This window comes from Lasioglossum baleicum, chromosome 1, assembly GCF_051020765.1.
Source record: "Lasioglossum baleicum chromosome 1, iyLasBale1, whole genome shotgun sequence".
NCBI lineage: Eukaryota > Metazoa > Arthropoda > Insecta > Hymenoptera > Halictidae > Lasioglossum > Lasioglossum baleicum.
Genome location: NC_134929.1, coordinates 22,917,986 through 23,206,343, shown reverse-complemented (window position 1 = coordinate 23,206,343; position 288,358 = coordinate 22,917,986). Strand labels below are relative to the sequence as shown.

The 288,358-nt window shown below is 40.6% G+C and overlaps 2 protein-coding genes and 3 long non-coding RNA genes across 11 annotated transcripts in view; 2 read left to right on the top strand and 3 right to left on the bottom strand.

Moving 5' to 3' along the window:
- Window positions 1-120,284, bottom strand: part of LOC143213918 (uncharacterized) — a 139,181-nt gene extending 18,897 nt beyond the window's left edge. Inside the window, exons 1-2 of the long non-coding RNA XR_013010062.1 lie at window positions 110,677-120,284; window positions 57,790-58,105 (exon numbers count right to left, since the gene is read on the bottom strand). This is a non-coding gene — a long non-coding RNA (uncharacterized LOC143213918). The remainder of the gene's footprint in view (window positions 1-57,789; window positions 58,106-110,676) is intronic.
- LOC143211259 (histone-lysine N-methyltransferase SETMAR) lies at window positions 21,617-22,060 on the top strand. The gene has a single exon (XM_076428753.1). It carries the CDS (start codon window positions 21,617-21,619, stop codon window positions 22,058-22,060), a length of 444 nt encoding a protein of 147 aa, XP_076284868.1.
- LOC143212774 (uncharacterized) lies at window positions 78,266-81,217 on the bottom strand. Its single transcript, XR_013009776.1, has 3 exons — window positions 80,697-81,217; window positions 79,865-80,175; window positions 78,266-79,580 (listed from the first exon to the last, which is right to left on the bottom strand). It is a non-coding gene; the product is annotated as an uncharacterized LOC143212774 (long non-coding RNA).
- A 1,404-nt stretch (window positions 120,285-121,688) lies between the features above and the next one.
- Window positions 121,689-273,284, bottom strand: Mdr49 (Multi drug resistance 49). 7 transcript variants are annotated; one of them, XM_076434216.1, is made up of 19 exons: window positions 273,062-273,283; window positions 242,664-242,759; window positions 240,357-240,759; window positions 238,405-238,595; window positions 234,032-234,335; window positions 166,785-166,918; window positions 155,669-155,738; window positions 154,878-154,962; window positions 153,709-153,902; window positions 152,907-153,155; window positions 148,201-148,614; window positions 146,107-146,530; window positions 139,726-139,929; window positions 135,595-135,946; window positions 135,140-135,367; window positions 133,509-134,458; window positions 131,918-132,319; window positions 130,703-130,849; window positions 121,689-124,290 (listed from the first exon to the last, which is right to left on the bottom strand). In XM_076434216.1, the coding sequence occupies exons 6-19, from the start codon at window positions 166,894-166,896 to the stop codon at window positions 124,087-124,089; spliced, it is 4,035 nt and encodes a 1,344-aa protein (XP_076290331.1). In that variant the 5' UTR covers window positions 166,897-166,918; window positions 234,032-234,335; window positions 238,405-238,595; window positions 240,357-240,759; window positions 242,664-242,759; window positions 273,062-273,283; the 3' UTR covers window positions 121,689-124,086. The 7 variants fall into 7 exon arrangements, with proteins under 7 accessions (XP_076290331.1, XP_076290338.1, XP_076290367.1 ...); XM_076434223.1 differs by lacking the exon at window positions 273,062-273,283 and adding an exon at window positions 251,441-251,601; XM_076434252.1 differs by lacking the exon at window positions 155,669-155,738 and having other exon boundaries at window positions 273,062-273,284.
- Window positions 214,758-217,959, top strand: LOC143213925 (uncharacterized). The gene is made up of 4 exons (XR_013010065.1): window positions 214,758-214,812; window positions 215,163-215,391; window positions 215,550-216,598; window positions 217,097-217,959. It is a non-coding gene; the product is annotated as an uncharacterized LOC143213925 (long non-coding RNA).
- Window positions 273,285-288,358: the final 15,074 nt, after the last annotated feature.

Genomic DNA, 288,358 nt, shown 5'->3' with positions numbered 1-288,358 from the left:
TCAAACGACCCGAAGAAGCGGCCGGGAACCTGGCAAACTTCCCTGTTGAACGGTTACCGGCCAGCGGTCGTTTCTTCGATTTACAACGGGACCGTTTCGTTTTACGCCCTTTTCGGCCGCGTTTAATCCACCCGCCTCGATATCCCGACCCTAATCGCCGCAACGTTTATCGGCGCCCTTTCGCGACTCCGACGATTCGCGAAATCACCCGGCCCGGTCCGCCGCCAGGATACGGGACCCCGAAACTGTAATTGATTTAGCAGACTCGGGATTTCAACGGCAGCTACACAGTGGATAATGTAATCTACTTTCACCCCGCTCCTGGGAGCGCCTCGCTTGCGACTCCACCACTGAGATCCCTCCGGGTTATCCACTTTGTAGATAAAGTTGAAATTAGAGTGGCTAAATCCCTTTGTCCGGTGCGATTGTCAGACCGAACGTTCCGCGGACTTTGCCCCCCTTGTTCCTCGATCCTAGTCTCGATCGATTCTGTCTATTTTGACCGATTGCATTGGTTATGGTAATCCTCCGATTAGCTATTCACGATTCCGCGATTTATTCCAATTGACTTGCGGATTTCCAATCGATGTTCATTTCACACTCGCTAAGGAGGAATCTCGTGTCAAGCAGGATAATCGAATAATATTTATACAGTTTTTTTTATAAGAAAACTGTTAGCTATAGAAGTTTATTATTTGGTTAAACCAGTGGTTTTTAACCTTTTTGAAGTCGGTGAACACTTTTGATTATATGTAAAATTTGCCGAATACCAAAATTAATGATCCAAAAAACAAACAAAACCATCCCTAGTAGAAATAAATATGTTCTAGAAAATATATTATTGAATATATTTAATATACACTCCTCAAAAGAATTAAGGGATCACTTGTGCGAACCCGAAAAATTGGTCCCACTTTACGTGATCAATGGTTTGAAAGCCTGCAACTTCCAGTTTCAGATGCTCTGTTTCGAATTGTTGCTACGTTGGTTTTTTACAAAGTTATAGCGAGATTAAGACAACATTAACGGTTAACAAAAATTTTGTGCAACTTTGGAACATCACACGGGGAGCAACCAATTTTTTTGATAAATCGTGTTAATATCGTTTAGAAGGGCGATCTTTCCTGTGTAAAATGTGTGGTTGTTGATTATTGTGCGATTTTTTTTATTCGAGTTATTCAACATTGAAGTAAATATGGGCTTTTTAACTTTAACTGGCTCCAGAAAGCGAAAAAATTATCGTAGAATCTTCTGCAAAAAAGCAATAGAAAGAGCGTTTCTTTCTCTTCAAGGCACTCCTTTTGTTTTTTCAATTTCAGTAACATTTCAATACACCAGGTGTTTCTGAAAATATGCTTAAAAAATGCACAATTTCCATTTTTTCTTTAAGTCGCTATATCTCGGCGAGAAATGATCGCAATACCATGATCCGAACGTCAGATTGAAGCAGAGATCCTGCTGATTCGATTGAGTACCCCATGAACTCGCTGCGACAACTTTTTACCTATGGCAGCTGTGTTTGAAGTCAACGGCGGCCTGACATCTCTGAACACGCTACGGCCGCGCTGGCCCACAGTGGAAAATTTGTACCAAACTGGATTCGAAATCAAAGAACTTTCGATAGAAATGAGGCAGAGCAATGAAATTTTGTTTAAATTAAAGCTGAAACTTTGCACAATATGGGAAAATTAGGGATATTATGGTACGAACGTTTTTTAACGTTGAGAAAATTCGTTAAACATGTAGAATTTCAAGAAAATGTGGTTTCTCCAGTACTACGCGCGGAAAAATATTTTTTTCAACATGCTATATATCATTTCCCGTAGATTTTTTCACGCTGATTTCAAATCTGGTCTCCAAATTTGTCTACGACATCAGGATTTTGCAAAATCGATTTCTTTTGAGGAGTGTATTTCGCGAAATTTCGCGGAACACTTGCAAAAAGTTCGCGGAACACCGGTTAAGAACCATTGGGCTAAACTTTCACTCGGGAGACCAAAAATGATCAACTTTTCTGAATATAATATTCTACAGTTCGACGAAAAAAATGATAAAAGATTAAATTCTAGTGCGAGGAATGCAAGTTTCAGTACGCTGAGTTCACTCGTTTAAAAGTTATACTTGGTTATGATAGGTCTTGGATACCTCACACTAGAATTTAAAGTTTTATCATTTTTTCCTCGAATTTTTTGTATAATATTATATTCAAGAAAGTTGAAAATTTTTGGTCTCCTGAGTGGAAGTTCAGCCTTATTATTTTATAGGTGCAAAGATACATGCAAAAACTAGAAAAATTGCATTCTCAGACTTTCTTATCTTATCAACCCTTTGATAAAAATTCGGAATAGGAGAGCGACATCAAAAGACATCAACATTTTCTAGAAAGAAGTTGGACAAGATTGAGAAACATAATTAATAAGGTTCGCGAAGAATGCGAGAGACGAGTAGATAAAGGAACAATAGAGAATGGAGAACAATAATCAGTTACATAAAGGGCAAAATTCGTGTAGTTTGATGCTGGTATACGTAGGCTGACAGCTTATAAAGCACGTTTGGGCTTTACAACTCCAAAATGAACATGCATATTGTCGAAAATCAAATTGTTCCGTACCAGTCATGTATCTCAGATGTACCTCTGCAGCCTGATCCTCGGCTGGCAGCGATGAATGTGTAGAGCGCGAACAGGAATGTGATACAATGGGCTCGTGCGCATTGTCAGTCAAAAGTGCCACGGTCCATGATTAATGGAGAGGAACAACGGAGTTTTCTGAAGACGACACTTTTTCCGAGAATAACACTGTCCAACACCAAATTTGTTTTCAATATACTGTTGGGTGGTTGTTACAGAGTTTTTCGCGCTGATTCCGAATATGTTCTTAATTTTTCTCCTACACGCACAGTTTTTGAGAAACATAACTTTGAAAGAAAAACATATTTTTCTAGTTTAAACAAATATTGTGGTGTTATTATAAAAGATATTGAATTGTTCTTTGCAGCAAAAGATTCTGTAAACTTTCCCGAATACAGTAATATCCAATAATAATACATTATGATTGTTTAAACATGTTCACCGGTGTCGCGGCTAACATTCGTACATATAATACAAAAGTTCTCGAATCACGAAGCGAGGTTATTCAAAAATGGACTAGAGGTTTTTGAACAAATGTATAGAACGCATTTTGATAGATCCACGTAAAGTTAAGCGAAAAAAGAATAAATGTAAGTCTTTGTTCTGGCTATGTGTACGATAGACTCGTGTCGCTATCGTAATCTATCCACTCCCTTGCATCGCGCTCGCTGATTCATCAGAGTATCAGCCATTGTAAAGTGTTTATAGCGTCATCTGAAGGAGTAGGCCAACATTCTCGTACTCCATTGAGCAGCTATAGGTCCAAATTGCTCAGCGAAACGACACTAACCGTGCGATTGCTTCGGTGATCGCTTTGATGAACGTAGATCCGTAGATGAACACGAAATGCTTCCTATTATTACTATTGAATGTATTATACAGGCTGAGGCATCTAAAAGACACCCCCGAAAATATTTCCGTTGTTTTTAGTAATACGGAAAAATGTTTCAGGATGAAAATGTTTGGTTCAGTGGGGTAATTACTGTGGCGGAGTAGGTTTCTTTTCAACCATGTTAGGTGACCTTTTCGCAGATCAAGGTCATTTCAAGGTCATGTTTTTATAAATATCAGAATGTATTTTTCGATCAGTTACCTGATGCAATAAAATGAAAATTGTAGTTATGTATCAAAAAACATCGATGACCTTGATAACTCCGAAAAAAATGAACTTCTGGAAAAAATATTCTTGCCAGATATGTGGTCCACTGATAATATGCACATTACGTAACAAATATTTTTTGAATCACAATAGCCTAAAGACATGAACCGCGCAAATTAAACAGCGCAACGTGGATGCAACCGTTCGTTCAGAACACACGCTAATACTGATTAATCGGTAACGCTCGCTCGGCCTCCCTGACAAAGTAAAGTTCGCGGCCGTTCGCCGAGTTACAGCATTCTTCATGTTACAGCTTTCATTAATCCTTCTTGCAGGGCTGTCTCCGTCGTGAAACGCGATAAGGCTATGTTTGAGCTCGGGCGCATAGTTCACAGGGAATTCTGTGTCCGCACTCTTAGAAAGCTAAATTGCGTCTGCAAGGCCCTTTGCATGACACATTTCTCGGTCGCTGTGACAACAAAAGAGCGTCGCAGCCGCTTGCGAAAAAGACTTCTCGAGGCGCTGCGTTGAGATGGGAATCGCTCGCTTATTACCTTAAAATGTGACCGCTATATTGTCACCGTGAGACTATATTCACCGATCGTTTCGCAGCCCGGCGACTATGCTCGCGATTATAATAGTAACGGGGCGGGTTAATGCTTGGCACCGACGGCATCCTTCATTCTCAATGGTCTTTTTACGCTGATTACTTCCGTAAATCTCGCGTGGATAGTCTTTTTCTGGACGGTCACGGTTCAGGAGACATTCTCGTGTGGCAGCCTCAAAAAAGCGATCTTCCTTCGTGTAAATCTGCAGTGCAATATCTAAAAAATAAAAATCGCAGAACTAGAGAAGTTCAAAATTGTCTAATCTATACATTCTTCATTCTTCTCAGTAATTATAACTTTCATAAATGATCTAATCGAAAGTAGGTTAAACACGCTCTTCTCGAAGCCTGGTTCCCTAAAACTTTCTCCAGGTAGTATACCAATAATCTTAATGTTATAATTCTGTCAAAAAAGTACCGGGAATTGGTCAATGAAACACAAAATATGTATTATTCATCGAAATTTATTGTATCGCCTTCAAAGTAGGCCCCTTTCGAAATAATACACTTATGCCAACGAATAACCCAATCATCAAAACATTTTTTAAACGCATTTTTTGGAATCAACTTCAGTACTCGCCGCGAATTCTCTTTTATGTCATTTATCGACTGAAAACGGGTGCCTCGAAGTGGTAATTTGAGTTTTGGAAAAAGAAAAAAGTCGGCCGGAGCCATATCAAGGGAATACGGTGGCTGCTCGATAAGATTTGTTCAGTTTTTGGCCAGAAATTCGTTCACAATGAAAACCTTGTGAGATGGTGCGTTATCGTGGTGCAAAATCCACGAGTTTTCTTTCCACGAATCTTGTCTTTTTCTACGAATTTGCTCTCTCAATCGCTGTATAACGCTCAGATAATATTCTTTATTTACTGTCTCACACCTTGTGGCAAGAATTCCGAGTGCACAACACCGCGGTAATCGAAAAATACTGTCAACATCACCTTCACTTCTGATCGACTTTGACGTGCTTTTTTCGGTTTCGGCTCAATTGGAAGGCACCATTCCGAAGCTTGTTGACTGGTTTGCATGTGAAACTCGTAAACCCATGTCTAATCACCAGTTACAATGCGTTTCATGAATGTAGGGTCGGAATTGACTCGTTCTAACATGTCTTCAGCGACCTTAACGCGATTGACTTTTTGCAGAAAATTCACAAAAATCGCAAAACACACTTAAGATGAACTGACAAAATGGCGCACTGTAAACAAACTAAATGACAAGTGACGCTCAAACACCGCGTGAGTATAGAGGACAGTTGTGCCAACTTAGCGACAAAAAGAATTTCAACAATCCCTTTAAGCGGGCTTTTTAAATGATCGATTCCCGGTACTTTCTTGAGAGAATGTATTAACAATATAATACGAATACTGATAGATGGAAAGGAGGAGATCCGCCCACAAATATTTAACGATTCGGCAAACAGGTGGCCATACTGCCCGCGTTATGTTCACTACGGAGGATCGACGATCTAAGGGATTCGGTCCGTAGACAATGCTAAGGACGAGGACAAAAGGATGAATGCAGGATCGTAGTCGGAGCAGTTCCCGAATGGACGCGTCTCGAGGATGCGTCTAGTGAATGCGTTTCATGAATGCGAGGACACGGTGACGCACAGCTGCATTCTCCGTGCACGCGCGATTTCACGGCGCATAGTTTCGTTAGGCGAGCCGGACGTTCGAGCGGCCGCATTAATTGGTTATAACATAATTATCCCGCTCGCCCGGTCTCGCATTGTCCGCGAGGCGTGCGGCCGCACGCATCCCGCTCGCGCAATCGGGATTACACGCAAGCCGCGCAGTACAGGTTTAACGATAATTGATAGAAACGCGGGTTAGCCGGCGCTGTACGTTAATCAATCTGGCGAGTTCTGCTAATGCCTTGAAACGAGCACAACTAATTGATTCACGCTCGAAAACGAACGCTACGCCTTCGCCAGATTAAGACCTGTCCCCCACTCCACCTTCCCCTTCTACGACGCTATTCCCCCACGCTTCCGACACAGCCTGGTCACGTGACGCGTGTCGTCTCTGCCGTGCGTGTGTCGCAATGTCGCGTGACTTCTTTTCTCGGTTGTTAATTAAGATATTAAGATGAAAAATTATTTAAGGATGTTCTGGAGGTACAATGGGAGACAAAGGTACAAGAAATTCGGAATCCATCAATATATTGGCAATGAAAGCCATTCATGAGTATATTTCGCATTAAACTTTTGCGAATACTGTACCCTCTTTAGCTATATTTAGTGGTCTACACTTGTCGCGTTTCCATGCTTGTGAGAGACAACACGATAAATTTGACGCTTTAGTAACAGTTGTAGAAAATCGTGGATTTCGTTGTGGTAATTGCTTATATTTTGTAGTATATGTATAAATGTCTTTATTATAAGTATTTAACGGTTTTACACATGAAGTTCTTTAATATACACTCTTACTATATTCACTCTATCTCTTATTCTGTTCTCACTAGATGACTCTCTATATCTCTATTACTGTTCTCTATATGTATATCTCTCTACGGCTCACTGTTCTCTACGTCTGTTCTCTACTGAATACATTTCACTACTACCGAATCGCACATCGGTCACAGCCCATACTATTTACCTAGAGTGTCGACTCATACAACACAACACAATACCATAGACAAACAGTCATATAGATATGACATCCAACTCATAATTCCAACAACAGTTTATAATTTTTTTGCTCTGTAACTGTTTAGTGAATCCTAATAAATTTTCACCATTACTTGAATAATACTACATTATTTGAATAATTACATCATTTTTACTACATATAAAAAAACTGGAGTTTCTAGTTGCGTTTTTTCAAGGTTTAAATAGAGTTTGAAGTGGAATTTTATGAATTCTCCATAAGAAGACGTGTTAAAATGTGCAAACTTGAAGTTGCTATAATTCTTAAACGGTGCAGTGAATCGAACCCAAACTTTGGTAATTGAATTAATTTAGTAAGAATTATATCTTAACAAAGTTTCAAAAATTTTGTTGCGTTTTTATATACCTCCAGAACATCCTTAAACAAAAAAAATTGCTAATATACCACGTTTTTAAAACGGAGTAGAAAGCATAAAATAATTTTTCTAACCCCATACAGGTAGTCCTGAAAAGTGATTGTGAATTTTTAATAGCTGTGAAAATACTTGTAATAAATAATTGATGCATGAATAGTTCGCCAAAGTCACTAACAATTTGATTGCACTGCAAATGATATGAAATGTTGTGCGAGTTTTCTCAACGGCAGCTACTCTCTACACTCCTTACTATGTATTTACATATTATCTTGCGCCCCACGTTTTTCGTTTTAAATCTTACAAGTATTTTCATTGTTGTTATCTTCAAAATTTACAATCACAAATTTTCAGGACTATCTGTACAGGGTTAGGAATCTGTATGGGGTTAGAAAAAATTATTTTATACTTTTTAGTCCGTATTAAAAACGTGGTATATTAAAAATTTTTTTATTTAAATAATTACTTTCTGCTTTTTAGTCTTGTGTGTGTGAAATTTTCCAATCAATTTTAAACATTTTGATGAGATTATAACAGAGAGATGTAGTGGTTTATTTCAGTTTGGCATATCGAAAACAAACGTGACCGGTTGCGAGAACGAACAGCGATCGTTCTGACCGTTTAACCCAACGTACGAAAATTCAAACGATCTAAATATGTAGATCTAGAACGTTCGATCGAGGAACCGATGAAATATAGCATTGTCATCCATTTCTGAGCTACGAGGGTAGTCCCAGAAGTACCCGACCTTGACATATAGCTGGCGGTTATTATTTGAAAACTTACTATAGCCAAAAGTACAATCTTTATAAAGCTTACGTTTGAAGTCTGAAGACGCTACGTTGTTTAGTATTTGTTTGACAGCCACCAATAGCATTTAGCGAGAAAGAAAGTGTTGTTCCATCAGCATCAGGACAATGCACCAGTTCACAAATCCGGTATCGCGGTGGCCAGAATCAATGAGTTAAAGTTCGAATTGCTTCCTCGCGCACCCTAATCGCCAGATTTAGCCCCCTCAGACTATTTTCTCTTTCAAAACTTGAAAAAATGGCTCGGTGATAAAGGATTTGCCAACAATGAAGAGGTGGAGTCTACGGTTGATGGCTATTTTGAGCTCGACGGATCTCACTATAAACAGGGTATCGAAGCTATTGAACATCGCTGGGAAAAGTGTATCGAGCTAAAAGGAGACTACGTTGAGAAATAAAGTTATTTTTTCCCAAATTTTTTGTGTTTTCTTTGTTAGGTCGAGTACGTCTGGGACTACCCTCGTATGTTTAAAGTTTCAAGTATCTAGCTCATCGGGAAGTTAGTCTAAAATCAATTGCAGAACGTGGTAAAAAACGAAAATACTCGAAGTTTGAGTATTTTCTTTTTTTCATGCTAATGTCTGAATTAACAACCGAGAAAAAAAGATGAAGCTTAGGGTGTTTACCCTCATGTTACCCTTAAGTGAGGAGTTAGCGGCTTAAAATTTTGGGGGATTATCGTTCAACCTAAAAGCAGTGTTTTGCACACGATATCAATAAACATTGTCGTGGAGACCGCTGGACGATGCTTATCCTGCAAAACGCGTACCTGTTAACCAAACCATTTTTATGTTCTCTAAAATTGTCGACACCAAATTGGACTACCCCTTACAGTCGGTAATGGGAAAGTAAAAATTTTTTGGCAAGCGTTACGGGGAACACGGAGCGCATCCGATAGCACGATAGACGCAGGAGGTCCAGTCGGTGCACCGAGTGGAAGGCGAGCGAAAAACTGTCAAACTGCATTCGGGAAAAAGTAGTGACCGGAGGCAGTCGAGTCGATTTTAGGCGGTAGGAGCTCTCGAGCCTGACGAATCGTCGGATGCTCGGCTTATGGACCTCTCGATTCCAGTTCGGGGCGAAATGAAATATGCAGGCGAATCGCTCGCCGTGGGAGCCCAGGACGATCGTCGGCCCATTTATGTCCGTCGACCGGAAACCACGGGTGCATTATTAATGCGCGGGCCCGATAGTTCGCCCGCGGAAGCTGCACGTGACACGTACAAATGTCCGTAGTCACGTCATTAGTCCGGGAGTACACCGGATCTGCAAGCGCACGACTTTTCTCCGAGAAACATTCACGTCCGTGGCGCCCCTCAAGTCCTGCTCGAGACACCTATGGGCCTGCTCGCGATCATGATTGAGGGGAAAAGTTGCAGCACCGCTGTTTCGCCGCAATTATGCACCATCGTCCCGGACTTTTAACGATTAACCTGTTGGCCGTGTGAGTTTTTACCGTATTAGATCTTTTATCGGTGCAACCAGCAGTAGTCGATTGCTAGATCGTAGATTATGCATTTATTGCAGCCTGGGTCACTGAAAGACGCGTGCTTCAAAATACTACAATTTATTAGGTGTACAAATTAATTAGTGGCTATTCTAATCGATTGAATGTCTATTTTGAGTTCAGGTTCCATTCACCATATCGAATGTTCTTTAATTCTCCAAGGTATTTAATTATAAATAACAAACAATTTACTTTTAAATGAAGTTTATTTCGATATGGGAAAATAATGTATCGACAGCATTAATATATGCGCGCACTATTCGTCAATGATGAAAAGAACTTCAACATGCTGAGGACATTTTCATAAATAATGAACCACTATAAAATTCCATTTCTACCGCGTGATACAATCGAGAAACATTGATTATAATTAGACTGCGGATCTTTATGCATTTATGAAGAAATTCGTTGGACGAAATATAAAACAGTGACAGATTTAGAAAATTCAAGAATGTTGTAATGTTGCTTTTAATGTAACAAACCCGTTAAGAGATGAAATCAATTTTTATGTTATTCCTGCTTCCAACAATCAATGCAAAACAGTTTTATTTTGCATAAAGATCCGCAGTCTAATTATAATAATGCTTACTTTGATCGATACGTTTCATTTAGGAAAAAACATTGCTGTCAGAAATCAGCAACAATCTGATAAATAAAAAGTGGAATGGCAAATGCACACCCTCGGAAAGGATAATACAGACTTTCCAACGTATATTCTAAAGTGCACGAAATATGCAGTTCGATGGCGGTTCCTTTTTCTGAACGTCGATCAGAGAATGCACGCAAAGTGCAAAAAATTGAGCTATTACAATGAATACGGGAGCAGAGGTGGAAATATCTTTTCGCCTTGGTGTTTTCTCTCTCTGTGTCGAGGAGCAATAAGGAGATTACAAAGAAGGGGAGGGAAGGGTGAGAAGGTTCTTCGGTGGAAGAGCGGAGACGCAGACGAATCGACGATTTGGTCGATCTCGTCGATCCTGCATCCTCTCCCTTTTTTCCCCCATCGAGTGCGGCGGACTTTTGCATCAGACGGGATGCAGGGTGGTGTGAGGAAAGTTCTTACGGCGGTTCCTTTGACGCGGTTTAAGTAGCTTGAAAGAAGTAGGCGCGAGCTGAGACGCCCTCTCGAACCGTCGATGGGATTACGGACTGTTCGCCGTTAGATGATCCTCTATTGGATATGTTTTCTGAGGAGAGGAAGAGATAGCGAGCCGCTTTTGCCTCCCTCGTAAATTACTGCGAGTTCATACCTCGTAAAATAAAAAATACACTCCTCAAAAGAATTAAGGGATCACTTGTGCGAACCCGAAAAATTGGTCCCACTTTACGTGATCAATGGTTTGAAAGCCTGCAACTTCCAGTTTCAGATGCTCTGTTTCAAATTGTTGCTATGTTGGTTTTCTATAAAGTTATAGCGAGATGAAGACAACATTGACGGTTAACAAAAATTTTGTGCAACTTTGGAACATCACACGGGGAGCAACAGATGTTTTTGATAAATCGCGTTACTATCATTTGGAAGGCTTATCTTTCCTGTGTAAATTGTGTGGTTGTTGAATATTGTGCGATTTTTTTTATTCAAGTTATTCAACATTGAAGTAAATATGGGCACTTTAACTTTAACTGGCTCCAAAAACTTGAGGCTCTGCATAATCGATTTCTTGCAAAATCCTGAGGTCGTAGACAAATTTTGAGATCAGATTTGAAATCAGCGTGAAAAAGTCTACGGGAAATGATATGTAGCACGTTAAAAAGAATTTTTTTCCGCGCATGGTACTGGAGAAACCACATTTTCTTGAAATTCTACATGTTTGACGAATTTTCTCAACGTTAAAAAACGTTCGTACCATAATATCCCTATTTTTCCCATATTTTGCAAAGTTTCAGCTTTAATTTTTAAAAAATTTCATCGGTCTACCTCATTTCTATCGAAAGTTCTTTGATTTTTAATCGAGTGTGGTCCAAATTTTCCATTGTGGGCCGGCGCGGCGCGCGGCGGTAGCGTATTCAGTATTCAGAGATGTCAGGCAGCCGCTGTACGTGGCGCGCTAATTTCTGCGTAGCACTAACTTCAAACACAGCTGTCATAGGTACAAAATTGTCGCAGCGAGTTCATGGGCTACTAAATCGAATCGGCAGTATCTCTGCTTCAATCTGACTTTCGGATCATGGTATTATGATCATTTCTCGCCGAGATATAGCGAGTTAAAGCAAAAATGGAAATTGTGAATTTTTTAAGCATATTTTCAGAAACACCTGGTATATCGAAATGTTAATGGAATTGAAAAACAAAAGGAGTGCCTTGAAAAGAAAGGAACGCTCTTTCTACTGCTTTTTTGCACAAGACTCTACGATAATTTTTTCGCTTTCTGGAGCCAGTTAAAGTTAAAAAGCCCATATTTACTTCAATGTTGAATAACTCGAATAAAAAAAATCGGAAAATATTCAACAACTACACAATTTACACACGAAAGATAGCCCTTCTAAATGATATAACGCGATTTATCAAAAAAATTTGTTGCTCCCCGTGTGATGTTCTAAAGTTGCACAAAATTTTTGTTAACCGTCAATGTTGTCTTCATCTCGCTATAACTTTGTAAAAAACCAACAGAGCAACAATTTGAAACAGAACATCTGAAACTAGAGGTTTCATGCTTTCAAACCATTGTTTAACGATATCGATACTGCTATTTTTGACGGAGTTATGATCACGTAAAGTGGGACCAATTTTTCGGGCTCGCACAAGTGATCCCTTAATTCTTTTGAGGAATGTAGTTAAGCGAAGAGTTCCAAAATTTTGATAACACAGTAATTTTTGTATGATTCAGGCAGGATGTCACTTATCACAGCCAGACTTCTTCAAATTCTGTCTTGCTCTACTACAAACAGCCGAAAATTATAATCTGTTTATGACGTATAAGAGACCGTGTCACCCCGCCCGAAGTTACTGTATATCGAAATTGGATGTATTTTTTGTCGCATCGATACCCTATCAAAATGATCGACGCGCTATTATACAAATCGGTTTGGTGGTTTTGGAACAAACACGGTTGGCTGGACAGGCATAATTAATTATTAATCGCGATTCGTTTGTTATTATTGGGAAGGAAATTACAATTATCGTTAATTACGGGCGCTGCAATATTAAACAGAATGTGTATCAAACCAAACAATACATTTTACACGTAAATGTCATACAAAATGTAGAGTGTCGTGGTAGTTGAGTTACAATTGCTATAACGAAAGTTACTTAAAAATGTAAATACCGGTTCACGGTTACAGGAGCGATAGAATGAACTGACACAGTATATTTAACAGTAATTTCGATACATTTTAATTCCTCGCTGGACTGAATATGGTGGTTCAATCAATATGTATGTTTTCTTTGACAAATATTATCGTTATGCTAAACAGTTTAACCTCCGCTCAATAGATATTGGTTGCGATTTGGCTACCTGCATGTTTGCTGTAATAATAATAAAATATTTAATCGTGGAAACAAACAACAATAGTAAACACAGTATCTAGATGCACGATAGGATGCCCAAAACAATCAATTTATTACAACTTCTATAATAAACAAACAAGAAGTCTAATCGCGATTATAATTTGAATGAAAATTTTCTTTCCTTAATAGTCTCAGTGAGCTGACAATAATCTAGAAAGAAATAAAAAGCGTACTAGATTCTATATCGAATTTTATATTCTAGTATTTTACGAAAATTTTCATCAGTCATAAATGCATAACGATCTAAATGATAATCACGGAGATAATCACGTTCCGATGAATCACGTTGCTTCTTTCGTCCGCTGTGAGTCATTGGCCATAAAAAATATTTCCACAATATTTCGATCACGCCATGAAATATTCGACGGCATTTCCACGACAGCGTGTTCGCGGTGTGAGAGATCGCGTTCTTGGCGAGAGTAACGGCGAAGCTTTTTTGGGTTCGTTGGGAAGGGAAAAAGGCCGAGAAAGAGTTTTTCGTCCCCTCGTGACGGTTTCCCGTTCTTCCCGACGGTTACGGGGGTGGAGCCGAAAGAAAAACCATCGGAAAAATCACAGTGGCCCCCTTGGAACGTTCGCCCCGTGTCACCGCAGCTGTCATAAATACGGAAGAACAAGTTTTCCCAACTGGTCGCGACCGCCCGGCAACGATTTCTTCCGAACAGAGTTTCGAACTAACCGCCCGTAATGTCGAACCGGCTCCGGCTCTATTCAATGGGAAGGATTATAGTACATGAGGCCATCTATGTGCCTCTGGTCCCAGCTCCGTGAAATCGAACGTCTTCGAACATTTACCCGCGGCGTACCTCTTTTCTTTTAGTTCGTTCAATGAAACGTTCCTGTCTGAATCATTATAATATAATTTCTTTATTCGAATATATATTTCCATGAAAAATTTACCAAAGCTAGCGTTGTACGATCCCAAGATTCATTACAGTCTTCTGTGAATACTCGAAGCAAGGAAGAGTCAACATCGATAATTAATAATTTATTATTTAACGATAAGAGAGAGAGGGAAATACTGGTTTATCAATTCCACAATTGATTCGCACTTAAAATCCATTTCGAATCGCACAGGACCCAACGAGGACAGTACAGTTAATTGTATCGTAGTATTGATAGCATTATTATATAATTATACTCTGCGGATATTTATTGCAAGCTAAATCCCTGTGGAGCGCGGATTTTATGCGCCTGTCGCACATCCATGATCGCTTAAAATTCAGTGTATACGTATAATGCGATGTTCGAATCGCATTTCGAACACAGTGGACCCTTCAATCGAGCAAATAAATTTCTGTTTGATTCCGGGTCTTGTCAGGCGACCACTAACATAATTATTCTTTAATTCTACGATTTAAAGGGACTATTCCATGATACTCTTCTCTGAAAAATTTAAGTCTTCATATCAGAGCTAGGGAAAATAGTATTTTAAATAGTAAATAGTAAATAATCCCATTTATTTTATAGTGTCTGTACAATTTTGACAATGAAATATTTTATTTGATGCAGAAATTTTTAAAAATAAAATATTTTATTTGATGCAGTATAATAATTTTTGAAAATAAAATATTTTATTTGATGCAGTAATTTTTGAAAATAAAATATTTTATTTGTTGCAGTAATTTTTGAAAATAGTATTTTATTTTAAGAATATTGAAAATATTTGCACTTTGTCTTTATTTTCAATTTCAATTTTAAATATTGCTCAAAATAATGGTTCGCATTCGATGGATTTCTGAGTATAAATGGTTTCCTGGTGATAAGATACACTGTAAGTTTATCAACAAACCTCAGTAGGCAGATGCTGTGAACTGCAGTGGATATACGCAGTAATAGCAGCAATCAAACAAAAAAATAAAACGAAAATGTGGCAAATGATATAGTTTCTTATATTAAGTTCCATTTCTTCTTTAAATTATTACTAAAATAAGAAATATTAAATAAGTAATGCGATTTCTGAAAGTATTAGGTATAACGATGCAAGAAATAAAATATACTATTTTGTGTGTTTCAGATGATTAAAATAGAAATATTTTACTTTGTGTTTCAGATGATTAAAATAGAAATATTTTATTTTGTGTTTCAGATGATTAAAATAGAAATATTTTATTTTGAGGTTCAGATTGTTCAAATAGAAATATTATATTTCGAGGTTTTCAGATTGTTCAAATAAAATACTATTTTCTTTAAGCAAAATAAAATCTAAAATATTAAATAGTATTTAAAATATTTTTTTCGCCAAATACTGCCCACCTCTGCTTCATATACGTACAAAAATATCGATTTTCTTTGTAAGATTAATTCCATTTCAAAGATATAAATAAACCTCGATTGTAATGTTTCTCGGTTCGAAGAATGATAAAAATAATAAAAGTTTGCAATAATGAATGGAACTGTTCCTAGCACTAAAATTAATGTTACTTCGTCCGAAAAGCAAGCGAACCCCGATTAATACTACTGGAACTTGCGGATTGAACGGTGCGTTCGTGGAAGGTGTCGACACGAGGATCAAGACGTGGCTGGATGGCGGGGATCGCGGCGAGATTAATATTTCGCGTGGAAGCCTGTTCGATAAGTAGCGGAAGCGCGACAGGACGAAGGAGTGCAACGAATGGAGAGGATCCACGGCGAATGGAGACGAATCCGCGCATTCATTTTCATCCTAGCGGAAGTTCCCGCGCGTTTTTTACAATCACGCCCTTTTCTATCCGGCCCCTCTCCATCCTTTACAATTTTCGCGAACGGGCGGCGTTCGCGGAGAGCACCGAGTGTCTCTCGAAAGAACGATTTTTCCCCCCGTTTCCCGTAACGCCTGTCCTCCAGGTCCACGAGATGAAACGCCTGGCGCCGGTAACACTTTTCACTACCTCCCGGCGCTCGTCTCTTTCTTCTCCTCCTATTCTCTCTCGCTCTCTCTCTCTCTCTTCCTTTTTTTAGTGTTCGCGGTGGAACGACCGATAAAATCGACGAACTATGCGCCGCGATTTCGCAAATTCTTCGCATCAATTCTCTCCTCCCCGCTCCTACCTTTTGCATCATTGGCCTGCGAAATCATTTTACGACCTGTGCTTCCGGTGCTGATGCAACTGCCACTGTCTTGTTCGCTATGAAAAGGAGCCGAAATTAATCATCTTTCTCGATGAGATATTCGGCTGGAAAGTTGTCAAATGAACACCCTGTATGTACATATACTCATGTTCTTGGCTCATGCTATTGGCTAATGCCCTAATTTTCAATATTTGGTGGAGGGAATTTTCATCCCGCAAGGTTTCCTTATTCATGGACTTTGGAAGGCAGCTCAGTCGCGACTTAGAGTCAATTTTAATCCGAAAATTCGACTATTCCCATATTTCTTTTTTCTATTTCCTTATACTTTTGGCACCATATATAGCGCGGTTGAATTTAGTTGTCCATACGATAAGAAGGTAATAAGGCACAACGTGGGGCAGGATAAATTGCAATGGAATTGCGGCACACAGGACGAAGAAGCCGCGGCTCCGACAGGATTCAGGCAGGCTCAAAGAGAGCTCGGCTTGCATCGCCGCGATGTTCTTCGGATAAAGTTCCCATTGTCGGATATATTCGGCTGGTAAACAGCGCACGCATTGTTCGGGTATTAAGCGAAGGGATTTCCTCGGTTAGCAGAGGGTCCTTTCTTAGGTGCATATCCTGGTGCACGCGTTCAGAGCGATACTCTCGAGGCGGTGGCCTCTCTCCGCGCGCGACTCCGTCAGTGCCTTCTTCCTCGTGACGTTGCAATTTCCTTGGGAAAGAATGCTCGAGCGACGCGGAACAGCTCGTCCTGCCAGAGCTGTAATGAATTTTTGTTTGCGGGGATTTCATCGTGCCGGCACATTGAGTGTAACCGCTTTCGCGGTGCTTCGGGGAATTTCGCCGACGAACGATGATTGAGGAATTTCGAAAGCGTCAGTCACTCGGCGACGTTAATATTCCACAGGAAGTCGCCTCCGAAGAGAAAGAAAATTTTTTTAAGCCGGATTCGACGCTTCCGGGTCTTTAAAATGAGATTGTATTTTCGGAGACGATAGTGATGGCATATATGCAGAATTTTATTTTAGTTGAAGTATTGAAGTTGAGCACAGGTACGCACAGTCAGAGAATTAATAAAAACAAGTTAAACTTTGCGATCGCTAGAGAATTCATTTGATATCGAAGGAAGTATTTCTCTTCGACGGGGTTCATCTAGCAAAAGATATGATTTAGGATTAATAGAATTGCGGGCGATCAAGTTTTTAAAGTTATTCGACTGACAATATATATATAAAAGTAGGGGAGCAGACTTCATAATAGAAGGAAGCTCACTGCTTTAAATTTCTTGAAGATAAAAGTTCGTAACTCATTATTCTTCCATTATAAAATATTCTTGGAACTCTCGGATGTCCATCAAACCAGTGAACCTAATTCCCTCGATCCCCGGTCCTCTACCTAGCCGTGAACTCCAGGTAAAGTCAGAGAATAACACTTCACGCGGTCTGCTCTACAGTCTTAAAACCACTTCCTTGCCACAAACGACCGGAACTCCTGGCTACTATTGCCACAATCACCATTAGGTCTTCATGATAGTCTTCCACAAACTTTGCACATGCTAACCGGTTGCGCGCAGTGTTCCCTATTGAGAGGTGAGTGCCATTCTTCGGGAAGTTCGTAACGGTACAAATTATCTGCAATTTTTCGCTGTCAGTCTACGTTCTTGGCAACTCACTTCACGATTGAAGGACTCGAGTATAAAGACTCAATAATTGAAGCATCCTACAATTGAATAACTGAAGGGTTGAATCTTCCAACTACTCGAGGATTCAATAATTCAGTACCTCAAGAATGTAACTATTCGAGAATTCAACGGTTTGATAACTTAAGAATTCAAATATTTTACAATTCGACAAAATCAGAGGAGTCCACGCTGCGAGTTCCCTCCGTTCTGTAGTATTCTCAGGATCCCTTCTACTCCCGTATTAATCAAGCAAAACGAGAAAAAAGCTGGTTATGAAATCAGAGGAGCCATTTGTTCCATTCCAAAACCTCGTCCCACTTTCACCGATCGAACCCGGGGATCCGACAACGATAGCCATTGTGCAACGAGCATAAAACGAGCAAGGGAAAAACGAAATTCTCGAGGTCCGATCACGATTTCCTCGATCCGCCTAAATAATACCGGAGAAGCGGCGTTCCCGGTGTATAGGCGGATCGTGGACGAAACGAAATCGTTGGATGCATCCTGCGTGTCGATAGCTGTGCAAGATCGACCGATCCACAACCCCGGGAGATTAATCCGCGAAGGTTTATCGGTCGGGGGAACCATTTAAAGCGGAGAGAAATTACCAGCGGGACTCATTTTGCGGTTTCGCGCGGCGCAGTAGTCCATTGAAATCGTTCCGTGTCGGTGGGAAGAAAATGGAGCTGGCTCTCTAAATCTAAACAGATACTAACTATCGCCTCCAAAAAACTTGAAATGTACTGGGTTCGTTTTATCGATCAATCTCATTGTATCGTAGGAAACGCGAATTTTTAACCATGAAATTATTACCAAACTGTCACTTATGATTTAATATAATAAAAAATATAGGTTTCCATTTGAAAAAACAAAGTTGACCTTCACATGACTTTGAAAACGCCACCCAAATAAAAAACTGATACTGCCCCCCTCTTTCTCCCTCGAAATCCTTGGACACGTGTTTTACACTTTTTTAATATCTTTCATACTTTTCGAGATATTCGGCACGTGTATTCGCTGCATTTTCAAACTGAATTTTCTCGAAAACGAAGCGTCAAACAAAAAAATGTTATTTCCTTTTTCCGACTTATTTTTACCACGCTTATATTAGCTTGCCGAGTTGTTGTTGTTGTATGCGTCAAATCTTGTAATCAAATTTTAAATCACTTCCCGATGAGCTAGAGACTTGAAACTGTAAACATAGCTCAGAACTGGATGACAATGCAATATTAAAAAAACAAGTTTAAAAAGAAACTGTGCGTCTTGAAGAGAAAATAAGAATTTTAATATTAACTGTCACACCTCGCCGCGCGACGCTCGGTAGTACGTCATCACGTTCAGCGATCCCCACTACGCGCGCCAGCGCTCCCTACTCCATTACGTGTTCCCACTCCGACTCATCCCCACTCCACTGACCCACTTCGCACCGAAGGAGCTCGGTGTGGTGTTCTGTTCATTCAATTCCATTTCGGACAATTTCCGACTCCACCAAGAGACGTCGTCTCTCGGACTCATCCCCTCATTCTTTCCCCCGTATTTCGAGATATCTTACTCTTTCATACCAGTATTACTATATCTTGCGTTCCATTTAAAAAAAAATTATATATTAAAATGCACTGTAAAGGAGAAAATAATTTTTTTCAGACGTATAGTTTTTGCAAAATTTGAGTTTTAAAAAATGACATATTTTTCAACTTTCAAAATATTGTGATGTTATTATAAAAGATATTGAATTGATCTTTACAGCAAAAGATTCCTTAGACTTTCCCGAATACAGTGATATTCAATATAAATACATTATGATTGTTTAAACATGTTTAAACGATCATTAAAGACGGAGAGACACCACTTTTGCACCAATTCTTTGACGATATTTTTGAATTTATCTCAAAAAATAAGGGTCCAGCAGAAAATCGAACTATACCACGCGATAGAGCAGACTTTTATCTTGAGGAACTACCATTTCAAGTTTGCGTGGTCGACGTTTTTTTCGAACCAGAGAGCAAAATATCTTCGCCCGACATAAGTTCTACGGGATACCGATACGGCGCGGCGCGGCGCAGCGAACATGTTTAAACAATCATAATGTATTAATATTGGATATCACTGTATTCGGGAAAGTCTACAGAATCTTTTGCTGTAAAGAACAATTTAATATCTTTTATAATAACATCACAATATTTGTTCAAAGTTGAAAAATATGTCATTTTTTAAAACTCAATTTTTGCAAAAACTGTATGTCTAGGAAAAAAATGAAGGATAGATTCGGAATCAGCTCGAAAAATAGTATGAGAATTGCATAGTGGAAATCGAAATACAAAAAAAAAGTTGAAATTTATTGGACCGTGTTATTAGCGATGGCTGAACCATCGGACGTGACAGTATCAATACTAGTAGTCGCTAATGACCTAGATGTTGATGCGACCTGTATAAATAAATCAACTTAAAAAAAAGAGTATGTGTCGTTTTTGTCAAAATAGGTTTAAAAAATGATTTTAGGCCGAGAAGAACGGACTGATCGTCAATATTTTTCTAAGCTGGATGGCACAGTGTGATCTTGCAATCGTCACTGGGACCCTGGATCGAGCTTCACGTCACAAGGTCAACACGGTCGCACAGGAAGCACGCGTTCGTAGGGATGCGTCGCGAAACGACTCGTGGCCGCTTTTCTCACCGCGGGAAAGGGACCCGGGGCCTTTATTCTGCAACGTTCGTTACTGAAATACTTGCAGCGACTGTTCGCGGAACTGAGGGCTGAAAAATGGAATCGCGCGAATTCCACCTGTCTCGCGAGAAACCCCTTTCTTTCCGGGCGCTTAATAACGAGCCGAAACTCCGAGCGCGTGAGACGAAGCGCAGGGAAACGCGTCTGCTAAAAACGATGCTGGATTGAAAATCTGGAGCTTGCTGTTCCCTCTTCGTTTTTTCTTTCTTTTCGAAGGAGAAACTATCTTCCGGGAGAACAGGGATAGTTCGTAAATTGTGGAGCAGCGAGCTGTTCTTCGTGCCGAGTGGACGGAGATGGGGAAATGTTAGGTGTTCCATTTTATGGAAATGTTCAGTTGATGGTGCTATCCAGATGGAGTATCGAACGATTCGAGGTACGGTGGGATAAAGTATAGATAAAGTGAGCGTTCGAGTGACGAAAGTGCTGTTATATACCGTGTGAACTATGATTTGTTGCTCGAACGTGCCGATTTTTCCTAAAAAGATGCAGAACTAATCGATATATAGATAATTTACATGGCTGAATTTGAAATATGTTGTACCTTTTGGGTCCCTGAACAAATGTATGTCAGGCAAAATATCAAAAAATGGACAGTATCGTTGTTTCAACCCTTCAAAAGCCAGAGGTCAGACCAGCAAAGATATCACTTTCGGATCAATGCATTATGAGGAAACAATATGAATATTTAGTGAACAAAATAGTTAAAGAATAATTGTTTTGTCACGTCTGCCTACGTGTTGCCATAGGTTATAAGCATAGTTAATAAGAGTAGGATATTGTAACCGTAATTATTAATAATATTCGTTAGATAAAAGTAGTCATACTTCGCTCCAATCATCACATCCGATTCTCACGTCATACCATACCCCCACTCTTATCTTAACCCTTGCATAATAATCATATCTTAATGTATTCCGCGTAGCGGTCAAATGAGGTGACCACGCCAGAAATCGTGAAGAAAATCCACAAAATGGTTTTAGATGATCGTCGACTGAAAGTGCGCGAGCTAGCAGACATGGTAGGCATTTCAAAAAGTGCTGTATATTGCATATTAACTGAAAATTTGCACATGACAAAGCTGTACGCAAGATGGGTGCCGCGTTTGCATACAGAGGAACAAAAACAGCGTCGCGACACATCCGGTATCGCGGTGGCCAAAATCAATGAGTTAAAGTTCGAATTGCTCCCTCACGCACCCTATTCGCCAGATTTAGCCTCCTCAGACTATTTTCTCTTTCCAAACTTGAAAAAATGGCTCGGTGGTAAAAGATTTGCCAACAATGAAGAGGTAGAGTCTGCGGTTGATGACTATTTTGAGGAGCTCGACGGATCTCACTATAAACAGGGTATCGTAGCTATTGAACATCGCTGGGGAAAGTATATCGAGCTAAAAGGAGACTACGTTGAGAAATAAAGTTATTTTTTCCGAAATTTTTTGTGTTTTCTTTGTTAGGTAGGGTACTTCTGGGCCTACCCTCGTAATACATAGTCTTATTTCTCATTTCTCGAGAAATGAAAAATGTTGAGAAATCAGGAACAGTAACTGTGGAGACCGGCAGCAGAGGGGACTAGCGGACAGACGGGAGACGGCCCGGGTGGGGCGTAAGGATGAATAAGAAGTTAGCTGTTGTTGAATCAGTGAAGGAAAGGAGACAGTGTAAGAGAGAGTGTCAATAAAGTGTATCAAAGTGAAACTGTGTAATTCATTACCACCAGTCATCACACTAACTGCGGATCTTTATGCAAAATAAAAGTAATCCATGTCAATTGTAAGAATTCGAAGTTAAACGAAAATGTGTTTCCTTGTTGAATCACTAATACTCGCACACTTGGAAATATTGTAGTAGTCCGGCGTTTATATTTTGTTCGCTTGAAAGGGGGCCATCTGCCAACAGAACGTTCTGCAAACGGGACGTTCTATGGGAAAAAATCTACCAAGTAGAAACGGTCGGTCACGATCAGTCGTATTAGCCGAACGCATTGAAAGGCACGCGCGCACGAGCGAGGTATCCGATTGTATTTCCTCGCAACTGGAGCCGCGTTCAAAAAACCGTTACCCCGCTGCGTTTGTGCAGCGTTTTCGCGCGTAGATTCACCCGTCTCGCTATGGCGCGATAAATTACGCACTCTATGTTGCGAAAAAATAGAGAAATATTCGAAACAACTCGTTTCTCGTTTGACCATTACTCGGGGATAGTTTTTTTCCGCGAGCCGTGCACGGTACACGCTTTTTTTTTTTGAAAACGCTGCACGTTCCGCGCGTATCGCGAGCGCATTCCGCAGGAGTTTGCGGATTGGCCGCGGGGATTGAAATCAAACAAACGATCAGTTTATTCCTTCGCAGAGAGAGACGGGAGACCGACGGCAATCCGGTATCCGCTGGCCGGCATTAACTAACCTGAAAAAGCAGTCAAAGCCGATCGCCGGGCTCGTTGAAAACGAGGAGAGCGCGTGATAAACAACGGCCGTCTGGCTTTTCACAAAGGAGCATGGGGGGGGGGGGGCGCGGACTACGCGTTCGAAAATCGAAAATACACGGGAGGCAGCGCAGGAGGAGAGACAGAAAAAATCGAGCCGCGGCAATTCCGCGGCTAAACGTCGATGCCGTTCACCGTTTGGAATGGTCCCGGGGAAATCGAGAAACGTCGCTAGGCCGGACTGCGATCATGAGGACAGAACGAGGATATTTCCGACGTTCCGCTGGGACACGAGGCGTCACTCGTCGCCAGATTTCCCGTGGCGGCCGTACTTCATCCGAAATTACCGGTGAAGCACGTCCGGCTGATTCATCGCAGCCTCTGCACGCAGCGCCGTTCCGTCCGGGCTGCTAACATGCTAACATTTGGAATTAGACGGGGACACGGCGAATTCCGCGACGACCAGCGAACGCGCCGCCCAGGATAGCTTAGCCGCCCCTTCAACCACCCGATTGGTCAACGGGTCAAACGACCAATTTCGCTTCACTATGCTTCCCTCGATTTCGCAGCTACAGAACTTTCTCTTTCTTTGACATGTTGAGGGCCTGTCTCCATGAAAGGCCAGAGAATATCGTAGCAACTTATTTAAGAGGCATGGCCACTCCTTGCCCAACAATTAAATAATTTTTTTCAGCGTAAAAAAGTAATTTAATATAAAATCGAATTGCAGCACTGTTTACAACGTATCTTAAGGTACTAATATAATTTAAATGACTACAGAATTTTGGCTAAAAAAATTCGAAACGCAAAATTTTTGCAATTCTGACACAGAGATAAAAGATGAAAGTGATGTATGTAACATTTTTTCATCTCGTAGATTTTAATAGAAACAAATAGTGTAAAAATCAATTGCGTTGATCGTATTGGGGCTGAAAGTGTGAATCGGTAACGATCCTAGCTTCCGAGGAGAATCAAAGCTTCTAATTAAGGATAAAAAAGGGGAATGTGTGTTGGAAGCGTTGAAGGGTTAGAGTACGGAAGAAAAAACAATTGGCTTCGGTGAATGAAGGGTTTCCGTAAATCCAGACAATCAGAATCGACCTCTGCTCGATTAAATACAGCTCTGGCTACCAGAATTTGTAGAATTGCAGGAGAAACAGCTGGCCAGGTGGTTCCGATAGCAAATAAAAGGAGGGAAACCGTTGGTGTGGTGAAAGAGTCGGGCGCTACGGCTAAAAAGAATCCTCCGTCGAGCTTTCTGCGCTCGGAAACGGCAACGTTTTCGTTCGCGGCGCATGCATATGCTAAAACACTCACTCGGCCGATACGAATCCCGTGATATCGTGTACCAGGCTCAAAGAACGCCCGGGAATTCGATTCGAACAACGAAACGATTCGAAAGGATCCGACTTCCGCGCCGGCACCGCGTCCCTCGCCGGAACTTTGTTAATTTCGTTGCGCGATGGCCTTTTAACCGTTTCCCACGAGCCTTCTCCCAGAGCACCGAACGTGAACTCGAAAAAATTCTCCTCTCCATCCGATTTCTTCTCCTCCGGATCGCTTAAACAACTCCGTTCAATTACATATTACATATTTTTTACACATTATTTACTAAACTAATTCTTCTAGCCTTACAGAGAAATTGAAGTCGTTTGGTCTATTCATAAAAAGGTTGTTCTGATTTAAAGTGTGTGGAATCAGTTATGTTCCTTACTGTTTAATTTTGAAACACCCTGTACACATTAGTTACGTGTGGAGTAATTATTTCATTTACTCAGTTATGTTCACTGTTTTGTAATCTGGTTAGTTCATTATTATCGGCCAATAAAGACTAATCTTGTTTTAGCACGTTTGAAAATTGATATTGCTTTACCACGATATTAGTTCATAAGGGTAAGTACTCTTGCTATTGGTTGCTCTTCTTCGGCGTGTTAGAACGGGGTTAATACACAGGTTGATAGCAGCTTCAAAGCTGTATCTCACTCTTTATACATTTTACGTCGTCATTAGGAGCCAATAAGGTCTACCAGACGGTTCATAATGAGCCATTTCAAATTTTATATTTGTCTGTACTAAAACTGTTTATTCCAGGAAGATATTAAATTATTCAATAGCGCGATTATTATTACAGTATATAGTATAAAAGTTCGAAACACGTATAAAACAGTCTGTGAAGTTTCGTGGCGACAGATGCAGATAAATTTTAGCATAATGCTGCTTTAAATTGTCTGTCTATGAGTACAGCATTGTTCTGAATTAAACACAGTATGAATAAGATAATTGATTATTATCAGTGTAATATTCAAGGAAACTTTAACATTATTTACAGTTCCATGCAAAATCTAGAAGTCCAGATACAATAGATACAAGAATGTCTCCAATAAGCGTCATAACTGTCCCAGCACAATAAGAAAAATGTACGCGTCTACGTTTGACAAATCGATGCAAAATATGCATTACTCTTTAGTGCATTCTGCTTCCGTAAAAATGAATTATTAACATTCATCAACTACATCGAGCTTGCCGAGTGCAATGGCGCTCGCAACAAATGAAAATTGCGCCGAGCAGATATATCAAAGTTAATATTTTTTTTTCGAGAGTGTGCACACACTAGTCAATTTTAATATGGTGTGATTAACAATTTGATTTTACATTTTCGACTTGTTTTTCATATATATTAGTCGGCGTACTTCGATTTCCATCGCCGGCAAGCTTCTCGAGTTACAGCGATCCATACAGTGACATGGTAAAGAACGTGCAGTTACATGTCGCGCAGTAATTGTTAAAATAATTGAATCACACATATTGTTTCCGTATTCGTTATTTTATTTTCCACATGCGCAGAATATTGTTTTTAACGACACGTCACCGAGCTGACATGCAAATACTACGCACGATCTCTACGCTAGAGTGGGCTGCTGGTAAATGGTTGTTGAATGAGAATTCGTCGCATTTGATAATGCGAAAGCTCTTCATATCGGTCGATCGTGAATATAAATATGCAGAGATACTCGAGTTTAACGTAATGCATGGGAAACTCGAAATTTAATTTTTGAGCATACTGGAATTTACCGGGGACTCTTCGGGCTCTGACCAGTTACGCGCTGTACTCCTTACTACATACAGTCGGTGTAAGCAAAAAAGCAATAGAAAGAGCGTTTCTTCTTCTTGAAGGCACCTCTTTTGTTTTTTCAATTTCATTAACATTTCGATACACCAGGTGTTTCTGAAAATATACTTAAAAAATGCACAATTTCCATTTTTCCTTAACTCGCTATATCTCGGCGAGAAATGATCGTAATACCATGATCCGAACGTCAGATTCAAGCAGAGATTCTGCCGATTCGATTGAGTACCCCATGAACTCGCTGCGACAATTTTTTACCTATGGCAGCTGTGTTTGAAGTTAGCGGCTGCCTGACATCTCTGAACACGCTACGGCCGCGCTGGCCCACAGTGGAAAAGGACCAAACTCCATTCAAAATCAAAGAACTTTCGGTAGAAACGAGGTAGAGAGATGAAATTGTTTTTAAATTAAAGCTGAATCTTTGCAGAATATTGGAAAAATAGGGAGATTATGGCACGAACGTTTTTTAACGTTGAGAAAATTCGTTAAACATGTAGAATTTCAAGAAAATGTGGTTTCTCCAATACGACGCGCGGAAAAAATTTTTTTTTAACATGCTATATATCATTTCTCGTGAATTTTTTCACGCTGATTTCAAATTTTGAGACCAGATCAGTAATAAGAGTATTGAATAGAGTAAAAATAACTGGTTTGTGGCATTTTATAAAAATTACAACTGTACGTAAAAAAAAGCTTCAATAGTTTGTTCGTAAAGTAAAATTCCATTATTTAGTGGTAAGACGAGCATTGTGTACTTAATTTTTTCGTGAGACCAAGTCTTCGAAATAAAAAAGAATAAGTCCAATATTTTTGTAATAAAAATCTGAAATTGGTTATTGGAATTATTAAATTTAAATTATATTAAAGCAAACGTACATCAGTTAAATATTATGATTTATGTAATTTACTAATTTTATCAATTATAAAGTGTGACATAATTATAAATTTAAATAACGACGAGCACGAATTTAAATACTGAATATATTTGCATATACGTTCATGTACGTGCATGTACGTTCGTATAATCAGTTTTCTCAGGAACCTATAATAATCTTTCATAAAATAATTACCAGCTACGACAGCTACGACTAACACGTGTCTACATTTTGTAAGGTCTAAAAGCTAATATGATCTCCGCTGCGTTCTCAAAGAGCGCTATTTAAAGCATGAACATGGAATTTTCGCTGTCAAACAGAAGATTCCGTTTTAACGAGGCGACAGCGTTCCATCGTTCGACGGCCGTCTAATTAATTAATCGTCGCTGGGTCCAATTAAGGCGAGCGTCGCGATTCGCGTTCCGCGAAATCGTGTTTCTTCTCGGGCCGAAAATGATAAAGAACCGTGCCGAGATGCGATTTCCGAGGTGTACATTTATTCCGTGGCACGGCCTGGGTTGAATGAGCAACGTCGGTTTTTCAGTAGCTTTCCGGGAAAACAATTCGTTCGAGGTACAACGACGAATTAACGCGACGGCGTTAATTGCGTTTGGGACGGGCTGGCACCGCTCGAGAACGCGTCTCTAAAAGCGTTTCTATTTTTTTTTCCATTCGTCCGACCTTTCTCTCTTTCTCTTTCCTTCCCTCAGATTTTCCCCTTTCTCTATCTCTGTTTTAACACTCGAGTAGCAGCCACCGGGGGAATACGAACAACAAGATTTTATATACTCAGGGCCCGAACCTTTAGAATTACACGGGAGTTAAACTGAGAGCTAAGGCTACGCTCGATACAAGCTAACGACCGTTCTTCTTCGGCGAACGGGATGAAATCAATGAACCGGGTCAAGGAAAACGCGGAGGTTTCACCTTTTCTTCCAGATCAGTCGATGCAGTCGCTCGCTGGAGACTTCTGCGAACAAATATGTGCTTTGCCAGCAATAAAAGCGCATCCGAAGGTGTCCTAATTGACCAATTTCTACTGTAAAAGGAACCCGAGATTTTTGTTTGCGTTTTCAAACTGTGTAAATTACTTCCATATAACACGTACTCTGATAATAATTATATTACCCAAATAATTAATTTTATTTCATAATACCTTAATATACTGCTGGTCATTATGCTAAATATTACTTGAAATAACACGTTATTTTAGCTCATAATTCGTCCATTAAAATAATACGTTTTCATTACTTTCGTCGAGAAAATAATTTTGTAAAATCATTCTGTATCCATAATGATAATATGATCATTCGATAATTTGATTTTATCAATTATATTCAGTTCACGTTTATTATGGGAAAATGTTGTAACTACAAAACCACACAGTTATGAAATTAATGTAATAATCCACATTAACGAGAGCCTTGTTAAATAATATCCTCATTCCTCAACGTGAAATCTGTTACATTTTATCCTTGACGAACGAGGTGCATTTTAACAAACCCTAATTCTTTCTCTGTTTTTCAGATGGCACTATTTCGACGTGTCATTCAGAACCAAACGTTCTAACCAATGATCAGTGGGGTGTTCGGCTGAAAAACGGGAATAAATTATTGTAGCTTTATTTATGGGCTCAGGGTCATAAATAAGTAGGTCGTTGTATTCGTTTTGATTCCAGCTATAAGATTATGAAATAAAAATTGTACTTTAACATTTAAAAAATCAAAATAATTCTTAGTTTTTGTCGAAAAAGAATTTTTTTCAAAATTTTAAATATACGATTTTGTACATGTCTAAATGCTGTTCAACTTTTATTTAAAACATTTTGTCGTCAGATTATCCGAACTCTTGAAAAGTAGTGATAATTGAATGCTTTGATTACGATGTGCTGAGTTGAGATAGGTGTGTACAAACTCTTCACAGATTTCATTCTGTTATCACCTAAATTAGTATTGTATTGTATTTCTTTTTGCATTGTATCTATTCTATATCCTTCTCAGAATACGTACATATTGATTGTTTACAGAAAAAATAGTTAATAAACAACAATTTCACAGTTTTGAATACTTTCGACACTCACTGTAAGTAGAAATGAGCGTCGAAAGTCGCGACTTTCGTATTGAAATCGACAAAAAACTTATAGAATGATCGGTAATGTTCAAATATTAATAACAATATTAATTTAGGTGATAACAGAATGAAATCTGTGAGTGCCCTGTACACCTACCTGAACTCTGTACATCGTGTTCAAAGCATTTCATTATCACTACTTTTCAAGAGTTTCGGATAATCTGACGACAAAATGTTTCGAATAAAAGTTGAACAGTACTTAAACATGTACAAAATTCGATATTTAAAATTTCGAAAACAATTTTGTTTTCTACAAAAAATAAAAAATATTTTGATTTTTTAATCGTTAACACATTACCGACCGGTGAATATTGCATAATTTTGAAAAATCTATGCTATATGTGGCTAAACACTTTTTAATGGAAGCTTCAATAGCAACATCAATTTTCATTGTGAACTAACAAGGCACTCTTAATAACGTCATCTAATAGTTTCATTTAAAATTGTAACGTAAAAGAAAATTTCCATGCTTTCTTTTGGTACAGCATAATTGCTGAAAATCCTATTAATTGGCTTTCGGTAGGTAAAGTGTTAAAATACATTTCTTATTTCATAATGTAATAGCTAGCGTCAAGACGAATCCAACGACCTACTCTTTATGACGCTGATCCCATAAATAATGCTACAATAATTTATTCCCGTTTTCAGCCAAATACCCCACTGTGCAATGATCAGTGCCCGGAGCAATACCTCACTCAACTTGATCCATTCTTTCAAGTGTTCTTTTCATTTCCATTTACATACCGGTGTTTCTGCCTTCCGACTCTTTCATTGAATATTTATCTTTCACCCCGACGCAGCGGACAGCTTTATTGTCGCCGTTGTTATAATATTATCGTGAAACAAAGAGACGCTCGAATTTCCTCGTAAAACGGAATAATGTTGGCGCTTCAAAAATGTCGCCAGTGGGAGGGGGTAACGAGGACGGAGACGTGTCAGAACTATCCCGACGGCAAATTCCATCAATTCCGAATATTTCCGGGCGAGCTGCGAGATATAATTAAATTGATTCGTTCCGTCGGAACGTGTTGCCGCGATCCTTCCATTAGCGTTCGTGTGGCTGAAATTCTGAGAACGAGCCGCGAGCCGAGCCACTTGCACGCCGTTTCAACGTGAACCGACTTCTATTAAAATACAACTCGAAGGTAATACCATTTCGGAATCTAAAAGGGGGAATGCCGGCAGAGAAAGAGAGAGAGAGAGGGTGAGAAAGATAGAGGGAGCCTCTTCGGGGGCTAATGAAGCCAGACAGCTGAAACAAAACCCGGCCGGCGAAACCTAATCTTCGGCGTTAGAAGAGCAGCCTGCTGTAACTGAAGCAGGAAGGTCAGCGCTCGTTTTGCTAAAAGCTGCTCTTGTTGTGTTTGACCCGCTGTTTGGCCCGGATGAATCAACAGGGGGAACACTGTTGTTACAGTGAGTAACTACGCAACTGCGACGGGGAACTATAGTACTGTATACAGTTTCCTAGCACCGTGATGGAACGGTTAACTGCTTCGTTTCGCACCTTGTTGTCTTGAAATTCCTGAAAGTTAAAAATATCAGATAAAATGGAAATATTGTAGGTCGGAAGAAATTTTTGATTTTCTGTAATTTATACAGGGATGAATGACCTTGAATAATTATAATCACTGAACTCGTAATGAAAGGGACTATCATTGTAGGTGTTTCAAAAAGAGTGGTTCAATTTAAAAGAATCAAGGTAACCTTGATATCCCTAAAACAAATGACACAAAACAAACATTTTTTGGTACCATGTGAGCCCCATTTTACCATTAACCTTCCGTCGGGCGCAACCGATCTGAGAGGCACAGCGCGAACATTTAGGTACCTCTCACCCCCCCCCCCCCACAACCAGGCGATGTTGGCACTTGGCTCTCCCGTAGCTGCCTGTTTTAACGTGCTCTAAGGATCCTTCCCACTTACAGTCCTCGACAAAATAATAAGACACCTAGCATATTTTTAAATTTCTTGTATTTAAAGGTGGAAAGAATGAACACTTCGTTATATCCAGAATACTGCATACTATCACCAAAGTAAACACGCAAAATCTTAGAATTGTATCGCATACCATAGCAAAATTAGAGAAAGATATGTGAACACGGACTAACATTGCTTCGACAAAAGTATAATACATTTGGCTTATTTCCACTCATGTGACTTCTACCATTAAGTGTTCTACTGCGAACGTATTCAGACGTTAAATCTCGTGATTTTCTTACAGTATACTTACATTTATTACAATGAAAAATAAATAATGGGTCGAGGAAAGCAATTAGATAAAAGTGAGGTCGATCGAATCGTTCTGTTGCGCTCGGGAAAGTACAGTATTAATAAAATTGCGAAATTATTAAACAGAAGTAGGTGCGCGATGTGTAATGTGTTAAAAAATCCAAGTGCTTATGGAAAAACAAAAGGAAGTGGAAGACCTAGCGTTACTTCCGAACGCGATAAACGTGCAATTTTGCGTGTTACGTCGAATTTTAATGACACAACAAGACAAATAGCCGAAGAAGCAGGTGTGAAAACAAATTTAAGAATGTACATCGCATTTTACAAGGAAGCAAACACATTGAACGGAAGAAATTAAAACAACGGTCACCCTTAATGGAGAAACACGAAGCAGCATGACTAAAGTTCGCTTGTGAACACGTCCACTGGATGAAAAACTGGAAAGATTCGTCAAGACGATTCTACGCGAATGGGAGACAATATAATAACGTAAATGAACTAAAAGAAAGTATAAATCACAATTGGACACATTTAGAACAACAACGAATCAAAAAGTGATGTAAAACTATCCGACAGCGATTACCAGACGTAATTCAATTCAAGGGAGGTATCACAAAGTATTAATTTTGTATTTTTATTTGCTTAATCAAACATTTTTCTGTTAGTGTCTTATACTTTTGTCGAATTAATGTCAGACCGTGTTCACATATCTTTCTTTAATTTTGCTATGTTACGCGATACAATCCTAAGATTTTACATATTTACTTTGGAAATAGTATGTAATATACAGGATACAACGGAGTGTACATTTTCTACCTTTAAATATAAGAAATTTAAAAATATGCTAGGTGTCTTATTATTTTGTCGAGGATTATTTTGAAGAGACTCAGTCACCCCCACCCTTGGGGAGGGCCCTACGAGTATAGATGGCCCCAAGTGCAGCATTTCCCTAACAGCAGTTGTATAAATGAACTTAATTAGGTGTTTATCATGTTTTTTGAATGTGTTCTTGTCAAGCACATTGCGCCCGAACTCGGCGGCCCAGATATAATGAACCTTTGAAAACAACAAAACTATTTGAGGTAAAAACGTTACAAATGCCCCAAAAGTAGTAAAATGACAATTTTAATAAAGAAAAAATATATATAAGGATTTTTAATGTTTAAGGTATGTTTAATGTCGTTTAATCTGTGTAGCTTTTAATTTGACAAATCGGCGTATGTATAAACGTTTGAATTTCTCAATTATAAAGGGTTATTAATGTGAAATAGCGGCGGCTCGAAACTTTTCCCTCGTGTTCTATTTTGCTATATCAAGCAACCTCCGAGCATTCAAGTTTATCCACGACGTGTTTAACGCTAGAACATTTATTAACGAGCTGTTGACTGCGAAGTACGTTAATTATTAACTAATATCAAAAGCTCGACAAAATTTCAGCCGGCATGTAGCCGCCCCGTGCTGCTACAGTCCCGGTATTAATTACGGGCCGTAAATATATTCTATCCTAAACAGTCAGCAAAAAATACTAGCTGGTTTCATTACGTTAATTACCTTGAGCTACGTGCTACGAGAGAAAGAAAGCTGCAGAGATGCATTCCGTTTACGGACTGGAACTTCCTAATCAGAAACCGACTGAAAAAAGTCCATTGTTGAACAGCTCTCTGAATCATATAGTTTCTTTGGTAACCCAATAGGAACAATTGCGACTTAAAACTAACAAAAATGATCATTTTGCGAACATTTGACATCTCAAACATGTCGCATTTTTCGAGCACAAGTTTATAACAAATTTCCATGGAACTTTACCATACGTTTTAATATTTACAACGAAATTTCACTGTACTAAAAATCAAGCTACACTCAGTAAAATAAGTCTCCGTACACCCTTTAAAACAGAATAACTTTCTTATAATTGTACCAAATGACCTGATGTTTCGTAAGCAATTAGGAGCATTGGTTTACTGAATGATGTGCAGAAAATATTTTTTTAAAATTACAATTTACAAGGTTGCATGCAAAAATAACAAAGGCACTTTTAAAACTTTTTTATTTGGACTTTTAATAAAAATTTAAAATATATGTTTTGTAGATCTATAGTAGTTACACACCTGCTGAAAATTTCATCGAAATCGATTGACATACACACGAGTTACAAGCGGTTAAAAATTTTGAAAATACGACTTTTGACCAGTTTCTGCTTAAAATCCACAGAATCGTACATCTTTCGATGCGTGTTCTGTTTTCCTGCGTCAACCGATTTCGATGAAATTTTCGGCATGTGTATAACTAACATAGATCTGTATAACTAACATAGACATATATTTTAAATTTTCATTAGGGACCCAAATAAAAAAGTTTATAAAAATGCTTGTTTTATTTTTGCACGTAACCTGATCAATTGTAATTATTGGAAAATCTTTTTTGCACATTATCTAGTAAACCAATGCTTCTAGTAATCGCTTACAAATAATCAGATCGTTTGGTACAATTATAAAATAGTTATTCTTTTTTAAAGGATGTACGGAGACTTATTTTACTGAGTGTATATAAAACGTGTTGCTTATTTTATTTAATAAACTTCTGCCATCATTTAATGTGTACATTTATATTTTTTAGATTTTCTTTTTCCACTTAAATAATTTTCATTGCCTCGCTGCTTCTTATTGTTAGATCAGAAGATTGCAGTACAAAGTGAGGAGAAGTAAAGCGATTAAAAGATTGTAATATTCTCTTGAGCTGGCCGATGTCATGAACTGCGAGTCATTTATCACCGCCCAGGAAGAAATTACAATTTTTATTTCTCGGAAGTCCCCTTTCAAACACGCGATGAATCATTGTGTTTCCCTTTGCGCGTACCTTCTTCCCTTCGTTCGTTCTCTAAAACGGAATTTATGCCACTCTTTTCAGTTACGTTTGCCCCTATTCTGTGCTTCCCTTTTTCCCTGCGCGCGGCTTTCTTCGCCGTGGTCTGACTACTACAATCTGTTTTCACTTAACGAGTACCTCGCTCCGGAGACTTTCGAGCTTTGGGATAAATCACGCGACGCGCGAGCACTGTTATTAATATCATATAATACTTTAACTTATTTCCTCCTCTGGTTTCTGTGCAACGATATTATTCACCATTCTTCTTACAAAGAGATACTTACGTGTTCCCATAGGTTCGGTCGTCTGCCAATGTTGTCTTGTTGAATTCTGCAAAATTTTGTGAATACACGTATTCCTCGTTCCATATTAATTTAAAATATGGTTAGAGATATTATTGCTAAACTGTGGATTTTATATTTTATAATACAAATTAACTCATTTCTGTTTGAGCTTATTGGTTATTACTAGACAGCGGATCTTTATTAAAAATAAAAATTTTTACTTGAATTAATTCCTGCAGTATAAACATCAGACATGCTTTAACGTGCCATTGCATTACGATTGATGCAAGGAAATTTTCACGTTCGTGAAAAGACTCGTATTCTAATTAGTAAACACCGTACTCGATTACTTTTGATTTTCTAATTGCGTTCTCATATCAAAATGATGGGAGGAAATGATCTTCGCAGGGAATGATGAATAACGTCATTAATCACTGTTAACCTGCCTCGTGAATCATAAGCCCGACATGAACTATAATGTTGGTACACTTCGTGCTTCCACTGGGGGGGATTCTCTCTAATAAAACTCTCCGACTAACAAATATTGAGTGAATTCAAGACTTTTAGAAAGGAAATAATATTTTTATCGTAAAGAGATTTGAGATAAGCTCAATGTTAATTCGTGCGAGCAGAAAACAACGAAGCTTATATTTGTTAATGAATGATTTTTTTGAACTACGAGTGTTTTCAATTTGCTGCCTGTCGTATAATCCCACCAAGAGTATAATTAACGTTAACATTAATCTTATCTCTTATGAGAGAAAGAGTTTTAATTGCACAGAGGGATTATTACTTGTAAACGTATTCTGCAACCTTACAAGGTTTCATTAACACTCGTATCTTGTTCGCGAAATAGCTACATTTATATTCTCTCTGCGAAACTGTACCAGAATTAAAAACAAAGTAGAGAAACGCGTTAACGTCAAGCTACGTTGTAATTCGTGCGAAGCCGTCACACGACGGAGCTTTAAATAAAATTTAATTAAAAGCTCGTGCAGAATAGTACATCTTTCTGGAAGGAGACGCGTGGATTGTACAAATCTCCCGCAGAGATCGCGTCAAATCAGCTGATCCAGAGAACGAGAGGGTTGATTACGTTCAGTGTCGATTACACGTAGCGTTGCTCAATTACTCGCAAGGATAATGACTCGCTCGATCGCTAACGAGTTCAGTCGCGCGCGCATGCGAGCTCTGGCCAAACCAGTCGAGCATAATCGCCGCTTGACTCATCCGCTCGTCATTGCTGAAGAACGCGGTCAGTATCGGAAATTCCGGGGACGTCCAGTGCCAGTTATCCCGTACAAGTTGGCCACCCAATCGCGGAACTTTCGGTGCTGGTATCTCAGGGGACAGTAGGTTCGAAATCCCACTTTCAATCCAAACCGTAGATCAACTTTTCTTATATCAACATAGAGGTTGTCTTTTATTTTGTATATGTTTATTATTTTGTACATAATCTTGTTGTGCATAAAGTATTATCGAGTTACAGTAATATCCGGACACTTCTGGCAGGTAAACTTTTTAGAGACTTAAAAGATTCTTTGTTAGTTTACTAGCTAACGCAGGGGTGGCCAACCTTCTCCATAACATGCGTAAATTTTTTTCACATACGAGTTCAGATGCGCCATTCAACTCGAGCACTTTTTCTACCTTCTTACGTTCATTGTTGCGGTTGGAAAATTATTCTTTAACTATTTTGTTCACTAAAAATTCATATTGTTCCCTTATAATGGCAACCGCATTGATCCGAAAGTGATATCTTTGCTGGTCTGACCTCAGGCTTTTGAAGGGTTGAAACAACGAAACTGTCCATTTTTTGACATTTTGCCTGAAATAAATATTTGTTCAGTGACCCAAATGGTACAACATATTTCAAATTCAGCCATTTTCGTCGAGGACCCACTTCACGTGGTTTAGTGCGGGATCCTTTTCAAAGAATTACAATTGGTCAGAATCGTGGAGGGAATTTTAAACGTTGTTTTTTGCAACTCTTTTATGTGGGCCTATACCAAAAATTTTAAAAATAAACTTTATAGATCCAAATTCTGATTCGCAACCACAGCACGGGCTCCGCCATGTTTCGATGCACCCAGATAAGACAGATTCGAGCTGAAGGTAGGTAATTCATCGCAGAATCTGAGCGTTACTTAGAACTCAGAACCGAATGCTTTCACTCATTTGCATTAATGATTACGCGCGTGTCGAAGTCGAAAGCGCGATCTGTCCTCCTCGACGTTGTCTCGGGCAAATTCGATACGTGCCGGAGGAAAGACATCGATTATTTACGCGTTGTTTGACTCCATCGAAAAGGGACGCTGAATTAAAGATTGAACACTCGAGACTTCTGCGACTCGCAAGATTTCCGAATTCATTCCGGATCATCTTAGGAAATGACACGAGCGGAGACACGAGTCTTCCATCGACCGGATGTTCGAATGCGTCGCAGGGATTGCGGATGCGTGATGGATGTTGTGTTCCGGGATGGTGCTTTTAACCCTCGGATGCTTTCCATCATTCTGTGGACTGCTGATTTGGATCCTTGATTCCGATCCTTCGCGAGCGAGGATTTTTAAAAGCACTGAAGATATTTTCTTCAGAGAAGTAACTACTTTACAACTTGTTTGAACTTTAACATCACTTTTCAACAGAACGGTCCATTTTTGACCCATGGTTCTTTCGAAAAGTTTATTCCTATCGATGAGTAAACACGATGCAATTATTTAAAAAATTTGACCTTCAGAAAGTCAGTCGAGATCAATTTTGCACCAAACATTTTTGACAGATACTATGGTGTAGAATATTACACATAATTTCTTGACACTCTGTACATAATTAAATTGTATGTTAGTAAACTTGAGGAATTTGATTATGCTGCTCATAACAATATTAACCATTTTCGATGAAATTCTCGCCGTGTATAATACAGTGGAACGTATAACTTTTTTAATATTGTACTATACGAGTTGAACTTTTTTGGGAAGCTAGAGCAATTACTTCACTGCAGGATATGAAAAGAAATTTTTTCAGAAATTGCAATTGGCCGGAATTGTATAAAAAATGCTAAACGTTGCAGTTTACAACTTTATTATGTTGGCCTATATGAAAATTTAAAAAATACGTTTGAAAATTTCGTCAAAATCGGTCGACGTTGGCCTGATAATTGCATCGCCGTGCTGACGCGAGCATAGTCCGTAAACTTGCCAACATTCCGCCGCTTAATGATGTCAGGTAGACGAGGCATGCGTTCGCGGATCTCTTCGACCTGGCAATTAGAACGAACTTGCAAAAGTCCACTGTCCGGGCAACGCGATTTCACGGCTGCTCGAGCCGGTCCGCGGAACTTCCCCGAGAACGATCAAGGAATTTGCATCCTCCATCGAGCTTGAAGTGGTGTCGGTCACCATAACAGCTGCCCGAAACCGGTGCTTCGGTCGATAGTTTGGTTAATCACCGGTGTAACGGGCAAATTACTTCTAATAAAGGCATCACTCTACAGTCTGACGGAGATCTTGGCGTTCCTGCAGGCGACACGTTAACAAATGATCGATCTCCCGTGAACGTCTGCTTCTCAAATTGTCTCCCGCCAATTGAATCAACCAATACTAAACCGTAAACAGTGTTCACTAATTTACCACGTTTTTATTAGCTCGCTTTCTTGTCTTGTCTGTTTGTTTGTTTGTTTGTTTGTTCGGTACAAATTTTGCAATTGATTTTAAACTAACTTCCCGATGAGCTAGAGACTTGAAATTTTAAACATAGCTCAGAACTGGATGACAATGCAATATTAAAAAAAAAATTTTTAAAGCCTATGCGTTTAGGAGATATAAACTATTAAATTTAACCGTTACACCTCCCCGCGCGACGCTCGGCAGTCCTTACGTGTCACATTCGAGCTCCGTGCGGAGTTTACAAAGTTACTACGTTTACAAAGTTACTACTATTATACTATAATGTTTGTTTACCAAGCGAAAGAACCGTTACACCGAGATTCTCCGTCGAACTTTTATCTTTGACATTTTACCACGGCGTTTGTTTTCAATATGACGCGTCGCAATACCGTCTGAAATTTGTACTTCTCCGAAGGGGGTGACTCCTGAGGTCATTTGAAATAACTTCTTCCTTTGCGAAATTGTTATCCATGGCTTGGTTAGGGAATTATTAACGAAAAACCACAGACCAATCAGAGCGCGGCAACAGCGACCCGCGCTGAGCCTGGCATTAACATTGGCCGAGCCGGAATCCGTCCGCAAAGCCGCGGAGAACATTTTCGCAAAGAAATAATTACTTTAAATGAATGAACTTCTTCAAGGAGAAGTACAACTAAAGATTTTGTATGATTATTATAGCACATAGCATGTAGGTATTAATTGAATAAAGAAGTATACTAACATATGTCTCAGGAAAATATTTCTATCATTTCACGAAAGTTAAAAGAAAAAATCTGGAATCCGCCATTTTGACGGTAGTTCTGGTGTCGAAACATAGCGCGTTGCGATCGTCCCTAAAATGGTTCTGTTTTCCTGTTTTACAAAATCTTCTCTTTTACTAAAATTGGTCCGTCGTTGTTTCACGTGGACAAAGCTTAATGAAGAACTAATTGAAAAATAAATGGATGAAATCGACAGACCGCTTTTTTTGGAATATTCTCGTGCATTGAAATTGAGACCAGAGAAATATTCCGACCCGAACGACGGCAGCGATGACGGATAGTTCGAGGGGAACGGAATTAATTAAAGTGGCCGGCCCGAACATTTTTCGGCGAATAATTAATGTCTTTCCGGGTTTCCGCGGTTACATCGGCGCTTTTTAATGTACCTCTTCATCGAACTAGCAATTATTACGGAAGATAGCAGATATTCATTGCACGGCTGGATTCATTCTCGTTGATCATCGGTTTGCTTTGGAACCAATTATTACGAGAATCGAAGCACCGCTCGCGAATACGTTGTTTGCTGTCGCGTATCGATCTCTTGTCTGTCTACTTCACTCTCTAATTTCGAGTTCGTACCGATAATTACGGCTACAGTGATTAATATTCCTTGTTTTTATTAAGAGAACGCAAATTCGAGGAAGTCTTCAATTTGTCTCCACGGAATCCGACCAGTTTTCATTAAGAATTGGTCCCGGAACCAGTCCGTTGAGATTTGTCAGAGATTCATTTTTATTTATAACACACCAAATTTAATTATATCGTTGAATTCATAATGTTGAATATAAACAGGAGTTTATGAAGACTCTTATTAAGAAACTCATTAGATTTCAAACACAATAAGAAGATTATTGTGGCATACAATAAGGATTAACTTCTGCGAAATGAAGATTGAACTAAGACACAGTATGCAATAGTAATTAGACTGTGTAGTTCTATGGATTTACAGTATGTGCAAAGTTCTAAAGTAAACGACTTGAAGATATCTTCCGGTAGGAAGATAAAAATCATTCTTCAAAGATAGTTCTACAAAAATTGAGCGAATATCGTCTTGCAAAGATCGTAGCAAAAATGTTGATCCGAAGAAATCGTTTCGTAAAGACCGTTCTATTAATTACGTTGGAGCATATGAAATGTCAGACTTTGAAATGAATATTATTGCCAATTTCTGTAAAGTGCCGCAATATTGTTGTATGACTAGTCTCCATTCTGACAACAAGTTATCTTACTGTCACACTTGAATTTGTTTCGACTAATCTTTTCAAAACACCGTTGTGCACAGACGTTTTGGGTCTTTCTCGCGGCTCATTTTTTAGGAAAAAATCTCGCTGCACTTTCCTCTCGTTTACAATGTTTTCCCCAAAAGCTTGATTGATAGCGCGAGCAGTTTTTGCAGCATTACTGCCAAGTTTATACTCGCTTAAAAAATTACAGGAATATCAGAAGAATCCATATTTAGAGAAAATTCGAAATAAATTTCGAAAATTCACAATTTGGAAGAAAACTTTCTCACAAAAATATAACTCTGGTAACAGACAATAAGACTATAGAATAGGTTGTGTCAAAAACAATAGCATAACGATAGCAGCGAGACAAATATTCGCATGAAATAAAAATCCGTCCTTTCATGTGGACCAACCTAAAACAAAAATTGTAAGACCAAAAGCTGGTAGAACAACACTGCATAAATTCACGGTATGAGAACAAAATCGATCGATTCCCCAGCAAAATAACATCGATAAAAGCGGCGTTGCACTACAGCCGAAGAGAGGATCGGCAATTGGATTTGCCGCTTGCATCGTCTTTCAAACTTCCGGCTCGTTAGTCGGGAACGACATTATTCGAGCAGCCGGGTACTTAAAACCGATAACACGCTTCGATTTCCCGACTAGCTAAGTCGTTGTTATTAAATTATTGTTCTTCGCCGGTAGTTCGCCGAGGAAGTTGGTGTAACGAGATTCGCCGAACGAGGTCACCGGTTCCCGGCGATGCGGCACGCCGGTCTCGTCGCGGGAAACCGCGTCGCGAATTCCCGGAAGGAAATCCTTGCAAATTCTTCGAGTCAGACCGCGCGATTCCGCGCGCGGCGCGTGTCCCGGGACGAGAGCACAGCCACCGAGACGAATCGCGGTGATTTTAACGCGAAGAAACGGCCAGACGTGAGCTGAATCGGTCGGCCCTTCGCCCAGGAACGGCACCGGGATTTGCGAATCCCTGGCAAACAGCCTGGGGAGTTTCAGCTTTGCCGACGCACGATTCCATATTATCTCCGGATTTCAGACGTTAAACGGTTTTCCTCGCGATCGCTTGGGGACGGGGAATATTCTTCGGGGGTACTTTCTGTGTATCGTTTGCGGTGCGATCCTCTAAGAATGGGAATGATAGATATGTTATATTGCGTGGAAATGTACACGTTTTCATAGCATGATCATTTTACAAAGGTCGGCACGAGGAAATCGTTCTGCACAGATCGTTATACGAACAACGTTCTACAAAAATCGTTCTGCAACGATGAAAAACATCGTTTTGCAATGATTGTTCTACAAAAATTGTTCTGCAACGATGGAAAACATCGTTTTTTAATGATTGATTTTCAAAAATCGTTCTATAAAGATCGTTCTGCAAACATCGGTCTGCAATGATTGTTTTTCAAAAATCGTTCTATAAAGATCGTTTTGCAATGATTGTTTTTCAAAAATCGTTCTATAAAGAGCGTTCTGCAAACATCGGTTTGCAATGAACGTTTCAAAAAATCGTTCTTCAAAGATCGTTCCGTAGAAATCTTCCCGTAGACATCGGTCTGTAAAATTCGTTCTGCGAAGATCGTCTTGAAATGTTTCCGTTCCCGAACATTAACATTTCACCGGAAAATGTTGGCAGCCCACCGAGCACGTTCCGAACGGCCACGTAGCCGACTTTGAGATGCCGTCAGCAGCCGTTCTAAGCAAGATCGCAGCGGCGCATCTAATCAAAAACAGGCAGGCCAGCGACGCATGAATATTCAATCAAAGACAACCGTTAACGACGAACAAACTCCGGGACCCGTTGAACAACCGGTACGTGACAAGAATCGCGTAACCATCGAAATCCTGGACAACTGTCCTACCGGTGCGGTGGTGGTAGTAAAGCGCGTTGGCTAACGCAGCGTGCTGTTGCGACGAAGTAGCGAGAGGAACAACTTCAGCACAATAGGTTCGGTAATAATTCGCAGGGTTCGTCGTTGCGCCGTGTACAATGTCGAAACATTGGTACACCGATTCTCGTTGCAGAGAGCAAACTCTGTGTGTCGCGAAAGTCGTGTCGCGGATGGCGCAATTGCATTGCGGAGCGATGTGGAAAATGAACCATGTTTACTTGGCAAAGATCATTGTAATGAAGTTGCTCTGAAGTCACCTTTTAGAAGAAGTCGTGCTGAAAAATCGTTTTGTAGAGATTGACCTGCGAAGGTCGTTCTGTAAAGTCGAACAATGTTTGTACAGTCGGTTCCGCCTGCTGAATGCAGCGAAGTAGCGAGAGGAACTGGAGTACCATAGGTTCGGTAATAATTCGCAGGGATTGTCGTCGGTCGGCGGGCATTGTCGAAACGTTGGTACAAGGATTCTCTCGACACGGGGCGGGCAGCGTAGCCAGGACTCTGCAAATTCTGCGGGTCGCGAAAGTCGTGTCGCGGATGGCGCAATTGCGGTGCCGAGTACCGTATTGTCCGTTCCGGTGTCCCGGCAGGCTGTAGCGTTGCCCGTGGCGCAAACGTTAACACCGACGCGGATTTCGAGTGGCCTATTACGCGTCAGTGCCCCTTACAAATTCCCCTCGTGCACCGTGCCGTGTTGCATCCAACGTTGCATCGCGTCGCGTCTAGTCGAGTCGAGTCGCGATGGAACGCGACGCGGCCTCGTTCACGTTGCAACTTGTAATCAAAATTACCGGGGGCCGTTTCCCTGTCGCGCGTCGCTGGTCGGTTTACACGTGTGCAAACCCGATCGGCATTTGCATCGAGTCAACCGGGAAACGGGACGCAAGCGTCGAGACGCGACGCGTCATGCAACGGGACGAGATATGCAGCTCGTATCACCGCTCGAGAGCCTCGCGCTCCAGTTTCCACCGCACCGGTGCGGCGGGTTTCTTCTTCGGACTTTTTTCCACCCACTGTTTCCGCGTCTCTGACGATACTTTCCTAGGCTGCTCCTCTGTGTCGCGACTCTGGATGGCTCGAAACCATCTATGCGCTGGTTTCGTTCGCTCGAGTCGGAGTTTTATGATTCAGACGCGTCTAGGTTGCAGTTGTGATACTGAGCGACGGTGCAAGATAAACTTGTTCGTTCGGTCTAACAGCGAGGGAAAATTTGCTCCGATTTGATCTTGATTAACGCTAAATCTAACGAGCGATCAAGGGGATTTTACTTGATTCTGTGAATTGTAAAAATGAACTCGTACGATGGTAAACTTGTGCATAAGGGAGGTAAATCCCCATGGTTCGAGCAGGTAGAGAACGAAGACAGAACTCGCCCCTTTAAGTTATAGAGCAGAGGCCCCAGTGTGACCACATGCTCTCCTAATTCGCCCCTAACCGCTAACTTGATTGTTCAAGAAGTTGTCAGTCCGTAGAGCTATCCAAGCCCTGGTAACCTAATTTTCACGGTGCAAACCACCCCGGCAACTGCTACAAAAATTTATATCATTTAAAGTACTTTAGAGCGTATCGATAAAGTGGATAGTTCTCTCCCGTTGTGAAAAGAAAAAGTTAAATGAAATTCTCCGCGTTTTCAGAAATATTTAATCGCAATTATTATTCGGCGACGAACATAAAGATCCAATCTGAGGAATTTTAAATTTAATATTACGCTGAATAGACGTTGTTTGTACGAATGCAATCGCGGATGGAACTGCCACAGCGACATAATGTGGCAACCCAAGATTGAAACACGAAATTACATTTTCCGGCGTGGCTATTATGCGTAGAACAAATAAAGTCCTAAAGAGCTTTCGGTGGAACCCGTCAGCCGGTCACTAAATCGAACAATTAACTCACGTTCATTATCAGGCACACTAAAACCCAGGCGGGAGTAACGCGTTCGCAGTGTTTCGATTCACAATTATAACGGCTGTTTAAATTGCTGTTTATTCAGTGGAAAGTAATCGACGCAAATCGTCTCGATTAGTGTCTAGCAGCTCCGACTGAGTAATCAAGACGATTTCGATCGGAAATCAGTTCCAATTTCTACTGAAAAACACTAGAACCCGGCTAGCCCATTAAAAACCACGAAATCTCATTCTTTGCGTCTGTATGAAAAATAATTTTCATTCGATAGCAGAGTTCGTTAACCGCGTAAGAAAATTCTGAAATAAATCAGACTTCCAGATGATGAAGAAAGCCGCGCAAAATTGCGACGGCGAACGTCTATCCTTCCGAGTGTTGAAAATGAAAAAATGATCCGTCCCCGGGACGTTTTTCTCCTCGACTAATTAAGCTAGCCGTTCGCGCCTCCGCGTTTCTCATCTTGCCGACCGAAGATTAATCTCCGAAGGAGCTCGGGCAAACTTTAAAACTCCCGCGATTAACCGACCGACGAGACCATCGGTCTTTCGCGTTTCGGGGCTCGATTAAAATGCGAATTCCACCCAGTCTCGCGAGGAATCTCGCCCCCAGCCGCCTCCGCCCTACCGAAACTCTCCTCGCCGAGCAGAAAAGTGTGCTTTTCTCCTACTTACTGCATAATGGACGCGACGAAGACGCTCCATCAAGCTCCTCCAGCCTGTTCCGGATGCGTACACCGTCGCCCAAAAGTATCCAGACGAGTGTACCAATGCATCATTCAAATATCTTCGAAATAAATCCACTTTTCATACTTCCTCATTTATAATGTCATCTAGCATTCACTCTTTCTTTATATAGCCAGAATTCAATATTTTTATCCATTTGAGTGAATACTTGAACTGCCACATTAAAGAAATATGATTAGAAGATAGTGAAATTTATATCATGTTAGATGAACTCGATGTCAATAAAGGGCCTGGAATAGATGGCATCCCTCCCTTATTTTTCAAAATGTGCAGCTTTATTTTATCTTGGCCACTTTGGATAATTTTTAATAAATCTCTAAAATCAGGTCTATTCCCCGCACTTTGGAAACACAGTCTGGTTACACCCATTTTCAAGAGCGGTGACAAATCTAATGTTGAAAACTTTAGACCTATAAGCATCATTAGTGTTATGCCCAAAGTCTTTGAAGAAATTCTCACTAATAAGTTATACGGCTCTGTCTCTCTCTCAATATGTGAACAGCAACATGGTTTCGTAAATAAGCGATCGACAACTACAAACCTAGCAATGTACTGCAACTATGTCTCATCTTCTTTTGGATGCCAATCTACAAGTTGTCACAATATTTACTGATTTCTATAAAGCTTTTGACACTGTAAATCATTTCCTTCTAATCGAGAAGCTTTCTGCTTTGAGCTGCAAGAGTAATCTATTGGCATGGCTAGAAAGTTACCTTAATAACCGGCTACAAATTATACGTATAGGCAGTTGCCTATCATCCCCGGTAAATGTTCTATCCGGAGTACCTCAAGGTTCCCACCTGGGTCCTCTATTATTTATAATGTTCATTAATGACTTAACCACCATTTTTCAACATTGTAAGTATCTCCTATTCGCAGATGATCTAAAAATCTTCAGCATCATCTCGTCCCGGGATATGGTATGGATCTCAATATTAAAAAATGCCGTCTTATGCGGCCTCCCGTCGTTCTGTACCTCTTATATAAGAGGTACCCTTACCGTCTTAATGGCTATATTCTCTCCTCAATAACAGAAGTTTAGGATTTAGGAATTCACTTCTCCTCTACCTTAGACTTTTACAACCATTTTTATCACATTGTCAACTCCGCTTCAAGAATGCTCGGTTTCGTATACATCGTTCTTCCACTGATTTTTATTCAATCCATACACTTAGATTGCTATATATTACCCTTGTCCGTCCCCTGTTAAAATATGCTTCAACTATATGGTCTCGAAAAGCGTTACGTATGAAATCATGCTCGAGAGAGCGCAGCATAAATTTCTCAGGTTTTGTGTAATCCAATGTCAATCTTTGATCATGATTACACTAAAATATTAAACATAGTCAACCTGGAGACATTATCTGATCGAAGAGTGGTATCCGCGACCAGAGCTTTATTTTTAATTTGATAAATATAGAGAGAGATTGTCCCGCACTCCTGAGGCAAATAAATTTCTACGTACCTGAACGTGTTTTGAGAACGAGAGCAGGATTTCAAACAATGAAATCCAAATCCACATATGGAGTAATAAATAATTTATATCGCATTATTGCAAACTCAAACATACTGTATAATAATATTGATTTTTTTATGGCACGTTACAGGCATTCAAAAAGAAAATTACGCAAGATTATTTATTAATATCGTACCTGCATTTGTTTAGTTTCGCGCTTGTCCCTTCTTATGTAAATTTTAAGTTAAGACTTTCTTTTTTGTTATGTTTCTTTTTGTCTTTATCCGTTCTACTGTAAACAACTGTAAACATTTGTATAAAAGGACCTCGGTCCGTATATAATAATAATAATTATTATTATTTATCGGACAGTTTCAGCAGAGAAACCCTTCCCAAAAAGATTGTCCCAAAAAATCGTTCTGAAGAAATCATTAATATCAGTAAAAAAGATTGTTATCTGCACAATGTAATCGTACATCGTACATCGCAACATTTCATCAGCGCACGTTTTGGAAACGGAAAGACATTTTTGAGAGAATATCTTCACTGTTCGACGACGTTTCCATCCCCCGAACTTCTTCATCGTAAAATCGAAGACCCGGTTGGAGAGGACTCCGCAATTTCTGATAAGAATCCATGGAAGGATGTCGGAGATCGGTTCGAAAGATGGCCGGGCCATCTGTATCCGCCATGGAGTGTCTTGAGACGCGTTTTTTCCCCGAGTCCCAAGCCCTTTTGTGGCGGTGTGTCAAAGGGAAAGGGAAACCGGTGGGTGGCCTTCGAGAGCTGTTCCCGTTCTCGAAGCGTATTCTCGAAGAGATGGAATTTATGATCGGCGAGTTATCGAGCACCGATAACAGATTGGATCGTCCACGGGAGCTGGTGCCGTGTGAAAACCGCGAGAGACGAGCACGTGGCTGGGAACGACTCGACCGAAGAGGATTGCGACCCTGCGTATATGGGCAACGGTGTACTTTGTCGCCAAAGGGGTAACGAGAACGTTGTCGTCACGGGACCAGTTACTACCACTGGAAACAGAATTCTGTCCCGATACTCCCGGCGAGATATTTTCCCTTGTCGCGAAATTGAACACGCTTTTGTTACAATTCGATCTAACCTGTCCACAGTCAGTCACGAAAGTGTCCATACACCCTTTGAAATCATGTAACTTTTTTAAAAGTGGGTCAAACGACTTGAGTTTATGTAAGAATTTAAAAGAATTAAGGTTAAACTTCATTTCGGGGGACCAAAACAATCAACTTTTTTTCATACAATCCTATTTTGATGAGCAATTGCCAAAACTGTGTTATAATGGCCGAAGTTCACTGGTTAAAATTCACTGGTAATTCGTTAACTATTTCTATGGCTCCAACGATTGCATCAAACACCACAGGACACCAAAAGAAAGAATCGGCCACCGTGGAGGACCAAAAACCGGACGTGGACGTAAGAAATTGGTGTCTGGGGGATTCCGGTGTCCCCTTTCGCGAACAAGAGGGTAGTAACTAGAGCTCTGGTGTCTAACGAACGTAGGAAGCAAGGAAACGAGGATTTACGGTCCTAGTTTCGGGTCGATCGAACGGACATTTGAAATCGGAATGAGGATTTATGCTGTCGAGCCTTGGGAAATTTCGACATTTGTCGCGTCCCATCTTGGAGGCCATAAAATATGAAAACTTTCGAGAGGAGGGGGACGAGTGGGAAGAGAGAGGGGGGGGAGTAGAAGAAAGCCTAGTATGGGGATGAAGGTGCTCTCACTTTGATAATGATAATTTCCCGAATATGATTTTTTTTATTTGTGAATAGCTTTTTATTCTTCTTGTTTAAAAATTTGTATTTCAAATTTAACTTGACAGCATTTATAGCCACTTGCATTTGGTCAATATTCCATTTTGTTCTTTTCGAATGCATGTAATATTGAGTGATGAAATATTTTATAAAAATCTCTATTCGAAAAATGTTGTCAAGTCCGGTGGTTCAGCCAATATTAATAATTGATGAAATCAATCATGTATAACATACATTTTCTCAATTAAATACTCTAATAATGTTGTACGAGAAATAAAAAAATCAAATATTATAATTCATAATTAATATCGAACTATTGTATATTATACCACATTGCGTGCGATAGGATTAAGAAAACTCATAAGATATTAATATTTCGCAGTTGACTACATGGAATCGCTATCCCATGCGATTTATTTCAAACTTAAAACTCAACTTGAATTTAAACCTTCATTGAACGAATTAAGAATACAGCGAAATCTATTTTATTAAACAAATGAAACAATTCAAAGTATTATGCGAGCGAATAATTAAAAGATGCATCCGTTGAAACCTGATCATCATTGAAGAATGCGAAGATAGTCTAGAGGAGACTAGGAGAAACACTCGTAAAAGAAATGGACAAAGGAATCGATGAGCAATGGATTGTTGTTCCCCGATCTAGGAGGATGTGCAGAGTAATATGATCTAGCCAAGAGGATGATAACTACAAATTGAAAATCAACATCCGGTTAGAGTGCGGACGATTATGAAGAAAAACGATTACGCGGAATTGGTGAAGATACACTCACCTGTGAAGATTAAGCTTAGAACAAAGAATTGATCGATCTATAAAGGGATGGCTCCTCATCAGAAGCTCGGTAAACAGTTGACAGTCAACAGTCAATATTTCAAAGCTTCACTAGCATTCAAGTCCGTCAATATTTCATATTTAGAGTTCAGTAATCAGTTTAGTGAGAGTTTTAATAGGCGTGATAACCCGCCGGAGGAATCATCATTATCTACGACATCTAAGTGAACATTTAAGCGAACATCTAAGCGAACATCTAAGCGAATCAACTTTACGGTAAATACTCAATGTATCTGAAATTTGTTATACAGAATATATTTTGTTTATTTAAAATTGAATCAAAATATTTAATCATTTTTAAAAGAGTTTACCCAACTTCGATTTCATGTATCAAAATCCTCAATTACCCGAACCGAAGCCGGTGAATGCAGATGGGTTCGAAACTGCGTTTCATCTTCAATTAAAATCTTTCAATTAAACTATACTTCTTTAATACGCCCACCTCAGGACGTAACAAGGTATTCTAATAAATGATGAATTATGGGGATTATTCATACAAAAATTGTATTATTCTTCGAACACTGGTCACCAAAAATCTCCCTATAATAGGCTACTTTCTTCAACCCCCATAAATTTCAAGTATTAATTAAAAACTGTGCGGGCCAGTTTCAGCGGAGTAACGCGACGAGTAATTGAATCCTCGAGAGACAAAAGCGCGGTGTCTGGGACCGAGGAAAAAAGGAGGAGCCCGCGAAGAAATAGCTTCGAGGAGGTAGAGGGTGGAAACATTGTTTACCGATAAAGACAAGGGGAAGTTACAGGGTAACGCCCACGCCGAGCATTCTGTCCCCGAACGATATCGGGAAAGTTCGCGTCCATCCTCCCACACCCTTTGTCTCTTTTATTATTTCCGAGTAGCTGAGGGCATCGATGCCATCGGCGACAGGCGTTGCGAGGCTGCATCGAGCAGGGAAAAAGGGTCTGCAAGTTTCCTCCGGCCACTAAGGTGGAGGGGGGCTGAAGTATAGAACAGTTTCGGACGTCTTCGAAAGTACACCTTGCCGGTGGCGTGTCGCCGGGAATAATGGAACCATGGGAAGTTTGATGCATTGATTGTTCAACTGTGAACGCTCCACGGCATCGAAGACATCCCTTGCATTAAGGCTAAGTGACATTTGTCGTTGCTTCCTGTTTTTTCTCCCCAGCAATTCTAGAAACGTTTCTCTTTAATCACTTTCTTCTTTCGCGAAATTATTCATGAGTACAACGTGATGCAAAAAGCTGTTTAGAATTCAGACCAGCAGCACCTACGCGCGTTGGACCTAATTTATACATATATCCTGCGGATTTTTATACAAAAAAATCAATTGCACAATTTGTACCGAGCAGACAGACAGACAGACAAGAAAGCGAGCTAATAAAAACGTGGTAATAAAAGTTGTCTGCATAAAATGTAGAAAGTCGGAGCCTAATAAAAATTGAATTCCTTCTTTAATGATTTTAATCTCTATTTATATATTTTTTAATATATTTATTAAATATATTATATATATACATATACTCGATGCTTACTGAACCGAAAAAATTTATTTAAAGTAGCTTTGATAAACGAATTTGAACGGTCGGTGAGCTTACAGTCGTAACGTGTTAAACAATAGGAAGCAGCGGTAGCGAGATTCCACGAAAGATCAAGGATCAAGAGAACACAATGCAAATTGCAATGTTTAGTCACGAAAGGGGAGGAAAAGTGGTTGGGTGTGCTGCAGGAAATTACAGTGTCCGTGGTCACGTGTTTGCGCAAAGAGAACGAAAGCGAATTGGATGACTGCGGGACGCGGGAAAGGAGAGACTGCAAGGTGAGCTCTCCTTGTCCCATACTATCAGATAAACAGAAGGCTGTACTGGATTTGAAATCCTGTGTACCTCCCTGGAAAATTAATGCTCCTTCTAATTACTTTATTTCCTTCTTTTGGGTACATATTCTGTTGTATCACGTTTGCTGCGGTTTGCATGGAAATATTTCGCAGACTGAACCTCTCATTATACCGAGCGGACTGAAACGTTTGTGGAAAAGTTGAATACTTGAATACCACGAATCTTCGTTACTTCATTCTTCAGATTCCCATTTCCGTTGTCGACTCTACAATCTTTTAATAGGTTCTACAATTTATTCAAAACGTCATAAATTCATTTGGAGACCTGAAATCTTTGGGGAACTTTTAAATTTGTTCGAAGGCTCTACAATTCTTTTGTATAATCTTTTACAAGTTTCAAAAATGTTTTGTGAGCACTGTAATTTTTTGAAAAGCCCTACAGTTATTTCACAAATACAATTAAGTAAAATATATGAACTATTTCTATAACATTACTTAGTTTACCCTACTTTTGACAATGGTATCATAGTGAAAATATGAATATTTTTTAAATAAATATTATTTAAAAATTTTTTCTAAATTACTGAAAACGCCAGATGTGGAAATCTCTATTTTTTTCAAACAATCCTTAGAGTGAAACGTCAATTAAATAAAGCCGAAGCAATTATTCTCGATCGCGAAGTATAAGACTGACATTAAACGACCGTTAAGCTGTTACTTGTTATTGCATAGTTATTCTATTTACTCGAATATGCGAAGTTACTGCGGTAAATGAGACTAGAGTCGAAGTTTCATGAAATACAGAAACGGTGCAGTTCCAGTACGCGAAACTTGGCTGGGGGGATGAAACCGAACGGGGGTTGGTCGTGGAATGGTCTAGCTTCTTACGAGAAGCCTCTACATACGTAAGCCGAGGATATTCAGAAGACAGTTTCATTCGATACAAAACACGTGACCCCATTAGAGAACCTTGTGTTACCCTCTGTTCACCGACAACCATCCTTAAAAGACTGCAACACACTTGGGACTCGGGAAGGAACCCTTAAAACGTTGAAAGATTTATTCGTCGAAAAACTTCCCTTAGTATGTCTCAAACGGAATACTCTCAAACCTGAATTTCTAGATTGCTACCTTCCACATGAGATACATTAAAGAATAAATCGCTAATCTATGAAACAACATTTCTGACAGAGTAAAAGATAAAATCCTGTGATTTTATATCAAACATAAAGTTATCAGTTTGTGCATTATTAAATTTTCCCTCAATGAACAGATTACTCTATTTTTTCAACTATCACGTCTCGAATATAACTGTTTTTATTGAACAACAAGAATTGTTTACCTCGTAGAGCCAACAGGATACATGAAATAAAAAAGTTGTGCCGTTGATATAAGATTCAGTGCTAAGGAGATGCAAATTAAGTGAACTTTCGACTTCGACAGAGTGAAAATTCAGCGGAGTTCCACTATAAATTTTGGACTTTACAATACTTTCAAAATTGTGGTACGCTGCAACTGCATGAAGTTTCTCGGTTTGCCAGCGACCAAGTAGCTCGTTTGGTTTCTTTGAAAAAACAAACAGAAAAAGGCGCGCTAGGGAAAGTAGTAGAACCCGAGCAGTTTCGCGAGAAGTTCAGTGAAACGCTAGGGAAGAAGTTGAAAAAAATCACCCCCCACGGAATTTTTCGACAGCTTCTCGATAGCTGGAGCAAGGTACAAGGGCCGCGGATAAATATTTACTCTCGACACGTTCCGACAACAAAGGGTACCGGGCAACAATGAATAATGCATATTCGATGGAGCATCGCGCGTCATAACCGTTCCCTGTGCGCCGACGATCGTTCTGTCTCTCGCCTCGCGCGTTACCCTCCAGTTCGCAACAACCCCCTTTTATTGCGACCGTGTATGCCGGTGCAAACAGGGGGTGATGCGAGGGTACGATTGTATGTATATGAGCCTCGTAAATACCCGGCCACCCTTCAAGAAATCGATCGACGACGATGCCGAACGATTCGATTCAATGCAACATTATCTCCATTTCGATTTTATTATCCGCCCGTTCCCTCGACGGAGATAGTTTCGCCAAACGATGTCGCGGCAATACAGACCCTGTCTTTAAACGGTTGTCCTTATTCTTATATGTCGAGAAATTAATCGAGGACACTTAAATATTTTAAAAAACTAAACATTTCTTCCGACCTAGAATAATTCCATTGTACATATATGATTTTTTTCATATGTCGAAATCAATCAAAGATGTCGATCCATTAAATTTTTCAATGTTAACTCACGAGGCACTCATACATCGAGCTTCTTTTTGTAGCCAGCTTTGTGTAAATGGTTCAGAACAGTTTTTTGGTCAATGCCTAGCTCCATACCAATGTCGACACTGCTGATATGCTTATCTTGCTGGACTTTTTCAAGAATTTCTTCAGCTTTTTCAGGATTGGACGACCAGAGCGTGACTCATCTTTCACATCAAAATTACTAGAACGAAAGCGAGCGAACCATTTCCGCGCAGTAGATTTTGATAAAGTACCTTCACCGTACACAGCATTTTTTCACAAGCCTGCGCAGCGTTCTTCCCAATATTTTGAATAATGGTAAAGCAATTTTTACACCCGACTGCTAAGGTTCTATTCGAAATCTATGTGACAGAGAGGCTTCTAAAACAGAATAAGTCCAAGAATAAATTTTTCACACTAAACTCTTGTTGAGCAGTAAAGGTGACAAGATCAAGTTTATATAGACTTCTTGTGATTTTGTTGGCTTTCCTAAGAACGTAAACGTTCGAAAAGACCGATAAAAATCGACTAGAATCAATGTACGATATTTCAAAATGACCATAAAACTGGAAGCAAATATAAATTAATAATCGACTTGGCGTGTACGTTCACGTGCCGTAAATTCCATTGGATACCAGTTTTTAAGTAGCGCTCAATCCGCCGCGCGTCGAAGGCGGCCTCGCGCTCGCGATAACCATAAACCCTCGGCGCGTCGCGTCGATGCAACCCCATTTTCGCCCGCGATTAAGAAACACCGGCGCGATCGAGACGAGCGATCCACCGAACGTGCATCACACGGAATATTTCGATTCGCCGTCGACTATAAAGCGCCGGCAATTTACTCACGGAAACTTGATCGCGTTCTATCGGACGATCCATTCCGTAACTCGATTTCGATTTACCTTGTAGCATCGAGTAAGGAAATTACTGTCGGGGCGCGAGAGGGTTTAAGTGCGGCCAGGCGTGATTGAATTGTATCCGAGAGATGGATCAAGATGAGTTTCTGGATCAAGAGACCTGGAGAAATGTCCGGTGAAATAGAACCGTGCGTTTCTTGGTCTTGGAGATGCATGCTTGTATCGAACACGGAGTGTTCCTCTTGGAAAGTTTCTGTTCAAGCATAACCTATAAAGTCTGTGAAAAAATGTTGTTCCCGTTTCCTTAGATCGAATACTTGCTGTAGATCGAATTCGAAACTGATGTACATCAAATTCAGTATTCTTTTGTGTTACTTACCACTTATTAAAATGATTCAGAAAATACATAAATGTATGAGTAGCTATTTTGTAATGCACGCAAGCGATTTTTATGTTACAAACAAATCTACAGTCTACTTGATGGACTTACGACAGAAACGAGCTGGCGCAATTTAAATCCGTAACAAGTAGACTGCGAATCTTTACGCATTTATGGCGTATGAAAATTTTCAAAAAATATTATTAGATGTACAAATAAGTTTGGTGCCTTTATGTATATTCAATTGTGATTGCATTTCGAACGAAAAATTTCTCCCGCCGCTTTGGTGTTTTAAAGCATCAATCTTACTTATTACTAATTAGTAGATAACCTGAAAAAGCAATACTTTGCATCATGGCGTTTAAGAAACAGCACATTCGACACTGTATTCTTTTCGAATTTTAGTCAAAGAAAGACTGCTGAGTCTACGAAAATGATTTGTTCCGCGTTAGGTGAAAATGTTGTAACCCAGCGGTGACCAATCTTTTGCATACCATGCGCAAAATTTTTCACATACGAGTTCAGGTGCGCCATACGACTCGAGCACTTTTTCTACCTTCTTATGTACGTTGTATAGGGGTAGGATCTGCTTCGGTTAGAGGATAACTCAATCGCGCAACTAAATTAATTAGCTTACGCCAGTTGAAAAGACATACACTCCCAAAGAAAAAGATAGCACACGCGTGCTATCTTTAATTTCTCGTGTTAAGATTATGCTAGCGTGAAAACTCTGTGTAGTGTGTAAAACATACCTTCTGCGAATATGAAAACGGAACATAGATTGACTTTAGTTCAATGAGTTCTCTTAATCGGAAGGGAAACACATGGAGCAATAATCTACAATAGTGAGAAATGATCTTTTGGACGATAGGGCGATCACCCTTGAACACCGCAATTCCCATCGTATAATTGTAAACTGTCAAAAAATTGCGACGAATTGATGAGTAAGAAGACTGAATAATATGAATATGGATTCAGTTATGGTGCCTACTTCAAAAGAATAAGTATAGTCGCAAGAATCTAATGCGCCGCAGGTTGGCCACCCCTGTTGTAACCTATACAACATTCAAAAAGGGGTTCCAAAGGTTTCGTGGTGGAAATTTTGATCTCAAATGATAGAGAACGCAGTGGAATGCCGAAAAAAGTGCAGGACGAGGAATTAGAGCAATTATTGAATGAAATTCCTTGTTAAACACAACAGAAACTGACTGGGGAACTTGGTGTAACTCAACAAGCAATTTCCGTTCGTTTGAAGAAGCTTGGGAGCTTCGAAACGTAACGTGTATTCCTTTATTTTGCAAATAAAGATCAAAAGTATGCTGAGAAGGCACCGAACTTATTTGTACACCTAATACAACACGATTTACAATTTTGTATCTACAAAGGCCATTTGATTCCACTTTCGTAAAATGTACCTACAAAAATTATAAATTGCATAGTCTAATACTAAGATTAAGAAAATTTTGCAATGCGTTATTTTCAACCTATTAAGATGATGAAAGATAGAACAAATGACGAGCGCTCGCGATCATCGTTGGTGAAATCACGGCACGGTTCGTCGGTTAATGCTCGCGGGCGGATAATACGTTATCCTTACGGCGCCATTATCCCGGAAAGGATTGCGTTCCGCGTGCACACCGGTTGTCTGAGGTAGAAAACACCGCGAACCGTGTGCGTTTGTGCCAGCCGCGATTGATACCACGAATGAATCACCTCTTGCAGTCGGGTCCTCTGTAAATCGCGTGAAAGAACGCCACCGGACCGTTGAAAATTTTTTATCTGTGCCCTCCCCCCATCTCCCCCATCTTTCCCCCCACCCCCGACCCGACGGAAAAAGGAAGAAGAAAAATGATACTCGTGCCGCGTCCAGTGATTAGCCTTGCTCCGCTGGGGAACGAAAGAGTAGTCCGGTAGCTAGAAACGCCCCGGCGGCGTTTAGCCGGCTTATTTTTCTTCCTATCGCGAGCCGCGCCGCGGTATCGAATTTTTCAATCGGCCTGGCTCCGCACGAAATTCGTTAACCGATCGTTCCCGATCGATCTCTCGTTCTCCTCGTTTTTCGTTCCATCGCCGTGCCGCGCGCGTACGTGCAAGCGGGAGTGCGTCCGCGTCCGGTTGCAAACACGCTTTTTCACGATACGCTGCTCGCGCGCTGATTGCGGCGAACCTCGTCGAAACACGACCGTGCCCACTCACGGATGCCCAGGAATTTCACGGTACCGCCACCATATGCCAGTCGGAAGTTAGTCAGGTTTTATTTAAAAATTAATATTGTCATCTTTTTGCAGCAGCCCGGCCGGCCCGCGCTCGTGCTACTCGCGACGCGACGCTCGCTGTCAACTGCGATTTTCTTACAAATTGTTATCTATTACTGTAGACAAGTAGATTGTGAATTTATTTTCCATATTTCTTTTCAACATTTTAATCGCATGCAGTCTAAACATAATACATAGAACAGTTCACTCTCGCAATAATACCGTCAGTGATATTCAAAAACGAGATTAACCCGTTGCAGTCGGAGCTCTTTTAACTCGAAAATTATACATTTCTTCCGACCTGAAATAATTCCATTGGGTCCCATCGAAATCACCGACACAAATTTCCCCGACACGGTTATCACCGACAACATTTCACCGACTCCAGATTTGACCGACAATAACTTTGGCCGACAACGCCTTTAACCGAAAACGATTTTGATCGACAACAAATTTGATCCATAACGACTTGAGACGACCACAGTATGATAATACTGTATGATAATACATACTGTGGTCGTCTCAAGTCGTTGTGGATCAAATTCGTTGTCTGTAAAATTCGTTGTGGATCCAATTCGTTGTCTGTCAAATTCGTTGTCGGCCAAAGTTATTGTCGGTCAAATCTGGAATGGGTGAAATGTTGTCGGTGAAAACCGCGTCGGGGAAAATTGTGTCGGTGATTTCCATGGGACCCAATTCCATTCTATATGTTTTTTTTTCATTTTGTGGATATGACATTGATATAATACTTCTTACCTTGATATAATATTTAAAAATATAAACAATGTGTGGATATGTGTGGAGACAATAAGAAAGAAACATAATGAATGAGAGACAAAATATGTATGAAGTGAATTTGGTTGAACGAAAGAAAAAAATGAGTGTACACGAGGGAGCGTTTTGTTTGGAAAATTTGTCAGTCGTTAATTGAACCTCGTGTGTCTTACATCTAATATGTTTTGTTAAATATACGGTTCGTTTATAAACATTGATAATTTCATCCACTGCTTGAACAAACAATTTTGTGAATAATGGTAGAGCAATTTTTAGTTTAGTTTAATTTCGAGTGCTAAGGGTTAATATTTAAAAGACATTTCTTTGAGCAGACGATGCTGAATGGATTCGTGCGTATCGATCGCAGCGACGATTTTTATGGTAAGGATTATATGCGAAGGGTTGTAGAATGGCATGCGGAGGGTGAAAACTGAATTATCTGCGAACCTGTGTAATCTCAGCGGATATTCGATTACAAGGGTTACGGGACACGTTGCGATGCCAGGTCTGCTACGAAAACGAACCGTATCGTGGAATTTACTTACGGGATGAACGAATCCTTCCGGGATGCAGGATACACGTTGCCCGACTGTCTGGGATAGGTATGGATGTTTACATGCGTCCTCCTTCGGGCAAAGGGAGTTCGAGAATTGCTGCGCACGGATTCGGCGACGGATTTCGCGGGCAGAGTGTCACGTCGAGTTTCCCGAGATGCGTTTGCTTACACCACTTACGGAATTGCGGGGCTGCCCGTGTAACCTGCGAAATCGACTCTTCGCGAATCCGTTTAATGAAACGGAACAGGTGCCCGAGATATCGTCTTCAGAGATGTATCCGTCGGGAGAGTTCTTCTTTGAAGATCTGAAACAATATGTACAACAAAATTTGTAAACTCAATTTTAATTAACTTCCCGATTTATAGGGAAGCTATTGTAATGACCCCGAAAATCGAAAATCGATTTTTTAGCAGGTCTTCACATTTCAAGGTCATTGGAGTCATTTTAGACTATTTTCAGTAAAATGTTCGTATGTGTGTGTATGTGTCCGTGCGTATGTTATCAAAATTTTCGTTAACGTTTTCTGAAAAAGTAACAACGCGATCAGAATGATGAATTATGCAATCGATGTGCCCCGCTGTAATTTGGAGCTGATTAGATTTTGGTCCAATTTGGTCCAGTAGTTTTTTAGTTTTTTCGAAATAAGTTGATTCAACAATGCAATTTATACGAGAGGACGTAAATGTTACACCGAAGATTGCTTGGGAGAGAACGACGATTTTTCTGTGAACTGCGGCAATACAGAAACCACCAGCGCATTAATATTATTTTCGAATATGTAGTTCGTTATCCGTAAAGTTTCCGGTAACTTCCGCTAAATAGCCCTCGGGGCAATAGTGAAGTGTTTCGCATAGTTCCCGCAGGTCGTGGCAGAGTCTTACGTAGAACATCTGCAGGATGTTTCCCATAATTTCGCTCGCGGATTATCCACAGCTCGACGAATTCCTTTCAACGGAAAACGGAGCGAACGTAATGGTGAGTCTCTTCCGCTGAATGCAGAAACGATATACCTACACGATATGCTCTTGGCTCGGAAAATTTCGATTCTCTCGAAAATTCCGGAAAGCCTGGATCGCTCCGATGGCGTGCAGGACAACCGACGAATAATTGCAGAACAGAAACGCGACCCGGCGGTTCATGGACAATTTCCCGAGCCCCGCAGAGTTTCCGTTTTCGGCACGTGGAGCAGGCGCGAAAATTTCGCTCCCGGAAAATCGGGTGTGGGATCGCGATTCGCTCGGATTTTCCACGTTCCATCGCAATTTTTCTCAACGATAATCGACCGACGACTTCGTATCATTCGCGGACGTGTTCCCGCATTTTTTCGGGACTTTGTCTCGGCTTTTTAATTAAATCGCCCGCGCGATCTTCGCTGCGAGAGAGAATTTTGCATTAATGCACAGGCTCATTTATTTTGCAATTATGTTTCTCCGTGTGTATGTTCTGGAAAGTGAGAAAGCAGCATCGTTTGGAAACTAGAAAATTTGACACACGATTTTTTGTTTAAATCCTTTTATTTATCTAAAATAAATGAAGCTGAATCTACTCGGAAATAAAAATTCCTCTTCGTTGATTTATAACGCTGATTTCACTCGAATGAATGTTCTGCGTGTATTTTGATATCACAAAATGAATTGTCGTAATCCATTTTTGTCCGTGCTCCAACCAAGTAACAGTTGACAAATCGTTCTACGAACAATTATAGAAATATTTTTAATCATGTGCGGCAATTAGCTCGACAATTTATTCGACAGTTGGCAGTGGTCAAATGTTCCAAATAAATTACCTTCGTTGTTTATTGCAATCAGCAATTGCTATTAGCAATGTTATTAGGTGTACAAATTAATTTGGAGTTTACACAATTAATCAATTGTAACAAGTTATATTTATCATAGCGATCCATTGATATTATTCTATACGAGGGAATAAATGCACAGAAAAAACAATTGGCGAAAAGTGAACGTTTGCCCACACAATAATTTCGGCGGAATTTAAACAGCACAAGTTGATGATCCTTTTTCCGATGACGATCGTGCCAGCATGAGCCGCGATCGGAATTTATCAGGATAAATCTGTCTGTTCGAAACTGACCCCAGTGATTTATCTCGGGCTGGCGTGCTCCATCTTGCTGCCTCGATGAAATTGGGGAATTTGCATATCGACGCGGCTCCCCGATTATTGAAAAGTCAAAACCGCGACCCGTCAAGAATCCAACCGGGTCACTTTACTCGCGAAATTGAAAGCTCTGCGGTTCTCGAAAATATTCGTCCCTAAGGGACAGCATCCGTAGATATGAAGTTAAGATAAGTGTGCGAAAAATATCGGCGGTCCGGCTGTTACGGCCGAGCGGCGTTGGATTGAAATATTCGGACGATTCACGTTGCAAACATTTCACCTTTCAACGCCGCTCCCGTGTTATTTATTACATCATCTTTCTTGTAATTAACTGCAAATGAACCTTCGATGAAAATATGCATGTGCCACGAAATTTGCATATTGCTCTGTACCGCGATCAAATTATCAATATTGCGTCAGATGAAAATGTTTATATGATGAAAACAGATTGTAGATGTTTGTATACAAATTCTCTTAAATTATTTACTGGAAGTAGCTTGTGAAAAAAGAATGACAATGAGGAAACAAATCAGACATTTTAGTTCGTAACATGAACATTTTTTCAATTAATACCATTTAGAAATGTTAAATGCTTTCGGCGCAACGGTTCGATCGTTTACTACTAATTATGAAGCAATTTTGCTGATTATCAAACAAAATCAACGTTTCGATCCTAGTCTGGATCCTTCTCAAGATTTATTTGAATCCCGTCTGTAAAGTAAATATGTTATAGTAATTTCAAAAACTATTAAATTATTGAATATAAGGAATATTGTTCATAAAAACTCACTTACTTGCTTTGGGGAAAATAAATTTATAATAATTGTGTGGCACGCGTGTGTTACGTGCGTCGGACATGCTTGTTGTCAAGACACTGATGTAAGATCGTATTGAAAACGATCTAGGTTATATCTATCGATATAAGGCGGTAAAGAAAGGTCATAGTATGTTCTTAAATCCGCTCTTACGAATATACCTTGATGGTAAATCGTTATTAACGTTCAACTTTTATGGGAATCAGTTTCATATGCAGTTAATTGTATGTGAGAAACAGCTGGTTCAAAATTTTTAGATAATGACAAAAGTAAGTTCATTGGAAAAATTCATCATAGAACATTACTGGTTTAGTAATGTTGCGTAATATTCATGTATCTTAGGTGTCTCGTACCTAAGATTTACGATGCGATGTTTAATCATATGAATAGTTCCCAATAGTAACCTTTGATGTAAATTTTGTTCTTTGTCAATAATTTTGACGTTCTCAAAATCAAATCTATGATCCATTTCAAGTGAATGTTTCGTCAAATCCGTATGTTGTAGTGGAGGTAAGAAAATATTATGCTTATGTTCTATGATACGGGTTTTCAAGTTTCTGAACGTTTGTCCAATATACATATACTTGACTACATCCCAAGCAAGGTATTGAGTATACAGTATTGCAACTTTCTAAGCGTGGTAGCTTGTCTTTAACAGGTGGAAACAAGTTTTTAAGATAATGTGGTATCCTGAAAATTGTATGAATTCCTACTCTTCGAAAGATCCTTTTTATGTCATTTGAGATGTTCTCAGCACAAGGTATAACAACGGTATTTTTCCAATTGATTGGACCAGTTCTTTTAAATCTATCTTCCTTTCGTTTTTCACAACCAAAAGAGAATGATATAATTCAAAAATACGTTCCTTGACGATGTTTGACGTACAATTTTCTGAATAACCGTTGTGTTTTAATACATTTTTTATTAACAGCAAATTGTTTGGTCGAAATTCAGGATCAGAGAGTAAGATAGCTCTATCTATCAAACCTTTGATTAAGCCCACTTTAAGTTGCAAAGGGTGAAACGAGTAGAAATTTACATATCTACCCGTTTTATGAAACCAATTCGTTTTTAACCTATTTTCTGTTCTAATGACACTCACGTCGAGAAAGCTTAGACTTGAATTGCTTTTCATTTCATATGTGAATTGTAATCTTTCATGAAAGCTGTTAAATGTATCCAACAAAATTTTCAATTGTTCAGGTTTTATACATGTGATTATATCATCAACATACCTTTTATACAGAACCAATTCGAAGGGCAGTTTTAAAATAGAATTCTCTTATAATCTTTTCATTACAAGATTTGCAACAACTGAAGAAATTGGAGATCCCATGGCTGTTCCAAATACTTGTTTGTAGTAAATACCATTAAAAATGAACACATTGGCTTCCAATACAAACTTAACAGCATGACGAAATTCGTCATGTTGTATGTTAGTATGTTGTTTTATTTCGTCCCAACGACAGTCTAATACCTGTAAAGCTAAATCAATAGGTATTCAAATAAATCTTGAAAAGGATCCAAACTAGGATCGAAACGTTGATTTTGTTTGATAATTAGCAAAATTGCTTCATAATTAGTACCAAACGATCGAACCGTTGCGCCGAAAGCATTTAACATTTATTAACAGCAAATACGATCGATAGAAGAAACATAAATACCATTTATTTTATAGAAACAGCCCACTGGGACGTCTCCGGTCAGCAATGCGTTACTGTCCCAGAAACCCCATTGCCAGTGATGGCGGCGCAATTATTGTGAAGACGAGCCGCAATAAGCATCGAAAAACGCAGGGGCCGCGATATCCGGTTTCCTGGTTCTATCCCGAAATCAGAGCGTTCCAGCACTCGACTCCCGAGAGTGCTCTCTTTTATCACGCTCATTATCACCCCATTCAACTTCTTCCTCCTTCCAGCGTTTCACGAGCCGATGAACACCGGGCTTGGGCTCTCTCCTTCTCTCTGTCTCTCCTCTCCTCTCCGCTCCGCTCAGCTTGGCTCCGCTCGGCTCGGCTCCGGTCCCCGAGAACCACCGGGCCGGATGCACTTCGGCGCCGGAATTTAGGGTCAATTAATAAATAAGCTCCAGATGGAACCGCGGAGAACGGTCCCTCGGGGCCAGGGGGCAAATATCAGGACAATTACGAGCAGGTGCGGCCGCGACTGAGAGCGACCAGCCACTTAAACTCCGCTTAAATAAGCGCCGGAGCTCCGTTCGCCCAGATGAACAAGCCCCCGCGTACGGCAACCATAGTCTTGCCGCTGCGAATTATGCTCCGGGAACTTCGAGCCTTTTCCCTACCTGGAATTTACGCCGGGAAACACCTGCGACTGCCTCCGGTCCCGTCTTCGCACACTTTAAATCGCGAACGCCGTGGGTTTCGAATCGGAGATCTTCTGGATCAATGTTTGCTTGTGGATTTCCGTTGAGGTTTCCTGTTAACGTGCGGGATATGTACTAATTGGGCAGATCTATTACAATGTGAATCTTTGTGTAACATGGAATTCTGTTTGATCAGCAAGTGCATGAAACAGAAACGAATGTTCTCTTCGTTTGACATTTTCAGTATTTATATTTTACTTCATTTTTCACTTAGTCCATGTCTCGAGTGTCTTATGAGGAAATTGGTCGGGCGAAATTTAAAACAGTGAAAGATTTTTAAAATTCAAGAATGTTGTATTGTTCCTTTTAATATAACAAAGTCGTTAAGGGATGAAATCAATTTTTATGTTACCACGTTTTTATTAGCTTGCTTTCTTGTCTGTCTGTTTGTCTGTTTGTTCGGTACAAATTTTGCAATTGATTTTAAACTAACTTCCCGATGAGCTAGAGACTTGAAATTTTTATTCCTGCTCCCACAAACAATGCAAAACATTTTTATTTTGCATAATGATTCGCAGTCTATTTATTACGAAGAAAACTCAGCGATGTAATCTGTGCCACAACCATACCACACATTGAGTATCCTGGTCCGTAGAAAACTTCAAACTGTTTACACGTAGACCACCTTACCAATTACTGATTATTCTTGGCAAAGAAAATTATTTAATCTTTCTTTGCAGGAACGTTTTACGACCATACTTTATTAAGTTATAAGTGCAGGAATTAACTTTACCGCCTCGCCATATACTGGATCTGTATTTTATTTAATGAAGTTTGACTAACTTGTTCATATCCTCTACCGAAAATATAATAATATTGAGTCGGCCGAATTACTTTGACATACCTTGATTTTTAGAGGAGAAAACAGGAAATGTAGTTAATTCAAGAACCACTGGGGCACTGGGGAAATCAAAATAAGTCGTCCCTTTTATAAGGTCAGATAATTAATGGGACACGCTTTAAATCAGAATAACTTTTTTATAAATGGACCGAAAATTACTTTTTACGATTTTTTATTTGGGGCAGTAACGAAAATTTAAAAAATTTATTTCGTGGATTCATGTACGTTACATGTGTATACACAGTACTCTGAAAATTTTATCGAAATTTGAGGAGTAGTTTATTAGTTATAAATAGGCTGCGGATCTTTATGAATTTATGGTTTATAAAAATATTCACAAAATGCTGGGGTATCAAAAATTCGACAGAATTTAGTACGATTTTTATTTATTTCAGACCTACAAATGTTATTACCAATGAAAATTGGATTTTATTTGGTACGATTTTCTTAAAATTTGTTTGCAAAAATTAAAAATGCATAAACTGCCGCAGTATAGCTATAAAGGATTAAAAATCGTGACGAAGCTTAAATCGCAAATAGTTCAACCCCGCCTTTTTCTTCCCCTAAAATTCCCTGCCCTGTGAATACTGTGTTTCGTTCGAAAGTAGAGTAACAGAGAATGGAGAACTATGAATAATGATCGGCAAGCTGTGTCCCGCGGCTCAGTCTTTGTCCGATCGCTACAAAAGCGGAGCTTGCACCTAGCTGGCTCGTACGCGTTTACGCTGTACGTGCGAGCTACGGTCATGAATACAGAAATCGAATACCGTTCCATTTCTGTAAAACGCACGTTCATCCGATGTAGTGTCTCTGTCAACCACTTACTGTCGACGGTAAACGGTTTACACGGTGTCACTTGTAACTACATCCCTTACGATGGCTGGCGAAATGTTTTGCATCGAGAGTAAACGCCCGGAGAACCTGGACGCTTCGTATTTAATTTTCTGTCGTGGCTTTAGAGATTTTAGAAAATTATCTTAAACAATGGATTATAAAATTATTACAAAATATATATATTTATTACGATAATTATCAGTAGGCAGGAATAATTTTTTAATTAATTTTAGTGGAAATTTCATCCCGATATCTCTTATGGTTGAAGAGTTATAGTAAAATGTTACGACCCAGCCCATCGCGTTCTTCGGCCGTCCGAGAATGTATATCGCGGTGCAGCGTTCACTTCAAAAATTTTAATTTCGTCAATTCTCAAATGTCCACCTTTTTAAAAAGAGGTCCGCAAATGGGACAATTGGGGATATTGAAGCTTGAACCTTTTATTTCATCTTTCGTTTTTCTCAACAAAGCTTTTTACGCTATGCAACGGGTGAGATAGCGAAGATAATGTTTTGTTTCGAAGACTTTTCAAATTAATATGCTCGTATACATGTCAAACAATTTTTTGATGATCGAAACCAACGCAGATTCGAAGATTGGAGTCTCGCCCCTAAAATGACCCCGCGATGGTCACTGTACGATTTTTTGTGGCTTGCATAATAGAGGAAAGATATTATTCTGCCGAAAAAGTGAAAATCTGCAATTTTTACCATCTTTAAACGTTTGTAGCTCGTTGCAACGTCGACCGATTTCGATGAAACTTTCACAGTGCATATAATTGACACAAACCTACAAAAATTATTTTTTAAATTTTCAATATAGGCCCACGTAAAAAGTTACAAATTCAACTTTTAGTATTTTTTCAACAATTTCGACCAATTTCAATTTTTGAGAAAATTTCTTTTCACATCCTTTAGTAAACTAATTGCTCCAGCTTCCTAGAAAAGTTCAAATCGTATAGTACAATATTAAAAAAGTTGTCGTTTTCTTTAGAGCGGTCTTAAACTTTTGTCCGCTACTGTATATCTTTCGCCGTTTTTTAAATAGTATTTCTATTAATGAACGTTTTATTTCTGTAATTTTCTATACTAGGTTTATTCTGTTAATAAAGAGATAATTTGATTTCATCATTCAGTGTTTGTATTATCATAAGTTTCTTACATGCGGCCCGCACAACATTTTTAAAGTGCTGGTTCGTTGCAAAAAAAGGTTGCTCATCCCTGTTCTAGTGTATCTTCAGCCCTAAAAATTGTCTATTGATTTTATCGTGTGCGAAAAATCCACGGCGCAGTGAGCATCAGGGTCAATAATCGATGTGTATCGAACAAAATTTCTAGGCGTAGCTATCTGCATCGTTGGAAATATTGAAGTAACGTAAAATATTGACGTCAATCAACTTCGTACACCCGGAGCGATATCGAATGCTACTCTGTCCGAAACGAGCGAGGAAAATGTGATTTCGAAGCGTTGCAATTAATTTCACCGACCATTCGATATATCATTACGTTTAATAGTTTTATGATATTCAGTGAACAATTTTTGTCGGAGGAAATTTTCGCTGCGCATCGGGTTACGAGGAACATCAAAGGTAATTCGCAAACGAGTGACTCGGTTACAAGGGTGGTCGTGAAAAAAAGAAGAAAAATAAACGCGGCAACATAGGCGTGGAAAACGGCCAACTCGATTGAATGTGTTCGAAACAGGTCGATTTCGAGTGAGCCATTGCAGGCTCGAGTGGAAACTCGATTCGTCTGTCGGAAGAGAATCAACGAGTGTGCCCGGTAAAGAGTTCATCGTAATTACGGTGCAACCGAGGGGTAGGGGGTCAAATCGTCGAATCCGCCCGATAACGAGGGAAAATATTTCCCGAAGTAAGATTGCTATTCTAACCGTGGATTCGTTTTACACCGTTCTAATTTTTGTTCGCGTCCGCACGTGCCCCGTTTTACATCATCCGTTTGACAAAAAATACTCTCTTGATTTCTCGTCCGAATATAAAAATGTCACTCTAAACTTTCCACGAAAGCTTAACTGCTTTACGCGAATTTTAATCATCGAGGCAGACTTGCCATTCGCCTTTCCACAGATTTATTCCAGCTCTGAAATGTCAAAAATGAAAAATCACTGACGTCTCTACTGATGACCTTTCTTAGAAACTCTACGGATTGTTATTATCGATGGAATTAGATGATAAGGATGTTAATTGGTAGGCTACTGGCTCTGGCAAAAATTATTCGATTAAACGACTCATACCACTGCAAATACAACAAAAAGGAATCTGCGCAACGTGACCCATCAGAAATGATCTCACCGCAATTACGGACCGCGTGTAATTTGCTGCCGTTGTATCGTAACAAACTATCAGTTCGCAATTAATCCGGCCGATCGGGTGAAACGATAGCTGAGGCTGGAGGGAGTAAAGGGTTGGAAACAGGCATGAAAAAACGAGGAGACTAATAGGGATAGTATGAGGGGGACTTTAATGGATGGCAGTTCCCGCGACGTAATTGGTCGTCCGTGAATCGCTCGTGGCATGTTTTTCGCGTCCAACTATCAACTCCATCGCTATTTTCCGTTTTCGTGTATCTCCACCCTGTGAGATGGAAAGACACGAGGACGGAGGAAGTATACTATAAGCGACCTCGTGGTAATGCCGCGTGCATCGATCTCTGTCCAATGCGAGAGCTATACCATAGTACGTACGTGTTGCGCGGGGGTAGAGGTTGCAGAGTTCAAGGTCGAACGAGAATTTACTTGGCCCGTAATTTAATACACCGAGGGCGGCGATATTGCACTTGAAAATTTTATTTCCTGTTATTTCTATGTTATCCAATTGCAAATGTTCACAAATTAACTCTAGTTAATTAGTTATTAACAATTGTTGCGCGGGCTGATTGTTTCGGCAGTTCCCATAATGCGTAAGACAAGGAGGGTCGAACTGTGCGTCAAGGACAGACATACATAACATATCACTTCTCCAAAATTTGTTAATGACTAGCAATTTAAGCATCAAACCTGCATAAAACTGAAATGGGAATGTAACCAAGGCTTTATTTTACATTCTACAATCTTAAAAGTTCACCAATGAAGTCTTTAAAGTTAGTAAATTAATTATGAAAATGTTACTTGTCAAACTATTCGAGGTTATTCACAAAATTTCGTCACTTCCGTAAGGGTGGATTTATAGTGGAGCTGCGAACATCGATGATAGCGGGGCGGTGAAAAGAAACCAACATTCGTGGCAACATTTCGACACATACTAATGAAAAAAAAACATATGTATTTTCTTTGTTTTTCTTTTTTTTCACCGCACAGCTCACCTCGCTGCTCCACTATAAATCCACCCTAACGCTCGACCGCGTCACTCCGTAACGCTAGAAAATTGTAGCCCCCTCAGCAAAGAAGTTTCACTTCAAAAATGTTTTCAGTGCGGACGGTAATTCAATCATTCGAATTTCTTTAATTAGCGTCAAATAAATACAGGGTGGGCCGGAAATCGTAGTACAACCGGGCAGAAAAAAGGAATAACATTTCTTCGTTTGACAGCTCGTTTTCGAGAAAATCAAGTTTGAAGATGTAGCGAATACACGTGCTATTGCATAGGAATCGTCTGACGCGTCTGACCATGATCAGCCAATTCTACTATCTGCATATACTAAAGCACGCGTACCTGGCGGAAGGCACTTTAAACTCGATTTTCTCGAAAACAAACTGTCAAACGAAAAAATGATATTTCTTTTTCTCGACCTATCTTTGCATGCAGAATCACCCGCTGCCCGGTTGTACCACGATTTCCGGCCTGCCCTGTATGTACAAACATTTCTTGATAAACAATACGCCGACATAACAGAAATCTTAAAGGAAACAACTTTCATCGACAATCTTTCTCATAAAATGTTTTCCGAAGTATGGTGCGGATTTTATTGGTCTTTGGCCGATAACAAAAAGCGGAAATATTTGTGGAAGTCAAGATAAACGGCACGGCAAAAAATATAAATGAAAAGAGCGCACGAGGAAAAAGCCCCGATATTTATCGTTACATGGAAATCTGGTTCCACAGAAATTCTATTGCTCGAAAAACGATATTTTCATCGCGGGAATTTCACCGTATATTTTCCGAGCGAATCGTTAGAATCGAGTTTCACATTTTCGTGTTTGCAATTTGGTGATGCCTAAGCTGCTCTTTTGATCCTAATGGGACTGCAACAAGAAAACGGGATCGGTTACCGACAGTTGGTCGCGTTTGCCAGCATACTGCAAAACCAGGAAACGAATTCCCGCGGAATCGTTCCAATTTTCTGTTCGAAGGGGAATCGGAAACGAAGCGAAGAGCCGGTGCCGAGCAATTATTAACTATTTAGGTCGGGCGCTCGAGCATCCCGATTCCGATTTCCTGATCGCCGACTTAATTGCGTTAGGTTCGGTGTTTTGAAGCGAACGTTCATACGTAGAGGTGATCGGCGCCGGTGGCCACGCGTGTCCGGTTTAATGGGAGCCTAATAACCCAATTAAAAGCGGATTGGATGGCTGGTAAGCGCCGCGGAAATTCGATGAAAATCGTGGCGGCTCGCCTTCGATCCAATGAGAACGGCGTCAAGGACGATCGCACAGCCTCGTCACGATCTTTGCCTAACCTTTCGACGTTCATCCGTGTACCATTCGTTCCAGGCCAGTATGCTTCGAAAAGAGTTGCACTCCACCAACATTATTTGATATCACACTTTTTATTCTGATTTTATTTCTGAAGTATTAAGAAGTTAGACTTGATAATACCTTTAAAGGTAAAATATTATAATAATTGAAAAAATTTTTGTTTGAGATCGATGGGGTATGTGCAACGTGTAAACAAGTTCAAATAATGACAATAGAAAGCGCAATAATTTTCCACGAACCCGGACTTACTTTGGAAGTACAAGGACTGCCAGATTAACCTTTGATCTCTGCTAATCTAGTTCCCATATCTTGCTAGCCACATGCGCCATGTTTTCCCGCGGAAATTTATTTAGTTAGACGAGGCCGAGCCAGTCCGTGAGAGCAGCAATGGGGACACGTAGGAAAGGGCTGGTTAATATGGTGGACAATAATTCGAAAGGAGCTCGACCCAGACAGCTGACCAAACAAGCTCGTTGCCGTTGACACGAGACTTATGGTAATTTTATAGGAAATCAATGGCCCGGTTCTCTCCGGCTAGTCCGACGCCGCAGCGTGTAGGACATCACACGAATCGAATATTCGAAAACATACGCGGCTACGTACGCTGCCCCCGTTGTTCCACACCGGAAAATACTGTTTCCCGGCGTCTCTCTGGCCGCCGCCGGAAAATATTCCCGGCCTCTTGTTTTCGTTTCGTTGTACAAACCGCGGTCGCAGGGCGACTGGATACGGAAAAATCTGTTTCCCAAATTGATCGCGGCCGAGTGTCGGCTCGTTCCCGCTCCGAATCGAAAAACGAACCGTATTAAATTCGATCGCGAGCAGCCCGCACCCGCCGCCCTTTTTTCACGTTCTTGTCCCGTTACCGCGACGGGAAAACTGATGTACATGGAACTTTAATGTCGACGTAGAGCTGCGCCGCTGCAGTATGTTCCAGTTACGTCCACTGTCGTTATACCTTAAGTCATAAGAGAGGTTTCTCGTATAACGCCAGCGGAAACAAGTGATTTTTAAAAATTTTGTTTACAATGACTTTCGGATATATGGGTCTGGGCCCTTCTGCGATGTAAACAGATAGTGCTTTTTACCACACTTATATTAGCTTGCCGAGTGTCGTTGTCGTTGTCGTTGTATGCGTCAAATCTTGTAATCGAATTTTAAACCACTTCCAGATGAGCTAGAGACTTGAAACTTTAAACATAGCTCAGAACTGGGTGACAATGCAATATTAAAAAACAAATTTAAAAAAAAACTATGCGTCTAGGAGAAAAAAGAAATTTTAATATTAACCGTCACACCTCGCCGCGCGACGCTCGGTAGTACGTCATCGCGGCCAGCGATCCCCACTCCGCGCGCCAGCGATCCCTACTCCACTACGTGTTCCCACTCCGAATCATCCCCACTCCACTGGCCCACTTCGCACAGAGGAGCTCAGTGTGTGGTTGCGGTGTTCCCAGGTGTTCCTTTCATTCAGTTCCATGTCGGAAAATTTCGGACTCCATCAAGAGACGTCGCACTATGGGCCAAACCGACGAAATCTGTGTCAAAATCAAAGAACTTTCGATAGAAATGAGATAGAGCTATGAAATTTTTTTTTAAATGAAAGCTGAAACTTTGCAGAATATGGGATAATTATGGAGATTGTGACACGAACGTTTTTTAACCTTGAAAGAATTCGTTAAACTTGCACAATTTCAAGAAAATTGTGGTTTTTCCAAAACCACGCGCAGAAAAAATTTTTTTGAACATGCGACACATCATTTCCAGTGGATTTTTGCACGCTGATTTTAAGTAAACGTTCCTAATACTTCATTATGATTATTTTTAATGTGTTTTATATATGAGAACACAACATTCCTTCAAACTAGTGGGTTACCAAATCATTTCAACGAAAAAATGATTTCCTAAGTTGTGTTCACAAAAATCGATTCCTTGCAAAATCCTGAGGTCGTAGACAAATTTTGAAACCAGATTTGAAATCAGCGTGAAAAGATCTACGAGAAATGATGTATCCTACGTTAAAGAAAGTTTTTCCGAGCGTGGTATTGGAAAAACCACAATTCTCTTGAAATTGTGCAAGTTTAACGAATTCTTTCAAGGTTAAAAAACGTTCGTACCAGAATCTCCATAATTATCCCATATTCTGCAGTTTCAGCTTTCATTTAAAAAAAATTTCATAGCTCTATCTCATTTCTATCGAAAGTTCTTTGATTTTGACACAGATTTCGTCGGTTTGGCCCATAGTGCGTCGTCCCTCGGAGTCATCCCCTCATTTTATCTCGCGTATTTCCATATCTTGCGTTTCTACATATATCTTCCTATTTCATACCAGTATTACTATATCTTGCGATCCATGTAAAAAGACTAAAAAGGAGAATATAATTTTTTTAGACATTAGTCACTATAAATAAAAGCGAGGAGCGCCCACAAAGATTACGTCAATATAGTTTAGCGCTCGACGCTCTTATTTATAGTCACTAATGTCTCAAAAATTATTTTCTCCTTTTTTAGTGCATTTTAATATAAGCGTGGTTTTTAAAAAGTCTTTTTTATATATTTTTTTTTGTTAAATTCTTATTATGTACGTTTACTCTATCTGTGACCTTGACTGACCTTGAGTAATTATAGTCGCTGAATTTCTAATGGAAGGAAAATCGATTTTTTCAAGGTTCCAGACCAGAAGACCGGCCGAAGCAAATTTTCTTATCATCAATTTTTTGATTGTCCGCGCACAGAAAGCCTGCTAGTGAGAGCATCTTATCCGTCGATTGAAAGATGGCTAGGAAAGAAAGTTGTAACCGGGGCGAATTTCGCGAGATCGCCAGGACTCGAAGTTTTCGCAGAGGTTTTGCAGGGCGCGCTCACCGCTGCGAGCGTATCGAGAGCTTATAAAGCTTTCAGCTTGCCGGAAGTTTCCCCGCTAAGCCACGACCCATTCCCGACGGAGCAACACGTTTTTCCGACGAAATCCCAGCGGCGCCGACCCTGTTCGCCGAGCAAATTTGATTGATAAGGATTACCGTCGCGCAGCGTACCGGAGCACGTTTGAAATTCCGAGCAGGCTGCCGCCTCGTAACGAATTGGGGTGGGCTTAACTTGATTACAAGCTCCTGTACAGGCCCACACCCCGTCTTACGTTATACCCACGACGTGCCCCCGCCACCGCGTATCTTTTCAACCGAGGCCTTCCCTTTCTTCCGACAGGATATTGGCCCACGCTTTATCGACGAGACAGTAAGGCTGATCGAAGCGATCCAAGTCACGGTGACGATCAAAAATATTTTATCGTTGGCGACGATCGCCGCACAGTGGTCTGGAGACCCCGTATTCGTGGCCAGAATTCAATTTTTCAACTTTAATATACTGAAAAAATTTTTTTGCTATAAAGTAACAACCCTTCGAAGCTCCCAAATCCAAAATATTATTCATTTTAGATGATTCTATGACGAGATACAGCTAAGCTAAAGACAAAGTCAGAAAATTCAAAGTAAAATAAAACGTTTTAGATTTCAATCATCGAATATCAGAAAATAGATTTTAATGATGGTTTTGTATATGTTAGTAAGCGCGTTTCAAATATTTAATCCATTTTTAAGCATTGTTTAGTGCATACACGAATAGCGTAAATTAATAGCATCTCAAACTTCGAAAAGAATTATACAAAAACGCTTAAGAGTGCTTATACTCTTAGTTAAGCTTAACTGGATTCGGTATGTTATGGAGGAAAAGGAAAAAATTATTTTCTCCTTTTTAATCCATTTTATTTTTGTCTCTAATTAAAAAAATTAAATCTAGATGCCATTAAATTGATTTAAAATAGTGAACATTAACCTATTCATTTTTTAACAATTCGGAAGCTTGGTAAAAGAAAATGTTCTCTGTACAGAGAAATTACGTTTCAAAACGTACAGGTTACAGATGGATTGAAAACGATAAATATCGTGCAATTCAACATAAAATGAATTTCATCCGAGTAAAACAATTGCGGCTTCAGACTCGGTCTACTCTATAATCCAATATTTTTTAAGCAATGTGAAAGCATTGTTACCAACTACGCGTGGTAAAAGAAGGAAATTGAATTGTCGCGTCATCTGATTATTGCAGCTCCATTTCGGGGTAGGTACTTGCAGCAATGAAATAATCGTTTGACGATGCCAGGCCGACGAGGACAGATTTGAAACGAAGGGAGAACGACGAGAAGGACGGAAAATATGGAGGCCGATGGGATTAGGGAAACGGTTCATGGAGTCCCCGACCATTTCGTATTTCATCGGTCGCTCGTTCGGCGCCGGCATTGTTTGGCCTGCGGGTCGCGCATCACAATTACCGTTTTAAAATTTTAATTAATATTGGATCGCGTCGCCGACGTAAATTTCACCGTATATATACGGGGGATAAACAGTGGCCGTCGCGCGTCGCCCATTTGAAGGCAGTCGCGCGCGATTGTAATTAATAAAAAACGGCAAGTTCCCGCGTGAACATGACATGTGTTTCGACACCGCGAATTAACGAGTGTTTCATGTGATTGTACAATTCGCCGCAGAGATTCTTGTTGACATGGACCGCGCAAATTTCGTGCAATTAAACCGGCAGCCTTGTTGCAATGAACGACGCTCGTGGAAATCGCGAACAATCGTTAATCAAGGCTATTCTAAATTATTAGTACTGGAAGGAGTACCAAAAATATTGTATTATTGTACCTTGCAAGGGGTATTCCTGAGGTCATATAAAGAAACTTTTTCCTTTGCGGCTTCGTTAAGGAGTTATTAATGAAAAACACGGACCAATCAGAGCGCGGCTTTAATTGGCCCTGATCGGCTCTGATTGGACCGTGTTTTTCGATAATATTAGGTTGGAAAGAAAGTTCTGGCGGTTTTTAACTATTAAATTCAAATGCACATATCTCAGCTCAAACAAAACTTCATTAATCAAAATAAAGACCATTGCAATCAATACACTTTTGCCAACGAGAAACAAGTTTTATTGTTCCGGTTAAATAAAATTCTGGAGTCCTGGAGGCGACAAATTCGTTGAATGCCGTTTCAGCATCTCTCGGTCGGGCGACGTGTGGCCGGGCGTTGTCGTGGAGAAGGATATGACCGTTTCTGTTGACCAGTGCTGGACCCAAACGTCGAAGTTTTTGTGCATTTCGTCGATTTGATGGCAGTACTTTTCAACTGTAATGGTTTCATCAGGATTCAGGAAACTGTGATGAATCAAACCGGCCACAGACCACAAAACTGTCACCATGACCTTCTTTTGGTGCAATTGTAGCTTTGGGAAGTGTTTTGGATCTTCGTCGTGTTCTAGCCTCTGAGCCGATCGTTTCCTATTGTCATAAAGAATCCATTTTTCATCGCACGTTACAATTCGTCTGAGAAATGGATCATTTTTATTGCGCAAGAAAAGGGCAGACGACTTAATCGAAAATAGACCATTTAAAATCAAAATAACAAAAACCGCCAGAACTTTCTTTCGAACCTAATAACTCTTCAACAAAGCCATGGAGAACATTTTTGCAACGGAACATTTCCTCCAGATGACCCCAGGAATCACCATTTCTGAATGTCCCTTTTGACACCCCGTACGTAAATGTTTCATCTCGCAACGCGAGCTTGGACAAATAGATTGAGTGAGAGGAAAAAAATATTGAAAGAATTTAAGAATAATGTTATACTATTTCCAACCAGTGTGTAATTTTCTACGGAAGGTCCATCGATTATCGATCGACCGTTCTCAAGAATCGAAAATGTTGAATGACAGGCTCCGATACGCGTATATATTAACAGCTATTGGCACGCGGTTGAAAGAAGTTGAAAGTATACTGAGAAGAATCGACAACGCAGCGAGGGTATGCGCGACGCGCACTAATTACCATTAATCTTGCCCAAGACAGGGTGATAATCGATAGTATCGGCGGAATATCGACTTCCAATCATGGAACCGTGGGGCATGATCAGGGCTACACACCATGTCGACAGGAACAAAGATGCTCGTAATTTATGCGTGACAGGACGGAATGCTTGAATAGAAAATCTCCACTCTGTTCATGCTAGTATTTTCAAAAGGGTTGCTGTGAAAATGAAATACACCTTGAAAGTACATGAAAGAATAATAGTGGCTGACACTGTCTCACTACAAACAATTCAAAAATCCAGAGGGAGGTGTCAAAACAAAGAGAAGAACATCTTTTTCGCCTCCTGTTTTCACATTGTATTTTATTCTCTATTCTTTTCTACAAACAAACAAGAGAGGTTGCCCAATCGTAATACTTCGATTTTAATGGAATTTTTGTGTGATGTAGAACTCAAATAAATATTTCACACGTATTTTTTAAAAGATTCGTCAGTCGAAGAAGCACAAATTAGATTTTGAAATTTTCGTCTAGGCCTAATAGTTTCGTAGATGTTGAATAAAATGGATTTTTCCACATCGACTTTGAGGGCTATTTTCACCCCCTTAACATCAATGTCGGCAGCTACCAAGACAATATGTGTTCTTCATACAAAGATTCCATTAAAATCGGCGTGTTGCGTTTGTGTAACCTCCCTTGTAAAATAATTCCGTTAAGCTGAAGCACGGCCATCTCTAGTACAGGCCGGAACATGGTAAATTTGGTAACGCCGTCTCAGTCCGATTTGAAGTAGTTTGAAGACTCCACTCCGAGAGTGAAGAAGACGCAGCCGTGCAAATTCAGCCGAACAGCTGAACTATTTATTCGACGATGGTTTGTGCGTAGGTGTGTATTGCGTGGAGGGATGTGCAATCGGATTTCTGTCGAAATCGTGCACGCAACTGTATTGTGCCAGTGGGCCGGCTCCATTTCACCATTATATTCCTGGTTGGATCGTCGCGTAACACCGAAATACCGGCAACGTGTGTCTCGGAGGGATTACGCGGATGCGTTCGCGTAATGGCGGTTTAATTTTAATGGACGGCCATCCTCCATCTTCCATCGTTACGTGCCATTATACCCGCGTTCCGGAGGAATCTTTTCGCCGACACCGACCGCGATTTCTTTCATTCGCCGCGTATCAATTTCACGGGACGAGGAGCCCACATCTCGCGCGCACACCCGCGGAATTCGTAATTTCCGTTCCGCGCGACTGCTAATGACATTCTTGCCACTGTTATTCTCCATGCTTCCGACGACGACGTCGAGTTCCACCTTCCCAGTAATTTAGATATTCAACGACCGCAATGGCTGCGGTGAGCGGAACCGCGTCTGACCAGTCTACTACTGGCGTGAGTTACAGGAGCCAGTCGAAATAAGATTCAATTCTTTTGTGACGAACGTTGAAATCAATGTAAATTATCCTTCCCTTTGAAGACTATTATTATAGACATTATTAGACTGCGGATCTTTAAGATGCATTTATAGCAAAATTAAGAAGATGAAATTCAAAATTGTTGAAAAATTTTTAAAATTGAACATGTCAATATATCATTTCTCCTCTATTAAAATCATTAAGGGAAGAAATAACATTCAATTTAGTTTCTATTTCTTGCAATCGATGCAGACAATTTTTATTTTGCATAAAGATCCGCAGTCTAGACATTATTAATGACGCTTTGATTATTGTAGCCTTGAAGAAAATCGTAACATCGTACTTTTATATATTCTGTAGATGTATGTAATTAAACAAAGTATGTGAATTTAATAGTCAGCTATTTCATGCACGACGCTGAATCCTCTCGCTCCGGAAGAACCGAAATACATACACTGTAAATCAGAAGAGAATCGCGCGAATTAAAAACGTTGTCAACCAGAAAAACCCGGTGCATTATATCGAGGATCGTGTCACGCCGGAGGACGGGAGTTCTGAACATTCAATTGTCGCGGGTAACAATTTCGATCCTGTTTTTCGCCGGCGGAATATTCTCCGCAGGCCCGGAGCGTTTCGAAATATTAAATTCCAACGGAATTAGGAGGAAGGAGCACGTTGCTCTGGCGTGTACTTGTAATTGCCGTGACTCGTTCCGCGCTGGAAACAGTGCGGCGAAACAGCGGCCGAGCGATAATAACGATAACGATGACGATAATGACGCGGCCCGACCCAACGAACGGTGAAACGGGACTCGTGACTGTCCACGGCGAAAAAAACCGGCGGCCGCTGCGTTGTCGACGACGCGTATTCAATTATCACCGTTTCGATTCGCTTCGAGAGCCACGGCGAAGAGCGCGACGATCAGCGACGCAGAAAATTAATCAAAACCGATACCTCTTTCTTTTCAGTCGACGCGACGCGACGCGCGCACTGTTTATTTTCACCGTGATCGATCCCAGCGTTCTGCAACCAGCAAGCGAATCGTCCTGATTTATTTCCGGCCATTATTATTATTTAGTTATTTACTGCAATTAGTCGGCGCTAATTGCTAGGCATTGCGAATATACGCGTATTCGCCTGTGGTGGCAGTATTGATAGTCGCGCGGAGATTGATGGTAATAGAAAACTATGCCAGTGTGCGTGTGAGTTTTTGTGGGTCGTATACAATATTGCAATTATGGTACAGTCTGATGAATGTGTCGAAATAATTATTGTACAATTCTATAGTGTGTAATGATACAAATATTTGCAGACAGAGTGAAATACGGATCGCGTGACCGAAGCGTATCGCCGTCGCTGGCACAATTTAAAGGCCCGCGAGTTCTTACAATGTATGTAATGGCAGTGATGGAATTGTTCATTTCCCATTAGGCTTTTATGGGACTTTCACTAACTCATTTCTGGCATCTTTCTGATTAAAATGATACCAAACACGATATAATTTGACCAATATTTAGAGGTTTAATCGACGATGAAAGTTTCGAACGCAACGGAGAAGAGCGTATGGGAAAGAAAGAGACGCGGACAGTCGTCGCCGTCCTGCGGAGCGACTCGGGGCCGACTCGGCGTTGACAGGCAGTGGAGTGGGTAGGCACGTCGCAACGAGCGCATAGTAGATTCTTCACAACGAACGAGCATTTACTGTATACAATGTATAGGGAATGCAAGTACGGATCTGTAAAATAGTGATTATTTTATTGTTTTATTTATAATAATTTAAATTACAATATACAACAATAGTTTCTCCTATAGTGTCGAGTGTAAATTGATGCCTCTTGTCTGTTAAAATTAACTTATACGCTGAAAAAGAGCGTTGTACATCGCATGATGTTATAGGGGCATATTTAAATTTACCACAATGATGTGCCAGAACCTCTCGTGGTCCTTCAACGTGTTCACCCTTCAAAATCTTGCTTATTTGTAATAATACATTAAAGTGTACATTTCGTTTTAATACAGATTCCATTTTATATGTAACCTTTTCTCCATAATCACCGGGTATAATTTTTAAATTTTCTATAACTGTGTAGTTACCAAATACATTTGATAGAGGTAATCCTATTGTTTCTAATTTCTTCATGGTCTGAGGTAACATTTGGTAATGGCTCTGAATAAATGTTAAATTTTGTTGTAAATGCTTACATCGTAATGCTTCTTCAGCCGATTTAATTGACCAAGCCTCCTTTTCATTAAACGATTCTATGACGTCTTTTACTCCTTCTAAATGCGATGCATAAAAAAAACGCTGCTTCCATCCAGGTTTCCCATCTTGTTATTACAGGTTCTGGTGGCAATGGCATATTTTGTAATTTATTTTTATAAATTTCGACGCGTAGTGGAGCTTTTAAAAATACTTTTTTAACAGTAGATATTAATTTGTTAACGGAGGGCTCAATCTTTTAGGCACATCTATCTTATTTATTCTGGCGTAGCATTAAATAGTCGAATATTTATACAAAATTTATGCATTTATGCAAAATTTATAAAAGAAATATGCAATATGCAAAATAAAAATTATATTTTTCAAATGACAAAACAAATTTCTGTTCAGGTCCCAGTTTTTTATCTATTTTCGATAAAAATATGCATTCGCATAAACATCCGCAGTCTAATAATAACGATGCAATGTAAACTGCATTTCCAATTTCGTCTCACCAGATCTCGATCATCCGGTAAGCCTCGATGAAGCCGGTTAATTGGGGTCCCACTGCATAGAGAGTTGTGGAATAAAATTAAATTGAGAAATTGTAAGCACTTGCGAGTCTCAGATATTATTTCATCTGAAGGAACCTGTTCATTCCTATAAGCCTGAAATATTAAATATTAGACAATGAATGAATGTAAAAGCCGAGTACAATTGAATACAAAATTTCAACCGTTACGTAGGAAAAAGTGGAAGCGATTTAAAGTTTGTGATTGCACATTTATTTTCGCGGTACGGCTATTAATCGCGCAGAAGATTGACAAGAACAACGGTGGGCATCGTTCACCGCAGATATGACACAGCGATATTTCCAAAGTTCGGTATCTGTTACGCGGAATTCATTCGCGGCTTCACGCGTCATTTAATTATACCCATAAATTCTCGTTACCGTTCTAATTTGCTAGTTTTGTCGATAGCGTTCCCGCCACGTCCCGTCCCGTCCCCAACATGTCTCCGCAAACATCCCAGTCGGCAATTGTACCGCTTTCGAATAAACATTCTCTAACAGCTATTGAAAATCATTTAACAAACAGCCCGAGGGGCGGGCGGGGAGGGGGAAAACGGGCTTCGGTAAATGAACGTAAATTCAAACTCGGGACTGATTCGCATGAAGAGTCCCATGATTGCCACACGATAATCCGCGTGGCGATGTCATTTATCTCTGACCTGAATTGATGTGCTCGTTACTTTTGTCGCTTCCTTAAACAAAAAGTGATGTTCATCAACATCGATGAAGGTAACAAAACCATAAATGGAGACGTTGGAAAAACAAACGCTAATGAACGTTGTTTACGAAACCATTTTCTGTCATTGTCTGCTGCTCCTTTTACACGACAAGGATCGACCAAGTAATAAATGCGTCTGATGGAAATCACCGACACAAATTTCCCCGACGCGGTTTTCACCGACTCCAGATTTGACCGACAATAGCTTTGGTCGCCAGCGAATTTGATCGACAACGATTTGTCCGACAACCAATTTGATCCACAACAACTTAAGACGACTACAGTATGTATTATCATACAATATTATCATACTGTGACTCAAGTCGTTGTAGGTCAAATTCGTTGTCGGTCAAACGAAATCAAATTTCGTTTAAAGTACTAAATAAGATTATTTAATGCATTGTATGAGAAAACTTCACGAAATAAAAGGAGACTCGAGATCACCGCTAGCAAAGCCACGAGACTCGAAGACACGAAATAAGTCGAGAAAATCACCTAATCATCCTTGGAGAACACTTCGTTCCCCTTTCAATAGCGGCACCCTATCTGGTAGTCGCAGAACAGTAGATCGCGTTCATTATCTCGCTCGCGAGCGAACCGGAGTGTGTTAATGAGCAACCGGGTTTCCATTAACCAGACAAATTCGAGTCTCGTCGGTGTACTCCGCGAAAAATCCCCGAGGTAAGACGGGTTTCGTTCGTGATAATCGTTGCGGCAGTTGCGCGAGCGCACGACTGTTCTATTCTCCTCGTCATCTTCAGCCGCAATTAAACTTACGAAAATAGTTCGCTTCACGCGCTCATGCTCGCGCCGACGCCCTCCCTCCGAGACCTTGTTCTACCGAGATCTTGTCTCACTACCTCTGTGCCGAAACGCGAAGAAAAGTGGCCGGAAGCAAAGTTACGAATTAGGCCGTCCACACACGGGTCGATTGTAATCCCGTCGTGAAGTTCGTACGTCTTGATCGTCATGTACGATTCATGAAACGGACGCGATTGCCATCTGCACACGGGTCGATTGTTTCTCAGTCGATTTGTGTTTTTCGAACATCAAGAAATGCGTTTTCACTTTCAAAAAAAAATTAAATCGACTTCGAAAAAGCGCACTATAAAGTATAAAATAATTTCCATTTAATTTATGTGAATACACGCGAACTTAAATACAATACAATATTTTCGGAGGCGGCGCAAAATTGAAAATTTTCCAAATGACAGATGTTGCTGATTATGATTTCATTAGAATATGGTGAACTTGGAAATCAGTAGTTGGGAAGAGAATATACATTAATATGTGAAAGCATGTAGAAGAATTTAAAAGCGAAAAAAAGGCACATGGAGATCGAATTGAGTAACCTCCTCCTTTTTCGAAGTCGGTTAAAAATGAACAGTTCTAGTGATGAGGAGGACTTCGTTATGTTTCTGTGGTACTGAAATAGTTTTATACCAATTGTAATTGAAAGAACTAATTATAAAAATTTCATCCATTGAATTAATCAAATAAATTAAAGAATTAGTTAAAATCTAAATGATGTTCATAATTTCCTATCTTTAAATTGATTAGCAATATTCATCCCTTTACTTTTATTTAACACATTACCGACCGGTGATTATTGCATAATTTTGATTAATCTATGGTAAGTGGCTAAACACATTTTAATGGAACCTTCCATAGCAACAGCAATTTTCATTGTGAACTAACAAGTCACCCTCAAGAACGTTATCTAATTGTTCCATTTGAGATTGCAATGTAAAAGAAAATTTCTATGCTTTCTTTGGTACAGCACAACTATTGAAAATCCTATTAATAGGCATCCGGGAGGTAAAGTGTTCTTATCATATTGAGTATACCCCTCACGTTTAAGAATATTTTGATTTTGGCTAATTTTTATGGCTCCATATTTTTCAAGGGCTCATTTTAAAGGGGAAACTTCAAGGAATATAACCATATTTTTTCAAAATTTAAATCACTCCGACCGCTCATCGAAAAAACGTAAAAAAAGAATTTGTTTAAATTTTTCAACATTATGAAGTTGATTTTCGAGGTTGAAAAAATTATTTCGTAATAGTCCAATACTTTCCGAATGAAACAAAAAAATGTAGTTTAATCGGACAAACAGTTCCCGAGATAAAAATTCGTAAGTGAGGCCCGTTTTCGTCAAAATGGGCAAAAATTGAAAACTTTGAAGGCCTGCCATTTCTAAAAAAATTCAAAACCGGCAAAATGATGACTTAAACCCCCCCTAATTTCCCATGGATTACAACATATTTCATTTAGAACAAAATCGACGATGGTGCCAGCAAAAAACGATCGATTTGCAATGGAATGACCCATAGACCACATGGAAGTGTGGAATGCACTCAACTGCAAAAATAATTACAACAAATAATAATAATAATAAACAAGTAATAATTATCGGGAGAGTGACAGGTGGTGCCAACCTGGTGGCAAGACGGGGAGGGGCAGCTAACACCCGGGCCTAACCGTGCGCAGTATTAACTGTCCAAGTTGTCAAAGGCGGCGTGCGGCAACTTTCGTGGGTTCGCGGCCATTGTTTCCAGCGGCGGTGGTCTCTGCATGCCTCCTCGGACCTGGAACTTCCGTCGCGATGGCGGCTTCCGGTTATCGACTCGTCGAGATTGAAATTCTCTCGGCCCCAGCCCGCCTCCGCGGCTATCTCGCTATCGTCCTGCGGCCGAGATCCAAATATCTTCTTCCAACGGAGACGTAAACGACGAAGATCAGTGAGAAACTTTCCGACCGAAGATCCAATCCCAGCTCGCGGATCCGCAGTCACGCGAAACTCCAAAATTGAATTCTTTTCGGATGTTATCTTATCGCTGGGTCCGCAGGTTCCCGGTAAAAAGTTCACCTCCCAACGCGAAATACAGATTAAAAATCTGCCTGCGAATTAAATTTTAATGCTGAACGTTGAACTTCGGCAATGTTTCCTTGGAGGACTCCGAAGAGGTTGAAGGGGATGCTAGACGACTGATATCTATGGTTTTAATGAAAAACTGCTGAAGTGTAAGACCATCAGTGACGAACAATCTGGTAATGTTCTATTTTATCATGTTTTTATGTTCAAGGACATTTGAAGGTCACTTAGACTAATCCCACGGAAAATCTTTGTAAAATATTCCTAATACCTAATTTATTGCAATCGTATTTTGACTGTCTTTTTATTTCTTTGTGTTATTTTAAGATTGAAAATCTTCTAGGTTTCGTTCGGCTAAAAGCGTGACGTAGGATGTCACACAAATGTGTAACGGAAATTGTACCTTGGGGTAGAGGGGTGGGGGCAGTTGTTAGGTGCTAAAATAATAAACAGCGTTTATTATTTTTGTGTTCCGTAATTCGACGATGCCCGAACGTAAATAATAAATAATTAAATAATAAATAAACGTATGATTTTAATTGCAAATAATAACTAAACTTTTTATTTAAATACAATTTTATCTCATATTTGCAAATAAAAGATTATTTATTATTTGGATTGAAGTGGAAATCAAATAAATAGTTGCTCATTTAATATATAGATATATACATTTAATAATAGTTGCTTAATATAATAGACTTGCTCAAATAATAAATAATTATTTGCGTTCCGTAATTTGACGATGCCCGAACGTATCTACATTCTACAATGATTTTCAATCTTCTCATCTCTTGCGTCCTCGCGGAGACTATTCATTTGTTTTATACAATTTCGTAACAGAACCACAGGCATTATTGTCTAGCCAGTCAAATAATTAGGGAGACACGCGATGTAAAAATACTCGGATGCCAGCGGCAGGAGAAATAATAAAAGAAGTCTCGGTTGGCCGGGGAGTTTCGCTGGGTGGCAATCGGTGTTCTTACTAGATAATATACTCGGCCGTAATTATCCGTAAAACGGGCGGAGAAGGTTCTAGGATAGCGTCGGAGTAGGTTGGTTGAAGCTGTCCCCGATGCGGAGGATCCCTAAAAATTCTGGAGATGCGCCAGCAGAACGAGATGGGGGGAGGGTGGAGACGCAGTTTTGTGGGTTGCCTCTGTCCGACTGCTAATGGAAACGTTCCCCGTGCTACCCCCACACCCTTCCGCGGCGGAATCTTGCGGATTATCCGGAGCTTTTTAATATTCCGGAATGTAGGTACGCTAATTTTAATAGAAACGCCGCGCCGGCAGCCGAAGACTCGATTAAACCGAGGAACTTCTAGCCCGCGTGCCTGCGAAAATTTCTGCAATCCTGATTTCCGGCGATGTCTGCCCTTATTTCTGCGAGTGATCCGTCGTCACTTTAAAACCGATCAATTTTCTGGCAACAACAAGAATGATAATAATTAGTCTTCACAAATGTTATGTTTGCATTTTAGATGTATTAACCTCCCCCCCCCCCCTAGGAAGAAATACAGTAAAAGCTCCTTCGTTGTTCTGAATTGTGGGCACGATCTTTGTCCAGTGCATACCCACTCCACTGACTATCAACGCCGAGTCGCTCTGCAGTGCGGCGACGATTGATGTCGGCTCGGGTATATCGGTGTGAACACTACAACATTGACTCGAGTGAATCGAATGCTCAAACTTTTCTTAATTTTCATTATTTTTTTATGGGACTTTCACTAGCTTATTTCTGGCATTTCTCTGATAAAAATGATACCAAACACGATATTTCGACTGTATTTAGGTATTTAGTGGTTTAATCGACGATGAAAGTTTCGAACGCAACGAAGAACAGCGTATGAGACATTCTTTGAACTGTGCCGGCGACGACGACACGCTTCGGTCACGCGATCCGTATTTCATTCTGTCCTCCTCTATGTTCGGCTCTCTACTGAAGTCTCGCTCGGCGCGGTCGGCGCGATATCTAGACTCAGTCATAAATAAAAAAAAAAATAGTGTCCAGGAACGATCGTTGTCCGCTCAAACCCCCGGCCTTTGGACAACGAAGGAGCTTTTACTGTATTCAAATTGTAAGTGTGATAGTACAATGTTATTGGAGCATTTATTAAACAAAGGACAGTGATATTGTACGTACAGTATTTTCTCGTTCGTCGCGAAACTGCCGGGGGGTTTGAGTTCGCAACGAGCGAATACTGAACTGTTTTGTGATTTATGACTGCGTCCAGATACACGCCGAGCGCACCGAGCGAGACTTCAATAGGGAGCCGAACATAGAGAAGGACAGAATGAAATACGGATCGGGTGACCGAAGCGTGTCGCCGTCGCCGGCACAATTTAAAGGCCCGTGAGTTCTTACAATGTAGTAATGGCAGTGATGGAATCGTTCATTTTCTATTAGGCTTTTATGGGACTTTCACTAACACATTTCTGGCATTTTTCTGATTAAAATGATACCAAACACGATATAATTTGGCCAATATTTAGTGGTTTAAGCGACGATGAAAGTTTCGAACGCAACGAAGAAGAGCGTATGGGAAAGAAAGAGACAGCGGACAGTCGTTGCCGCCGTGCGGAGCGACTCGGCCGACTCGGCGTTGACAGGCAGTGGAGTGGGTAGGCACGTCGCAACGAGCGAATACTACATTATTCGCAACGAACGAGAAAATACTGTATGATGATAATTTGACGGTATCTTGTACTTATCATTAAAGACGAAGATGTAAAAATAAATGAAAAATATTTGTGCTGATATATATGAGCGAATGTATACATTATCTCATGAGAGCAATTATGCTGCGGAAGAGCGAGACTCCGCGCGTTTTAACGACGTTGCATTCAGACCTAACCCTGAATATAATGAATTTAAGAATCTTGTGTACGGAATGTGCACGGAGTTCTCGTATTTAAATAGAGTTGAATTAAGATCTGTACTTTAGAATGAAAAACTCTGTCTCTAGAATGAGACAATGGGGGAGGGAAGAAAGTAGGAAAATGGAATGGCTCGTGTCTGAGGAGTTTCGCACCTTTAGAGTGTCTCTTTTCAAAATTGTGATGACTACGAAGTCGAAGAGGACGACTCTGTGAGACAGAAAGCTGGAATTAATGTCGCTGATATTCTGAAAACAATAGTATTTTAACTATGATATTATTTTATTTAATGACGCTCCTCGTACCAAGATTATCAGGATTTTAATGTTTCATTTTTATTGTGTAATAGGAACAGTCTCTACTCAGACGAGCAGGATATAAAATTGCTTACAAAGAAGTAACTCTCTCTGTCAGATTAAATGTACGTGTATAAACAGAGTTGAGCAAAAATTTAATCAACGATTGACGAATATATTTCTACTTCAATCGTTAATCGCAATTAACAATTAATCTCCTAGTTTAGTGGTTAAAAAATTGCGGTTAACGATTCAATACTTATTAATCGTTAAAATTGCGGTTAACAATTAAATACTTATTAATCGTTAATTGCAGTTAACGATTAAATTTCTGCTTTAGTCGTTAATTGCAATTAACGATTACATTCCTTTCAATTGTAATCGTCAATCGGATAATTGATTAATGATTAACTGCTGAAATTTCGAAATGAAATACGGAATTAAAACTACATATATCAATACTGAAAAAAATGTAAACTGAGTTTAGGTGTATCGTCATTTGGTCTATAATACAAACTCTGTTTACGTGCTTTCATGTTTTTTTTCAATGATTTTTTTTTTTATTTAATCGACGATTGACGATTAACTTCATCAATCGATTGAATCAGTCTCCGATTTTTCGATGATTTCTTTTTTTAACACAGTTATCTCGTAGGTCGAAGTTTGTGTTTAGGTTTGTCATAAAACATTTTATCGCAAAAATCGACTACGATATAACTGGTATAATTGATAAAGCAATTAAAAATGATCTAAATTCAATATCTTTCCCATAAATACATGTTTTGTATTTTTATTTTACAATTAATTAAAATTAGTTGGCGTGGTGGAACCGTTTTTGAAAATGTCGCTCGGCAGCGAATGTGTTAATCAACGATCCACGATTGACTTCATCAATCGATTGAATCAGTCTCTGATTTTTCGATGATTTCTTTTTTTAATCAACAATTGACGATTAACTTCACCAATCGATTGAATCAATCGTCGATTGTTCAATGATTACCTATTTTAATTATACACATTAATCAACCAATCTTGATTAAAATTTTTATCGATTAATGCTCAACTCTGTGTATAAATGGAAGAAAGGAACCCTTTCTGGACATAAAAGGATATTAAGCATACTGCACATTCTCTGCACATATGACAAAATTAAATAGATCAAAGGCAGAACAATAAACACATTTAAAGAACTGAAACACACTGTTGGATTAGTTCCAACTCGTTATCGCGGAAAGAAATAAATGTCTATCTCCTGCACGTTGAAATGAACGTGGACAATTTTTATTTTACATAAAAAAACCCGCAGTCTATTATTCATGTTTCCTGGAGGGGAAAAAATTTCTCTTCGGCGATAAATCTACCAAATGTCGGAGATAATGTTGCGAGGTTCTCCAAGCAGACAAGAGGGTTCGTGAATTCCGGACGTCTGAGAATTTCACCGGCAAGGTGAATCCAGCTGCAACTGTACCTGTTGGAGGCGTTTCCCGACATGCTGCTCGGTTTTTCGTGGTCAATGGCGGATCTCGGTGAGCGGTAACCAAATCCAAGCTTTGAGGCTAGCGTTACGGTGATTATATTCCCGGACAGCGTGAGCCGAAGACATTTCTAACCTGGTCCAGAGATCAGTAGCGTGAAACTGTGGCCGTAATTAACGGAAAGCGAGATTGTTGTTCTGTAATTATTCGGAAATTTTGTTCGGCCAATTACACTGTCCAACAGCCAAAAAGTATTTCGATTCCCACTATGCGATCCTTATAGAGTTTTCCGCGCTGATTCCGAATCTGTTTTTCATTTTTTTCCTATACGTCCAGTTTTTGAGAAAATGAAGTTTAAAAAAAAGACTTATTTTTCAACTTTAAACAAATATTGCGATGTTATTATAAAAGATATTGAATTGTTCTTTACAGCAAAAGATTCTGTAGACTTTCCCGAATACAGTGATATCCAATATTAATTCATTATGATTGTTTAAACATGTTTAAACAATGATTAAAGACGGAGAGACACCACTTTTGCACCAATTTTTGCGGATATTTTCGAATTTATCTCAAAAAATAAGGGTCCAGCGAAAAATTGAACTATACCACGCGAAAGAGCAGACTTTTATCTTGAGAAACCCTCCTGTGAAGTTTGCATGGCCGACGTTTTTTTCGAACCAGAAAGCAAAATATCTTCGCGCGACATCAGTTTCCGCCAGTGGCGCTCGGGACGGGATACGGCGCAGCGACGGGATACGGAGCGGCGAACGACCGTTCTGGTGGTGAGCGCCACTGGTGACAACTCATGTCGGGCGAAGATATTTTGCTTTCTGGTTCGAAAAAAACGCCGACCATGCAAACTTCACAGGGGGTTTTCTCAAGATAAAAGTCTGCTCTTTCGCGTGGTATAGTTCAATTTTTCGCTGGACCCTTATTTTTTGAGATAAATTCGAAAATACCCGCAAAAATTGGTGCAAAAGTGGTGTCTCCCCGTCTTTAATCATTGTTTAAACATGTTTAAACAATCATAATGTATTAATATTGGATATCACTGTATTCGGGAAAGTCTACAGAATCTATTGCTGTAAAGAACAATTCAATATCTTTTATAATAACATCGCAATATTTGTTTAAAGTTGAAAAATATGTCTTTTTTTAAAACTCCATTTTCTCAAAAACTGGACGTATAGGAAAAAAATGAAAAACAGATTCGGAATCAGCGCGGAAAACTCTATAAGAATCGCATAGTGGGAATCGAAATATTTTTAAAAAGTTGAAATTTGTTGGACAGTGTTATCTCCCATCCCTCTTCAAGAAACTGTGATTTTTATTCACAAAAAGAAAATAGGATATTTTAAGTTGCCTGAAATTCGTGCTAAATAGAATTTCATGAAGTCTTTAGCAACCCCAGGGTGTCATTCCAGGATTAATCTTTGACCAATCGAATCGAAACAAGTGTAACAAATGTTGGAATTAAAAGAGGAAGCAATTGCTCCGTAGTAAATCGATAATTCGATCGAGTACGAATTCTGTGAAGCGATTCGCACTCGATACCGTTAACATTCGTTATTAAATAAGTAATCAGGGATTGTCTCCAACTGGTAATTCCATTCTTTAAGTGTTCTAGAGCGGCGTTATCGACTCGGCTCGTCAATCGAGAACCGTGCCGGAAACGCTTCCTAGACGCAGTTACCGGCTCGTTAAGTTGTCATCGATTAATTAAATTGTCCGCGGCCCGTTGAGTGCAGTTTGCCGCGATATACCCTGGTTTCCTGGTAGCACGGAACTGTTCCACCGGCTCCTTTCGCTCGGGGATTACTCATCTCATTTTGCATTCCGTCCGGAACACGGACACGTATAAGTCAATGCAGTCCCGAGCGAGAGGAGGGCTTAAGCTCGCATTCTCACACTTGTCGCCTTTCGATTTTCCTTATGCGAATACAATGCCTTCGAGATTGCCGTCCATAATCGGATCTTCTCGCTCGGAAGAGTATAAACACTCGTACACAATTTTTTATGATTTCAGATTTCTCTTTTACTAGGTTGAAAAAAAGTTCTGGCGGTTTTTAACTATTAAATTCAAATGCACATATCTCAGGTCAAACAAAACTTTACTAACAGTATTTTTAGAATCTTTTGGTGTTTCGGCGATGAAGAAGCTGGAGATACCAGTCAGAAGAAACTGTACAGTTAGAACAGAGTTTGGAGATTTTCGTACACGTTTATAAAAGAATAGGTTTTTGTCGACGTTGGAAGAACTCCGTCGGTAAAATTTTGTCTCGGACTATCCGGCGGTCGCTGCCGTCTAATCGCAGCAGCAGAATATCAGCGGCTTACTACCCCGCGGAGGAACTTGCCTTATCAGGGAAAGAATAAGGGAATCAGAAGTTGTACCAGTTAGGAAACGTAGAGAGCGAAGTTTCGAACGTACCTCTCCGCGCTCCGGACCCGTAGTTTTGTTTCGACGAGCGCGAGCGGTGGGGAATGCTAGAGTACTTAATGGAAGTTCCGGATACGATCCATTACAGATATTCAGCGAGGCTGTGCGAAACGTGGCGCAAGAGAATCCGCTCAGGGAAAGACAAGCGTCTCTAACTGGGTTACGACCGTGAACCCAGCGGCCGATAAATTTTGCTTTTCAAGGGACCAAACGATCACGCCGTGATCTGTCAAGCAAAATGTCTCGGTGCTCGTTGGCCCCAGACAGTTTTCTATTTGACGCCCGTCTTCCCCATTTTCATCATGATGTATGATATGGCGCCAGGCTGCTTTCTCTCGAGGCTCCATCTTACTCTCGCGAGTCAGACAATTTTTTATGATATGTAGTTCTAAATTTTTTCTCGGGTCAAACAATTCTTTTGCGCGTTTCACAATTTTATTATGGACACCACAATGTCTTCGAAGATGTACAATTTTTTCTATAGGTCCTGTAATCTTTTTATAGGTCTCACAACTTTTTAGAGGTCTTACAGTGCCTGTACAGAGTTTGTAATCGCTTTACGTGTTTTATAATACTTTTGCAGGTCTCACAATTTTTTCTTAGGGTCTTACAATGTGCTTGTAGACTTTATAATTTTTTCGCAAGTCCTGCAATCTTTTTGTTGCTTTTAAATTTTTTTCGGGGTCTTACAGTATTTTCAGAGATTTTATAATTTTTTAACGATTTGAACAATGTTGTTATAGGTGCCCCTATTTCCATGTGCTCTACATTTTTTCCGTAGGCTGTACATGTTGGGACAGACTCAAGCATTTTGTCGCACGTCCTAGTAATTTGTCGTGGGTCCCATAATTTTTCCGTAAGCCATCGAATTTGTCTACAGGTTTCAGAAGGATCAGGTAGAGGTTCTCCGCGAGTTCGCGGACCCTTAAAAAGTTGCCCTCGATCCCCGGAGAAATTTCGGTCGCAAGACGATCGTAGCTCATCCACGAAATTCTTCTCGAGAGAGGTAAGGAACGAGCTGCGGCTCGGTAAACAGATAAATCAACGAGTCGGCTCCCCGTGGCGCCCGGTCTCACGCTGATTTTGCAGTTTCCGTCTTACTTCGGGACGTCCTCGGACTGTTTTATACCGAGAAAATAGGACAGCAATAGTACGAGGCGTAATTTCTGTCTGAAGCATTGCTAATTCAAAGGTACTGCTCCGTAGAACTTCAGTAAATCTCGATAATCGTGCGGTCCTTACGAATTTTAAGTTATTAAAACATTGTGTATCTTACAATGTTTTGATTGTCTGGATATTTGCAACTGCACTGATATTGTTCTGTACTTTTGTGGACCTATTGCTTCTTGATTATACAGTGTCACCTTTTGACCTTTTTCGAACAGACTGAATGGCTCGCGAAAGCCGGTCAATTTCGGGCCTTGCAGGCGCTGAGACCAGGCCGCGTGCAGGTGGATTATCCACCATTAGATTTAAGACATATGAGGTCAATACATTTTTACTCAGAATTCGATAGTTTATCGATTCATGATACAAAAAGTAGGTATTTCCGTTAAAAAAATCAAGGTGACCTTGAAATCTTCTCAATGCCTCCACCCACGCAGAAAATGTTTATGCCGTTGTACCACGAGTTACGGGCCAGACAGTATATCGGTGAACGACACGGGCGCCGTTAAAGTGGCCGCAAATGGTCCATCTACGCTCCTCTGTTCCCCTGTCACGCGACTGTCCACCGTGCAAGACTATCCGAGGAAACAGAACTGAAAGGAAGGCGAGCATAAAGAAACGGACAGCATTTTTTCCGATCCAATTACGGCCGATAAGAGCATTTAATGCCGTCGCGAGCATTGCGAATGGAAGAAACGACGCTACGGTTCTTACCGGGGACAGTTGCGAGCGGGGGCGTCATGTTAATCCCTCGAAACAATGCAAGGAACGGGCGCGGAGGCAACGAAAAACGCGAGGAGCGTCGGATACAAAAATAAAGTAAGAAAGTCGGACAGGTGTAAAGGGATTTGAAATGATTGCGGTTGCCAGGAGCGCGCAGTGCTTGCCACTGGCACAGGATCGGGCCGGCCGCGGAGTGTTCCTTTACAGTCTGACCAGCGCGGGCCATTTCTACTGGCCGTGGTCCCTTTACTGCCGCGCAGAGAACGAGTCCGGAAGCGAAGGAAGAAACGGGAAACAGGGCCAGAACCAGGACACTCCTCGTCCGGGATAATCCCACGGATTTATTCGAGCACTACTTTTTCGCCTAAGCCAGCCGGCCGTCGCGCGGGACGAGAAGCGAGAAGGGCGGCCTTAAAGGGAGAACGCACAGTGGACCCTCGGGAGCCACATTTTTGCCACTTCACGCCGGAAACTGGCTGCGCCCAGAGCTCCCGTTGCACACCTGGAATTGGTTTCCAGATTTGCGAAGGCACGCTCGTGCATTATTCTCGGCAGTTTCAGAACCGCGCCGGGAAATAAGACATAAAACGCTCGCGCTGTTAAGGATACAAGAGTTTAGGTCAGCTTTACGGCAACGACGTGACCGCCTCTCCGTTTCCCGGATTAAAATTTTCAGCGGCTTAGGCGAATGCGCCGTCTTTTCGGCTGTATCGGCGTTTCGATTTATTAGCCAGCCAGAGAAGAGCGATAATTCCGAGAGTTGTGGGCACGGAGGGCGATTGACGTTTCGTAAACTTTCGCCGAGATGCCACTGGGAGAACGCAACGGATTTCTCTAATTGTTTCTTGAGGCTTTCGAACGTGTAATCAGGATTATAAAGTCAGGATTAGTAAATTTATGATCAAACAAGTAGAACAGACTGTTTAAGATCAGACAGGCTGGATGGACAGCCTTAATAGGTCCATGGCCAGGCAAATAGAACAGAAGATAGCCAAGTGAGTGAGCCTACGGTCAAATTGGCACAGGGGCGTCAAACGAGAACGATAGACAACAGGTTAAGTTCTTACATTAAATAATATTCAATGTATGTTAAATGTTTTTTACTGTTCGTTAAATAAATGGAATATAGGACAGTCTATGTTCGAACAAGTAGAACCGTACTATGCATTTGCGCAAACTTTTAAAGTTTTCCGAATTGTCGAGTTTCTGAACTTCCCAGTGAGACTTGTTGTAGTATAAGGAATTGTTGGTACAGTATACGCGCATTTCCAGACCCAGCATTGTCGACGTGCAAGCAAGAAAAGCAAAGGGTTGATTCGCAAGAAGCGATCAATCAGACGGCGAACTTTTCGCCGTGGCATGACGGAAGTTATCTCCGAAAGAGGAAGGAAAGGTGCGCATGTGGGTCAGTGGAACGTTCCGATAAAGTTCGGACAGTCGGCGCACTAAATCCGGCCGTTCGACTTGGTATTTTCCCTGGCGGCCGGGACCGAGAGACTGTTCGAAATCCTGGCGGTCGGCCAGCGAAGGGGAATAAAATTGTGGTCTACTAATCGGGGGGGGGGGGGGGTAATCTCTCCTTCCCGCGTGGTGGGAGAACGGAGGCGTTCTTTTTTTTCACGAGCCAACGCTGCCCGGCTGTGATAATAAATTCTGCAACGCGACCGGTGGCTGCAGTTTCTCAATTAATTACAACGATCCCGCTTTAGCGTTCAACGCGAAGACCGTATCGCATAGGGAAACTGGCGCGAAATCCTCGGCCTCCTAATTAATTGGCCTGATCCGGCGCCGCGCGGTCTTTGCGGCCGAGAAAACCCGTGCGACTCGAGAATGAACGGTGGACTTTTCTGTTCCGAGGGTTTGCAACCTGCCCGCTCCGAATTAACTCAGAATTAATAACATTTCTTGCTCGGGAAAGTTTTAATTAGAAAATTCCTGTTCGGTATGTACATCAAAAATATTATAAAGTCAGACTTCATAACTTTCGAGGTCTTTAAAAGTATTGGTAAGGATCTTGCAATGTCTCAAGTAATAATGTGAATAGCGATCTTCGCAATCCCTTGGAGAATTTCGGATTGCATTCAAAACCACTTTGGAATTTCTGACAATTTTCATGCCGCTCAGAATCTTCCGTTCTTAGATTCAAAACATATTTTGAAATGAAACTTCTTTGCTGAGGGGGCTACAATTTTCTAGTGTAACGCGGAAGTGACGCGGTCGAGCGTTACGGAAGTGACGAAATTTCGCGAATAACCTCGAATAGTTTGACAAGTAACATTTTCATAATTAATTTACTAACTTTAAAGACTTCATTGGTGTACTTCTAAGATTGTAGAATGTAAAATGAAGCCTTTTCAGTTTTATGCAGGTTTGATGCTTAAAATGTTAGTTATTAACAAATTTTGGAGAAGTGGTATGTTATGTATGTCTATTTAATTAATTTGTTGTTTCATGATCGTAAATATTTGATAAGAGTAAATATGCTCACCGCGCACAGTTTCGATCAAAAGAAAAAACAAAGCAAATTTGCAAAAGTTAACCTCTACGTTTCGATCCGGATTTGGATCATTTTCAAGAGAAATGTGTCTGAAAATATATATTGAATTAATATCATTGGTATTTAACACGGAAAAGAACACTGTTTATAAAATGAACCCTTAAGACACCTACTTGCTATGTATAAAGAATTTTAGAAGCTTGAACTAATAGAACAGAATTCCATGCTGGTCTAAATTGAATTGATTTATAACGACCGTTATGAAAAGCAACCACACAAATATTGGAACGACGCATTTGACATTCAGCCAATCAGACACAGTGATCGACAAGTTATAAGAAAGAGAAATAGTTCATAGCATTTTTTAAAAATTGTCGATATAGACTCACATTAAAAAGTAGTAAAATACAACTTTTAGTATTCGCTCTGGAATTGTGACCAATTGTAATTTTTCAAAATTTTTCTTCACTTCAGCTGGTAAACTAATTGTTCTGACATCTCAAAACAGTGCTTTTAAATATTAAATAAGCGCAGCAGAGGATCTCCATTGATCAGACAAGTGGAATAAGATCACTATATTTCCACCCCAGTGTGAAATATGTCCTATCAGACGTAAGAATTTACACCATCTGCTTACGCTAACAAAATCGATACGGGGTGAACGAAATGTGTGAATAAATTTTGTAGCGATCAGCTCGCTCGCAGTGAAGTTCGTCTTCCTCCGCACTGCGTGCACCCCAGACGTGTGCAGAACCTCGCGCGGGAATTTACGAGGGAATCGAGGAATATTTCCCGGACAGTTTTTCGCGCGCAATTTGACGTGCTGCCAACGCGGAGACGTCACGGCACAGCAGCGAGAAGTCCCGCGGGCTATTCCTCGTAAAAATTTCCTAGCGATGCATCTCGTTGCGCCCTTCCCGGCGAATATGCATATCCCGAACCTCTCCGTGTTTCCTCCTGTGTTTACCTTCGGGAAGATATCTTGGAGTCCCATCCCCGGTCCCTCTACGAACCCATTTACTTTAGCGAATGCTCCGGCGAGTTTTTCGCGAATTTTATGGCTCTCATTGAGTGCTCATCCCTCGGTGCCGACGGGATACCGAGTTATTCCATGAGCTTACCCGGCACAGTACATTTACCCGCCACCATTGTCCCGGAATACTTCGAGCGTGCTTGTCGTAATGAAAGAAATAACCGCTGTTCGCCTCTATCGCCGTGCCGGATAGCGATATCGATTCTACATTGAGACGTTTCTCGTATCTCCGGCCGTACCATTCTCCGCACGGACATCAATGATAATCGGAACGAGTATTGGATAAGTTTCCGGCCATTATAACGCTACAAATTTTTTCCAGTCGCTCGATTCGGAGCGCTCGCTGCTCCAGACTGCGGAGCTTTCGCGTGGCTATAACTGGCGAATGTCTAGAGAACGTCGCGAAAAATTCGGAGGAAATCGTTCTCAGTTTGCTCTATCTATTAATTTTTTTTTTATTTCCGAATTCTTCAAGCGCAGCCTTGGAACTGGATGCTGAATGCGGCTCACAAAAACATTCTCCTGTTCGTACTAACTAAATTCTATTGCATAAGTACTCGCATACAATCCGATTTCATTACAATAATACTAAGTTTTTTGTTCAAAAAAATTTTCAGACGCAGTTTTCTTCTTTCTTGAGAATGATCCACATAGGGATCGAAACGTTGAAAGTCTAATTTAACCTGCTTTTTTTGTAATTATATGATCGAAACGTTCGCCGAGAACACTATTACATCATTTGTTTAACAATCATGTGATCGATAATAGGAAGAATATTTATAAATACTCGCAGTCTGGTAAAATACAAATTTCCAAATCCACCGAAAAAGAGAGAGGACGCTCGAATTCGGCGCCAGTTGTATCGTCTTGGGCAAACAGATTTTTCTGCGAAGAATACTTATTACATAAAACTCCGCAGTCAATCCAAATACAACGAAAGACATAAAAAATAGAGAGGTCGCTAAAATTTCGCCAGCTGTATCGTCTTGGACGAACAGGTTTTACGGCGGACAATATCGGGTGTAAAACTGGGAAAAAGCACATTCGCTCCAGGCTTCGACATGACTAAAAAACAACTCTAACAACACAGAGGTTACGAGGGTTAAGCCTGACTTCTCTCTCGGGGCGACATCCCTCCCATTTCTGATTTCTGGGTCAAGCGGTAATCTTAGATGAAAAAGCAGCGCTCTTTGACGTGCCACGCCGCGGTTAGCACACAATGGATCCAGTCAGCGCGCAAGAAGTACAAACAGCTTTCGTTCACGATACCGCTGGTTAGCGCAGGCTGTCCCGAATAGCGGATAGGAGAGAAAAAGGTCCCGCGACCTTTGTCTCCCAGCGAAGAAGCGGCCATCCAGGAAGAGGACCATCCCGCGGGATCGTCCGTGGCATTGTTTCCGTCGCGGCGAATATTCCCGTATTGTCTGGCTTTCAGACCGCGATGGATTCCTATACAGAGACTCGGTGGGCTGCTGTTTCTTCGAGCTCTCGCCGAACACCCACTGGAATGGCTTAAAGGGTTATACACACTTGTAAATATTGGGTCATCGCAAAACTCTTGATACGCTGATTCATATCTTCGACTGTTATTCGAGCACTCATCTATACGCTGTCTTTTTAAATCTTATACGTTTCCTCCGTCTGTGACCTTGAATGACCTTGAGTAATTATAGTTGCCGAATTCCTTGTTACGTTCCCATGCACGTAAAGCAGGGAACGTGCCCGATTTCGCACCCGTGATTCTCTTGTCTCATGCAGAACGCGGTCGCCGGCCGCCGGCTACCGACGCTTCCCCTTCTCTTTCATCAGTACAGTCACTTTTACCTGAAGACTTAGCGTGCGTTCCGTTTCACGCATAATGTGCACAGACTGCATAGAGAACCGTTCCGTTTCATTCAATGCGCGCATCAGCCTCGCATCAGCTACGAGTGCTCAGGAGTGATGCGTTTGATGCGTAGCCGATGAATTAGCGGTAGATTTGAAAAAAAGTAGATGCGTGTCAGTGCACGAGCCACGAGGATACAAAAAGCTGAGCAGTCGACACCGCCTGAAGAAAGCACTGAATTCAAGATGAACAGAATTGAATATCCAGTTCTTCGGGAAAACAATGAAGTATTAACCTCATTGCTTGAATAAGGGAACTGCTGCAAAGGATATTGAAGGTATAAAATATATAGAATAAATATATTTTTTACATAACATGTAATTATAACCTCAAAAGTAATGAACGATAATTTTACAGATGAACATTTCTTAGACAATTTAGTATCCGAATACCAAAAAAATGCTGCTGCACAAGGTTAATTGTGATTTATTACTTATTTTTTTCTGTAACGGTCATTATCACTTTTTTTGTATGTAACGGTAATGACAACGAGTGACTTTTTTCAGATCAAGTTCCCAATTCTGCTCCTGGAATAAGCGGAGAGAACAATTCGAAAGGATTTACACATTTTTTACACATTAGCGACAATAAATAAAAGCGTGGAGCGCTAAACTATTAAGCCTACGAAGATTGCGTCAATATAGTTTAGCGCTCCACGCTTTTATTTATTGTCGCTAATGTGTAAAAAAATTATTTTCTCCTTTTTAGTGCAATTTAATATAAGCGTGGTTTTTAAAAAGTTTTTTTTATATATTTTTTTCGGTTAAAACCATCTCTCCTCGCGTTTCGCTAACCATTAATACTGCATAAATTAACTCCAAATCAAAATTTTGAAAAATATCTTCCAATTCATCTTCGCTGTCACTGATATCGGTAGTATCACTCGAATCACTACAATTATTCAGTTCTTCTTCGTATTTAATGTTTTTATTTAACAAAAATAACGTTAATGCAGATAACACTTCGTCACCCATGTAGGCAGCCATTTTTAATTCGCATCTAATGCATGGAAAAGCGTTCCGTTTCCAAGCTCTCCCAAAAGGAAGCCATAGCACGTAACATCCTAATGAAAGGGACCACTATCGTAGGTGTTTAAAAAGGGATGGCCCTGTTTAAAAAAATGAAGGTGGCCCTGAGATCTCCAAAAAAAATACGCATAAACCTGGTGTTGATTACAAAATGGCACGACGAAGAAATTCGGAGAAAAATCTGTCCGCGGAATAAGTCCACTATTTGCATTCTAAAAGGAAAAAAGTTTAAGAAAGAAATGAGTCCTTTTCCAGTGCGCATCCAAGGGTGGCGCACGTCACAGCAATTAAATCGTGCAGGAAGTCAGGTCGATCTTGATACCGCGCGAATATCCTCCGGTGGATTTTACGGCCGAATGAATCTCCGATTCCGTTGGCCCTTTACTACCAGTAATACCAGCAAATGATGACGCTTACTTTCCCATGTAAATTCTTTTAATATCCTTCCCGACTGTTTTACGAGTCGGCGGGTGGTTGGCTTCGACCTCTCTAAATCTGGCCGGAATCTTGGCCACGTAGATAAGACTCGGGTCAAGTGGACTTCGAGTTTAGCCGAGAAGCAGCCATTTTTGGCCTCTCGTAAGCACGTACCGCTGTGTGCACAACCTGGACCGCTCGTACGGTTTACGACAGAGCTGTTTGTACGGCTGGTACGTGGACCAATCGCTGGGACACGCTAATCGAGGCTTCGGAATCATTTCAATCCATAATTCCGCCTTGTGCCATCGTCGTCTCATCCCATTTCTCGAGGAACATCTACGTCAACAGCTTTCCATATTCAGAAACTGTGCCTAGTCGTCGTCAACTTTAATTAGTAGACTGCGGATCTACACTCCTCAAAAGAATTGAGGGATCACTTGTGCGAACCCGAAAAATTGGTCCCACTTTACGTGATCATAACTCCGTGAAAAATTGCCGTATCGATATCGTTAAACAATGGTTTGAAAGCCTGGAACCTCTAGTTTCAGATGCTCTGTTTCAAATTATTGCTATATTTGTTTTTTACAAAGTTATAGCGAGATGAAGACAACATTGACGGTTAACAAAAATTTTGTACAATTTTGGAACATCACACGGGAGCAACAAATTTTTTTTGATAAATCGCGTTGATATCATTTGGAAGGGCTATCTTTCCTGTGTAAATTGTGTGTTTGTTGAATATTGTGCGATTTTTTTTATTCGAGTTATTCAACATTGAAATAAATATGGGCTTTTTAACTTTAACTGGCTCGAAAAGCCAGTAGTAGCAAGGTAAAATCAATGACATCATTTTATGTCCTCCTTGAAAGCATACAATTTTTGTCTGTGAAACATTTTTCTCCAAAATGCTTCATTTCCGAGATATACGTCTATTAATGTCTGTATTATGAAAAATAAAAATTGTCCAAGTTAATTTTAAGAAACCGAAGTCAAGTGAATATCCTCTTTTAATAATTTTAATCAGTTCAGTATAATATAACATATTCACAGTATGGTATTCGGGTAATCCCCTTATCACACGAAAGTAGTTTCTCTTCTATCGGAGTTTTTATTAAATAGTTTGTGAAAGCGAGAATCTCTGCATAGCAACAGTTCCTGATCAATTATATTAAACGTTCGTATCGATTCTAATAAATATTTGATTGCTGCGCATGTAATTTATTTTATATGGAAATTTATTAGTGAAGATTAATTTGGGGCACCAGTGAAAATTATAGATTGGCCGGCTTCATGCATGGCCTCGTTTTCGTGGAATCAGATACGGAAGCTTTGTGGAGCATGTATGATTACACGTCGGATCATTGCTGGTTGATTCTACTATGGATTCTACAGAATCTGTCATAATTCTACTGATACAACTTTAAACGCCGTAAATATTGATACGGGACTTGTTGGATCTGTACCAATAACGATTTCACAGAAATTGTTAGGTAGCTAGTTAAGAGGAGAGCATGAAAGGTAGAAACAGTGTGCATTGACCAGGCACCGAGGCAGATGATTATTTATTTGCAGGATTCCATTTGGTAAAATGTGACACCATTCATATTTAATATACCTGTATGGATTCATTAATAGAAAGCTCAAAAATATTTAATGCTTTTGCCTGTAATGCTACTCTTATTAAAAATTGACACCATCTGTATTTAATGTATTTATATGTAATATTGTATTCCATTTTGTAAAAGCCCCGGGGCCATTTATATTTATTAGTAAGTGACTTTAGTGGTTACATTTGGTGAAAAATTCGTTTCATGCGTGAAATTCCATTTTCTAATGGAACCCTACAAACTATTGTCACGAAAGTTTCGTTGGGCAAAATATGTAATTGGATACAAATTTCGGATTACAAAAAATAGATACAAAATTTGCAAATATATATATAATTTGTATTATATATAAGATACAAAAGTATCTTGTATCCGACGTTTAATTAGATACTTTTATATCCGAAGCTACGGATACACACACGAATGTATGTTACATTACGAATAACTGCACACACTTGAATAAACAAATCTGCAGTAACCGTAACGTAGAAGGATGCTCCATTCCAAAGCGGAAGTCGTTTCATAATTGAAGAAATGAATAACGAATAAGTGGCAACAATTAAAAGCGAGAAAAGTTGGCGTGGTATCCGCGGATCGTGGAGCGTTGGCGTGGGCGTTTTAAAGTTTCATAAACCGCGACGACCCGCGGAGACAAGGGCGTCCAAAGGGAACGGAAAGGAACGTAACAACACGGAACGGAGCGGAACGGAACGGAGGCTCTGCAAGGTGCCGCGGTATCGTCACGCGAGTCCCTCCACTTTTGGTTTCCCCGGGATGCGAATTCCCTGTGCGAGTGTCGGCGAACATATTTATGCGTTTCCACGTGACTGCATAAACCATGGAAGCGACGTATGCTGGCGTGCGAGACGCATAAAGCATTTCACGCCCGCCGCGTTTTTACGTCCATCGACGACGAATATCGTGCGGCTCTTTTGAGCCCGCTCGAGCATGCACCCATCTATGCAAATATCATCAACTATCATCCCTTGCGAACGAACGAACCGAATCACCGATGTGTCTTTTCTCCTTATGGCACGCCATTCTGTCGGGAAAACAAGAAACTCCAATTCGATTCGGTCGAAAATGAGTTTAATACGTGGTTGTGCTATTAATCAATAATTAATCATATATGCATACTATACATTATATATGTAATTGTTCGTTCAATTAACCTTCTCTCTGTGTATGTACTCTAATGTTAACCGTTTACAGGGAGGTAATTGGACATTGGGCAAAATGAAAGAAACAATTTATCTGCATAAGTACTTAATTAATTATTTATTTATTGATGCCATAAACCTAGTTTGGTTTATATAGCATACATTACTATAACACTTTACAAAAGAATAGAGAAGTATATAAACATAATATATGTATAAAGTGGAATTATAACACTTTACAAAAAATAGAGAAGTATATAACATAATTGGTGTTAAATAGAAAACTGTTTTACTGCCATGTGTGTAAATCTCAATCGTTTGCGGAGGGGCCGACTCAATAAAGTGCTTTAAGATAACATTAGGGTTGGCTGAGTTCTTTATAGATTTACTCAATTCAAGGTCACAGAGTGGGAGATGTTAACTAAAGATCTGTAGTTGCTGGAGTATATGGGATGCCTTTCATTTGTCGAGATACCTTCAAGAAGTTCAGAGATATTAATGAAACTTTCGAATAAAAGCGAGTGCTTTACTCTACTGTTAGAAAGTAACGTTGTGAGATTAGTATTGCTACCAAAAAGAATTTTATTTGATACTAGGTCTTTAAGTGAAAAGCACTTAAGAAGGTATATTTTTGCAAGAAAACTGCTTCTGTCCAGAAAATTGGTGGTCTTACAATTAGCTTCACCTAGTAAAATATTGGTGGGCGTCCTTATTCTATAACCTAATGCGATTCTGATCGCGGCAAATTGAATACGATCTCATTTGAGTTGCAAGTTTTTGTTTCTCGGAAAATATACGAAACAATTATACTCCATGACCGGTTTGATAAGACTACCAAAGATCGTCATTAGGGTTTCCGGTGATGCCCCCCAAGAAACGCCGGAGAGAAATTTCATAATGTTTAATAGTTCAAAACATTTTTTTCTTATAGCATCCACATGAGTCTTAAAACTCATGTCGAAATCGAAGTTAATCCCTAAAAATTTGTCAGATCTGCTGGACTTGATAGTTAGGCTATCAATCACAATTTCAGTTTTTCCTGGTAGAATGTGTCTGTTGTTACAATGAACAAATACTGTTTTATGGGGGGCTAATTCGAGGCCAATACTTTTAAGATTATTCTGAATAATTATAATCGACTCTTCCAGCAATCTTTTACTCTCAGCGTGAAATTTTATTGATTTTAAAAGATATGTATACAATATTTTTTTATTTACAGTTGAAACATATTGCAGATAGCATTCCCAGAAAATTTTTGGAAATCTTCCATTTGTCAACTTTTTATTTGCGTTACTTTTATGCATTTGCACCCTATATACAGAGATATGGTTAAGAAGACTGAGCTATGACTTAGAACCGAGAACAAATTAACGACAAATTAACTCGTCTCCTCGGTTAATAAACTGAGGCTGCATTTTTGCGAATGACACATAATTTCTTCAATGAAATAAATGCAGTCCGTCCGCTATCTTGTTGGTGTTGCAACAGATTTCCGTGACGAACTTTGCGAGAAGAAGCAAACGTAAGCCGGACAATCGCGGCGCATCAATAAACTTGGAATTTGTTTCGTCACGCGAACCCGGATGGTTCAATTTAAAGCCAATTACCAATTCCAACGCGATTTATGGTCGGAACGAGCGAAAAAAATACACGCAGCCGGCCGTTCCTCCTATAATCGAGGCAACAGAACGTCTCTGTCCACCGCAACATTTTATTTTTCACGGAGATTGCAATTCGACTCGTAACCGGCGGAAATGGATTTATGATACGGGCCATAACGAATCCGGCACGGTCGTCGGAATAACGACGTGGAGGAACAACGAAATAGAGCGTCGATCTCGCTCGTTTCGTCCCCCGTTTCTCGCGTATTAATTATCGAAATGGAAATCTATTTTAATGGGGCTCGACAGTGCCGCGCACCCGAACCCGGAAAATTCGGTATTTTCGAAAACAACCAGTTCTACAGGACTGCTCAAAGTTGCACAATTTTTTGTGCAGAATAGAAGGTCACGAAAAGGTCATTGATTCATTTCACTTCACGATGTTGTCGCCGTATGACCAATTTATTTCCAAATTTTTTTGTGAGCATGTGCACGTTTAACATTGTCATTCATGACAAACGAAAGTTTTCTGAAACAATCTAGCGAAACAGAAGCGAAAAATCTTCACTTAACAATTTTAATTGAGTTCAAGATAAAATGAAATTAGTGAAATTGTTTGTAGCATCTCGTATTCTATATTTCTCACGAATAAAATTGCAAAACTTCTGTAAATTCAATGTACAATCGTTACTCTGTTTTAGGATTTTATTTGTGGTTGGTACTGGTAAAATGAGAATGAACAGTTTTGAAACCGGCTGTACAGAAAAACTGCAAGGAACACCGAAATGTATGCAGGACAGTTATGCGAAACCGCGAAATTAAATTATCAGCCGCGAGCCGAGATAACGCGCGTTTAATTTTGATGCAAAATCTCCCAATCGTTCCCGGTAATGTTTGATGGAAATGAGCCCACACATACACACAAGCACACACACGTGCGAAACGAAACTGCTTGTTGGTTTGTGTACGGGCAACTGCAAATTACATTAACGAGCCGGTTTTTACGATTCCCCATTTTTTTGCCGGCTCTTATCGTGTATCCAATAGAAATCAGTTTAATTCAACTGTTTTTAATCCATCCGACGAAATTTTTGCTCGCACAGGATTCACACGGAATCTGACCGGGATACCGGCGATTTCCAATGTTTCAAACATGTTCGCCGCGTCTGTAAATAGACTGCGGGTGTTTGCGCAAACACGGATCTTTATGCATTAATTCACAGAAACTGGCGTTAACACGAAATTGTTTACCGTACTCGTGAGTCGTTTGATTTTATTGTACACTTTACAATACCGGAATTTACACGACCCTGTATGCCCTGCATCCGTTCGATCCGCATTGCAATTGTAAATTACTACCCTTGCGAGTGATTGTGAATCACAGTTTACCTTGTACCAATTTACTCTTTTATCATCTTTGTTGGCTACTGGTCACCGAACCCGCATTATCCTGTTCTCGACTTCATTATGAAACTGGTCTTTCAGGTTGCAGGAATTTTTAATGGATAATTTAAGGGGTGGATGGATAAAGTTGTCTAGTAACAAATTGGTTGTTTTCCGTAAAGGAGTTTGTAGCGAGGTATGTTGTCCTTTTTATATGAATGAAGATAATAACACAAATCAATTACAAATATATCGTATATATTGTTATGGTTAATCTCTAATACAAAAAAAGGTAATAATTATTATTAAAAACTCTTTTACAGAAAACATACTTGACACCTTTATCCATCCACCCCTTCAATTGCTTATGTGTTAAACAAAATTCTAGTCCGTAGATTTTTTAACGCATTTTTTTCCAGATCCAGATGTGCACAATATTATTCAGTTTTAGATAAATACGAAAAAGACTGTCACTTCCCAGATCGATTTGTTAATTTTTCGTACTCAAGGTCAAAGGAAGGTCATGGCAAGGTCATGACGGAAATGTGACATTTTTGTCATAAGTGCCTAAAATCCGCAGTCTAAATACTCCTCAAAAGAATTAAGGGATCACTTGTGCGAACACGAAAAATTGGTCCCAATTTACGTGATCATAACTCTGTCAAAAATTGCTGTACCGATATCGTTAACAATGGTTTAAAAGCCTGAAACATCTAGTTTCAGATGCTCTGTTTCAAATTGTTGCTATGTTGGTGTTTTACAATGTTATAGCGAGATGAAGACAACATTAACGGTTAACAAACATTTTGTGCAACTTTGGAACATCACACGGAGAGCAACAAATTTTTCAAACCATTGTTTAACGATATCGATACGGCAATTTTTGACAAAGTTATGGTCACGTAAAGTGGGACCACTTTTTCGTGATCGCACAAGTGATCCCTTAATTCTTTTGAGGAGTGTATAACAATGAAGTTAGATTTCGCACAATTTATTTAGTTTCTACATACTTCACATCCCTCGAAGAGCACCGCATCGACCATTTCTCGCGAAAAACAAATGGCCAGCGTTCTGGGTAAAGTGTCCACTGTCCACAAACGACCTGTGCAATTCGAGCCTGAAACTGGCATCCGTCTTGAAAGGTGACCATTTTCCCGGAGCAGAGCCGCATTGGTCCCTATCCCATTCAAAAGAAAGACACTAACGGCAGTCTTATAGCCTCGATTTACTAGGAAGCAGTGGCGGCGAGTGCTAGCAAAAGCAATATCGAAGTGTAACAAATATCGCGTTCGGATAGAAGCGGGGGCGTCGATTAATCACGAAGTGGTTCTAAAAGGAAGCCAGCGACGAAGCGAACGGAACGCGGGAGAGGCGTCGTCGTCGCGGGTTCGGGTACATAATTTGGTGCCGGGTTCCATTCATTTTTCTCGGGCGAGGAGCATCGACCGTTTCCATCCATCGCGCCTCGTTATTAAGTAATATCGAGAGATTTGGTCTGCCGGGCCGATGCGCCGATAAAATTTTCATTTCGCGGTTCGCTGGCCACGTCGACCGGTCGAAACCTTTCCCCGGGTATCTGCTAGCACCTGGCCCTCCTGCTCGCGTCCTGCTCGTCCTCCCATCCTCTCGCGCAAGCCGATGAAGCAGCTCTCTACGTCGCTTCCGCGACGAGCTTCTCTGTCAGCCCATTCTCGCGATCCCTGAACGCGGCGAGCCAGCTTTCACTCGTGAATGCTCCAATTAATTGCCAGATCCTTCGGCATTCTGCCGACGATAGATCCGAACCGGCGACGAACAGATCATCCGCCGGAAGTGCCTTCGTTTCCACTCTTTCCAACGGAGAAGGGGATCAACAGACGGATCTCCAGAATTTCTCTCGCAACTTCTTGGCGCTCCATTTGCTCGCGATTCGATGGGGCTCACCGGAGAGGCCGAGTTATTCGCCCCAGCTAAGCCTGAGTTAGGTACGGATTTCGCATCCGAGGGGAACCTGCAAACTTCCATGTAGTTTGCGAGCAGTATCTGTTGACGGGGTGCTCGCTACGCGAGACGCTGTCGTGACCCCAGCATCGTATAATTACGCGCCCCCTGAAATACGTGCCCGGTTAGTTCTTCCTGCGTGAGGCAACAGGAAGCGATGTATCTTGTAATTACCGTTGAGAATATCGAGACGGCACACAGTGGGCTAAATCGACGAAATCTGTATCAAAATCAAAGAACTTTCGATGGAAATGAGACAGAGCGATGAAATTTTTTTAAAATAAAAGCTGAAACTTTGCAGAATATGGGATAATTATGGAGATTGTGGTGCGAACGTTTTTTAACGTTGAGAAAATTCTACTCGATAATTCCATAGGGCGGATATTAGAAATGCCCTTGTGGATTTTAACGAGTAGGTAGGTTCAGTGTCATCCAACGATTTTTTAAAAATTTTCACCTCGCTGGGGCCCCAACTGAGAACAGTATGCATGCGTTTGTCACTTGATACGAGACTGTCGCGCGCCTGTGTGACGTATGCAACGCATACTTTTGTTAGAAGTGTTGCAGCATTTTAGGCGGATTTTTAATTGTTAATAACTAAATAACGAAGCCGAAATCGCAATTTTTTTATTCTTCATTTTCGTCTTATATTATCGTCGAGGACCACCCCTTAAATTTTCTCCCACCTTTAGGTAAACACCCTGATAGATATCTGAATTTTAGCTTTTAATTTTAATTTACAAACGCTACGAACTTTCATCCAACCCAATAATATTTTCATTGTGTTTTCCCGAACAATCGCAAATTTTTCAAAATTTCTTCTTCACGTGATGTGGCAAACTAATTGTTCTAATTTCTCGAAAAAAATCCAAGTCGCATGTTCCAATATTAAAAAAAAGTTATCGTCATTTTAAGAGTATGCGAATATTAACGAGGGCCACTGTGAGAGCGTCACCCGTGTTGTGTCAAATTTAAGTCGAAAAGTTGTCACCATAGGATCCCCGATTTTTCACTAGCAACGTAAATGGCTGTATAAAAACTATATTTTGTCGAGCCATTACGTGTGCCGTCGAGCGAAGTACACGAAGAGGAGTCGAACTTTCGCAGTATCAGGACAAGTTCCGTGGGCGGAACGTTGTTCCCGATAAGAGCGTCTTATACGTTAGGGCAACAGATGCGAGGTAATCCTGTCAAAGGGCCAGAGAACGCGGCTGGCACGCGGAAGTCATCGACAGGAGCACGATGTCGAGGGGCTCCGACTTAGACCGGCGCGACGTGTTCAGCAGGCCGTGCACGATGCTCGCATTAATTCCGTCGATACTGCGCCGACTGTGCATTACGCGCGGATCATTAGCGGGACCAGGTTCAATTAGGAGCATTAACAACCACGTTCAACGCGAAACGGGACGAATGAACTGGCGACAATGGGATCCACCCTGTGTTTTTTTCGCCAGCGTACCAACGACAGCCGAACAATGATTTTTCATACGTCGAACGCCCATGCAATTTACCGAGTAATAAAATACTGCAGCCGATTAAAGCTTCGCGGAAGCTGTCGGTATACGTTCGACATCGAAATGTTACTGCACGTCAAATTCCCCTTTTATTCCTTTAACTGAATTGCGATGAATCGCTGAAAATAAAAAGACCGCGCCCGATCAATACAGTGCGCACGAATCGCTGTACTTTTTGTTTGTCAATGATCTTTATCAAGGCTATTTTTTCAATTGACGCGGTTCATGTTACTTTTGCGGCCAAAGCGGTGCTTTTATTTTGCTTTGTTGCAATTTTTCGTTTGGCTGACCAAATTCACTCTATACTACTTAAATACTACTACGAAAAACGGATTATTTACAGTCGATCGACGACTATCGAATGACCGACTTGTTTCTCGAGTTGCAGCATAATTGCATGAACACCCAGTGCATTGTAGCTCACAGAGCGCGAGGCTGGACGTGCCAGGGTCCTCGAAACAGATCCCAAGAATTACGAGGCCGCTCCTGGATCGAGCCCGTAAATTCCCGGGCGGGCCGGTCTCCGTGCAATTTACATCAAATTCGTCTCCTTCGCGTGCGCCAGACGCGAATTCAATGAATCTCGTGTACGGGACGTGACGCGTGTAATCGACACTCACAGATTTTTCTATTTCCACGCGTGATAAACAGCCCAGGAGGCGTCGGATTTATTGTCGGACGCTCCTTCGCCGCTCGGCGCGAAACAAACGAACGTGCTCTCTTACGGAAATACATTTTTTAGCGGCTGTGCAACGGATCTTGATCGTTGACACGTTTCACAGAAGTATCACAGGATCCTATTCTTGTCGAATGTTTGCCGCTGTTCGCGTGGATGTTCATGAATAGACTGCGAATTTTTCAGCAAAATAAAAAATGTTGGTATATCATAGACATTCATTTATTTTCTTCAAAATTTTATTGAGAACAGTACAATTGTATTTGGTCTATTCATTTTTCTCAGAAATGCATAGAATCTGCAGTCTATTCGTGAAGATTGGAACTGATCCATAATTTCATACGACAGGAAATTTCTGCCCTATAAATATACGGACAGTCGGATTTTGTCGATTTTCCGACATCCTTCGTGCTTTCAATTAATATTAAATACTCCTATTTAAAGTGCAATCTTCCATTTATCAATCAAGCCATCACACGATAGAAAATTCCTACGGGAATACATTAAGGGTGCCGATCCGCTTTCGAGCGAGAGTGTGGTGGCACACTCGCACACCACTAGACACATATACGTACACAGAATTGCAAGGGTCCGGCATTTAACAAACCACGTCTCGCTAATGCACATTTGGGGCCTTTACGTAGTCACAATCGCTAGATAAAAGATCAATCTAGCGGGGACGTACCTCAATTTGGCTTACTTTTGCGTTTTCGAGGCGTAATTTTCATTATTCGGCTGAATGTAGTGGAGCCGCGAGAAGCATTGGGTGGCGTACCGTGCTGCTACTGTCAAAAGACATACATTTTCTTAAATATCGAGAGATGTAGGGTTCTAATAGAAAAAGTTGGAGGTAACCCCGCCAGCAGGGACACATACAATGTCAATGCAACGTTTATTATGTTAAACCATACGTTTTTAAACGCGCAAGTAAGCCAAATTGGGAATCGTCCCCGCTAGATTGATCTTTTATCTAGCGATTGTCACTACGTAGGAGCCCCAAATGTGCATTAGCGAGACGTGGTTTAGTAAATGCCGGACCCTTGCAATTCTGTGTACGTATATGTGTCCAGCGGTGTGTGTGAGTGTGCCACCACACTCTCGCTCGAAAGCGGACCGGCACCCTTAAGTCCTCAAATGTTCGAAAATTGCTACCAGAATATAATCTAAAATTGACTCGAAGTGAAGATTTTTTTACTTGGCTTCGTGATTCAATTTAAGCCTTGCAACGTTCGCAAAATTGCCACGAAAATACAATCACATGCAGATAAAAAACGATAAAATTGACTCCAGTTATCCTTTCAAAATCGAATCATTCAAGTCCTGGTTGACGGTCACACACACACACACACACACACACACACACACACACACACACACACACACACACACACACACACACACACACACACAGGTTGGATCGTATAATACGCACTATTCGAAGGAAAAAACTGCAAAAATCGTACTACTGAATATAAAATGGACAACGTTAACGAAACAAAGTCCAACAAAGCCCGGTCTTGCCTCCAACAGCAGTTCCAGCAAATCGAAAATAAAATGAAGCTGCACGTAGCTTTATCAGAGTTTACATAAAAAATTGTCGAAGGTTTGTACACGCTGGGATCGCAGAAAAATCCCCAGTCTGTTGATAAGCGTCAATCGCACGGGAACGGACAGAAACTCGGGACCAGATGAAAATAAATAAATTTCGCCGGGCCGTGTTCTCTCTGGAAGAAAACACAGAGCGACAAAGGGAATTATTTTTACGCGCAGGGAACTTCGTTTCCGTTCCCTCGGAAATCTTTGCCGTGTTTCAAAAAGCTAAAAAAACACACTTACACACAAAGTGAATTCGTGGCCCAGCGCGAACTCTGTAGCCGGTCTCTCGTTTGACAGAAACGCAGCCCGGGTGTACACACGCGCGCACGCTGGCGCTCGCGCGCGGACATGTTGACTAAACGCGAACCGCCGACGCATACCGACTACGGAATTCTGCATTACAATTTATGCTGATTTATATGCACCCGGCGGGCCGCGCGCCGCCTCGCACATACACAACCCTGTCCGTCTCTTTCTTTTCCCCCTTCGCCTGTCCTTTTTTCCCCTCCCTCTATCTCTATTTTTTTCCTTTCTGCAGGAACATGCGTCCGCGCGGGCTTGTACCAGCGCGTTGTCGAACGTTGTCGAGGTCACACTGCTCCGGGGAAAATGAAAGAGCTGCACTTGAGCCTGAAAATCATTTTTCTTCTAGCATTTACCGGCGAAACTGCCGAGACCCAACGTAACTGTTTGCATTACCTTGGGAAAATCACAGGACTACATTTATTTGGATTTTCCACGACTTTTATTAGAACGTGTGCCTGAATAAATACATCTATTCGACATGACTCCACACAATCCTTTTGTATACTTTTAATAACACTGTCCAACACCAAATTTGTTCCACAACTACTGTTGGGTGGTTCTTATAGTTTTTCGTGCTGATTCCAAATCTGTTTTTCATTTTTTTCCTATACGTCCAGTTTTTGAGAAAATGGAGTTTAAAAAAAGACATATTTTTCAACTTTAAACAAATATTGCGATGTTATTATAAAAGATATTGAATTGTTCTTTGTAGCAAAAGATTCTGTAGACGTTCCCGAATACAGCGATATCAAATATTAATACATTATGATTGTTTAAACATGTTTTACATCACTTACCACCACTTTTGCACCAATTTTTGAAGATATTTTTCAATTTATCTGAAAAAATAAGGGTCCAGCGGAAAATCGAACAATACCACGCGATAGAGCAGACTTTCATCTTGAGAAACTGTGGCGCTCACTACTAGAACGGTTGTCGCCGCTCCGTATCCCGTCCCAAGCGCCAATGGCGGCAACTCATGTCGGACGAAGATATGTATTTTGCTTTCTGGTTCGAAAAAACATCGACGTTTCAAACTTCAAAGAGGGGTTTCTCAAGATAAAAGTCAGCTCTACCGCGAAGTATAATTCGATTTTCCGCTGGACCCTTATTTTTTGGACAAATTCCAAAATATCCTCAAAAATTGGTGCAGAAGTGGCGTCTCTCCGCCTTTAGTGATTGTTTAAACATGTTTAAACAATCATAATGTATTAATATTGGATATAACTGGATTCGGGAAAGTCTACAGAAATCTTTTGCTATAAAGAACAATTCAATATCTTTTATAATAACACCACAATATTTGTTTAAAGTTGAAAAATATGTTTTTTTTCAAAGCCATGTTCCTCAAAAACTGTGCGTATAGGAAAAAAATTAAAAACAGATTCGGAATCAGCGCAAAGAACTCTATAAGAAGGACCCAACAGTAATTAGGGAACATAAAAAAAGTTGAAATTTGGTGGACAGTGTAATTATTCAAAGGGTAAAACGAACAGTTTCATAGTCTAAGCATTTTCGTAGACGAACGTGCTTTTAAATTGTTACTATAATTATTGAACATTTTTATTGAATACACGTGTTATTTAATTATTATTGTACGTATTTTTTTAATTATACGATATTTTTCTAGATGAATGAATCTGCTGTTTTGATTATTTTTGCAAGTGAATAGCTGCATTTTTTAATTCTTGAACATTTTTATATGACACACACATTTTTGAGTTTTCGACGAATACGCGTAATTTTAATTTAGTAGATGAATACTTGCGGTTTTTAATTATGCAGGTGTAGAACCGTTTCAGGCACTGGAACGCTTTTATGGTGAGCTCAGGTTTCCGAGGAAATGAAATGTGAATATCTGTTTGATATACGGAAGTCAGTTGGATTCGCATAGTTTGTCTGACCATTGCTCACCAATTCCACTTACAGCAGCGAGAGCACGAATTCGTGTGTGGCAGATCAATAATGTTCGAAGTTCATATCCCGGGAAACGAAACTTTCGTTGAACAAACTGAATTGTTAATTTCCAATTAATTTCCTCATTTCCAGCAGCACTTCCCGGATTGTACCAACAGTTACATTGTCTAAAAAATGTTTAACAACTCGCAATATCCATGTTCCATTACCTTCTGTTTCGTTTACTGGAAAAGTCACGTCTGTATTAAAATATTCATGGTACATATAATAAAGTAGTTACACTTGTCCCATAAAAAAGGATTATTTTATTATAGGACCGTACAATTATTCATGTATTCGTTCTTTAAATAGCATGCTGTTTTAAATGCTCATTTCAGAATCTCCAGAATCGTGCATACGATATTTAATATTAAACACACGATTTGTATTCATTTTCTGTTTTGCTCATTAGCAGCCAAGTACAAAAAATATTCGTGTGCTTGATTTTATGCATTCACGACGAAACTGAATTGGTGAAATGTAAAACTGTCGAAGCATTAGAAGGAATTATGATATAAATATTCTATTATTTTCGACTTATTAATATGATTAAAAGGGAAGATATACAATTTTCCAGAAGATGGAATTCAATGAAGGGAAAACTAAAATGTGTTCCTTTTATCTGACAATGCATGCAAACACGGTGCACGAATCTGGTGTGCATACTTACTTCATCAGGATACTGCACAAGGAGTTCTTAGTTTAAGGAAAACAAACCTATGTATAATAGAAAGATAAATATAAAGAATGCAACCTGGGACCTCCCTACACAGTACTTTCAAGATAAACTGCAGCATGGGCACAAACTTGCTCAAACTTTGAAGAGTTGCAGGTAAGAAATTTAAGATGCAGACGATTCTTATTTTGCATAAGCATCTGCAGTCTGTTAGCAAAGTTTAGTCCACCAGTCTTGAATGGCTAGAAGGATCTTGTAAATATCTTCAATCTGTCGCAACTTGTCTAAAATTTGTAGATTTGTAGGTAAACAATATAAGATGCAGATAATATTTATTTTGTATAAACATCAATTATAGCTCACTGGAGCCAATCGTGAGTGGCCTGAAGGATCTTATTCTTCGATCTGTCGCAAGAAATCTAACAAGATGATTGTTATTTTGCATGCAGGTCAATTATAGACTCACTGGAGTCAATCTTGTGTGACTCGAAGGATCTTGTAAATTTGTTGAATCTGTCGCAAGCTTGCCCAACTTTTGGAGATTCGCTGACGAGAAATCTAACAAGTTGACAGTGGCATAGTGTTCAGCGAGTAGTTTTAAACGTCTTAATCGGTGGAGGCACGCGTCGGCGCTCCCGGCTGCGTTGAAAGGCGATAACTAGAGGAGACGCAGGTCGTCATTAGCGCCTTGTAAATCCGATTAGCCTCCATGGCCGATAAAACGGTGCTTTTGCCCTTTTATCGCGCTGTCAGCCGTGTGCTATGTACGCGGAACGGCCCGCTGGGAATAATTCATGCCCTTTGACGGCGCGAGTGCACGCTTGTACGGCGGGCTTAATTTAATCCCGCGTCGCTCGATGTAAACGCCGCTGAACCAAGTGGCGGACGACTCCTGTTCGACGAGGACGATTAACGGGGAAAATATTCTCAGCTCTCTTTGTGCCCGATCGTCAGCATGGAAATTGTAAAAATTTTATCGAGCACCGGCACTGACCGTTTTCGATCGCAAACCCGACGTTAACGGGCCGCGTGCTTTCCGTTATCCTTTCAAGTTGACGTCTGCTGCCGGATCAAATCAATTACAACGCGAAATCTTTTTTTGTGCGGCACGATGGAGCTGCAAACTGCGATGCAACCAGCTTAATTCAATCGCTCGCGTTCCGACTACACTATGGAATACCTACAATGTTTCTTTTAACAGTTCTAACCTCCAATAGGAGGTTATTCTGCAGTCTATATTACATTCATAATATTACAATGAAGGCCTTATGCTAATGTATGATTAATGTAACAAGTATATATCAACTGAAGGCACATAATTTGTAGTGGGCGTAATAGTGGCGTCATATACGTAATTCACAATCTTTCAGGAAGGAACATAAGAACATACAGTGTTTCTAGGTCTGTGGAGTAGAACGTTGCATGACATGGGAAGAAAAAAGCCCCGTAATCTCAGGTTATGTATAAATTTCAATCTGTGAGTGTCATGTATAGGACACATTGCCAAAAGACATGATCTATATCCTGTGTCTCATGTCCACATGAACAGCCAGGGTTATTTACCACTTTGATTTTAGCTAGAGAGAAGTTAAGACTATAATAGCCGGATCTAATTCTGTTAATGGTTACAATGGTTTCTCGAGATAGATTTTTCCCTAAGTTTTCTTCTTTGGTCGTGAAAATGTCCAAAATAATTTTTTCCTTTGTATCGACCTTCATTGACTATATATACATTAGTGTTATTGAAAGCACGTGATTTGAAGATCACACTTAAATCAGTATACGGCGTTTTGAAAGAGTTGTCTGAATCAGCACTGTTCCTGGCAATATTGGCTAATTCATCAGCTTTTTCATTGCCACGAATACCCAGATGGGACGGTATCCAGTAAAATAGAATTTCATTGGAATCAGGATACTTTGTGCGGTGTTCATAAATTTTGTTCCCAATATTCTTGGATTCCAGAATAGAATTTTAAGGTCTTTGTGACGTAGACAAGCCATTGAAGTGTCGGTATTTCCGTTGTTAGTAGAAACAGCTGTCGGACAATTGGGATTGGTCGGAATCCATTGAAGGATCACCAGCAGATTGCCGAAGAAGTTTTTTTTTTATTCTGAAACACCTCGCCTTAAGAGATCGATCCTCTAGTTGGAGTCTCACTACGTCAATCATTTTAATCAAGCCTATTACATCGTTTGTGAATTCTTGTGCAATATTCAACAAGTTGTGTTGTCCCATAGATTTGACTAAGAATCGTTTGAATTGATTGTAGTCTAAGACTAGCGATGAAGAAGACCGTCCAATTAATTCTTTTGCTGGTAGTAATGCTTCTTCTAGGTTCGGTAACTTTTCTTCCGGAGAAGTTACGTTGAGACTTGTAGCGTTTGTAGTCTTTGGCTTTTTAGCCTTGGGTTTTAAAAAGTCTGCTTTAATTAATTTTTCCAGATTAGGTGACTATTTTCATTATGATCTGAAGATGGACTATTCGATGATGGTTCGTCAATAGTGTTGCCAGAGATGGTTGACGATGGAGCGTTTCTTTTTAATCCTGTGTTCTGATGATTAATGTTGATTTCCAGGAACTGAGACACTGAGTTCTTGGAAGCCGCGGAATTGTTGTCCATACTTGTAGTGATGTCAACAGTCGATTTCTCAATAGCATTGGGACATATCTTAGCAATATGCCCTTTCTGTTGACATATAAAGCAATTTGTAGAGTCTGTACTAAAATATATTCAGTAATTCGTGTCTTCATAGCATATTTGTAAGGATTCTGGTAGAAAACGTTCGTCTTCTTCCTTGATGTAAACTTGCCGTCGAAACGATAAGATGTGAGACCGACCCGGTTTGTTTAAGCCGGCCTTGATGTAGCTAATTTGAGAGGCTAATGTTAACCCTTTACTTTTTAACAAATTAGCTATAAAATCATGTGGTATGACAGAACTGACATTGGAGATTACAGCTCTTTTGTTTTTTTCCATTAACGGTCTAATTTTCAGTGAGAGATTACCTATTTGAATAGCTTTATCCGATAACTTCTCCACTAAGCAGTCACTGGATAGAAATACACATATCCTCCCACCGGAGATTTTGGAGATAAACACTATGTTGCTGATGTTGGTTAGCTTCTCCAGACCGTCTAAATAATCATCGTTAGGGAGACCATCAATGGAGTCAAGTACGATGGCCTGGTCTTTCCTAGGTAGTGAACTGTTTGCCGCTGCATTCGCATACGTCTTATTAACTGAGGCTTGAGGAGAACTTTGGCGCTTTCGATGGATAGGTGACCCCTGTTGTCAGAGGCCATTATTTGAGTTTTTTAGACACTTGCGGACTATAGATCACACATTAGATAACGTATAAGGTAATTCACTTTATACACTGTACGTAGAATTGAAAAGTTATTCGAGTACTACCTATACGGAGCGTAAATAAACACGTCTGGTCGCGACGGCTGCCAGCCTCGAGCTCTTGGAATACAATGTTATCTCGTGTCAGCTATCGGTAAGATCAGGAAGGATGCAAGACTGTCGGGGTGTTTGAAAAAAATTGAACTACGAATTCAAAAGCATTTTCGTGATATAACTAACTGGAATTCAAAAAGCTCTAAAATCCTAACAAAAAAATCATTTGATACAAAGATGCAACGAAATAAAAGATTAAGCTACATCCTAAAAATGAAATGGAATGAAACATGGAAAATACAAGCAAGTAACACCAAATCGGCAACTAGACAATGCGTTAAGCGTCTGGTCGGATACTCCACCAAAGTTTCGTAGCATGTTCGTGTCTACCTCGGTGCATCTTGGTAGATGAAACGCTGAAACACATATAGAGTATCCACGTCAGCTATCTCGTTACGTGTCAAAACTGTTCAAGCCGATGTATGTTGTTATTGAGCATCGAGCACGTTAGGAACACTCGATCAGTACCGGGCCCACGTACGTCGAGAGCCCTGCTGCGTTTTTCCTCGCACGGTCCATCTATTTACAAGCTGCCTTTGCTCTAACCCAGTTTGCGTCACCGGTGTCTCCGTTTCAGCCCGGAACTACGGTCCGCAGTAGTTACCCAGTTGGCACGATCCCGCGATTCCAGGTCCAGGTTGACTGTCGGCACAACAAAGACTGAACTCCCTCTGTGAATGCTAATCGACTGCGACTACGCGGATTAAAGTGACTGCCGTGGATCCGAGGACGTCTTCTTGCTCGACGCCGCGCCTCGGTCAAACGTGACGGTCCTTAGAACGGCTGACTATGGCGCGCTGAATCCAGTTTTGCCGAGACTAACGCAACGCAACCAACACGTGCGGTGTAAAGATTGCACGAATTTAATCTAGCCAAGGTTCGCGATCATCCATTCCTAGCTCCTATTTTCTGCTATCAGCAACAGATTCGCGAGCTGGTTTAGCGAAGGCTGACCAACGTTACCAACTTTCGGAGACACCGCTAAACCTCGAAACTGGATGTTCCGGCCGATCAACATTCGGCTGATCCGAATTACCAACGTCGCGTAGCCGCGCGGATGACGTCACGTCATCCTCGCGGCCCCCCACTTTGCGATCCGCCGAACAGGTGATTTCGGTTGCGCACCGGCTGATCGAATCACTCGTTCTATAGTTAACGACCACCGCTGATCTACCTTTATTCTACCGCTCTTTATCTAACCGCTATTCGCGTCGTTTTCTACGTTCGTTCCGCCGCATTATCGTATCATTTGTTGTTCAAGTTACTGTGTCTACTGTTGTGGACTTATTTAACTGTTATTAAACGTATGTGTGAAACAATTGTACAGTGATTTTATACACAACCCTGACTCCCACTGATTCGCGTATCCGATCTCCAACACTGGAAATAAGTAATTTCCTATTTCGCCGCACATTTGATGAATTCTTAAAATCTTCGAAACTTTGACCGAACGTTCCGTCGAACGGGAAGTTCGCGCAAATATTGTCCTTGTGTTTTTCTCGGGAACCACTGAAAACCGTGCCGGCACTCCGGCGCAAAGCAACGTTTTATCCGTTCGACTGGTAGGTAGCTATAGACGGGTCGCGTTTGACACTGACAGGAAGTCCCGCCTTCACTCGCGCTCGAACTCGATGGAATAATTTCGCAAGTTCCAACGCGTTATACACCCGACAGCGTGCACTCTTCCGCTCCACCCCCTGCAACCATCCGCCCCCGATTTTCCCCGCGACGCGCGACGGTTCGCCGGCAGTAATAAATCAGCTTTCCTCCGCGCTGGAAAGTTCTTTCTCCTACACGCGAGGCTCCAGTTATTCACCCCCCGCCGATGGAAACATCCGCGGCTGGCCTTTGTCAACCCCTGAACGACAACCCCCGCGCCCCTATCCGCCCCCCATATTTACCTTGCTCTCGCGTGTACCAAAGTTTCTTCAAAAACTGCCGCGGCGAAACTTTTCCGAAACTCGAGCGCGCTCCCCGTTCATCGAACTTAGCATTCACTTTGTCCCTCGGCTGCGTGTCAATCCCACCCCCCCCCCCCCATCCACCCTCTTCCGACGATGCACAAGAGGCTGGCAGGGTGTTTACCGTGCATATGTGACGGAAAGTTTCCCCGTGGAAACGACGTTCCGCATTTGTCGGAGTGTCTGTCGCCGATGATGATTCAAAGCGATTGCCTTTTAAGCATTTCGCTCGACGAAATGCATTGTAGACGCTCGCAACCAGCATTCAAACGGCAGCTGCACTTCTAACGCCACGTCGAATCAGCATCGCTGTGATATTCGTTTCGGAGCGTTCGACGGCGAGTCTGATGAATTGTTAATATACTTTTTCGTGTTGGCATCTACGTATTTATTTATTGGACGACATGTATATGTGTCTGTGCAATTTGAAATAGGCCTTTTATCCCTATGGATAAAAAAATATATAAAGAAAAACTTTTTAAAAACCACGCTTATATTAAAATGAAATAAAAAGGAGAAAACAATTTTTTAGATATTGGTGACTATAAATAAAAGCGTGGAGCGCTAAACTATATTGACGTAATTTTCGTGGGCGCTCCACGCTTTTATTTGTAGTCACTAATGTCTAAAAAAATGTCTAAAAGTATATGGAAATACGCGAGATAGAATGAGGGAATGACTCCGAGAGACGACAACTCTTGATAGAGTCCGAAATTGTCCTAAATGGAAATGAATGAACGGAACACCATACTGACTGAGCTTCTTCGGTGCGAAATGGCTCAGTGGAGTGGGGATGAGTCGGAGTGGGAACACGTAGTGGAGTAGGGAGCGCTGGCGCGCGGAGTGGGGATTGCTGAACGCGATCACGTACTACCAAGCGTCGCGCGACGAATTGTGACGCTTAATATTAAAATTTCTTTTTTCTCCTGAACGCACAGTTTTTTTTAAAAATTTGTTTTTTAATATTGCATTGTCACCCAGTTCTCAGCTATGTTTACAGTTGTAAGTCTCTAGCTCATCGGGAAGTGGTTTAAAATTCGATTACAAGATTTGACGCATACAACAACAACGACAACTCGGCAAGCTAATATAAGCGTGGTAATAATAAAAATGCCTTTCAGTGGAAAAATGTTTCATGTCGAATTTCAACTCTTAAGTAATTTTAGGGTCGTACTATCAGACTTTTGAAAAATGATTCAACACTCAGGTAGTCGTAAGGACAGAGTAGTGCCGTAGTCACAGGAAAAATCTCGCGATTCCCTTATTAAATTAGATGCAAAAATTTCGAGACAAATGTTGCCGTATTGCAGCTACTCTGCCACACATGCATGAATTTTTTTAGATTTTTAATTGAAAAGCTGGCTTTTAAAAAAATAACAGAAACGAAAAGAAAAACGGAGACAGATTGCAGAACAGTTGTTTGGAGAATGATTCTAGTTTTGTTGCGAACGGTCCGACCATTCAAGACCACATGGGGTTGATAGTAAAAATGTTTACTTACCACTTTGCGTAACAAATAGCGCCCGGCTAAGCCTCGCGTCACGCAGGAAATATGGGATAAACGGGAACAGATGGACGGGACGTGCGTTTCGCAATTTTTCGGATCGAGAACAGGATGGTTCGCATACTCGTCCTTGTTTTTTTCTCCACTATGTTTCCATTTATTTTGTATATGACAGCAGTACGGCCTGCTCGGTCTCTTTCTCTTGTGACAAGAACAAAACGAAAAAAAAATAGTAATACTTCCTCTTTGTCGTCATACTGTCTAGATTCGCTTGTATAATTACAACTGGACACGCTTTCGATATATGAAGAAGAAAAGAAAAAAAGAAACAGAACCAGAGAAATCAAGTGAAACACTGTCGATGGTGCTGTTGTTCTGTCAGTTTTTAAGTAACGCACGGCCTGAAGATCGGCGTACCTACATTAATTAAGATCTCTGCCCTTAAGTTACGCTGGCCGCAACCTTATAGCCTTAAGTAACGATTCTGAAAAGTCCGTCTTACGGCTAGACTAAGACAAAAAAAAAAAGAAAGAAAGAAAGTAAAGAAACCTGCCCCGTGTTTCATCCGTAATTCCTTGTTCGTCTCGCACGATCGTTCGAGTTGCAATTACAATTCCGGTTTCGCGAATGATTAATAATATCTACGCAGTATAATGGATCCGCGGGCGATTCGCTCGGGCGAATGCCGAGCGCCGCCGGGAAAATCGCAAGCGAAGAAAAGGAGGACGCTGAAAACCTGCGAGTTACCTTTACGGGAAATCAAAAGGGTTGTCGAAACGTTTGATCGCGCGGCTTCTGCCGCGTCTGATTGTACTGGTTCGTTCTCTTTTTGTTTTTTTTTTTTTAAGATAAGTACGCAAAATGACGGGGGCCGACTCGGTCGTCCGTCGCGGTTCTTAAACTCTACGCGATTAGTAAACGGTAGAACGCTACCGAACGCTCGTTGCAGGATCAAGGGGAGACGGCTACGTTGCTATATTGTATTGTCGTCGGCGATAAAAAGCGCTAAACGTCTCGGTTAAGTGCCTCGAGGCGGTTAAGTACAGCGAGAAGGACCAATGGATGCTGACGAAATTTCTCGCGATCACGCGGAAGCAGCCGAGAACGGCGTCTCGATTGATTCGCGAGAAAAAAAAGAAAAAACACAGGATCTCCGCGAAGTAATGTGAAATTGTGCGAACATGTCCGTGCGCGTCGTCGTTCAAACTAACAGACCTCGAGGACACAGGCGGCAATCTTATCGCTAGGTGTACGAAGTGAAGGCACATGTTCGGCCCCGGAAACAGCTCGCGCACGCTCCTCGACCGAGGCTCTATTTTTTATTCGAAACTAGGCACTGTGTCCAAGGACGTTCCTCGGTTTATCTTGCGGCTTCCAGCTCCTCTCCTTTTACAATCTCTCCTTATCCCAAAATTCGTGAGGCACGCAATTGGTAAAGCATGGGCAACGGAAAGCGATCCGACAGATCAAACGATCGACAAGACATTGTCTTAGTGATCTCGTTATAATCATCCCTCCATTTTTAACCTCCCGCTTGTTCTTTTTTGTGTTCCCCAGTTTATCTAGCCGCTTGTAGACCGCCTCTCGTTAAAATCATTCGTTCCCCTCGATCTCTTTTCTAAGTTCTCGAAGCATGCAATCATTAAGACACCATCTGTCTTGCCTCATCTTGCCCCTCTCTCGTTATAATCTCGCTCAGCCGCTTTCCGCTCGTCCGTTCAGATTCTCGTCCGCGAAGCACGCAATCATTAAGGCACGAGCAGCGAGGGATTTACGATCCCCGCCCGATGGACTCTCGAATTCATGTTTTACGAGGATCCGGAAGCTTCGCGGCAAAAAGTCGAACGGTGGGCTCTCGCTAGAACGGGGGTGGGGTCTCATACATCTTTCATGGGACGTCGTTAGGCCGCCGGAGAAAAGAACATATCCCTTCGTGTCCGAACGGATGACTGCAATAAGGTTTATGGTCGATATGATCCAAGAACTATCGGACCGAGCAACCATAAACAAAAACATCGCGGGCGGACGACGAAACTGTGAAGCACGTTCTGAGGAACAAGTTCGAAGTCAAATGTGCGAAGATTGTGCATGACGTTGAAAAGTTTACTTCGATTTTATTGTTAGAATCGATTGTTTTCGAGGAAGTCGTCTCTGTAGCTTCATTGTTTGTAAAGCGAGAAATGTAAAGTGATTTGACCAGATGACGGTGGTGGGTTCAGTGTTAATTGAGACGTCGCTGGGGATTTTCATCTCGACCGAGTTACTTTCGCGCGGCTCGAGGACTCTTGTCTATTAGGGATGGAACATGTGTAGTGAACCAGCTGGTGCTCGAACGCGAAGCCTGCTCGACGTCAATTGATCTTTGATGAATGGAGATTTCGAACCATTCTATTCGCAGCTGCGAGTATTAAGATGTTTCAATAATCCCGACGGATTGCTACCTTTACAGTACGAAAACCGCTTCCGACAATCCTGTTGGAAACACCTTGAACCTAATTTTTCTAAATATAGCATAAAATATGTATTTTGTTGAATATTCCAACAACAATGCTTCGAATTTTATACATATACGCGAAAACATTCACTTCGTCGAACCGTCTTTCTAAAGAACTTCCAGCTTCGAATAGACCGAATCGATGGCATGATCAAGGCGTTAACAATCCATCGTCTGCTCAACGTGTTCCATCACAACTAGAGTGTGACAGTCCCAAATAGGCGTACGCTCGCGTTTTTTTGCAACCAGCTCGCTATTACCACGTTCGCTGAAAACCGCCGCGGATTCGAGCCGATCTCGATCGTTCGATGAAATCGGTCGGAGAATCGCGAGGCGTGAAAAATCGGCGTCGTGAATGGGACCAGTCGCGAGGGTGTCCGTATGCGTGGGCGTCGGCGTCACAGAAAACGACGCGTTTTCTCGTTCGAAACAAGGGGATCGTCGCGTAATGGCCGTACGAAATTGTCGATTGCGGAGGTGGACGGGAAGCGGATAACGATTCGAGGTGTCGTTGGCAGGATTTGCGGCTTCGATGGCCAGACGGGCCGAGAGTTTCCGGTTTCGGAGTGCTGTACCGTTCCCGTGGCGGGGAAGGAGGTCAGATTGTGCTCCGAGAGAGTTCCAATACGTCTTCGGACTGTCAAAAACAACGAGGCTAACAAAATCGCTACCAGGACATTCGCGGGAGATGCTATTTTCTGTCGAAAATTCCTAGGAGAACACGGGAAGGTCAGTTTAGGTTAAACTGCACCTCTGAAAACCAAAAATTTCTTAATTTTTGAAATGCTATCCTGTAGATTTTGCCGAAAAGATGCCATGAATCCACGTTTTAATTTTAGCAATCAACTGGATCAAAAGTTATGCCCTTACCAGTCAGAAACGCTCAAAATCGCTCAACTTTACCCACGCATAACTTTTGAACCAGCGAATTCCTAGCATAAAAACTTGGATTTTCGGAATTTCCTTGTCAAGATCCTAGAGAATTGCATCAGAAAATGTAAAAAAATTTTGAAGATAAAGTTCAGGCTCAGTTTGAGTAAACGGGAAATTCGCGAAGAGAGCCCCACCCTCCTTTGCGTTCAACTTTCTCGTTCTATGAAGTTCGAGCTTTCCGAGGCCTCGAGGGATCCGCGGTTTTTCTACTCGTTTCTCGCCGGTCGCAATCTCGTGTGTGTTCTCCGGATGGTGCCTGGCCTCGTCTATTCGTTCCAAATGGAGCCAGGACCTTCGTTCGAGAGACACCCCGCCCGAGAACCGTCCTAAGAATGCGCGTCCGCTGCCAGCACAGCTCTTACTCCATCGCCGACTCTTGGAGAGCGTGCAGATGAGCGTAGAGGCCGTCCGCCGCTATTAGATCGTCGTGAGTGCCCATCTCCGCGACCATTCCCTTCTCCAGCACGCAGATCACGTCCGCGTTCCTTATCGTGGCCAGACGGTGCGCTATGGTGATGCACGTCCTGCCCTCCATCGCCTTGTCCAGCGCCGCTTGCACGACCTAGGCAACAGAAACGCAAAGGGAACAATCAACTCGGATTGCCGACAATTACCCCATGCCAGCGAGGATGCGTCGACGTACTACGCAATTTAATGCGACTTTTCACATTTTCTGCGATGATCAGACGCACCAGACGATTGCTATTCAACAGCACGAGCAACAGTCAGATTAAAAAATATTAAAAGAGATAATAAAATGATACCGTGCATACTTAATGAATTATTCAAATATTGAAGCTTTTAGTATACGAATCAAATTAACTTCCCGATTTATAGGGAAGTTATTGTAATGAACCCGAAAATCGAAAATCGATTTTTTGTGAAAAGATTTTGAAAGCTGATTTCAATTACAATATATTGAATTGCAAGGATAATGGTAATAATTATTTGATTAACCTTTTGAACAAGTACAATTTAAAAACTAAGTTACCATCCAAAGCAGCCCTACCCGCGAGCAAAAACAACCCCCTAGTTTTATTTTTATATGCTCGAGATTTAAAAAATTATTAATAGAATTCTACTCTTTCACACCTGCTTTGTGCAAATATATGATACTGGGTACATCCGTTATACTGTTAAAGTTTTTAAAGATTTTCTGCAGCCTACGCAGACAAATCCGCAATTTTAAAAAATTATTTTAAAAAATCGCAGCGAGGGAAACATTTTCTTGCGCAGAGTGAAAGATTCATTATGGTAAAAGTACGGTGAATATGTCTGAAATCGGGAGGGAGAAACCGGCCTGCATTTTATTAATTCCTCTGGCATGAATACTGATAGCGAAACGGCGAATTCCCATTTTCATAGATTATTTTATAAGAATCAGAATAATGGAAAAAGTTATTTCGCGGATTAAGAGACTCTTTATGGCAAAGGTAAAGCAGAAATTCCCGACACGAGGGGAACGAGCTAGGAATATTTTTGGTTAATTCCTCTGGCGAGAAGAGGACCGTGATATCTGGGCTGCAAATTCTCATTTTCATATATTATTTTGTAAAATCCGCAAGGAGGAAAAAATTTATTTCGAGGACTGCTAGATTCGCGACGAGAGCGACCTAAAAATATCTTTATCTGTGTGTGAATTAACAGAATAAAATGTCTACATTTAGAAAAATTAATTATTTTGCACTATTTTATAAAGCATAATGTAAAACCTACCAAAATTTTTATTTTATGAAACGAAGACTTCATGTGCACTGTCAAAAAGAGACGAGTATATTAACAAAAATTCGTAGTACGTTTTTGTGCACGAAAAATGGTTTAATCATTGATAGATAATTGTTAACTATTTTGTACTGTACCGTGTCAGACGTATTTCCAATTTTTATCGTATGAAACACGGAATATTTCTAAAACGTTTTTTAGAAAACCGCCAGTTTACAACATGAAAATGTTGAATCGAAATGGAATGGAACGTTACGAGTTCACATAACCTACAGATACGTCACGGTCAACCAACCGCGGTAACACAATTTTTCGAGCGTGATTTAAAAAAAATGTTGAACATACCGGACGGAAAATGGACGTCGCGCGCAATGCGGCAGGACACAAGCAAACGTCTCCCTGTCCCGCATCACGGATAGGGTAAACAAAGGGTGGGGAACACAGAGGGATCGTAAGCAACCACGAAACAATAATTGCCGTGAAATTCGTTCGGCGGTCGAGCCGGGAACAACGATTGAATACTGGCAAAGCCGAGGATTTCCTATTGTAACCGTGGGTAATACTATTGCGTGGCGATGTCGCCGATTGCTGCTGATTTCGGCAGCCTCTGGCTTCCGGTTCAATGATTGATCCACACGAATCCGAAAACATTCAGACCTCCCTCACAAAAAGCATTTTATAAACGTCAAAACACTAAAACAATTCCTTCAAAAAAAAATAATTTGATCAACATAAGTGGACATATTATGCAAAATAAAGTACTCACAACATTCGTATTTCTTTAAAATGTGATGTTATAAATAAAACACATGACAGAAATCTCGTAAAAATCAGACGGATAAATGGAGCAAGTTTTCAATTAAAAATAATTAAGAACAGTTGCGTAAATGATTTCAACAAATTATAATTGCCAGAGCTTGAATGTCTAGGATAAAAATGCAGAGAAGAATAGGACGACTTAATTTCAGAAAAATGACTGGAGGGATCAGGGTGAATAGGGCAAGATCCGGCCACGTAAACACATGAATTTTAATTCGAAGGGGATTACCATACAAAGCGTGTCCATGGCGTCCCGTGACGGCCAAGCCAGCACCGTCACTCGCGATATCCTTTATCGGCGGCTCGGTCCCGTGGTTTTTGCTCGTATTGTACATTAAAATCCATCAGACTCCATTAATATTCATCAGCCGACCACGCTCGCAAACCTACCGCCAGTTTACATTGCGGAGCCGCGCGCAGTTATTCAGAATCGAGTGTCCTAATATTCATCCCTCACCGCGACAAAATATTTTCGCGTACCCGTTGTCAGACAACACTCGCGGCGAAATAAACCCCCCTGTGTACAACCGGTCCCATGGAAATCACCGACATCCGACACGGTTTTCACCGACAACATTTCACCGACTCCAGATTTGACCGACAATACCTTTGGCCGACAACGAATTTGATCCACAACTACTTAAGACGACCACAATTATCAATTATCATACAATATTATTGGGTCTGGGAAAAAGTTCGTGGCGTTTTTCCCGATACATGGCATCAATCGCAGATAACTCAGGAAACACAGATCGCAGCGATACCACTAAACGCTCGTTGGAAAGGTGACACTTCGAGCGTTACTTTGAGTGCATAAACATCGAAATTGGTGCAGTGGTTGGGAAGTAGTTTGCGTTTGAAAATGGAGAAAACTAATGAAAAATTGCGCTATATTTTGCAATATTATTACGACAAAGGGAAGAACGCTGCGCAGGCTTATGAAAAAATTTGTGCTGTATACGGTGAAGGTACTTTATCAAAATCTGCTGGGCGGAAATGGTTCGTTCGCTCTCGTTCTGGTAATTTTGATGTGTAAGATGGAAAAGCATACAGAATGAAATAGGTTCGATCAAATCCCGAATGAAAATATTTCTACATCACGATTCAAGATCAGATTGGACACATCAACTGATCCGTAAAACAGTCAGCACCGTCGGACACCTTCCATAGCGATTTCCAATAGATCTAAGAGCCCTCGAACATTTGAGACTCTCTCGAGTGTAGGAGCTGTTCAGGAAGCGATAAGAAACAAACTTAGCGTTCCTCGGTGGAGGAGCAGGAATTCTTAACGCGTCCGAGCGATCGGGATCCTGAAAGCGACGCGCAGCGGATCGCGCTCGAGGGTATAGTCGGTCGTCGACTCGCATTTTCAGAGGCCATTAACTCGATTGACCGTTCTGGGGTCTCAGGGGTGCCGATAACGAGAGCGCGGTTCTCCGTTGGGCACCCGATTGAATCCAATCTTGTTTCGTCGATCGGCGTTAAGCTCCGTTGACGACGATGCCGACGCCGGCCGTCGTCGGTCCGCAAACGTTATCGTCGTCTTCCCGACACCGAGCCGGCATTATGAGGGTTGTTAATTGGTCGCAGGTGTAACACAATGCCGCGGTAAGCTCGAATGCGATACTTTTGTCCCCGCGAGAATTCCGTCTACTGTTTCAAGCCTCTCCCGAGGACCAGACTCGTTTCTTCAACCCCCTCGCACCCCTGATCCAGAAAAAGAACGAACTCGCGTTCCACCCGCATTTTATACCGGGCGTCCCTCGAATCATGGCGAAATCCTCGGGAAAATAATTCTGTATAAAAATATCAGTCGAAAATGCAGAAGAAAATTTTTCGCGCTTGAGGTTTTTTTTCGGGAAAATTCAACTTGAAGTTTCTCTATTTTCTTCCATTTACGTTACAATAAACGTTAAATTACGTTAAAATAAACCTTTTCTAATTCAATTGTACGAAATGAATTTCTTCTTTCAATTTTAACAAGTCGAAAATAATGACACTCTTAATTATGAATGAATTTTGTCGCACGTTTTACACGCTCCTTTTTATTCGCGATTGTATTCTATCGTTCGTGGGAGACCCTGTACATCGTTGAAAGCTGCCGGCGTCTGATAGTGCCCGATTCCCTGATCCATTTTCTCGCACACCCCTGCGGTGATCTACCGCAGAACCCCGATGTCGAATCGCGTCTGCTGCATTCTGTTACTGCATTTCGCCGCGCGTCGTAACATTGAAATTTCCCGAGATTCACTGCACGGCTGCGGGTCTGGGCTGCGCGATTATTTATGGCAAACGAGGGGTCCTTTTTACGCAGCGAGAGTATACATGTGACTGAAATTTGTTCTCTAAGGCGGAGTGATCAATATTTCCACCAAAAAACTTAATATCCCGCGTGACTGAATGCTGTACAATTTTTTGTGAATCGTTCAGATTTACTGATCGCGATATACACTCATCAAAACAATTAATGGATCACTTCTGCGAACCCGAAAAATTGCTCCCACTTTACGTGATCATAACTCAGTCAAAAATTGCTGTACCGATATCATTAAACAATGGTTTGAAAGCCTAAAACCTCTAGTTTCAGATGCTCTGTTTCAAATTGTTGCTATGTTGGTCTTTTACAAAGTTATAGCGAGATGAAGACAGCATTGACGCTTAACAAAAATTTTGTGCAACTTTGGAACATTACACGGGGAGCAACAAATTTTTTTGATGAATCGTGTTAATATCATTTGGAAGGGCTATCTTTCCTGTGTACATTGTGTGGTTGTTGAATATTGTGCGACTTTTTTTTCGAGTTATTCAACATTGAAGTAAATGTTGGCTTTTTAACTTTAAGTGGCTCCAGAAAGCGAAAAAATTATCGTAGAATCTTGTGCAAAAAAGGCAATAGATAGACCGTTTCTTTCTCTTCAAGGACCCCCTTTTGTTTTTTCAATATCATTAACATTTCGATATACCAGGTGTTTCTGAAAATATGGCTAAAAAATGCACAATTTCCAATTTTTCTTTAACGCGCTATATCTCGGCGAGAAATGATCGTAATACATGATACGAACGTCAGATTGAAGCAGAGATTCTGCCGATTCGATTGAGTACCCCATGAACTCGCTGCGACAATTATTTACCTATGGCAGCTGTGTTTGAAGTTAGTGCTTCGCAGAAATTAGCGCACCACGTACAGCAGCGGCTGTCTCAAAATTTGTCTACGACCTCAGGATTTTGCAAAATCGATTTTCCAGATTTGAAATCAGCGTGAAAAAATCTACGGAAAATGATATACAGCATGTTAAAAAAAAAATTTTCTGCGCGTGGTACTGGAGAAACCACATTTTCTTGAAATTCTACATGTTAAACGAATTTTCTCAACGTTAAAAAACGTTCTTATCATAATCTCCCTATTTTTCCCATATTCTGCAAAGTTTCAGCTTTAATTTTATATAAAAAACTTTCATCGCTCTACCTCATTTCTATCGAAAGTTCTTTGATTTTTAATCGAGTTTGGTCCAAATTTTCAGAGATGTCAGGCAGCCGCTGTATCATTTCTCGCCGAGATACAGCGAGTTAAAGGAAAAATGGAAATTGTGCATTTTTTAGGCATATTTTCAGAAACGAGGAATAGAAAGAAACGGTCTATCTATTGCTTCTTTGCACAAGATTTTACGATAATTTTTTCGCTTTCTGGAACCAGTTAAAGTGATAAAGTCCATATTTACTTCAATGTTGAATAACTCGAATACAAAATATCGCACAATATTCAGCAACCACGCAAATTATACAGGAAACGTAGCCCTTTCAAATGATATTAACGCGATTTATCAGAAAAATTTGTTGCGCCCCTTGTGATGTTCCAAAGTTGCACAAAATTTTTGTTAACCGCCAACGTTGTCTTCATCTCGCTATAACATTGTAAATCACCAACATAGCAACAATTTGAAACAGAGCATCTGAAACTAGATGTTTCAGGCTTTCAAACCATTGTTTAACGATATCGGTACAGCAATTTTTGACAGAGTTATGATCACGTAAAGTGGGACCAATTTTTTGGGTTCGCACAAGTGATCCCTTAATTCTTTTGAGGATTGTATTGTGATAACTATTTAAAATATCGAGGACTGAAATATTCAACAGTGGATAGAATTGCGTAATGGATACCTCAGTTGCATTTTCTTCGCGTTTCTCTGAGATGGTATTGAATATTCGTCCTTACGCAACTCGAATTTTTATTCCTTTCTATGTATAATAGAGTTGCATAACTTTTGCGATCGTCTGGTGGGCGATTACATGTATTCATTGTATCTTGAGGATATATTAATATTGTGCAATAATAGTGCACGATGTGGTTGCATGATGTTGTTGAACGTTCACGTTTATGTTATGAAAGGATTCAGGGTTGGAATTCTGCGTGGAAAAGATAAAGAGCTCCTTACCTTCTCGCTTTGAGTGTCAAGAGCGGAAGTGGCTTCATCCAGGAGCAGGACACGTGGATTCCTGACCAGTGCACGTGCTATCGCGATACGCTGCTTCTGCCCGCCGGAGAGCTGCGTTCCTTTAGATCCTAACCTAGTATCATACCCCTGTAACAAAAGGAACCAAACACTGTTAAATACCTTCGCAAGGAGGATCCATTTCAGTCTATTATACGCGACGGCAATTATTTATCCAGATTAGAAAATTGATTAAAATCTGCGAAAAAATCGTTGAGAATAAGGGCTGAACTTTCACTCAGGGGACCAAAAATTTTCAACTTGTTTTAATGTAATATTATACACTTTGACGAAAGAATGATAAAACTTTAAATTCTAGTGCGCGGAATCCAAGTTTCGGTGTGTGGAGTTCACTCGTTTAAAAATTATACACGAGTCAAGTCTCTCATTTCAAGCGCGTTTGAGAGGTGAGAGTGCTGCCATATTGGTTTTCAGACAGAAGCGGGTATGATGTTGTGAGTGGATTAGCAAGGTTTGGGTTAAATTTGGATTAAGGTGGGATCTCCTAAGCGCGCCTGGACGCAGTGTTTTGCGATCCTGGGGCCTCTCATACTTCATTCGTTACAAACGCTAACTTGTGCGTCCAGATGAACAGCAGGAAGTTACGACGAATGGAGTATGGATCGCAAAACGCTGCGTCCAGACGCGCTTAGGAGACTAGACTTCCTAGCACTAGAATTTGAAGTTTTATCATTTTATCGTCGAACTTTTCCGGCAAGATTGCAGGAGCATGATCTACAAGTGAAGATACGACAAAAATGTTATATGAAGTTTATTTATAAACGCTTTATTACAAGATTATAGGCAACTATTGGATGTAGCCTGAGTAGGTGCGGAACAGCAGATTTAAAGCTGAATAATACGGAAGGTTGATTGTGTTTACTTTGCCTGTACTTACGAGATATTTCTTAACGTACGAGGATCGTTAAAAATTTTTAAATCATCATTTCAAAATGGCCACCTTCTGCATTGATACAAACTTGATATCATTTATAAACAAACTTCATATAACATTGTTTTCGTATTTTCACTTGTAGATCATGTTCCTACAATCTTGCCGGAAAAGTAGGAAACACCCTGTATAATATTACATTCAGAAAAGTTGAAAATTTTTGGTCGCATGAGTGAAAGTTAACCAGTATAAGGATTGCCACTTACCAATGGTAGAGAGCTGACGAAGCTGTGGATGTTCGACTTCCTGGCGGCCTCGATGACCTCCTCCATCGGCACTTTGCGGAAATTATCACCGTACATGATGTTCTCCGCGATCGTCCTGTCGAAGAGGACCGGTTCCTGGCCGACCACGCCAAGTTGGCAGCGTAGATTACGCAAAGAGACCGACGCGATGTCACGACGGTCCAGCGTCACTGTTCCAGAGATCGGGTCGTATAAACGTTGCAACAGCTGAATGCAGGTAGACTTGCCGCATCCGCTCTGGCCAACCAACGCAACCATCTGGCCCGGCTTTACGATCAGATTCAACCCTCGCAGAATATGCATCTCCGGCCGTGTCGGATAGTGGAACTCCACTTTCGAGAATTGGATCAGACCTTCCGCTTTCTGAAACGGAATGGTCATTCGTCGTCATACATCCTGTTGCTCGCCCCTCTCATTCCCGAATAATCCCCTCGAAATCCAACCGAGAACTACAACTAGCTTTCGAATCTTTAGGCGAGGTCTTCAGTCTACTTTGTAATGATTAAAATGTATCAGGACCTAGAGTCAATTAAAAAAGAACGGAATGGTCATTCGTCGTCATACATCCTGTTGCTCGCCTCTCATTCCCGAATAATCCCATCGAAATCCAACCGACAACTACACACAACCAGCTTTCGAATTTTTAAGCAAGATTTTTAGTCTGCTTTGTGATCACTAAAATGTATTAGACCGTAGATTCAGGTAAAAAATCCCGGGATCTCCCATCCGCATAGCCTTATAACTTTAGTATACTGTTTTTTTTTCCAAAACAAATTTTTCTACTGTTCAATTAGTCAATAAAGTACCCCTGAAGTTTCGAAAGTGAATAATACATTTTCTTTGTTCGAATAAAAGATTCCTAAAAGTCGCATTAACTTTTAGCATTTTACACGAGGATCTCCCTTAATTATGCCGTTTGTACGTGTCGCGAGCAAGAGCCGAGATTCCACGGACTAGCCGATGAAAAATAATATATCGGCGACGGTGGCCCGGGGCCGGTTAATCGAATGAACGATATTTTAGCGGTGAAACGCGTTACAGGCAGCCTGGCGTTTCCGAGCGTTAGCTGGTACCGAGCTGGAAACGTCGTTCACTCGTATCGCTTCATTAAACGGTTTGAAATTCGACGGGATTCGGGTGTAGGGACGGCGAACAGGGGTGCCACGGGTGGTGGTAGATGGTTACAGTCCCGATCAAACACACGGCCACCCGTTTTGAGCGTAATTAACACGTGTTGCCGGAGGCTTTGCTGTCCGAACGTCATAAATTCGATTGTTTGCTAAACAGTCGTAATGTGACGACATAGAAGCGCGTGGGACCCAGCGAGTTGAATGACCTGGGTATCTCCATTCGATATTTACCCCGTTACGCGAAAGGAAATGGACCGACAGTGGTCCATGAAACGCGAGAGGTGAGCCGATTTCGCGTACCCGATCTCCAACTATGAATTAACTTAATGAGGACCTATCTTCCACTTCTTTCACCTATTGCGCGGCGAATGGCGACGCTGCACATTGATTTAAAACGCGCGAACAAGGGATATAGCACTCACCCAATCTAGATCTTTGTCTTCCGAGTCCGGTGGCGAGGCGATTTCCGGCACCCTGTCCAGCAGCTGGAATATCCTTCCAGCGGAGATCTTGGCGGTGTTAAAGTTGGGTGCGAAGGCTAGGGCCTGCCCCAACATCCAAGAGCCAAAGATCAGAGCCTCGGACACCTTGATCACATTCTGATAGCTCAGACCCTCGGTAGCCACCAGGTAACCGCCATAATACAGACTCAGCGCGTACCCGAAGAATGGGGTAGTTTGTCCGCAGGAGAACACTAGTCCTCGCAGTCTGTTTCTGATTCTGGTGGCCTTCGCCACGTGATCCAGCTCGACGCAGTAGCGTCTGAAGAAGGCCTCTTCTTTCCCTAAACTGGCCACGGTTCTTATGTTCGAGATCGCCTCGATGGCGATCCTCGTGGCCGCTTCCATCTTCTTTTTCTCCTGCAGACCCTGGCCACTCATCACTCTCGCCTCGAAGAACACTGCTCCAAGCACCAGAGGTATCGAGACCACCGAGACCAGCGTCATCTTCCAGGTGAAGTACATAGACAGACCTACGCCCAGAACTAAGGTAGACAGTGCCTGCAAGATGGCGCCCACACGGGTACCCGTTGCACCCTGCACCGCACCCGCGTCCGAAGATAACCTGGCGCATAATGCACCCACACTGTTCGAGTCCTCGTCGTACCAGCCTATCTCTTGTTTCAGCATCGCCGCGAACGTCATTCTTCGTATCCTCGTGGTCATGCGAACCCCGGCCAAGCCGAACATGTACATTTGCAGGAACGTACCCACGCCGGTCACTATGCCCACGATCAGGAACAGAATCGAGAATTTCACCACCTCTCGACGAATCTCGTCCTCATCCTGAAGACCCAACACGTAGTACACCTCACCGAACAGCACTGCGAACGCTGGGAACGAGGCTCCCACCATTGCTGCTGCGAAACATCCTGGAACAGAATCGTTCGTCATTTTAGACGAGCTTTGTCTCGCTTTATGAGATATGAGATAGAAGTAGAAATTTGCCAAAGAATGTTAGCCTTAACAGTGAACTTCAGAAACGAATTCTAATCAGTAGAAACAATCTTTTCATAAATGACACTGTCCAACACCAAATTTGTTCCACAACTACTGTTGGGTGTTTCTTATAGAGTTTTTCCGCGCTGATTCCGAATCTGTTTTTATTTTTTTTCCTATACGCACAGTTTTTGAGAAACGTGACTTTGGAAAAAAAACATATTTTTCAACTGCAAACAAATATTGTAGTGTTATAGTGGTTTTATAGAATGATCATTACAACTGGAAATTTGGCAGATATGCAATCAGTTGATAAGTCCTTTGAGCATAACGCATAAATCAAAGATTTTCTGCATTTTTGCCAATGGGAATTTTCTAGTCAACGACAGAGACTTTATTCCTCGTTATAAAATGTCTCTATTGTCTGTAAAATGTGAAGTAATTTCCAATTCGTTCGGATGAACCGCTGTCATTGGGAATTGGCGTGAAGATAAACAATGGAGCCGTTGATGAATATTACGGGCACGAAGAATGAAGCAGAAATGAAGTATATTCGAGCGTTGTCGCGATAGAAACTGTTGGACAATCGCTTTTTCGTTGCACAGTGCACTGACCGATCATATTGAAGAACCATTCCGGCTTGTTGAGTCCAAATATCCTCATAATAGGTGTGTCGTACTGTTTCTCGTGCTCCTCTAATTGATTTAGTGAGGACTCTGAGGCGCCGGCTAGAGACAGACGATGAGAGTGCATCGACAGAGTGGAGAACTGTCTCTTCAACGGCGGCTTTTGCTTCGGTATGGCTGCTGTCACTGTCTTTGCTGCTGACGCCGTTGCTTTCGCTGATTTAACACAAATTAAAAAGCGTTAAAACAACTGTCCTAAGCTCAATGTACAAGGTGAACGACGAGATTCCATGAAACGTTTAGTGAATTGGCATTGAAAGAACAAGTGTGAGGTCTGTTCAAGGCAAGATTAAATATTCGAGTTGAAATAGATATCGAATAGAAGTGTTTTGTGAGCTGGCGTTGGAGGAGTAAGTTTAAGGATCAGTTTCGAGGACAAGTACCTCTGGCAGTGGCGCTGGCGTCCGCGGAAACCAGACCGTAGTAGTGTTTCCCAAGTGCAAGCAGCTGTTCGTGGGTGCCTTCCTCGACTACTTGTCCGTCCTTAATAAATACTATCCTGTCAGCGTTGGTGATCGTGGACAGTCGATGGGTGACGACAACGGTCGTCCTGCCCTTTGACGCCGCGTCCAAAGCCCTTTGTACGGTCGCCTCGCTATGGAGATCCAAAGCGGAAGTGGCTTCGTCCAGCAAAAGTATGGCGGGCCTTCTGACCAAAGCTCGCGCGATAGCGATCCTCTGCTTCTGACCACCGGATAGTTGCGATCCCCTCTCCCCGACTGGGCTGTCGTAACCCTAAAACAGACCGCTTATGTCACAAATTTGCCCTCCCTTTGAAACACTCTGTCACAACACATTGAGTTATATTAAACTCGTGTTTGGTTAAGTGGCTGCGTGAGTCAACACTGCAGTTTTAGTCCACTCAGTGAATGCTCATAAGAGGGGCGTAGAGGGAAATGGAAGGAACACAATTTTTAACTTTGGGACTTTGTTTGGATTAGTTAGGAGGGAAACATACTAAAAACCCCTACTCCTAGGTGAGCGGGCTACAAGTGGGCGCGTAGAAGACACCTTTTACGGTTTTCCGCTTATATCTCGGAAACTATGCGTCGTAACGATAAGACCATGCTATACAAAAGTAAAGCTGATAAAATGCGCCACAAGATTGATTCGATTCAGTTTTTCGCTATCTCGCATAGTTTCCGAGATATCCGCGCTCAGAGTTTACTAATTGTGCTGAAGACAGCTAGTCAAATAAGGTAAAAATTTCTTTTCCACAATTAATGAACTTTGAGCGCGTATATCTCGGAAACTATGCGAAATATCGGAAAACTGAATGCAGTCAATCTTATGGCATATTTTATCAGCTTTAATTTTGTATAGAATGGTCTTATCGCTAGGACGCATAGTTTACGAGATATAAGCGGAAAACCGAAAAGATGAGGATCCGCCCATCCGATCCCCCGATTCCCACAGTACCCCCTTTCTGGCGTGTACTTAAAGGTATTTTTCCTCTTCGTCGTAAACAAAACAAAAAAAGGCACCTATTCGGCTTGACATTGTTCTCGAGTGGGCTGAGAGTTTTTGACAAAAATTTGAAACACGTCGAAGAAGCAGTCTCATTATCTTTATATTATGGTGAGAACTATTTGAACTTCGAACATAACGAATAGTTTAAATTCCATGCAATTCAGAATTTGTTACTTTTTCGTTACTCTTTCGAGCAGAAGCGTAAGAGATAAACAGTACGCTCGCCTTTTTTCCAACCACAGCAAACGCATAAAACCCACAGTGTAGTTATAACGTACTCCGTATCTTTTAATGAAACACGAATAAAACATCGTCACAGAAGAGCAATAAATTCTCCGAAAAATCCCGTTACGCATTATAATTTTAAAAACCGACGCGCACAACATTAATTTCATATTCCTCACGTGAAATACGAAATAGTGGTTATCACGCGCGCGCGCGTGTGTGTGTGGCACAGGTGGCGAACACGGTGAATAAAAATACGGTTGCGCGGTATTGAAACAGAGATGGTTAGTGTCAGAACCGATTAGAAATGTTGCGTCGACAGCTCGATTCTCTGGAGACTCTCGAATTCATTGATAGTTATCGACAGAAGAGCAATCGCCGTCATTTGCCGGTTCGATTGGTATCCGCGGAGGAGGTCATCGAGGCCCCTGCGGTTTCAAATAACGATTATTTAATTAACCGTGGGACGAGGTGTCGCGTCTACGCTGCATATGCGCCGGCGAGATTTAATAAATTTACGAGGAAGAGCACTTTGCGCTACACATCGATATAACGACGTTTAATGCTCGTTCCCTCTGCACTCGTCCGTGCAACATTCTCGGCCAGCCGTAACGAAACCACGGTATTTTCTTTTCGGAAACAGCTGACCGTTTAAAAACGCCGACTTCTATTCGCTGACAAACCGTCCAACCCTTTCAAGTAGTTATAAACTATTGAGTTGGCAGGAAAGTAATTTCGGTATTTTAAGGTGAAATAGAAAACCCCAATTTTTTTATTCAAGCAATAAACTTTAATATATTTTATATTTTCCATTTTGTTCGAGGATCTTTTGCCATCTCTCTGGTAGCTTCACAATTCCGCGGTCATAAAACTTCTGGTCCTAATCGGTAAAAAACTGATCCAGGTGCGATTTCAGGTCGTCACACCATTTCACCTTAAAATACCGAAATTACTTTCATGCTAATCCATTAATAGGGTCCGATACGCCCGAGAAAACATCCAAGTAACGCTCTATATGATTTTGAAAAACGATTACTACTCGCGAAGTGTATTTACATTGTACAATGTGCATTAGACCAAATCGGAAAGATTTAAAAGATCAAAAGAAACATAAAAAATTCTTTTGTTTCGACAAAGTTGTGGTTCGACGTCCTAATTACAGGATCGAAATTCCAAAGTTGTGCAATGACGCCTTCCGGTTGTGCATTGAGCCGAAAATTTGAAAATTTAGGGAAAATATCGATGTCTTTAATGTTGATATGGCAAAGATTGCGATGGTGTGCCAAAAAATTCGAAGATACAGATTTGCCAGCATTACTTGGTGGAAATCCACGTCAAACATTTAAAGAACTGTCAATTGAATTAAACGTCGATCGATCTACTGTTGGAAAACGTTTACACGTTATGGGTATGGTTTATACGCTTCTTTTCAACAAAAAAGGGCGGAAACTTATTCGATGATTAGATAGAACATGATTAAACAGATATACATATTTTATGCACATGTCCAGTTTACGTACCTCAGAGACAACGAGCTGAATTTAAACATTTTCAATGAAAAAGTGTTTTTCCGATCCGATCTAATGTGCATACTCTATAACCTAATAAATAAACTGCGGATTTCATGCATTTATTTTAATTCGAATCTCTCGACTAGGATAGAATAGTGTAATGCTCGGTTTCATTTTTCAGCGTTCGCAGCCGCCATTGTCGCACTCTAATCAATAATCCTGATAACCGTAGATTGGCGCTCGATCAACAATCGCGGAGCAAACGGTTCCCTACGTCCAGATAAAATTTCACGAGGCTGATGAGCACTGTCCCGTGAACCAAACGAACGGTCCACGAGTCTCCATAAACTGGAAACTGTCTGGTCCAGTTGTTCCCGCGGCCCTAAACGCGTCGCTGGTCACGGACAGGTGGTAAACGCGGGCCCGATCGAGAATATCGTGCCCGCTCGCCGATAATTCGGTAATAAACGCCTAATCGTTGACGTACCCGTAATCTCGGATACTGTTATTTGCTGGCGCGCGGTTTAGCGGGCTGTTTTATCGTCTGTTTGCCTGTTCGTGTTCACCGATCACACCTGAGACTATTGTTAACACGCTGCGAACCGCGTTCATGACTCTCGCGCTAACGATCAAGTCTGCCGAAACCAAAAAAATCGATTGAAAAATTTCACACACACAAGACTAAAAAGCAGAAAATAATTATTTAACCCTCATCCGTCCCTCATTTCACGAACTGAATCTGTCCCTCGGTGTCAAATTGACACAGTGATAAAACAAATTTATAAAATAACAAGTCAGGAAATCAAGAGTGTCTAACTAGACGAAAAGTCTGAAAGTTGTGCAGAAGATTAAATACACGATCGAGTGTGTTCGCAGCGACTCGCAGAAGAGTTCGATCGGCCATGGCTGAGTTATTATAACTTTGACGTCGATTATTGGAGAGAAACGGACGCTAATTACAGAGCAGAGAGTACGAGATTAAAATTCAAAGTAGATTTACGGTCCGTGGACACGGTTTTAATTAGACGACCCTTTGTGTCTGCTGACCGAAATTCTCCGACGCATCGGCGCGAAAAAGGTATGTGGGATGGAGGACAGTAAAAAAAAAGGAAGTTTTCGAGTTGGTACACGTTATGCGCGTCCAAGAGACTGGCGCGGGTCCTGGGTCGGCTGAAAAGTGACCGAGAATCAATCGAGAGATGTCTGCCGCGGCGAGAAACCGCATAGGGGATGGGACCGGAGAACGAGAACGCGAAAATTCCACTCGGCGAACGGGAACGGAATAGGAGAAAAGGTTCCGACACTCACCTCGGGCAGTTTGCTGATGAAGTCGTGAGCGTTCGCTTCCTTCGCGGCTTTGATCATCTCCTCCTCGGTAATGCCGTCATTTCCGTACCGGATATTCTCCCGTATCGTTGTGTCAAAGAGCACCGGCTCCTGGCCGACCACGCCTATATGCGAGCGCAGCCACTGAACGTTCAGCTTCGATATGTCCACACCGTCCAGCAGAACCTACGTGACCAGACAAGTCCAAAAGAAATCGCATGAGCATTCCACCCAACCGTGCACTCCAGAATCTCCGGATTATTCGACCAGAGTACTTTTCAAAAGACTTTCGGTGCTCTTTATCTCGAATTTATTAAGTGAAAACTTCTTCAGGCGCGTCACTGTGGGCCAGAAACCGATCTTTTTGGACAAAAATCTGCCGACAACTCAGTTTTTCATCGATTCAATTGGAATTTTTTTGTAAATCTTCGTGAAGGACTATACTTTGATGATGTGCTGCGCGAATATCGTTAAGTTAAAGTGCAAAATTCTTTGAAAGAGCTATCAATCACAGTTGATGTTGTCAAACAGGGAGCTGGTACATCAAATACTGGGAACGTGGCCGAATCAGTTGCTGCAGTGACTGGATTAAACGCAGTTATCATCACAAGATTGCATAACATTCTTCAGGTAATTACATCTGACAAGAAAGCTGACTCTGTGAAATTCAAAGAATATTGTTCGGAGACGGCTAAATTGTGCATTAAAAGTCCATGGTATAAACTAGCTCCATCAGTTCATAAGGTACTGCAACATGAAAGTGAAATACTCGCTACATTTGAACTGCCAATTGGTTTGTATTCAGAAGAGCCACAAGAGGCAAATAATAAAGTGTTGAGGAAATCACGAGCTGAAAACTCCCGAATGTGTTGCCGCAAAAAGACAAATAAAGATATTATACGGTATATGTTATCATCATCCGATCCACTTATAAGCTTTCTAAGAATAAAGGATGGCAAGCACAAGGAATATCTTTCCCAAGAAGCGATAACGCTGCTGTTGCAGATTTACAGTTTAAAATTTTGCGGTTTAGGGTTTAGGGCAGGCCTGGCCAACGCGCGGACCGCGGGCCGCATGTGGCCCGCCATGTTAAATTGTGCGGCCCGCCAGACGATTTTATATTTCTATTGAAACTTTTGTTTCTTGTTGTGTGTATACATAAAATATTAAATAAACTAAGTGTCATTGTTATAATGCACAAGTGCGGTTCTACATATATTTGATATCTTTGATATAATTGAGTTACAGTGCAACAATGAAATGAAACAAATGTTTGCGTCCCCATAAAAAATTTAATTTTTACAATACTTATATTACATTCGAGAGATATTCTAACTTAAGATATTTTGCACAACAAGTTGTAAGTTGTAACTGCTTTTGGATCCAAATATGTTTGTGAAACATTTTTTTCATTTCGAAGATGAAATTTACGAAGAGTTCATCACGTGCTACATTAACTGATGCCAACTTAAAGAACCAGCTAACAAAAGATGTGCAACGTCGAACATAAATATAGATTTACCAAAATTAAGTGAAAGAAAGGATAAACAAATATCTCTCTCATTCATTAAGACTCGAGAGTTAATTATATTGAATCATAGTATAACAATAAAGTTTGATTCATTTTGTATTTGTATTACATTTTTTAAAAGCATGTTTACCTAAAGTGCGGCCCGCTGTAACGTTACGCGTCATCAAAGTGGCCCGTGAAACCATTTGGGTTGGCCAAGTCTGGTTTAGGGTTAAGAAGTGTCGGCAACTCAGCTGGGACATGCAAATCTATGGTATGGGCGGATGAAGTATTGGAGTTATAGGGCTTTGTAGATAAGGATTCTTGATTGTGACAGTTAACGATTTTCGCGCAGCACGTCATCAAAATATAGTCCTTCACGAACATTTAAAAAAAAAATCCCAATTGAATCCATGAAAAATTCAGTTGTCGGCAGATTTTTGTCCAAAAAGATCGGATTCTGGCCCACTGTGCGCGTCGCGTACACAATTACTGGGCTGTGAATGAGTCTGATCCGTCTCGCTCCAAGGCGAAACGCTACTCGGGTAAACTCGGGGTAGCTGAATTTAGCCGAGCGAGCGAGAAACAGACAGGTGTGCAATCACCATAGAAGTTTTCACTTCGATCGTGCGGTTTTATGCGCACAGTATTGGTCTGTTTTTTGGTTATGTTTATTGTGTTACTCTTTTTCCAACAATCTAAAGTCTTCGTCTGATCCGACTAGAAAACATTGTGTCCTCGGACAGTTGGAAAGAGACCAGTATCTTGTTTGCCACATTTGTGACCCAATTCCATGAACCACAATATAGTCTACAATTCAGTCTAACCCACAATCAAATCCAAAATTTCCGAAGGTCTCTGCGTTTCGACGTTCTGTTCAAAAACCTCCATGTACTGAAAAGATATCGGGAGAACCCAAATGATTGATTGACCAAACGAATTTCCGCGTGTCCGTTTTATCGTGGATAATGCAGCAACTGCACGGAAAATGTAAATGCGTGCCGCGCGAGGTCTGGGTTCGTGGTGGCCGGCCCCCGAAATCAGTATGCCAGATATATGGCGTAATACTTTCGCCGATGGAGAACTGCGACGGATGCAGAACGCGGGAATCGTAAAAGTTTTACTGCTGGGAAAACTCCTCGAGGCACTGTATTCCAGCGAGAAACGCTTCAAACTTGTTCCCCGTAAAATTCCCATACCCGGTACAGATGTAATAATGGAATATTCACGCCCGGGATATTGTTAAGCCACGGGTGTAATAAATAAATTCACGGTTTACGGTCGAGTTAGGATCCCCCTCGTAATTTAATCGTACGGAAAAACTGCGGGGGCTCGAATGAAGTTCGTTTTGTTCGGTGCCTCGTAAATCTCTCCCTCGTCGTCTCTTCAGTCGCTCAAAATTGTAACCATATTCAGAAGGACGAGCTGTCTTGGATGCAGACGGAGTGAACAAAGGAAGAAAAGTCAGCGAAACGGAAGTTATTTTATGCAACCCTTTTAATCCTGAGACCGCCAGCCCTTTCGCCGAGGGCCGAAGGGACGTATTTGTGCATTTATAGTCTATAAAAATCGTCCGGTGAAGAGAGCGGGTACGAAATTTTTATAGAATTACATATTTTATATTGTTTTCGAAGTGCCGAACCTGTCAGAGCAGGGAATAAAGTTTCATTTTATTCCGGCCCGATGCTTAAACGTAAAAGTGTGAATTTACATAAAAATCTAGAGTTTGTTTACGACTCGTAAAATTTGCGGCACTTTCGAAACCATACTGGTGCTGAAATTATACTTTATCGTACCACCGATGGAATTTTTAAATTATCGTTGATGCTGTATGTAAGCAGAGCACAGTTACAGGAACAAAAACAAGGAGATAAAGTATGATCACGTTTTTAATACATCGTTCTCGTTTAGCTTCATTCAAATTGGGAAGCTACAGTGCATCAATTCCTTCGTGTGGATCGAGAACAATATTTACCCACGTTCTATATTTTCGGTGTTGAATAGATCAAATTACGCTAAACTTCCTGCGGTCTATTTTAATTTCTCTAGATTTGTTTGAGGTTGCACTCTACGCAAATTGTGCAGCTACCATGATGTAACCAGGTAGAGAATAACTTCTTATGGTAACATACATATAAAGATTTAAAATAGAAATTTGATATCTATTTCCTCCTACATAGAGTGCTCTTTATATCAATAACTAAATTACTTAAATGATCTGTATATGTGCTCTAAGGAGAGAAAAAATTCATTCTCTCCTGAATGTTCAGTTTCAATTCCAACGATAGATTATTCCAGGGGTGCGCACCCTCTGTTAACAGTAGCCTAATTGCCGAAACAGTCTGTTTCTACTTCAACACAATGAACTTTCTTTTAATTCGCACACAAAAATATTAACAACTGGAACTACACTCCTCAAAAGAATTAAGGGATCACTTGTGCGAACCCGAAAAATTGGTCCCATTTTACGTGATCATAACTCCGTCAAAAGTTGTCGTATCAATATGGTTAAACAATGGTTTGAAAGCCTGAAACCTCTAGTTTCAGATGTTCTGTTTCAAATTGTTGCTATATTGGTTTTTTACAAAGTTATAGCGAGATGATGACAACATTGACGGTTAACAAAAATTTTGTGCAACTTTGCAACATCACACGGGGAGCAACAAATTTTTGTTGATAAATCGCGTTAATATCATTTGGAAGGGCTATCTTTCCTGTGTAAATTGTGTGGTTGTTGAATATTGTGCGATTTTTTTTCGAGTTATTCAACATTGAAGTAAATATGGGCATTTTAACTTTGACTGGCTCCAGAAAGTGAAAAAATTATCGTAGAATCTTGTGCAAAAAAGCAATAGATAGACCGTTTCTTTCTCTTCCTCGTTTCTGAAAATATGCCTAAAAAATGCACAATTCCCATTTTTCCTTTAACTCGCTGTATCTCGGCGAGAAATTATCGTAATACCATGGTCCAAACGTCAGATTGAAGCAGAGATTCTGTCGATTCGATTGAGTACCCCATGAACTCGTTGCCACAATTTTTTACCTATGGCAGCTATGTTTGAAATTAATGCTAGTCGCGCAAGTGATCCCTTAATTCTTTTGAGGAGTGTAGTTCCAAAAAAATAGAAAAACGATTAAAAAATAAAAGCTGCCATCAAGAGGGTGCAGCAGGGGGTTGTCGGGAAGGATTCGACGTCGCCATAATTTCGACGTGAACAAAAACGTCGTCCGGAAATTCATGACTCGGTTATTAACCCGCCTCGTTGCGTAATGTCGGCGCAGAAATACCTCGCGTTCCCGCGATCGAATAAATCACTCGGCCCCGGTAAACAAACAGCATCAGGGAACACGGAACGACGAATACAAGACGGTAAATTCACCGTAACGACCGGGTACGATCGAATAAGTTAATAAACAATGTCGAACGGTACGCAACGCGTTGCACCGAACGTAAAAGCGGCCAGATATTTTGCGAGTTATTACCACCTGATTGGGACGAAAATGATAACAGGCGCGGAGTGTAATTTTGTCAAGTTAACGGAGTGGGTAACGGGACACTGGAACTCTTAATAAGAAGCAAGCGCTGGTTGAATTTCAATGCCTTCGCTCGGCTGCTCGCGAGAATTATGTCCTCGAGCAGAGACCTTCTTCCGAGATAAACAGATCCCTGTTTCCAACTTTTCTGATAACAAGACTGCGGATGTTCGTGCGGTTTAACTGCATGTTTCGTGCTGGGAAACACGATAAGTCGTATAGAAAATTCCTGTCGTTTGCTGGATCGCTTCGAATAGCATGGAATAGAATGGATTGTAGGCGTCGAAAATCGTTCTGGTATACTTATCAGTGCTATTGTTATCGTATAATTTTTAGTTTAACACTGTTTAAAAACCTGGCATCAGAATTGTCGATATTGTTACTACACTGTCCAACAGCCAAAAAGTATTTCGATTTCCACTATGCGATTCTTATAGAGTTTTTCGCGCTGATTCCAAATGTGTCCTTAATTTTTCTCAAAAATTAAACATGTTTAAATAATCATAATGTATTAATATTGGATATCACTGTATTCGGGAAAGCCTAGAGAATCTCTTGCTGTAAAGAACAATTCAATATCTTTTATAATAACATCACACTATTTGTTCAAAGTTGAAAAATATGTATTTTTTTTAAACTCAATTTTATCAAAAACTGTACGTCAAGGAGAAAAATTAAGGACAGCAGGGTCCGCTCTAAGGGAGGGCAACCCGGACATTTGTACGGGGCGCGAAAATTTAGGGGCGCCACTTTGGCTGTAACTGTGAGAAAAATATTGATGTGATACGCAATTAATAGAAAATTTGCTTTTATTAAAATTTAAATAAAATGATTTGATTTTTATTGGAGATAAAAAATATGTACCTTTATTTAAAATATATATTTATATTCTTAAGGGGCGGCATTTTGTCTTTTTCTCCGGGGCGACGTAACCGTTAGAGCGGGCGCTGAGAACAGATTCTGAGGAAGTACAAAAAACTCTGAGAAAGTATAAAAACAACGTTGAAATTTGTCGGATCGTGTTATTTACAGAAAAACATGTTTCTGAAATCAAAGAACATACTGCCCGCACTGTTCCCAGCATATTCCGAGTTTTATAGTCAGTTTACCGGAAGAAGAGATCAAGAGAGACACCGACAGTCACGACAGTTGTCCATCTCGCTTCTGTAGCCCGCGAGTTATGACTCCGAAGCTGTTAGAATGGCCAGTTGTTATGGCATTCAACGTAACTGGATCTTCCAAGATAAAGATCCGGATCTTCGTTCGAGAGAAGAAATTTCTCGGGAAATGCGCCGTAGAAAGACTCTTTCACTACTCACGTGTCCTTTCATGGGGTCGTAGAGACGTTGAATGAGCTGCAGACAGGTCGATTTTCCGCAGCCGGATCCGCCCACCAGCGCCACTGTTTCGCCATGATTGATCTTCAGATCCAAGCCCTGTAGCACCTTCACATCCTTCCTGGCGGGGTACTGGAAGTGCACGCCCTTGAACTCGATCTCCCCAGTGGCCGATGAGAGTCTTTGGCCTTCTTTGCTCAGGCTGTCGATGATTGGTCGACGATCGAGCACCTGGAAGATGGCAGCGGCCGAACCTCTGGCAACCGCGAATGCTTCCAGGTGAGGAGACGTCAGACCCATGTTTTGAGCACCTGCCAAAACGCCGAAGAACACGATCACCAGCACGGCGGGCGTGTACTCCTTTTCGTCCTTGGGCCTGTCGTCCAGGATCAGCTGCACCCCATACCTGACATCAGAAACAGGAGGGAATTTTAGGTACACAATTAATAGACACCGCACGATCTTCGCGATTTCATGGCTGCCAGGGGAGTGTACAGGGAAATGGAAGGAACACAATTTTTAACTTTGGGACTTTGTTTGGACTAGTTAGGAGGTAAACATACTAAAAGTCCCCACTCCTTGGAGGTGAGCGGGATGCAGGGAGCACGTAGAAGGTCCTCTTTTTCGGTCTTCCGCTTATATCTCGGAAACTATGTGTCCTAGCGATAATACCATTCTATACAAAATTAAAGCTGACAATACGTGCTATAAGATTGATTGCATTCAGTTTTTCCCTATCTCACATAGTTTCCGAGATATCCGAGCTCAAAGTACACTAATTGTGAAAAAGAAATTTTGCCTCACGTGTTTTGCCTTATTTGACTAGTTAACTCTTCAGCACAATTAGTGAACTTTGAGCGCGAATATCTCGGGAACTATGCGAGATAGCGAAAAACTGAATCGAATCAATCCTGTGGCACATTTTGTCAGCTTTAATTTTGTATGGAATGGTATTATCGCTAGGACATATAGTTTCCGAGATATAAGCGGAAAACCGAAAAAGGGGACCTTCTATGTGCCCCCGATCACCTTCCAGAAGTGGGGACTTTTAGTATGTTTACCTCATCACTAGTCCAAACAAAGACCCAAAGTTAAAAATTGTGTTCCTTCCATTCCCCTCTACAACTTTTCGTTGACTGGACCATCTAGTGAATATAGTAATACCAAATTTCTGTATAATATCGAACTAGTTCATTCGGTTTTAAATATCGAAGTAAAACAACTTTACAAAGAATTCACCCCCGGGCCCAGTAGAAGTTGCTTAACCGAACCGATTCAACCACCGTATTCTTGCACCTCAAGGGCATTTACTTTAAAAATATAGTTGTAACTTCGGTGAATTTATCGAGAGTTATGTCCAATCCCCGAAGAGTACTTCTGCTACTGACGAGAGCTGAAAAGATTGGATCTCGGGGGTGCTGTAAGGTGAGAAAAGTTCTCTTTGTGGTTGCGACTGAATTACTAATTGCTGACTCACTGTAGATATAAGTATACTATAGATTGCTGGATTAATAGTTCGCACAAGTAAAAGGTTTCGAAATAAAAATCTTTCTATCTTATGTTAGGTCCAATGAGATGATCAACGTTGATCTTAATCAATAGCAACAACAATGTTCATTGTGAACTAACAAGTCATCCTGAATAACGTCATCTAATAGTTTCATTTAAGATTTAATGTAAAAGAAAATTTCTATGCTTTCTTTTGGTACAGCACAACTATTGAAAATCCTATTAATAGGCTTCCGGTAGGTAAAGTGTTAATAGAATACAGAATTCAATGATATTAAAACTGTTTTGAATAATGGTATGGCAATTTTTACTGGCGCTTCAGAGTCGCCATTCGAGTGCAAAGGGTTAACTGAAACAACTGCGGTTTTATGTGTACCTATTTGAACTTAGTTTTTTATGTAGAATCAACCTGTATATTTCAAGAAATAGATCTACTGAAATATTTCCATGTACATAATGTGTCTCTGCAGTTGTAATGCTTCGTTTTTATTTAAAACTTAAAACAAAGCGTCTTTTGACCGCTCTGGGAGAAATAATGTTAAATACGTATTAGGTATCGCGTCGTACCAAAAGGCAATGGCGTAGCTGATGTAAATGATGAACCACATAACACCACCGCCGACTCCGGACCACATCCCACGCCTAATGCCAGTTGTTTCGGCTGGAACCAACTTCTCCGCATATCTGTCGATCTCCTTCTGTTCGCCATTGAAGGCAATCACGGTCCTGATAGCACCCAACACTTCTTCAGCAACAGTTCCAGCCTGACCGTACGCATTCAACTCCTGCGCGGTTAGAGAGCTCTGCACCTTCGCCACGACCGCGGTGGCTATCACGATAATTGGCGCGCAACTCAGCACCACCAGCGTCAATTTCCATCCGTAAATGAACGATATAATGACGGAAGAGATGAAGGACACCATTAGGTACGTGAACACGCCGAGCTTCTCGCCGATACCGTCCTTCATCTTGTCCAAGTCCCTGCAAAACGCAATATAATACTGTCTCAATTAATTCCTGTTTAAATCATACATGTGTGCACGCATTGAAAAGTGAAATTGTACAATAAAGATCGTTTATATTCTTGTTCAAAAATATCTAATTAGTCATGAACAGACTGTTAATTTTTTGCACTTGTTGCAAAACTGTCAAAGTTTTAGATTAAATTTTTTGATAGAAGAGATATTATACATTTTCAAATACTCGTTTCTTCGAGCACACTTCGTCGTTACGAATTACTCCGCGAGTGTTCGAATAATCTGATTTTTCCTGCAAGTGTTTAGCCCATCGGGACCTCGGTCAGGCCTTCTGGCATTTTCTGTACGTCCACGGACGCAATTATAGAACCTGTTCCTATAACTTCCTGCCAGTTCTATCGAAAGTTGCCGGCGGCTGAAAATAACGCGAGCCGAGGGCAGCCATTCAGCGAATTAATTAACGTTCGCGTTATCTTCTGGGCCGTGCTCGGGTCACCTTGAAATCACGCCACGCTACTCGAATTAGAAACCGCGTTCGATTCCGAACCTGAGATTCGATGATGCTGGTCGATTCGATTTCGATGTTGCATCCCCGAGTCTTCCGATGACTACCGTTCGTTGCATAATAAACACGGAACCAGAGTATAAGTCCGTTGTTTGATCTAAGTAACAATCGCTTTTATCGCGCAGATAATGTAAATGTCAAGGTAACCCGTCCGTAGGCGATGTTTAGAAGAAAATCAATAGATTTTTCGCTTTTAATAAATTGATGAATTAATAGTAGTAATATATTTTGACTTATTTTTATATGTCTTTCTATATTTTGATGAAAAAAGAGCCGTTAATACTTCCTGGAGAAGGTTTGTCTAAGCCTCTGATGACTTTTCCATAATAATACGATCAATTATGCTTGGGAACATTCGCAGGTTTATTTCCTAGAAGTGTAGCTTGGCTAGAGGTAGTACTTTCTGTAGATTCATTAATATTTTCATTCCAACAACCATACAATTTCATTACTTTAATTCAATTGCCAAAAATGTTGATACTTCCTCGAAGTGTAAAAATCAAATGCTAAAGTAAACGATTAAAAACTCTAAACACTAATGTCGTGCAGGAACTGCTGAAAAATTCGAAAAACTGGGAATCGAGAAAGGGGAGTCGCGTTTCGGAAAGGATCCTTGCCGGGAATCGTAAGAAAAACTTGCAGCTGAACGATAGAAGGGACCTTCGACCCGGTTAGGGATGACTCAATTCGAGCGATCAATTGAATTATTGAACTGCTTGTCTCTCATTGACTTCCAATAAAGCCGCTGCGCCACGCTGAGGCGAACGGCAACATTCCGACGCGGCCGATGGCCAACGCGCGATCCTGCACGACGCGACGATCGAAATTGCATTAAGGAATCGCAGCAGGGGGGTCAGGGCATTTTCACGGCTACGTTCATTAACGCTTCAAACGGGCTTTTAATTCTCGGCCGTCGCCGTCAGCGCGCGCGTGGCGCGTCAGGTTCATAAAACTTTACTGCGAGCCCGCAGTGGCGCAAATAAAATTTACGTAATTGCCATTATAAATGAACGCGGGTCGCCGCGATGCGAGCCAAAACGTTTCTAATGCCAGACGATCCTCTGCCACAGCCCGATATACATATTCCGCGATGCTATTTGCGGCTGCCATTATTGTCGTCTGCACGCTGTGATCGAAGGTGACGTGAACCGCGCACGCTCGTTCCGGTATATGAAAAAATGACGAATGATAGTTAACCGTCACGACGATTAGCAAATATTTAGCAAGATTGCAATATACTGATCTTAATAAATGTTAAATGCTTTCGGCGCAACGGTTCGATCGTTTAAAGCATTTAACATTTGTTAACAGCAAATACGATCGAGAGAAGAAACATATTTATACTGATCTTAGCTGCAAAATTGCAACCGAACGGCAGACTTTGAGGTACATTGACGTCTCGGATACGTCACGCGTTTCTTACGACATTGTACACATTGACGTAAAATATCGTTTGATATTAAATACAACTACTGCCAGTAGAGTTTTCACCGTTGGGGATCGTGTGAGGGTTAACGAATATGTTCTTCTACAGCTTTATGTGCACTGGTATTTACTTGCAACCAATTTTCATACACAGGAACTTACTCGTCTAATTTCTAAGCCCTCAAAGTACCATGAAAACGGCGTTTTCATCCCGCCGGTTAGTCTATCCCCAGCTTCTGATTCGATTTCGTAATTACGATTTATTAACGCTTGTGCAACTCGCTTCATTGTAGCAGGGCCGGATAGTCTCGGAATAAACGGGGTTGCGTAAGTGGGACGTCCCCAACCGCGTCTTAATTAGCCGGTTATGAATCCCGCCTTCTTGACTTTTCGATAATTACGCGGAGCGACGCGACGACGAGGAACGAGAGAGAGAGAGAGACATTGTATCGAACGAGGAGAGGTTCGCGGGAACAGCCACCTGTTGAACGACCCCCATTCCCTGAACTTTGCCCGGCGTTTCTCTTTCAGCTCCCTGTCGCCCGCGTTTACACCCACAGACTTCGTGATCGAACACACGATACCACCCTTGAAGCTGGATCACCGGATCCTGCGAAAATACGGCTACTTAACGCGCTTTCGCCGGCACCGACGACGAGGGAAGTCCTTTGCGCGCTGAACTTTGTTTCGAAACGCTAGAACCGGCTCTGGATCAAGATAAGAGAAACTTTAATGCAATCATTTTCTCGAGACGCTTGAACTGACTGCTGATTAACAGCAGCTTTACGGAGCACTAAAAGTGACTACTTTAAATTACTTCATAAAAATTACAAGACTTTGTCTACCCAAATTTTCATTCATTTTTTTATAATATACGTAAGGAGGATAACTGATTCAACATACTTTAAATCAGAATAACTTCTTTATGAATGGACCAAACGACTTCAATTTCTCTGTAAGGCTAGGAGAATTAGTTTAATAAATGACGTCTAAATAATATTTTTAAAAAATGAATTTGGTCGGAATTGCGAAAGAAAATAGTAAAAATTGATTTTTACAAGTTAATGGATTGCAAAATTGATTTTTACTACTTTTTTAGCTGAGCCAATAACGAAAATTTAAAAGATATGTTTGGTCACAACTCGTATAAATTATATACGCTCTGAAAATTTCATTGAAATTGGTTAATTGGTTTACGAGCTATAAACGAACAAAAGTGGTAAAAATTGTAATTTTCCAAGATTTTCGGCCTTTTTACCACTTTTGGTCGTTTATAGCTCGCAATGAAATTTCCAGAGGGTATATAATTTATACGAGTTGTGACCAAACACACATCTTTTGAATTTTCGTTATTGGCCGAGCTAAAAAAGTAGTAAAAATCAATGTTTACTATTTTTTCGCAATTCCGACCAAATGCATTCCTTCAAAATATTTTTTTAGACGTCATTTACTAAACTAATTCTTCTAGCCTCACAGAGAAATTGAAGTCGTTTGGTCCATTCATACAAAAGTCATTCTGATTTAAAGTGTGTTGTATCAGTTATGCTCGTTAGTGTATATCCAAAGAAGTAAATATTTGTTGAATAATTCCCCATCTCAATTGTAAGTTACGGACTTATATTAATGTTTTCAGCGCACTGGTTCGATCTGATGCTACTACTTAAGCAATTTTACAAATTACCACAAAATTTTCAATATTTCAGTCAACTATTTAGACCATTTTCAAGAAAGATTTTCATATAATTGCGCCTGTAAAAATTACACTTTACATTAATTTTAATCATTTTTACAGACGCAATTATATGAAAATTTTTCTTGAAAATGGTCTAGACAGTTGACCGAAACGTTGAAAATTTTGTGGTAATTTGCAAAATTGCTTAAGTAGTAGCATCAGATCGAACCAGTGTGCTGAAAACATTAATATAAGTTACTAACAAGTTGTCGATCGAGATCAAGGAAACAGTAAGTTACGGATATTGGAACCCGTCATTTGGACGGGTCTCTAGCGAAAGTGTTGGGGTTGCTTTAATTATCGAAATCAAGATAAGAAAAATTTTAATTTAATAATTGTACCGTATATCTGGTTTCTGATTTGCCGAGAACATTTTCGCATATGAAAAAGTTACTCGAAATGAGCGGAAGAATCACCGCTCTCCAGGAAGTATTTTTGGAACGCCACGTATAAATAACCTGACGCGCAAAACAGAAATGTAACACCGGGTACGTAGTTGTACCGTACATTTCGTACGTCGAATATCGTTTGAGTCTAGCGGACAAGTAAAATCCTCTTGACAAATGATACTCACTCCGTGATCCTGCTGGCGAAGTTAGTGGACGTGTTGATGTCGTACCACGTCATGTCCTGTCTAAGGACGGAGCGCAGGAACATCTGCCGCACCCTTACAATTTGATTGGAAGCCGCGACATTCAGGAAGTCCACGGTGAACACGGCGAAGACGAACTGAAGGCAAGACAGTGCCGCTGAGGACACGCCGAAAGCAACCGAGTCATCATACAGCGCGGCCATTCGTTCCTCGTACGTGGCTTCGGGTCCTCTGCAACCGAAATTGCCGCGAATCATCAGAAACAAGCACCCCAACAAGGATGATAAAAGTAACCCTTGTGTAGCCAACCGGGCACCTATTTATTGCATTTCTTTCAACAATTTGTTAATGTTCCTCTGAGAACATTACAAAATTTCTCTGAATGTCCATTCTTTAATCGCTAATATATTAATTTATAGTCTTAAAATGAGAATTTGTGCAAACATGTTAAATACAAAAGGTTTTAAATGATCTATACATTTTGCTTGGCTACATAAGAGCTAAGGGGCCATATTCAAAGTATACAAGCTGATTTTAATAAAACTTGTGTGAGAAAAAGTCCTTAGAAAAACACTCTAAAAGAATTATTTTATTGGCCATTGTCCACATTGAAGGGGTGAAAACAGCCCTCAAAGTTGGGGGCAAGAACGTTATGACACGACTACATATTATATAATTCTTGATCAGCTCTAAATAAACTCTGTACAACATGATCAGAATTTACAAAATACACCAGTCGCAACTTAGGTTGAAAGAATTGTTGACGCATTTCACGCATACTTACAAGACCTTTCCTCCCCCGAACCACTTCATGATGAGGGTCGGTGTACTAGTGGTATTCTCCATGTTGCGATCCACCAGCAGTGTGGTGAATTCACCGTACTGGATCGTCGAGACGGGGATGCACAAGCCTGTCAGGGTTCCCATGATCAGGCCACCGAAGACCAGCATCAGCTCCCCGCATGTTGCAAATCGAAACTGCGAACAACCACGTGGCTCGAATGAAAATCACGCAACTGACATATTCTACGAAATCTAGCAAACAATACATTATTTCATTACGCTAACACTGTTGAAGATTTCACGATAGAAGAATTACTACAAGTTTGACAAAATATGTGCTTCTGAATGAGTTGCTCATTTGAAAATAGAAGGGTCATTCCATGCCAAATGGATCACTTTTTCCAGGCACCATCGTCGATTTTGTTCTAAATGAAATATGTTGTAGTCCATGTGAGATTAGGGGAATTGAAAACTTTGAAGGCCTGCCATTTCTAAAAAAATTCGAAACCGGCAAAATGATGACTTAAACTCCCCCCCCCCCCCCTCATTTTACATGGACTACAACATATTTCATTTAGAACAAAATCGACAATGATGCCTGCAAAAAAGTGATCGATTTGACATGGAATCACCCAGAACTTATTATCTAGGCAGATAACAATTGAATTCGTGTCTGGAAGAAGGACAGATTTCTTAAATTTTATAGGAGCCTAACTAGGAACTCATTGTACTTTAACATTTAATAAAACAAACCGTAAAAAAAGTCATTCAGTTTTCCGTCTTTTTCCAATGGAACAACAGCCATCATTGCAATTCACGTTTGAGTTCAAAATTGCGCTCCTATAAAATTTAAAAAACCCATTCAATTGTTAATCTATCGCTTAATTGCCCGACTGATACCGTGAAATATATTCATAAAGCACGGCTCAGCTTAGTCATATGTCGCGAACTAGTCGAAAATTTCAGAAACATATTCTCCGATGATTTAATGCGGCGAACTTCTGCTTTTCCGGGAGATTTAACCGGGAAAATGAATATCGGTCTGACTCGGTAATTAATGGCTAAGCGATTCGAACGATTGGAGACAAAAACAGGTCTCCATCAGTCGACGGGGACACCGCATCGATCGACGACAAAAGGAATTGTGGGAGGAAAGGAAAAAACACTTACGAGTTTGAAGTAAGGCACTGGTGGCAACGTGGGCTCCGGCGCGACCGGTTTGTCGTCCTCCTTCGTTTGCGGTGGCACGAACTCACTGTGGACAGAGATCATTTCGTGTGTTCGATTCAGGTCGTTCTATGTAGTAATTAATCTCCTTTCGGAGCAAGAAATGTGTGTAACAGAACATTCCTTTCAGTGGAACGAGATTTCTGGCGAAGAGCACTTCCGATTCTTTACTAACAATGTGTTTGATGAATTTCGAACTGTTAGATTTTCAGGATTTGATAGTTCAACTACCAGGAAAATTGAAACGACTCATTCTCGATTTCTGTATTTTTAATGTTCACTCCAATGAAATATTTAGAATTCAAACGAATACGTCCCTCTTTGCAGAAGTTTAAAAAAGAATTGGACACTCAATACATGAACATTAAAAAACTGAAGTTAATACAATTTCTGACATATGATTTGATGACTTTTAGAGATTTGCTCTAATAATTACTGAACTCACAAAAGTGTTTTTGTACGGAATTACGATATATGGATTCTGAAATGTCATCTAAAATTTTGAATCGGAAAATGAAGAATCGTGTTTGTCCGCTGGAAGTGCTCTTGCAAGAAATGTATACTAGAATCAATAATGTTTATAAATTTATACGATCAGTTCCAGTCCCTAGGACGAGGATTCGCTTAACAATTCCCACACATTTTTTTACTAAAATCCTGATTCGGTACTGGGCTTTCTCGCTTCTATTTCTTTATCTCTATTTAACATTCATCTGTAAGAATTTTATTCGTACATCGGTTTGCCATTCTCTTGTAGCATATACTCAGTTTCCTCTTTATCCTTCTCCGCATCTTGGAGCGTGTCTGAAATGAAATATAGACGGTACCGTACACAGAACATCCTGCAAACAATTGTTTTGTGTGCGTCGGGGGTGGCGTTAACCAATTCCGGTCCCATGTCGAGGCGGACCCGACATTCTATTATGTTCTTATCACTAGACTGTGGATCTTTATGCGTCCATAACTTTCTACAACTATAATCTACTATAATATTCTACTAAATCAAGCTCGCCGAAACACAGTTAACCCTTAAATGGACTTTCAAAATGTACTTTGGAAATGCAATTACATTATTTTTTACGAAATAGTAAAGAAGTAGTGAGATAGTAAAATTTCATTTGAATCCACAGATAGTTATAGTATTAATTAAAAATAAAAAAATTGTCTGCATTCGTTTTGAGAATGAAAATTCGTTTTGAAAATAGTAAAGATGTAGTGAGATAGTAAAATTTCATTTGAATCCATAGATAGTTACAGTATTAATTAAAAATGAAAAAATTGTCTGCATTCGTTTTCTTTACTTAATTATATTTCATCAAGTCCAAAATAAGGAAACAGTATTTTTAGATTCTTGGAATATTTTCAATATTTTAATTTTGATCTAGCCACTTTTGTCAGAAATGCATAAAGTCCATAGTCTAGTATTAATAGATACACATTAAATAATTATTAGCATAAATTTGAGTGGAGCGATATTGGCCCCATTAGTTCGTGTAAGGGTTAAATATTTCCGCAAGGTTACATTATATGTATTCATTTGTATGATTAATTTATACAATCCACAGTCTATTTATACTACATTTACTTACAATATTGAAATTCTGTAGCTTTTACTAGCTGACACTATAAACGCGTTACCACAATAGCGCATCAAAATAGGATTAATCAATATTGACTTAATCAACGTTGACGCAAGTTTCGGAACGGGTGACCGGAATCGTATTGGACCGCAAAGGATCGAAGGTATAAATTAATGTCCCACTTTCAATCGGAACGAACCTCGATCAATATATCACCGGACGCGATCGTCGATGTCAACGATCGACAACCTATTGTCGCTCCGAAATTATTCGAAATCGGCGTGCTCGCAATTACGCGGGCGTTCGACGATTTCGTTCTCCACACATGTCACTGGATCATTAAAATCATGCCGTGGAAAGAGAGCCTTGATTCGCGGAATTAACGAGGCTCGTGATCGTTTGCTTAAATCCGCGAGTATTCCTCGAGCGGCGCACAGTGGGCCAGAAACCGATCTTTTTGGACAAAAATCTGCCGACAACTCAGTTTTCCGTCGATTCAATTGGAATTTTTTTTAAAATGTTCGTGAAGGACTATACTTTGATGACGTGCTGCGCGAAAATCGTTAACTGTCACTATCAAGAATCCTTATCTACAAAGCCCAATAACTCGGATACTTTATCCGCCCATACCATATCATACGTTTTGATATCCGGTGTATAATGATCAATGGTAAAGTCTGTCATATATTAGGTCAATCGGAAAGTTCCGTCCGTTTAGCGTCGAAAAGCTGTAGCTCGAACTGTCGTTAACTATAACGTCTAAAGTAATGTTAACTTTTTAGTTTGGACATCTTTCAATAAAATTCAATACATAACAATATACGCTTGCATCAATATCATCGTTTTTTCTACATTGAAAATGTCGGAATTTGAGCCGAATAAGCGTCATTTGCGCGAAGTGTTAATCTTCTGCTTCAATTGGAAGAAAACTGCAGCTGAAGCTCATCGAATGATTGTAGACGTTTATGGCGATAATGCTGTTTCCGATAAAACATGTGGAGAATGGTTTCAACGCTTTAAAAATACAAATATAGATATTATACAGCATATGTAATTATCATCCGATTCACTTAGAAACTCTCTAAGAATAAAGGATGGCAAGCACAAAGAAGTTCTTTCTCAAGAAGCGAAAACGCTACTGTTGGATCAATAAATAAATGGTGAGTCTCATAAGTGCCGAATGGAATTCCGTTCAATTGGGAATTCTCAGGGCCAGATTTGCAGTTTAAAATTTTGCGGTTTAGGGTTTAGGGTTAAGAATTGTCGGCAACTCAGCTGGGACATGCAAATTTATGGTATGGGTGGATGAAGTATCGGAGTTATTGGGCTTTGTAGATAAGGATTCTTGATTGTGACAGTTAACGATTTTCGCGCAGTACGTCATCAAAGTATAGTACTTCACGAACATTTTTAAAAAAATTCCAATTGAATCGATGAAAAACTGAGTTGTCGGCAGATTTTTGCCCAAAAAGATCAGTTTCTGGCCCACTGTGCGGCGCCCATAACGATCCGGCGTCTTACGAAATTTGTTGACAGTTCTTCGGAAACCGCGAGCATCTACGCAACGAAAGAACATAACTGCGTAATTGTTTATTGCATTGACACAAACGATTTCGTAGAACGAACGCGAAAGATAATTCTATCGCGGTGGTGAAATCGCATTTGATAAGAAATTAAAATTAGATACGCGGTTTACATGCAGTTCGTGGAATCCTGCCTGTTTTACATCGATTCCGGGAATTCGAACAAAAGCTGTGCAAGAGTACGAGTGATGCGACAAAGTATGTCACTGATGGATAGATTCTGGATGATCGAATTTTTAATTGATTTGTTTGTATGATCTGAGCAAGCGATAGAAAAAACTGTAGCAATGATAACAGAAAATCATGGCAGAAATAGAAGACACAAATATCGATGCAGGCTGGTTCGATTAACCCTTTGAATGATGTGACCGGATTCGAGTGTGCCAGATTGAGTGCGTGCCAGACAGGGTGCGGCTGTGCGTACACGTTCCTGTACTATTTTCGTATGGCAGCTGTCATTTACTATTAGTATTTCACCGAGATACTAAATACAGAAATTCTTTGACCTGTCGATCACGGAAAATCAAACTTACTCTCCCATATCAGAGCTGTCAGATCGGTTAAAAAACACTAGGGGTTGCTGAAAGCATTTGCGAGGTACAATTCTATTTCTCGAAACGTCAAGATTTAAATTGCCTTATCTCGTTCGATAATAATTAAAGGAACAGCTGAACTCGATAAATGTTGGAAATTCACAATATCAGATAATCAAGAAATAATCAAAGAAGCCTGCAGATAAAAATTTCGATAAAATTCTTGTAGATAGATATTCGATATTGTGTTGCATAAGAAACGCACTAATCGAGATAGCGTAACGTTACGATTTAAACGAAATGTTTAATGTCCTCTTGCATGAAAATTATTAAGAAAAGCTGCGGATTTTGTGGATTTATGACGAAGACGAGTTGATGTAATTGAAAATATACATATATAGTGGAAAGATTAAAAGAATTTAATTATTTTGCATAAAGATCCACAGTCTAGTAATTAGTCAATATTGTTAGTGACACTGTGCATATTTCTTTTCTTAAATATATGGTGATTCAATGTACTGATAGAGTAATTCAATCATTCTTGTATCTTTTGTGTATATCATTACACCTGTAAATTTTATTGACTCTTTTTATGTGCATCAGTTTTCCTAACAATAATGCAGCAACATCTGCTAAAGTGAAAAATCTCAGAGAAATCGGTTGAACGGTCGAACGACTAGTCCCCGAAAAATCGAAAAAAATCCCCGAACAAGGAATGAGAATTTTGAAGAACATTCTGCCGAGGTGTCGGCTTGATTCCGATCGTCGATCTTCTTCGTGCAATCGATCGGCATTATTCGGCGCGGTAATAAACGATCGCAGCGTCGTCGCGTCATAAATCACCGTGGAACACTCTGTAAATCGTCGGATCGCGGATCGCCGAGGACGCGTGAACCGTGCAGATCGTCGCTGACGGCATCGTCGTCGACGTCGTCGTCGGCGCGTGAACGATAAAGGAAGTTGCGAAGAGCCGGCCCCGATGGACTGCGCCGGAAGCCGGCAGGGGCTCCATTAGCGTCGTAATTGCTGTTCGGAACTCCTGCGACAAATCTACGATCGACATTTTATGCGAGGCTGCCAGCTGCACGGATTACACGTTCGCGAATTAATTCAACCCCCACGCCCTACGCCCCCACCCCACCCTCAAACACCTCACGAAAGAGGCGCGAAGTGTTCAATTCTAGGTTCAACTTTGCGGATGTTTCGCAGCCCTGCGACAGTTTAATTGGAACGCTTTTGAGTGGTTTGAAAAACAGGAGCCAAATCAAAATTGTATTCTTGTTTTAATTATTCTATTAAGCTGAAACGAACACGTTGATGTACTTAAATATTTCTTACATGTCCACTGCTTTAAATTGTATGTACCCATTTTTGTCATAAATGCATAAAATCCGCAGTCTAGTCATAAGTGAGTAAGAACAAATGTATCATGATTTCCTCTTCTCCTTCTTCATGGTATCATCTTCAGTATTTTAAACAGTATGCCGAATATTTTTTCTATTAGGTTATTGCAATTGAAATGACCGTTTTTCACATTTGAAACTTCCCGCCTTTGTAGTTTGTACAATTTGAAAAGTACATATCTCGTACATGAATTTGCGTGTACATATATGATTATTGATATTGTATAGTATACATGATTCAAAATCGATTTTCGTTCACCATGGAAAAAAAGGAAATTCGTATAATTTACTTGTACGAGTTCAAACTTGGACATACTGCGTCTGAAGCAGCGAAAAACATAAATGCCGCTTTCGGTGAATGTATAGCAAGTGATGGGACCACAAGGCGTTGGTTTGAAAAATTTCGTTCCGGAGATACAAATCTGGGAAATGAACCTCGTGGTTATAAGCCAGCAACTATTAAAGATTTGAAGACCATAATACACAAATTTTAACATGGCCTGCGAGGTCTCCAGATTTAAATATAATAGAAAACATATCTGAGGAATTTTAGATTGTCTTTAAATTAGACTGCGGATCTTTATATGTATAAAGTCAAAAATGTTCGTGTTAATTGCGAGTGACAGAAGCGAAACAAAAATTCTTTGCTTCTTTTAATTATCTTATTAAGCTGAAACTTGTACACTGATTTCCTTAAATCTGTTTAATATGTTCACTGCTTTAAATTGTACGTACCCACTTTTATGGTAAATAAATACAATTCGCAGTCTAGTTATAACAGAAGAACACAATGTTATTGTAGAAAAGTACTAAATTTGTGAAGCAAGAAGGAGTACGAATGAATGTGACAGATCGATTGCACAGCAAATCGATGCTTCGCGATTTTTACCAGCGAAATGCTCGCGTTTGTTTATAATCAACGAAGGTAGAAATTAATGGGGTACTTCATAACGTTGGAAATAATTACACCGACTCATAATTGCATTACCCACTTTGTAAAGCCGGTCGTACAACTAATGCATACTCTTCGCTCTTGTGCAATTATTCAATCATTTAACGATTATTGCTGCACGTCGGAATTTGATTATCGTCGCTCGCGGGGAGGTATTGTTTGTTTTTAATCGGGGTGTGATGAGATTACTTCTTATTATTGATTGTTAATTCGAGATTCGAATGTACACCGAACCGAATTACAGAAAATAATGAAGAATGACGTCATAACGGTACACTGAATTGCTCAATATTATGTAGTTGTTTATGTCTCGACAGAATATTTATAATCGACGAACGATAAGTTTTGTAAATAAAAATATAATCTACAAGAAATTCTTTATCAGTTGTGCGAGTTGCACAGGAAATTGCAATCCGGATGACAGAGAGCTATTTTGCATCATGCAAGGATATCATCTAGACTTTCAACAGAGTGATATACTAATCATTGAGCATACAAAAATTGTGACATCAGCGCCAACATTACAATGCAAATAACATTTATCTCCTATCTACACGTTCAATAAATAATACAATACTTTCTTGGAGAAACGTACCGCATCATTCAATTAGAGCAACAGAGAAGACAATCTAAAAGCACCACTCTACACACGACAAAACGAATGAAAGTTATTTATGGAAGCTTGAGCGTGTTATTTCCGTTTTAAAAGCCGCAACGATGTACACGGCCAGGTAAAAATAAACATCTGCGGAGAAGTGACGATCGTACTCCCCTCTAATTCAATCTCATTCTCCAAAATAACTCTATAAGACCATATCTCCCCTGAGTCACCTGAACGAATTGAAAAGTCTCATTTGCGTCACTAATTATAATACGTTCGCGACCGACGACGTACGATTGTAAATTTAGCACCACCCTTTCCCATCCTCTCGATACTCCCACATGCGGTTTGCGCGAGAATTCCCTGAATCGGGATCGACTCGATTGAGTTCTTTGTAAATTCGCTACCGTTGATGCGTTTGAGTTGCAGTGTAATCAATCGGTCATCGCAACATGCGATATTTCCCGAGAACGTATACTCGAAAACTTCCTCAGAATTTTCGCAGAGTTACACAAACTAAAATTCGTTACATTCGCGGTAGTTTCAAAATTGCGCAGCTGCTGTTGCAAAAAGTCTACTATTGGGACATTGTTGGATCTATGGTTCACACGAAATTTTGTACGAACGTAATTAAGAGATTCGTAGTATTTAAAAATATCACAATCTTTAGAATATCGTTTCACATTGGTTACTTGAACAATAAATTGGAATGATTCTTAATCCTCATCCATCCCTCGTGTCAATCGGACACAGTTTTCTCGAAGTAAGTTATACTGTTCTTTTGTTTGTAGGTAAATTTGCCCGAAACTTCGTGACTTCTATCTGTTTAATGCGGAACACATAACCGAAAAATCTAAGACTTAAATTTTAACTCATCAATTTGACTAAAAAAACATCGAAAAATAACTATTTACCTTGTTACTTTATCGGTTTTCTACCACTGTGACAATTTGACACCGAGGAACAGATTCAGTTTGAGATATGAGGGACGGATGAGGGTTTTTTAATCTTGAAGATACAATCTGTTCGGAGAAAACAGCGCACAGTGGGCTGTATGCCCGATTTAAGCGGTCAAAATTCAATTTCTAAAACTTGAGCAACAATCTCCCATTATTCGTTTTTTTTTAAACTTGAGGAACAATCTCCCATAATTCGTTTTTCCATTCATGTATCCATAATGCACTGAAATTTGTCGGAAGTTTGAAATTCTGTTAGTACGCTTTCATTTTTCAACGAATTCACCTATTAGTAATTATTACCTTATTTATACATACACTAACATATTTTTGTTATATATAAGTTTTTTTAGTTAAGTATAAGGTATACTTTTAAGAGAAATTCACTTTTGTACTATATACATTTGTTTAGTTATTAATATTTAAAGATAATCAACAATTCAGTCACTTTCTTTATGCTTCTGAGACTTTGGTAATGACTTTGTTATACCTCCGGGTGCGATCGGGTGTTCATTTCCGTGCCATTGTGTTCTTTGCAGTTTTCTGATTAAGATGCAAGAAAAAAAGGCTGCTACTACGCGCTACTCCGTGTTTTATAATTGATCTACGAAAAAATGGCCATCGCGCGCACGCGAAAATCGCAGCATTTCTCACATCCTGCATGTTCGCATTCGCTATATCTCCGTATTAACTTAAATAAATACTAAATAATCACAATAAACACACAATATACAGCAAAATAAGAAAACAGTATACACGTGAAATTTAAATAATATACGGGGTGAGACAATAACTATGTCCACTTTGAATATTGCCTTTATTTGTAATAATATGAAAAAATGCTATAGACAAAATTTGCACGGTATAGAGGGAGACATGTTGTGGCATAAACATTTTCTGCGTGGGTGGAGGCATAGAGGAGATTTCACGGTCATCTTGATTTTTTAAATCGAAAGGCCTACTTTTTGTATCATGAATCGATAGACTATCGAATTCTGAGTAAAAATGTATTGACCTCCATATGTCTTAAATCTAATAGTTAACTAGATATTATCGGAATAATTTTCTTTCTTCTTTTGATAATATCTCGTTAACTATTAGGTTTAGAACATACGAAGGTCAACACTTTTATACTCAGAATTTGATACTCTATCGATCTATGTTTTAAAAAGGGACATTCTATTCAAAAAAGTCAAGGTGACCTTGAAATCTCCTCTATGCCTCCACCCACGCAGAAAATGTTTGTGCCACATGTCCTCCTCTGAACCGTGCAAATTTTGTTCATAACATTTTTCCATACTATTATAAGTAACGGAGATTATTCTTTGTAATAACTATTTTAAAAAGATATTTTAATTTAAATGATTACATTTTTTAATAGTGTACATAAAATAGACGAATAACGTTAAAATATTGATTATAATCCCCGCAATACTTGATTGAGAAATAGCTACAAACTTTACAATCTAATACGCTCCTCTTTATGGACAAATTTTGCACTTGAAACATCCGTTTCAGCAAAAACCGTATACAGTACAAAAAGTAGAAATCTCAAGTTTTAAAATGGTTGTTTTTTCATAAAAATTGTATAAATTTTAGCAAAGTTACAGCAGTTTCAATATTGAGCGAATTTTGAACTAGCTGTGGCCGCTGAAATCGGTCATACAGCCTACTGTGCAGCGTCCTGATCAATTGTTTTAGATGATGAGAATGACGCGCTCGTAGTATGTTAAAACTGGTTCTGAATATTTCTCTCTATTGTTATAACCGCCTGTAAGGATCAAATTTTGCACAGGCATTTACACCAACGTATATCAAAATTTTTCTCTAGTCTTTATAGTTACAAATAAGAAGTTGTAAACAAATATGCAGATCTGTTCTTGTAATGCATCAATTTGTTTCGCGAACGAAATGAAATTATGCACAGAGGGCATGCAACTTTTCCACCCCGTTGCACCCAGTGTGTACCAATTTGGACGAATCTCAGCGATCCATCATTGTTTTACAGACTCCTTCGATCACTAGCCACTAAACAATGCGATCCAGACATCTTACATGATTTAACGATCCAGTGAGAAGGCTTGCCGCAGGTTTCGCGTGTCCATTCCTGGGGTCTCGATCGCCGTTGGTTCCCGATCGATCATTCGTGATCGAGTGACGGTTCGAGCAAGGAGAAAAAAAAACAGAGGAGTTGCGATTTTTCAGGCTATCGATCATGAACGTTGCAACCATCGATCGACATCGGATAAACTCCCCACGGAAACTCGATTTTGCACACAATGTTCCCTGAAAAGTGCGCGGGCCGCCTCGTCGATAAGCTCGTGCAGATTAATTCACCGAAATTTCCCGATAAACGCGGCCATTGTAATCGAAACGTGGAACCAGCCACGCCAACCGGGGACATTATACATGCAGAAGTTAATGAAGTTATACGGCGCAAAGGGGAATCGACACGGGCTCGATCGATGAAACCAAATCGAAGGAAACGAAGATCTACAGTCACTCGCGATAACACCGCTAGGATTTTTTTTTGAGAAGTTAGAACCTTAGACCATACATACTTATACATAGACCCAGAATAGGTATAGGATATGCATAGGACGCAGTGTTCCAAGATTACGAAGTATCTGGTGCCCACAACTGACGTCACAGGATAATTAAAAATAGTGGATAGCGATGTGAAAGCGATGTGTGCAAGTATATTTATGCATTATTTCGTAAATATTTGGAGAAATGGTGCAAGCTTGCACAAAGAATTGTGAGGAAGAATCGTAAGTTGCAAGGAAATAAATACAGATTTCATATTATCAACATCTACATTAAGGCGGTAGGATACCTTCGGATTGTAACTAGAAAGGGACTAGAATCTTACTAGATTTTAGGTCGAAACATCGGTTGCGCGCTTCGGTTGTTTCACCTTATTTGAGCAGATTTTGGGCTGGGTGAGGGCTCATTCTAAAGAGGAAGGTTAGGTGCAGTGCGCTCTGGTCATATGAGGGCCCAAAGTAGAGAAAAAATCTAGAAAAAAACCCGCAGATTTCAATACATTTTTCTGTCTCTAAAAGACTTTTTTGACTTATATGATGACCAGAGCGCACTGTGATGAATCTTCCTCTTTAGAATGCGCCCTCACCCAGCCCAAAATCTGCTCAAATAAGGTCAAACAACCGAAGCGCGCAAACCCATATTTCGACCCAAAATCTAGTAAGATTCTAGTCCCTTTCTAGTTAAAATCCGACGGTATCCTACCGCCTTAAAATTGAACTTTTTCCGAATTATAATTGATAAAATGAATTATAGCACTGTTTAAAATAATAACAGTAAAGTAAAAATGAATGAGTAATAAAATAAAATATATATTACAGTTACAATTTCCACAAATATTTATACAGAATGAGATAAGGCGACGATTCCCCTTTCCCCTCTAACACTTTAGCTTCGTGACACTGCGACTTCTCAACAGACTACAGCACTTTGCCCACAACCGTCATCTGGTTGACTGGTGGCAGAGTAGGGCAATAATCAACTAATATTAAAAAATGACTAATAGTCCTTTTGAATGTTGAGTGAAAATAGTCATTAGTCAAAACTTTTTGATTAGTTAGTGATAACTAAATGGCAAATAATTAGTCACAGCTCTAAGTAATCGTCAGCTATCGCTTATTAGTGAATTAGTAGTTGATGATCAGTCATCAATCTTTAATCATCAGTCACTATTGTGCGATTAACATACATTAATATTATTAATTGGTTATCACTAGACTGCGGATCTTCATGCAAAATAAAAATTGTCTTCATCAATTGCAAGACACAGAAGCCATATAAAAATTTCTTTCTATTTTCAACGATTTTAATAAATCGAGAATAACATATGGGCGTTGTTAAATTGTCTTAATGTCTTTATTGTTTTAAATTACATTCACCGATTTTTGTCATAAATGCATAAAATCCGCAGTCTAGTTATCACTAACTAATCAAAAAGTTTTGACTAATGACTATTTTGCTGTGACTAATATTCAAAAAGACTATTAGTCATTTTTAAATATTAGTTGATTAATTATTGCCCTACTCGTAGACGATATAATCTTGAAACAATGCATGTTATCTATGGTCTAAGGTTAGAACAACTAGTTCACTCGATGACGTGAAAAGGAAATTTGAAAAACTGCTTTCGGTCGGAAGGGGCGAGAAGGACGAGCTTACTCAATTCGATCGGTATATATAGCTTGCTTTTCTACTTACACTTCAAGAATATTTTTTCCTGTCGGTGAGAGTTTGTTTTGGGGGGTTCCATTTCCATACCCTGCGTCTTCTCGCGCGGGTTTCCGGTCCACTGATAAATTCGCCGTGTCATCGCGCATTCTTAATTAACAACTCTGCAATCAGAACGAAATAATTGCAATTATAGACGTGCGTGTGTTATTGTAACAACGAATAAACGCATTCGCTGCAGTGTAATATACAGGAACAATCGCGGTTTAATTGAACTGCGAAACTTTATGGACATTTTTATAACGAAAATTTAAATTTATTCGTTTGCTGGTCGGCGAACGAAAAATAATATGGAATTGTTTTATGTTTAATTAAAGCGTATTGCTGTAGAAATGTATAAATTTGTAATTTTAAATGTAATCGTATGGTTTGCAAATTTATATTTTTATGTGGAAGGATTTCAAGATAAATCTGGCAGATTTCCTTTGTCACTGGTGTGAATAAAAAATTGAAGTGAGGCAGCATTATATTTTATGTTCTCTTTTTGTAAGAAACTTAATATGCCGTAAATTGACATAGTATAATTACAACGTGGTCGTAATGAACAGACTGTGTACGAATTTATACATTCACAGCACATATATTAAAGTTTATTTTTAATATGTAGATTTTATGAAAGAAAATAGATTCTACGCCAGTGTGCTACCATTTTCTTTAAAAGAACCTATATTAAACCTCCAATTAGAGAACTGTTGAGCATAGTCTAAATTGTTACTTTATTCTTACTTTATTCGTAAGCTAGTACACCAACTAAATACAGTTATTTTATAGATTTCTTGAATCATAAATTCATATACACTAACTAAGTAAAATAAGTCTCCATACACCTTTTAAAACAGAATAACCTTTTATAATTATACCAAATGACCTGATGTTTTGCAAGCAATTAGAAGCATTGGTTTACTGAATGATGTGCAAAAAATATTTTCTGAAAATTACAATTTACAAGGTTGAATGCAAAAATAAAAAAAGGCACTTTTTAAAACTTTCTTATTTCGGCCCTTAATAAAAATTTAAAATATATGTTTTGTAGTAGTTACACACCTGATGAAAATTTCATCGAAATCGATTGACATACACACGAGCTACAAGCGGTTAAAAATGGTGAAAATACGACTTTTGATCAGTTTCTGCTTAAAATCCACAGAATCGTACATCTTTCGATGCGTGTCGTTTTTTCCTGCGTCAACCGATTTCGATGAAATTTTCAGCATGTGTATCACTAACATAGATCTACAAAACATATATTTTAAATTTTCATTAGGGACCCAAATAAAAAAGTTTTAAAAAGTGCCTTTTTTATTTTTGCACGCAACCTGGTCAATTGTAATTTTTGGAAAATCTTTTTTGCACATCATCTGGTAAACCAATGCTGCTAATTGCTTACAAATAATCAGATCGTTTGGTACAATTACAAAAAAGTTATTCTGGCTTAAAGGGTGTACGGAGACTTATTTTACTGAGTGTAGCAGTATTAAAAAATAAATTAACTTATACCAAGAACTACATTCACAATGTCCTCATATGACACGTTTCTACATACAGTGACTCCCATTAATATTCGGACGCTTTTGAAAAAACGATAACTTTGTTAATATTGGACTATGCGATATGAACTTTTTTGGGAAGCTAGAGCAATTAGTTTACTACAGGATGTGAAAAGAAATGTTTTCAAAAATTGCATTTGGTCGGAATGGTAGAGAAAATACTAAAAGTTGCATTTTACAACTTTTTTATGAGGGCCTATGTAGATCAGCGTCAATTATATGCACTGTGAAAGTTTCATAGAAACTAGTTGATGCGGGAAAAAACGACAGGCATTGAAAGATGTAAGAATCCGTAGAATTACTGCAGTTGGAGGCCGAAAATCGTGAAAAACTGTAATTTTTACTATCTTTAAACGTTTGTACCTCATTACAACGTCGGCCGATTTTGATGAAATTTTCAGAATATGTTTAATTGATACAGATCTACGAAACGTGTTTTCTAAATTTTCCATACAAGCCCACATAAAAAGGTTGGAAAATAGAACTTCCAGTATTTTCTCTGCAATTCTGACAACTTGCAGTTTTTTTCAAAAATTTTTGTTCGTTGTGTAGCAAACCAATTGTTCTAACTCCTCCAAAAATTTCAAATCGTATATTCGAATATTAAAAAAGTTATGGTCTTTTTAAGAGTGTCCCAATATTAGTCGGAATCACTGTATGTTTTTGTGCTCATATAAAAATTGTGATCCTTTTCACATTAACCAACGCTCTGCTGAATTACATGATTCTTCGACTTCGTAAACCGACCGCGCATAAAAATTGAATGGCAAACATTTCTCGTGTTGGCCGTCAGCAAAGATTCAATTCAATCCAAGAGGTATTATTGTAACTTCGCGGGATATACGACGTCGGGGGAAAAAATCTGTTCGGAGCAGGAAAAGTGAAGATTGGGTCGTTCTCGCGGTCGAGTTGGCAACTCTTTCCGTGCGACTTCCGGTCCCGCGATCTCGATGATTTACGATCCGTAGGAGAAGAGGGACACCTTGTCCCAAGGCCACGGTAACCATCCCCCTGTGCGCGACTCCGTGGAGACAATTTATTGTTGCATTGATCGTAACGAAAACGGGGGAATTTTATAAACTGCTCGACGGGAGGCCAATGAAAGAAAAATTGGCTTGGCGTGCAGCAGCGGGTTATTGGAAAAGGAGACAAATGAAATCGCAGAGCTCGCTCGTGAAATAGGATAATTTGAAATTGACTGGAAGACGCCGCGCGCCGTCCCCTGTTTTTCTCTTAGTTTCACGCAGCAATTCTGATCTGAAAAGCGCGGCCCTTGACGACAGAGGACCGTCCCTTCTATTTACAGTTTCATTATTTACGTTCCCTGTCGGATTCGAGAGCCTTTGAGGAATCGACGCAAATGTTTTCATAAATATTTGCCCGGCTGCGAATGCCCGATGATTGATTAACCCCTTGGAAACCCGGCGAGACTAGAATTCCAGCATGGACACGCTCACAAGACTTGGGAAGTTCTATAATAACTGCTTCGGGAAAACCTTTGACACCTTGAAGGCGACCTCAAAAATCCCATAAATTAAAGTAATTTATTTAGTGAAAAAAGAATCGAAATTGCATTATGCGTTCAGCGGTGAATCAAATTTAAAGATTTCGTGTATATTTTTATGCAAAAATTTTGTACAACTTCGACACAGATTATTTTCTCAGCAAGTGTCACAATTTAGGGTGGTAAAGACCAAAAGATCTAAAAAAAATGTTTGATATATCGCGAAAAACGAACAAAATTTTTTCTGTGAATTAAATGAAACTTTAGAATTCCTCTAGAATTAAGATTAAAATTAAATTATTGTAGTTTTCGAGGGAGGTGAGTTTAAAAATCCGCAGGGTTAGCATGACCCAGTTTTTACAGCAAGTATCTAATTAGTCCAGTCACCACAAAAAGGTGTAGAGAGAAATGGAAGGAACACAATTTTTAACTTTGGTTCTTTGTTTGGACTAGTTACGAGGTAAACATACTAAAAGCACGTAGAAATTCCCCTTTTTCGGTTTTCCGCTTATATCTCGGAAACTATGCGTCCTACCGATAAGACCATTCGATAAAAAATTAAAGCTGACAAAATGTGCCATAAGATTGATTCGATTCAGTTTTTCGCTATCTCGCATAGTATCCGAGATATCCGCGCTCAAAGTTTACTAATTTTTAAGTCATCATTTCAAAATGTCCACCTTCTGCATTGATACAAAAACTTGACATCGTTTATAAACAAACTTCATATAACTTTTTTTTTTAACTTGTAGGTCATGCTCCTACAATCTTGCCGGAAAAGTAGGAAACACCATGTACATGTTGCTCCTGTGTTTTGTAATTATTGCGAGCAATTTCCCAGTCTAGTCTATGCTGCTCCTGTATCCTACAATTAATGCAATTTCCATTTTGCACAAAAATCCGCAGTCTAGTCGACAGCGCTTGCGACGATCAAACTTCAGACAGGAAGTAACTGCTGATGTAATTGAACGCTTCCTGCAGGTTCGCCGGTAACGCACAGCCCCGTATTATGTATAATCACTTCCCAACCGACCTTTTACACCCAATTAACGCGCTAATTGCCGAACGAAAGGAATAATGAGAACGGCATGACAAACTGACTTGAGCGCGGTTATTCGTTAACTGGAGGAGCATCGTCTTCCTCTCTTCCCTTCCGAAGCAGAAATTTTTGAATTAGACCTTCTCCAAGGTGAATTGATCGATCATTCAATAAGCTTAATAATCCCCACCCGCTATATTTTTTATGTATTAGGTTGTTGCAAATGAAATGGCCGTTTTGAATCTTTAACATAAACTTTTATTTTACAAGCTTTATTCATATTCCATTAATTGAAATAATTTCCATCGACATCAATGCACTTCTTCCATCGTGGTACAAGTGCCTCAATGCCTTCCTGGTAGAAATCTAATAAACGTGAGGCAATCAATTTATCAAATGCAGTTTTTACAGCACGTTCTTCTTTGAATATTTTTCCATTCAAAAGGCCACCTAGGTGCTTGAAAAAATGGTAACCAGTAGGTAACAGATCAGGCGAATCATGAGGGTGAGAAAGAACTTCACGCTTCAACTCTGCTAATTTTTTTACTGTTTCTTTCGCAATATGTGGCCGAGCATTATCGTGAAGCAATATTACATCACGTCTATTGACTAATGCCGACTGTTGAACACGCAGTTTTTCGTCCATTATACCAATTTCCTGACAGTATTTATCAGCAATTATGGTTTCACGTGAAAGCTTTCAACTACAGTCAGCGGCAATATTAAGTGGACACTCATAAAAATAATTAATATATTAATAACTTTTTAAAAATTAGTCCGAAGGACTTGAATTTTTTTAAGATGTTAGACCGGCTAGTTCGCTAGAGAATAAGTAAACTAAAATTTATTACGATTGCAATTGGTAGGAATTATACAAAATTTTAAAAAATGATGTTTTTTCAACTCTTTTATCTCGGCCTGTAACGATAATTTACAAAATGCGTTTTGTAGATTTCGGTAACTTATATGCATACTGAAAATTTCATCGAAATCGGTCAACATTGCAATGAGCTACATGCGTTTAAAGATGAGAGCTTAAGAGTGAAAGTCGCAGATTATCAGCCTTGCCAGGGCATTTCGCCTTTACGTGATCATCTTTAAACGTTTGTAGCTCATTGCACAATGTTGACCGTTATAAATTATTATATGTTATAAAACGCATTTTTTAAATTATCGTTACAGGCCGAGATAAAAGAGTTGAAAAAACATCATTTTTTAAAATTTTGTATAATTCCTACCAATTGCAATCGTAATAAATTTTTGTTTACTTATTCTCTAGCGAACTAGCCGGTCTAACATCTTAAAAAAATTCAAGTCCTTTGGACCAATTTCTAAAAAGTTATGCGATTTTTAAGGGTGTCCACTTAATATTGCCGCTAACTGTATCTGTTTTAAATGTACATATTTAATAGCTGCTGACTTATGACCACGAGGCTCATTTCCCAGATTTGTATCTCCGGAACGAAATTTTTCAAACCAATGCCTTATGGTCCCATCACTTGCTATACCTTCACCGAAAGCGGCATTCATGTTTTTCGCTGCTTCGGACGCAGTATGTCCGAATTTGAACTCGTACAAGTAAATTATACGAATTTCCTTTTTTTCCATGGTGAACGAAAATCGATTTTGAATCATGTATACTATACAATATCAATAATCATATATGTACACGCAAATTCATGTACGAGATATGTACTTTTCAAATTGTACAAACTACAAAGGCGGGAAGTTTCAAATGTGAAAAACGGTCATTTCAATTGCAATAACCTAAGAGAAAAAATATTCGGCATACTGTTTAAAATACTGAAGATGAAACTATGAAGTGGAAGAAGAGGAAATCATGAAACATTTGTTCTTACTCACTTATGACTAGACTGCGGATTTTATGCATTTATGACAAAAATGGGTACATACAATTTAAAGCAGTGGACATGTAAGAAATATTTAAGTACATCAATGTGTTCGTTTCAGCTTAATAGAATAATTAAAACAAGAATACAATTTTCATTTGGCTCCTGTGTCCTGCAATGAATGCAAACATTTTTTATTTTGCATAAAGATCTGCAGTCTATTTATGACTGAAGTCGTCATGTAACAAGACTCGCTCTGTATGTTGCAGTATTTTCATGTTGAAGACTTCCTAAATTCGTCACGGATCTAATTAACCGAATCACGCGCAATCTCTTAAAATAACGACCAATCGATCCCCTCCTCCTTTTTCCAAACGACGGCAGAAGGCTCGGAATTCTTAATGAAGATCGAAAGCACTCTGAACGAGACTCCGTCGAGTAAATGAGAGGGAGCCAATAAAAAGCAGCCGCCCTTTTTATCCCCGGGTCCCGTATCTTTCATTACTTTTGCGCTTTGATCAGCCGTTCCTTTGTTATGGCGTCGCGTCTTTCATCAGGGAACAAGGTTGAGGAGATGGGTGAGAAGAGAGAGAGAAAAGGAAAAGCAGAGAAAACGTTACCGCACCTTAAGTAACTAGAAGTAACGACGCCACGCGTCTGCGTGCCAATGTCTCCGGGCTCTTATTTCCCTTCGATCGTCCTTTAAAAAGAAGCTTCCCCAGAGAACAAACCACCACAGAAATTCCTGTCCCTGCACAGTAGAGACCACAGTTAAAAAACGATACGCGGTCTGCTTTCCCATTAACGAAAGTAGTTCAGGAATTTTTCTAATGAAGTTTCAACACACACACACACATTCAGCGAATAAATACGCGTGCTATTTAGTCAAGTCAATGAATGCTCATAAGGGGAGTGTACAGGGAAATGGAAGGAACACAATTTTTAACTTTGGGACTTTGTTTGGACTAGTTAGGAGGTAAACATACTAAAAGTCCCCACTCCTTGGAGGTGAGCGGGATGCAGGGGGCACGTAGAAGGTCCTCTTTTTCGGTTTTCCGCTTATATCTCGGAAACTATGCGTCCTAGCGATAATACCATTACATACAAAATTAAAGCTGATAAAATGTGCCACAAGATTGATTCGATTCAGTTTTTCGCTATCTCGCATAGTTTCCGAGATATCCTCGCTCAAAGTTCACTAATTGTGCTGAAGAGTTAGCTAGTCAAATGAGGCAAAAATTTCTTTTTCACAATTAATGAACTTTGAGCGCGTATATCTCGGAAACTACACGAGATAGCGAAAAACTGAATGCAGTCAATCTTATAGCACATTTTGTCAGCTTTAATTTTGTATCGAACAGTCTTATCGCTAGGACGCATAGTTTCCGAGATATAAGCGGAAAACCGAAAAAGGGGGACCTTCTACGTGCCCCCCTGCACCCCGCTCACCTCCTAGTAGTAGGGACTTTTAGTATATTTACCTCCTAGTTAGTCCAAACAAAGTCCCAAAGTTAAAAATTGTGTTACTTCCACTTCCTTCTACACCCCCCTTATGAGCATTCGTCGACTGGACTAAAAGTCCGCAATGACGAGAGAACGAGGGTCCCTTACTCGTAAATTTCTCGCGGGACAATCGATTAATTAGCACGGCTTAGTGCCAGTGTCTAAACATCGCTTAGATTGGATATCCTGTATCGTAAACGTATGATATACTCGATAATGACCGAAGCAAATACAGTTTGTTGTCCGTGTATTATCGTTGCTAATTGCAGTTTGTGCGATGACCAGGCCTCGCCGGCGACAGATCCACCCCCAACTCCCAACCCCATGGATCAACGAAATAGGTGTCTGCAGTGAATCGAACGCCGACAACGGATCGCTCGGGTAAATATTGACCGCAACAAATATAGGCCGGCCGGCAATCAAAACGTCAGCCCCGGCTTAATTTATCGGGGGCGACCGGTAAGGGTGGTTTTTCCCCCATATCGTCGCGGCCTTGACGGCTTTCACATTTCACGGAGTCCACGAGGATCGCATAACGTCGCAAATCATTCCCTTCGCCTATAAGTACCGTCTCCTCCGACGTTTTCATTCGAATATATTTAAGGGTGGATTCACGGTGAAATAACCCTTTCAGATCCTCTGTCGGACCTTCAGCGATGTCGTAAATCTTCCTATAGAAAAATACCCTTAAATAAGGCTTGAGAAATTGGATCCGGTGAGAAATCAGGTGTGCATGAAATTAGGTTGAAGAGGGTTAAGAAAAATAGGGAAAATTCGGAGAAGACGAAATAAAAGGGTCTCGAGAATTTTTGTTATAAAATTAGCAATCTCAAAGTTGTGTCTTGTAGTTGTATTGCATTTTATTAATATTGTTTTTGGCTTTTGGTAACGACTGCTCAACAGAAGCAGCGCTTTTAATCGTTCAACCAAATCAAAATAACACTGCTGCATAACAGTGAATCATGCTTCCGATAAAGAAGCTTAATGTATTAGTCGATGTACAAGATAAGGGAATTACGTACGTATTCAACCAAGAGCGACGCCACCAATTTGCAAAGATATCTTACTGAAGTGTTTCTTAATAATCTACCGATCTTTCGGGAAGACTTGAATCGTCACGATTCGACTGCAAATGTTTGTGCATTAAAAGATCCGAAAGTATTCGAGTAACATTTATTGTAGATTCTAATCAATTTCTTTCTCCAGTAATATTTATTATAAATTATTTTAGCCTATCATTACTCTTACGTATTTAACCGCCTTTTTAACCCTTACAAAACACTAAAAATAAGTGAATATCAAGGTGACCGCCCGATTAACGTTGCCTTAAATCGCACGGAGAATGTCACGACGTTCGGGACAAAATCGCGAGTGAATCTCGCGGAGCAATCGGTTGGAGGAATCAGACCGATAACGAGAATCCAGGGAAAGCCCACGGGTTCCATTTAATCCGCCTCCGCGGACACAATCTTCGAAAGTTTCAGGCGGCAATCTTTTCGAAATTCAGTTAACATCGTTCGCGAAGAAATTTCGGCGCGGAAAACAATCCGCGCGAAGTTTTCCCCGCTAATGTATTCGCGGCGGTTGTCGCGGGTATCCATCCTAGCCCATGTTCGCCACCCTCCGCATCCCTTATTCTCGGGGGTAACTTCGTCAGGGGCCGCGTTCCGCCGCTGAAAAATCGCGGCTAATGGGAAAAATTGCTAAAGTTACACGGAAAGTTCCGGCGACTTTCGTCGTTTGCCGCGGCACCTTTCGCAGTCGCGGAACTCCATTAAGCTCGGAAACTAATTTCCAACGGAGTACCAGGGCGCGCGCTCGCGCGCACACACAGACATTGCATAATCCTTTTGCGGTTCGCATAAATTTCGATTCCGCGCAGTCGATCCGCAACATCCAGCGAGGAATCGTTTGACGCATCGACCGTGATTCGATTAGATTGGGGAATTATAGAGACATCATACAAGTCTCAGGATCTCCTGAAAAATCAACAACGATTTCGGTGTATTTGAGAATTTTAGAATCTTTCCAATAAATTCTAATTTTTCCTTTCAAGAAGCTTTCATTTTTCTAGAAGCAAAAGAAAATTGATTATGCACTTTTCACTTGTTGCTTCGCTAAAGGAAGGTTCGTTTTCGTTATAAATTCTGCTAGACTCGTTCGAGTTCGCGTTATTTTTATCGCGGTAGCTAGGCGCCAGTATCGATCAAACAAGTGATCCAGAATGTGAATTGCACAAATTATCAAATATTTTTTCGCGATAGGGCGGATTATTATCATGCAGTTTATATTCGATGTTAATGTGGATTGTTTACAGTTTTGGAAAATGCTTATCTTGATACACTCGTAGATACGTGTACCCAGGAAATTTTGTTTTGCGTCACGCATGCTGGAGTGGCGTTCGAACGGGTCGGAAGATTAATCGTTCGCTTATGAACGTCGGGAACGTTTCTCACAGTGAAATTTATGCGATGTTTCAAACTTGCTGCGAGAGAGGAACAAGAAAAATGAAGCGAAAAAATGTTCCAGAAAGGAAAATTCTCCGAAATTCCTATTTGTAAATGTATCTAATAACAATGTTTATAAATTTGTATAATGTTTACATCATCTCGAATCAGTCGAACTCGTGCCTCATTTGTCACGGATATGATGAATTGAACGACAAACTCTGTTACTGCGAATGTAAGTCACGTCTGACTACATACGGTCCAATTCTCCTTACACGCTTCTCCTGTAAGCGTCTGCCAGCAGACAGTCCAATTCTCCTGCGTCTGCCTCGGATTAATCAACTCTGATCCTCACCTGAGCAATGTCTCGATCATCAGATTCACTTCGAATATGCTAATTCCATAACCCTTTGATTTACAATGGCGTCGTAGCATGTCGATAATGGTATCGTGTCGAATCCACTAAACGCGACCTTCATTGAAATCTACATCCTCCATCTGTCAACCCCAATAGACTCCACAATTTTATTTACTTCGCTTCAATAGCTCATTGTGTCTCGATCCACTACGAATATTTAATTAATCAAATTCCAATCCGAGAACCTTTCTAAACGCGTGGAAAAATCTGTTCTTTCCGCTTCGACAGAGAAAAATATGTTTATTATAAAAGATCGTAGGTAGTACAAAATAGTCCAGTCAATGAATGCTCAGAAGGGGGGTATAGAGGGAAATGGAAGGGACACAATTTTTAAATTTGGGCCTTTGTTTGAACTAGTTTGGAGGCAAACATACTAAACGTCCCTACACCAAGGAGGTGACCGGGGTGCAGAGGGGCACGTAGAAGGTCCCCTTTTTCGGTTTTCCGCTTCTATCTCGGAAACTATGTGTTCTAGCGATAAGACTATTCTATACAAAATTAAAACTGACAAAATGTGCCACAAGATCGATTTCATTCAGTTTTTCGCTATCTCGCATAGTTTCCGAGATATCTGCGCTCGAAGTTCACTAATTGTGGAAAAGAAATGTTTGTCTCATGTTTTTTGCCTTATTTGACTAGCTAAAACTCTTCAGCAGAATTAGTGAACTTTCAGCGCGGATATCTCGGAAACTATGCGAGATAGCGAAAAACTGAATGGAATCAATCTCATAGCACATTTTGTCAGCTTTAATTTTGTATGAATGGTATTATCGCTAGGACATATAGTTTCCGAGATATAAGCGGAAAACCGAAAAAGGGGACCTTCTATGTGCCCCCCTGCACCCCGCTCACCTCCTAGGAGTGAGGACTTTTAGTATGCTTACCTCCTAACGAGTCGAAACAAAGACCCAAAGTTAAAAATTGTGTTCCTTCCATTTCCCTCTACAACTTTTCATTGACTGAACTCAAAAAACGCATTAGTTGCGTTCCAAATACGGATAATTCTCTTCCCAAGATTCCAGAAACACTATGTGACTTTAATTATTTCAAATTTTCGATATATCCAAAGTTACAAGCATTCGATTTTAACCCAGTGAAGGGAATCCTAATAAAAATATTCGCAAAACTGCGACTATAGGAATAAGGCCGAAACTAACAGCGCGCAGAATCCTGTCCTATGTTTTCCCGAGAGAGTTGATGAACATCCCCCGCAGGCTACATGTTTACAAATTCCTTTCGTTGGCAGCTACAGAAGCTGCGGCGAGCGTTGCGTTCGTCCGAAGTGCGGGGCAATCGACGCGTAATTTTCCACGGCGCGGCGCGTTAATTCGAAACAGAACTCCTGCCGGTGCAACGCCGGAAAGGATTTTTTGCGTGTTGCGAATTGTGGTTCGCGCGTGTTATAATTACGGAGATTGCGCGGGACCGCTTTGTGCCCTCGGCGGTTCGTTAAGCCCCGCGAATTAATTTCTATTGTTATCTGAAAACGGCCGGCAGGCACGATTCTCGGTTACGCTTCCGTATCCTTTATTCCGCGGAGAAACATCTCGGACCAGTCCGGGACTCGGCCCAAGACTCGTCCGCGAATGATAAATGCTCGAACGGGCTCACAGACCGAAAGAGGACGCACGAAACTTTCCTCCGGTGAAATTGCCTCCCACCATACCGACACCAGTTGATCCCGCACCCGTTTTTATTTTTTGCTTTTTCAAATGATCCCCCGCTGGAAAACTTATTACATACTTTCAAATCGTCCTCCGAAACTAGCAAGTGCATCGGGACGTGTTTCACGTTCGAACGATCTGTCGGTCGGCGGAAACGAAGACGTCAGCCAGAGAGGACGTTCTAGGTTCTGACAGAGTAAGAAGACGCCATCTTGGCTCGCCGAATCGCTGACGTTTGTTTTCTGGGCCAGATATCTGCTCGAGTGTCCTCTTCGCGATGAGTTATTGATCGGTGTTTAGGCAAGCAACGGGGGCTAAGTGATTCGACGCGGACCGTGAAACTTTGAAGGACAATGTTTGCTCGATTGATTATGCTCCTTGTGCTCTGGAGACCTCCGTTTGGTTCGTTCTATGCGTGCTCAGTTAGATGAATCATTTTTTCACTCGTGTGTAGCTGGTACATCTTAACACGTTACTTACTTATTGTTTTGAGGATTTGACTTCAAAGAATATTCAACAGCAAATTTTTTCTCATGAATCAATAAGTTAACCTTGAAAATATAATTCAATCATTTCTTTACTCGGTAAACTTGTCCATGTGCTACCTCCTCCGATGACTTTGAAATGTGTTGGCTCCGTTAGAATTCTAACACATTGGATACGATGCTTCTCGTAGACTACAGTGCACGTAACATATACATTTTTAATTTTATATTTGCTCGATTAGGTGCGATAAAAAGTTCCTTAGTTCTCTAAGGGTCAATACTACTTTAGCATTGAAATTTTTAAGAATTTTCCTCGAAGTAACATCGATTTATCTTTGCATGGGAACCTAAATGGAAGCATACAAGTGTTTGAATATTTGTTCAGCAAGGTCGAAGAAATGAAATTTTCACGTTCGCAACTTTACTTTGGAATATTCCCAGTCTTGTTAAAACTTCTAGATATATTCTCCCCTATAAAAATACAACAGTGTTCTTTGTACTGCTAAATATTCATTTGGAAACGGATTAAAGCGATATTGTATATCAAAAATTGATAAAACCACTTTGGAGGGGTGGTTACGCTCGCATACTTTCCTTCCTCGCACTGTAAATTTTGCGCGAGAGTTACTCTGGGAACAGTATCAACACTCGAAACCGAAAGTAAACAGGGAACGAGTACTTTTCTCTCACACTGTATATTTTAGAACAACTCCTTCGAGACAGGCGGGTCTCCTCGAATTCGATAAAAACGATCCTCGAGTGAAGTTAACCCTCGATCATAGGAGTGGTCTGTCGGAAACTACATGGAACTTGTTAAGTCAATGGTGATTCCACTATATTAACTGTAATTAATTTTCTGGAAGTGCTACTGCGGATTTTTTGCATTTATGACAAAAATGTGTACGTGCAATTTAAAACAGTGGCCATATTAAAACGATTTAAGGACAACACTGTATTATTTTCAGCTTAATACGATAATTAAAAGAAGGAAGAAATGTTTATTTAGCTCCTGCGTCTTGCAATGTATTTTTTATTTCGCATAAAGTTCCACAGTGTACTGATTAAAACATTCACCGAAATTCTCTGAAGATCCATCAATAATTAGATTCACTGTCTTGAAGGGATCTCCGAAAGTTGGCCAACCATTGATTAAGAAATTGGCCGAAGACCCCTCAAAAACTGACAACAGCTCTGCTGTAAGTTTCGTTAAGATTCGAGTACCAAAAGATCTTTGATCGAGGACTCTAAACTCGTTGTTTCGGATGGTCTAACGTTCCGATCGCGTGGGAGTGATCTCGGTTACAAGAGCCAGCGTCTAGCGACGGAATCATCGAATTATGATCGTCAGTTTAATTTTAGCCGTTCTAGAAATCGCGTGCGGAGACACGGTCGCCTCTGGCCGGTTGATTTACGAGCGGCTTAATGACTCCCGCTGTTTAGGAACTTCCTTGTTGTTAAGCGGATCGAAATAGTTCGCGACTGAGGATGCCGATTCAACTGTGCTCGCTGGGAGCCTTGAATACGAGAGAGAGAGAGAGAGCTCGCGACAGTGGTCGCGATGAGAAAAATCGAAGCAAACGTGAACCGCACGTTTCATTCACAGTTCGCGCAGCTGATTTATCGCGACGGTGATTGTCCGCAACTGCTCTCCATACGGAATGAGTCGTTAATTCGGTCCTGGGGAGCAGAAACCGCCGCGTCGTTTGTCGGTCTTCATTGTCTGACAGTGGTGTTCAGTGCCAATTACACAATCACAGCTATCAACCCCTAAATCCTCGCACGTTCCACTATACCGCCGCTAAATCGCTCTGCACTAAAATATTTAAAATGGAAAATCTCAGTGGCATGACGCAACGACGCATGAGAATTTCATGAACGACAGATAAGCGACGATGCCAATCATCACACACAAATCTCCTTGAAGCATCAATTACCAGAAAGACCTACAAGTTCACCCTAATCCCCGACGATTCTACCAGGAAAGTACAAATTCCATCGGGTCGATACTCACGATCCCCGAACCGGTTGCATGACAATGAACGGATTAACACGAATTAGTGGCTGAATCGGTGTGACACGCGAGGTGCATGCAGCGAGTGAATGATCCTACGATATTGCAAATAGCTACCCAGTCTATCCGATGACCGCTAACTTCCGACGTTGGCACCAGAATGCGATTCCGCCTAGATAAATCTTTCCATTCCCGTTTTGGCAAGCGGAATCGCGACCGGCAACTAATCGCTAGAGCGAGGAGGTTGAGCGAGGAAGAGAGACAGAGAGAAAGGGAAACAGATTGACAGGGTGTCGAAAGAGCAGTGTGAAAATCGCGGCCACGGCTATAGTATAATATTATTCAGCAGACGATGAACCAGGTCTGCACAGGCGGCGAGCACACGCGGAAGATTTTCTCCTCGAGATTTTATTTTTATAGACTCGCGAGACCGCGGCGGCTAAATTCGAGACGGTCCCTGACAGACGAGATTGTCTGCAACCTTGGACGAGTCTGGCCAGCGACGCCCACTTTTTTGCCAAGTCAATCCCGCGGAAGCATCTCCGACGTTGGCAGAAAGCGTGTGGGCTTCGTGTCCACGCGATTCGAGTTCCTCTTCCTCTTCGGGCTCCCTGTTTGTTTCCGATCGCGCAACCAATTGCTCTGAAATGCGCGCACAATCGCCGATCCGCCTCGCAAAAATGCGTTCTTCAACAGGTCCGAGCTAAATCTTTTCCTCTCGAACATCGTTCCCTCGTACATCGTACTAGTTCGAAGTCGTACATACGATTGTTGAACGAATTGTTGCAGCGAAAACAGTGGTGCATATAAAAATGGGCGTTCATGTTGCTCCTGTATGTTGCAATTAATGCAGACAATTTTCATTACGGATTTCATTGCATTTCAATTACGAGACACAGAAACCATATAAAAATTTTCTTTCCATCTTCAACATTTTTAATAAATTGAAAAGGACATATAGATGTCCTGAAATTGTCCTAATGTTTTTACTGTTTTAAATTACATCCACCCATTTCTGTCATAAATGCACAAAATCCGGTCTAGTCACCATATTTATACGACTCGATTTTTTATCCTTAACCCTTCTGTTGTTCGATCGAGTGCGATACGTAGGCTCGTAGAACAAATTAACGAACAATTGTATAGGTGGAAGTAAACATTGCAATCTGCAGAATCATCGAACCGTAGGACTCCCAAGCGTTAATCAGGAAAAACAGGCCAGTGGCGTGCCAAGAACAACGCCGCAGAAGCAGATTCTCTCCTTAAACTGGCGACAGCTTCCGGGTCTCTGCCAGGAAAAACATCTGGCATTCGGGCAATGGGTACTGTCTCCAATTCGATACAAGCAGGGATGATCCGAATGATAAATGGAGCGAAATTTACTTAATTAATGCGGATCTTCTGAGTAGGTAGTTGAGCGTCAACAGTTGTGTTTGGGAAGGTATTCTTGAACGAGAAGAGGGAGAATGAACTTGAAGTATGCATATTTCTGACTGTTCGATAGTTTCGGGTCCGTGATCGAATTTTCAAGAGAACCATACTGTAATTACATTCTTAAGAAAACTGATCTGCCGTAACATTTTCCGCGGCTTGTGTTTCCTCATTCTTTCAATCTTCCGCGAGCTTGAACTTCGGCTGGGACACCCTGTGTAATACTAGGACGAACGAATGCATTAAACGAAGAAATATTATTCTTTCTTTTCGAATTTTTCACGTAGATTCATCTCCTTGCGGCTTGTATCACCAGATCAGCGACACCCCGTGTATCATGCGCCCAGAGCGCCGGTAATTGCGGACAGATTGACCGATGAGAAGCAGCCCGGGTACACGAGCGGGCCAGATTAATCGATGATACGCGAAATAATGGACGATCGAGCCGATACGACGGCGTTGTCGTTATCGGGAGGTAATTCGGCGCCGGATCCGAATTATCCCTCGCCGACCAGCGTGTATTTCCCTTGGAAAGGAGCTGACGCTGATCAATCGCGATACCGCGCCACCGGCTCGAGACTCTTTCGAGAAACATTGCCACCGGATATCGATCACGCACGCGAAACCGTAGATGAACCGAGGCTGACGCTCATTCAGGGTCCTTTGAATTTTTACACCTTCCTGCGACACCAGATTGTTCGGAAACGTCTCGTCGTTCTTACGGAGAAACATCCTGCCTTTTGTTGTTTTTATTAGTGTCTCGCCTTTCTTGTTTTTACCGTTCGCTCGTGGTTTCACTGCTAGATCGTCTTTATTGTTTCTACTATTTTGCTGTCTATATCGTTTTTATTGCTAGATCATGTTATTGTTTCTACTGTCTTGTCCTCTTTAGTGGTTTCACTGCTAGATTGTCTTTATTGTTTCTACTATTTTGCTGTCTGTATGGTTTTTATTGCTACATCGTGTTATTGTTTCTACTGTCTTGTCCTCTTTAGTGGTTTCACTGCTAGATCGTCTTTATTGTTTATACTATTTTGCTGTCTTTATTGTTTTCACTGTTGCGTTTAAGATCGTCGTTATTGTTTGCAAAATGTCGCAAGCAGTACCGAATTGAAATATTACTTGCAAAGACGGCAGGTATCATGTCAATGATGCTTCGTTCGAAATAGCCTGATCATGTTTGAAAAGCGGTGCGCAGATCCGTGCCCCCCTCGATCCAAAAATAATCGCGAAGCGGGCTCGCGTGGTTGGAAATTCCAGCCGCGTGCTCGACATCGTGGCGATATTGCTGCGAGATAACGGGGAGATCGATGTGGCGTCGATGTATCGCGTCGTAGATCAATCTGCAACTCGATATCGTCTCGGTATCGGCGATCCCCGAATGCTTTACAAGAGAAGACGCAACTGCCGTTGCATTTTCATGGCCCCGTGGAACAGGAAGCTCGAGGTATCGAACGAGAAACACGGTCTCAGCGCGGGAAACGTAATCCGATTCGTGACAAATGGAAAGATTTCGCCACGCGACACCCAGTATCTTTCCGATGTCTGACCGGAGCCGACATAATCCCCTTGTAAACGTTAATTCCGTCAAGCTGTTTCCCACGGGGCCGACGATAACTTCTTCGTGTCTTCAGAGAACTCGAGGGAATTTCTCTTTCGTGCTCTCACAGCTTCGCGACGAGAATTTCGATCTTCGAAAAATCAAATGAAATTCGATTCCGATCGACAGACTGGTTGCTAGTAATCCGATCGACGCGGGACTGCCCGGGAATCGCTAGGTCCGATCATATTTTCGGAGCGTCGTTCGAGTTGACAGTGTTCGACAGATAAAAAGAAGTCGCGGATAGGTAAAAGAGACTGATTCCTTCGATGGTGATAACGTTGGGGATTTTCGATCAGCAGACAGACGGCTGAGTCTGCCGGAAGACACTCGAGCCGACGGGAGACGATCGATGACCGCTGAATTGCCAATTACGCGACGACTGATTAACGGCTCTATTATTTAATAATACTCCTCGCTCGGAGACGATACGACATTCTTTATAGCAGTCGTTTGTTGACCGTAAAAACATTAGAAGTACATATCGCTGCTCGGGAAGTATAATGACACAACTGCAAAAATTGAAATTTTACAGAACAAACAAAAGAAAAATAATTCCAATTTTGCTTAATAGAATGGCCTATAGATTCGGTGTAATTCTTCTACGAGAGTAGTTTATAGACATTGTGGGTTATTATTGCAACTTTTAAGTTATTTCAATTTATAAAATAATAAATACCATTGTAAGTACAATTGTGTCGATTTACAAACATCTAGTAAATGCATTTTTGACCTCGCCAACACAATAAAGTCAATTTCACAAAATTTTACAGTTGCGACATTATACTTCCGGAGCAGCGATATTAGAAAGTGATATTATACTATTTTCAACCTATTAAACTCATTCAGATGGAAAATGAGTGTTTCAATTCAGAAGATTATTTTACATAAAAAACCGCATCGATAAATAAAAAATATTTCAATCGACTCAAGTACGAAATTCGAGAGTTTCGTGCCGCTATAGACAAAATCGACTTTAGAGGACAGAAGCAGGGCGTTGATCACTTTCTACGATGGAAGGAAGAGGTGGTGGACGAATTATTGGTGAACATATCGAGATGGTCCTACGAATTATCGAACGACAGCTTCGTTTTCGGCGGACTGAATAAAATCTGCGGGAGTAATCGTTCTCACGATGGAAAATAAAGCGGCCGGAGGGAAATCTGTGAAGATACGAAGTTTCCGATCGTTTCCAAAGCGAGCCGATTCGCCCCGCGGCGCGGGCGAACAATCCCGCACGATTTCCAATCGCGGTTTACGACTTTCGAAAATCCGCCGCTGCCTCGTCGATCGCCGTCCAATTTTTACGCCTCGGGCGGGGTACGGGCACGAACCATCTTGTAAAACAGCGGAAAGAAACAACGTGGGGACGACGCCTGAATTACGATGAATGATAATCGGACTCTCCTCTTTCATCCAAGGATTTTCTATCGATCCTCGGTACACGGTGGAGAAAATCCAAGCACCGAAAATAATTATTATCCCCGTGTTTATACATTCGTATCTTTCTCGCAACGAAGGAAATTCGACATCGTTGTCTTTGAGTGGCTTAGATTATAGTATGATCTCGTGACAGGAAGGTCGAACTTAAGGCTCCGAAGTGATCAATAGTGATCAACGGTAATCTTCAAGAATAATCTTCAGAAGCAATCGCGTGGTGTCTAGGATCCAGACCTATCGGTGCTCGAAAAAGAAGAATTCGAAAAAGCATGATCGATTAAAAGCGCTCGGATGGAGTTCACGTCGATGCGTCATCGACGAATGATCGAATCATTTCTTTAAAAAATAATTTCTGCGACAGATTGCATGCGAAACTGAACGTCTTGAACGCTGCAGAACGAGATTATTGCACATCACCTTTGTTCTCTCTCTCTCTCTGTCTCTCTCTCTCTTTATCTATTCAATCCCCTAGCACGGATTATCGCTGTCATATACTGGCCGATAGACACAATGGAGAACTCAAATTAAATCTTAATTGATTTGATGTTCCTGGTGCTACGAAAATTCGAAATCCGTAATTTCCGTCTGTCATATATTAGGTCAATCGGAAAGTTCCGTCCGTTTAGCGTCGAATAGCTGTAGCTCGAACTGTCGTTAACTATAACGTCTAAAGTAATGTTAACTTTTTAGTTTGGGCATCTTTCAATAAAATTCAATACATAACAATATACGCTTGCATCAGTAACATCGTTTTTTTCTACATTGAAAATGTCGGAATTTGAGCCAAACGAGCGTTATTTGCGCGAAGTGTTAATCTTTTGCTTCAATTGGAAGAAAACTGTAGCTGAAGCTCATCGAATTATTGTAGACGTTTATGGTGATATGCTGTTTCCGATAAAACATGTAGAAAGTGGTTTCGACGTTTTAACGAGAGTATTCGAAGACGAAGAATTGCGGGCATTGGTGGATGAAGATCCATGTCAAACGCAAATACAAATTGCAGAAGCGTTAAATTGTGTTTAATCTGTCATTTCCGATCGTTTAAAAGCCTTGGGGAATGTCTACAAGGAAGGAAAGTGGGTCTCATATGAACTCAAGCCAAGAGACATTGAAAAGCGAAAAATTATCTGTAAAATTCTGCTTGCGAAACGTCACAAGAGTTGTCAAAAAAACATTAGAAGCACTTCGCTGGGAAGTGCTACCCTATGCTGCTTATTCGCCAGACTGTGCCCCTTCTGACTACCACTTGTTTCGGTCGATGGCACACGCATTTGCTCAGGAACAATTTAATTCTTACGAAGATGTCGAAAAATGGATCTCTGATTGGATGACCTCCAAAGATGACTCATTCTTTCGTCGCGGAATTCGCTTGCTGTCCGAAAGATGGGGAAAAGTCATCGCTAACGGTGGACAATATTTTAATTAATGTACTTTTTCATTTTGTTTCTTAAATAAAGCTCTACTTTTTGTAAAAAAACGGACGGAACTTTTCGATTGACCTTATATAATACTACGCGCACCGACCGCAGTTTGGAGACGGAGGGCGGGCTGCTCAAACATGGCTTTTTCGATTTTACTTGTTTACAATCGTTCGAGGTCGTGAATGTTTACACTGATTCCTCACGGTCGATTTCACCAGAACCTGGATCGATCTTGTTGTTGCGAGGGTTCTATTAGACACATCCTGCACAATTTATGTTTCCCAATCTGTAATTTCTTGTGGTGTAATCTCCATTTTGAAATATGTACCTATTCTACTTGCGTAGAGTTGTTTGGTTTTCAATGCACTATAAAATTTTATAATAGCTTTGTCCGGTTATCCGAACTCTCATAGAAGCATTGTGCAATGTATGTTTTACTGTAACTTATTATGATAAAGTTATCTCTTGAAGGTCAAAGTAGAGTCATACCGTGAAATATGATTCTCCATTATAAAAAATTGAATGGTTTCAAAATGCTTCATAAAATTTTGTTTTTTCTTACAATTTATGTTTTAAAATTTGTAACTTTTTACCATAAAGGGAGCACCTTGAAGGTCGAAGTTTTGACCCTTTCCTACCATCCATGTTTATAACAAATTGATACAACGAGAATTTAATGGCTTCCAATGGTCATCGCAGACAAATTTTGAGACCAGATTTGAAATCAGCGTGAAAAAATCTAGTTATCTAATCTAGTTAATCTAGTTAAAAAATCGAGTTACGATCACGTAAAGTGGGACCAATTTTTCGGGTTCGCACAAGTGATCCCTTAATTCTTTTAAGGAGTGTATTAAATTCTGAAAAGTTGAAAATTTTAGATCCCCTGAGTAAAAGTCCAGCCGAATATTCACCGTCGTGGAGAAGCCCGTAAAATTTAAATCTCTAGAAAAAAGAGTCGCACGATCCATTGAAACCAAAAGGAACAGAGAGGGAGAGTCAGAACAAGCGTATCAATTGGAGGTAAATCAACGTGACAGATAAACACTCCGGGATAGATAACAGAGCTTTCGTGTCAATTGGACTAGTAACGGAGCAGAATTGGTCCACGGTCCTCTTGCCATCGAGAACAAGGGCGAAAGCGGGAAAAAAGAAACGAGGAACACCGGGCCGTGGGAATAGCGTGGATCACGTTGCGCCAGATGGACGCGGGTCGTCGCGATGCTCTGCCACCGATCAAAACCGCAATAAACAGTGCCGATCTTTGATCAGCCTTTTGAATCTATCGAATCGCAAACGATTGAAAAGTTTACGCTCGTATATTTGGTGCAAGTTCTATCGCATCATCGTTTCGAACGATCGTCGGATGTCGTTATCTGGGAGTATTGTTCCACTTTTGACAGAACAGAAGCCTAGCCGTGTTTGCGAAATTATTTTTCTATTCGTCGCTGCGGTCTGATGTGCGATAGGAGCACACTGGCGCGCAGAGTCGCCAGATGAGGGGGGGAACACGCAATCGAGGGGAAAAAGTTACCCTCTCTCTGCCAATACCGGATTAGTCACGTGTCATTGTGACACATGCACGACAGAGACGAAATGCGTCACGTGACCAGCCCGCGGTGGCAGCGTGGGGATAGCGCCGTGGAAGGGGAAAGTAGAGTGGGGGGAGGAGTCTTTCTGGCAACACTGCTCGAGTGCATTCTTGAAATTCTGGAAGCAATATTGCCAACAGTTGCGCTAACTTGGGGATGCTGTAAAAGTCGCACACATTTTGATTCGTCGAAATGTTGAACAAATTTTGTTCGTTGATTGGACGATTCCTCGCAGTAGGAATGAAGCGAATAAGTTTAATCAGCGTGCACGTAAACTGAAAGGCTCTCGGACATTTGTGTTTCGTAAATTCTAATCGGTTGTTTATCCGTACGAGACCGCGCCAAGACTTTTATTCTGTTCATTAATGCTAACATCGCTGAACTTTGATTAGATCTCACGAGGCGCCGTAAATGAGTAAATATCCGCAGTCTAATAAGCAGGAGTTCCAAGTCAAGTTTAATAACCCAATAACCCGGCACAATATTCTAAGTTCTTCAGTTATCGCTCTAGAAACAGTCGCGGTCCATTAACGTAAGCCTGCCTGTCAACGAAGATTACTCCGGAATAAGAAGCTTCGCTGCGAAGCAACCTCATAATTACACGCTTCATGCATCGATAACTCGGTGCACTGTGCGGTATACGTGATGCGACCGGAAAGCAGGATAAGTGAAGTCCTCTTTCAAATATATTTTCTTCAATCTACGAATGTTCTTCCACAATGTGGGCTTTTGGAAAACTTTCGGGGAAATTTGTTTGAATACCCTTTCTTCAACGTACGAATTTCTTTCTAGGAAGAGATCTTTTTATTTAGTTTTCTTATTTAACTCATTTATCGTATAATACTAGAGCACGCTATTTCTGAAAGGTTTACATCAGAAACATTCATAAAATAGCTTTTTTATGAACCCTCACCAGAATTTATACATCCTATTTTGGTACCGCGAGTCATCGGGAAGTACACAAGAAAAACTCTCGGTAGCAACAGCGTTAATGAAAGGAAGTAATTTTGGTATTTTAAGGTGAAATAAGAAAATATTTTATTAATTAAAGTTCATCACTTGAATACAGAAATTCAGTTTTATTTCGCCATAAATTACCGAAATTACTTTCTTGCCAACAATATTGCTCAGACCAGTGTTCAGACCAGAGAACGCTCGTCGGACTACTTTGACATTTTGATTGGAAGCCTCGTGTTTTTCTTCAACAGCGGCGCGTTCTCTATCGGAATGTTTCTAGCGCGAAAATTTCCGGTGGAAATTTTGGCGCGTTACCAATCCGCGTCTGCGTAGCCAATCGAGATCGGCAGGGCTTTATTCCGAAGAATATTAACGGCAGCACACGGCCGGACTTCATTTTGCCGGTGATATTAAACGCCGGTGAGAGAGTTCGCGCGGATTTGCGCGACCCGCCGCGAAAAATCCCACCCCGGACCCGTCCTGGACCCGTCCATGTAGGTCAACGAACACGGCTATCCTCGCCGAACCTTGTGCCAGTTTGCAGCCGCGCTTAATAAACATTATACACGGACGATGATTATTTTTGGAGCACACGGCCGGCAAACTGAGAGCTTTCCTCGCGCGGACTGGCCCCGCTCCGAGTGTTGAAGCGAGCCGAGCCGAGCCGGAGCCGAACGTATCCGTGCCTTTGAATTTTAATTCCGAGGCTTCGATGCATACGAAATCTTCGTTGATTAGCGGACCGTGCTCTCCTTTTTTAGCAATCTAGCTGGCCGTGATTGAATCCAAACTTCCCGGCCAAAATTAATGCCCGGAGTCCGAATCGATCGGCTCCCGTATCAAATGCGAAGTTTCGTACTACCTGTCGCCGGCGAACGAGATTTGTCGCCCGACAGACAGTTGATTGCAAAGTATTTTATAAAATGATGGTGGTGAGTAGCACAATCCCTGGCAGAATGTTTCCGATCGGAGGCATTGATACGGATTTTAGAGAAAACATTCACAATTTAGAAGCATAAAATATTACTTTATGGAGTTAAAACTGTTGGGAAATGAAAAGGGGCTAATTGAAGAATGAAAAACAACAAAATAACATAAGCTTCCATTTATTATAACAAAGAAACGAGAAAATAAACAAAATGTTACATAGTTCCCGATTAATAGATCAGCTGGAAGAAAATTTCCGGTTCGATTACCACTACCCATCACCAAAGTTCAACAATTACTGTTGGATGATTCTTATAGAGTTTCTTGCGCTGATTCCGAATCTGCTTTTGTTTGTTGACGGGATGCGGCGCACAGTGGGACCTTTCGTCCGAATCGGACTTCAAAATGGCGAGCGCCACTGGCGGCAACTCATGTCGGGCGAAGATATTTTGCTTTTCGATTCGAAAAAACGTTGATGTTGCAAACTTTAAAGAGTGGTTTCTCAAGATAAAAGTCTGCTCTATCGCGTGATACAATTATGTTTACGCCGGACCATTATTTTTTAAGATAAACTGAAAAATATCCTCAACAATTGAGGCAAAAGTGGTGTCTCTCCATCTTTAACGATTGTTTAAACATGTTTAAACATTCATAATGTTTTAATATTAGATGTCACTGTATTCGGGAAAGTCTACAGAATCTTTTGCTACAAAGAACAATCCAATATCTTTTATAATAACATCGCAATATTTGTTTAAGGTTGAAAAATATGTTTTTTTGTCAAAATCAAGTTTCTCAAATACTGTGCGTCTAGGGGAAAAATTAAGGGCAGATTCGGAATCAATGTAAAATATTCTATAAGAATCTCTCTCTCTCTCTCTCTCTCATCAAACAGTAATTGTTGAACTTTGGTGATGGGCAGTGGTAATCGAATTGGAAACTTTCTTCCAGCTGATCTATTAATCGGGAACTTTCGTCCGTGTAACATTTTGTTTATTTTCCCGTTTCTTTGTTATAATAAATGGTAGCTTGTGTTATTTTGTTGTTTTTCATTCTTCGATAAGCCCCTTTTCATTTCCCATCAGTTTTAACTCCATAAAGTAATATTTTATGCTTCTAAATTGTGATTGTTTTCTCTAAAATCCGCATCAATGCCTCCGATCGGAAACATTCTGCCAGGGGTTGTATCAGTGTGTACTTTCAATAGCGAGTACTTTGAACCACGTACAGATGGACCGGAGAATTACATGTCCAATTAATTCCTAGTCCGTTAACTTACGATTTCTAATTTCATAATTTCAGGAAAGTACTTTATATAATGATGATGGTGAGTAGTGCCAGTGAATTAAAGGAGCCGATGAATTAACTGTCCATTTAATTCCTTGCCCCTTGAATTTACAATTTCAGAATTCCAAGAAAGAAAAAGAAAATTTATATTTATTGTATTATATATCTATTAGAAAAATTACTTGCCCGTTAAATTTCGAATTCGTGAAAAATCCACGATGTTTAAAGTGTGATCATTTCTGTGATTGAAATAATTGCAACTGTTATTGAAATTCCGTTCAGGTGAACCACGATGAAAAACGCGGCTGTATTTAACGTATTTATTCTTATAAACGATCAGCGTGCAAACACTGTGTTCATGCACCGTCTGCCTCGGGCAAAGCAATAAAAGCAACTGGGAAAGTCGAGGCGAGTAAGTAAATTTCGCTCCGAAATTAAAATAGCGAGTAGAAAATATCATGTATGTAGTTCGCTTCTCCACGTAATGAAACTACAGACCGCGGGTAAATATTGTTCTCGACACAGTCGCTTCAAGGAATCCATAAATAGAGACTGTTCTAGTGGTTCTATAATAAACGAGCGATTCAAGTCGATCACCGTACACTCGTTGTCTAAGAACTATTCACGTCACTACTTTCAGCTTCAGTAAATTGCTTTCAAAATTCTTAGAATGATCAATTCCGTGAAAAAATGGAACTTTTGTTCGAGAAACGCGTGAAATCAAATTTTCTACACCAATCACTTCACAGTCTGTACACGTGTAGGCAGAATATTTTCAATGTTGAGCCTTCTGTCCTTATTAACTATTTTTAAACTTCCTCTAACGATACATTCTATTTATGTAGATAAATAATGTACACTATGTTACGGTAAATGTGATTAATCCGGTGATTGTGCAGAATAACCGGTTATTACACATAATCACCAATTTATTACATTTACCGTAACATATACATTGTCACGTCCGGTGATTCAGCCATCGATAATAATTGATCATAATCATGTATAACATATATATATTTTCTGAATTTCTTTTTATAATTATACTTACTCTAATAATGTTGTATGAGAAATTAAATATTAACACATTACCGACCTATGGTACATGCCTGAACACTTTTTACTGGAACGTTCAATAGCAACAGCAATTTTCATTTTAAACTAACAAGTCACCCTCAATAAAGTCATCTAATAGTTTCATTCAAGATTGGAATGTAGAAGAAAATTTCTATGCTTTCTTTCGGTAAGTACAGCACAATTATTGAAAATCCTATTAATAGGCTTCCGGTAGGTAAAGTGTTAAATACTATTGTTGATAATTAATATTGATCTGTCGTATATTATATCATATTGTGAGCGGTAGAACCAATAGAATTAAGGAAAATCTATAAGATATATTTCGCAGCTGATTATATGGAATTGTTAACTCATGTGATTTATTTTAAACTTAAACTCGACTTAAATTTAGAATATCATTGAATAAATTAAGAACGCAGCGAAATGTATTTAATTAAATATAAAGCGATGATTTGAAATATAAATTGCGATTGAATATCCGTTGAAAACTGTTCATCGCTGAAGATCGATACTTTGAAATGAACAAAGATTGATAAACAATAAGCTGGTGACTAATTAACTGGCAGGATGTATAAGACTCTTCATCCGGTCAAGAGGTAATAGTTCATAGGAAAACTGATTTCGAAGAATGCTTGAGAATACACTCACCCCATGGAGATTAGGCTCAGAACAAAGGATTGACTAATCTACAGGGTGTCCCACGCAACTGGAACAGGCTGTACCTCCTAAACGGACGAGAATAGAGGAAAATGTTATAAGAAAAAGTATAATGGCATCAGACGGTTCATACTACGCAACTAATTTTATGCACTTTTGTGCATCGGTGAATCAGAAAAATGCAACTGCACTTTCTTTTTAAATGGAAACCTACATTTTTGACTGCACCAATCTATGCAGTTTGTTGTGCTCTACATAAAAGAAGTAACATACTTACGCCCTAGACTTATTCGTTAGGAAGTTATCGAAGCTAAAAGTTCTCCGATTTATCCCGAGACCGAATGAATTCAGTGAACTTTTAGCTTCGATAACTTCTTAACGAATAAGGTTAGGGCATAAGTATAAGTAGAGCACAACAAACTGCATCGATTGGTGCAGTCAAACATGTAGGCTTCCATTTAAAAAAAAAGTGTAGTTGCATTTTTCTGATGCACCGATGCATAAAAGTGCATAAAATTAGTTGCGAGGTATGCACCGTCTGATGTCATTCATCTTTTTCTTATATCATTTTTCTCTATTCCAGACCGTTTAGGGGGTACAGCCTGTTCCAGTTGCGTGAGATACCCTGTATAAAAGGGATGGCTCTTCATGAAATCCAACCCAGTCTGTATTCGAATTTATTCGGTCGCTGTTCGAAAGTCGTCCGAAATCATTACGTCGTTCGTCAAAGTCAGTCAATATTTCAAAGTTCAAGTCAGTCGATATTCTGAGTTCAGTATTTAAAGTTCAGGCGTGTTAACCCGCCGGATTTCTGCATCGGTATTATCATCATCTTCAACACCAGCTGGATTATCATCATCATCACCATAAGCGATCGTTCAAACGAGCGTCTGATCGACAAATTAAGCGAACCTCGAGCGAAATCAGCGTACGGTAATACTAACAATTTATAATAAGATCACAATAACTCTATGTATTCGAAAATACTTTTGTTAATTTTTACTCAAATCAAAACTTCAAATCATTTTTAAAGAGTTTACCCATCTTCGATTTCTTCGTTCCAATTCCACGATCAAAGTCATTTAGAATTTAAGAAATGCTCAATCTCCCGAACCGAAGCCGGTGAATGCAGGTAGGTTCGAAACTGCGTTTTATCTTCTATTCGAATCTTTAAATTTAACTTCAAATCTTCCAAACGTCCACCTCAGGACGTAACATTTTCAATTTAGTGACAGCGTGGTGGGATAGAACGCAGGAATTGAGGATTTGATTTGATTTTGTCATAAACATTAGTTTTTCCAAATTTTAACAATGGCGACTGGTGGAGAAATCGAAGAAGATATTCAGACACAAGTATTAAAACAAGCAATTGATGAAATTAAAAAAGCTCAAGAAAATAATAAATTTATAGCGGAAATTGTCCGAAAATTTAGGGAATTTAATATACAAATTCAGGATACATTGAGATCATTGTCAAATCCGAAAAAGAAATTCCGAAAATATATGTTATACATGATTATGATCAGTTATTATCGATGGCTGAACCACCGGACGTGACAACATATATTGTATTGACGATTTAATATGATTTACAAGTAGTAGAATTTCTGTAAAAAATTCAATTTTGAACACAGATTATTTTTAGCGCTTTACAGTGCCAGTCCACAGAAAGTAATTTCGCACGGAAAAATATTTCAGCGGAAATAATTTCGCTCAGAGGGAAATGAACTTGGAGGGATTCGAAATCTTCTGCGAGCTACAATTGCATAAGGATGAGTCTAATCATGGCATCCGGATCAAGTGGACGAGCGGAAAAGGCAAACCGAGAGTTGACCCGAGTGGACGTCAAGTCAACCCTATGCCGAACCCGGCTTCCCTGTTGCATTCGCTCGGCGCAGCACATGCTTTTCACGTTTTCCTTCGATTACGCGAGTCGGCATAGTACTCTTACTAAGCAAAGCATTCACCAGGGATCAATGACTCATTGGTACACACGCGAGACCATTGACCAGGTGAGTGAAAAAATTTCGACGATTTTCGGATCGTCCGCAAAATTGAAAGAGGGGTATCGTGTATCGATTAGCTGGTATTAGCGGGTATATTAATAGACTATCCAAATAAAGAGAAAGAAAGCAATCGATCATGCGGCCAATCGAGATCTATAGATACAGCCGCGGGGGATTACACCGCTTCGTCAATTTCAATTAAGTTGCGGGGATATTGTGGATTTACGAAAATCCAGAATTACAGCGAGAAGATCGTTTAAGGTTCAATCTGATTTTTATTTCGTCGCAATCCTGGGTGGATTAGCATTTTCAAAAAATGCTATTAATATATATTCAATCATCACTCACATCACTAATCTTAATTCTCATCCTTTATCAACTTTCTTCTAACTTTAGAGTGACAATATTAATTTTCTAGTGTATAGAAGAATTTAATGAAATAATTAGAGGTGTGCGAGACGGTACGGGAATTCCCGAAAATGTCCGGGAATCCTGTGGATGTGTTCGGGATCTCTTAAAATGCTGAGATTCGAAAACGTGTCTTGTTTTCTTGAATATGATCATAGTGTTTGATTTATCTAAATAAAAAAGTAGGTAAAGTTATGGGACTTGGATAGAAATTTACGTTGTTAAAACTTGACCAAACTCTATATGCATCCACTACTGAAGGACCAAACGAAATTAATGCAAGATATTGGAAAAAATTCACATATGCACCAATTACGTCCTGTGGATCTTCAAAGGACAATTCCAGTGTACAAATTAATCTTCAGCGAGAAAAGACATCAACTTACCGTTGACAATATGGAAAAAATTATAGTTACATATTGTAATGCAAATTACAGCAAACAATAAATGAACATACAGTATACATTGTATAATTAAATACTAAGACATAGTTTTATTTTAAATTCTCGTGTAAAAAAATTAATTTCTCTACATTTGTTGCCAATAGCTTGGTTCTTTTGATGGTAACAATATTTCCAGTTGTTGAAAACAGCCTTTCGATAGTTGTTTGTGTACTTGGTATAGCGATGTAACGTTTTGCAGCACAACTGATAATATAGGATATATTTCTGAATTTTCCTTCCACCATTTTATAATATTCTCAGAGATCCCGAACACATTCACGGGAATCCCGAAAATGCTCGGGATTCCCAAATATTTTCGGGAATATCCGAACATTTTCGGGAATTCCCGTACCGTCGCGCACACCTCTAGAAATAATAATGTGCTTTCAAAGTCTGAAACCTCGTACAGAGTTAATGTAATTCTTATCCTCGGTTAATGAATCATCGAAATCTGAGCCGACTTGTTCCAGTGAAAAGGTTAATTTCCTGCGTGTAAAGCAATCGATAAAAAATATTTCAAGTAGATTCGTTCCTAGCAATCATTAATCTCACTTTGTAAATACTTGTTAACAGTAGAAGTGCCAAAACAGTATACAGGTGGTGCGAAAGCGCAAGAGAACGAAGTTCCCACTTAATCCCCACCATTAATTAATACACCAGCAGAGTCTACGCGAAAGTAATTATATAAGCGCTATCATTGATCGTTAGCAAACAGTGACTCGAACTCCACGTTAAACCGCAGATCTCAATCTAACGCAACTTGTTGACTCGAGACAAACTTCGAAGAGTATCTCCCACGAGTTCTACTCTCGAGAGCAACAACCGTCAAGAATGAATCGCATAGACGCTCTCTTCGGTTTTACGGTACAACAACAATGATAGCCGCCCGACTCAGTAGCTCATACCTATGATTCAGTGTATTTTCTAACTAACTTCCGCCGTATCATGCGGTAGCCTCGTTGTCATCTTCGAATCATCCAAACTTGGGTCTTTACACCCCACTATCTCAAATTATGCAATACTTGGTGTGTGCTCTGTGCCATATAGATTCAGGTAATTGCGTCAAATTGAGAGAGTTGCCCTCTGCTTTGCTTTCAAATGATTAACAATGTCTTTGCACTACATTTAAATTGCGGAAATCAATTAATGACCACTATCTCAAATTGTAGAACAAACTTTGCTTTCAAACAATCTATTTAGTCTTAAATTTAAATTGAGAGAAACAATTAAGATCGGGAAACAATTAACATCAGGAAACAGCTCCCAAGATCATCCTCCAAGATCAGGGTCAAAGTAAAACTCGAACGAACTTGGACAGATTCTAAATCGAGGGATGCAGACGTCTATGATCCCTGCGGGTGCAGTGGATCGAACGGTCGAGAACACTAGCATGTCCGAAAGCGTGTTCTGGCGAGCACGTGTCACGTACCTTGTCAGCGTCTACTGCTTCCAATCGTTATCCCAAATATATCTGTTCTGATCAACGATGGGCCTCGGTGCGTTGACGGACCCCTTCATAAGTGTCCCTCGCGACTTCAACGGGCGTCACTATGCGGGTCACTATGACAGTGCACGGGTCTCTCCCAACGGTCTTGCACGGGACCACGCTGTCTACCAGAAGGACTCGCCTGTGGCTTCCACTTCGATCGTGGAAGGACAAACGGGCAGGACTCGCGCTTCGGCTGACAACTTAGGGGATGACGAGAGGTATGATCGATGCGCGGATCGAAAGGGAAAAGTCACGTTGATGATGATGCTCTGGGGATGAGGCGTCACCCACGCGTCCGGCAGAATTGGTCCCTGTACGGGCGTCCTCGCGCGAATTACTGAAGCCACCTGTCGAAAGAGCCTGTCTTTTATACTCTCGAGGTGACATCAACGAGATAAGGCCGGCTCCCGGAGTTCACATGCGGCTGGGTTTCCTCGCAGCCGGTCGTAGTACCCGTCGCCACCTCCCGAACTTCCCCACGTGACACTGAACCCCGAGTCCAATCGACGCCGAAGTAAATATAAATTATTCATTGGTACCCGGTCACCGTTACGCGCGTCCTCCTACCAGATCGTACTACCGAGATCGGTTCACGATCAATTCCAATGCGAGATCGGCCTTCACGAATTGCTATCACAGATTTTTACGACAATTTCCGAAGGTCTGTTGTGGTTTATTGCGGTGTACTAGAGCTCGTTGAGCTTTGATCGAGTGTTTCAGCTAATCGTAAGACACAGACTGGTTCACGATTGGCTTCAAAGCGGGACTAGTATCCTCAGATCAGAAACTTTTGTGAGATTTTGCGGAGGTTTGTTGTGGTTCTATACCATGCAGTCTACTAACTTTGAATTTTGATCGCTTTGGACGATCAGATTCCTCAGATAGCAGTCGGGGTTTGTTAAGGTTTATAACTAGGGGTGTGCGAGATTCCCGTAAAATATCCGGGGTTCCCGAAAATATTCGAGATTCCCGAGAATTTTCGGGACTCCCGAAAATATACGGGATCCCGCGAAGATTCGGGATTCCCGACAATGTACGAGATATAGAATAATATTTGGGATTCCCGAAAGTATCGTTATTCGCAATTACTTTCTACAATATTACGAACATAAACATTCCCGACTAATAAGATATGTAAATTTCGAGAACACGATGGCTTTCAGATTCTTGTAATAATTGGAAGTATGGAGAAACTTCAAAATGTCGGGAATTACAGATATTTTCGGGATTTCGAAAGACTCGGAATTCCGTCCCGATCTCGCGAGAAATTCCCGTCCCGACTGGGATCTCGCACACCCCTATGTATACCGGTTTATACCACGCCTGGGCAATTGGTGCTCCAAGAGTCGGCAAAGTAGCATCGCGCTACCCCTACATCACGCCCCGATACCTGTCCGTACCGATACCAAACAGGATCACTAGGCGACTGGGTGGCACCAGGCTTGCCATATAAGCTTGGCTGGCACAGGAAAGATAGCCCTTCTCAGTGATATTAACGCGATTTATCAAAAAAATTTGTTGCTTCCCGTGTGATGTTCCAAAGATGCACAAAATTTTTGTTAACCGACAATATTGTCTTCATCTCGCTATAACTTTGTAAAAAACCAATATAGCAACAATTTGAAACAGAGCATCTGAAACTAGAGATTTCATGCTTTCAAGCCATTGTTTAACGATATCGATACGGCAATTTTTGAAGGATTTATCATCACATAAAGTGGGAGCAATTTTTCGGGTTCGCACAAGTGATCCGTTAATTCTTTTGAGGAGTGTATATGTATAGGCGTGACTATTGGTGCTTAAAATAATGATGTAAATTAAACATCGTGACCGCCAAAAAAAAATGTATACACAAATCGTCGAATCATTCTCGAGTACATACTATGCCGGTCAACACAATTGACGCAGCGCCAACTCGAGTACTACGTTATCGGTTAACGCGATACTGGACAATTCATGGGGCCCGACATCTAAAATTAGACTGAATACTCGTTGATCATATTGCGCAATCAACAATCGTCTCTGGTACCACCGAAATCAGCCACAAGATCCGCTATCTTTCACACGATCCTCCATCGGAGGCGTCGCGCTCTCTTTAAAACTCGTTCGAACACATTTGAATTTTGTAATTAGGAGGATCTATCGAAACATTGCTTGTTAGAATCATTTTCATATCTTCTACTGTCAAAGCAGAACTTCTTAAAGTTTAAAAATTCGACTCTTCCTTGAAATTCTCAAGAAGTACGAGGGATGGAATGAACGATTTTCGAATTCGTGTTTATAGCTACAAGGATCGTCTATTTGTTTTCGAAACGAAAAAAGAGGAGATAAGAGTGGCTTATACACTGGTGGTCAAAATGATAAGGCACCTCAAGGTTCTTAACAACGAACATTCATTTGTACATATGTTATATGCACGTGGAAAGTGAATATACAACAAGATAAGGTACTTTTATATAATATACTAAAAATTAAATAACTCTTTCAAACCATTTGCTATTTCTACAATAATTGGCTCTTAATGTGGGCAAAATGGTAAGGCACTTTAAATATTGGATAAAGAAAGCATTAGAATTAAACAAAATTACACAATTATCGGCAGTTTTAGTTATGCGTGGACTGCCCTTTATGTTGCACCACTTCAATCATTCTTCTTGGCAAACTTCCATATAGATTTTTTATATCATTTTGATGTATTCTTTCCCAAGTTTCTAAAATTGCTGATTTCAATTCGGACACTGTACTGTACTGCTTTCCACCTTCGTATAATATTCTTGACAGTCTTCCCCAAACGTTCTCGATAATGTTTAGGTCAGGAGACCTTGCAGGCCAATTCAAAACCTTTCTATTTTCCGCTTCGAAATAATGTTTTACTATACGAGCAGTATGTGCACTGAAATATATATTTTCTGCCAGCAATTCTGCGAGCATATGTTCCAATTTGCTCTTTAATTAAATTTAAGTAGCCGGCACTATTCATACGGCCTTGAATAAATGTTATTTCCATTTTTCCTCTAAAGCCGATTCCTCCCCATATCATTACTGTACCGCCACCACAGTTTCGGCGACTCAAAACCCTTTGTTCCTTTCTTAAATCACGGAAATAATACTCTCGTATCCATCTGGACCATCCAAATTTAGTTTCTTTTCATCCGTGAATATAATTCGTTTCCACTGAGATTTCACGACATATACATATACGAAATTTTGTGTGTGTACAACGGTGCCTTATCATTTTGTCCACCAGTGTAAGTATGTTGACATCGCAGCTATAAAGACAAGCCAATCAGCGAGTTAAATATAAAGTGATTTGAATATTTCTGGAGAAACTGGTTTCCCCGGAATGTGTGCATCTAATTACCGGCCGAGACCACGTGGCATTGTAAACATAAACTGTCGGCACGTTTCGGGAATTGCGTCGGAACAATTTTTTGTAGGAAAGTTTGAGCTAACTGTCGACCACGTTCCGAGACTCCTTGTAGAGGACTGTGCTCGCGAATATTGATCATCGGCCACGTGTGCAGAAAAAACATTAGTCCCGAGAATTTCTATGGCAATCTGTGTCTCTGATTAAAATGCTGCGCGGACGCGTGTCACGATCGCGATGTCGCGAGATGCACGGAAAAACAGGGGAAAAATGCAGTCGTTGTAACGAGGAATTCCCGTTTTCCCCCTTCACCTTCGTGGAACGATGCTGCACGGCCGATCAGCTCGCAAATACGGTTTATCGACGAGCCCCGATTGATAAGGTCGCGGAAACGTCGATGCACAAGCGAAAACCTCCGTTCCGTCGACCGCAGACATTCGGAGCACCCGGCGAACCTGCGTCATTGCGACGAACTCGGCCACTAACGTTTAACGAGGGTACCGGGTCGGGGAAAAATTCGAGGTTGGAAAGTGACGCGCCACCTTAAAGGAGACCGCTGCATCCGATACCGCAGCGAGCTGCATCGCCGGTCCCCGCTTAATAAACGCTCTTTGTTCCCCTTTAATCCGCTCCGTTCCTCTCTGCCCACAATTTCTGCAGCATTGACTTTTATTCCGGTCCACGTTGACAATGCACCAGGCAGACTGGTTTCGAAGTTCTCATATTCCAATTGGTGCAGTTGCTTAGATGCGGAAACTTGTCATTTTACGTGTACTGCATAATAATAGAGAACGGGGTGAAGCATAAGACAGTCAAATTATTAGAAACGTGCGCGTCGAAGACGAAATGGGAAAATCATTTGAAGAATTTAACAAATTGCATTGTTTCCAACTCTGTAAAATTATTAAGAAAAGAAATAAATATTTACGTTAAGTTCTGTAACTCGTAATTAATAGAGACAATTTTTGTCTTGCATAAAAATTTCATTTCCGTGATATCAATCTTCGTTCAATGTTCGTGCTACAATGTTCCCAATAATTGAAATTTGGCAAGTGTACGTAGAATTGTATGATTTATATTGAACGTACGTGTGTAGGTTATGCAAATGATTTATAATCAGCATATATGTAGATTTCCGTGCTTCCTTATCGGTTACAACATACCTACAGATCCACTTAGATCATATTAAATGTCTTCCGTTTGCCAATAATATAAAGAAACCAAATCATCTGAATGTATGCAAAATATAGAAGACGCACAAACAGCACATTTATATAATAGGTCGCAAATAGATCCAGAAATCTGCACCGAAAACTGCACCTTTAATTGCGAGCGGATTAAAGAGAAAGGTCCGCGAGCGGTTCCAAGAAAGGGGGGGGGTTGCGAATATCAACCCTTATGTCAACGACCTTGCCACTACCACTCGCATTCTTAAATTCGCTTGACACCCCTATCGCAAACTTTCCAAGCTCGCTTTTAATCACAGCTTGCATCGATTAACACGAAAACAGTAGTCATCGACATAATGATAAAACAGAGTACCAATGATCAATTTCGGCACGACACGTGTCCTAGCTATCCATCTCCGATCTAATCACTAAGAAGCCGGGCTGTATAATTCCTCCGAAAAACCCAAGTCCAACGATTAGGATCATCGCTGTCACAGCGGGCCCCCGAAGAGCCACGAGCCGCTATCATCAGTCTCGCGATGCTGAAAAAACGAGCACGTCTTACGTAACCGCATAGTCGATAGTTGAGACGCGGCGGGGTGGATCGATGGACCGATCGATCGAGGCGACGCCGCGCGATCTCCCGCGATCGAACGTCGAGAAGAGATGCGCGTTCGATCTCTCGGAGGCGGCACCATAAAACCATCCGATCCTGAGGAGGACGCGACTGCGCGGCTGTTGCTGTTGCGGGGCGACGTGGCATTGACCTTGAGATTTCCCAGCACCAAGGTCCGGGACACACGGAACAACGTCGGACGCTGTGACCTTGAGGAGACCCAGCCAGGAGCGCAGGAACCCCGTGGGAACCCGGTGGGGAACGGTCCCCGGTTTCGAGCGGGAGCCGACGCCTCGGATTAGCGAGAGACTCACGGATTAGCGTTCGCAGGCGAGCGCCGGTTTCGTTCTCGGCCGAGTTTTCGTGGACCGCGATGCTTAGTAGCTTTCGAACGACTGACGCAACGGTGCCTCGGCGTCCAGACGCTTACGCAACGACGCCGTGTCCCCTCTTTTTCATCCCCTCGGTTACAAGCGGACGCGACTCGTCGAAAAGGGACGACGTCGACGACAACCACGCTGATACCGACGCGACGCGACGCGACGCCACGTCGAGCAGCGTGCAGCAGACGATGCCGAAGATCGGAAGCGAGCCAGCGGGAACCGGCGCGAACCGGATATCGCCGAAATTCTGGGAACGAGGCTGATGCTACTCTGCGGCTGATGCTGTTGTTGCCGCGATCCGCCTGGCGCGACGCGGCGTCGCGACGCCCCTGGCATCGAACGGTGACGTTCGCGACGCCTCGATGCTCGAACCACGATGACGCGATCCAAGACACTCTGACGCTGCCATCCGACCAAACACGTCAGCCTATTTTCGCGATCGACGTCCCCGTTTCCGCTTGCTAACTACTTTTCTTTTCGGTGACACTGTTGAATACGGACCCAAGCCGTAGGGGAAGGTCGACGAATTTTGACTGGTTTGCGGCGCAGAGCTTGCTTGCAACTCGTGGTCAATTCAGATCGTATTTGTTGTCAATGGGAACACTGTGAATGGTTCTTTCCTTCAGGGTACTTAGCTAAATCAGATGCGAAACAAAGTTTATAGTTTATCGATAGGGGAGGGTTGTTTAATTTGAACCGGGACAAGAATTCGACTCAATGTCCAACTCATAATCAATTGAGACCACATACAACACTGGTTCTATTTCTATTGGGTAAACGATAATTTCTTCATAGGGGAGGATTGCTGATTGAAGTTGCAACTCACAGACAATCTAGACCGCCGATAACAATGTAAACTGTTACTTTTTAAGGTACTTAGCGAAATTATGATAGATTCGAATAAAAAATAGTGAATTGACAAATGTTAAATGCTTTCGGTGCAACGGTTCGATCGTTTACTACTAATTATGAAATAATTTTGCTAATTGTCAAACAAAATCAACGTTTCGATCCTAGTTTGATCCTTTTCAAGATTTATTTGAATCGCGTCTGTAAAGTAAACATGTTATAATAATTTCAGAAACTATTAAATGATTGTATATAAGGTTTTTATGAGATTTTATGAACAATATTCCTAGGATCGAAACGTTGATTTTGTTTGATAATTAGCAAAATTGCTTCATAACTAATAGTAAACGATCGAACCGTTGCGCCGAAGGCATTTAACATTTATCAGCAGCAAATACGATCGATAGAAGAAACATATTTATAGTGAATTGACCCTCAAAATACAAGCTAAAAATACATTTTACAATAGAACCAGGAAAAATTCGATTCAATCAAGATAAATAAAAATCTCAAAAATCCTAGTGCAATCGGGTCCCATGGAAATCACCGATACAGATTTCTCCGACACGGTTTTCACCGACAACAGTTCATTAATTTTTTATTAATTAATAATTAATTAATGTGGATTGAATGAAAATCAGTGGAAAACCGAAATATGAAACCGAGTGTTCTTGAATTAATTAATTAATTAATTAAAAATTAATGAAATGTTGTCGGTGAAATCTGTGTCGATGATTTCCATGGGGCCCAGTGCAATCATCCCATAAATATGATCCTTGAAAAATCAAATATCCAGTAGGTATACGAGCCTCGCGAAATAGACACGTGTAAAGAGAACTCGACCACAAAAATAGCAGACCATGACGCGAGCATCATAAACCGAGCCCAGTTCATGTTCACCGTTCCCCATGTGTCTGAGGAGTATAATTGATTGATAGGGACACTCGGATATATATGTAGAATAATCGCGATCGAGACGGGAGGCCGGTTGAGGTGAATCGATTGCGACACGGGCAAAACAAAAGTCGGAAAAAAATTCCGGAGACTGACGTCCACGGCCGGCACGTCGAGCCGAGCACGCCGTAAATACGAAAGCGCAGGCTTGGCACGAGATAAATGTGGGTTGCTGGAGCGCAACGCGCGCAAACAGACTGCGGCCTGCTCGCTGATGAATGGATATAATCCGGCCGATTTGTCAGACACCGGTTTCCGGCTGGATTAAATCGGCCCTCTATCGGGGAGGGCGGCTCTCCTTCGAAATCCGAGATTCCGCAAACTTCCTGGCCGGCTCTTAATATTCATCCGCCGCACAGTGGGACGAGACGACTTGATGATCAAAAATCTGTATAGAGCATTTCCTATTTCTCTGTGTAGGAAAAAGAATAAGAAAGGAGTGCGAGTGAAACACGGATGCGAGGCACCAGACAGCGAGAATTCACATGAATTTTCTTAAAGAGTAGCATGAGGCAGCACTCGATTCATTTCTTTTTTAAGAGACAAGAAACATATAAATGGTCCGGTCCTCGTCTTGCACATTCACTGTGGATGAATCATCCAGCTTGTGCATCCAAAGTGAAGAAGTGTAAATCTGCCTTTACGGTCCCGGACCATCCGCAATAAGCCGGGTATGAAATATTTTCCAGGGAGACGCCCGGTGAAGGATTGCCTCGCTGGTGCACAGTGTCACGGTTCGTTTGCTGACTCGCAAGGCTAGCTTCACCTCCCGGTTAGTCTACGAAATTTGACAATTGGGGATGTGGGGCAGCTTCATACCTTTGGACAAGAGCCGGGAACAGCTGGGCTGATTTTTCGAACAGGATTTTTGCAGGGAGTGCTTGGAATAATTCGTAGCTTCGATGAAATCACTCGAATAAGAGGAACAATCGCCTGTGCTAGTAAATTGTACGAGAGGGAATGTACAGGAGGCACGTAACCATTCATAAATTTTATGACAGTTTATGAAACTGGAAAGAGTTCTGTTTTTTCATAAAAATGGTTTCAAACGCCGCGTGATGAGTTATAGAAGTAAAGATGATGTTTCATGTAACTTCAAATTGGTAGCAACAAATTCACATTTTCGTGAATCTGAGCATAGCGTGCACCATTTTCTGTTGAGATTTCATTCTACCCGGCCAGAAGCAATATCCTTTTTTATCTTTGCGCCGCAGCACTCTAGTTCGTTATGGACCATTGTTTGGGTGTACCAGTGGCCAAAAATCGATGAGAAACAGCGCCGGATAACTATCCTTGCAGCAGAATACTCTCCTTTCAACGCATGAACGATACGAGTGGAGAAAGTTAAATTAAATTTGTACATGTTGTTTACAGTATTACGTATTACTTTTAACCTGTGAATGAACGGAGTTTTAGTTGCTTTTGAAAAATAGCTCGATGGCTGCCAAGGAATATTTAATTCAACAAGTTGAAAGACAAATAAAATACTTCCTAGACCATTTGATATCTTACCTAGATTCTTATATTTTCCTCTTTGGGACACGCTGCAAACTTCAAAGAGAAATCCTATACGTAGACCCCGTACTAAAGGCTAACCCAAATTGGCAGCCCTAGAACCGCGTGAGCTACCTAGCTGAGCTACTTGAGCTCAACATGTTAAGCTACCACAACGTACTTGCTAAATAAAATGCACTACCCAGATTCTTCTACTTTTCTCTCTAGAGCATAATGAAAGCTTCAGAGACAAATCCAATATATGTATATAGCTTTGTAGGGCTCAAGACTAGTACAAAGAGACAGACCCAATAGAACCACAAGACGATTCCTGCCATTTTTCTATGTTTCGCGAGATATTCCGGGAAAGGAAGACCCTGTTTAGAACTCCCTCGCGGGACAGGGCTTAACCGAGGTTCACGAGGACCGTCACGGTCTCGGGTAGTATCAACAAACAAAATTACGGTCATTGCATCAGCAATGACCTTTACACCGTCTCCCACGCGATAGGAGCCAGGGCAGACTGGCTTACTCGCTTGGAATGATCCGCGATAAACCGCGTATCGATATATCGGTCCCGAGATTTCTTTCGTGGGAAACGAAAGTTTCCACGTCGGCGCCGCGCCGTGCATGGGCATCGCTCGCAAATACAGTAGTGCTCACTTGAATTTGCCAAAAAATCTGTCACAATAAAATTTACACAAACCATCCTCACTCTTCCCCCACCACACAGTGTCGCGACCTTGGCGGAGGGCTGAACATTCACTCAAAGGACCAAGAATTTTCAACTTTTCTGGATGTAATATTTATACAATCCGACGAAAAATGATAAATCCTTAAATTCTAGTGCGCGAAATCCAAGTTTCAATGTGCGGGATTCACTCGTTTAAAAGTTATACACGAGTAAAGTTGCTCGACTTCAAGCGCGTTTGAGAGGTTAGAACGCTGCCATATTGGTTTCCAGACATAGGAGCGGATATGATGTACAACGGGATGCGGCGCGGCACGGCGAACAGCCGTACTAATGGCGAGCGCCACTGGCGGCAACTCATGTCGGGCGAAGATATTTTGCTTTTTGGTTCGAAAAAACGTCGACGTTGCAAACTTTAAAGAGTGGTTTCTCAAGATAAAAGTCTGCTCTATCGCGTGATACAGTTAGTTTTCCGCCGGACCCATATTTTTTAAGATAAACTGAAAAATATCCTCAAGAATGAGGCAAAAGTGGTGTCTTTCCATCTTTAACGATTGTTTCAACATGTTTATTTTCTCGTTTCTTTGTTATAATAAATGGAAGCATATGGTATTTTGTAGTTTTTCATTCTTCAATTAGCCCCTTTTCATTTCCCATCAGTTTTAACTCCATAAAGTAATATTTTATGCTTCTAAATTGTGAATGTTTTCTCTAAAATCCGTATCAATGCCTCCGATCGGAAACATTCTGCCAGGGGTTGTAATATGAGCGGATTCGCTTGATCTGGGTTAGGTCCTGGATTCCTCGCACTAGAATTTAAAGTATTATCATTTTTTCGTCGGAGTCTATAATATTACATTCAGAAAAGTTGTAAATTTCTGGTCCTCCGAGTGAAAGTTTAACCCAGCCTTATCTCACTAGACAAGAAAAGAGGATAAAACCACTAATGGATAGGAGACAGACGTACTTGAAAGTGGTGCCGCGAGCATAAAAGCAAATCATGCGACAAACTCGACTTCCGGATCGCAGACTTTGGAAATTTAAGTGAGCACTATACTATAGTGTGTATATCGATCGGTACCGCGGTCGGCGCGTCGCGATTTCGGCCACTGCAGAATGCAGATGCACAACGGCCGCAACGAGAGCTCGACCTCAGCCTCGCGGCGGACACACTGACCCATTTCCGATGCCAGAGGAATTTTCCAAGAACGCTCCAAACCCGATGCCTTCACGGAAAAGCCGTTTCGACGCGATGTTTCGCGGTCCTCGCAAAGTTATGCCTGTCACAAGTCCGCGCGAATGGTGTATGCGCCAGCTGCGGATACTTCGCGAACCAGCGAAAATTTCGCGCGCTCGCGATCGGCTCTTTACGCGAACATGAGAACACAGTTTGAGAAACAGCTTCAATTGTGAAGAGTTCACACTCAAATTTATCAATGGGTCTTCCATCAAATTATTGAAAAAGTGAAAATATGTCACTGAAGATCTGATGTATGTACACATCCGTAATGTTACTGAAATTCAGTAACAAGATCCAGAAAGGAGACCACATAGCAAAAAAATGTAATTTCTAGTAAAGGGATGATTCCGCAAAGAGACGATTCAGTAAGAATATTTGATTTCGACTCGGCAAGGAGATTTGATTCCGCGAAGGAAACTTCTTCAACTTGAAGAATAATGACGCATAAAGACGACAATCCAGGAACAATCCCATCGGTCCCAGCTGGTAGCACATCGATCACAATGTTGTAAAGACATTACTCTGCCACCGGTTCGGATAACGTCGACCAACAAAGCTACGGACACTGGCCAACACGGATAATCAACACGCGAACAGGACTCCGGACCAACAGCAATTAACCACCGGTGAGTAAACAAGCCGGATGAACGCACAACGAGAGTAATCTGTCAATGATTTGGGACTACGAAGATTTTGTCGTAACGATCGGCCGCGATAGAACCATTCAGGTTGCCTTGGTTCAAGAATCACAATGGAACAGACGCCGGCTGAAACCACATCTGATACAGCATAAATTTCCGTGTACAACGATTCTCGTAAACAGCAGCGTGCTCGTATAAATAGCAGTATGCCAAGTTTCTTAAGAGAAATTCGTAAGCGAATTTAAATGTTACCGTGCCCCGAACGAAGAATCACAACGTCATCGGACGAAATCCATTTCATCGAAAAATTCTAATTATAAGACGGAGTATTCTAGTCATTAGGACGAGCGAGCAACGGGGATAAAGCAGCGCCTTTCAACAGCGGTCCTTGGCAATGATCCCAAAACCAGTAACTCTGTGTGCTCATCAATGGAGCGTTCAGAAAACTATAGTGCCGAATTCCGATGTGAAAATCGACCATCTGCACAAGCAAAACATCGATTATCCAGAACGATGATATGTAAACTCTTTATTGTTCGATCGCAAATGTAAACAGTTCAATTTAGATTGGATTTTGCCATTTGGTATACACTATTATGGTATGTACAGCTTGTCAAATTTGTACGGATGACCAAAACATAGAAATGGGCAAACAAATACAAAGATTTCCCCTTGCGGGGACATTCAGCCGCACAGCTAGATTTGACAAGCTGTAGCAAAAATATTTTGAGTGATTTTTTAATTTGTTTCCGAGTTGACGCGTGAAGGTAATGCGAAGGTCAACCTTGTTTTCGTTGCATAGAATCATATATTGTTTAATGCATGGTTCCAAGGGTATCCTCCCGGTGCTGTTGATAGAATGTTGACAGTTACGGTAGAGATCTATTCGAAAGTTTTCGAAAGTCAAAATCAGATGAGACACCCTGTACCGCTGTTGTAGAGGGTTTTCCGCGGCATTCGATATTCGCCGGGCCATTCGGCGAGCGCAACTTCGATTGTAAACATTCGCGAACGTCGGCCCGGGGAATCGCGAAATTCCTGCCGCGCCGGAAGGAGAAATCGTGGGGCCAGGGAGGGGACGAGGTGCACGAGATCGCTTTCGGAGGCTAGTTGATTATAACGGAAATGCCGAGGAGTGGGGGGGATCGCGAAATGGAAAACTGGGAAGCACCCGAGGGAATGTTGAGGACTACGGACGCGAGAAAGGCCAGTCACCTCAGGAACAGGAGGAGCCGGCCGCGCGACACGGACGCCTGTAATAGTTCAGCGGAATTTAATCGAGAGACGGCAATTGTTTCCTATTAACAGTTATGAAAGCGCTCCGGCGCGGTACGATGCGATGCCGACGAGGTTCGCCGAGAACCTCTTTGAACCGTCGCCGACCGCCGAAGCCGTACGTATCCCCCTCAGACAGTCGTTTTAATTGGAATCCATTCGGGAAGATTGCGGGCCGAGCCACGGACTCCGAATCACCCTAAAATTGGTCGCGGAGCAGAGGCAACCAAAATACTGCTCTTGTGCGCGCTTCCATTCTGGAACAGGCACCTGGAATCCCCGACAATATGGCCGCCACGGAATGGGAAAGCACGATTCTCCGTGGAAAAATTCCATCCCTTTGCGAATTCAAACGTCTCCAGAAACTTCCGAAAAATTTTCTTGCAAACACGGCCGTCATAGATTTCAAGATTGAAGCCACTTCTTTACAATGACCCCTTAAAAATTGATGTACGATTTTTTTTCACTCTTTTATAGCCCCTTTAAAGCTATCGTGGTATAGCATGTACTATTGCGAATTTGGCGTCACACCTCCCATTCGAAGCTTGATAAAACGGCTAAAAAAATCGTGCATCAATTTTTAAGATGTCGTTGTAAAAAGGAAGCTTCAATCTCTTAATCTACGGTGGTTTCTGTCGAGAAGAAAATGTTTTAAAGTTTTCACAGGCATTTGAATGTGTAGCAGTTTCGATAAAAAACGCGTTTTCAGATCTACTAGATGTAGATTCACAACATTTATCATGGTATCGTTAAAAAATGGTAAGCTCAGGAAAAAATGTTTTATACGAAATATTATTATTTTTCGATGTAGAATAAGAATATAAAATAAAAAGTATGGATTTCCATTTGAAGAAATGAAGTTGCCCTTCATCTGACCCTTAAAGGGCCATTATGGAAAAATGTGCATAGCGCCATTATACAGTAGCGGACAAAAGTTTAAGACCGCTCTAAAGAAGACGATAACTTCTTTAATATTGTACTATACGATTTGAACTTTTTTGGGGAGTTAGAGCAATTAGTTTACTAAAGGATGTGAAAACAAATTTTTTCAAAAATTGCAATTGATCGGAATTGTTGAAAAAATACTAAAAGTTGAATTTTTAACTTTTTTATGTGGGCCTATATTGAAAATTCAAAAAATAATACGTTTTGTAGATCTGTGTCAATTAAACATATTCTGAAAATTTCGTAAAAATCGGCCGATGTTGCAATGAGCTACAAACGTTTAAAGATGGTAAAAATTTCAGATTTTTACAATTTGTTGCCGAAAATCTTGAAAATCTGCAATTTTTACCATCTTTAAACGTTTGTAGCTCATTGCAACGTCGCGTCGATCGATTTTGACGAAATTTTCAGAATATGTTTAATTGACACAGATCTACAAAACGTATTTTTTGAATTTTCAATATAGACCCACATAAAAAAGTTAAAAATTCAACTTTTAGTATTTTTTCACCAATTCCGATCAATTGCAATTTTTGAAAAAATTTCTTTTTACGTCCTTTAGTAAACTAATTGCTCTAGCTTCCCAAGAAAGTTCAAATCGTATAGTACAATATTAAAAAAGTTATCGTCTTCTTTAAAGCGGTCTTAAACTTTTGTCCGCTACTGTATATACAATAAATGTGCCCCTTCTTATAAAGAAAATTTATATAAATTTTATTTTTTCATATTCCTGCTGGTTTCCGTAATAATTGACTGTCCCAAGATAAATGGACCACCCTGTATATTGATGTGTCAGCCATTGTGTTTATTTTTATGTGTCAACCATTGTGTTTATTTTGATGTGTCAATCTTCGCAACGTGTTCCATTTTCTTTTCCTTCAAGGGGAAAAGAGATGAAAATTAGATAAGATCGGAAAAATTGTTTCAAGCAATCAAATATTCCAGTATACAAAATAACGATAACATGAGACTGAAGAACAATACTACACCGACCGGAAGCTGCAGCAGAGCAATGCAGAATATTTTTCATTTTCCTCGGGCACAGATTAAGTTATAAACTCCGTGGGAAACAGTGAATTGACCGAGATAGGATTTTTCTTAACCCGAGCCCAAGTCCGCGAACCTCAACTTCCAAGAATGAAACGAAGAAACGCCGGAAGTCATTGGATAAACTATAAGCTATTCACACGACCGTTCGGCGGTATCTCGGCCCGAGTCGATAAGAGCAGTTCGATTGCGTACATTCGAACATTCACGTCACGAAAGTTATTGTTGTTGTTACAACGCGTCATCGTTATCAGAGTCGCGAACTGCAACCTCGAGTTCCACGGACCGCGAGAAATTTCCATGCACGCGCGATCATGAGAGAACGCGATTCCACTAGGTGAAATTAGACGGCGAGCATTTCCAAAGGATCCGAGAAGACCCGTGGAACTTCGCCAGGAAATTCTTGCTGAAGTTATTAAGACATTTTTCAGTACTTCGCGAGGAAAGTATTGGAAGAATCCCTCGGGAGAGAAGCCTCGGGAGAATTGTCTTTAGTGTTGTTTTATTGACCGTTGGACAGCCTCCAGTTGCTAAATTGCACATTGATAAAACAAACGAACATATCTGTTCTTTTTCTAGGCGAGAAGACTCTTTCAATATTGGTGGTAATACTACAGGGTGGCGCAAAATCATGTTTCTGGTCTGAATTCTTCATAACTTTTTTATTTCAACATTTTTTTCAGAATTTTGTAAACAAGGCTTCTAGAATTTAATATGGAAAGATACACAACAGATACTGCAAGGGAAACAATGGCTTCGTTACGAGACGTCTTTGGCGAACGCATTATTTCGCGCAATAGTGACTTCAACTGGCCACCGCGTTCACCAGACTTAACCGCTCCCGACTGTTTTCTGTGAGCGTATTTGAAAGAGCGAGTGTACGTCAATAAGCCAGCGACCATTCCCCAACCATTCCCCAAAATTCGCAATGAAATGCGTACAATAACACCTGAAATTTTGCGAAAAGTCATGGAGAATGTGTTAGAAAGAGCACGAATGTGTCAAGCAGAAAATGGCCGCCATCTGCGACATGTAATCTTTCACGTCTAGTTCAATAAAATTCCTCTTCTGTGCACTATATTTTTTTCCAATATGTATGTATTTCACTCTAAAATTAAAAAAGTTATTACGAATTCAAACCAGAAAGGTCATTTTGCGCCACCCTGTAGTAAATCGTTGAGGGGAACTCGTATCATGCAGTATAAAATGTCATGAGTCATGACACATTACAGTCGGTGAACAAATCATTGCGAACAGATGAAAAAAACACTCTATACAGCAATGACTAAAATAAAGTATACAGGGTGTCCCACGCAACTGGAACAGGCGGTACCTCCTAAACGGTTGGCAATAGAAGATGTTACAAGTAAAACTTGAATGATATCAGATGGTGCATAATATGCAACTAACTGTATGCACTTTTGTGCATCGGTGCATCAGAAAAATGTAACTGCTCTTTCTTTTAAATGGAATGTCCCATTTTTATCCCATAGATCGATAGAGTATCGAATTCTGAGTAAAAATGTATTGACCTCCATATGTCCTAAATCTAATATATGTATATATAGTTAACGAGATATTATCGAAACAATTTTCTTTCTTCTTTGAATAATGTCTCGTTAATTATCAGGTTTAGGACATATGAGGTTTAACACTTTTGTACTTAGAATTTTATACTCTATCGATCTATGGTATAAAAAAATGGGACATTCCATTTAAATAAAAAGTGCAGGTGCGTTTTTCTGATGCACCGATGCACAAAAGTGCATACAATTAGTTGCATATTATGCACCGTCTGATACCATTCAACTTTTACTTATTACATCTTCTATTCCCAACCGTTTAGGACGTACAGCCTGTTCCAGTTGCGAGGGACACCCTGTATAGGGTAAAAATTGCTGGCACTGCACTAGTTATTGGCACTTTTGATCTAAACGGCAAATATTAAGAATTCTTGGTATAGAAAATCATTTTATATTGCCTCTTATTTATATCTCAAAGCATCGTTGTAAGTTTTCGTAACAGAGTTCCACATATGACCGTTAGCAACGCTGGAGGACAATCAGTAAGACCGACGGATGAGCACAGTACAGTGCAAATAGTGTTTCGTTAAAATTTTCGTTACGAGTAAGTATTTTTTATCGCTGTATAACTTAATTTCGGTCTGTACTACAGATGTAATAAATGCGTATATGATTAATAGACTGCGGATCTTTATGCAAAATAAAACAAGGTCGCATTGATTGCAGGACAGAGGAGCCAAATACAAATTGTACTCCTCTTTTAATCATCCTATTAAGCTGAAAATAATACATTGATGTCTTTAAAAATTGTTTACATGTCCACTACTTTAAACTGTACGTGGCCATTTTTGTCATAAATGCATAAAATCCGCAGTCTAATGATTAATTATAAATCAAATAACCTATTTAACGTTTACTTTTTACTGTTTATCAGACATAACCTCAAATTTTCAGGTGCCAACGAATGGTTCATTTATTTGTATGGAAGTTTAATTAATTGGCACCTACGCCAATTACTAGATACACAGTTTTGGATGTTTTTTAATATTCGAAAGATTAATGCTTTGAATCATTAAAACAAATTAGACATATGACTTTAATCCGTTGAAAGAAGACTTATTATCAATTCTTGGCACTGCCAATCATTGTACATTGAAGGGGCCAATCACTGTAGGATAATAAGGTGCCAATCATTGCAATGGACATCAGAGAGTCCATCGATGTACTATTTATTTACCTTCTTGTGCAAATCACTCATATTCTTATATGTGACGAGAATTACGTAGTCATTACTTGAAGCTGTTAGCATTTTTAATTTGTTTTATCTGTTTGTGTATTTAGAAAAGGCTGCAGTAGAAAGAAAGAAGCCAAAGATCGTATTCGAAATGATTGTTCCACCACGTGCCATCATATCTTAAATAAACAAAAAAAAATTATTTCAAATTTACACAAGAGGAAGATTCACCACAAAAGGAAGGGTTGAATCGGATGACTCGTGTGAACCTTAAAATATTTTTCTGTTTTTTCTTTGAGCATTATCTTCGTCTCTTAAGTTATTTCTACATATTAAGCTGATGATATTAGTTCAGACGTAAATTATACATTATGCAGAATTTAAACCTACATGCAGTACAAGCTATTTCCATTATTTATCTTTATTTAGTTAATAATTCCTATTCAGTTCTTCAGTGCCAATAACTGATACATGTTGTGCCAATAACTGTACTATTTGTCTTACGATTGTTGTTCAATGAATATATTTTATAATGAAAGATTCATGACTCTAAAAACTGTTTGATTTTGTAGAAAAATGTCTATTAGCTTATAACAATAGCAAGTTAAGTTCGTTCAAACATTACAAAAAAAGATAAAAAGATTTTTTACTAAGATTTTGGCTTAAGGTGCCAGTTATTGTACAGTTTACCCTACTTCCTTTAAATCTTTTTGATGTCTTGATTAGTATCCGCTTAAAATCAATTCCAAGGGAACAATGGTAGAAAAGAGGAAGAACAGAGGAAAAGATAAATAAGGCATTACGTCGAGAACAAAGGGAACCTCCGAAGGGAGATCTTGTAGTGGCAAGCAGAAAGAACCGCTTAATAACATCAAGATGCAACGTCTGCACCAGAAGAGATCCCATTTCAGCGCCATCTTAATCTACATTCTATTTCTGAATAACGTGCAATGCTTTCCACGAACCGCATTTACCGAGGATATCTTTCCCATGATAGATCGCTGGAAAAGATCAACGCACCGACTGTTAAACAAAGCGATTTGTGAAAGCCTCACAACAATAGGAATCGAAAAATTATTTGTCGTAACCATTATTAAACAGTGAATGATTAATGAAATATTACTATAATTCCAATCCTTTTCTAATTGAATCAAAAGTTAGTTCATCTTATCAATTGTTTTATCAAGTTCCATGTACAGGGTGTTCATTTGAAAACTTTCCAGCCGAATATCTCGAGAAGTATGAAAGATATTAAAAATTTGTAAAACCAAGGATTTCGAGGGGGAAAGAGGGCGGCAGTATCAGTTTTTTATTTGGATGGCGTTTTCAAGGTCATTTGAAGGTCAACTTTGTTTTTTCAAATGGAAACCTATATTTTTTATTATGGGATCTTATTGTACGTATTGTACGATCAGCAATTTTCGTAGGATACTTTTTTTTATCCGCGCAGTTTTTAAACGCCAAATAAAAAATTGATACTGCCACCATCTTTCCCCCTCGAAATCCGTGGACACATGTTTTACGCTTTTTTGATATCATTCATACTTTTCGAGATATTCGGCTGGAAAGTTTTCAAATGAATACCCTGTAGATGAATAATTATGTGATTCTTTTAAACGTATGTTCCTATTGTCAATTCAAATATCGATTGCAGTCCGCTATACATATACTGCTGGTGACAATCGCGAGCTGAAGAACACACCTAATTTCGATTCTAAAGGAGCAGAGTGAAAAGCAGGATTTTATTTAAGCGAGGAGGTAGACTGATGAAGTGGGACGAAGAAGAAGAAGAAGCGGAAGAGGAGGAAGGATATCACGGTAATTACGATTTTCATATCTCGCCCGTTTGTACCGGTTGAACATCGAACGATAAAGATCACACGCCTCCTCGAACGATTCTTCCACGGCGAGGAGAAGATTTACTGTCCACTCGACCCTCCTTTCTCCTTTCACCCGTCTTTCTCTGTCGGGTCGTCGGGTAAAGCTAGTTTTACCCGTTGGTGCAGCACGAGAGCGACCCGCCTCTCATCCCCCTCTGTCTCACTCTCTCCCCCCGGCCAATTTGTAATCACTTAACAAGATTGCGTGAACGGTGCGTGCCCGCGATTAACGGAACGTCTGTAATTTATAGGACGTCGATGAACCATAAATAAACGCGATTCACCGTGGGACACTTCCCGTTATTTATGGAGATATTAATTAGCCGGCGCGGCGCGCGATCACTCGCTTCATTGATTACCTATCACCGCACCGACGGAGCCGGTGGTTCTTTTTCGTTGATCTACAGTATTCTTGAAGGAATAGGTCGCGAGGAAAAAATGAAAAGAACAACCACGAGTTTTTAGATGTTCTGGAACCCGTGGAGAATGAATGCGCGTGATTGGTTGCCTCTTCCGTTGCACAACCTCGATCTCTGCACGCACTGTCGGCCCCGTTTCGCGCAACGAGCTAGGTACTACTGTACTTTCATGTAAAATTAGAGCTTACGGATTTCATCCGATGTTCCAGGTGTTCCTATTTCCTTTATCTCGATCGACAATTTGTTAACAAAGTATATTGATGTTTTCAGCGCACTGGTTCGATCTGATGTTCCAGGTGTTCATGTTTCGCTGGAAGAAATTCTACTGGCCAATGTTTGTCAAACAGAAAATGATAAGAAGCATTTTCCCCGAACCGGGAAAGTGGAGTCGACTAAACCGTTCCACGCGAAGTGGCTCTCCCCTCTCACGCTGTATGAATTATGCAAACGGAGACCTTCGTAGTGCCTCCACTTGAACTAAAAAAGATAAACGAAACGAAGCGTTTAATCTATTTTATACGTTTCGGACAGTTTTGCGGCAGATCAAGTTAATTTGCTGGTTCACGAGTCCGTGGGATCCGTTTCCCAGGATTCTACGATTCCCCATAAATTACAGAACAGCAACATTATCGCGTCATTGATCATCGGCCGGCAGACACAAAGGCATAATCCGTCGGCGTTGGTAAACATGTCGCGTAAGTTCGAAACGCGGGCAACAATCGGTGGACCGATCAGCATTGGCCTAATCGGCGGCCGGTTTACAAAGGACCAGTCCCCGTATACACCACGATCAATCCTTCGTTAGACTTCTGTCGGTGATTTACATTCGAGCTTCTCTCTGATCTCCGTTCTGTTGGATCTGTCGGGTCTTTCCGGCCGAATCCGGTCACCGTCCAGGAGCAGGACTCACGAAATTGATTTGTCTCCGTGAACTTTGCTGTTTGACCACGTTGACCGCCATGATGCCACTGACAATAAGCAACGCGACCACCGAAATCGAATTGGTCGTGCAATTTTCGAATTCGTCAATCTTTCGAGCCTTTCCTTGCAGTATACATGTCAGTGTTAACACAATAATACTTTTACCGATATTTTTGAATCGAATTATCGAATACTCTTCTTATTGTATCATTCAAGTAAAAATGTTATAAATTATAAATTATAGTCTGTTATAAATAGACTGCGCGGATTTTATGCATTTACGGTAAAAATGAATAGAGGTCAAATACAAAACACATTAGACGAATCTAAGAATATTTTGATATTATTTCCGACTTTTTCAGATCATTTAAAAAGAATATATATTTTATTTTGCATAAAGATATAAAGATCCGCAGTCTAGTTATAAATTAAATAAGAACCTAGAAATCTACAACGCTAGCCCTGGTTACGATATCGAAGAAATCAGAAGAAATAACATTATTTATAACAATTGTGTTCTTTTCTCTGTGGCACGAGCGGCATTTAGTCGGAAAGACTGTCTTTAAAGTCTCCCATTTTTCCGTGGGCAGAAAAGTTTCGTGGTAGTGAAACCACCGGCGGGCGGTTATTGTTTTTAAAAGCCGCGGCCTCGTTACGTCGGTTCCAGTGTTTCAGAATTTGAATCTGAGACTCGAATGGCCCGCGGCACAGGCTTCCTACTTGCGCGGCTTAATGGCGAGTGTCGACCGAGTATTAAAAGTTCCCGGGGCAAAGTGGATTACGAGCTGGGGCCCGCCAACAAACCAAATCGAAACGAGAAACTGTACTTTTCAATTATCAGGCTCGAGGAATTTCCGCGACGGCGCCGTTGTTAACACGACCGCGTTTCGCCGTGTGAAATATAAGTGACGCGAGTGCATCGTTCGGAGAAATTTCATTTTGGGGATGTTTACAACACGGGCGACTGAACTCCGTTATTTTTTAGGAAGTTTTACTAGTGGTAATTTCGACCGTCTCTTGATTAGTTTTGGTCATAACTCGACGGAGTTATGATCACGTAAAGTGGGAGCAATTTTTCGGGTTCGCACAAGTGATCCGTTAATTCTTTTCAGGAGTGTAGCTGGAATTGACTCGTATTGAGGGGAAAAAGTTACCCTCTCTCTGAACGCGTCACGTGACCGATCCGTGGCGGAAGCGTGGGGGCAACAGCATCGTAGAGGGGGAAGGTAGAGTGGGGACACATTAGTCTGCCGACGGAAAATACTTGGAATCAAATATTCTCTATTTTTCTATACGGACAAAGGATTTCTTCACCAGACAAACGACAGATTCAAGTACATAATATTTCGTTAATTAGTCGCCGACGCCGCGAGTTTATCAACCGACTCTCCGTGATAACGGCGACAAAGCGCAGCAGCGAAAAGTGCGAAGTCGGCGTACACGCGGAAATTATTCTCTTCCCGCGCGGAAGCGCAGATTGCGAGCGAACTTCTGAAATTCAGAGTAACGCCGCTTTGTGATCGTAATTAGCTCGTACAAAAGGAAATTTAACTCTCCTGGCAGCGTCGCGTTGGCGATCTTCTCAAATGTAATTCCGCAATTTCCACCGCCGCGTATTTTGGTTAAATTACTCGCGTGAATTTAATTCGCTGTGTTTACAACGTCCGCTCGTCGAATTCATCTGCGAAAAAGTATTTAATGGTCCCGTACGCATTTTGTGGCAACGAAGCCGTTATTTTCAAATGGTGTATGAAGGTTAAATAAATTTTTCATGGCGAACTAAAAATGCAAGATGGCGAATAGTCGCGTTATTAAATATTGAAGTTGTTTCATGTGTATTATTGCACATTCGAGAGAACTGGGTCTTGGAACGAACGTTTTGCATTATCTAGTAACAGAAAATACTTGGCTTTACATCCCAGAAAACATATGTGAATAGAATCAATTTTGCATGGCGAACTAAGCACGGGGAACAGTTGAAAGGTCCGCTATTAAACATTGAAGACGCGGAACTGAATAATAACGTGAAGAAAAGTGGAGCAAGTGGCGCACGGTATTCCCTTGAAGGTAAAAGTGTTTTCATGTTTAAAAACCACTTTCCCCGAAGGTAAAAGTGTTGTTGAACAAAGAGCAGGTGGTTCACGCATTGGACGAGCCCCTCCGCCATTGTTTTAAGTTTTGTTAAGTTCGATTTCGTTCCCGTTCCTCGGCCCTCTCTGTTTTCCCGTTTTCGTTCCCACTCGAGCAATGTGTACAAGTTCGCGCATAAATCGCGAGGCGGGTGGTTAACGCGATTTAAAAATGCGGGCTCGCGAAAGGGGCTCGGCCCCGGGGCACAGAACGACAAACAAAACAGCGGGGAAACTCGCGGAATCCGCTGCGAGAGAACACTGGAAAGGCGCGACGTGGAAACTTCGCTGCTGTAAAAGCTGAACAATTTTTTCGCCGAGCTGAAAACTCGACTGCTCGTTTCATTCTTGCGCGACAAACGCGAGAGAAAATCCGGTGTAAGTCGGCCGATTGACAGATGCACTCTCGAAATGTGCAGTTGCATTCTCGAGCATCTTCTCGTGATCGCGCGAAACGCGCCCGTTCGGAGTGCGATCGCAATTTGTCGAAATATCCGCGGAAGCTTCGAGTTTAACTCGACACTGGCGATCTTCTCTTTCGCCGGGAGACGAACGTTTTGTTGTAACGAATCCATAAAATATATTTCGGAAAGGATGAATACGTTCTCATCACGTTAGCCCATTGTACGAGTAAAGTGCATCACTTCCATATGCATAAAATGAAAAATATATGGAAACATTCTAGGTCGGAAGAAATGTTTGGTTTTCGAGGTAAGATACTTCCGAGTGCAAAGAGTTAATAATAAATTCCGTAGAATAGAGTTCGAGTCAAAGGAAGGGCGTGCACTCTGCTTTAGCTTTGCAGCCAAAAAGAATCGCGTAGACGAAATCAGTCTTCGTCGAGCTTCCGACATTTCGGAAAGTTTCGAGAGATCCTTTGAAACACGATCCGGTTCGTCTTCGACCGCTTCTAATGTTCTTCAAGTACCTTAATCTGTATGTTAGCCTACTTCGAATCTCTTCGGATGCTACTGACCTTCTTGGAGCCTCTTCGCCAACTTCAAACCTGCTTAGATCCTCATCAGAGGCTTCAAACCTTTTTGGATCCCCTTCAGCTGGTCTGTTTCGGTCTTCGGTGACCTCTATTATCCTTCACACGTCCTCTCTTCCTCTCTTCGTCATCTCTATTCATTTTCACGTGGCTTCGTCCTTCGATCTTTATCTTCCGCAACTTGAAATCTTCTTGGACTCTGTTCAACTTCCTCTACACAGCGATCTTCAACTCTCTGCGATCATTTGCGACATTGTTCGAGTATTTTCAATCACTGCTGGTTTCTTCGAGATTTTTTAGCTGTTTATAACTTCGGCTCTCCTCAGGTTCGTTTTGTATACGTCTTTCTTCAGCTACCCCTAATTTTATTTAACTGTTAACCTTCTTGGTCCTTCTCAAGCTACTTCTAACAGCCCCGATTCGCTTCGTCAACCTCCACCTACCTAAAACTCTCTTGATCTAGCTTTAACAACACTTCGCTCTCTTCAACCATCTTCCTCAACCTGCCAGCCAGCTCTGCTCTCTTTTAATCATCTGCAGTCATCTTTCCCCGATCTGAGTGGTCTCGAACCTTTCAGCAGACCATATCCCCGGAGGAAACGAGCGTAAAGGCTTTTGTGATCATCCACCAGCTAGGCTAAAGCTCTCCAAAAGCCAACAACATCTCTAACATCCCCTTCACGTCGAACAACCACCGAAACATGTGAAATCTTTCACTCCCTAGATCATTATCTTTTAAGAAGCTCAGCAAAAGTCAAGAATAAACATCCCCGGTGAAACAACGGAAGATTTATCCTATCCTTCGAGAGAAGTCAACGCACGGGACGTCAACGTCGACGGAAATAGAAGCTAGTGAGTCCCGACGACCGTCTCGCGGCCATTCTTCATCGATCGAGCAGTCGAAGATCGACCTCGGGACCTCAAACTCGACGACAGTTCGATCAGCGATCTTCTAGACGAGCTCGGACTCTGACACGAACCCGCCGAGACGACGACAGAGCCGCTTCCGGTACGGATCGATGGATCGCGAGGGATCCTCGGCAGGTCGGGGCTCCATTGACATCGTTTAACGAGGCGTCCGTCGTCGGAAGAATCCACGCGTTGATCTACGGCGATCTTAAAATAACCCCAAGCGTCGCGTCATGGGAGTAATCAGTGCGTCGCAGTACGATGGAAACGATCCGCCATAAACGCCCGCCGGTTAATTGAAACCGTTCGCACTCTTGTTGTTATGCACATTGTCGTGCGTCCTGATACGATCATAAATCACGACAGCGTCAGGTAAATGAGCCAGATCTCGATCCCGGGAATTGTCTTGTCGACCGAACGAACACGATCAGGAGGAATACTTATAGTTTAGTCAAAACGAAAAGTTGTAGAGAGAAATGGAAGGAACACAATTTTTAACTTTGCGTCTTTGATTAGACTGGTGAGGAGGTAAACATACTAAAAGTCATAACTCCTAGAAGGTGAGCGGGGTGCAGGGGGGCACGTAGAAGGCCCCTTTTCGGTTTTCCGCGTATATCTCGGAAACTATGCGTCCTAGCGATAAGACCATTCCATACAATATTAAAGCTGACAAAATGTGCCACAAGATTGATTGGATTCAGTTTTTCGCTATCTCGCATATTTTCCGAGATATCCGCGCTCAAACTTCACTAATTGTGCTGAAGCTAGTCGAGTAAGGCAAAAAACGTGAGGCAAAAATTTCTTTTTCACAATTAGTGAACTTTGACCTCGGATATCTCGGAAACTATGAGAGCTAGCGAAAAACAGAATGAAATCAATCTTGTAGAACATTTTGTCAGCTTTAATTTTGTATGGAATGGTATTATCGCTAGGACATATAGTTTCCGAGATATAAGCGGAAAACCGAAAAAAGTGACTTCTACGTGCCCCCCTGTAGCCCGCTCACCTCCCAGGAGTAGGGACTTTTAGTATGTTTACCTCCTAACTAGTCCAAACAAAGTCCCACAATTAAAAATTGTGTTCCTTCCATTTCCCCCTACGCCCCCTTATGAGCATTCATTGACTGGACTGTTAATCTTTGATCTACACCTTTCGGTCCCTGTTTGTAAATGTTTATAGGAGTGTTGTAGAACAAACAATGCATTTTTATGTATATTACCTTTTGGTAGGACAAAATTCTGTATTTTTGAATACACACATTTTGTTCAACGTATTTGCATTGTTGACTTTTATTCATTGTACCGTTTATTGGGAATGTTGTGGAACAATTAATGTATAAAAAGTAGGAGAAAAATTCTGGATTCTTGAATAGCTACGTTTTCCAATTACGACGTTCATAAGGGTATTTTAAAACAATGTATCTATAGGAAAATGAGATAACAATTCAGTATTGTCTTTATTATTCTTTTATAATGTTTATAAACGTGTCATAGTTACTATTAACTGAATAATGAATTATTAATTGAGTCAAGCATAGTTGCGAAAGAAATAAATCAATCTGTCTATTAATGGTCCAACACGATAATAACCGTCGTTAAAAAAATTCCACGAGAAATATCAGAATATAGACGTGGAGGGTGAACGAAAATTGTCGAATATCGGTGTCGGCGTGTTCGCGTTGGCCAGTCTTTGGAGCCGTGAACGCCAGCGTTCCCTCGACATCAAATAAACCCGGTGGCTCCCAAAATACAGCGGAGTACGTTTTCAGCGAGGATTTCGTAAACCGTGTCGAGTAAATCAGAAATAGCCCGTACCGAGATCCGTTCGGCTGTATCGCACGGTCTCGTGGTTGACCCCGAAAAATTTATCGGCCGAATTAGCGCGACCCTGTAATTTTCCCATTGCCCGGTCTTCCTGATACGATAATGAAACAGACTGAACGAAAGCAGGTCGAGCTCATCGTTTGACAACAAACTACGCTTCACTTTTAACACTAAACCTACCACCACCGGCCAAATGACCGATTGCAGATCTTTTATTTCACAATTATTGAAATAATAAAGATGCTCTTTCCGTTGTAAATTATTACATAACAATAAAGGGCTGTAAGTGTAAAATATTTAATCGTGCTCTCTCTCTCTCTCTCCCTTTGTGTGTGTGTGTTCTTCCACTATATATTTCTATAAAATTTGACACTCTGACTTCTGTACAACTATTTTGAAGCAGCATACAATTGCTATAAAACTGGTAAACAACCGAACGACACGACTTGAATGATGACCTAATAGAACACGGAATAAATTCCATTCTAATCGATCCACGCGACACATAAAACGTCTCGGACACCGAAAATACTTTTCGGCGTAAAACCCGGCGAGCTTCTAAAACGCGAGAGGTTAGGTTTGAAAAGTTAGAAGAGATCTTCGAGAGGAAGTTTGGCCCGACCTCACCACCGCCGAAAAGTCTTTTGCGAACTGGCTTCAAAGTTTAGCATTTAATATCCAGAAGGCTGGTTAAGCCGGAAGTTTGATATTTCGAAGATGTGTTTTCAGCATCAGCGGGAAGTTTTATAAGTCGGGGCTGGAACAGTGAGAATCAAGATCCTGAGCAGCTTGACTTCCCTCTATCTTCCCAGTGAACTCCGACTGGGAATTGTCTCCCGTGCGTATCGGAGCCGAAGACTTCTTTTTGAATACTTATTTCAGCCTACATGCTAGCTTATAGATAACGCCTACTATCTGGGAAGCTGATTGAACTTGAAATCCGATCTTCAGTGAAAACGGCGTCTCTCGAGTGCATTGGCTTTGCTGGAAAGCTTCGTTTAGTATAGATCAAATCCAATTTGTCCGGACTGTGACCAAATTTTCAGACGAAATTTTGCGACACAGGACAGTTTAGAATATATCAATATATTGCATGATCTGGCAAAATGTTACTTCGTCCAGTCAATAAATGCTCGTCAGGGGGGTGTAGAGGGAAATGGAAGGAACACAATTTTTAACTTTGGGACTTTGTTTGGACTAGTTAGAAAGTAAACATACTAAAAGTCCTTATACTCCAAGGAGGTGAGCGGGGTGCAGGCGGGCACGTAGAAGGTTCCCTTTTTCGGCTTTCCGCTTATATCTCGGAAACTATGTGTCCTAGCGATAAGACCATTCTATACATGATTAAAGCTGACAAAACGTGCCCTAAGACTGATTCTATTCAGTTTTTCGCCATCTCGCATAGTTTCAGAGATATCCGCGCTCAAAGTTCACTAATTGTGAAACTCTTCAGCACAATTTGCAGCACAATCAGTGAACTTTGAGTGCGGATATCTCGGAAACTATGCGATATAGCGAAAAACTGAATTAAATCAATCTTGTGGCACATTTTGTCAGCTTTAATTTTGTATGGAATGGTCTTATCGCTAGGGCGCATCATTTCCGAGATATAAGCGTAAAACCGAAAAAGGGGACCTTCTAGGTGCCCGCCTGCACTCCGCTCACCTCCTAGGATTGAGGACTTTTAATATGTTTACCTCTTAACTAGAGACCAAACAAAGACCCAAAGTTAAACATTGTGTTCCTTCCATTTCCCTCTAGAACTTTTCGTTGACTAGACTAACTTCGGAAATCTTGATCTAAGAAGAACCCTCCGGTCCGTGCCGTTTCTAATATCGTGTAATTCTGCTATTTTTTCGTGACCTCGTCGACCGTGGAAAAGGATGGCGCGTGTAAACAGAGACCTTTGTTATGTTCCTTTGTTACCAGCATCGTTCAGCTCGTGCACTGAATTTACATATTGTGTTCGAGCGTTTGAACGATCGACAAGCAAACGCGAAATGGCCGACAACATCTCTACAGTCGTGTGGATCGTGTTACGATCGTGTTTGTAACGAGCTACAGTGGCAGTTCATCTCTTCGCCGAGAATTTATTGACGGATTACAACGATGAAAAATAACGGCAATGAAAACGGACGGAATTGATAGCCGGCGATATTTTATCGGTTGCTTAACTCCACGCCCGACGGGAACCGTTCTCGTTGTCGCTCGATCGGAAGCGCCGAAGCATCCTTCCTCGATGCACTGTCTCCTCCTGCCAGCCCCAGCAACCCTTTCGACGAAGTACCGGAACGGTCGTAACATTTATAACTTCAGACCTTCGACGAAACAAAAACCATTGCGGAACAAATGACTATGCTCCGTCAACGTTCCCGGCGATCTGAACTTCTACCAATAAAAATGCAATGTCAGTGACTGCACAAAGCGGGTGTAACGGAGAACACAGCTGGCGAAAGTTAATGTTCGAGAATGGCTGACATCTTGAATGTGATTTTCAAGGTTGTCCCGATATAGTGTATCAGCTCCGTGATTTGACGGAATATTTCCTATATTACAACATTTAGATGACAGAATTACAGTCAGTTGAAGTGTAGCAAGTTTTTCTATATTTTAATTTGATATTTTATGTGCAATACATTATTATATTTTTATAGTTTATGTATATTTATAAATAATGTATCTATGTATATGTACAATATACATTAATACATTAATGATTTTATATTTATGTTTTTATCTTATTTGTGTTCTTATTGCTACTTATGTTATTCCTGCGGCATAATAGTACTGCCAACACGATTTTTAAGACATTTCCTATGATTTGCCAAAAAAATGTTTCCAACAAAAGTCAATCAGTATTTACATATCTATAAATTTCAATATACAACAATTTTTTTTTAAATTTTCTTTTTAATGAAAATGGGAATCACCTGGGTTTCTAAATGTTACTATATATTTCTGACTTCATAATATTATTGCTGGTGTCGAAACGAATTCAACGACCTAGCATACTATAACTTTTAACTTTAAAATAACGCTAAAATACTTTAGGCCACAAAAAGCGGGTTTCCAGACCATTTGTAAGAGATAAGAGCTAAATGTGTGTATCTTTCTTTACCTAATTATTTTAACATGTTGGAAATATGTAAAGTATTGCTATTTCTCAACATTATATTCTATCGATAGACTTTCAGTAGACGTAAGAGCGAATAAAGAGACGCAGTGTGACAATATAAACATGTCTTTCTACAGGCAATAGCGTTTCTTCCACTGGTAGAACGTGTACGTGTGAGCCGCGTGAGTAATTAAACGGCGTTATCAAGGCGTCACGGACGCTCGATCTTTTTTTCCCGGGCGGTTAAATCGGCGTGGCCACATCTATTACTTCCGAACCGATTAATACCGGTCCCACGGACCTTGTCGCCGCTAATTATTCTTCGTCGCGCGAGTTAATCGCGCGCACAGCCCGGAAAACGCGGGGACGGTCGAGATATGGAAAACTGTCGACGCACGCGGGTTTTCCACGTGACCGCGAACCAACACGATGCCTCGTTCTCCCGGGTTCATTTGCGTTTCGGATCGGGGTCGGCCTCATTTCCGGCGCATTTATTGTCGCGCGCGTTCCTTTCTCTCCCTCTCTCCTTTCTCTCCGCGCCGCGCTTCAATGCCGCGGGAACAGAAAAAGAAAATAATAAACACGCGACACACGGTGCTCGCGAACCGCGCCGGTTCATTATGTCGCCCCGCGATGGAGGAAAAATGCTCTCAGAATGTAATTTCGCGAACAACTTGTGCACCCAGTCGGCTCTCACTGAAACGGTTTCGTTCTTTCGAACGCAGTGACTCTGAGGGAACACGGGCAAACGACTTTACACGGTGTCTGTTTGAAGCTTAAAATGAATAAACGATGATCCGATGGAGTCGTGACATTTCATGCAAAAACGGTGCAAATCGAAACAGTTAGTCATTCAATGATGAGAAATTACGTGAAAGTTCTATAAAACGCGATAATACCATCACTGTTTAGAGTCATTGTTTAATTGTAATAATGTTTGCAGCTACATTAGAAAAACTTTAAAGCTGTATTACATTATTTTCAATGCATTAAAATGATTACGAATATAGAAAAACGTCGTGCATGCGTAACAATGTCACGTGACTAAACCGATACTGAAAGAGAGAGGAGGTAACTGTATTCCCCTCAATTAGAATCAATTACCCTGATCCGGCGACACTGTGTGTGTCGAATCAAAGTTTAATTTAAGATGAAGATCTGCAGTTTAATTAAGATCGCTCCGCTGTGTGATTATTCTGTTATGTTTTGCGAAAATTCTAACGCTACCGCCTTTTAGTGTTATTACATAAATAATGTATATTTTTACCAACTTCTAAAATTCCCTACGGCTTCTCAGAGCTATTCCGAACTAACGTAGAGCGCGATACTTTCTCTTGGTTGCAATAAGCAGCAAAGGACACGCAATTAAGAGAACTATTAACATCGCGACCAAGAGAAGCTTCGATTTATCTTCTGTAACAAGAAATACCAGCGAACTCGGCGCATCGTTTGCCAAACAGCGGAGAGCCCCGTGTGTCCGTTCCGTGTCGAGGGAGCCAGACGTAATGTTAATTAGATATTTTATCTGCAACGGAATAACGAATCCGTCGCCCCGGGCGACCGGATGTAAACCGCGTTTACGTCGGATATCATTCCCGAAGTTACGCTAACAAGACAGCCTCGCCGCGCACAAGCCGGCCAGTGTTTCCAGGTGATCCTTATTATTATGCTCGTGTTGCGGTTCATTGACCCTGTTGCTTTTAATTGGCCAACGGAAACGCGGTACAGTCACTCTCGAGAAACTAATTAGATAATCTTAGGAGTTGCACAGTGTCGCATTTGGCCTGAAAAAGTGGAAAAAAGTCGATCTCTACATTTTTGTAGTTAAAGGTCTGAAGAATAAGGCTTCAATGTTGTTTCTTTCTATTTGTATACCCGTGAAGTAGTAAACTTCATCGAAAGTTAGGAGATGTTAAGGCGCGCTTTGCGTTCTTAGACAGTCTCTAAAACAGCCTCCGTTCATTGGCGATTTTCAAGTGTTTTAAGGAAAATTGTGTAAATTCTAGTATTACAAGTTTTTCAGGTAGGTGTACAGGGCACTTTCGCACAGATTTCATTTTGTTATTATCTAAATTAGTATAGTTATTAATATTTGAACATTACCAATAATTCTGTAAGTTTTTTTACGATTACAAAACATTATTGACGATTTTGCTATAGTTCTGTGTGAGTCTGGATGCTCTTTTTGGTCTCATTACATTCGGTAAAGATTTGTGATTATAAGCCACCAACATTCCGACTATATGTCCGAATTGAAAATAGCTAATTTAGTATTAAGCGTTTAGCAGCGTTTCACGTACGCTTGTACGTTCGGATAAGCATCGGCCAGCGGCCCCCACTCCGATTTTCCTGATTCCTGTCTTAAAACATCGTTTTATGTCTAAAAAAACATTGTGTAAAATTTCAAATGTCTACCCCCACCGATAGGGGTGATATTGGGGTAACTTCCCCCGCACTTAAATGCAATTTGCTCTAAAACGAGAAAAGATATCGACATAGGATAAACGGCAAACAAAAGATATAGATATACTCTATATTTCAGATTTTTTTAGAATGTTTTGCTAATTATTTATAGTTGAAAATAATTAATTAATTTTTTGGGAATTTTTTTAACTATCTTCCCCTGGGTTGACACCTAACAAAAAATTCTAAAATATTGCTATGATGCTAATCTATTTTATATAAAAATCTCAGAAGTGTCCGTTTCGTGGAACACTGTCAAAAAAAATAAAGTATGTCGGCGAACGCTCGGTTTGATCAGTAACGGCGCAGCGACCGAGTCCCCTTGCGATGGTTAGTGATGGGAGCGAACGGGAAGTCGGCGCGTGTACGGATGTATTTTCGTGGAAAATTAATGGTAATAATTTAAAAATGTTCTTATAATATACCGGGTGAGTCATTTAAAGTGAAACAGACGTATATCTCGGAAATTAAGCATTTTGGAGAAAAATGTTTCAGACAAAAATTGTATGGTTTCAAGGAGGACACAAAATTCTATTATTGATTTGACCTTGGATAGTCATTTGAAAATCACCTGAAGGTCATCTTCAATTTTTTAAATAGAATTCCCTATTTTTATTGGATATTCTTGTAGCTTGTTTTGAGAGCTTTCCAAAACACTATAATCAAATATTTTTCCTTAAATATTTTTCAAGTTATAAGGCTTGAAAGTGACAGTTGAAATATTTCACTATCGCCACGATTTTTCACGAGTTCTCGATGATGCGAGGAAAAATGTTTCGAACAAAAGAGAAACAGTATTCAGACGTCTACAAATTTTAATATAAGAAAGTTGGAAAAAAGTTTTTCTCTAAATGTATTCTGGATTTCATAATATTGTAGCTGATTTTAAGACGAATCCAACGATACATAATATTATAACTTTAAGCCTATGAATAGCGCTAAAATAGTTTTTTCCACTTCTTCTGGCCAAACAGACCACTGTGCGACGTCAGAACTTGTTACGAATCAATTGTCTAATTTGGTTTAAGATTGTATGTCTGTACGAAAGCGATTAGAGACGTAATTGTATTCGAGAGCGGACTCCTTATGGAGGAATGTCTGTATTTCCTTTTGTGTTTTCGATTTTGAATTTCAAACATTGATGTTGATACAATAAAGCGAACAGTCTAGTATTAACAGAACTGCTGCGGTCTTTTTGGTCATAAATGGAAATTTTTAAATTCGTTGGATCTACCGGAAGTGTATTAATAAATTGTTCGATACCCGACCACAGTTTTCTTTCTACTTTTTCATTCTACAGAGAACAAACGCCAGAATGCAATCAGAGTGTGCTGCAAGTAGAATGAGCCGGTACTATACAGACACGCGATCCACTGCAGCTCAAAGAGAAAATCTCCGGATTCTGAGACTCGATTTGCAGCCGAGGTTGCAAGCAAACGAACTCACAACATTCTTGCTTTGTTCCCGCACGTCAGATTTGTTTCCCGATGCACCGGATGCAGCGTGTACACGGTGCGTCTGCAATCCGGAGCGCTAATTTCAAGAACGGAAAAAAGTTCCGTGACTGATACGATTTACCGAGAACACCGACAAAGGATTGCAAACTTCCGGCGTGTTTTCGGGAACGTTTCCCTTCCAGTTTCCTGACAATTGTAACAACAGCAGCTGCGCGATACGGGAAACCGGAAGCGTCTAATATTAGAATCGCGAAGTGTGACGACATACGTTGAACTCTTCCAATTTTTTTACTGTTTGGAATTAGATCTACTCGATTCTCTCATGAAATCCGCAGTCAAGTTATTCCACTAGATTAAATTAATGTTTAGACGTGTTTCCCATCGACTCAACTCAGACGATCTTCACCAAATTTGTTTTTTCTATATTAGCGATCCGTCAAGTGGTGCGTCAGAAAACCGACGCGAAGACGTGTTCTCGGGGAAAGCGGATCGAACAGTTTGGGACCGGTAACGATATCAATCATTTAGGAGCGTCAAAGGAGAATCACGGATAGGCGAGAGGTTTCGGAACGGAACACATCAAAGCGGCGGCTCTCGAGGAGTATCGAACTTCTTCCCGGTCGATTGCCAACAACAACAACGAAACTCAATTATCCGACGCCCCCTACGGCTATTCTAATAACTGTAACTTTCTTGGTGGCGGGCTAAGCTAAGGCGTTAGGTCAGAAAGGAGAGGAGAGGGATGATCACGTACGGAATTCGCGCCGGAATTCCGCGGTCGCTCGAATTAACCAATGAATCAGCCGGAAGCGCCGCGCCGCGCCGGCGAGTCGTGAACACGTTGTACGCGCGAGTATTTCCACAGGCGGGCCTAACCCATTCGGAAACCACAACCGACGCCATCTTGCGCCGTGACGATTTCGAAGTTGCGAACCGTGTTCTTCGGCTCTTTCGTCGATGGTGCTCGTACGGTTGTCGTAAACAGGGGCCAGAAATTGTTACACACCTTTCTGAACCTCAAGCAAAAAGTAGGGATACAACAAGAGGCGACGCTTAAAAAGAAAAACAATTTTTAGAGAGAGACAATGCTCGTATATACATATATTTTATAATAAATATATATTCTAATATATTTAAATTATTATAAGCAAAATTACATTATTGTATATGTTTATATTATGAGTTATAAATAAGTTTAATTGTAAGCAAGAATAGAGAGAGAGTTGGAAATATTTGTATGATAAAATAATGGGTCTGCGAGGTTAAAATTATAAATGTATATGTGCATACATAAATAGATTCATATATTTTGGAAGTGATATGTTTGTGATAAACAGTTTTGTAATATCATCGTAATGGATATTCTTAAAATATATTTTCTACAGGATTTTCTACTAAATACTTCGAAAACCAATGTTAATAAATAAATTTTTAGACATTGATACGAAATAAGAATATTAAATCCGGTGGATTTTTAAACTGTCGAACGAGCGACATGAAAGGTGCCGCCCGGAGTGTCGCCTCTTCTATACCTACTGTTTGCCTCAAGCGCACGCTGAGGTGTGCAGTACGGAAACCAAAAATGATCGGAGTGGGAGGATTGATAACTGTTTCGCCGGATTGTTAAATGTAACAGAATGAGCCGATGATCGTCGTGGAACGATGCGCAAGGATCAATCTGCGCCATCGAGTCCGTTAATTATAATTAAACGCGATGGACCGGAGCCGGGCCGCGTCCGCATCAACACGATCCGTGGCGTAAACGATTGCGCAACTGCCGACGTTATAAATTGAACGGTTCAATGAAAGCCTCGTGACTTTTCCGCGTAATTAATGCCTCATCTTTCCGCGAGCGTTCACACCGCCAATCCGCTGGCCTGGAAACGCAAGCGGAATCTTCCACGCTTCTGGTGAACGTCTCGAAACGACTCGCAACTCTGTGCAAATTGTTAGGCTCGATATTATTTATCCCATCTACAATCCCTCAGAAAAAAGTGTTTGGTCAAAATTGTAAACGTGATCGTTCGACAGAACATTCTATATTTTATATTTGAAAGTTTGAGAACACCTAAATACATAGTTCTCTCTGTAACTTTCGGCTCTGCAGAAAAGTTACTCGGAATAAAGTTGTAGATAATAATTATTTTTGAATCATCCTTTCCAATCCAATTTCTGATTTGCCACCGCATCGAATTTTTTAATAATTAAATTTTCGATGTCGGAGAAGGTCCAATGGAAGATTTGAAAAGGTGAAGAGTCATATTTGATGATGATTAGAATACATTTTTCTTAGGAATATTTTGTCAATGTCATCTACCTAAATTTTCTGAAAAGCGCGCGGAATCTTATTAATTCCTTACTCTTTTTAAATCAGGAAATGGCGATGAATTGGTCAATCAAGGTTCTTCCTTTTTATTAAAGTCTAATCATTTGAACAGCTCCGCAAACAAGAATAGCGTGTATTTCAGTGGTTCGTACTCACCATTTTGAAGAAAACCTGCCGATGTCGGCGCTCGAGTCGTAGAAATAAATCAGAAATTCTCTTTGTGCGACGTAATATATTCGTTTCAATAAACTTTCCTTCTATTTCTTTCCTCTCTCTTTCTTCCTCCTTTATCTTCCGTACTCCGTACGACTCGATCAAACGATTCCTTCTATATCTCTTTTCTTATTCTCTTCGATTATGGAAGAAAAATACTGCATAAAAAATATCACTGGTTTACTTTGGCTTGTCCCACATCCCTTTTGCAAATACTACAAACGCTGAAAACCTAGAAAAAAAGAACCTGCAACAAAAGTTTCCGGTTAGCTTCGTCATCCAAACCTTTCGCACGCGTTCTTCCTCTCAAGAAAAATCGTAAAACTCGATTATCGAGCGTAAAACGAACTAGCAGAAATTTTTCGATAATAATTGTTGAAACTCTTAAGTAAATTATGCTAAAAGAAGCAAAAAAAATGCAAGATGTGCAATTTCAACAAGTTATCAAATTTTTCTAGCGTACAAATATTCCAATTCTAATCGCAGCTAATTAATTAGAGGATTGAGGAGTTCGAAACCTTGGAGCAGACACAGCTGAGTCAATTTTATAACTGCATGAACCTTTTGAAAAGGAACGATCGTCAATTTTAATTTTGAGGTACCAATTTTTCAGAATCCAATTTGTTGGCAGTTCAAACACGGTTTTCGATGTTGACAGAAAAATCTTCGATTTACTAACAAGTGGAGACGCCGGAGGAGTTCGCAAATAGAGCAGTCGAATTTCCTTTAAAGCTGATTATCGATTAATCCGCGCGGAATATCCACAGGCCGGCCGTTCATCGAATGGTAGAACGATGGCGGCGCGGAATGACGCTCGCTGGTTGAAATCTACTTGTCGCTAAATGATGACAAAGCGCTCTTGAATACACTCGACGTTAACCAATATTTAGAGGAAGGCTGCCGCCATTTGCCACGGGCGCAAATTGCTTGTGCGCGAATGAACGCACGCCAGTGAAATACTGAGCGTATTCCTTTTCGCAGTTTCCATTTCTCATAATTCCAATTCCCAAAGAACGACGACGATCAATCAATTGACATGCACATGCTCTTTGCAAACCAACAATCTAAATAGTTAACCCATCAATACACGGGCTACTTCTGCAAGATTAGTGTTCCTGATTTCTCAACATTTAAATCACAACAACTTTTTTATGAATGGACCAAACGACTTCAATTTCTCTGTAAGGCTAGAAGAATTAGTTTAGTAAATGATGTGTAAAATATAATTCATTATTTATTTATTGATGCCGTAAACCTAGTTTGGTTTATATAGCATACATTATTATGACATTATACAAACAGAAAGAGAAGTATATAACACATAGTATGTATAAATTGGGCCAGCTAAAAAAGTTGTAAAAATCAATTTTTAGTACTGTTTTTCACAATTCCGACCAAATGCATTTTTTCAACTTATTTATTAGTCGTCATTTACTAAACTAATTCTTCTAGCCTTACAGAGAAATTGAAGTCGTTTGGTCCATTCATATAAAAGTTATTCTGATTTAAAGTGTGTGGAATCAGTTATAATCCTTACTGTATGTATTTGTTCATTTCCGAAAATATGTTATAAAATAAATGAGATTCATAAGAATTTTCCTAGATTTAAATTTCTCGAGGAATAACCAATTATAAAATTTCTCGAGAAGGAACACTATGCAAAATCCATAAATTGAATTTGTACTGTCTTCATTTTCTTTAAATTATCTTAGAACTATTAGCAACAATATTAGCAAAAACACTGAGTTCTTAGAAGAAACGTTAACGGAAACGTTAAAAATAAAATTTGGATATCCGCTTTTGTGTTTCAGAGATCCTCATTAACCCTTTGCACTCGGAGCTATTTTAACTCGAAATTTAAACATTTCTTCCGACCTGTGAAATATTTCCATCCTTCACGATATTTTGGTGGATATGAAATTGATATAGTATCTCATACAATACCTAAATGTTTAGTAATTGAATAGCCAATATATCTAGTAACGTAAACAATATTTTCAATAATAGGTACAACAATTTTTAGTGGCGCCTCAGAGTCACCACTCAAGTACTGAGGGTTAAATTTTACAAAATTGATCGAGACTTTTTCTATTTGTAATTTATCGAAAGTATTGACAAGAGATAGAGTCATTTGATTTTAATTGCTTTTCTGTCTGTAGAAACACAAATTTGAACAAACCTACACAGAGCTTAATTCTTGTCAGTATTTTTATTCGTTTGATAAGCTTCTTTTTCTATTTGTAATTTATCAAAAGTATCGACAAGAGATAGAGTCTTTCGATTTTAATTGCTTTTCTGTCTGTAGAAACACAAATTTGAACAAACCTACACAGTCTAATTCTTGTCAGTGTTTTTATTCGTTTGATAAGCTTCTTTTTCTAGGTACATTTTATTCCGACGATCGACGCGTAATCGGATTTTTCTATCGTCGTGCTCTTTCCATCGATCGTTCTTGTGCTGTATCTTCGACAAACAGTTGCCTCATCGATTATTAAAGTGAGAGGAGTCGCGACATTACTTATCGACTGACCTGATATTATTATTGGATTGTTGGTGAAGTTTTAAACCTCCTCGAAGTCGATTGTGAATGGAAGAAACGTTTGAAACTTTTCGAGCAATGCGATACTACCTTCTTAACTGCGGATGTCCGTGTAAACTCGTCGTTTCACAGTTAAATTCAATACACGTCTATACATCTATTGTATATTTAAGAGTGAAGAATATGCTTCTGATAGGAGTCACTGAACGAAAAGCGTTTCTAATTCATGAACAATATCGAACAGAGTGTGCAATATACTATTCTATGTTACTCTACTTCGTTTATATACTCATTGCTACTGTATTCACTAATATGCTTCAATTATTTCCAATAAAATTTTTATAACTCAATCAACTCTAAATATGTTTCTTCTATCGATCGTATTTGCTGTTAAGAAATTTTTTAATGCTTTCGGCGCAACGGTTCGATCGTTTATTACGAATTATAAAGCAATTTTGCAAATTGTCAAACAAAATCAACGTTTCGATCCTAGTTTGGATCTTCTTCAAGATTTAGTTGAAACGCAATTTTGTTGATTGTCAAACAAAATCAAAACGTTTCGATCCTAGTCTGGATCTTTTTCAAGATTTATTTGAAACGCAATTTTGTTGATTGTCAAACAAAATCAAAACGTTTCGATCCTAGTCTGGATGTTTTTCAAGATTTATTTGAATCGCAATTTTGTTAACTGTCAAACAAAATCAACGTTTCGATCCTAGTTTGGATCTTTTTCAAGATTTATTTGAATCGCGTCTGTAAAGTAAATATTTACTTGACAATTGGCAAAATTGTATTATAATTCGTAATAAACGATCGAACCGTTGCGCCGAAAGCATTTAAAAATTGATCAATCAACTCTAATTTCTTCGAAGAAGCTCCAAAAATACATTAACACTATTTCTGCTGAAGGTGTCAAAGGACACCTTTTAAAATTTTAAAGAAAAATTTATTGAGACTGCAAAGACACAATACGACTGTGTACAACCGAGAAGAATCGAAATAGAAATAGTGTTAAATATACTCAATCTAGGAACCTAGCTTACCGATCTCAAGACGAAGTCTCAGAAATACATTTGATCACTAAAAATTCGCATTTCAAATGCATAGCATTGAGCAGAAGGAACTAAAATATACACTGTTGCTCTTTAAGAAATACTTTTCGCAATACAAGCGATATAGAAGCTCAACATACATTCTGGCCTGTTTTCCTCAAAAATGCAAGTTGAATATGCATCGAACAAGACACTTCAGATTCACAAAGTCGGTGGTCCTGTATCGCGGCAGGCCTGCCAGAACCATCCCGGCCAAAGCGGGCGTAATTCACGGACGCCTTAACAGGAAGATTGAAATCGCGTCGTAAATACTCTCCCGAAGAAAGTTCCTTAAAGAGTCAAGAGCGCTTTAACGTCGACGTCGAGCACATTTACATAAATATATATTCATCCCTGGAGTAGCCGGTCACGTGTTATAAATTTCCGAAAAACTTGGGGAACCTTTCAAATCCTAATCCTAACGCAAGGGAGAACCTCTCTGGTCGAGAGCCCCGGTGTCGGGAAAAGTGGATTTCTGAGAAATATCCGAACTCGGATGATCGAGAATGATCGTTGCCGGGTACGTAATCGTCGAAAGAACGAAGACTTTCACCGAGATCCGCGAAGCAACGAGACGAGCAAGGGGGACGCGCGGTGTCTCTCGCTTAGGCTCGCGAAAAATTCTAATCCCTCTTTCCCAAGCGGCTCGTTTAGAAAGTAACTCTTCGCTGGATGCAGGTATGTACCTGTCCGATGGAATATGCTCGCTCGCTGACACCATGCGAACAATCTTGCTGCATCGATCCCGATTAAACGATCGTGCTGCGATTCATATCTCCCTGGCAGCCTCGTCTGTCGCACCGTATTGTCGTTTTAGCACGCTTCCGCCAATGGCCGTCTAAACCCAGTCCTCGTGCGAGCTCCCGATAAATTGGATCTGAAAGGATCGGTCGTTAGAAATCGAGAAATGGTCGTATGATCTCGCATGCCCGTCGAAAAACACTCGCTCTATCTCCCGACAACACGTTTCATTATCCCTGGACTTTTCGTTGCGAGGAACGGTCCACCAACGCAATCTATGAGGCGGCAAAATTCGCTTTTTAAAGAGATCGTGACATTGCGTCATTGTTTCATCTGACAAACAGCGTGCCATTTTTGAAACGTTATACAATATAGTCCAGTCAATGAATGCTCATAAGGGTGTGTAGAGGGAAGTGGAAGGAACACAATTTTTAACTTTGGGCCTTTATTTGGACTAGTTAGGAGGTAAACATACTAAAAGTCCCTACTCCAAGGAGGTAAGCGAGGTGCAGGGGGGCACGTAGAAGGACCTCTTTTTCGGTATTCCGCTTATATCTCGGAAACTATGCGTCCTAGCGATAAGACTATTCTATACAAAATTAAAGCTGACAAAATATGCCATAAGATTAATTTCATTCAGTTCTTCGCTATCTCCCATAGTTTCCGAGATATCCGCGCTCAAAGTTCACTAATTGTGAAAAAGAAATTTTTGCCTCACGTGTTTTGCCTTATTTGACTAGCTAACTCTTCAGCACAATTAGTGAACTGTGGCGGATATCTCAGAAACTATGCGAGATAGCGAAAACCTGAATCAGATCAATCTTATGGCACATTTTGTCAGCTTCAATTTTGTACAGAATGGTCTTATCGCTAGGACGCATAGTTTCCGAGATATAAGCGGAAAACCGCTCACCTCTTAGGAGCGGGGACTTTTAGTATGTTTACCTCCTAACTAGTCCAAACAAAGACCCAAAGTTAACAATTGTGTTCTTTCCATTTCCCTCTACAACTTTTTGTTGACTGGACTAATATGTTAGGAAAGGATTTTTGGAAAAATTGTAGATCTACATCATGTGGATTTGATTTAACTTGGAAACGAGAATCAATTTTCCGGAACACTGCGAACTTCGAACATCGAGGCATTGCGCCAATAGGTAATCTACTTGTCTAATAGCCTGCTTTAATCTGTTGCAAGTCCACTCTATTTAACTTCGATAAGATCGAATAGATAATTCTCAAACGTAGAGAGTTTCAAGTACAATCCCATACTTTAAATCTCGTATCATAATCCAGAGAACGTAATAGTTACGTTTCGGTAATTCAATTTGAACTGTTAAAATTTCGACCGGTCATTGAAAGTTGATAACTTCACTACAGGATATAGTGAATATAGGAGAAGCCTGGAACGACGAGTTCGTCGCGCAAATAATACGAATTTTAGCTTTATTGCTTTCCCGGCGGAAAGCGTCGCAATATTTGCGCGATGACCTAATATTTTTCAAGCCCGGCTATATAAAGATAGCGTGGGATGTCGGGGAGCAGCGAAAACACATCGAATTTGACAGAGAAACAGCGGATTGCTAGAGCCACTTCAAATCCCCCATCAGCTTCGCGAGATTATCCCGACAAGAATTCTCGAAGTTGTCCGAATAACATAGTAAATTAACTCTGCAAGCTTGAAAAAGAGACTGGCCTTTCTTCGACAATTCGAGACACGTGATCCTCAAAATGTGAAAGAAAACTACGCCTCATTCTTTTTAAGAAAGAGAATTCCCAAAATTTGTTCAACAACTCGAGATGTTTGGTAGATCCTCAAAATGTCACAGAAAACCACACATAATCGAAGCACTAAGATCGAGTGATTTTCAGGGGGAAGTACGAACGATCTATCACTCACCTGGGCGAGAAAATCAAGCAACCCCCGGCGTGTTACGTAAAACAGGAAGCCAGGTGACAATCTGACCATAGTTAAACGGCCGCGTGATCCTACGCGCCGCTCGATCCTTCAGGATCTCCGTGGATCGTTGAGTTTCGTCGATACACCTGGTCGATGGCTGGAACAATTCACTTTTACGATTCGTCGACTGTCGATATACGTGGCCGGTTGCTTCGGATCTTGGATTTTCCTTTCTCGTCCAACGACATGCAGATCGATCCCGTTCGACTCGATCCTGTTTCACAGCGTCTTAAATCGCACGCTTAAAAACCGTCTATAAATATTCTCGTATGTTGATCATCTTGTTGTTGGTGTTCCCGATGAACCTCCTCTGCTTCACCATGTGGCCGACCGCCGATCTAACCTGTCCGAAGATAAGCGTCCGGTTAAGACTGCCCGATTATCGTCGCGATCATCGTAAATAAAAGTGATAACTGCACACCACTACCGTTATCCAACCTTTTCTTTCAATTCTTTTCCACCATCGATTTTTACTCCTACTCGCAACTACGCGCGCCCTCTCTCGAGATCTTATACTGCCCTTTTTGGCAGATTCTTTTCATTTTTATGGAACACGAAATCTTTTAGCTGTTGCTGGTGAAGAACTTGAATGAAAGGTCTTTTTCGTATGGCATTTATTCTAACATTTTGTCATACAAACAATACTGATCTCATCTAATTGCATATTTGTACAGTATTTTTCACGTTGGTGTTCGATATAGAAGTATAAAAATCCACAGTCAGCTGATCAGACCCACCAGCGAAAATAAATTGAACAAGAAAAGGATGAAACTGCTTCGCTCGAGGATTCGTGTTGCAGAAAATAGAGCTTAAATTGCGAGCTATTGAATGGGAATCGGAACTTGTCTGTTCATGGCTTACCACTTCAACTTCTACTTCTTGAAACTCGGTTATCTCAGAAACGAGGACTCGAACGAAATAATTTTATTCTTTCCTTCTCAACCTATTTTTACAAATATTCTATCGATCGAACTTTTGTTTAATTTTCCGTCGATTAAATTCCAACAAAAAGAAAGTTTATATCTCTATAAAAAAGCAAAATAACTAAAAACAGATTGCAGCACTATATGTCCCCCTGGAAACCATGCAACATTTGTTTGAAAAGTTTTTTTATTGGGAATAACGGAAAAATGTAAGGTGAACACAGCCATTGATCCGCCCTATGTTGTCCGTCAGTGGATCTGACGTGGCCAGATCCTCCACGAGAGAGTTCTAATTAATTTTCCTGCCGCCCCTGAATCCGATCGTTTGACCGCGCGTCCAAATGAGCGTGCCTCGAACGCAAAACCGACGCGACGGCCGGTTTTATTGGACTTAATTCGACGGCTCGGTTTAATTCGATCCGGAGACTCGACTGGCGAGGAGACACGCGCTCGAATTTTCCCATTACGCGTTCCCGTCGATTATAGGAAACACACGACCGATCGCGGAACACGCGCCATGGAAACCCGCTTATCGGTCCGATCTCGATTCCGCGTGACGCGCACACGGAAACGCAATTCACGGCAATGCTAAATTATTTAACCGTGAACTGCTCAGCAGCAATGCCTCGCTGATTATCAAAACGTAACGGACCCGGCCGATATTAATATCGTTCGAATATTGACGTTCTTTTCAACGATTCACGTTCATTTTCCAACGTTCTCTTACAAATTGTTGACGAGCGGTCTGGGGATCTTTATGCAAAAATTTCCGTCTTTTTCTTTAAGTCTACTGATAAAGGAATGAAGCGACGCTTCTTACATCGTTTATTAAATTCACTTGAAAGCAGAAATTTGATGTGGCGTTATAGAAAAACTCGATGAAAAGAAAAGTAAATTGTATTTCATGTCTTTTTGTATTCCTTACGTTCGTATGTATTCCAAACGTCCACAGTCCAAGAACAAAACGCACTTACAGCAGTCACGACTGTTCACAAATCAATATAATAAGACGTTCGCGTTTCGTTAGGCTCTAAGGGAGATCGTGACGGAAAACGCGTATTTTCTGACTGGAAATTCCGCGAGCTATCTCCGAAAAATGCCGAATTCTCTCATCAAGATTCACACTCCAATTATCAGAAAGAGTACATCAGCCGCCGCAGCGTATACTCGTGAAATAATCACGCGTTATCTATGAAACCGTCCGAAGTGGGACACTATTAGCGCGAATCAGGCGGCTTCTCAGAGACCATTGAATCACATTCTACACGGAACCAGACGCGCCGTGAGGCAATGTTAAAAATTACCGCAAACGAATCGTACTTACACTCATCGGTTACGGGCTGTGTTATCGCACTGGCAGCACGAAACTTCGCTAAACAGCTTCTAGCCGGTGACCCTGGCAGCCATTAACGAGGGCAGCCTATATAAACAGAAAAATACCAGTGTCAATAATCCGTTTCCAAGCAGTGGCGTTACGCCGAATCGTTTTTTTCGCAAACAAGAACTCCATATTACATATATACTTGTTCTGCGTTAAGCCGTAGACGCACGTGCGTGGCGAACGACGCGACGTTACCGCTATGACTGTTCCGTGTTCCCGTGAACGTGGCTTTATACTCGATTCCGAGATCACCGTCTAATTAACTCTTTTCTATCCCCCATGTTTCTCGGCTCGAACGAATTCCACGACGAGACCGTGTTTACGAGCAATTAAGCTCCATCATTCCTCCGGGAGCCGTTGAGGACCTTCCGATGCCTCTAACAGGGACGCCGAACGCCATTTTGGTTCGAACGCTCGAGCACTTAGGCGAATATAATTTATCAGTATATAGCGAAATCAGTATCTTGTTGTTATTGGAAACGTTTTCAGAAAAATTGAGAAAATTGAGTTTACATTCCGCGACAATACTATAAGACATCACTTAAAACGAAATAATTATGTATTATATGAAAGAATTTCATCGTCTTTCATGCAGAGTGTTATTAGTTACTTCTGGAGACGTCGTTTAGCGCAGTGTTTTCGTTAGTATTTCTATGAACTTGAAAGCTACACAAGCTTGACTTGTTAGCAGCGACATATCTATAAGACAGTTGCTCGCAAACAGTGAAAGCGAAAAAATCATCAATGAAATATTCTTCTAAAGTGTCAGTAATTGAAGTAAATAATTCGTCATAAAGACGAAATGGCGTCATAAAGACGCCAGATTAGAGTTTGCAGAACAACGCATGTATTGGCGTAAGAAATGGAGGAAAGTAATCTTTTCTGACGAGAAACGGTTTACTTTAGATGGCCCTGATAATCTAAATTATTATTTTCACGATTTATAAGAAAAGAGGAATTGACACTGCAAAGGCGACAAATGGGTTGAGGAGGAATAATGATTTGGGCGGCTATAGGGTATCATGGAAGAACTGAAATTGAATTTATTTCCACAAAAATAAACAAGAGGAAATACATAGATGTTATTGATAAGCCTTGTCAAAATATGCTCAGTCCATAGCCAACCAAAAATACATTTTCCAACAAGACAATGCAGCTGTGCACATTCGGCAAAGATAGTACAGGCCTACTTTAAAAATAAAGAAATAGACGTTTTACCATGGCCAGCGAGATCTCCCGACTTAAATATCATTGAAAACCTTTGGGTAATACTAGCCAGGGAGATTTATTCTAAAGGAAACCAGTTTAGTACTGTAGAACAATTGAAAAACTGCGTTGAAATGGTATGGAAGAAAATTCAGCAAAAAACGATTAAAAACTTGTATAAATCTATTCGAAAAAAAATGTTACACGTCATAAAAAGTAAAGTTGGCAACACAAAATAGTAATAACCGATAAAAATAAGCTGTACGTGTTAATTTTTTACAAAAACATTACCTGTCTTCTAGTTTTGTCGCAGTTAATAAAAGGTAAGTTGGTGTTACTTTCAAATTCTTAGAAATACTAACGAAAACACTGCGTTAAACGACGTCTCCAGAAGTAAGTAATAACACTCTGTACGAATGACGATGAAGTTCTTTCATACAACACGTAATTATTTCGTTTTAAATGATGTCTTATAGTATTGTCGCGGACTGTATTATTAAAGATCGCCATTTGTATTGCGGTGATAAAATATTTGTATGTATGTAGCACTAATAAAACTACAAATGTACTTGGTGATTTTTGTAGTTTTGTTTCACAAGAAAGATCCGCTAGTAGATTATCCTCGGTGCTTTTTCCACTGGAAAAACCCCATGGAGAATTTTCCCGAGTTCCTCAAGCAGTCTACAACGTAAGTCTTCAGCGGTTTCCATTGAGCGTCAACTATATTAGTTGCACTGGACGAGGAAGACCTTTAAAGTTCGTTAAACACTTTCGGCATCGGGATCGAAGGATAGCGAAGTCTTCCCATGGTAACAGGCGGGAATTTTATTCGAACCAGCTCATATTTCACGTCTGGTATCGCGATACGATGAGGATCGTCGTTATCAATCACTCGGATCCCGTTCCCTACCACCTCGAGGCGGCGTTTCGAAACTTTCCCTTCCCTGACGACGACGACGACGACGGCTACAGGAAAAAAGGGAATGGAGTTTCGGTGCAGCAGCTCACGCGAATTTCAGATTTCCCTTCGAGCGAGGAATTCCAACAGCGCCCCGGGCTAGCCGTCGAAATACACGAGGGAGCTTCGTCTAGACATCGAGAATCTTTCAAAGAACCACGAGCACACCGAATTCCGGTCTGAATCGAAGAATTCAGTGGCACTTCCGCCTCGAAAAAAAATCAATTTTCTCGAATCGACAACTGCTAATTTTGCATCGCCTCTTGACCCTCCAGCAACAACGTGGGTCTATTTCGACCCGATATATCAAAATCGTCATTGAATTACACAGTCCCTAGCGAATGAACTGAACAGTTGCTGCATTAGACATTTTAACAAATTGGTAAATAAAGCGGTAAATGATCCTAACCATCGTCAACTATAACACTGTCCAACAGCCAAACAGTATTTCGATTCCCACTATATGATTCTTATAGAGTTTTTCGCGCAGATTCCAAATCTGTCCTTAATTTTTCTCCTAGACGTACAGTTTTTGAGAAAATTGAGTTTTAAAAAAATACATATTTTTCAAATTTGTACAAATATTGTGATGTTATTATAAAAGATATTGAATTGTTCTTTACAGCAAAAGATTCTGCAGACTTTCCCGAATACATACAGTGATATCCAATATTAATACATTATGATTGTTTAAGTAGGGCTTACTTAAGTACCAATCGCGTATTTGATGGAACGTAGTACATGTTTTTGAAAGGTCTATGTCTAACAATAAGCTTCGAAACGCAGTTAGTGGCTATTGTAAAGCAAGCAGCATTTGCGGGAAGTCATGTTGCATTATTTCGTTTTAAAGAAAGGTGTTATATATTTACTATATTATATTTATTATATATTTACGGGGACGATGCTCCTTTAAAAACCATGATTTCGACGTAAGGGCAAACATTTAAAGAACTGTCAATTGAATTAAACGTCGATCGATCTATGTACTGTTTATACGCTTCTTTTCAACAAACAAGAGCGGAAACTGTGGACATTTGGGAAGCAATGTTCATATATTAGATATACGAGAAAGTTCGTTTTTGGCCAAAAAGGCACACGATTTTCCAATACAGGCCACTGTACGCCGGTCGAGGATTAAATGTCTATCAATCTGGAAAATGATGAAGCAAACCGAAAATGATTCGGAGACGATTAAATTCTTTGGTTCGCGCTACCGAACGCCATCATCGAATTTTGCCGATTCCACGAGATCGGAACCGAATTTTCGCGTTGCTACACTTGCGATTCGTTCCGAGGATTCTACATCCAGCAACGATCCAGTTAATGAGACAGATTCTCGAATCCCCTGTCGATAAACCGACAGCGTTTTAATTGCTCCAGCTCGTCGCGATAGCCGATCGCTCGACCGATTGCGCGAGAATAAAATATGTGTCGCGCGACTACAAAGTTGCTCGAGGAGAAAGTGCCTGTCTGACAGACGCCGGAATAAAACGAGTCGAAGTAAAAAGAAGAAGCCCGCGATTTCCTCCTACCACTGTCTGCGATTCAGTTACGCGATACGCCCACCGCTTGTTTTCTCTTGGATCGTTGACCGGGATCGGGTTCTTCCCTTTCTTTCTCCTCGAGGAAATTGGTGCTCGAGGATTTTCAAACTCGAGGACACCGATAGCAACTTTTAAATGTATTCATTGGTGGCCGATGTTTCTCAAGATTGCGCCGCAAGATGTAACTTGTACAATTAGGTGTGCGAAGATCTGAAAGTCCGAGACATCCTAGTCACTAAATGTTCCGTTTTGTCGATCGTAACGATTTAATAGAAATTAATTCATGTTATCGGCGCACAGGTTCGATCTAAAATCAAGACAAAGCAATTTTGCATTTTTCTCAACGTTTCGATCCAAGTATGGATCATCTTCAAGAAAGAAACTTTCATTATGTGTGTAAGTTTCGCCATCCATGATAAATATTCAGTGGTTCGATACCTGTGCGCCGATAACATAAACTAATTTCTATTAATTCGTTACGATCGACAAAACGGAATATTTATCATAGATGTCGAAAATTACACACATAATGAAAGTTTCTTTCTTGGAGATGATCCATACTTGGGACGAAACGTTGAGAAAAATGCAAAATTGCTTTGTCTTGGTTTTGGATCGAACCTGTGCGCCGATAACATAAACTAATTTCTATCCTAGTCACTTATGCAAATAATTTTCTGGTCCGATTTTAGCCATGTGCTCGTTCGAGTAAGTACATTGAAGTACGGTCCAAATAAGGAAAGTGGTTCTGTTAGCAACAATTTGTTTATTTTATGCATTTATAACGAAAATAAATAGGTCGAATACCAAACTAAAAGGATATTTGAAGCATATGCTGTTACATTATTCTCACCTTCTAGCTAATTAACTGACCAGCAAGATCCTTAAAATCAGTGTCTCTCATTCCCCAATTAAAAAACTATTTGCAAACTCAATCCCGATAAAACTAGTCACAACATTTCCAAGATTGTTTCTCTCTCGTCTGGCAATTAACAACCAGAATAACCCGACGTTGCCATCGATCATTTCTAGTTGCGTCACCCAGACTCGCGGTAAACATTGTCGAACCGACGGAACCATTGTAAAATCATGCCGCCTACACGTTTTCGTGAAGACGATCGATCGTGAGCGTCGGGAACCTTGATCTTATCAGGAAGTCGGCGTGTATCAGCGTGGCGATAAAGCGTGCGATCGGAACGCGAGCGATTCCCGATAAAAATAGCACGCTCTAGGCATCCGTATACACGTATGTACGTGAATTCCGCTTGTGACGTAATCCACACGAATATCTAGTTTTCAAGGGAAATGGTACATACTAGAATGCAACGAAAAAAGCTTTCTTTCGATGATCAATTCCAATAGTGAAAGGTGCCTGCTTGGCATAGTAAAATGTGTAAAAAATTTCTGCTCGGTTGGATAATTTCTACTGTGTGAACCGAAGACCTTAATTTTCTCAACATTTTTGTAAAAACTCTACCTCTAGCTGATTCTACCTTTTTATCCAGGACTATATTTGTTGTGTTATCAACGCTTTAAAGTGTGCAAAAATGCAACTTTGATCCTGAACCTATTGTTATTTGCGAACACATTAAATTCTCAAGTCATAATGATATTGTTCCTTTCCTCTTTTTTTTTTAGAAAAATCGACATGGACCCGTCGTAACAGAGAGCCTGGCTCTATCTCATTTCATAATGAATTTTACCGCTAATTGACCTTCTCGGGCCGTTCAATCGACCGAGTGGGTTCGAGCGGAGGCTCGACGATACTGGCTGGTCACGAGCGGATCGTTCCCTCCACGAACAGGACAATAAATTCCATGAAAGTTCGAGTTAACGCGAGTACGTCGACCTCGGCCCACGATCGATCTTGTATCTCCCTGCTGTATACTTAAAGGTGCACGCACAACGATCGTACGCGGACCTCGGCGAACGCGATCGATCCCGCGAGTAGGTGCAGGGAATCGCTCGAGTCGCGGAATCTTAAGCCGAGTTCCTACTTGGTGACCTTGTCGGACAACTTCTGCCGTTCTTAGAAAAATGGCCGCTAAGAAGAAGTCTCTTGCGTCTAATTACTTGGAAATTGAGGTTGCAGAGTGGTGCTTTGAAAATGTAGAATGTTTACTACATACAGTGACCGAAATTTCCATAAAGCCACCTATATTTTGACTTATTTTTTTATGAATATTGTCAAGTCTACTACTTCTTCTTATCTACAAATATATTTAGTTGATACTAATCATTAGACTGCGGATCTTTATGCAAAATAAAAAATGTTTGCACTGACTGCAGGACACAGGAGCCAAATAAAAATTGTATTCTTCTTTTAATTATCCTATCAAGCTGAAATTAATACATTGATGTCCTTAAATCTTCTTATTTCGTCCACTGCTTTAAATTGTACGTGTCCATTTTCGTCATAAATGCATAAAATCCGCAGTCTACTGATCATAAATCTACGAGTATCTGCTCGGAAAAGTACACCTTTTGGGTGTATTTATAATACAATTTTTGCTGCACGAAGCGAAGTATAAGTGCGAAATTTCTATAAAGCCACTTAGTTTGTGCTTTGGTGGTGGTACATTAATGATCTGGACTGCATTTAAAGCTGACGCAAAGACACCAATCTGTCGCATTACTCCTAAAATGAATTCTGAGAAATATACAGTTTTATTCGACACAATTGTGATACCATTTATTGAAGATATTGGACACGATAACTTCATCTATCAAAACGATAACGCTGCCATCCATGCATCAAATTACACGAAGCAGTGGTTAGGTAAAAATAGAAAATCTTGGGGGGATACTCGCAAGGAAAGTTTATGGCAATTGCAAGCAATACTATTAACGAATTATGGAAAGCGATGAACGAAACATGGTCATCTATTCAAGAAGACACACTTCAAAGTTTGATTTCGTCAATGCCCCACTGTATTTTCATAATTATTCGAAGGAATGGCACAGCTCTACTAATTATAATTATTAATATAGAGATAGAAAAGAACATATTGTTAATGTCGAACCTACTTATTTAAAAAAAATTTCCCAGTTTATATAAAATTCGATATTTACGTTTATTTTTTTAAATAAATATTATTTTTATAAGTTCAATTAATATATATGTGTTTTTAATACGTCTAAAATGAAATCATACTCAAATTTATCATAAGTACAGAATAATTATAAGATATTATCAAAAAACGCGCGCGCGCGCGCGCGTGGTGGCTTTATGGAAGTTTCGGGCACTGTATGGACATAGACATTTTCGTATCAAAATTTTTGGTCTGGATACTCCGGCGAAATTGTCAAAATGTTGACGGTTGTTGATAAATATCAACGTCGGTATCTTTATACGAAATAAAAATTCATTATTAACCTAGAATACACTGACGTCCTTCAATCGTAAGACCTACAAAGAAGACTGAATGACCAAGTTTTAAAGGAAGGTCATTCGAAGGTCATTTTCAATGTTTGCAAGTAGAATATTCGTCACGTGTGAACGTGAACTGTTTTATAGGAAAATAAGTCCATAGTTGAAACGTCCGAGGCAGTATGAACGCGGCTTGAACATACATGGGGCAGGCGACAGAACTTTATCACGCGATAATTCATTGACTACCGTCCACTCGTTGCAGCTCGAAGGACTAAAGCGAGGAAAGAAGTAACAGTCATTCGAGAATTGCATCGGCAAACAATTGTTCCGTCGACGCGACGATACGCGAATAGTATTAAACGATGAAGTCAAAGAACACTCGAAAGCGTACCGAAGCGATTCATTTGAATGTTTACGTGTAAATTTAAATTTCATTGCCTCGAGTAACTGTGCAAAAAAAAACAGAGTGGTCATGTAAATAGGATGACGTACACATTCAAAATATTTTAAAATACGCTGTTTATAAATAGTTCATGCGATTCGAGTAGTCCAAGTGATTTCGAGCAAAAAAGTGTACTGTGTTCCAACAAGTTTTGTGTATTTACATAGTCCACTATGTATACAGGCACATCAATCACGATTTCCTTTTTTCGTATATTGCTGATGCAGCCTATTGTTCTTGGCCTGCCAATGCGCCTTTCTCTCCTCGTTCATAGTATCCCGAATTTGTGTCTCTGCTTTTTTTTATTGCCCGTTAGTTTAACCAACTAACACCTTTGTTCTGTCAATCAACGGGACTCGCATTTCGCGAGGAAATGAGTTTTACATTTCTCCTCTTCATTCTAGGGAGTAAAGCATATCTGCGTTTCCAGTGGCTAACGAAAACACTCGAATAATGGGACAAAAAAATTGGATAACGTGTACAAGTTACGTACGGTGTACGACAAGACATTAAATGAGTTTCTACTAGAATTAACGCGAATTAAATCAAATTCGAAAATGGGTTCGCTAAAAAAAAAAGTCTTAAAAACAGATTTAAAGTAACTTTTTCGACAGCCTTAAATGCACAAAGATTTTCAGTTCGTTAGAGTAAGCATGAGCCTTTTGTTCGAACACGGTAATTATTTACTTTAGAAAACACAGCGACTATAAAATTAAAATAAAGTTTCGTGGAGTTTCGAGGTACCATTCGGTTCGATGAAATTCACAATCAAATCAATTCACGGTGTCCCAAACTCGCACGAAAGTTCAAGCACAAACAACCATGAAATTTTAACGAATTAATAGAGCGTGTCACCGCTGGAGTCGTCGAAAGCATCACGTGGGAGGGCGATTTAACTATCTAACTTGCGCCGCGGTGATACTGTTGTGCTTTCGTCTGGGTACGTTCCCGGTTTCGGGACGGAATTTTCAGATTTACCGCGCGGCGTTCTTGGATAACATCATCTACTGCTGACGTATCGTAAACATTGCGGATCGCTGCGGATCGCTGCGTCTCGCTGCCGAAAAGCTATGACGCGTTGCGAGTTCCTCCAGCGAATATTATCGTAGCGCCGCTCCGCGCCGAAGCAGTTTGCCCGTGCGTAAACAGGAGGAGATGATTGTAGAGACGACGATCGAGGTCGAAATATGAAAAACACACCTTGAAGAGCACAGCGCACTGTCGACAGCCCGATGCCCAGGATAGAGAAGACGAATCCTACGGAGGATCGATTGGCTGCGGGGATTTCAGGCAAGAAACGAATCGCTCGGAAGCACCGGCGCGACTACACCGCCCAATGACTTTCACCGGCTGTTTTCTGGTCGACGTACATACACATACACGCCATGCAAATTATACGGGCTGCCCTTCCGCGTGCACTAGGCCGACGCGATTAGGCGACTCCGGGATCGATCCACCGAAAACCGCGAAGAATGCCTACTCCGTGGCTCGACTCAGAATTAAATATAATCAGACTGTGGATCTTTGTGCAAATAACGATCATTATTTCTTGGAATAACAATTTATCTTTTTGAAGTGAAACTTCTTTGCTGAGGGGGCTACAATTTTCTAGTGTAACGGAAGTGACGCAGGAGTCAATACAAATAATAATTGAAATTGTATTTGTAAATAACAATTAACTGTATTATTTTAAATAATTCATTTAGATTGACTCAAATAATAAATAACTTGTTATTTAGGTTTTTATTTAATTAATTAAATTAAATTAATTAATGTAAATAATTTATAAATTTATGTACATATATGTAAATAATTAATGTAAATAATTATTTATTTAAATAAATTTATTTATAGCCCAACACTGACTCAGTCAGTCACCATTCCAAATTGCTGTACCATTCTTCACAATATTGTTTAAATTATTCAATACGTTGGTACCTAATCAATTACTAAACATTTAAGTATTGTATGAGGGATTATATCAATTGCATATCCATAAAAAGATAAAAATATTTTCTAACAAATTATGAATTCTAATACAATAAAAATAAAAGTTCTAATAAATCATGAATTATAGGGATCGTCTCCCATAGGAGAATTGCGCAACAAATTTAAGAATGTTTAACAGGAATATTTAAAGGTAAACTTTATCGAAGCTATGATGGCTCGCTCATCAATGAGATCTGACATATTTTTGGTCAGTGCATATTTTTGGAGAATTTTTATCTCCTATCTGTGAATGGCTGATCCAGCTTTCCTGGTGATCTCCATCTGCCGCGGTTGCACGCGACCTTGTACGTCGAACGCGATGAAATTGTTTTATCTAATTGCTCCCATCTGGCTGCTATAAATCCACTTAATACGGCCTTCGTGGAAGCCGAGTTCTCCGAGATCTAGCATGACTTGGGTAGAATCGAACTCGAGACAGTTTCTCTTGCAAGCGAGTCACTTTGGGAGAATAATCTTCGAAATAGATGGCTCATCGAGGTATACTGTATACTTAGAGTCGTCAGATGAGGGGAATCTACTCGAAAATTGAGGGGAAAAAGTTATCCTCTCTATGCCAGTGTACCGGATTAGTCACGTGACATTGTGACACAAGCAGTGCCGTAACGAGGGTATGAAGCGCCTGTGGTAAGTGTCTAACTTGCGCCTCCCCATAACCCAATAATGACAAGAAAATTAAAAATTTTAATGTAACAAGTTAAATTTTACTAAATGCAATATATTAAATACTATTAACCACATCAAAAAATGAGTTGCCTGTATATACAATAATGTATTTGTCAAGGTACTCTCTCTCTCTCTCTCTCTCTCTCTCTCTCTCTCTCTCTCTCTCTCTCTCTTGTACGAATAAAAAATCTATAACCTAAATAAGAACAAATTTTTATTCATATTCAATGACGACAAAATAAAAGAAATACTAATTTATATATAATACGAAGTAATTTTTCTCGTTTTTTCATTTGCAAACCCATCTATTATATCGTCATAATTTAATGTTTTGGTAACATCTTTTTCAATTGATATTATAGACATGTTTGTTAATCGCTCTTGTCGTACGATTTGGTACGATTTTACAATTTTTCATTTGCTAAGCGAACGTTTGCAGGAAGCTGTTGTTACAGGCATTGTTATGAAAATCTAGAATTCTACGTCTAGATTTGGATACGTGTTTTGTAATGAGAGCTGGTCATTTTTTTTTGCAAGATTTGAAAAGCGTCCAAGCGACACTCAACCGGGTCGGTATTCTTTGTTTTACGTAGAAGGGGAAAGAAGACTGAGAATTGAATATGAACGTTCGCAGAATTTATCTTCTTTGTTTAATATCCATTTCATCGCCCTACAGAAGAATTAGTATCAGCAAATTCTCTGCAGTCTGATTTGTTGTCCTCTGGTCGCGTTTTTATCAGTATGTTTTACATTCTATCCTTGTGATATTATATTTCCGAATACAGCTTCAGCAGCCCATTCTTAAATGGAACTGTCAACGATGATTTCCACCTAATCAAAATGTTACCCCGCATACAGATCGCATAGGTCATCAGTGATGATGAGTCATGCGGTGTAGAACTTATAATAAGCGTGACTCAAAGTAGGTTATAAATTTTTCAGATAACATAGACTCAATCAATATCAACTAGCCAACTCTGATTCAATCTTCCATATACGACAGACTGTTGAAAATAATAATGAAATTATAATTATGGACCGCATGCGACATATACGTCTAATCTTTAATATAGAATCCATGACTCGTTTACCGAATCGTGACTAATAACTAGATTGCACATCGTTATGCAAACGTAATTTACGCGAACGGGAATTAAGTGGAAATTAGTTTATAATATTAGGGATCCCGTCAGCCATCATATGAAATTGATTAATTATAAGCCGTACCACTTTCGTAAATGATCTAAAATATTTTCTGTATACTAATAATAGGGGTGTGCCTACTACTCGTGAGCCTCGGGTCAAGTCTGGTCAGGATCCCTAAAGTTTACAAAGTTCCGATACCCGAAATGGCAGTCGGGTCGGGTCGAGTCGGGGTCCCGAAACTTTGCAATATTCGGGTACCCGAGGTTAAAGTTGGGGCAAGTCCGCGGTCAAATCAGCGTTTAGTAAACGGTGTTTACTACTAATCGAAATATTATTACAACCGATGATTGGACATCTTAACCCTTAGCATTCCAGCCTAGTGATTCATATTAGAGCTGTAACTTATGAGATACCCGGTAAACAAAAATTACCCGAGTACCCGGGTATCTCATGAATAGACTGCGGATCTTTCTTTATGCAAAATAAAAATCGGTTGCATCAATTGCAAGAAGCAGACGACATATTACGATTACTTATTTTCTTGAACGATTTTAATAAATTTAAATTAATATATCAACGTTCTTTTGATTTCTTTATTGTTCTAAATTGCACAAAATCATTTATGCCATAAATGCATAAAATCCCAAGCATACTCATGAGATACCCGAGTATATGAGGTCGTTTTTGAAGTGAAACTTGTTTTAGCAGGGTGTAAGCCTAATTTGCGTCACGGAATTCGCAACACGAAAATGCGTAACGGAAGTGGTGGGGATGGTTAGCCGAGCTAGTCTTAAATAAAAAATTGCTGTATCTCAGGAACGGTGCGTCCTACTGCAAAAATAACGAAATTTTCAAAAGGCTCAACCGAAAGCATATAGGGTATGCCCAACCACATGACGTATGTAGTTTTCTGATTTAAAAAAAAAATTTAAAAAAACATACGCGTGGAAAACCACGCGCGACACAAGTCAAACTTCTTGCAGTCTACTAATGTTTATAAGTAAATTACGATTGGAAAAGGTAAATAGTTCTCGTAACCAGTTGTGAGACCTCATGAGATACTCGGGTACCCGGGGACACGGCTGTCTTATGAGATACCAGGGTAGTTTTGCTCTACCCGGGTATCTCATGGGTACTCGGGTACCCGGGTTTTAAAGTTCATATTTCAAATATCGCATTACCGGCGAAAACGGAGTGCAAAGGGTTAATATGCACCGAGTTATTTATCGCTGCTTTAATCACAGACTTGCCCCAACTTTAACTTCGAATAGCCGAATATTGCAAACTTTCGGAACCCCGACGCGACCCGAACCCGTTTCGGGTACCCGCACACCCCTAACTAGTAATTATATTTCCCTTTTCCTTCGATGCTTGCGTGCCAAATTTTAAATACTGTTCTATCTAATTCGTTCTTATCATTAAAATTGTAATATTCTGTTGCTTCTGTATTCGCGTCCCACAAAAATCGTAAAAAATTTGCAATGTTTGCGGAAGAACGTCTTTATCCTAACTGGCGATAAGGGGGCCAGTTGCGAAAGGAGTTTCCAAGCAGCGCATTTTCTTCGGAAAGAAGCGTGTCATTCGAAAATTCACGAATCCCGCAATTACGTGTCTGCCGTTTGGGACACGGTCCGCGTGCGAGCGTAACTGGTGGTGCCCTAAACGCGTGATACATTTTTCGGCGACAAAAGAGATTCGTTATCTCGACGGGAAAGGGGCCGGGACCGTCGCATCGCGTCGTTTAGCGGTAATTGGAACTTACGAGGCGTTCGCCGTAAATTAAAAGACTCGCGACGAAGAACAAACTGCCTGTCATTTTCGCGGCGAGCAATAAAGTCCGTCCCCATCCAGGAGCAGGAGGATGCGACGCGAATTTTTCTGGAGCCCTGTATATACCGTCTCTCGCCGCGTTATCGTTATCTGTAATAACACGGCCGAGAAACGGCGCAACGGGGACGCGTTCATGGCAGCGCTGCCAGCTGCTTCAAGGTTATCCTTCTTCAGGACTCGTCGACCAGATGCAAAAAAAACGAAAGAGAGGGCAGGATCGACGGTGAAGCATTTTTTTTACCCGTCCACCCTCAAGCGAGACAGCTGCCTCGGATGAAAGCGAGGACACATCGATCCCTGGCGATCGACTGTCAGCTGATCGAGCAATCCACAAAGGCTCCCTCACATCGCCATCGGACCTCCACACCACTTCCCGGCGAATTAAAGAGCTTGTTGCTGCAACAGCCAACTCTAAAACGCTCCAAACTTCTCACTTTTCGGCGAAACGCTTCGCGATACTCGCTAATTTGTTTAACGCCCGCGATGTCCTCGTCGAGACACGCCATTATCGCTTCGGTTATAGTCCAGTTAACGAAAAGTTGTAGAGGGAAATGGAAGGAACACAATTTTTAACTTTGGGTCCTTGTTTGAACTAGTCCTAACCAGGCTTGCCATATTCCGCGCGTGCCAGGCCCCTTACCGCTGTGCCCCTCGCCAAGGTACTACGCTGAGCCCGCCCCACTCTTCCCACTACACTAACGCGTACCGCGTGGAGCAAGCTAAGTTAGCGGTACGCGTCAGTGTTAGTGGGAAGAGTGGGGCGGGCTCAGCGTAGTACCGTGGCGAGGGGCACAGCGGTAAGGGGCTGGCACGCGCGGAATATGGCAAGCCTGGTCCCATTTAAAAGTCCCCACTCCTAGGAGGTGAGCGGGGTGCAGGCGGGCACGTAGAAGGTACCCTTTTTCGGTTTTCCGCCTATATCTCGGAAAGTATGTGTCCTAGCAATCAGACCATTCTATACAAAATTAAAGCTGACAAAATGTGCCACAAGATTGATGGGATTCAGTTTTTCGCTATCTAACATAGTTTCCGAGATATCCGCGCTCGAAGTTCACTTTGGTATTATTTGTTCGAGTTAGTGTTTTTGCTTCAACTTCAATTTCAACTTCACTTTTTCAGTTTCCACTCCCATTTTTCAGTTTCAACATCAATTTCTCAATTTCAACATCAATTTTTCAAATTCCACTTCAACTCCAACATCAATTTTTCAATTTCAACTTCAATTTTTCAGTTTCAACGTCAATTTCTCAATTTCAACTTCAATTTTTCAAGTTCAACTTCAATTTTCCAATTTCAACCTCAATTTTTCGATTTTATCTTCAATTTTAAAACCTCATTTTCAACTTCAATCTCAATTTCAACTTCACTTTCAACTTTAATTTTTCATTGTTAATATCAATTTTTCAATTTCAACCAAGTTTTCAATTTCCACTTCAATTTCTGAAATTCAACTTCAATTTTTCAATATCTCGAAAATTATGCGTCCTAGCTATAAGACCATTGTATACAAAATTAAAGGTGACAAAGTGTGCCACAAGGTTGACTGCATTCAGTTTTTTGCTATCTCGCATAGTTTCCGAGATATCCGCGCTCAAAGTTCACTAATTGTGCTGAAGAGTTAGCTAGTCAAATAAGGCAAAACACGTGAGGCAAAAATTTCTTTTTCACAATTAGTGAACTTTGAGCGCGGATATCTCGGAAACTATGCGAGATGGCGAAAAACTGAATAGAATCAATCTTATGGCACGTTTTGTCAGCCTTAATTTTGTATAGAATGGTCGTATCGCTAGGACACATAGTTTCAGAGATATAAGCGGAAAACCGAAAAAGGGGACCTTCTAAGTACGTGCCCCCCTGTACGCCGCTCACCTCCTAGGAGTAGGGACTTTTAATATGTTTAATTTCTAACTAGTCCAAACAAAGTCCCAAAGTTAAAAACTGTGTTCCTTCCAGTTCCCTCTACACCCCCCTTACGAGCATTCATTGACTGGACTATTAACTTTCCTGTGATTTTAAAGTATTTTCTGTTATGCACAGACGAAATTGTTGTACTAACAATTGGAGATTTTATTTGATTTATAAATGAAATTTTAAACTATTGAAATGGTGTCTTGATCGTAGCCAGACCATATTATACAACGTCAACACGCTAACAGACCCATTTCGGTAAACAAAAAGTCTGTTCCTAATGGATGACGTTTCGTCGCATTACGCAACGGCAATATTCGCATATTCATGACTTGCACTCCGGCCTAAGAAAGTATAAAAGTAGGAATGCATATTCAACAACATCGCGTAAACCGTCCGCGATGCAGGAAAGAAATATATTACAATTAAAATGGCCCGAATAAAATCAATTCTGAAATTAGTCAGTCGGTATGAAAACGAACTTTCGGGAGGTTCTTCGATTCTCGCGGGTGAATTGTACTCGGAAATCGATTCCGCCGGGTCGTAGGTAGTTAATCGCGTCGCCATTAATATATTCCTTTCGCAGCAGCCGCGGCCGTTTTAAAAATCAAATTAAACGCGCGGGCGGGCGCGCGCGATCAAAGCGGGACAAGCGGGACGGCCGCGTTATTTTCCGGCGGAACGGCCGCTTAATTACTTGTCACGGACGCGAGATGATGCATCGCCGTCGAAACACGGGATATACATAAATTTCGCGCGGAACGAGTGCCGGACCGGTCCGCGAACGAATTTCGTAGTTGCGCGAAATATTGCAGCTCGATTTGAAATAATCGCGGCACGGATAATGCTCGGTCTGAGGACAGTAATTTTATTAAACGACATCGATTTCCTATAAACTCGACGAAGATGAACGTTTACGTTGTCTTTTTGTTCATTATTTTACGTGTTTTGGGAAACGTATTAGTTTTTCATTGGACCTCGGATTTACCTCATACGTTTACAAATATAGTTTTCATTCATTTTTGCTTTACTCTTTGATTTCATTCGTAATCGCATATATTAACACTTTACCTACCGGAAGCCTATTAATAGGATTTTCAATAATTGTGCTGTACCAAAAGAAAGCATAGAAATTTTTTGTTACATTGCAATCTTAAATGAAACTATTAGATGACGTTATTGAGGGTGACTTGTTAGTTCATAATGAATATTACTGTTGCTATTTAAGGTTCCATTAAAAAGTATTTAATCATGTACCATAGATTTTTCAAAATTATACAATAATCACCGGTCGGTGATGTGTTAAATACTGACTGATTAGTCGCGCGTTACAACACGATTATAATCAAGAAACTTTACATTAAGCGATTTTGAAAATTGGCGAATAATCATACGAAGAGTGTTTGGTAAAAAAAGGAAATATTTTCTAAATTATTGTATACATCCGACACAGCTGGAGACTCTCAGAAAAATGGACTCAATCTATTCTTGACCATTTGTATTTTCTATCACCTTCAATTTGTTCACACAGATTGTAAAATCTTGCAATTACTTCATCGAATTAATTGTTCGAAGCTTGTAATAAAGTTTACGTAGACGTTTCTCAGCTACAATCTTTGATATACGTCGAGATTTCCAGTTTCTCTTAATAATGAAACAGATAAATAATGCAGATAAACTAAACGATTGAATTTCACGAATCGGAACAACGATCTTCGAGCGCACGCGAGCAAGCTTATTGCTCAGACGTGGATTGCCGGTAAATGCGATGTTTGAAAATTCGCATAATAGTGTTAACCGATTAAATATGGTAAGGAGATTAAAGAGGATCACGGAGAGAACATTTCGATTATCTCCTATTTGTCGGGCGCAAAATACGGTAACTCGGTTTAATATTCGAACGGCGAAGAACTTCTAAAGCCGTTGTTGCTTGCAGAGCAAGCTTTGATCGGTGCAACATTGCTTATTCATGAGCCGAGTCGCTTATAACAAGCAACCTTCATCATTCTGTTACAGCAAAAGTAAAACGAAAACAATTTTTCAAAGCCCTTTACGAGAAACTCGTTTATTCCTATCGAGAAACAATGAGTTACACGTTTATCTTCGGCAAGGTACAAAAAGAACGTTTAAGAAGTGAAAACGTACAAAAATGATTTATTATCTCCTCAAAAGAATTAAGGGATCACTTGTGCGAACCCGAAAAATTGGTCCCACTTTACGTGATCATAACTCCGTCAAAAATTGCCGTATCGATATCATTAAACAATGGTTTGAAAGCATGAAACCTCTAGTTTCAGATGCTCTGTTTATAAGATTTACAAGATTTGACAGATTTGACAGATCAAGACTTGTGTCCGCTCTCTACCTTCCCCTTCCATGGCGCTATTCACGTGAATATTCGCGTTTCGTCTCTGTCGTGCATGTGTCCGGTACTGGCAGGGAGGGGATAACTTTTTCCCCTCGATTCGTGCTCCCTACCCTCATCTGGCGACACTGACGCAGAGTACTCGAAGAGTGTTTGCACACAATTAGCAGGAGCTTTGCAGAGGGTCCAATTATGTATGCGAGAGCCCGACGAAAAACCAGTGAACTCGTTAAACAGCATTATGTATCCGGTTAACGGTAACGCATGGGCATTCGGTTAACCGTAACAATATTACCTGTGGTAGTCGAGTGCTAACTGAACAATCGGTTGCTAACCGGTTAATCGCACGCCTCTGCAGTCCGGGTAGAACCGGTCAAATCAAGAGCTTGTGTCTATACGCGTATCACGCATTACATCTATCAAAAATACCAGGAAACATTGACAAAGAGAATCTTTTACATAATGTTGCAGGAAACGCTCAATCAGCAGCCTGCCACCGAAGGTGCATCGAGAACGTTCGTGACACACATACGTTTTTGCAGAAGTCTACCGCAACCGTGTTCGTAAACAATTATTATATAAATGTCAACCGTGCTACAAATTGCCGCTAAAAACAGCATTTTTCCACGTTTATTTCTGTAAAAGTCGCAGCAAGGTAGATCGTGATCAAGATCGTAAACTGACAAAAATTCGGAGTTACGATCGCGGCGCGACGCCGAGTATGATAGATTCGTGTCAGTGTAACAAAGAATGACTGTCGAGCGAGGAGAACAAGGCTGTCGTGGTCGCGGACGCGAGAAGCATGCGAAGTTATGGCGAACGCGCGCACGGTCCTCGTGGGTAAACGAATCCGATCGCCTTTTTCTCGTGCGCGCCGCGCCGTGCCGGGACACGTGGACGTCATTTATCTGTTCATTGTCATTCCCGGCGGATGAATGGCCGCATATTTTCCTCGCGAACCTGTTCCTATCCATCCCGTGGAGCGTCGGGGAAACGTGTATCGCATGGGAACACGGTTTCCACGTAGGTATACACACATAGCGCATAGTTCGACGAGGGCTTCGGAATCGGCTCGGTTGTTCGACGGCATTGTACGAGTTGTTTCACGCGCTCGAGGACCGTTTTTGATCGACCGAAAGCAAATGTCTCTCTGTGCTGTCGGCCGGCGCGCAAAAACGAGAGGATAGAGAAACAGAATGCTAGAGAAAGAGGGAGGAAGGGAGCCGCGGAGAGAAAGAAAGAGAAAAAGAGAGAGAGGGAGAGACGCGTCGGTTCAGACCTTGTTCACGTGCCGGGGCCATCGGAAAGTTCCGCGATCTCGTTCCCGAGGCGTTTCATTTGAATGCGGATCGTGCCACGTCGAAAACTGCTCGACTCTTCGGAACTCCCGATGATTGATACATTGAAAGCAGAAACGCCCTTTAGGGACTGATACCTTGGCGAAACTTCGGGCAATCGCTGCACCAACTGATAACAGACGCCGTTTTTATGCGGGCTTTTTGCGAGAGACGTGGACGGTGCCGACAAATTGTGGGAAAGACGTTTGGAACTGAATTGGGTTCTGCATTTTGTAGAGAATGCGAGGAGATTCTCTTTAATGGCGGAGTTCTCATGGAAATTTTTTCGGCAATCGCTGCACCCATTGACAACAGACACCGTTTTTATGCTGGCTTTTTGCGAGAAACGTGGGCGGTGCTGAGAATTTGTGGGAAAGTCGTTTGGAATTGAATTAGGTCCTATATAGCTTCTTGAGAGAAGAACACGAGTGGTATCAGCTCGAAACTACAAGGCAGTTCAGGCAGAGATGCAAATAGCGGGTCCCTTCGTCGGGCACATTGGTTGAATGGAAGTATAGGCCCCAAGGGCCCTGGATGAGTGGTTGATTCAGAGGTGGGCATTATTTGGCGAGACAAATATTTCAAATACTATTTAATATTTTAGATTTTATTTTGCTTAAAGAAAATAGTATCTTAGATAAGCTATACAATTTCGAAAATAAGATATTTCTACTTTAACAATCTGAACCTCAAAATAAAATATTTCTATTTCCACAATTTGATCCCCAAAATAAAATATTTCTATTTTAACAATCAGAAACACGAAATAAAATATTTTACTTTCTGCATTGTTATAATACTCTGAGAAACCGCGTAAACATACAGTTACACTCATAAATGTATTGAATTCGAACCATTATTTTCAGCAATAATATGTAAAATTGAAATTGAAAATGAAGACAAACTACACATTTTTTCAATATTCTTCAAATGAAGTACTATTTTCAAAAAAATTACTGCCTCAAATAAATTATTTTATTTTCAAAAATTACTGCAACAAATAAAATATTTTATTTTCAAAGTTGTACATATACTTTAAAAAATAAATAGGATTATTTACTATTTAAAATACTGTTTTCCCTAGTTCTGGGTTGATTTTAGTGGGCATGGGGAGAACCGAACAGCTGTTCCCTTGAGTCCCACACGACCCCCATACGGGGGTGTACATACAGTAAAGAGCATAACTGATTCCACACTATTGAAATCAGAATAACTTTTATATGAATGGACCAAACGACTTCAATTTCTATGTAAGGCTAGAAGAATTAGTTTAGTAAATGACGTCTAATAAATAAGTTGAATAAATACATTTGGTCGGAATTGTGAAAAACAATAGTAAAAATTGATTTTTACAACTTTTTTAGCTGGCCCAATAACGAAAATTTTAAAAATGTGTTTTGTCAACTGGTATAAATTATATACGCTCCGAAAATTTCGTTGAAATGGGTTAATTGGTTTACGAATTATAATCGATCAAAAATGGTAAAACTTGCCACTTTATGGTACACTACAAATTACCACTTTTGATCGTTTGATGTATTTTTTTCCACTCATCCTTGAAAAGAAAAGAAAAGGTCCTATAGCTTCTAAAGAACGCGGGAACACTAATGATATTCTTGGGCAATCGTGGACAATGGTTCGTGGAATAGCTCGAAATTTGCTTCCACTGTTAATCGCGTGAAGGTATTGAAAGTGACGTTTTATGTACTCAGTTTTGTCGTAAATGCATAAACTCCGCAGACTATTGATCATAAATCGGCATCATGTAAATTTTATAGGGAAAAGGGGATGTTGTCGAGGTTGGAGACTCTTTCAGTCCGGATATACTCCATTATTGTTAATAGACTATAGATCTGAAGTATTTATAGCTTATAAACATCTTTGTAAAGAGCAGTAAAATGAAAAGATCGCTGAAGTTATAGGCAATTTCTGACCATTGATAGACTCATAATTAGTATTTCATTGCTTGCACTACAGAATTCGTGATGTCTAAATTGTCATCGTACTAAAACATTTATTCCAGATACTTTAGTTCGCGTTCTGCTAATAAAGGAGACCACAGTTCATCTATCAGTAAACATTTGTATAATAAGATTTACCCCTTCTGGTAAATTTATAATGAGTACATAATAAATATAGAAACTGTCATCTCAGTTCGATCAGTATGTGTATTGTATTTTTATTTTTAACCGACTTCGAAAAAGGAGGAGGTTACTCGATTCGATCTGTATATACCTTTTTTTCTATGTATGTTCACCGATTACGCCGAGATGGATGGACCAATCGGAACGATACCTTTTGCATCTTGTAGAGTATGTCCCAGGGGTGGTCCCGTGAAAAAAATTTTGCATATTTTTATTCCTCGCGATTTTATTTGCGAAAGTGTAGGGTGTTGATGCAGTTGTGAACTCCGCTGAATGTTAGATATTATGAACAGTAACGACGCGACGCGACGCGACGTCGCGTTACCGTTATTGATTGCGGCTTTCAGATATTTATAAATTACGATTTGGAATGTGACGGTTGACAGAGAAAGACGTTTTTGTAAATCTCAGACGGAGATTTGTGAATATTCAGACGAAAGATATCTTTGATCCTACATTTCATGTATGTTCACCGATTACTCCGAGATGGATGGACCAATCAGTGTAGGGTATATCTCCCGATTGGTCCCTTGATAAAAAGTGGGAAATAAAAAGAATTTTATAAAAAAAAAATTAAACCGACTTCGAAAAAACGCACTAAAAAGTATAAAATAATTTGCATTTAATTTATGTGGATACACACGAACTGGAATACAATAGGTACAATCTTTTCGGAGGCGGCGTAAAATTGAAAATTTTCGACACTGGAAATTACGAAAATCCTTAAATTCTTCTACATGCTTTCGCATGTTAATGTATCTTCTCTTCCCACCTACTGATTTCCAAGTACACCATATTCCAATGAAATCATAATCAGCAACATCTGTCATTTGGAAAATTTTCGATTTTGCGCCGCCTCCGATAAGATTGTATTGTATTTAAGTTCGTGTGTATTCACATAAATTAAATGGAAATTATTTTATACTTTTTAGTGCGTTTTTTCGAAGTCGGTTTAATTTTTTTTTTATAAAATTTTTTTTTACAGACAACTTGAAAGCATCATTTTGTTATTCAACTATGCTCATAATCTTCCAGGTCGTTTTACGAAATGCTATCTTCCAAGAACTGGCTTGAACAGAGAGAAACCCTAAGCGACGAACTCTTCGCGTTACGCAGCCTATAATCATACCAATGTATTTTTCATTTTTGCACCGTTTCGGCCCGTTCCGCTCCACGTTATTGCTACGAGTGGTATAATAAGACCGTAAAATTATGCGCAAGTTTTTCCGAATGGTGTATACGTATAGGCGCTATCATTTCATAATGTAGTCCAGAGAGACGTAATGGTCTGGCAGCTGGGAACAGTGTTCCAGGTCACGGGACGATATTTAAAAATGGAGGAGGGTCTCGAAACAGGTCGGCCCGAGGCTGTTGACATTGAGATAGGTTTGAAAGAGCCTGAGTGTGTCCCCCGGAATACACTGCATTCACTTCGGCTGACATTCCGACAGAATTTTCCGTTCGATCTAGCACTTGTCCCGAATCGATCTCGCGTTCGAACCGTCTCTCACACAAGTGTTTACTATGTATACCGAAGAAACCGTGTTATATCGTGAATACGCAGTCGGCTGATGACCTGACGTCACGCTGGCTAGACCTTGAGGAGAACATTATGCAGCCAAAGGTCTACCTGGAGTGGGACGAAAAGATAATTTGTGTTCTGGTAACCGGTGTGCATCGAGTCTGCTGCACACGAAGACTGGATCGCTGTTGTTGCAACTGCAAAACCGATCCGACATTCATCTGAATCGGAACAAGCCGGTCAGGTTGATATTTAATCGAACTTACTTGAATTAACGATCGCCAGTTTTGCACTGTGTATCGGACTTCATTTTAGGCGCGACCGGAGACTGGGCTGGTCATGAAAAAATTTTCAAATATCTAAATACAGGGTGTCCCACGCAACTGGAACAGGCTGTACCTCCTAAACGGTCGGGAATAGAGGAGAATTCTCCGTAATTGAAAAATTTGGGAATGCCATAATAAAGAGTATGCACTATGCACTAAAATACATAGTACTACCTGAATGAATTTTATTCCGAATGATCTGAATTTGATTCTGTAAGAAATCTCTAGTATACTTGTTCTTCTTTATACGAGGCACTTCCAATCATTTAGTCACTTGTACCGATACCAACTGTTTAAGGAAACTCGTAAGTTCTCATTTGATCCAGCACAGTGACGAAGGAGCCCATTAGCACACATCCGGCAGATAAAACGTTGACAGGACTCAGGGTGACCGAGCCGCGCAATATTTCCTCGCCGTAGATCTCGGCAAAAACCGCAGGTATATCCGCGGATTTACTATAACTCCGAAGCATCCGGCGTGAGGGGGGCTTAAAGTTCCGCGGGAAACGAGCATCGCCTCACAAAGATGTCCCAAGAAATTTCCTCGATTCAGGGGGAACGTCTGCGGTTTCTTTCGATTTCCGGACAACGTTGTACCTTTCGCTAGGAAAAACTTGCCAGAAGGGAAAGAGGGGGAAAATCAGCGAGCCGGAAACGGTGTATCGGATTCGAGGGTAAACCCATGCAACGGCATTCAGGCTGCGTTTCTTCCGTTCATGTTTACGCGGGAGTGGGCGGTGTTAGGCGTTTCCGTGAAATTTAAATTTCGGACGGATTGGGACGAACACGAAACCAGTCGAGCCAGCTGAAACGGGTTGGTCCCCGTTCCGTTGGATCGGCTTTGACCTGCCAGGTAACGTCGGGTGTCACGAGCCGAGTTTCAATCGCGGGCTCTGCTCCAAGGATGCCTTGGTGCACGCGATACCCGTTCCCCACGACAGAAATATCGATTTTCTGTTTCCGCGTGCCTCGAACCACCCCAAACGCTTCCATTTCGAATCTCCCGCGCTCGGGCATCCACTCGGAAAATCAGAGAAACCGCAAACACCGCTGCTAAAGCAATTTCGCCGGTCTTTGCCATTGTTATAGCGCCCTTTTCGAAAATATATACAGTACTGTGAATACTTGCAGACTCGAGCACATTTTCTCTATTGTCGTTTCATATGTAACCAGTAGACTGCGGATTTTTATGCAAAATAAAAATTGCATTAATTGCAGGACACAGGAGCTACGCAGAGATTTATTTCTTTTTCCAATCACTTTAAAACAGTAACACTCGAGCTTGAAGTTTAGGGAGTCCAATCGAAGGAAATCCTAATTAGCAGATGTTAAAGTCACTTTCAATTTGTTAAAATTGTTCTACATTCGGATGCTCAAGTAGCAGAAGTTCGATACGGTTTATTGATCAGGCGTAAGAACCTTCTAGTTATTGGACTTGTTATTGGATAATATGGAGTTCGATGGAAAAGTTTGGAAAGAAGTTACGTTCGATTTAACTAGCTTCAAATTGCTTCAGATAATTTGGAAGCTGAAATAGAGAAAGGTAGGTACAATTTATTGATCGGACCAAACAATCTTCTAGTTATTGGACTCGCCTCTGGAATATGTATATGAATAAATTCAGTACAACCTATTTCTGTACGGTAGAATCCTCCAGAAACGACTCAGACTTAGGTATAACTGTCTCAAATTACCTGAAATGCCTCAAAAGAGAACTGGACGTATACATATACAGGGTGCGGCACAAATTAGTTCCCACGATTTTTCAGCCTCTTCGGATGGTCGGATAGAGAAGTGTTTCGTACCAAAATTAATCAGTATTCAACCGACAAGAAATTGCAATTTTTTAAATAAAAATAAAAATCGATTTTCAACAAAACATCAAGGTTGCTGTATATCTTTAAATGGAACAGGGTATTTTTAACTTCACAATATTGTAGGCGACGTCAAAACGAATTCAACGACCTGCTATACGATGACTTTCAGATGACCTTGAAAGAAGTAATAGCACCGCCTCGCATTTAGAGGCAAACAAATGAACGTAAACACTGTGAATGCTCATTTCCTCAACTGTTGTCCGTTTGTGTAACAAAATCTGTTAAGAGTTCATTACATGAAATTGTGAGACAGGTTATAACAATGAACCGGTACGCTAATAGTGAGAAATAAATATGTTAAACAATAAAAAAAGAAATAAAATAAAAGAGAATATTAGAATATTTTCTTTTTAGAATATTTGAATTATTTCATTCATGGTGATATTTTCTTTCAAGGTCATCTGAAAGTCATCGTAGAGCAGGTCGTTAATCTACAAAACATAGATTTTAAATTTTCATTAGGGACTCTCAAATAAAAAAGTTTTGAAAAGTGTTTTCTTTATTTTTGCAAGTAACCTGATCAATTGTAATTTTTGGAAACCAATGTAAACCAATGAATCATTGTAAACCAATGCTTCTAATTGCTTACAAATAATCAGATCGCGCGTTTGGTACAATTATAAAAAAGTTATTCTTTTTTAAACGGTGTACGGAGACTTATTTTACTGATTGTGAGTGTAAAGCCGCTGATTGTGACTCGATGGCGAACCTCAGCTGTTATCGGAAACTGCATTCACGCGTAGTACGCGTCACTTGCAAATGTGTGATTGTTACAGTCTGCGACTACCGGACGGTTTTAATACTTTCCGCATAATGTGGGTCATTGGTAGCCTATAGTCCACGTCAAAAACAAGACTCCGATTAATTGGCGAGGCCACGTGCTTCGTCTGAGCGGAGATAATGTGACAAATTGAGGGATTCTGTATTACTGCATCCAATTAACCCCTGTAACCCTTCGTTTGAATTATTACTCCTCGCCTTACGGTTTCTTGCAAAAATATTAATAATAATCTCTTAATAAAAAAAAAAACGTATTAATAGTTCGCAAAAAATTGAATTTGAAATGTTCAGCACTAGACTGCTTCGATATCACGAAGCGAAAGGTTAATCTATGTACGAAAGCATACATAATGTACAGTGGATAACAAAAGTATTCGAACGCCCTTTAAAACGGAATAACTTTTTTATAATTGTACCAAACGACCTGATTTTTTATAATCAATTAGAAGCATTGGTTTATGAAATGATATGCAAAAAAATTTTTCCAAAAAATTATAATTTACAAGGTTACATGCAAAAATAAAAATGGCACTTTTAACTTCTTTATTAGGGCCCTTAAGAGAAAATTTAAAATATATGTTTTGTAGATCTATGTTAGTTATACACATACTGAAAATTTCATCTAAATCGGTGGACGCAGGAAAAAACGACACGCTTGTGAATTTTAAGCAGAAACTGATCAAAAGTCGTGTAAAACTACGATTTTCAACATTTTTAATCGTTTGTAGCTCGTGTTTGTTAATCGATTTTGATGAAATTTTCAGCATGTGTATATGTAACTAACATATTTTAAATTTTCTTTAAGGGACCTAACAAAATAGTTAAAAAAATGCCTTTTCTATTTTTCCATGTAACCTTGTAAATTGCAATTGTTTGGAAAATCATTTTTGCATATCATTTCATAAACCAATGCTCTAATTGATTATAAAAAATCAGGTCGTTTGGTGCAATCAGAAAAAAGTTATTCTGTTTTAAAGGGCGTTCGAATACTTTCGTTACTCGCTGTATGTACGGATTAGGTTCGCTGCTGTTGGCAAAAATGACAACGTCGCGGAGGTATTAAGCAACAATTCTGTGGTTGTTGCTTATCATTCACTATTTTTGCAACATAATTCGTATCAATATGCTCCGACCTCGAATATGCTTGACGAATTGCTGGATGAACGGTAAATAAAATATAAACGGATATTTGAAGAGACGAAGCAACAATGAAAGTGTGACTCGTCTTTTACTTTCTATTCTATTCTGAATTGTGTACAGACATTCCTTAACGGTACATACTATACTTCGCAAAGTGGGACAGAAGGAAATCACTACGGAGAAAAGAAAAGTTGCTATTCAATCTTCAGATAAAGAATCCTGAAGAATTGCGACCACAGCCTAACAATTGGTGTGCGAAGAAGAAATAATGTACTAGGTGTCCGAAAAATGTACTTCCTCGGACTGATTCCTAAAGTCGTTTCTCAGCGGCTTTGTTGAGGAGTGATTCACACTAAACCCACCACGGCCGGTCAAATGATCGGTTTTATATTTCCCATTTCACAATTATTGAAACTACGAAGTTGCTTACATGAAAATTGATTCGTTCAATTTCTTCATCCAAGCACATATTGTAATAAAAGTTGCACAAAATCTAGATGAATACAAGGTAAAACATTTTAACCCTTTGCACTCGAAGCAATTTGAATTCCAAAATCGAGATATTTGTTTCAACCCAGATCATTTTTGTTCTATGTAATCTTTCTTATATTGTGCACATCAAATTGAACCTTTTTACAATTTATAGAATACAGACAAACTTAATAATGTTAAAACTGTTTTGAATAATGGTATGTCAATTTTTAGTGGCGCCTCAGGCTCGCCATTCGAGTGCAAAGGGTTAATCGCTTTTAGTAGCCTTTGCAGATCTCGGAAAAATCAAAATTGTACTAAATTCTATCAAATTTTATATTCCACCCGTTTTTGGACATTTTCAGAAGCCGTAAATGCATAAAGATCCGCAGTCTACTAATTATGAAGCAATTTTGCTAATTGTCAAACAAAATCAACGTTTCGATCCTAATTTGGATCCTTTTCAACATTTATTTGAATCGCGTTTGCTTTGGGGAAAATAAATTTATATTAATTGTGTGGCACGTGTGTTTAGTGTTGTATAAAGCTCGAGTCTGCGAAGCTTCAGAGCTCAGTCTTAAAGACTAAGTTTCTATAGAAGAAGATTTAGAAGAAGTCTTTAAGACTGAGCTCTGGAGCTTCGAAGACTCGAGCTTTATACAACACTACGTGTGTTACGTGCGTCGGACATGCTTGTTGTCAAGACACTGGATAGTAATAAATAGACTGCGGATTTTATGCATTTATGACAAAAATGGGTACGTACAATTTAAAACAGTGGAGGTATTAACACGATTTAAGGCCACCCGTGTACTAGTTTTACTTTAATAAGATAATTAAAAGAAGAATGAAATTGTTATTTGACTCCTGTGTCTTGCAATCAATGCGAATATTTTTTATTTTGCATAAAGATCCGCAGTCTAGTAATAAACGATCGAACCGTTGCGCCAAAAGCATTTAACCTTTATTAACAACAAATACGATCGATAGAAGAAACATATTTAGTTGAATCGACACGTGGGAACGCCGCTTAATTTCAAACAGCCAGGTACAGCTCGCATGTACACACATACCCAGTTCTACCATACCCAAACACGGCACTACGTACACATCATACTCAATTTACATATATTCTGTAAATTGTTTTGAACCACGCATCCACTCGTCGCGTCCGGCGAGTGACGTCAGTGCGACCGTCACTCGTTATCAGTGGTGTTTTCGAATCCGTGAAAGGTCGTCAAATTCTTCGAACGACTATCTTTCCATTAGCGAGTAACCTCGACCGTGATTCACTGAAATTCTAAACTTCGAAATCAAAAATTTCAGGCGACTATGTCTGTATCGTCTACAAGCGATTCGCGACCGGAGGTGTATAAACAGTGGCAAACAATCTGTAAACAGTTCGAGAGCTGTTTGCGGTCTTCGACGACGATAGAAGAGTCAACAATCGAACGATTGATCGGCAAGGATGTAAAGATATTCTCCGAGAACGATAAAACTGCGAGATCCTGAAGACCACTCGGCTCAGATCGAAGCTGTTTAGAACAAAGGCGATCGAACCGGTTGGGGGGATAGGGGGGCGAGGTGGGGTCACCAGCCAGGACAGCACAAGTGTTTACTTCTTGTAGAAATTCGTTTATCTGTTTGGGGACCATAGAATCTGAAAACACGTTCGATCTTGGCGCAACGGCTTCAGTCTCGTTGATGTACACTATGTACAGTATCGATTTCTTTATTTTTAACAGATTTTTCTTCGTTCGTTATATAATCCTTGTCCCTCAATTATTTCTACAACTCAACCCCCTCACGTATAAAGATTTTCAAATGCTTCATGTGCGTCTCATGACCAAACTACGGATTTGTATGCAAAATAAAAATTGTTAGCGTTAGAGTGAAGCAAAGATATAATCATCGTTCACGACCGACAAGACAGCGAAGCAACGAAACACAGCGCATCCAGAAATAACCATACCCCAAGTATAGCAAGAAGTAAGAAATCCCCAGACCCATCCCTCCGTAGACAGAAGAGCGAAGATTCTCGAAGGGAAGGCTCTGAACACGTTTCCTGTAATCGTGTGCCCCTTGAATCCACAAAAGAAGCTGCTAACATTGGAAACGTCAAGAGTGGGCCCACGCACATGTGGCCGAGTCGACGAAGAGGACAAAGACTGCTTGTGCTGAGACATGTGCACCCTATCTTGTCTCAATAAAGGACAATTCTCGCAGGACATACTGTCGTAACTAGACTCCGGATCTTTGTGCAAAATGAAAAGTTTCTGAATCGTAATTGTAAGACTCGGAAGCTAACTGGAAATGTATGTCTTTCACGAGTAATTTGAATATAGCGAAAAGAATATATTAATACGGTTGATAAATGCATGTAATCCGGAGTCTAGTCGTGACAAACTTTTTGGGCACTTTTTACTCGACTTGAAAAATTTAATAAAGTAGGAGGCTAACGAGGGGACACTCTACAACCCAAATCAAACTCCCTGGTTTGCTCAAAATTTCGATGACCACATTAAAAGGGGTTTTATATCCACAGTAAACCGTATCAGAGCCAATCATTATAATCTCGCTGCCTCTCTGTATCGAGTAAACGTTGTTAGTGATCCTAGTTGTAAGTGTAGTTATAGCTCCAAGGACTTCTAACATGTTTTATGGCAGTGTTGCCTTTATGATTCCCAAAGAATTAAATTAGTTAATAAGTTGCGGAAAATTAAGTTTTTTCTACCATTAAAAGCGGACATTTTCTTTGCTAAATCTAATGTTAAAGCCTGTGAATATATCTTTCAGTTTTTAAGCGACTGCAATTATTAATTCTGTCATTGTAATTAACTAAGTAAGTTACCACTTACTAACTAAGACTACTGTAAAAAACTGTCAAAGCTGAAATAAACCTATAATAGGTTTCAGTGGCGCAATAAAAAAAAAAACGAGGGGACACTGACAATACATGCAGTGTGTATCTAAGAATATGTTATTATATAATATTTTGGAGCAGTTTCTCGGCGCTAGTATATTAGTCCCTTTTCGCATATGACATACCCCTGGGGTCGTTGAAGTCGATTTACCTTTGTCGACTAACCGGAACGTTTTGCACATTTTGTACTCGCTTTAGAAAATGTCCTTTAAGGTGGAAGGCTAACGAGAAGACACTAGATGTATCTAGTGTACCTTTCTGCGAACATGTCGATATACATATTGGAGTACGGGCTATATTTGCAGTTTTTCGGCGCTAACGTGTCGGTCCGATTTCGCAGACGACGTCCCACGTCCCCGAGGGACCGCGGTCGATTTACCTTGGTCAATTTCGGAACGTCCAGCAAGAATTAATCAGCGACGGGTGCAGCCGGCGCCACGGGCACTGAATTCACGGTGCGGGGGCGGATCCACTGCTGGTGCCCCTCGAAATTTGTTCTCGCACGATCCCCCGGCGTTGTCACCGCGTAAAATCGACTCGTACGGCGTTCGACACGTTGCGGACAAAAGGCCGTTTTACACTGACCCCCTGCCACTGGAACTTCTACGTATAACCATCGTCAACGTCCTGCCACGGTTGCCATGTTGCGTGGCTCCGTTCCCTTGTGTCTGTCCGTGTGCCGACGATATACGCGCGCCTTCTTCTATCGTTGTGCGCGAAACCGTACTCTATAGTCTGCTCGACGCGACGGTACGGCCGACTCGTGATTGTCGGTTTCTGATCCCGTGGAACCATGGCCTGCACGCGAACCGAACAACCGAAGCGACAAAGAACTCGCCGAAAACGCTCACGGGCTCCGCTGCGGAATTTCTGTACGGTCGTTACGGAATTTCGCTGCGGCCGCGTGACGGATTAGTTTGCCGTCGACTTGCGGTTTCGGTCCCTTGAACTGTCCCTAATTTGTTCAGGTATTCTCAGGATTTTTTGTTTTCTTTTATCGGAGTCTCCATGATTGGGGTGCGATCGTGTTGATCCCTCAAATCTCTATTAAATGATAAGGATACTCCGTACTGCGAATTTATTAACAATCAACGAAAGTCCACAATTCTGAGAAACAACTTTTGGCATCGGTCGAATATCGATCGAGTAGGTACTTTTCAATCTACGCGTTGCATAATTCGCACAGGCGGAATTACCCGCCGGCAAACGATGCATTAAGGGGAATGGAGAAAAAACACGGTGTTCGTACCTGAGAAAATAATCGTTCGAGGAGCTAATAAATGTGACCCGATTGTGCGATCCGTCGCCGATAAAGTTATGCAGCCGAGGCAGCGTGGCGCAACCGATTCTCGGAGGTCTATTACCACGACCTCGAGGTTCCAGGTAAAAAGCTTGCTATTCGTCGAAAATCGACGCGCCATCCGATAATATAATCAGCGAATTGAATTCAGCTGTTTACGGTCTCCATTCGCGTTCAATTAGATAACACCGTCACCTGATTGCATTCCCACCGAAATGAGAAATCGGGAGACCGTTTGGCTTCGCGATTAGGATGATTTCTAGAGAGTCGCCGCAATCAACGCGGTATCGTCACGCTTTGCAGCGATTAGGCAGCGCGTATAAAAATACAACGTTTCCGGGCGAAACAAATTTTTTATTTTGAACGTGGTGCATTTTTCAACATACGCAATTAAGTAATTCTGAATGTGACAAAAGCTATTCAATCATTCGTAAAATTCTTACGAACACGGATGAAGATAAACATTATTTTTGAAACTGATGCAGTGTCTTTATTTAGCTAAATGTATTATACAGGGTGTCCCGAATTTAAATGGCAAAACTTCAGGAGCGTGTAGGGGACCGAAAAACTAGGACAAAAAGTCTTTTATTGCTCGTTTTTGCTTCGTTTTGGAGAAAATCGCATAAAAAGAAACAAAACAAGTTTTCACTTTTGTATTTATTTATTTACATTTTATTTATGTCATCATGTATTTAATGTAGATATTGTTCAAAATGTTGCCCTCTTGCAGCAATGCAAGCATTACATCTAGCACTGACTTAATAAATTGCAGCTAAACATTGTTCTGGTGATAATTGGTGCACTGCATCTATGATTCGGTCTCTTAATTGCTCTCTTGAATTAATTGGCACCGAATAAACTTTTTGCTTCAAGGTTCCTCATACGAAGAAACAACAAGAACAACTCCAGAGAGCAACTGACAACGACATATTGAATTTTTGCGATTTTTTTGTCTTAGTTTTTCGGTCCCTTACACGCTCCTGAAGTTTTGCCATTTAAATTCGGGACCCCCTGTATATCTGAAAATTTATACTACTTTACAATAGCTACAGCTTTGTGGTAAATCTTTATGCGAAATAAAAATTTGAATTATTTTTTTCGTCTGCTGAGAGACAGATTTATATTTCACCTATTCATTTCTGTCATAACAATGTAAAAAACATACGGTTTTAGTTGTTTTTTGTGACGAAACAATTTAGCAACCGAGCATGTATACATATGTACGTTTGCCTCTATCTCCACCGCGTGCAATATCTATTACTAATATCGCTAAAGGTGATATTTTTAGTGCGACCAAAGCTTAAATAAGCACCCCGGGTATATCCTGTTGCTAAAACTTTAAACATTTAGTGTGTACTCTGCTAAAGATAAACGTCATCCAGCGCATTGTTAGTAGACTGCGTATGTGTCCACAAACACATGCGTCTCTAGTCGCTTTAATGAACATAAAAACGAGATAAATAGTAATGACTCTACCACGAACGCTCGAACAAATATACGTAGATTTTTGTCTATTAATATTCATCGACTTTGTCCCCGTCGAATCAACTATTCACGACCTAAGTAATCCATATCCTTTTTAACCGAGAAAATCCCGCCGTTAAACAGAATGTTTCGAAGTTTTCGCACGATGTTATCTTTTCCTTTGTTCGGGACGTCGAAAATGATGATTTTTGGGAATTTTTTTCTCTAGATTACCTGGAAGAGCTGCCATTTTGAATAGTTCAGCTGTAATAAAAAATTCTATGAGGAGTTTTTCGTCGAATTTGTTGTTATTGCTACTATGTGAAAGATGTATTCATAACATTTCTATGGTGCCCCCTTATAGTAGGAACCAGAGTTGGGCAAAAATTTAATCAACGATTGACGATTAAATTTCTACTTCAATCGGTAATCGCAATTAACAATTAATCTCCTCGTTTAATCGTTAATTGCGGTTAACTTTCTACTTTAGTTGTTAATTGCGATTAACGATTATTAATCGTCAATCGGATAATTGATTAATGATTAACTGCTGAAATAACTCTGACTACACCTAATATTTTGCATACATAATTAGGGATCCATATACCATCATCTCACAAAAAATTATTACAATCGCAGTCGGACACTTGGGGCCCTTCCCTTGTAAGTGAACACGAGTTCCGTCAATTCCATCAAGTAAAATACAAAATCGTGGTAGAAGGCCCTGTACGAGGCTAGCAAACGCATAGAATCAGTTGAGCCATTTGAACGGAATGGAAAAAAGAAAAAGGCTCGGCGGCAGTGTAGAACGCACGACCGTGGATCTCGCATTATCGCTGATCGCTGCTGGGCATACTTACGTAAAATTCCGTTAACACAGCTCCTAACACAGCTCTGTTACGTAAAGACCGGCAATTCAATCGCGGAGACGAATCTACAGCCGTCTGGCTTCGCATCTATTCTGCGAAGCTACAGCCCAGGGTACTAATCGTGCTCGGTTTGCATAAAATCTGTTCAGATAAAGAGTGCCCATTTCTGGAACTTTTCCGTGTCAGTTATTCTATCTCAATCAAGTATTGGTTTACAAAAGGACCTAGTTTTAACCTGTTTCGGGACATGAAAATGTTCGATAAAATCGGGCGAAAGAATCAGCGGGAACACGGCGACCGCGAATTTCGCGGGGCGACCGTGCTCGGCCGTTGCGATACAGTTTGTAATTAAATGTAAAGCCCCGTGCAGTCCGCCGAGTTACAGGCGGACCGTTGTACACACCGGCATTGTGACAACAGGCCAGAAAAAGCCGAACGGTGTCCGCCCCCGCGCGAGACCAGATTGCGGATAACACGCCGTGGAGAAGAGCAAAAAAACGGGGAACGAGGAGGAAAAGCAAAAAAAAAGAACGAACGGTCGAACAAAAAAAAGAAGAAGTAAAATCGTTAATCCAAATGCCGTTATCGCGATGAAATATTCAGCGGCGCTGAGAGCCGGCCGGAACCGGGCCGAGCGACGTTTCATGCATTTTGCAGGCGCGTACCACTGTAACCAGCCGTAATTTACTCGTTGTTACGGTTATTCACTCGTACAGGATCACGGGACCAAACGACGCCCGCAAAACCCGTTGAATAAGTCACGTTCCTCCGCGCGGCGCGACGCGCGACGGTCATCGGGACACTTTTGTCTTCTCGGTGACGGACGGGCCAACATCGGCCCCCACTTGTGAAGCCAGCCCGTTGCAGTGAGACCGAAACAATCGATCTTTTTTACATAAATCGATAATGCGAGCTACCGAATATACTCTCGCAAAATCATTTAACGGCATTCGAAAAACGGAGCGACCATGGCCATTTTGCTACCGGGCAGGCTTCCTGGAAATCACGGTTTTCAAGTCGCTGTGTAACGTAGCTCAAAAACTTATCGACAGACTGATTTTACTTACTGCCTATCCAAATCTTTGGTCACCAATTTTATTTAACATATTTTTAAAGCTACTGTTAGTCGAAATCAATGTTGATTTTCGAAGAGAATCCTCATCAGCGAAACATAAGCTTCTTGTTACGTCCTAAGTTGGACGTATTAAAGATTTGATAGTTTAATTGAAGTTTAATTTGAAATATTAGAATTGAGAAACAACGCAGTTTTCAACCTATGTACCTGCATTCACCAGCTTCGGTTCGGGTAATTGCGGATTTCTTAAAATCTAAGTGACTTTGATCATGGAATTGGAACGTAGAAATCGAAGTTGGGTAATTTCTTTAAAAATGATTTGATGTTTTAAAAAATTCGAATAGAAATAAACAAAAGTATATTCTAAGCACCAAATTTCGGGGATACATGATGTTATCGAAATCTTATTATAATTTCTCATCGATTCTTCTGAAAAATCTTCGCAGTCTTCAGTGATGAACAGGCTTCAACGGATATTCGCACACAATTTATATTTGAAAATGACGCTATCATTTAATGAAATAAATTTCGTTACGTATTTATTAATTCGTTCAATAAAGATTCAAATTCAAAATGAGTTTTCCCAATTCTATCGCACGTAATGTGGTATAATATACGATAGTTCGACATTAATTTTCAATTATAATATTTGATATTTTATTTTTCGTACATCATTATTAGAGTAAGTATATAATTTTTTTTTTAAATGTACATCATACATGATTGATTTCATGAATTAATAGTATTGGCTGAACCACGTACCGGACGTGACATTCTAAAAAGGTATTAAATAACCACCATGTGTTAACAAGAATGAAACGTATGAAAATGGAGGGTGCTCGTAAACCACACGGAAATACAAAATCGAGTGGATCGACCGGAAAGAATCACCGAGCAGGAAATCGGTTCCGCGTACGGGGGCTTACGCGCCGGCCATAAATTCGCGGAGGATTCGCGGCCCGGGTACGGTATTTCGAGAGTTATTTCGAGATAACGATATCGGGCCGGCTGCTAAAAATAATGATCCCTCGCCGCGTAACTCGTGCTTAGAAGTCGCGCGCTTGAATTATTTCGCTGGAAAGAGAAAGAGAGAAAATGGAGAGCGAGAGAGAGTGAGCCTGTTCGAGAAAAGCAGTTCATTCGGTCGATTTTATCGGCGACGAAAGCCGCTTCCGAAAGAAAAGCCCCGACGCGGCCGGTGATTTAGTAAGTTTAAATTCCGTTCCAAAGGCAATCTACGGGAAATCAAGTTAAACGCGCGCTGGTCGTCGCCTCGTGATAAATGAAACACATATTCCGGATGGAGCGTACGCGAGGTCTTAACTTTTCATAGGGATGACGCCGGCTTTGATCCGTTTGCCATTTTCCGTCGCGAAATTAACGCGCAAAGCGCGGCCCCGTGCCCAGGAAATGAGAATGACGCTCAGCGGGGAAAAAATGTGTTTAAAACTGCCCTCCGAGCGTGGTCCTCATTTTTATTCGCTTCGCGAAATCATACGACGTTATGCTCTTTCTGCATTTTCCCATTCGCACGCGTTGCCCAACGCAGATGCAACAGAGTAAACTGTATAGATAACGAGTGCCCGCGGATTTTGTAAAATGTATCACGCGTTACTCGGCTTAAAAGTTGACATACGAATTCAGAAAGCTTCGGGACTTCTTTTTATTCTTTTGCGTCCTTGCGCCAGCTCTGGCAGACTGAACGAATTTTTCTAGCTTCCCTAAACTCGGTTACAGCCCGTCCCAAAAATGTACCTTCTCGGGAGAATACCTAAAGTCATTTGAAGTGTAACTTTTGCCTTCGCGAAATTATGCTCCGCGGCTTTGCTAAGAAACTATTAACGAAAAACTGCAGCCGTGCTGTGATTTGTCCGTGTTTCTCGTCAAGAACTCCTTAACAAAGCGCTGAGAACATTTTCGCAAAGGAAAAAATTACTTCAAGTGACGTCAGGCATCTCCTTTTTCAAGGAAGTACAAACAACATACACACGGAATAAATTTTAATTCGATTCGCATATTGATCTGACGATTAATTCCATTTAATCTAAATAATAAAAGGTACGAATTGAGGTGCACGTGTCTAAATTGAATAAATAAGGGACCCAATTTTGAGACATCAGTATTTCGTCATGGAGGACGCGTGTACAGCCAGCTGCTTTACTTAATCAATTGCTTGATGAATAAGGATGAAACATTTAGGCCCCGTGTCTTTTCACTATGTATTATTCAAATGAAATTCTACGCTGCTCGGTATTCTTGAATCTAGGAGAAAAAGTCTCGGGTAAAAAAGAAGCTCGCAGAAGAACTGTATCAAATGGAAATTTATTTCGTTTGTTATAAATCCCATGGCGTCACGAGAAAATGAAAGCTTCCTCCACATTATTAGTAAATAGTTTTGTTCGATCACGCTGTGCACGCTAAGCTGTACTATAAGTGCTTGAACGTATTTCAGTCTAATATTAACCGTCATTACCCAAACGATTTCTTCCTTAACTTTACCCCGGCAGCGGACATTGTTGAAGCTAAAGTTGCGATTGTCGCATTAAGTTAAGAATACTTATCTCTGTAATTGTAGTCATTAGCGCTAATGGAGCTGGAAAATCGATGTCGAGAGAACTTTCATAAAGTCAAAGATATTATTATTATAAGCACAGTGTGTATAAAAAGTAAGGTCATCCGTCGTAGGAGTGAATTTACGTTTCTGGATCGGTGGGCGTTTGTAAAAGAAACGCCACAAAATTGTTTATAACAAAGAAAATTGTTGTTAAAATTGTTTCTTACATCAACACCCTCCACTCATCCAGAAATGGAACAGTTTGGAAGGAGCCACATGTCGCAAACAAATAGTTATCAAACTTTTTCTCTTCTGGATGACTGGAAGGTGTTGATGTAAAAAACAATTTTAACAACAATTTTCTTTGTTATAAACAATTTTGCGGCAAGTTTCTCTTGCAAATGTCCACCGATCCAGAGGTGTAGATTCACCCTTAGGACGGATGACCATTACTTTTTATACACTGTACCTGTATAGTGAGAGGTGCATAAATATCGTATTAACCTACTAAGATCTCAATTTTTTAGATTGCAGGCTTTCAGGAAAATTTTTATTGGACTATCAAGCTCCCAACAGGTAAAGTGTTAACCACAATCCACTGTACCTACTCCTACAACCACATTCTAAACAAGTTCTACACTGAAGGGGCCAAATCCACCACGAAATACCCATCCCAAATTACAAAAGCTGTTCTGCATTGCCATGGATCCCAAAGTTTTTAACACCTGTTCTCCTACATAAAACTCTCACGATCCATCTGCATTGCATTCCAATAAATCTGTTGTTGACCTCGTCAGGGGTCAATACACAGGATGAGGCACCTGAGACTTCCACCGAAAATATCTCTGTTTTTTTAGTAATACGAAATAATATTTCAGGAAGACAATGTTTAGTGAGGCAGTTATTTTGACGGTGTTTTGTTTCTCTAGGTCATATTTTCCGATACTTCCAGATCATCGTCGGTTTTCTTTTTAAATGTATATATAACTTTACTGACTCCCCTTAGGGTTACAATCACCTTTATACCTCCCTCCGCATTTCACACCATCTCTTCTCATCGTAACCTAAACTTAATTCTAACTTACAAACTACCTTATATGTCTATGCTTAAACTTAATACTTAATATATACAATAGAGAGAGAGAGAGAGAGAGAGACGAAACCTATTTACAAAAGACGCTATTTACATTTTTCACATTTTTACAATTTTTACATATTTTTATATTTACATTGGGACCTCCTCTTCCGGTTGCTTCTCATTCATCCCATTCTTTCCAGCTATTCCTTCTCTCCATTCCTCCCCTTTCCTCATCCATTTCTCCCCTCCCCTTCATCCTCTAAGACTCTTCTCACATCCTCTCCTGCCATCCTTTTTCCTCATACACATCTCCTACACATACTCCCATGTTTCCTTCTCCTATTCACACACTCTGCATTTATTCATCTCCTCTTCCATCCAGTACCTCTCTCCCCTTATCCCGTTTACCTAATCTAAATTTTGCCACTCGCTGCCATCTACTCTCCCCCACCCTTTCCTTAAATATCCCGGTAAACCCTCACCCTTTACCCTCCCATACTATTCATTGTATTTCGTGTCTCTGATTCTTTCCCATCTTTCTTCTTTCTGTTTTATCTTTTCCCTCCCTACTATTTCTTCACTTATTGAATGCTGCCTCTCCTCTAGCATTTTCAAAGTCACCTCCTCCGTCCAACCCTTCTCCACAAAGAAGTCCCATCTCTTCTTCTCCCACCCGTCCCTCTGCCCACCCTTTTTCTTGCCCCAGCTTGTACTCATACCCCCACGCTCTTAGGTTTTCTTTTTAAATGAAACGACGTATTTTGATTATTGCAACATTATAGCTAATGAAAAGACAAATTCAGCCACGTATAATATGTTGACCTTCGAAGGAGTTATTCTTCAAAAAGCATAACTTAACGTACGAAGACATCACACCAATATTTGTTATAGTATTTTCATATTCAATGCTTTATCGAAATAAGAAATACTAAGATGAATAGAATTGAGAACGTCAGATTCTGGATTTTGCATAAGTGGTCCCGAGCTGGTCGCACTTTTGTATTCGCAGGAGGATCCCGATGCAAATGGATCAGAGATCTATCGGGGAAGTTGCAAGGGGGGCCGGGCTACTTTCAATTACCAAAACTTCGGTGTCTGCCCGTGGAAGTATTCGATCTTTCGTCGCAGGTGCCGAATCTCGCGGGATCTTCGCCGGGGGCGTCTGAGTAATTTGCATACGATTAATCTTGATCAACGGAGGCGCCCTCGGAGGCTCGTCCTCGTCGTCGAACCAGGTTAAACGGCGAATACCTACCGGGCCCATGATGGATCGTTAGCTGCGCACCTGTGCAGGTTACCGCGGGACGAATCCGCCAGGATCGATCTAATTACAGATACGCCGGCTCTCCGATCTTCTCGATCCACGTGGCTTCCGGACCAGTTCCGGTGGAACAGCGGCCGACGCGTGCCGTATGCGTAGCAGTGCTTGATGAAAGCTAAACAACGCCGGATAACACAGACGAGAAAACCTGACGACCACTGGAACAGGAGATTGGCAGCGTGATGATTCATTCGTTCTACTTAAAATGACGAATGTGCCAGCAGGAACTGTTGATGAATAAACTTCTGGTGTTTACGCAAAACTCAAATATTATTCATTGGTTGTAGCAGCCAAACAAAGATTTCTTTCTTCCCTTAATTATTAAATCGTGTTTATACATTTGTGTGTGAAGAAATTGGCTCAACTTTTACCCGAAAGTAATGGCAATTATTAGGTTGTTCATTTTTTCTTATTTCGTTTTAAAACAATAGTTCTACGAGCAGGGTTCTTCGAGTTGCCAGAAGGATGGCTAAAGGATCGTAGAACAAAACGGTCGATCCGCTCTAATAAAAGGGAGAATACACTTTGGACTGCGAAGGGTTAAGTAATTTTGTTGAAGGTTACAGGAAATAGGATAGAATTAAGATTAAAGCTCCAACGCCTCCCAGACATCCCCAGCAGCCATTGGCTAGGACCTCGTGCCCTAAACCAACAGGAGGACCCGATCACATCCTCTTGTTCGGCAAGGAACCGGTCGAAGCCAATCCTTGTGAACGGTTTTGCGTGATTAGAGCACGTCTTCAGGGCGGAGCAGCCGGTCGTCTGATGGAATATCGTGCAGTGCCGTCGGTTTCTGTAGGAATCCGCGGAGAGCAATTCAATCAGGTTGACCCCCCGTCCGCCGTCGCGTCCGACTGATAGGGGAGGATTGTCTAATTAGATCAATCCTGGCGAATGTGTCTCGAGGTGGCTTCAACGCGTACGCTCGACTATCCATCACTCTGCTCTTGAATAGATCGGCGGCCATCTAATTCAATCCCTCTTTAACAAATCCTGCCTCGACTATAACGATCCATTTTAATGGCACTCGTCGTCTCTCGCTCTCCGTCCCAATCACTCTGTCTCTTAATTCACCGGATCTCGATCGCATGACTTGGCAAGGCTTCCCGAAAACCAACTGTGTTTTCTCTGCACCGGGTGTCTCCGCGAAACCGGTTCGATCCGCTTGTTACCAGGCGATATTCCGCGCGGTTCGCGTCTAATTTCGACTCGAGGAGCATCTTGCCAGGTTCCGAGATCGTATAGATACGCGGGCGATCCATCAAACCGCCATTCAACCCTTCGCAGGCAGGCCCATAGTACCTGCAATAATTATTATATTTATACTTTCCGACGCTTAGTTGTATTTTTAAAATTTTCCAAAAGCGACGCTGTATTTCGATCGCAAAAGTAGAACCTCGAGGAGGTTGAGAGCAGTCGTGTGTCATGTTAATGTTAGAGGAACTGTTCGGTTTCAAGCAGACCGAACGTGAGACTATATTATTTCTATCTTGCATACTCGTTACATTTGTATAATCTTAGTTTATTCTATCTATCAATATAAAAACAAAGCGTATCTAAATAGTAGACTCATTTCGTATCTTGTCCTAACAAAGCATAGCATATCGTAGCAATATTGTTGAAAAGGAAAAATCACTTAAATCACATTATTTGTATTATTGAACTACATTTAATTAGACACGGTCCGCTACAATAACTTGAAACTCTCGACGCGACGGTCCCAGAGTTTGGGTGTCATCGGACACCACTTCGGGACCGTCTCGAGAGCGAACCACGAACCATTGACAGGGCAATCTTCTTGTATAAGCAATACTTTAGTTTCCGTATCGTTTTTACCACGTTTTTATTAGCTCGCTTTCTTGTTTGTTTGTTTGTTTGTTTTTTCCATATCATTCGCACCCAATTTATTCCATAGCCTAAACATAGATTTACCAAAATGCACCACCCACTCACCAATAGAAATCACTTTGTCATACCCATCAATTTTTAAGATAACCAATAAGGAAAGATGCCGAGCCGACCTTATACACGACGCGACACGAAAAATCAGATAACGAAAATCGCTCGAACCGAAAACAACTTCACTTTACCTCGAACTTCATCGTTTTATTGTATCTTGTTAAGTTTTTAAATGTATTTAAAGTGTGTTAACTTCCAAGGAGTCGAACTTATTTCAAATGTTATTCCTATAACACCGTCAAAGCCCCGAGTATCGTCGCGACCAAGCGAAACGGGATTTACGACCCCGTAAGGTTCGGCATACGAACTAGCGGTATTTCGGACGCTTCAGGAACAATATGTATACTAAAGGATAATTATATTGTTCTCGCTATACATCTGTAAATTTGAAGCCCGAACTAAATGGATCGAACAAGAATCGCTACTTAATCGTCACAGCAACAACAAATTGATCGGCGTTCGAGAGGAAACTTGCGAATGCGAAACACTCCTATAATCCACGATCCCTTATAATCTACAGGATTACCATTTGTCCCGGCCGAATTAAAGACAAGCAGTTTCCGAGATGGCACTATTGTGCCCGGATTAAATTCTCACGATTATCGATCTACCGAGCTGTTTAGCTCTCGCAGGCTTCGAAAGGATCGCGAGATAGCATGTTTTATAATACTGAACGTGCGTTAGTTCGGCAAAAACATATTTTCCAATCGCTTCGATCTCGATTTTTATCTCGAGGCGTGACATTTCGCGCGGTTTATCACTCGAGAAACGACATCCCTCGGCAATTACATACATACGTTCGCAGGTTCCACGGGCGAGCGGTATGTATGCCGAAAATTTTCCACGCAGCTGGCAAACTCTTTCGGGAACGAGTGTGTCGTATTTTCGAGCGCCGCGGCGGGAAAGTCAAACGGGAATCTACGAGAAGCAAGGGTGACCGAATAAATTCGGCCGGTTTCAATTTCCGGTAGTAATGGCGGCGTCGTCGCTACCCCTCCGGCCTGGTCGCCTATAACACGAGACGCCGCGTTTATTCTCGTTTCGTTCCGTATGAATTATTCGTACGGGCCAGCGATTCCGCTGCCATAATTTTCGTTCGGATCTGGCCGCCGCGAGCGACCCTCTTTCACGTCCCCGGGGGGTTGAATTCGATGAAATTACTCTTAATTAAGACCGGAGCTCTCCGCTCAATTATATCGGCGTCGAGCTTCCGCCGGAGGTCAAGGAGAACGAGTTCGAAAAACTCCAATCTGACGGGAATGCAATCAACCGATGCGCTTCATTCTTCTGGGCAAATATAGCATTGGAACTCAATTGAACGCATCGGTCCAGATTTAGAAGTATCATTTGATCAGAATAAAATCAAAGCGACTTGCATAAATCCTTCTCATATGTGTAAAAATGCGCTGTATCCTCGAACAAGACCAACATTCTTTCCGAACTGAAATCAAAACTTCCTAGTTCTACCAACTGAAACAAATCCTGGGAAATCCGATTGCAAGAGAAACACAGTTTGCAAGCTCAAACGATCTACTGGGCCGAATAGAAGGCAAAATTCCCGGAGCCGTGCGTAATCACACGCGTTCCGAGTGTCGGGCTCGCAGAGATAGATCGATTCAGCTCCGTCCAGTCTGCCGAATTATCAGATAACAATGAGTAACGTTGCCTTTCCGATTCGGTCGATAGCGATGTAAGTGCATCGGGAGGAATCAATCGAGCTGGAATAAATTCGAGGCGAATTGCGCGGTTGTTTGGCCGCGGGTGTACCGCGCTGATTTTCGACCGGTGAACGGTGGTTAACCGTTAAACGATGACAGAAGAATCGATAAACCGCCGCGTTACGCTGCCCGTACCCTGTCGCGTGTGTCAGCGGCGTTGTTTTTCGGGGAAATTACACCGACACCGGGCCGACAATCGATTCGATCGTGTCGAATTTTCCCGTGTTACACGGATTACGGCTCGTCTGGCCCACCGACCGAGCTGGAAGTAGCCTGATCGCGGATTCAATGTCCCGTGGACCTCGAGAACGAGCCTCCAGGATCGACGGATCGACGAATCCCCTTGGATTTCCACGGGGGCCAACGACCCGCGCCGAACAAACCCCGGAAGATTAACCCTCTCGAGTCTGTCCAACTTGCTACCGCCGCGCCGGATGAAGAGGGATATCTTCGAGATGGTGCTCGAGAGATGTTGATAGAGCGGCCGCATCCGCCGGAACGGACCTTCTGTCGTGTCCCGAAGCCTCTATCAATGTGGCGGATGCGCTCTGTGTAACGACTGATGGCTGCGACTCTGAAATCCCGGAATTCTCCACAAGTATCCTCTCTAGCCCCCGGCGACGTTACAGCCGGGCTCTGCTATCGCCTGGCCTCGTGATATGACGTTCAGCGCGATTATAGTATTCGCCAGCACTTCAGTTTTTCGGACTTGGAGAGAACGGCTGCGATTTTTCAAGTTGCGCTCATCTCGGTCACGTTTTCCCTCTCTCCGAGACTTAGAGGGAAATAGTTAGTCCGGTGAAGTTTCTTCTCTTCGTCGTTCTCTTCTCTGCGCAATCTGTAAATTAAAAGTATTTCGAAAATAGAGATCTACAGTAGCGCAACAACAAGTTGAGCAATGTTTAACCAGATCATGTACTCGCAGAGTATACCGTTCATTGACGAAGCGCCAGCAGGAGACGTCGCAGAAGAAGGTCAGAGATAATCAAATAGAGAAGACACTTCACTTCAAGAAGTGTATTTGCCATCAGGACGCAACGAGCAGACCACGGCCAACTTATTGGGATAGATTGTCCCTCAATTTGCTCCTTGATCAACCCGTAATCGTTGTCCCATCGCGTCCACGGCGTTTATTCCGCAAAAGACGCTTATTGATCGATCGAGGGACTAAAGTAACCAGGGGTTAAACGAGGCCTGGAGCAAATCGCTCCTCAAGGTGCAATCGTCTTAACGGGAACGAATTGCCCGCCAAGGATTCTCGAAGTTGCCGCCGATTTTCTCTGGTCCGCGGAAAATTTCGGTGGAGCTTTATGCATGCATATAACTCGCTTACATCTACGAAAGGCACATTTTACAGTTTCATTACAGAAAAACAGTTAAAAATCGTAACTATGTTTCTTCTATCGATCGTATTTGCTGTTAATAAATGTTAACTGCTTTCGGCGCAACCGAAAGTTGATAAAGAAGTGTATACTATATAACTCAGAAGTGCTAAAAATGTTGAATGATACAGAATAATACAAATACTTATAAAATCAGCAAATATCAATACGCAGCCACGTTTGGAAAGGAGGCCAATTCTATCATTTCCAATTGGGTAAGAAAATAGCAAATAGGAGAACAACTAGGTAAAAAATTAAAAACATACAATGGGGTAATACCGAGAGCTTATGCACTACCTAAGACATAAAGAAAATTTATCATGGAGAATTATTGTCTCTTCCTAGTCCAGTCAACGAAAAGTTGTAGAGGGAAATGGAAGGAACACAATTTTTTAACTTTAGGTCTTTGTTTGGACTAGTGAGGAGATAAACATATTAAAAGACCCCACTCCTAGAAGGTGAGCGGGGTGCAGGTGGGCACGTAAAGGTCCCCTTTTTCGGTTTTCCGCTTATATCTCGGAAACTATGCGTCCTAGCGATAAGACTATTCCATACAAAATTAAAGCTGACAAAATGTGCCACAGGATTGATTCGATTCAGTTTTTCGCTATTTCGCATAGTTTCCGAGATTTCCGCGCTCAAAGTTCACTAATTGTGCTGAAGAGTTAGCTAGTCAAATAAGGCAAAAATTTCTTTTTCATAATTAGTGAACTTTGAGCTCGGATATCTGGGAAACTATGCGAGATAGCGAAAAACTGAATGGAATCAATCTTGTAGCACACTTTGTCAGCTTCAATTTTGTGTGGAATGGTATTATCGCTAGGACACACATAGTTTCCGAGATATAAGCGAAAAACCGAAAAAGGTTCCTTCCATTTCCCTCTACGCCCCCCTCATGAGCATTCATTCACTGGACTATCCATTGGCGGTCCCACTTATAAACTGTGCAAGTTCTC

Excerpts from the sequence above, each read along its gene's own strand:
- LOC143211259 (XM_076428753.1), top strand. The coding sequence starts at position 21,617 with ATGGTTTTAGATGATCGTCGACTGAAAGTGCGCGAGCTAGCAGACATG.
- Mdr49 (XM_076434216.1), bottom strand. The coding sequence starts at position 166,896 with ATGACACGGCGAATTTATCAGTGGACCGGAAACCCGCGCGAGAAGACG. Across the intron at positions 153,156-153,708 it reads TTCGGGGGAGGAAAGGTCTT|AGGACCCGAAGCCACGTACG; the intron begins GTAAGTATGCGT and ends TTTCGGTTGCAG. Across the intron at positions 146,531-148,200 it reads AGCTACGCCATTGCCTTTTG|GTATGGGGTGCAGCTGATCC; the intron begins GTACGACGCGAT and ends TTCTGATGTCAG.